Source organism: Phocoena sinus, chromosome 20 (assembly GCF_008692025.1).
Source record: "Phocoena sinus isolate mPhoSin1 chromosome 20, mPhoSin1.pri, whole genome shotgun sequence".
Classification (NCBI taxonomy): domain Eukaryota; kingdom Metazoa; phylum Chordata; class Mammalia; order Artiodactyla; family Phocoenidae; genus Phocoena; species Phocoena sinus.
The window spans coordinates 11,202,557-11,429,513 of NC_045782.1; the positions used below are offsets into that span (position 1 = coordinate 11,202,557).

Consider the following 226,957-nt stretch of genomic DNA (forward strand, 5'->3'; position numbering starts at 1 on the left):
CAGGTGTTGCTAAAGATAACTTCTTTGCTAAGAGATCCGTGGCAGGGTAGTTCCAAGGCTGGACAGGAGGGCTAAACGGTCAGCTCACCACTATGAGGGTCTCCAAGAACACCTGGAGTCAGCACATGCCTACTAGAGGCAGGGGTCTCCAGTGACTCAGCCAGCCAGGCAAAGGCCCCGGGGCTGGGGCCTCAGTCTTCCCATCTGTCCATTGGGTGTAGACTCATTGTCCAGGTTCTAATTCAAATCCTTCCTCTGTAGCAGAATTGGGGTGGGAGGAAAGGAAGATGGAAAAGGGGAAGAGGGTACCCTTTTCCTCCTTCTTCTGCTCTCAGGGGCCCTTCTCTTGGGACAGGGACATGTCTTTCCCAGGGTGCCCTCAGGGTGCCCACACATTCAACAGGAAATCTCCTGTGACAGTGTGACTTCATTATCACCCTGTCTGCGATGAGGCAGAAACAATCGTGTTCCACAGAATTCCTCTTGTGTGAGTTGGGGAGATCCTGGAGGAGGAGGGGAAGTGTATTTTTCTAAACCAACAAATGTTAAGACCATTAGTAGTCAGGGTTCAACAAACACAGGCCACCAACCAGTTTTGCTAACAGGTCAGAGTCTGCAGACCCCTGGTTTAGAGGAAACCCTGCAAGGAGCCGCTTGGGGTCCTAGGCATCTATGAAACAGAAGAGCCTCAGGGACAGGCACTGATCTGTGCAAGGTCTGCACTTTCTTCCTTCGGATAAAACACACACACGGAATAGGTTCAACACACTGCTATGAGTGTCGAGTCCAGGGAGAGATCAGTTTGGGTTCTGGGAGAGGAAGGAGAGAGGCAACCAGAGACAAGAGGAAATGCCTGTGGCTTGGGGGTGACTCTTCAAGTTCCCAAGTTTTGGGACTTCTCTGTGGTCCAATGGTTAGGACTCTGTGCTTCCACTGCAGGGGGTATGGGTTCGGTCCCTGGTCGGGAAACTAGGATCCCCATATGCCGCGTGGTATGGGTCCCCGCACCAAAAAAGACCCCAGATCTTCAGTGAGAATGAATTTTTCTGCACACATCCAAGTGGTCAAAATGGTTAACGCGAGAGGGGTTATGCCTCTTGCCAGAACGTTCATCCTCATCCTGATTCGATCCAGCCCCCAAAGAGAAGGGGGGCATCCTTTCAGGGGTATATTCAGACCCAGGACTGATGAAAGACTTGGGAACACAGCCTCCCGCTCCTTGTCAAACACCCTTGGGCAAGAGGGGAGGAGCTGAGAAAAGGGAACCCTCTGGCACTGTTGGTGGGAATGTAAACTGATACAGCCACTATGGAGAACAGTATGGAGGTTCCTTAAAAAACTAAAAATAGAACTACCATAGACCCAGCAATCCCACTCCTGGGCATATACCCTGAGAAAACCATAATTCAAAAAGAGTCATGTACCACAATGTTCATTGCAGCTCTATTTACAATAGCCAGGACATGGAAGCAACCCAAGTGTCCATCGACAGATGAATGGATAAAGAAAATGTGGCACATATATATATAATGGAATATTACTCAGCCATAAAAAGAAACGAAGTTGAGTTATTTGTAGTGAGGTGGATGGGCCTAGAGACTGTCATACAGAGTGAAGTAAGTCAGAAAGAGAAAAACAAATACCGTATGCTAACATATATATATGGAATCCAAAAAAAAAAAAAAAAGGTTCTGAAGAACCTAGGGGCGGGACAGGAATAAAGACGCAGACAACATAGAGAATGGACTTGAGGACACAGGGAGGGGGAAGGGTAAGCTGGGACGAAGTGAGAAGAGGTGCATGGACTTATACACACTACCAAATGTAAAATAGACAGCTGGTGGGAAGCAGCCACACAGCACAGGGAGAGCAGTGACTACCTAGAGGGGTGGGATAGGGAGGGTGGGAGGGAGATGCAACAGGGAGGAGATATGGGGATATATGTATATGTATAGCTGATTCACTTTGTTATGAAGCAGAAACTGACACACCAGTGTAAAGCAATTGTACTCCAATAAAGATGTTAAAAAAAAAAAAGGCAGAATACAACTATACTCCAATAAAATCTAAAAAAAAAAGAAACCCACACACTTCAACTAAAGTCACAACCAAAGGGTGGGGTGGTAAGGGGGGGCAGAATAAAGCAAAGGCGAATTTACATATCTATCTATCTAATCAGCTTTATTGATATATAATTCACATACCACACATTCACCCATTAAAATTGTACAATTCAATGGTTTTTAGTCTTTTCAGAGTTACGCACCATCACCACGATCAACTTTAAAACATTTCCTCAGGGAGTTCCCTAGTGGCCTAGTGGTTAGGATTCTGGGCTTTCACTGGTGTGGCCCAGGTTCAATCCCTGGTTGGGGAACAGAGATCCTGCAAGCTGTGCAGTGCAGCCAAAACATAAAAATAATAATTATAGTAATAAAACACTTCATCAGCACAAAAAGAAACCCTGTACCCATGAACAGTCACTCCCCATTTTCCCCCAGCTTCTCCCCTTTACCCCCCACCTCAGCCCTGGCAACCACCAGTCTACTTTCTGTCTCTGTGGATTTGCCTATTCTGGACATTTCATATGAATGGAATCATACATTGGCCTTTTGTGTCTGGCTTTGTTCACTGAGCATAGTGTTTTCAAGGTTCATCCATGTCATCACATGGAGCAGTACTACATTCCTTTTTATGGCTGAATAATATTCCGTTGTAGGGATCCACTATGATTTGTTTATGCATTCATCATTGATGGACATCGGGGTTGTTTCCACCTTTTGGCTATTATGAGTAATGCTGCTGTGAGAATTCATGTACAAGTTTTTGTGTGAACCTATGTTTTCAATGTATTGGGTATATACCTAGAAGTGGAATTGCTGGATCAAATGGCAGCTCCATTTTTAACAGCTTGAGGAAATGCCAGACTGTTTTCCACAGTAGCTGCACCATTCTACATCCCCACCAGCAACATGCAAGGGTTCCAATTTCCCCACATCCTTGCAAACATTTGTTGTCTGCCTTTTTGATTCTAGCCATCCTAGTGGGTGTGAAGTAGTATCTTACTTACTGAAGTTTTTTTTTTTTTTCCTTCAAATGCTTGGCTTTTTATTTATTTATTTATTTTTGGCTGTGTTCAGTCTTCATTTCTGTGCGAGGGCTTTCTCTAGTTGTGGCAAGCGGGGGCCACTCTTCATCGCGGTGCGCGGGCCTCTCACTATCGCGGCCTCTGTTGCTGCAGAGCACGGGCTCCAGACGCGCAGGCTCAGTAGTTGTAGCTCTCGGGCTCTAGAGCACAGGCTCAGTAGTTGTGGCGCACGGGCTAGGTTGCTCCGCGGTATGTGGGATCTTCCCGGACCAGGGCTCGAACACATGTTCCCTGCATTAGCAGGCGGATTCTCAACCACTGCGCCACCAGGGAAGCCCTTACTGAAGTTTTGATTGGCACTTCCTTCATGACTAATGATGTTGAACATCTTTATGTAGTTATTGGTCATTTGCATATCTTCTTCAGAGAAAGGTCTATCCAAATCCTTTGCCAATTTTTATATTGGGTTATTTTTCTCTTTATTGTTTGTTTTGTTTGTTGGTTTGGTTTTTGGCCACATGGCTTGTGGGATCTTAGTTCCCGATCAGGGATGGAACCTGGGCCAGGGCGGTGATAGCGTGGAGTCCTAACCACTGGACCACCACCAGCGAATTCCCTTTCTATTGTTAAGTTGTAAGAGTTCTTTATTTTCTAGATACAAATCCCTCATCACTACATGATTTGCAAAATTATTTTCTCATTCTCCCATGGGTTTCTTTTTTCACGTTCTTGATATTTGCTTTATATGTTTTAAGGATATATTATTAGGTAATACAACTTGAGAATTTTTCATCTTAGCAGGTTGTTCCTGTAATCGTAATGTACATATCCTTGTTTTTCCTCATAAATATTTTTTGTCTTAAATAATAGTTTGTTTGATATTTGTAGATATACACCAGCTTTCTTTTGGTTAGTATTTTCTATTTATTTTCAACCTTCCATATCCTTGTTTTAGATGTTTTCTCTTGTAAACAGCATGAATCTGGATTCTTTTTATAATCCAATCTGACAGCCAATCTGGCCAAGTTGGAGCATTTACAATTATCGTGACTCAGGCTAAACAGAGGTGTCTGCAATCTGCCATGGGTTGGACAGGAGGAGGGAAAAGGAACTGCCATTTATCAAATGTTAGTTTTGTGCCAGCCCTGTGCCATGTGTGTCCCACAGGTGGCCTTGGTCAATGCTCACACTGTGTTGGCATAAATATCATTACTCCTTTTTTTTTTTTTTTTTTCAGCACCGCGTGGCTTGCAGGATCTTAGTTCCCTGACCAGGGTTTGAACCCACATCCTCTGCAGTGAAAGTGTGAGTCCTAACCACTGGACCGCCAGGGAATTCCTGAAAGTTTTTTTTTTTAATTGAAATATAGTGAATTTACAACGTTGTGTTTTTATCAAGTGTACAGCAACACTTTTTCAGTTATATATGTGTGTGCATATATATATATATCCTTTTTCAGATTCTTTTCCATTATAAGTTATTACAAGATATCGAGTATACTTCCCTATGCCATATAGTAGGTCCTTGTTGTTTACCTATTTTATATATAGTAGTGTATATATGTTAACCCCAAACTCCTAATTTATCTCCCCCACCATTACTCCTATTTTATAGAGGAAGGGATCAAAGTTCTGCACAGTTAAGTCACCCAAAGCCACACAGCTAGTAAGTGGCAGAGTCAGGGCCCTGGCTGGGCTCCAGACCCTATCCCCACTACCTGCAGGGCATCCAGGAACCCTCCCAGAATGGGCAGGATCCAGCTGTGCCTTGAAGGTCAGACTGTGATAGAGAAAGCAGGAAAGGGTTTCCAGGCAAAGGGAACAGTCACAACTGTTAGGTGCCGAGGTGCATCACGGTCAGAGGGTGAGGCCCCTGTTCCACTTAACCCAGGCCACCCACAGGTATAGAAATGTCTGTTCCCCACACTCACTCCCACCCCCTGGCATTTCTCCTGCCCATGACAGGCACAATAGGTCAGGCTGAGAGCTTTCACAGGAATCTGGCAAACAAGGCAATTCTGTTCCCGTTCCAGTTGTGTTCTGGGGAAATGTTCAACCCACTGAGTGGGGAGGGGGACCTGTAGCATTTCTCAATTGCCATGGTACAAGTACTCCCATCGTGTCCAGACTTGCAACATCACTAAATACATGGCGCCTGCAAGCCCAGAAGAGCCAGCTCCAGCCCACCACCCTACCTACTCCCTCCTGGAAAACTATGCCCAAAGGTATGGCCAACTGCTACTGGAGGCTGTGCCTTTCCAGTGGGGTGCAGATGCTTCACACCCCACCCCCACTTCTCCTTCTCCAGCTGGGCTTGGCAGTCTCTGCCCTTCAGGGAGCAGTAGAGAGACACAGCTGAAAGAAAGCACTGGCCCAGCGAGCTGCTGGAGACAACGGATGCACTGTGAGCGCTCAGGGGCACCCTTGGTGCACGCACAGCTCTGTGTGTGCCCGTGTTTGGGGGCTGCTCTTGAAGTTGAACCGGAACATGCACCTGTAAGCGGTGATTTTTTAAATGTGATGTTTTAAGAGTACCTGTGGGAGACTTCCTGGGTGGTCCAGCAGTTAAGACTTTGGGCTTCCACTGCAGGGGGCGTGGGTTCAACCTCTGGTCAGGGAACTAAGATCCTGCATGCCATGTAGCCAAAAAGGAAAAAAAAAGTACCTATGTGTTAATTATGCCCACAATTGTGTCTTAAGCTGTTAACGACAAGGGGCTTCTCTCTGCCTCAGATGTTCTGAACCCCTTCCCTGCTTCCGTCCCCATGGGCACAGCAACTTCATTCAGCCTGGGTCTCACATATGGCCCAAGACAAACCTAGAAACCTGTTGCAGGGGGATGGGCTGGGCCAGGTGAAGGTTCATGGGACACAGCTGAATCCTCAGGTGAGTGGGAATCATGGTGAAGGAGGACAACAAGCTGGAGGAAGGGCAGGGGGCGGACACAGGCTGTCAGCAGGAGGCAGGCAAGGAGGGGGTGGAGCGCAAGTGGCAGAGCCAATGATTCAGGAAAGGGATGCTCAAGACCAGCGGAAGAGCCTTCAGTCATCTGCCTGCAGGCACCCTTGGTCCCACTGCGGAGGCTTGTGGGAGGCAGGGGATGGACACATGTCTAAATCAACCCAAGGGACCTGTGCCAGCCAACTACCAGCTGACTCCATCACTCAAACTGAACGGCATCTTCTTGGCTCCGAATCTGCTGGTGGGCAGAGCTCCAGGGAGAGGCTTGATTCTAGCCAGGGAGAGGCTGAGTTCCCAGAAAGGGAACTGGGGCTGCTGTGTCACCTGAGGTCCCCAAATGCAGCCTCTCCACCCACACTGCCCCCAGGACTCCCCTCCCCTCTCCTCCCTTCCCTGCTCCTCTCTTCCCCCATCTCCCTGCCCAGCTCACTACACCCATCACTGGGCTGGTCAGTGTTTTCCCAGAGGATTGTTTGTAACCTGTGTGCATGTGTGAGTGTGCGTGTGTACCTACAGTGCATGTACAAATGCGTGTGTGCTTGTCCATACTGTGAACACTCAAGTGTGCCTGTGCATGCACAATACCCCCATGTATGCCTGGACATACACACATACACGCCATGTGTGCCTAGACCTTGAATCCTCTTCTTTGGGGGTAATTTTGCCAGGATTCCATATATCACCTACAATGGATGTTAAAATGGCCACCACTCACATCTAAAGTCCCTCAGGGGACTTCCCTGGTGGCGCAGTGGATAAGACTCCACGCTCCCAGTGCAGGGGACCTGGGTTCGATCCCTGGTCGGGGAACTGGATCCCACATGCGTGCTACAACTAAGAGTTCGCATGCCACAACTAAGTAGCCTGCGTGCTGCAACTAAGGAGCCCACGTGCCGCAACGAAGACCTGGTGCAACCAATTAAATAAATAATAAATAAATAAAGTCCCTCAGAAGTCACCCAGTGCAACCCCACCAGTGCTTCTCAGAGAGTCACTATTTGTATTTGTGAAGGTTTTGGTTTTGGTTTTGGTTTTGGTTGCACTGCGCAGCTTGTGGGATCTTAGTTCCCCTACCAGGGATCAAACCCTGGCATTCAGCAGTGAAAGCTTGGAATCTAACCACTGGAGCACCAGGGAATTTCCACTATTGGTATTTCAATAGAGATAATTCTCCTTTGATGGGCCCAACTCCCAACCCACTGCATGAGTTTAGTATTCCTGGTCCCAAAACCCTAGAAGGCACAAACCGCTAGTAGCGCTCTAGAAATGCCCTCACAAGTTTCCAACCTCTCGTGGAGGTGGGACAGTAGAGACACAGGTGAGGACACCACAGGCTTTGTCAGTGGCTGGATTTTCTCCACAGAATCTCTGGAAAGTGTCTGGCCCCTGTGCTTAAACTCCCACGAACTGCTAGCTGCCTATCTCCTGAAGCCATTCATCCCATGCACAGACAGCGCTACCTGAGAGAAGGTGCCCCATCACTAGTCCCACTTCCTCCCTTCAAGGGCCACCCAAGTGCTGACCCCCCTCACCTGGGCCTCACAGTGCTCCGAGGAGGCCGGGCCACAAACAGGTGGGCTGGATAGGGGAGGTTCCTGAAGACTCGGGAAGAAGAGAAGCCCGTCTGACCAGCAAGAAAGCTGTAGAAACAAGGTAGGGCTCTGAGCTCGGCCAGGTGGCAGCTCTCGGGCCTGAGGCTTCGAGATGCAGCAGATGCCCACAGATACTGAAAGGGTTGCCTTCTCTCCGGCCATCCTGTCTACTGCTGCTCCAGGTGGGCGAGTGTGGTAGGTGGGGAGGAGGGGTTGCTGGGAACCGAAACTAAAGCAAAACAGCTCCCCACTCGGGCCCAGGGGGCCCAGCTGGGCTAGTGTGCTGTATAGCACGAGGCGGTGAGGGCGGGGGTGGGGTGCGGGTGCCCCAGAGGGCTGGTGGTGTGTGCTGCCCATGTCTTTTGATGGACCTACGTACCCCATTCCCTTGGGTATGTGTTGGGGAGCCCAGTTGCCCAGGGACGACCTCACTGTGCCAATCGTCCCACACCCATCTGGGGCAGAACTTTTTTGCCCAGTGTAATTCCTGGAACCTTCGTTTTTTGTTTTTTTGGGTTTTTTTTGCCGAGCCGCGAGGCATGCAGGATCTTAGTTCCCCGACCAGGGACCGAACCCCCTACAGTGGAAGCACGGAGCCTTAACCACTGGACCGCCAGGGAAGTCCCTAGCATTCCTGATAAAAATACTTGAGAAGACCTTCTTCTCTGGAAGTTAGATGTATTCACACAACCATCTTCCATCTGGCAAACAGGCTAATGTTGCTTACCCAGATTTTTTAAGTCCAGCTTGATGACAATTAACTTAACAATTTTTTTCATATCAAATGTTTCTACCCAGAGGGAATCTTTCCACTAGGTTTTTTCAAAGTATCTCCCTTTGCAGAAGATTTGAAATAAAATTTTAACTTGAGGGGGTCAAATCAGTGTATCTTCTGCCCTCTTGTCAGCTTAACACGACTACACTTTGGACACAGCTGCTTAGAGGAGAAAACTAAGAAAAAAAATAACGTTATCAAACCAGAAACTGAGGGGGAGATTATCCTTATCCACACCCGTATATCTTCCTTCCTTCCTTCCTTCCTTCCTTCCTCTCCCTCCTTCTTTCTTTTTTTCTTTCTCCCTTTGTAAGCAGATAGGTTGTGGGGCGGGGCAGGGGGGGTGTGGTACCTGGAGAAAGAGAACCAGGAATGGCTTTCTTGACATAAGAGAATCCATTTTGGCCAAAGCCATTTTGTAATCTAAGCCTGGACGCGATGCTTGCCCTCAAACAGTTCTCAGTAATTAATGATCTTAAGGGAGGGAATTGCAGAAACAAGGGAGGCTGCCCTGAAACAGTAGTGCAGCCTCGGGGCAGGGTCCCGGTTCCTCAAGGGATATAGGTAATAACGCATCTTTGCCTTCTGCAGGAGCTAACGCCCCACCCAGGTGGAGGACAGAATGATGTTGTTGATGTTCCTGACTCCAATCAACTAAGGCTCGGACTCTGCTGCCCTTTGCCCCAATTCCATGCTGAATTCTCCTGTGCTCTAGCGCCCTCATAAATACACATGTACTCTTAGCTTAAAACTTCCCCAATTTTGCTGTTCTTGGAGACACTGCTTTGGGAGAGATCCCCCATGTTTTCCTTACTTGCTGCAAGTAATAAATCTTTCCTTCTCCCGATCTTTGGCTTGGTTGTGATACCCACCAAGAGGTGAACCCAGTTTTCAGGGACCACCTTCCCTTCTCTTCCCTCCCCTCCCCTCCCCTTCTCTACCCAGCTTTTCTCCTTTCTAGCTTTTCAGAAAGATTCCCTAAGGTTCCTGGCACTCCTGAAGCCCCAGGTAGCCTAAAGCACATCCCTCACCTCTAACCCCACTCCAACCGCGACCCTCCCCCCACCAGCAGCGCGTGGCATATAAAAAGAAGAAAAACTCAAGTATCTTAGCAGCCTCTAGCAACTGCAGGTGAGAACTTCAGGTGCCATCCAAAAGGATCCTGTGGGTCAAGGGGAAAATAAGGTTTAATTTACATAAGTCTCGTTCTGACCAGACTTTCCCCAACCTCTGTCCACCCACCCCCACCTCCACTCCCCCACCCCACCCCCTGTAGGGGTTTCCAGCCCCTCCCCTCCAGCCGTCCCTGACCCACCGTCCCGGACCCACCCTCGGGCCGGGCTCCCAGTCCCCTGCCATCGAAATCCAACCCGGTCACCCTAGCCTCTGGCTGAGCGCACACACAGGGACACAGCCCAGCAGGAAGTGTCAGGAACTGATCACCCCCACACGTTCACGCCCACTGGGGCATCGCCAGGCTCTGAGTCCCGCCCAGATCTTCATCCCAAGCCTGGGGCTCCGGCTCTCTAACCCCGGAGTTCCTGGAAGTCGGCCGAGAGGATGCACCCCACCTCCCCTCTCTTCCCTTCCCCCCTCCCTTCTTCCCCACGCCACACCCGGACTGAGTTCCGGAAAAGTCTCCGGGCCTGCCGAGTGGTCCTGCAGGCGTTCCCTCACCCATCTGCTTTCTTTATTATTCTAATCGACTGCTGGAGACACCCTTTGTCAACTGCCGAGAGCTATGCAAATGACCGCGGTTGGTATTGTTATTACTAAGAGGCGCTCGGTTTCAAAATCGCTTTGAATATTCTAGCACCAAATCTTGTCTGTTCCGGGCTTGGGGGCTTCCACCGCGTTGGCCTTTTTTCCTCTCTGCGAATTGCAGGGCGGAAGCCCACCCCTAGCCCTTCCTGCTCGGAGAGGAGGTGGTTTGACAAACTGAGTGGGGAGGGCAGATAGCTTGAACTTGGAGTTGGCCGGGCCGGGGCTCGGATTCTGCCTCTGCGCCTGCGTTACTGTCTGACCTTAGGCAAGTCACTTCGTGTCTCCGAGCCTCAGTTTTCTCACCCAGAGGGGACTGAACTCCCTCCTCAGAGGGTCGTCGTGTGGCCATGTGCCTGGCGAATGGAAGTAAAGCCCCTGGTGCCCGTGCACTAAAGGACCTGGGCCAGTGACAGGTCAGGTGGCAGTGGCTGTCTCCATCCGCTGGGGGAGGGCTGGCAGAGTTGCCAGATTTAGCAAAAAAAAAGTTTTTTAAAGAAAGTTTTTTTTAAAAATATAAATAAATAAATAAATATTTATGGCTGCGTTGGGTCTTTGCTGCTGCACGCGGGCTTTCTCTAGTTGCAGACGAGCAGGGGCTGCTCTTCATTGCGGTGCGCGGGCTTCTCATTGCGATGGCTTGTCTTGTCTTTGTCTGCGGAGCATGGGCTCTAGGTGCGCGGGGCTCAATAGTTGCGTCGCACAGGCTTAGTTGCTCTGCCACATGTGGGATCTTCCCCGACCAGGACTCGAACCCGTGTTCTCTGCATTGGCAGGCAGATTCTTAACCACTGCGCCACCAGGGAAGTCCCTAGATTTAGCAAATTTTTAAAAAAGGATGCCCAAAAAAAAAAAAAAAAAAAAAGGATGCCCAGTTAAAGGAGAATTTCAAATGAGTGGTTTTATTTTTGAAGTATATAAGTATGTCCGTCCCATACAATATTTGGGATATACTTATACTAAAAAATTTATTTATTATTTGAAATTCAAATTTATCTGCAGACCCTAAAAGAGAGACTAAGGTACTGATAATGGGTTTCTTGTTGCCACCTGAGAGTTTTCATTTGGGACTGAGAACTCTGGGACACACGGGGTGAGAGCCTGTGGAAGAAACATGGGCTGAAGTAGGAGAAGGATCTAGAACACATGCCTGAAAAGGGCAGTGGCTACCAGAGCTGGTTGACCTTCTGCTCTAGCCAGCAGCCTGGATGGGGGCTGGGGTCGGTGGACCCCTGTTTCCCCCTTCCCCCCACCTCCAGTTTACCTGCTCCTCCTCCAGCTCTTGCTGGTCTGGCCACCAGCCCACTCCCCAACCCACATTCCCTGCACCAGAGGGACAGCAGGAGGCATCACAGAAGAAGCTAGACCCAGGTGGTAAATCAGGAGTAAAGCTAGCTGTGTGTTAATTGTCTTCCAGGAAACCAGACTGTGTCATTGCAGAAAGCCAGCAGCAGGACACGCCCCAGAGTTGGTTTAACCTGTTGTGGCCAGACTGGCTGAATTAACCATCCCTCTGTTGAACACGTGACCACTTCAATCCTACGGCCACTGGGAGGACATTCATCCAACAAACATTTTTTCATCTCCTTTGTCCATCCCACAGGCAAGCTTCAACTCACTCCTCCTCTGCCATCCTGACTCACCCCCATCACCATTCTGCCTCTCCCTCTTCTTCGGCACCTAGTCTGTCCGTCTGGGTCTGTCCCAGGGCCCCACTGCTTAGCTCGGGCTCATCAGTGCTCACCTTGAACTACTGCAGCCTCCTCCCCATCTACCCATATACCCCAGCTCCATTTCCAATAAAAGCAGGCCTCATCTTGCCACTTCTCTGCTGCAACTCTGTTTTGCATCGGAGGCCAAGACCCAACCCTCAGGGACAGAAAAGCTGGACAAACCAGGGTGCCTGAATAAAACATGCCTCTTCCAGTCACCGAGAAGAAACTGTTGCTCATCGCAGGTGAGGGGGCGGGGAAGATAGCTCTTGGGAGGGCTGGGGCCCAGGCTGCCCTGCCAGCTCTCATCAGCTGAGGTGAGGAAGACAGGCACGGTGACTCAGGCTGGGGTAGGGGCCAGACCCCACTCCAGTTACAAACTGTGTCTGTGTTTTTTAGATGCTCAACCTCATTCATAACATAAGAAATGTAGATTAAAACTAGAAGATACCATTGTTCACCTATCAGATGAGCAAGACAAACAAAAAAACCAACAAAGGGAACTCATGGGCTTCCCTGGTGGCACAGTGGTTGGGAATCCGCCTGCCGATGCAGGGGACACGGGTTCGTGCCCCGGTCTGGGAAGATCCCACATGCCGCGGAGCGGCTGGGCCCGTGAGCCATGGCCGCTGAGCCTGAGCGTCCGGAGCCTGTGCTCCGCAACGGGAGAGGCCACAACGGAGAGAGGCCCACGTACCGCAAAAAAAAAAAAAAAAAAAAAAAAAAAGGGAACTCATGCTGGTCAAGGTGTCTGAAAACAGGTCCCACCACACATCGTTGGTGGGAAAGTCAACTGGCACAACCTCTTTAAAAGGCCAACTCGTAATATCTATCAAAAAATTAAATATAAAAAGACAGATGTAGAGACAAACATATGGACACCGAGGGGGGAAAGCGGCAGGGGGTGGTGGTGGTGGTGTGATGAATTGGGAGATTGGGATTGACATGTATACACTGATGTGTATAAAATGGATGAGTAATAAGAACCTGCTCTATAAAAAAACAAATAAAATTCAAAACAAAAACAAAAACTCTTCGTCCCAGCAATTCCATTTCAGAAATTTACCCTACAGGTATACAGGTGCCAAAAGACGTACATAATATGCACCAGGATATTCACTGGACCATAGCTTTCATAGTTAATGTTTGGAACCTAAATAGGAAGGTCGTTAATAAATTATGCTTCAGCCATACAATTAAATATTACGTACAGTTAAAAAGAATGAGGCAGCTAGGTACTAAAATTAAGTGGATTTTTAAAAAAAAATGTATTTTATTTTTGGCTGCGTTGGGTCTTCATTGCTGCACACGGGCTTTTCTCTAGTTGCGGCGAGCGGGGGCTACTCTTTGTCATGGTGCGCAGGCTTCTCATTGTGGTGGCTTCTCTGTTGGGAACATGAGCTCTAGGCACGCGGCCTTCAGTAGTTGCAGCATGTGGGCTCAGTAGTTGTGGTGCATGGGCTTAGTTATTCTGGGAGACCAAGAATAGAAATGGGAAGAAGACTTATTTTTTTGGGTGCCTTATGAGTTTTTGAAATATCAAATTAACCAAAATATTATGAAATATATATTTCATATGTATATTATGTATGTGTGCATGTATAAAATAATTTTTAAAGTAGGGGACTTTCCTACCACAGTGCTCCATGAGAGAAGGTGATAAGCATATTAAACAGCTTCATGGCCCTGCCCCTTGCAGACCTCAGTCTTCCATCTATACAATGAAAGTTTGGGACGAGAAGACTGTTCCTACATTCTTTCTTTCTCTTTTTTTAATTAGTTTTAAAATTTGTTTATTTTTGGCTGTGTTAGATCTTTGTTGCTGCCCACAGCCTTTCTCTAATTGTGGCGAGCAGTGTACTCTTCGTTGCAGTGCATGGGCTTCTCACTGCAGTGGCTTCTCTTGTTGCAGAGCACAGGCTCTAGGCATGTGGGCTTCGGTAGTTGTGGTGCACGGGCTTAGTTGCTCTGCGGCATGTGGGATCCTCCTGGACCAGGGATCAAACCCGTGTCCCCTGCATTGGCAGGGGGATTCTTAACCACGGTGCCACCAGGGAAGTCCCATCCTGCATTGTTTCTAAATCTTACAGCTAACCAACCAAACAAGTACCGTGCTGATGTAGTGGCCATAAGATGACATTTTATGGGCTGAGGAAGTATAAAATGGCATTAATGGGGCTTCCTGGTGGCGCAGTGTTTAAGAATCCACCTGCCAATGCAGGGGACACGGGTTCGAGCCCTGGTCCAGGAAGATCCCACATACCGCAGAGCAACTAAGCCCATGCGCCACAACTATGGAGCCTGTGCTCTAGAGCCCACGAGCCACAACTACTGAGCCCACGCACCTAGAGCCCGTGCTCCACCACAAGAGAAGCCACCGCAATGAGGAGCCCGTGCACTGTAACAGAGTAGCCCCTGTTCGCCGCAACTAGAGAAAGCCCCTGCACAGCAATGAAGACCCAACGCAGCTAAAAAATATATATATGTGTGTATATATATATATATATATATTTTTTTTTTTTAAATGGCATTAATGAGGAGGGACTTCCCTGGTTGTCCAGTGGTTAAGACTCTGCACTTCCACTGCAAGGGGCCCGGGTTTGATCCCTGGTCGGGGAGCTAAGATCCCACATGCTGCAGGGTGTGGCCAAAAAAATGAAAAATAAATAATAAAATGGCATTAATGAAACCAGGAGGCAGTGCCCATCCCTTGATGGACAGGGTCACTCCTCTGGCTCCGGAGCAGGTGATCATGGGAAAGCTGCACCTGCCTGCACTGGGCACCTGTCTCTCCTGCAGACATCTGTTCCCCAGGGCTGGGCAGCTTCTTCCCTCCCATCACCTGTCTGCTTCTCCTCCCATCACCTCTCTGCCCACCTACCTCTACCCCTGAGGCCCTTGGCTGGCCCAGGGGAGGAACTAAAGACAGCAGTGGAACAGGTTCTGTGGGGCAGAGGGAAGGTAGGTGCCTACCTCCTCAATGACTGAGGTCCTGGCCTCCCTCTGCCTCCCTCCCTAGTGGATCAGGCTCTATCTAGTTTACCCTGCCTATGCACTCCTCCCCACCTTCCTGAGCCCTTTCAAAGGAGGCAGCTCTCATACTTGCTAGAGCTTGACCCACCCAGCTCCTTCCCCTAGCCACGCTTCCTCCTTTACCAGAAGATGTCTGGGCCTGAGGCTGGGAGACCTGAGATGCCCACTATGCTGAGCCTCCCTGGGAGGTGAGAGGCGGCAATCTGAGCCTTCAGAGCGCACTCAGAGGCCCTAGTTAGCAGGAAGCCACCTCCCTCCAAAGCCTCCTGCTGGGCTCAGCACGGGCCTCTTCTCTTGATACGGGAGCCAGAGGGAAAATACATGGGAGTCCTTGGAGCTGAGGCTGGACATGTTTCCTGCCCCTCATTCTCTCTCCCTTCCTCCCTGGGTTTTCTTCCTAGATCAGCCCTGGCTCCCTGATGAATCTCTCTCCTTCTTGGGGCCTCATAAGTCAACCTGCAGGAAGAGAGGCTTGGGCCCAGAAAGTTGCCTGTTACCAGATGCCCGCAGGTGGTTCTGATGCAGGTGCTGCGTGGACAGGCTTAAAGAAGCGGCCCTTTTGTACATTTCAGAAAAGTTTTTGTCTTACGTTCCTCCTGGGTGTACTCCAGAAGCCAAGGTCTGAAGTTAGCAAGCAGGAGGCTGGGGCTACTGGGAACAAGGCAGATGATCCTCTTGGTTGGTCTCGACCCTGAAAGCTGCTGCCATCATTGGGCTTCTACCTGAAGCCTGAGAAGGAAGCCAATGAAAAAAGGAGAGCAGAGCCAAGCAGAGAGAGAGACAGAGATCTGCCAAGGCCTAGGGACATCACTGGAGCCCTGATTTAGTAGGGAAGCCAGCCCAACTCTTTGGAGTCAGGGGACCCAATACATCCTTAGGCATTAGGGTTAAGTGTTGGGTGATTCTGGTTGTTTGCAATCAAAGAATCCTAAGGGACACACCAATTCTATTCACATTTTTAATAGGAAGGTAATGGCGATTAATATAGTAGAGAGAGGGAATTCCCTGGCAGCCAAAAAAAAAACCCTCAAATATAATAGGGAGAATTACATGTAAATTTCTATGAAAACAACTTAGAGAAGAGACCTTCAACAAAGTAATTATCCTCTCTGAGACTCTGTTTCTTCATCAGTAAAATGGGCATGATAATACTTACTTCAAAGAATGTCAGGACTAAATCAGATGACCCAAACAATAAACACTGTGTGTGCGGGGAGTGGGATGGGGATGAAGTTGGTCAAAAGGTACAAACTTCCAGTTATTAGATGAATACGTTCTGGGGATTAATGTATAGCATGTGACTATAGTTAACAATACTGTATTGTATATTTGAAAGTGGCTAAGAGAGTAGTAAATCTTAAAATTTCTCATCACAAGAAAAAAATTTATAATTTGTGAGGTTATGGATGTTAACTAAACTTATTTTGGTAATCACTTTGCGGTATATATAAAATCATTATGTTGTATACCTTAAACAAATACAACGTTATATGTCAATTATATCTCAGTAAAACTGGGGGAAAAGTTTTAAAAGAGTACATAATAAATAATTGCTGTGATAAATGAACCTTGGCCTTTTCTTCACACCATGTAACCAAACTAACTCAGAATGGATCACAGGCCTAAAAAATATAAGAGCTACAACTACAAAGTTGCTAATATAAATCTTATGGGAAAATAGTAATGGCCTTGGTTTGGCAAAGATTTCTTATATATGACACAAAAAATACAAACTATAAAAAAATGGATAAATTGGACTTCATTAAAATAAATACTTTTGCTCTTCAAAAGACACTTACAAATGAAAAGCTGAGCCACAGTTTGGGAGAGAGTATTTGCAAAACATGTCTAAGAAAGGACTTGTAACTAGAATACATGAAGAACTTCTACAACTCAAGAAGACAACATAATTTTTTTAAATGGGCAAAAAATGTGAACAGATATTTCATCAAAGAAGATGCATAGATAGCAAATAAATATTTGAAAAAGATACTCAACATCATTAGTCATTAGGAAAACGCAAAGTAAAATCACAATGATGTACTACTGGAATGGTTAGAAAGTTTTAAAAAACTGACCTTACTTGGCAAGGATGTGAAGCAAGTAGAACTTTCATACACTGCTGGTGTGAATGTAAAATAGCGAACACTTTGGAAAGCAGTCTGGCATTTTCTTTAAAAATGAAATACCTTCGATACTTACCCAAGAAAAATGAAAACACGTCCACACAAAGACTTTTTTGTGCCGCAGGGCATGTGTGATCTTAGTTCCCAGACCAGGGATCGAACCTGCGCCCCCTTCAATGGAAGTGCGGAGTCCTAACCACTGGACCCAGAGAATTCCCCAACAAAGACTTTACACAAATGTTCATAGAAGCTTTACTGGTAATAACTCCAAACTGGAAACAACCCAAATAACCACCATTAGAATGGATAAACTAATTATGGTATATCCATACAATAGAATGTTACTCAGCAGTTAAAAAGAACAAACTATTGATTCACACAACATGATGAACCTCAAAATAATTATGCTGAGTGAAAGAAGGCCAAAAAGAGTATATTCTGTTTGATTTCATTTATGTAAAATTCTAGAAAGTGACAGAAAAGGAATCAGTGATTGCCTGGGGTTGGGGTGGAAGGAAAGAGGGAGAGATTACAAAAGAGCACGAAGAAACTTTTAGGTATGATGGGTAGGTTCATTGCCTAATGAAGGTGATGGACTCATGGGTGTTTGCATGTGTTGAAACTCAAATGATATACTTCAAATATGTACAGTTTATTGTATGTCCATTATCTTGTAATTTTTATTTTATTATTTATTTATTTATTTATTGGCTGTGTTGGGTCTTCGTTGCGGTGCGCGGGCTTCTCATTGCGGTGGTTTCTCTTAATGTGGAGCATGGGCTCTAGGCGCATGGGTTTCAGTAGTTGTGGCTCGTGGGCTCTAGAGCGCAGGCTCAGTAGTTGTGGAGCACGGGCTTAGTTGCTCTGAGGCATGTAGAATCTTCTCGGACCAGGGATCAAATCCGTGTCCCCTGCATTGGTAGGCAGATTCTTAACCACTGTGCCACCAGGGAATTACCTATATTGTAATTTTTAAAAGGTGATTACGAACGAACACATATTGAGCATATTTAGGTACAACCAGGCACTGAAGGTACACACGGAAATCAATCCAGATGCTTTTAAGCACAAAGAACAGAAAACCCAACTTAGTTTGCCGTAAACAATAATAACATGCATTATGTCATCTACCTAGAAGGCCAGAGGCTTCAGGTAGAGTTTGACTCCTCCCTTCCTCATACTAGACACCATATTTAGCAACATCTTGGAATCCCCATAATTGTCAGGGAACTTAGCTGCAAATAAAAGAATATACTCTGACTGGTTTAAACAGCAAAGGAATGTATTTAAGGATATAAATAGCTCACACAGTCTCTGAGCAGGATAGAGAATTGGGCTTGAAGGCTACATAGCCAGGAACAATAAGCCAATTTTACCCCAGGACTGTTATCAGCAAAGCACCTGTTTTTTGCCACCACTGGGCATTGTCATAAGGGAGAAAGGATCTCCACTCCGAGTATTCCAAATGCCCCACAAAAGCTCTGAGTTCCTGCCACTCCCTGCAGCATCCTCTTCCTCATATATCTCTCTTCTGAATCAAAGTCAGCTGCATCTCATTGGAAAAGACTGGACCACATACCTATGCCCTAACTACACAGGAGGCTGGATAGAAGAATCTATCTTTTATTGTACCTTCTATTTTCGTAATGAGAAATTGTCTTGGCTTGTGTAGGAGGGGTTTTCAAAAAGATGCTGGGTGACCACAAGATTAAAAAGGTCCACTACAGGGACTTCCCTGGCAGTCCAGTGGTTGGGACTCTGCGCTTCCGCTGCAGGGGCCATGGGTTCGATTCCTGGTCAGGGAACTAAGATCCTGCATACCGTGTGGTGTGGCCAAAAAAAGAAAATAATAATAATAATTACAATAATAATAAAAGGTCCACTGTAAGCCCTATTTGGGAGAGATTATTATTTATCACAGTATAGGGTTGAGGAAACTGAGAGTCAAAAAAGTTAAGCTCCTTATGCATGGTTACCCAGCTGGGCCTTGCCTGAGGATTCAAACACAGTTTTCCTGCGTCCATAGCTTGAGTCAGGTATTTTTGAAATCTTGTCCCCTACCCTCACTGGCCCTCTCACATGAAGACGTTGCTCTCCGTTTGACTCCTAGCCATGTCTCAGAATCCCAGAAGGAAAACACTGTAACCATTGGGGACAGGTTAGTTCACACTGCAGAAGAACCTGGGGAATCAGCCACATAAGTTACAAAAGGTAAATCACAATTCTGTTTGTCCCATGGCAGTGTAAACATCACAGTTTTGTGGTTGTGGTTGTTTTTAATCAAGATAGAAACTAGAAAACAAAGAAGAACCAGACAGATGTACCTGTTGATGGAAGTCCCTAATACCACATACAAAGGTGTCTTGGAACAAAATGGAATCCAAATCTGATCAGCTCTGTAGGTCTGATTACCACTTTACAGAAAATAGAGAAGGTTGGAGAACACGTTAAATGACAGACCATGTTGATGTGGTCAGTAAAAATTCAACTCTCAAGATATTATGTGAGAATAAACAACCAGATTTCTTCAACAAATAAATAGCAAGGAAAGACAAATAGAGATGGGGAGGGGGAACCTACAGATTAAAAAAAGACTTAAGGGGGTTTCCTTGTGGCCTAGTGGTTAGGATTCAGTGCTGTCACTGCTATGGCCTGGGTTCCCAGGGAACTGAGTTCCCACAAGCCACCCAGCCCGGCAAGAATACAAAACAAAACCAAAAAACTTGGGCTTCCCTGGTGGCGCAGTGGTTGGGAGTCTGCCTGCCGATGCAGGGGACACGGGTTCGTGCCCCGGTCTGGGAAGATCCCACATGCCGCGGAGCGGCTGGGCCCGTGAGCCATGGCCGCTGAGCCTGCGCGTCTGGAGCCTGTCCTCCGCAACGGGAGAGGCCACAACAGTGAGAGGCCCGCGTAACGCATAAAAAAAAAAAAAAAAAAAAAAAAAAAAAAAAAACCAAAAAACTTGAAACATAAAACCAATCAAAAAATATGGACATTTTTTTAGATAACTGTAAACTAGTAAGTAGTCTACAGTTTTAAATAGTAATAATAATAAAAAACTAAATAGTAATAATAACAATAATGATGAGGCAGTTGGGGATATTTGAACACTGACTGAATATTTGATAATATTAGGAATTGTTAATTTTTTAGATATGATAATGATACTATGCTTATGCTTATAAAAAGAGTCCTAAGCTGGGATGAAGTGAGAGAGTGGCATGGACATATATACACTACCAAATGTAGAAGGGATAGTTAGTGGGAAGCAGCCACATAGCACAGGGATATCAGCTCGGTGCTTTGTGACCACCTAGAGGGGTGGAATAGGGATAGCTGATTCACTTTGTTATACAGCAGAAACTAACACACCATTGTAAAGCAACTATACTCCAATAAAGACGTTAAAAAAAAAAAAAGAGTCCTGATGTTTTAGAGATACTGAATATTACAGGTGAAATAATATATATGGGTTTTACTCTTTTTTTGGCCGCGGGGCTTACGGGGTTCTTAGTTCCCCAGCCAGGGTTTGAACCTGGGTCCTCCGCAGTGAAAGCATTGAGTCCTAACCACTGGACCGCCAGGGAATTCCCTCCCTACAGGCTTCACTTTAAAATAATTGGGGGTGGGGCTTCCCTGATGGCGCAGTGCTTAAGAATCCGCCTGCCAATGCAGGAGCCACGGATTCGAGCCCTGGTCTGGGAAGATCCCACATGCCGGGGAGCAACTAAGCCTGTGCACCACTACTACTGAGCCTGCACTCTAGAGCCTGTGAGCCGCAACTACTGAGCCCACATGCCACAACTACTGAAGCCCGCGCGCCTAGAGCCTGTGCTCTGCAGCAAGAGAAGCCACCGCAATGAGAAGCCCACACACCGCAACCAAGAGTAGCCCCTGCTCGCAGCAACTAGAGAAAGCCTGTGGGCAGCAAAAAAGACACAACACAGCCAAAAATTAAAAAAAAAAAAACATAATAAAAGATAAAAAAAATAATCATTGGGGGTGGAGTGGGGAGATATTGGCTATAAGTTAGTAGTTGTCCAATCTGATGATGGATACACAGGGGTTCATTATTCTATTCTCTCTACTTTTGTGTATGTTTGAGATTTTCTGTAGTAAGAAGCTATAAACCAACAAACAATGAACTTCATGCTGTGAAGAATAGCCCCACTACCCTGCCAGGTTGTACCCACTCCTCACCAACCCCTCCTTAGATGTCACACTCTGTCTCAGCCTAAAAGAGTTAAAACTAAGTGAAAGAAGTTATAAAACATGCACTAAGTTTGCCCTGCAGTCCCCTTTCCTCCCATGAGATACATGATGAGTGAGTCAAAAGCTCTTCTGAGAGTGCTGCGAAGCTAAATTAGTTTATGGGGTAAGAGAGAGACTGCCTCTGATAATGAGTATCAGTTGGGCTTCCAAGGGCCTTTGTTCATACTTGGCAACGTTCCCCTGTCTTAGTTTGGATTTTCCCAGAAGCAGATCCTGAGACAAAGATTTGAATGCAAGAGGTTTCTTTGGCAGGTGATCCCAGGAACACCTGTAGAGGAGTGGTGACGTGAAGCAAGCAAGGGGAAGAAGCAAGTAAAAAGCACTGTTAGGGGCTTCCCTGGTGGTGCCGTGGTTAAGAATCCGCCTGCCAATGCAGGGGACACGGGTCCGAGCCCTGGTCCGGGAAGATCCCACATGCTGCGGAGCAACTAAGCCCGTGCGCCACAACTACTGAGCCTGCGCTCTAGAGCCCGCGAGCCACAACTACTGAAGCCCGCATGCCTAGAGCCATGCTCAGCAACAAGAGAAGCCACCGCAATGAGAAAACCGTGCACCACGAGGAAGAGCAGCCCCCGCTCTCTGCAACTAGAGAAAGCCCGCGTGCAGCAAGGAAGACCCAGCGCAGCCAAAAATAAATCCAAAAAAAAAAAAAAGCACTGTCGGGATGTCCCTGGTGGTCCAGTGGTTAAGACTCTGCACTCCTGTAGGGCGCGGCCGGATAGCCATTACGCATGCACTAAGTATGCCGCTAGGGCGTATGCACCTAATATGCTAATCAGGTTTTGAAGCAGTGGCCTATCCAAAGTCCGGCTTGCGAAATGCGATAACCATACGGACGAATCAGGGACTTACACGAGTCCTTAAGCCCTTATATAAGCAGACAGGCTCGAGCGTACGGGGTCTTCCTTCCATCCGCCCGAAACCAAGCTGTACTCCAATAAAGTGTGATGCGAGAAGAATCTAGCGTGTGGTGATTCGTCATTCTGCTGGTCAGAAGCGGCTCGCCGCGAGTGGTGCCGAAACCCGGGAACCTGCGCGCCCTGCGTGGAGGACCGATTCAGAACTCGACACACGGAGTGAACCGCCGTTAAGTAGTCCAGTTTAGGATCAAGATCCGATTTGGGTCCCGACAAGGTTAACAAGAGTCGTGGAAGATAATCCCAAGAACGATGTGGAGCGCTCAAGGAGTGACACTGGGCTGGATACTGTTGATGAGCTTCCCCCTGCTCAAGGCGGAGATCAAGACGTTTTGGGGAATTAGCCGAACCTGGCCAGTCCCCATCCCCGTTCATTCTCAAAGTACCATTCTCCCAGTATTGTATTCCACTAGCTGTGAGATGAATACGGCTTGTGCTAGGCCACTAAGCACAGATTGGATGCTCTGAATAAGAGCAAGCAGATTGGAGAATTCCTAAAGGGAAATTGGTCCCGCGAGGCGGAGAAGATGATATTTAAGCAGAAGTTGAATATCCTGCAGCTGAATGCAACCAGAGTGGATCCAGTGACTCTTGGAGAATTTACCGCATGGCTAGCTAGAGCATTTTTCCTTTTTTTAAGGAATGGGTGGGTGTGGGACTGTTCGCAGCCTGCTGTTTGTTTGGGATAGTGTTGTGTCTCTGGTTGGTCTGTCGTATTCGCATTCGAACCCGGCGAGATAGGATAATGCTCACTCAGGCGCTTGTGGCCATCAGTGAAGGCGAGTCCCCTGCAGCCTGGCTCTCCACCCTAAAAAACATATGATCGCCCTTGCACAGAGGGGCCTTGCCGCCATTGCACCTCTATAGGGGATCGGCCCTAGGGGCTGCCTCTGCACGGAGAGGTCTCGTTACCATTGCACCTCCATGAGGAGCCCATGCCACGTGAAGACAGCCCTTGCACCCTGCAGTTCGATTGCGAGCATTGCACGCAGGAGGGTGTCTGCGAATGCAAGCGGAAACTACCGGTACACCGTGTACATACCCCGGTATGAGCACTGGTACAGGTCAATGTCCGCTGCAATGGTCGAAAAGAAAAAAGGGGGAGATGTAGGGCGCGGCCGGATAGCCATTACGCATGCACTAAGTATGCCGCTAGGGCGTATGCACCTAATATGCTAATCAGGTTTTGAAGCAGTGGCCTATCCAAAGTCCGGCTTGCGAAATGCGATAACCATACGGACGAATCAGGGACTTACACGAGTCCTTAAGCCCTTATATAAGCAGACAGTCTCGAGCGTACGGGGTCTTCCTTCCATCCGCCCGAAACCAAGCTGTACTCCAATAAAGTGTGATGCGAGAAGAATCTAGCGTGTGGTGATTCGTCATTCTGCTGGTCAGAAGCGGCTCGCCGCACACTCCCAATGCAGGGAGCCCAGGTTTGATCCCTAGTCAGGGAACTAGATCCCACATGCCACAACTAAAAGATCCCACATGCCGCAACTAAGACCTGGCACAACCAAATAAATAAATGTTTAAAAATAAATAAATAAAAGCACTGTCAGGTAGGTGACCTCTGTGGGCAACAGTGCCCGATTCTGCGGGGGACCTCTGGGGATCAGCGCAGAACACGCCTCTCAGAATTTTCCCACCTGAGGGGTGATGAGCTGGAGTAAACACCAACTCCCACCAGATCAGTCACCCATTGAGGACAGCTGGGGGTGAGAAGGGCATGTTAATTCTCCCACGCTTTTGCCTGCCATGCTGGCAGAGTCAACTCCAGCCAGAGAAGGAGATCCTTCCACAAGTAGATGCAGACGGTGGCATCCACGGTTCCCCACCTTGGTAATCCCAGCAGGGTCTTGTATCATTAGCTGCAGTTCCTTTGGAAGAATTACTGTTGGCGTTTTGATCATCTAATTATATCAACATACACATTGCCTAAGTATAGCTAAACAAGGTGACCAGGTGTAGTTATGCTTTTTTGGGGGGGGACGGGCGGGTGTTTCAGTACACTGTTTATGGGACTTTGTCAAAGATAAATGGGCGTGAACTTGCCCTTGTGCAAATCACCATGTGCTGTCCAGAGCCCTGGGGGACATCACCATTCAAGGTCAGCCCTGCTGAAGAACCAAAGTATAATTCCATCTCAGAATGGAAGCAGAATCTTTAAGGCATTGGTTTAAATGCTTTGACTTTCTTTGGGAATGATAAGCTCTTAAGGGTGAGATTTATGTCTGTGTGGAGGGTAGGAATTAAGTCCTGAATGATGCAAGATCACCTTTCAACTCCAGACTTTTCTCACGTGCACCCACCTGCTGAATGTATGTGTGAAAAACCAGAGAACAAGCGATTGTTGGAAGGAGTGACATTCACTTTGTTATACAGCAGAATTGGTGCATATAGGTGCATTTAGGTGCATTTTTAACTGTGTCAGGAGTATAACAGGGTCATCATCTATCAGCCTCCTTTGATCCCCCTCAAGTAAACAATTTTTTAAAAATTGACCCTGTTTAAAAAAAAAAAAAAATTGACCCTGTTGTTTAGAAACGTTAACTTTAGCAGTTACAGCCCTAAGTATCTGAACCACTAAGAAATCAGCTCACAGCCTCTTCCTAGTCATCAAACTATGTGTTTCCTTTGTTTATGTGTGTGTTTGTGTGTTTGTGTGTGTGTGCATGTGTACACAGAGCCACTATTTCTTTTAAAAAATATTTATTTTTGGCCGCATCACGTCTTAGTTGCTGCATGCAGGATCTTTCATTGTGGCACGCAGGCTCTTGGTTGCAGTGTGAGGGCGAGAGTCCGCGGGCCACAGCTACCAGACCCAAGACAGCCAAAAATAAATAAATAAATAAATTTGTTTTTAAAAATAATAATTAAAAAAAAGAACTTTGTCTGAGCTTTTCCATGAACCTGGAAAAATGGTGCCAATAAAACACATTCTTATGAGGGAAGTTGTTTTTTCAATAACAGGAGTCTCTGGTCCATCATGTCAACCCTTTCACCAATATCCTCAACTCTCTTCCACACTTGTCTTTGCGTCATATCAGCCCTAAATCGTTCCAAATCTCCATCTTCTCTGTGTCTACATCTGGGCAAGTGAACACGGCTGAAAAAAAAATCACATATCTGGGCAGGTTGGTGCTGCTATAAATGTATTCCAACAGCAACTGGGCTCTCAAGGTTGCCTGATCATTCTTCCCTGTTTCCCTAGTCAATTCTCTACTGTTCTCCACAGTGGCTATTTGTTTTTTTTCTTTTTTTTCTTTCTGCGTTACGCGGGCCTCTCACTGCTGTGGCCTCTCCCGTTGCGGAGCACAGGCTCCGGACGCGCAGGCTCAGCGGCCATGGCTCACGGGCACAGCCGCTCCGGGGCATGCGGGATCTTCTCGGACCCGCGTCCCCTGCATCGGCAGGCGGACTCTCAACCACTGCGACACCAGGGAAGCCCTTATTATTATTTTTAAAATTTATTTTATTTGGTTGCCCCGGGTGTTAGTAGCAGCAGGCAGGCTCCTTAGTTGTGGTGTGCATGTGGAATCTAGTTCTGCAACCAGAGATCGAACCCGGGCCCCCTGCATTGGGAGTGCAGAGTCCTATCCACTGCGCCTCCAGGGAAGTCCCTAGTATTCTATATTTAACTTTTTTGAGAAACTACCAGACTTTTCCACAGTGGCTGCACCATTTTACAATTCCACCAAACATGTATGAAGTTTCCAATTTCTTTATGTCCTCCCCAACACTTTTATTATCTGTCTTTTGTATTCTATCCATTCTAGTGGTTGTGAGGTAATATCTCATTGTGGTTTTGACTGCATTTTTGTGATGCCAAATGATATTGATATCTTTTCATGTGCTTATTGGCCATTAGTATATCTTCTTTGGAGAAATGTCCATTCAGATCCTTTGCTCACTTTAAAATTGGGTTGTCTTTTTATTATTGAGTTGTAGGAGTTCTTCATACATTATGAATGGATATCCTTTATCAGATACACGATTTGTAAAACTTTTCTCCCTTTGTTTTGGTTTTCTTTTAATTTTCTCAACAATGTCCTTTAAAGCACAAAACTTCTTAATTTTTTTTTAAAAGTTCTTAATTTTGATGATGTCCAATTTATCTATTTTTTTCTTTTGTTGCATGTGCTTTTGTTGTCTTATCTAAGAAACCATTGCCTAATCCAAGGTCACAAAGATTTATGCTTATGTGTTCTTCTTTTTTTAAATTTATTTATTTAATTTATTTATTTTTGGCTGCTTTGGGTCTTCATTGCTGTGCATGGGCTTTCTCTAGTTGCAGCGAGTGGGGGCTGTTCTTCCTTGCCGTGTGTGGGCTTCTCATTGCGGTGGCTTCTCTTGTTGCAGAGCATGGGCTCTAGGTGCGCGTGCTTCAGTGGTTGTGGCTCATGGCTCTAGAGTCCAGGCTCAGTAGTTGTGGCACATGGGTTTCGTTGCTCTGCGGCATGTGGAATCTTCCTGGACCAGGACTCGAACCCGTGTCCCTTGCATTAGCAGACGGATTCTTTTTTCTTTTTAATAAATTTATTTATCTATTTATTTAGGCTGTGTTGGGTCTTCATTTCTGTGTGAGGGCTTTCTCTAGTTGCGGAGAGCGGGGGCCACTCTTCAATGCGGTGCGCGGGCCTCTCACTGCCGCGGCCTCTCTTGTTGCGGAGCATAAGCTCCAGACGCGCAGGCTCAGTAGCTGTGGCTCACGTGCCCAGTTGCTCCGCGGCATGTGGGATCTTCCCAGACCAGGGCTCAAACCCGTGTCCGCTGCATTGGCAGGCAGATTCTCAACGACTGCGCCACCGGGCAAGCCCAGCAGGCGGATTCTTAACCACTGTGCCACCAGGGAAGTCCCTATGTGTTCTTCTAAAAACTTCAGTTTTAGTTCTTATACTTAGAATTTGATCCATTTTGAGTTAATTTTTGTATATGGTGTGAGGGAGGGATCCAACATCATTCTCTTGTATGTGGATATCCAGTTGTCCCAGCATCATTCTTTGGGTTTATTTTGCTATTCTGTTTCTAACTTTTTACAATAGTATTTAGCTCATGAAGTTCTCAGTCTTTCTTCTCTTCTAAAATAAGCATTTAAAGTTACACATTTTCCTTTAATTATTTTTAACTTTTTAACCTCAAAAAAATTAGTAAAATTAACAATCCTAAAGAGGTTTATTCTGAGGCTTCAAGAACACCTTGGCACACCACTCTGTACCACCCTCTGCCAGGTATACAAACCCAAATTTAATAAGTGTAGGCTCGTACTAGTCTTGAAAGACTATCTTATTATTAATTTAATAGGATTGACTCATTCATTCAACAGATATTTGTTGAGTGCCTACTGCATAGCATCATTATATTAAGTTCTGAGAACAGAGAAGTAAAATAGAGTCCTGCCATCCCAAAGCTTACTGACAATTGAAAGGAAAAAAACCTGCAATACTGCATGATAAATGTTAGGGTAGGATATGTAATACACGTTGGAGATAGGAAACATAGGAGTAAGATTAATTTTGAGATTGTGAAAGGTTTTCTGGAGGAAATTGCTTCCTTCAAGGACCTGAAAGATGAATTGGCAGGAGCTTGCCAAGTACACAGCAGAAAAGAGTGTGCTGGGCCGTTGGAGCAGCAAGTGGAAAGATCCAGAGGTATAAAAAAACCCTTGACTTTTTAGAGGAAGGAAAGGAAGTGTGCTGTGCCAGGAGCAGAGAGTCAGGGAAAGGTACAGGATGAGCCTGGAGAGGTCTACAGACACTAGACTGTAAAGGACAATTAAACCATATTGTGGGGCTTCCCTCGTGGCGCAGTGGTTGAGAGTCCGCCTGCCGTTGCAGGGGACGTGGGTTCGTGCCCCGGTCCGGGAAGATCCCACGTGCCGCGGAGCGGCTGGGCCCGTGAGCCATGGCCGCTGAGCCCGAGCATCCGGAGCCTGTGCTCCGCAACGGGAGAGGCCGCAGCAGTGAGAGGCCCGCGTACCTAAAAAAAAAAAAAAAAAAATTATAAACCACCATATTGGGGAGCTTGGGCTTCATCCTGTAATAGTTGGGAGGCCACTGAAGAGTTTTAAGTAGGATTGGAACAATAGCAGATTTGCATTTTGAAAGTTTTGCTGTGGCTGCAGAAAATAGATGAAGGGAGAGAAGGTCAAGACCAGTGGCCAGGAGACCCTTCCAGAGGTTGCAGCAGTCATCAAGTCCTCGATTAAGGAGTGTCCAAGGAAATGGAAAAGAGGGAACACTTAGGTCTTGGTGATTGATCAGATGTAAGAAAGGGGGTGGGGCACCGAGGCTGACTCTCTCTTTTCTGACCTGGGTGACTAGGTACTGTCAGACGTGACAGCAGGTTGGGGGGAAGACAGTGAGGTTTTTGTTTCTATGTTTAAGGATTTTTTTTTTTTTAATTTTAACCATTAGAAAAAATTGAAGTATAGTTTATTTACAATGTGTTAGGTTTGGGCGTACAGCAAAGTGCTTCATTTATATGTATAAAAATATATCTATTTTTTTCAGATTCTTTTCCATTATAAGTTATTATAAGGTATTGAGTATAGTTCCCTATGCCATACAGTAGGTCCTTGTTGTTTCTCTATTTTATAGGTAGTAGTGTATATATGTTAATCCCATACTCCTGATTTATCTCCCCACACCCACCCTGACAGTGTGTTCTGATCACAGTAGCTTGAGGTGCTTACGGGACACTTCTTCACCTCCTGGCCTTATCTGAACCCGGCTCTCTTCTAAGGACTCAGGTTCCTCAGCCCTCTCAAGGGAAGGCTGTCTTCTCTCACATTTCATGGATCTCAGGGCCAGTAGGCTTAGCATAGTCTCCTGGTTCCTCACTGCTTCTTCCCAATCTTTCTTCTCCTTTACTTCCCCAAACCTGAGCTCTTTGAGGTTAATGCCATCTCTGCTATACCACTTATTACTCTCTCTTTTTTTCTTTTTGGCCGTGCCGCTCCGCCTATGGGATTTTAGTTCCCTGACCAGTGATCAAACCCTTGCCCCCTGCAGTGGAAGCACGGAGTCTTAACCACTGGACCGCCAGGGAAGTCCCACTTATTACTCTCTTTATTGCTATTATCTGTGGACCCATTCACCAATAATTTTGTCTCCTGGTTCACAGCCTTTCCCTTCATTCTACCCCACCTCTTGTCCTTGGGGACTTAATTACCCATGTGGAAGACCTATCCAGTACTCCTGCCTGTCACCTCCTTGACTTCCTCCCCTCCCCTCCCCTCCCCACCCGCCAGCCTCTCCTATGTTCACAGGAGACCAACTCACCACCCATGACCATACCTCAACTGAATTCTGGATTTCAAACCACGCACCCTGACCACCATTTCCTATCCTTCCAGCTAATTTGCTTTAGTGTCTATACCACACAACTCTTCAAACTCATCAAGATCCCATTATTTGTATCACTTTTTCACTATCAGCTCCCTCCCATTTTCACTTCCTTCTCTACTTAGCTTAGAGAAGAGTCCATTACTACAGGCACTCTCTTCATACAACTTCAACAAACTTGCCTGTCTCCATCTCAATCTCCAGTTACTTGACTGGATAGCCCCCAACCCTAAATGTACCCCAGCTATCAGAGTTTTTCATGCCTACACCTGAGCAACTGAAAATTGCCAGAAAAAAAAAAAAATTACCGGGCTGGACCTACTGGTTCCTTTTGCAGTTCATGACCACAAACCTCAAATAAGCACACGACACTGAGATCTCTATTTTTCCATCTTGCATTTAGCCTTCAACCCACTTTGCTCTGCCTGCTGTCAACATTGCTCCATCAAAATCCTTCTATCAAGGTCAAAAACAGCTTCTCGGTTTCAAAATTCAGTGCGTGGTGGGGGAGGGGGAGTGTGAAAGGAATCAAAATGTACAAACTTCCAGTTACAAAACAAGTCACGGGGATGTAATGTGTATCATGGAGACTATAGTTAATAATACTGTGTTGAATAGTTGAAAGTTGCTAAGAGAGTACATCTTAAAAGTCTCATTGTAAGAAAAAATTTTTTTGTTAATTATGTATGGTGATGGATGGTAACTAGACTTATGGTGGTGATCTCAGTGTATACAAACATGGAATCATTATGCTGTACACCTGAAACTAATATGTCAATTATACCTCAAGAAAAAAAATTCCAAATGCAGAATACATTATATAAAGATTTCTCTGAATACAATAGTGTTAATACTGAGACCACCTGCAGGTTAATGCTGGAAATTTCTTCATTGAACATTTTCCTAAAAGATTTGGAAGACAAAGTGCACAAACATCCGGGTGTGAAGTGTTACTAAGTTCTTTCAGGTAGTGAAATGTGAAACAGGTAGTATGGTCATGCCTGGGTGAGTTGTTAAGTAACTTAATATATTAAGGAGACAGAATGCAGCCTCTTATACCTGCTGTTACAGGAGGCTGTACAGTACAGTGGGTAATAGCTCAGGTTTTGGCAACAGACAGTTGGGGTTTCAATCCCAATTCCACCATTTATGATGTTTTAAGAGGATTTGACATCTGAGAAGGCCGCTGAATCTAAGCCTCAGTTTCCTCATCTGTAGAATGGAAATAATAGGGTTAATGTATGTAATCTGTGAGGTAATGCATCAAAGTGGTTATTCAGTTACTTTGTACATAGTGAATGTCCAATAAACGCCAGTTGTCTTAATTAAGAAAAAAATTCAGTGCATCCTTCTCAGTCTTCATCTTTCTCTACCTCTCAATAGCCTGTTGCAGTTGACCATTCCTTCCTCCTCGGAACATTTGCTCCTGTCTTGGCTTTTGTAACACCCCACACTGGTTTTTCTCCTTTGTGTTCATCCCTGGTTGGGGAACTAAGATCCTGCAAGCCACGTGGTACAGCCAAAAATAAAAATAAAAAAAATTTCAGTTCACTCTCTCCCTAGGAAATCTGATCTCTCCAAATTTGTATCTATAGATCTATAACCTGTAGCCTTGGCCTCTCCTCTGAGCTCGTCTTATGTATGTATATGCTAATTTGACATCTCTGCTTGGATGTCTAATAAAGAGCTAAAATATAACTCATCCAAAATAGATCTCTTTATATCACCCACTTGAACTTGTTGTTCCCGTCTTCCTTTTTGAAATAAAGCCAGTTCTTCCAGGGGTCAGAAACCTAGGAGTCGTCTTTCCCCTTCACCCACATTCAATCCATCAGCATGCCCTTCCTATGCTACTTCCAAAATTTATCTCAAATCCATTCCCAATCTCCCCTCCCCACACCTACTTTACCATCCTTGCCCCCATTCTGGTTCAAGTTACCACCATCTTTTACCTCATCCTCTGCAATACCCTTCTTACTGATCTTCCAGTAAAGTCCTCTCTTTTGTGTAAGTGCCAAAGGGAGTTTTAAACAATGTAAAAAATCACCAGTCTCAAGGCTTCCACTGTAACTAAACTAAAATCCAGACTGTTTCCTGTGGTCAACAAGGCCTCCTTTGTAAGATGACCCCTGTCTGCCTCTCCAACCTGCTCTTAGCACCCTTTTCATCAGGTTCCAGTAGGGCCGCCACACCCATGCTGACCCCCTTTCTAGTCTTTGGACAAGCCGAGCTCTTTCTCCTTTTTTTAAAAAATAAATTTATTTATTCATTTCTAAATTGATATTCAGGGTTTACTTTTTTTCAGGGTTTACATTCTTTTTCTTTTAAGCTTTTTTTGGATTTATTTATTTTATTTTATTTATTTTTGTCTGTGTTGGGTCTTCATTGCTGTGCGTGGGCTTTCTCTAGTTGTGGCGAGCAGGGGCTACTCTTCGTTGTGGTGCGCAGGCTTCTCATTGCGGTGGCTTCTCTTGTTGTGGAACGTGGGCTCTAGGCGTGTGGGCTTTGGTAGTTGTGGCTTGCGGGCTCAGTAGTTGTGGCTCGCAGGCTCTAGAGCTCAGGCTCAGTAGTTGTGGCGCACGGGCTTGGTTGCTCCGCGGCATGTGGGTTCTTCCCGGACCACGGCTCGAACCCATGTCCCCTGCATTGGTAGGCAGATTCTTAACCACTGTGTCACCAGGGAAGTCCCAAGCCGAGATCTTTCTTACCATAGGGTCTTAGAAGTAGCTTTTCCTCTCCTGGAATGCTCTTCCCCAGAATCCTCAAATGGCATCTCCTACTTGTAATTCAGAACTCAGCTCAAATATAATCTCTTGAGAGAGGACTTCCCTGGCTACCTTATCTAAACTTTACTCTTTTCCTTTTTTACTTCTATCATATCACTTGTTATAATGATGACTTGTTTAATATTTGTTTACCTTTTTAACTGATTGTCCTCTCTCACTGGATGTCTGTGCCATGTGGGTAGGAACTTGGTCTGTCTAGTTTACTCCCCGACCCTAGGTCTTAGAATCACCTCTAGCTCACAGTAGGTGTTCAATGAACATTTGTTAGGTCAATGAACACAGAGTTAGACAGTTAGATGCGCTGACATGAACTAGTGAAAGATCTGGGCTGGAGATAAAGATTTGGGGATTATTTTAAAAATAAATCTTAGGGCTTCCCTGGTAGCGCAGTGGTTAAGAATCTGCCTGCCAATGCAGGGGACACAGGTTTGAACCCTGGTCTGGGAAGTTCCCACATGCCACGGAGCAATGAAGCCCATGTGCCACAACTACTGAGCCTGCGCTCTAGAGCCCACGAGCCACAACTACAGAAGCCCGCATGCCTAGAGCCCGTGCTCCACAACAAGAGAAGCCACCACAATGAGAAGCCTGCGCACCGCAATGAAGAGTAGCCCCTGCTCGCCACAACCAGAGAAAGCCCGCATGCAGCAACGAAAACCCAACGCAGCCAAAAATAAATAAATTAAAAAAAATCTTAATAAGCAAGGAATAGAAGGGAACTTCATTAGCTTGTTAAAGTGATCTACAAAAAAATCTACAGCATGAAAGAAATAATGAAACATCAAAATAACCCTTTAAGAATGGAAAAAAATAAGGGTGCCCACTACTACTTCTACGCAACTCTGCTGGAGGTCCTAGCCAGCACAGTGAGGCAAAAAGAGAAACAATGTATCAAAAGAAAGAAATAGAAACACCTTTATTTAGACTTACATTATTTACATAGAAAATAAAAATAATCTATAAATTGTTAATTTAGAGTTTAGTGAGGTTGCAGGATCAAAATACAAAAATCAACTGCTTTTATTATTATTATTATTATTTTATTATTATTTGCGGTACGCGGGCCTCTCACTGTTGCGGAGCACAGGCTCCGGACACACAGGCTCAGTGGCCATGGCTCACGGGCCCAGCCGCTCCGTGGCATGTGGGATCTTCCCGGACCGGGGCACGAACCCGTGTCCCCTGCATCGGCAGGTGGACTCTCAACCACTGCGCCACCAGGGAAGCCCCTCAACTGCTTTTTTTTTCAACTGCTTTTTAAAATAATTTTTTATATACCAGAAAAATGCAGACTATCTCATTATTCTAAGCTTATTTCTGTATGTAAATGGAAACAACCATTCTGTCACTACAAAACTCACTGTGAACCCAGTGAATTAAAAAAAGAAAACATCCTATAGAAAACCAAAGCATATTATCATGATAGTTTAAAATACAAAAAAAGGACTTTCCTGGTACCACAGTGGTTAAGAATCCACCTGCCAATGCAGGGCACACGGGTTCAAGCCCTAGTCCGGGAAGATCCCACATGCAGTGGAGCAACTAAGCCCATGAGCCACAACTACTGAAGCCCGTGCTCCACAACAAGAAAAGCCACTGCAATGAGAAGCTCACCCACCGCAAGGAAGTGTAGCCCCCGCTCGCTGCAACTAGACAAAGCCTGCGTGCAGCAACAAAGACCCAACACAGTCAGAAAAAAAATCCTAAGGCTATCCAGAGAAGAAAAAAAAGTAGGTCACTGAGGTCACTGACAATGGAATAAGAATCAACAGCAACACTGGATGCTAAAAGACAATGGACCAATGCTTCCACATTTTTGAAGAAAAAATATTTGATTTTAAACATAAAATTCTGTACCCAGCTAAACTGGCACTTAATTATAGATGTTTAAAATAATGGCATTTTCAGCTGTTATTATAAGGACTTGGAAAATTTGCCTCATGTATACTCATCAGAAGTTATCTGATAATATGCTCCAGCAAAAGAAGGGAGTCACAAAAAGTAATTAGACTTGATCTAGGATGCAGTAGACTCAGCCCAGGAGAGCAGCCAAGGGGAGTCCTAAGAAGATTTCTGTGTAGGAAGCATAGCCCAAAGCAACCAGCCCAGGTTAGAGGGTAACATAGAGACTTCTAGAAAGGAGAGTTTCAAGGAAAAGGGCTTGATAGGATAAGTGGTACGATAGCACTAGGTGGGATAGGGAAGGGAAGGATATTCATTATAATCAAGATACTGCAAGAAAAAAAAGTATAATTAGAAACACTAGGCCTCCAAAAAAAAAATCTGTGTAAGGAATGAATACAATCCATTATAGTATTTGACTCTCCTATTCAACATTTACAAAGACACAATTGTGTAAAAACCATTTATTGCTATAACTAAATATGATAATTTAATAATTTAGGAGAATAAAAGATGGAAAGCAGCATGACAGTTAAATCCTTATCAGTTACAATAAGAATAAATCTATAAGGTCTAAAATGGATAAGGCAAGAAAAAGCATTATATCATTTAGAATAAATGGAGGTAACTACGAGGAGAAACTGCTAAAAGAGTTAAAAGGGATTGCGTTTGGTAAGCAGGATTTAGGAATGGTGAAGGGCACATGTGAGAAATACGTTTGTTTTTCTCTATAATCCTTAATACACTGGTTATGAACTATGTGTATTTACTACTTTGATAAAACTAAAAATTTACTTAAATAGAAAGAGTTTTGGTCCGGAAAGGAGGGATGGTGTCAGAAACGGATTTTTTTCTGGTAAAGCTAAGGAAGCTTTAGAGCTCCCCTGAAGGCTGGAATTTGTTTTAGGTGAGAGAGGAAACCATGTTGCAATCAAGCAGAATTTCTGATAACCTGCCTCAAGAGCTCTCAGAGAAAGGGAACAATTTTCCAAGCATACAGTTATTTGTGGTTTATTTTCTCATTCTAAATAGACAATCATATTCAAACGCAATTAAAAAATTTTTTTCCCTAAAGAGAGTCCTTCAAACGGAGTAAATTTTAGGCTTCACAAAACCTGGGTTAGCTCCAGGGAGTTGTTTCCCAAAGGAGTCCAGATTCACCTTTTTTTTTAATGGTAGATTTATGTTTTTATGCAGATTCACTCTTTTTTTTTTTTTTCTGCACGTTGGCTTTCTCTAGTTGCGGCGAGGGGGGCTACTCTGTTGTGGTGCATGGGCTTCTCATCGTGGTGGCTTCTCTTCTTGCAGAGCACCAGCTCTAGGCGCATGGGCTTCAGTAGTTGTGGCACGTGGGCTCAGTAGCTGTGGCTCCCGGGCTCTAGAGCACAGGCTCAGTCGTTGTGTCGCACGGGCTTAGTTGCTCTGCGGTATGTGGGATCTTCCTGGACCAAGGCTCAGAACTGTGTCCCCTGCATTGGCAGGTGGATTCTTAACCACTGCGCTACCAGGGAAGCGCTGCTGATTCACTCTTAATGTTTATTTGTTCCTTTTAAGTCTTGTTTTAAAGGGAGAGTGAGGACAACTTTTTCAGTAATTTTTGGAATCAAGAAACTGTATTAGAACCTGGTCCTCCTCTGGCTACCCTACCTGGAGCTCACGGAGACTGTAAGACCTTTGAGGATAGGAACAGAGCTGTGTTCTCTGTGTCTTCTACAGTTCAGGTACAAAGTTAATGCAGGTTCAGTAAATATATATATATATATATATATATTTTTTTTTTTTTTTTTTTTTGGTACTTGGGCCTCTCACTGTTGTGGCTTCTCCCGTTGCAGAGCACAGGCTCCGGGCACGCAGGCTCAGCGGCCATGGCTCACGGGCCCAGCCGCTCCGCGGCATGTGGGATCTTCCCGGAACGGGGCAAGAACCTGTGTCCGCTGCATCGGCAGGCGGACTCCCCACCGCTGCGCCACCAGGGAAGCCCAGGTTCAGTAAATATTTTTGAAGGAACAGATACATTTGAGTGCCATTAGGTATCATTTTTCCTTCTGTTCCATCTCTTTATTAAGACTCTGTTATGCAAGGCAGAAAGCTGTGGGAATGAGGATGAGAAGAGATAGAGCGGGGTAAGGTTGCTTTTTCCAAACCCTAGATCCCGCACTTAGACTTTACATAGTAGATGGCTTTCTGCATATTTTGTACCGTGTATATCAGATTTTGCTAATCTCAACTCACTTTACACATAGAGATTATTAACGGTGTTTAAACATTTTGTGCTATGAGATGCAGAACATTTTACTTATTTCAAGAATCTTTTCGCGCAACTTTCTGTAAAGTGAATTACCAGCATATCTGAAGTCTATTTTGGAGGTGTGCTTAAAATGGGGCACACCGTGTATACTAAGTTCGCCTTTAACAATGACTAATTCGCACACCATATGTGGAGTGTTAGATAGCTGTTGGGCGCTCGCCAACAACTAGGCATCTACCACTTCTTTTGGCCCCTTCACTCTCAGACCACCTGCTTCGACCCGGAGGTGCTGTCTTGACCCTCCGCGACCTCTTTGTCATGGCGTCTGTGGGGCGTCTCCCGCCGAGGCCCCGGCACCAGGCCAGGCGGCGACCTTCCCAAGATGGCGGCGTCAGGGGCCACTGCGCGGAGGGGGCGGGGTTCCGCCTCCGGAGGCGGGGCAGGGAGCCAGAGGGGTCGGCCTAGCGGGAGGGCAGCTTCCGAAGTAGGCAGCCCCAGCGCGCCTGCGTGGAGCGACCCTGCGCGCAGTGAGGCAGTGGCGGGGGAAGGCACCGGTGGGGCCGACTGGCGGGTTGAAGGAGGGAAGCGGGCGAGCGAAGTCCCAGTGCGCGCCGCGGCGGCACGGGTACCCTCCCCTTCCGGGCGTGAGGCGCTGTGAGGAAAGCTGAAGCGAGCTGACTCGCACCGGCAGCGAGACGCCGCTACCGCCGCCCCAGCCCAGCGTCCGTCGGCTTCGGCGCTCCCGTCGTGGGGGCCCGGGTTCCTCAGCACACCCAGCTCGAGCAGCCCCAGAGCCTGTCCCCAGTTCTTCAGAAGCCCCGGCGCCAGCCCGGGCCCTTGGCGGGGAGGATGACGGAGCTGCAGTCGGCACTGCTACTGCGAAGACAGCTGGCAGGTGAGCGGGCGGGTGGAGGGGCGCCGGCCCGGGCCGCGATCACGGCGAGCAGCTGCCTGCTCCTCCTCTCCTCCTCCTGGGCGCTCCCGGGCGGGCGGCCGGAGCGGCAAGGGGAAGCGGCAGCCCCCGGCGAGGCCGGGAGCGGGCCTGCGAGGTTGGGGAACCAGGGCGCCAGTCCCAGCCGGGCCCATCACTTCTTTCCCTGCTTTCTTAGGGCATTAGGGGCGGGGACGCGCCCCAGCCCCGGCCCCAGGACCGGGCCTGCCGCCCCGGGGGAAGGAGGGGAGGTTGCCCCCTCCCCCACTGTTCGGTGGGACGTTGCGGGGGAGGGGCTGTAGGTCCACAGCCCCGGCGGACCCTCCCTGGAGGGGCGGGTCCGGGCTCAGGTGCGGCAGAGGCCGCCGGACCCCCGAGGCAGGAAGAGCCTCTGGGCCGGGCCGGCTGCGCGTCCGGGGCTCGGCTGTCGGAGCCGCGGGCGGACAGCCGGGGGCAGGGTGGGCGAAAGGAACTGGCCTCCGGGTGAGGCGCGCCAAACTTCTGCTCAGGCAGCGTCGGGTCCGCGGAGTTGTGGCGGACAACAAAAGCCCCGGCCTCCGCGGCCTCGTCGCGGGCGCGCGGGGTCTGAGAACCCTGCGGGGCGCGGGACGCCGCCTCGCCTGCCTCCGCCTGGCACGGGCTCCGGCTGCGCCGCCCGGCTGGGGGAGGGTAGGAGCGGGCCGAGCCGAGAGCCGCTCGCTGGTCGGCTCGGGGCTTTGTGCTCCGAGCGACTCCGGCTCCTGTGCAGGCCTGCGGGTCCCCGGGGCTGAGGCCCGCGGGCTCTGGCTTGGGGCGGTGGCCAGTCTGCCTCCCCAGAGGTGCCTGCGTCCCCCCTCCCCCATTGTCCCGGCCTCCGGCCGTTTGCGGCTTCCAGGTTGACTTTTTAGGGGGTTGGCTCCGACTCTGCTAGGACTGTGTGAGTGGAGCATGCGCAGTGGGGACGGGGACGTACGTGTGCGGAGTGGAAGGGGGGAGGCGGGTCGGTGGCTTCACAATGCCGCCCCACGTGCTGCCAGATTTAAAGAGAAATGAACCAGCAGTTAAGCACTGCTGCCCAACGCCCAGCCTGTGTCCTCCTCAGTTCTGACGGATCTTCACCTCCCCACTCCACAGCCCGCGGCCCTGAGCCCTCGGCAGAACCCAGAGGCTGAAATGAAGACATCTATTTTTGAAATAGGTTTACTAAGACTTAGGTTGAGGTGTTAGTTAAATCACCTTTATGGCTTCTTAAGGAAAAGGTTGTCAGGGGCTGTTACAGGTTGTATAATTAGGTTTATTATTAGAGCATGAGCAAGCAGGTTTGGACAAGTACTAAAGTTCTAAATGCTCAGGGAGAGTGACGGAGTGAATGGAGAATTTCTAGTGATACCTGTGTCCATCGCAAATGTATTGGGCAAGCAGTGAAAGAATAACTTTATTGCATCTTATATTTGCAAACACACGTTACTCTTCTGTGTATTTTTCTGGTTTGTTTGGTTTTGGAGGAAGGAATTAAGATGTTCTTTTTTCTCCCTAAGAATACTTTAAATCAGAATAAGTTTCAATTATGTGGTGGACTGTTAAACAGTATTAAAATACTAAATCAGTATTAAGACAGTACTCAACTCTTTCATAATGGGAAAGATACATATTTTAAAGGTGTAAAAGAAGTTAAGCAGTTACTAAGATAGTAAAGTATGACTAATAACAGTGTTATCAGTAGCAGTGTTTCAAAATTCTTTCCAACCTATTTGTGAACAGGCTGTAAATTTTGATAGCCACTTGGTTCAGTTTTGCGCTCTTTTACAAGACTAATCCCACATATTGATAAGACATTTCCCAAAGCTCTTTCTTAATGGTTGACTTTTTTTTTTTTTTTTTTTTTTTTTATTAAAAATTTATTTAATAATTTTTTTTTTTTTGGGTGTGTTGGGTCTTCGTTTCTGTGCGAGGGCTTTCTCTAGTTGTGGCAAGCGGGGGCCACTCTTCATCGCGGTGCGCGGGCCTCTCACTGTCGCGGCCTCTCTTGCTGCGGAGCACAGGCTCCAGACGCGCAGAGCTCAGTATTTGTAGCTCACGGGCCCAGCTGCTCCGTGGCACGTGGGATCTTCCCAGACCAGGGCTTGAACCCGTGTCCCCTGCATTGGCAGGCAGACTCTCAACCACTGCGCCACCAGGGAAGCCCAATGGTTGACTTTTTGATAAGGCACACCAAGATATGCTTTAAGTTTGGAGGACAGAATGATTTAGTTTGTAATTTTTCATGCCTCATTATAAAGTTACTTAGCTGCTGATTAATTTTCTTGTCTTTTTGATCAGACACAATGGACTGTTGTTAATATTTTCTTAAATTTTTGAAGGTTAACATGCTCAAAATGTATAAAACAGACCAAGGCCAGTGTATTAAGGAAAATGTGAAAATATCAAGTTTATTGGGAAGACGTGATAAAACTACATACTGAAATAAAGGCCCTGTTGTATTTTAGTCGTTAGTAGTACATTGTTTGAGCTTTTTGGTTTTTCAGATATCATTTGAAAACAGGAAAGAATGGTAAACTGTAGTCTCTTGAAATAATTTAGAGTGAACTTTTGGAAGGCTTAATAATAAATGCTTTGAAAATCTTGAAATGTATTGAACTGAGTAGACACACAAACCTAAGCCATTCTAGCTGCTAGAATTTCAGAAACTTAACAACAACAGTGGCTAACAATAGTTACATTTATTGAGACCCTAGTCTGCCAGTCCTGAAAGATTTTACTTCATTATTTGAGGGGAGAATTTATTGTGTGTGTGTTGTGTTTTGTTGGTAACTGTAATGAAGAACATGGTGACTTTCTGAGTGAAGCAGAATGGTTCCTTGGGTTGCAGAGTTTCTCAGCCTCAGCACCACTGATATTTTGGGCTGATTATTGTTGTAAAGGCCTATACTATGCAAAATAGAATGTTTAGCAGCATTCTTGGCCCCTACCCACCAGATGCCAGTAGTACACCTCCTCAGTTGTGACAACCAAAAATGTCTCTGTTGCCAGATGTCCCCTGAGGGACATAGTCATCTGAGGTTGAAAACTCTGGTTTAAGGTGTTTTAGTTAAGACCATAATGGCCATTGTGAAGCAAGTAAGAACACCTAACAGATTCATGAAACCAGATAGGTTGTGTATTTCTTTGTGGGTATTATTAGACTATGACTTACTTCTTTGCGAATTCAGCAGTCACAGTTCAGTTTTTGCAGTGCATAATGCTAAACACTAAGAAATCCCACAGTACAGGAGATAATTTAATTTTTTTTTTTTTGAAAAGGTGTTGTAAGCAGTGGTTAAAAATACAAAGAGTATAAAAAAGGTTTAGTCTTTCCATCCCAACCCAGGCTGCTTTTCTTGGAAGCAGCCATCATCAATAATTTCTTGTGTGGCTTCTTACACTGTATATGTTTATATAGCTATGTATGTTTATATATATGTTTATACGGGCTAACGTTTACTGAGGACTAGCATAGCATCTACCAAGCATTTCGCTGAGAGCTTTACATATATTATCTCATTTAATCCTCCTAATAAGGAAATTGAGGCTAAGAGAGTATCAATAACTTGCCCAAGGTCACACAGGTAGTAAGTGGTGCTGCTAGATTCATATTCAGGACCTTCTTATTAGAGACTTCGTTGTTTTTAATTGGCTATATTGTCTTCCAGGGAGCAACAGTTTAACACAATTGTGAAATATGGTTTTATAAATTTAAATATTTGAGCTTAATTTATCCAGTAACTACCAAAATGATTGGGGAAATGTTCTCATCTTAATAAAATTTTATGTACGAAATAATGCACATTAAAATCTAAGTGATATTCTTAAGGTAATAATAGAAAGATGTTTTAGCCATTGTCACTTTACGACCAACGTTCTGCAGAATGTCGTAGATTGAAAGTAGCGCTAAGCTTTTCTGTGTTAGCAGTTAACTGTGAGAAAATAAGTTGGACTAATTGGACTTATTCCCTACTCTAACCATACTAACTTTTACTTTATGATAAACATTTATAAAGAATAAGAGGATTTTTTTTTTTAAGATCACTTGAGTTTTTTTTAACATTGACAGCACAGTTGCTTTCTCATAGGTACCTGTCATCCCCGAACTAGCAAGAAGAATCTCTTAAGCAGTAACAATAAAATAATTGAACTCCTTTTACTGTAGAAATTTTGATTGCATATTTTAAAGTAATCTGCAACATTCCCAAATCTTTGTCTCCTTGTCTACACACGTAAGTAGGTTGTGATGAGTTAGTTATGTGTGTTTCTCGGATTTATGTGCAGTAAAATCACTTGGGAGTATGTTAAAAATACAGATTCCTGGCCTCACCTTCAGAGTATTAGTCTACATGTCCAGATGGGGCCAAAGAAAGCCCAATTTTTAATATTTCTCATTGGCCTTTCTAGAATGTATTGGCATTCTGACATAAAATTTCATTAATAATCTTAAAGTAGCAGAAATAGAATAATTGATTATTGACAGGGATACCCTAGTGGTAGAAGATTCTAGGTGATGAGCAGAATATTAATATTTGTATACTAATAGTTGTTTACCCACATATTTAGAAATGGAAGAAAATTATAAAAGTAAGTTTATATTTCATCAAGCTACTAATTGTTTAATAGAGTTTGGGAATTTTTATATCCAGAAATCATTACACTGTTATAGAAATAATGCAGCTACTATATGCTGTCAGAAAAAAAGTATAAATGAAACAGACATTGTGGTTGAGGGAGGGGTGTTGGATGATTTGTAATCCCTGTAGTGGAGGGAGCATCAAGGAATTATGCATCTGATGTTATGTTTCAGAATCTTATTTCAAAATATGTACATATATTGAATCGTGTATACCTTAAACACACGCAGTGTTATATGTCAATTTTATCTCAGTAAAGCTGGGAAAAAAGTCTAGTTTTTTAGTGAGTAAGTGAATTTTCTTAACATTAGGGAGTAAATGTTTTAAGTTATAATTTGTGTTACTCTGAATATTTTTGATATATAATGAAATTTAGTTGTTTATACAAAAGTAAACTACCATTACTTATAAAGTCAGAATGAAACGTACTTGTCTTTTGTAATGGAAGACCTCACTTTCTCAAGTACTGCTTAATATATTAAAATACTGAAGTAAACTCTAATTTGTACATATTAGTATATTAGTATAATCTGTACTTACTATAAAGTAGTGCCAAAGTATATGGTTTTATCATATAGTTTGAGTTAATACACATTATATTTGGTGATATGTGTGCATATAAATGTACATTAGATGCCTTCATTATTGATAGAGTGATATCGAGTGAGGAAAATCTGAAAATCCATTCACTACTACTATATTATTGTTGCTTTTTGACTTTTCAGGTGAAGAGTGTTTGTATATATCAAGAAGACTTTCAATCCTTGGGTTATTTGATCTTGTTTACCTTAGTGCAAGTTTCTTTGAGGAGGTCATGCTAATTTATTGTAAATTGTAGTGTGGATGTGCTCTTGCTTCAAGCAAGTAAAATGCTAAGCATTCTTTTATTTTAATGGACTCACTTCAATTTAGGATGAAGGATTTTTTTTTTTTTGCGGTATGCGGGCCTCTCACTGTTGTGGCCTCTCCTGTTGCAGAGCACAGGCTCCGGACGCGCAGGCTCAGCGGCCATGGCTCACGGGCCCAGCCGCTCCGCGGCATGTGGGATCTTCCCGGACCGGGGCACGAACCAGTGTCCCCTGCATCGGCAGGCGGACTCTCAACCACTGCGCCTCCAGGGAAGCCCAGGATGAAGGATTTTTGCATTTCTAAATTATTGAGAAATATTTTTGTTAGAATTTAAAACACTAGATGACCTGCAAAAGTCTGTTTAATGCCATCCTTGACTGGTTTATAGGAAATAACTTTTCAGAGAGGAAAGCATAGTATATGCTTATGGAACCAGTCTGGCCAGGTAAACATAGTATAGTTATATTTGGTTGAAGGCATTTCAGCCACAGAAAAGTACAAATAAAAAAAAGCAAATATTTTGCAAATTTTGGTAATGAACATGAATTATTGGTATGAACAGATAAACGAGGGAATAAGAATAAAATGCGTCTTTAGGAAATAAGAGATATACATGTTAAAATAGAGAATTAAAAATTTTTTTACCTAGTGCAAGATAATATTAGGCTAATTCAAGTAAATCAGAATTTTTTTTTTTGGCTGTGCCACGTGGCTTGCGGGATCTTACTTCCCTGACCAGGGATTGAACCTGTGCCCTTGCAGTGAAAGTGTGGATGCTAACCACTGGACAGCCAGGGAATTCCCTAAATCAGAAATTTTTATCAATGCTGCTCCATTGATAGATTCTGGCCCTCAAAGAAACAGCTAGGAAAAAATTCTGTAGTTTATTGCAGTTGCTAGAGATGTGTACTTTTCTTTATGATGTTAAGTTCTAGAATATTTTTGAAAAGTTAATTTTTGTAAGTGGAAATGTTTACCTTTTATTGATGTTCTATATTAATGTCTAATAACTTAGAAAAACTGCTACTCTTCCTTCTCTGCTTTTCTTCGCCTTTCTTGTCCATTGGTTAGGGATCTGTTAAAAGTATAAACAAAAAAAAAAAAAAAAAAGTATAAACAACAAAACCTAAAAATGCCCTTTATATTAGAAGACAATTTTGATTTGCTTTTGAATGTACTTACACTTTAATTATATTATCAATTTCTTATATAAGGTGTATTTTAATTACAGTTTATATTTTAAGACAAAGTAATTCTAGGCAAAGTAGACATGGCGCCAAAAGAATGATCTATAAAAGGAAATATTGGTAAACTGGACATCATCAAAAAAAAAAAAACTTTTGTGAAAGGCAAATGAAAAGACAAGCTGCAAACTGGAAGAACAAAATTGCAAACAGCCTGACAAAAGACTGATCTAGGAAATACAAAGAACTCTTCAAAACTCAACAGTAAAAGAAAACAGCCTGCTTAGAAAATGAGCAAAAGACATTTCAGATGGCAAATAAGCAAATAAAAAGTTGTTCAACACCATTAAACACCAGCGAAATGAAAGTTGAAACCGCAGTAAGATATCACCACATACCTATATAGAATAGTTAAATTAAAAGAAATTAACACCAGATGCTGGTCAGGGGAGGCAGAAAAACTTCATCTCTCATACATTGCTGGTAGGAATGTAAGATGGTACAGTCAGTGTGGAAGCAGTTTGCAGTTTCTTGTTTAAATATACACTTAGCATACAACCCGTCAAGTACACATTTGGACATTTATTTTAGAGAAATGAAAACTTATATCCTCATAAAAACTTACATGCAAATGTTCATAGTAGCTTTATTAGTAATAACTGCAAACTGGAAACAACCCAGATGTCCTTCAATGGATGAGTAAACTGTGGTACATCCATACCATGGAATATACTACTCAGCAATAAAAAGAAATATACCATTGATACACAAAACAACTTAGATGATATCAAAAGAATTATGCTGAATGAAAAGTTAATCTCAAAATGTTGCATATTCTATGATTCCATTTATATAAAATTGTTTTTTCTGTGTGGTAAAAAACATAAAATTGACCATCTTAACCATTTTTAAGTGTATGGTTCAGTAGCGTTAAGTATATTCACAGTTGTGAAACAAATCTCCAGCTCTTTCATCTTGAAAAACTGAAACTCTATACCCATTAAACAACTCTCCCTTTCCCCCTTGACCTAGCTGCTGCTAACAACTGTTTTACTGTTTCTCTGCTTTTGATTCATATAAGTAAATTAAGTAAATTCATACAGTATTTTGTCTTTTTGTGACTGGCTCATTAGTGTAATGTATGTTGTAGCATATGACAGGATTTCCTTCCTTTTAAGGCTGAATAATACTCCATTGTCTGTATATACCACATTTTGTTATTCCATTCATCTGTAGATGCATTTGGGTTGCTTTCACCTGTTAGCTATTGTGATTATTGCTGCTATGAACATGGATGTGCAGATATCTCTTCAAAATCCTGCTTTCAATTCTTTTGAATATATACCCAGAAGTGGGATTGCTGGGTCATATGGTAGTTCTGTTTTTTAAAAAAAAACCCTTATTTTTAGAGCCGTTTTATTTTTCTTTATTTTTTTCCGTTTTATTTTATTATTTTATTTTATTTTTTGGCCACGCGGCATGGCTTGTGGGATCTTTGTTCCCTGACCAGGGATTGAACCTGGGCCCCAGTAGTGAAAGCGCCAAGTCCTAACCATTGGACCACCTGGGAATTCTCTTTACAACAGTTTTAAATTCACAACAAAATTGAGTAAGATACAGAGATTTCCCATAGTACCCCCTGCCCCCACACAAGCTTAGCTTCCCCCAATATCAACATCCTCCACCAGAGTAGTGCATCTGTATTGAGAAGTTTTATTTTTAATGCTTTTGAGCGACCTCCATACTGTTTTCCAAAGCAGTAGCACCATTTTACAATCCCACCAACAGTGTACAGGGCTCCAGTTTCTCCACTTGTTCTCCAACACTTGTTTTTTAATTGTAGCCATCCTGATTGATGTGAGGTGATATGGTTTTGATTTGCATTTCTCTGATTATTACTGACATTAAGCAACTTTTCCCATCTTCGTTGGCCTTGGTAGATCACCTTTGGCAAAGTGTTGATTCAGGTCCTTTACCTGTTTTTAAAATCAGGTTATTTGATTTTTTGTTGTTAAGTTGTATATATTCTTTATTACTATGAATATTAACCTTTTATCTGACACATAATTTGCAAATATTTTCTCCCTTTCCATAGGTTGCCTTTTAACTCTGATTATGTCCTTTGCATAAAAGTTTTTAAGTTTGATGTAGTTCCAGGTGTCTATTTTTGCTTTTGTTTCCTGTGCTTTTGGTGTCACATCCAAGAAATCAGTGCTAAGTCCAATATCACAAACCTTCTCTAGTAGTTTTGTAGTTTAGGTCTCACGTTAGGTCTTTAATCCGTTGTGGGTAAATTTTTGTATGTCATATAAGATGAGGGTTCAACTTCATTCTTTTCTGTATGAATATCCAGTTTTCCCAACACCATTTGTTGAAGAGACTTCCCTTTCCCCATTGAATGGTCTTAACACCCTTATAAAATTCTTGAAATGACAAAATTGTAGAGATGGAGAATAGATTAGTGGTTTTTAGGGATTAAGGATGGTAATAGTGTGTTGCTATAAGGCGGCTACGTAAATGATCTTTGTGGTTATGGAACTGTTTCTGTCTTATAGTGGTTACATAAATCTGCAAATGTGATAAAATTGCATAGAGCTATACACACACACAAATAAGAGTGATACAATAGGAATAAAGTGTGTGGATTGTACCAATGCCAATTTCTTGGGTTCGCTATTATACGATAGTGATGCAGGATGTTAGCATTGAGAGAAACTGGGTAAAGGGTATAGGAGATCTTTCTGATCTGTTTTTTCCATTGCCCTATAAATCTGTGTATTAAAATAAAAAATTTTAAAAAGTCACTTGTAACCAGAGCATTTTTTTTTTTTTTTTTTTTTTTTTTTTTTTTTTGCGGTACTCGGGCCTCTCACTGTTGTGGCCTCTCCCGTTGCAGAGCACAGGCTCCGGACGCGCAGGCTCAGTGGCCATGGCTCACGGGCCTAACCGCTCCGCGGCATGTGGGATCTTCCCGGACCGGGGCACGAACCCGTGTCCCCTGCATGGGCAGGCAGACTCTCAACCACTGCGCCACCAGGGAAGCCCTAACCAGAGCATTTTTATCAGTCTTTTTTCATGTAGAGAACTCCTTTTTAAACTTACTATTCATAGTTACAAACATAGAAACATAATTGCCATAACAACACTTTCAAGGAATAGGAAGTTGGAATTGAGAAATCTGTAGTTTGAGGTAGAAATTCCATCTTAATTTTAAATAATCCTCCTTTAAACTTCTTGTGTTGTCGTTTGGAAAATGGAAGAGAGGATCAGTATAAAAGCTCATTTATTGGGCTTCCCTGGTGGCGCAGTGGTTGAGAGTCCGCCTGCCGATGCAGGGGACACGGGTTCGTGCCCCAGTCCGGGAAGACCCCACATGCCGCGGAGCGGCTGGGCCTGTGAGCCACGGCCGCTGAGCCTACGCGTCCGGAGCCTGTGCTCCGCAACGGGAGAGGCCACAACAGTGAGAGGCCCGCGTACCGCAAAAAAAAAAAAAAAAAGCTCATTTATTGAGCTCTTGAGTTGCGTTGAGAAATGCTGGGGGAATGCAAAGATAATTGATATGGTATTCCTGCCTTGAGGTGCTACATTTTGTAGGCGTTGATGGACATGTAAACAAAGTTATAATGCAACATAAGTACATATTGCAGTATAAGTATAATGCAGTATAAGTATAAAACATACATGTGGAAGGAGCAGAAGGTAGCACTGAGGAAGGAGTGATTAATTATGGGAGAGTACAGTGAAGTCAGGGAAAGCTTTATAGGAAAAGGACTATATTTTAGATACAGCAGGATCAAGATGTCAGTTCTTTTAAGAGCATTAAGCTATATATTAAAAAAAAACCTTTGCATTTAGCAGTGTAGAAAAAACAGTAATTAGAATTACTTAGCATTACAGAAGTCTAAAGTTGACAGATTTAAAACAAATAGATATTTATGAAAGACAAATAACCCTGTTGAAGATTTCCAAGAAAGTGGTCTGGGCACAACTTTCAAGGGATGGCAGTAATTTGTAATTAAAAAAATTTTGTAAAGAACTTAAGTCTGCTTACTTCACTAACATATAAAAGAGGGAAGAGGGCAGGAAGGAAACAGGTTACTCTTCATGATCCTAGACTTTCCATATGTGGTCACATTCAGTTCTTACAGCAAATGTTTGGAGTAAATATTATCACCTTTTTGAGATAAGGAAATTAAGGTTTATATTATATCTGGTATTTCACCAAGGTAACCCTGATGGAGCTGGCTGGCAGAAATATATCTGTCTGCCGATGAAACCCAAGTCCTTTCCATATCAGTAGTTTCTTTAACATTTGGGGGCTTCTTAGACTCCTTTGAGAATTTAGTAAGCATTAAAGACCTTCTCCTGAGAAAAATGCATACAATTTTGGGTATAATTTTGGAGGTTTTTCTGATCTCTTGAGTGAAGCTCATTTATGCACATATAATACTGTCTCTTACATCATTCAGCAAATTTGATGCCTGTTTTGTATAGTCTATAGGGATGCCAGATGAATAAGTTATTCTTGTATTCTAGGAACTCTGTAGTCTGTAGAAAATCCTCAGAGGGCTGCTTTAAAATACTGTATCAGAGAAAGTCAGGGAAAGCTTGCTTCTTCTACCTGGAGGGCTTTTGAGGAGTTGGTGGCATTTGTGCTTGACTTTTAAAGGATATGTAAAATTTGATCACATAAAATAGGAAAGTATTTAAGGCTGAGGGAAAAGAACAAGCAAGACAGAAAGCTTGTTCTGAAAACAATTCAGTGTGGTTGGAGTATATGATAAACTGAACTAGTGGGAAAATAATATTTGGAAAGGTTGGTTTTATTTGTGGAATACCATAAAGATACTGAAGAATAGAGTCACTGAGGAGGGGGGAAGTGATGTGATCCGAAGTATGTGGGACCCGTGCTTCTCATTATCTGTGGTGAAAGACCAATTTAAAAAAATTTTCCAGGGACTTCCCTGGTGGTCCAATGGCTAAGACTCCATGCTTCCAATGTAGGGGGCCCAGGTTCGATTCCCTGGTCGGGGAACTGGATCCCACATGCCATAACTAAGAGTTTGAATGCCGCAACTGAAAGATCCCATGTGCGGCAATGAAGACCCGACGCAGCCAAATAAATAAATAAATATTAAAAAAAAAAGTTCAATTCATTATATAATATTTTAAAAAGCAATAAAAAATGAATTATTAGAAAAATGAAATAAAGACAGATTTGAGCCCATATATATAATATTAGGTTCATCATATAAAATGACTATCAAATTGCTATCTGAGTTTCAAAATGCTTCCTTTGGCTGGTGGTCAGGGACCATTAACAGTTTGGTGGATTGGCACCAGTTAAGGGACCACACTTCAGCATTGCTTTGGGCAGAGTGGAGAATGATATTAGACTACGGTCTCTCCATAAGGACAGAGATTTTTGGTTTTTTTTATTAACTGACATATCACAGATGCCTAGAAGGGTGACAGAAACAGCAAGCAACCAGTAAATACTTATTGAATGGATTAAAATTACCATTCTGGATCTCCCCCCCACACACAGGATTTAAGCACATGTGAACTAAACCTTTTAAGGTAGAAAGTGAAACAATTAGAATACTTCCGTTCAGTAAACATTTAATTCCTTCTATATGCCAGGCCCCGGGGATACAAAGATTCATGATACAATTCCTGGCTTCCCCTTCTAGTGGGGAGCGTAGACTTTTATAAATAAATATTGGTTGATAATTAGAATATATATACTTCACCACAGTAGTGTAGACATTCTTGCCCTTATACCACACCCCCTCCCCCCTTCACTTATTTACAGTATAGCTGACCAAATGATACTTGTTGGGCACCCTCAGTGTCTCAGCAAGGTCCTTATTTTTCTCTCAAAGCAGTTTCTCTAATGGACTACTTTACTATGACTAGTTTTTCTAACTCTTTATAAATTACCTCAAAAATTAAAGGTTTTCTCCCCCCACCTTTTAAAGCTTTTTTTACTTTTTTAAAAAAAATAAATAAATTTATTTATGTTTGGCTGCATCGGGTCTTCATTGCTGCGCGTGGGCTTTTTTCTAGTTGTAGTGAGCGGGGGCTACTCTTCGTTGTGGTACGTGGGCTTCTCATTGCGGCGGCTTCTCTTGTTCCGGAGCATGGGCTCTAGGCGCGTGGGCTTCAGTAGTTGTGGCACATGGGCTCAGTAGTGTGGCTGATGGGCTCTAGAGCGCAGGTTCAGTAGTTGTGGCGCACGGGCTTAGTTGCTCCACGGCATGTGGGATCTTTCCGGACCAGGGCTCGAACCCGTGTCCCCTGCATTGGCAGGCAGATTCTTAACCACTGTGCCACCAGGGAAGTCCCTTTTTCTACTTTTTTTTCTTTCTTTCTTTTTTTTTTTAATGTCTTCAAAGTTTCTTTCCGGTCCTCAACCTTAGCTATCTTAGGTTTCCTACCAAGGTGGTTAACCACATTTTTCAGAGGAGGAAACTCAGTTTGGCTTATTCACAATAGCAGAACCAAGACAGCTAGATTTCATTACTCGCTGAGCCTGTTCTTTAACAGTATTTATATTAGGTCTATATAGAGACTGTAAAAATGTGTTAATCCAATTATTCCTTTCCTACTTGGGTCCTGGGGTGTCTGGGGGGTCATATGTTCTTTGATTTTCTTATGTTTGTTGTTTTTTTTTGATTTTCTTATGTTTTTGTGGGTGAGTTAAATGTTCTTAAAACAGATGTCAGGTAACCCTAAATCGGTATTCTAAAGGAAAGTGGAATGTGTATGTTTTAAAATACAACTTTCCTAATTACAAATGAACATGTTTATTGTAGATTTGGAAAAGATAAAACATGATACAAACATCAGCCATCCCTTTGTAGCTTCTTAACATTTGATTATTTTTTCATTGCATTTTGCCTTTTTTGTAAATTGAAATTCTGAAAGGAAGAACCCTTTTTTTTTCCTGATGCGGACCACTTTAAAAGTCTTTATTGAATTTATTACAATATATTTTTTTAAGCTTTTAAAAATTATTTTTTTGGCTGCGTTGGGTCTTTGTTGCTGTGTGCAGGCTTTCTCTAGTTGCGGCGAGCCGGGGCTATGCTTTGTTGTGGTGCGCGGGCTTCTCACTGCGGTGGCTTCTTGTTGCGGAGCACAGGCTGTAGGCGTGTGGGCTCAGTAGTTGTGGCTCGCGAGCTCTAGAGCACAGGCTCAATAGTTGTGATGCACAGGCTTAGTTGCTCCGCGGCATGTGGGATCTTCCCGGACCAAGGCTCGAACCCGTATCCCTTGCGTTGGCAGGCGGATTCTTAACCACTGTGCCACCAGGGAAGCCCTTAAACTTGATTTTAAACTCAGGTCATCTTATTACCAAAACTACTGCTTTTTATACAATAGTACACTGTTAAATTCTGAAAACTTTGTGACTTTTGGAAGGGTAACTACTATTGCTTGTGGCCTCATCTGATATTTTGAGTTTGTCTGTTGCTCATCTTCTACGCTGTAGGATTCTAAAACTAAAATATGTCTATTTCAAGGCTTATGTAGAGAAGGGTGTTACTCTGAGACCTCCTTTTAATACTTTTTTACCTCGTAGGATAATATTTATTTTTTGTATTTAGTAGTGCATAGGGTGGTTTATATTGTCATCATTAGCAGTCTAGGAGTTTGGACTGTGCTTTATTCAAACTCTTGTGGACCTCTGTGGTGTGGTAATTCCCCAGGGAAATACTGTATCTTCAAAGTCTCTTCTGGTTGTTTTTACATCTCTCCCTTAGGATTATACCTTTGCTGCAACTTCTGCCCTTAGCATTTGCCTGGTGGGAAAAGAACAAAACTGTAATTAACCAGTTTGGTTTATATTTAACTCTTGCAGGTGCAGCAGTGGCACAGTGAGGGTGCTGTGCTTCCTGCTGCCCTCTTCAGGTTCTAAGGCATATGGTATGGCTGTTGGGGGAAGCAGTGCCACTGTGCTAGGCCTTTTTTTCTTTAAATAAACTTTTAATTTTAGAAAAGTTTTAGATTTACAGAAAAATTCTGAAGATAGTAGAATTCCTATATTCCCCGCACCCAGTTTCCCCATTATTGTACTAACATGTTACATTAGTATGGCTCATTTGTCACAATTAATGAATCAGTATATATATATTTTTAACTTATTATTTTTGGCTGCACTGGGCCTTCTTTGTTGCTGTGCGTGGGCTTTCTCTAGTTGCGGCAAGTGGGAGCTACTCTTCATTGCATTGCGCGGGCTTCTCATTGCGGTGGCTTCTCTTGTTGTGGAGCACAGGCTGTAACACACAGGCTTCAGTAGTTGCAGCACTCGGGCTCAGTAGTTGTGGCACACAGGCTTAGTTGCTTTGCGGCATATGGGATCTTCCTGGACCAGTGCTTGAACCCGTGTCCCCTGCATTGGTAGGCGGATTCTTAACCACTGTGCCACCAGGGAAGTCCCGATAGATTATTATTAACTGAAGTCCATACTTTATTCAGATTTCCATATTTATTTATTTATTTATTGGCTGTGCCGCATGGCACGTGGAATCTTAGTTCCCCGACCAGGGATCGAACCTACACCCCTTGCAGTGGAAGCTCGGAGTCTTAACCACTGGACCGCCAAGGAAATCCCAGATTTCCATAGTTTTTACCTAATGTCCATTTTTCTGTTCCAGGTGCCCATCTGGGATATCACATTGCATTTAGTTGTCCTAAGTCTTGTCTGTTCTTGGAGAATTTCTCAAGAGTTTCCTTGTTTTTTGTGTCTTACAATTTTGGGGAATACCTCTCAGGTATTTTGTAGGATGTCTCTCAAATTGGGGTTGTCTAATGTTTTTCTCTTGATTAGACTGGGGTTTTCAGAAAGAATACCACAGAGGTGAAATGCCCTTCTTATCACATGCCATGCCAGTCGATAACCACACAACAATACTGGTGATGTGAACCATGATCCCTTGGTTAAGGCAGTGGTGATCAGGTTTCTCCACTGTAAAGTTACTGTTTTTCTCTTCTACCCTTATCTTTGTAAGCTACTCACTTAACGAAGTCCAGCCCATACTCATGTGGGAAGGAGGGACTAGGCCCCACCTACTGAAGGGGACACTACCTACATCATTTGGAATTCATCTGTAAGGAAGACTTGTCACTTCTCCCATTTATTTGTTAATTCAATAATTTACTCAGTATGGGCTTACATATTTTATATTTTGGGGGTTAAAATCTGTATTTGGCAGGGTTCTGCAGAGAAACAGAACCAATAGGATGGATATACAGGTATATCTATATGTCATGTGATTGTAGGGCATGGCTAGTCCAAGTTTTGCAGGGTAGCCTGGCACCCTAGAGACTAGTCAGTGTTGTAGTACAATTCCTAAGGCAGTGTGCTGGCAGAATTTCCTCTTGGGGGAGGTCAGTCTTTTTAAAAATTAAGGCCTTCAACTGATTGAATGAGGCCCACTCACATTATGGAGGGTGATCTGCTTTACTAAAAGTCTGCTGATTTAAATTGTAATCTCATTTTAAAAATATCCCTTCACAGAAACATCTGGAGTAATGTTTGACAACATATCTGGGTACTGTGGCCCAGCAAAGTAGACATAAATTAATCATCATATATTTATTTTGTTCCTTATGTCATTCATTTTGTCCCTAAATTGTTCCAGCTTTGGTCATTGAGAGTTCTTTCAACTTGGCTCTGATGTTGCTTTGACATGCAGTCAACCTTTTAGTTTTTAAGCACTTCCTTATTTTCTGATGACTACAGGATGTGTCAGACCTATCTTGTATTTTCTCTGTCTCAGCCCTGGAGTCAGCTGTTTCTCCCAGAATAGTATCTAGAAACCAAGATCTGAGCATTGAAAGTGCTCGTTGCTACTGGAGTGTCATTACCTTATAGGACAGCAGTAGGCAATATGTGTATTTTAACTTAGGTATATACATATCTATAATGTTTCTGTATATCCATCTGTATATGTATTAAGCTACCCCTAGGTTCATACTGATGTTTCTGACTCTAATCAAGTAGCAGAATGTTCATTCTAGTCTTCCCTTCTTGTTTTCTTGTAACTTCCCTCTCTGACAGTGAGAAACCTGGCCCCTACCAGTTGTTTAAAAGCAGTTTTAGAATTTTTAACTCATACCCTTGTGGGAAACAAGTTTATAACTAGAATACAGTGTTTATATACAGTTCTTTGTCCTTTTCAGTTTACAAATATTGATTTCCAACCTTACTTAAGTCAGCCTCCCACCCCCCCCAACCCCTTCAGTGAGGTTATGTCATACATTTGTAATACAGTTAGATTCATTTGTCATAGTCTTCATTCCATCCTTGTCGATATTTAATTCCCCCGTGTGTCCCCCTTGCAGTTGACCACTCCCTTCTCCACCAGTCCCTGCAACCACTGATCTATTTTCTGTCTCTGCAGTTTTGCCTTCTCCCTGAATTTGTCATATGTAGCTTTTAGGTAGGGTCTGGCGTCTTTCACTTAGAAATATGCATTTAAAATTCATCTACATTTGTTACATGAATCAGTAACCTGTTCCTTTTTATCACTGAACAGTATTCCACTATATACTTTCTAGTGTATACATTCCGTTGTACCACGGTTTACTTATCTGTTCCTATGTTAAAGGATATCTTGGTTGTTTCCTATTTTTAGTGATTATGAGTAAAGCTGCTGTAAACATTTGTATACAGGTTTTTGTGTGAAAGTAAAGTTTTCAGTTACCTTGAATAAATACCTAGGAGTATGATTGCTGATTGTATGGTAAGACTGTGTTTAACTTGATAAGAAACTGCCAAATTGTCTTCCACGGTGGCTGTACCACACATTTTATTGTAAACATAGTACCATCCTAATGCATTGTTCTGCATCTCGATTTTTCACTTAATATAGTGTAGACATCTTTATGTATTGGTATGTAGAAACTTATTTTGTTCTTTTCAAACACAGTATTCCATTGTATGGCTAAAACAAAATTCAATTTTTATTAAAACACTTCTTTAAATTATAAAAATATTGCATATTCATGGCAAATATATAAATTCTACCAAAGAGAATAAAATGAAAAGTAAGTCTCCCATCCACTCACCCCCTTCCTTTTCCATCTCCAGAGGGAATTTATAGTTCATGCTCATGGTTACCACTATAGTTTATATGATAGCTCTTAATTCATGACTTTAACTTCTCACTGTGAAAGATGAAGACTTTTATAACACTAATTCCCTTTCCTGATTTTTGTTATATATTTGTAGCTCTTCTGATGGTTGGCTTAATTATTAAAATGATTTATCAACCTTACATAGGAGTTTTTGCCATGAAAGGTAAAAAAATTAGATCACTTACTGTTCAGTGATTTCCCCCCCCATGCAGCTTTTGTTAATTGTTTTTATATTATCAGGGTTTATAACATTTATATTCTTTTTTATAACTGAAATAATATTTTGTCTTGTCTCAAAAAAGAGCCAGAAAACAGCATTTATATAATTATGTTAATGTAGTCATTGTAATACCAAATAACAATTTTGTACCTAAATAGGCCCTGTAGTTCTCATCACTGAAACTGTGTCTATTGAAGGAGAGTCTTTAAGTATCAAACAAAGTCTTACTTCCTTCACCTTCACTTAGTTATTCTGGCTCATATGCAGCTATTTTCTCATAACCCATATTGTCCTATTTCTAGTATTTCTTAAATTTTATAAAGAGTGTGTGGGTGGTAAATTTTGAGTCCTTGCATATTGAAAAATGCCTTTATTTTGTCCTCACATTTGATTGTTAGCTTTCCTGAGAATTGAATTCTGGGTTGAAAATCTTTTCCGCATGAAACTTTGATGTCATTGTTTCATTGTCTGTAGTGTCCAGAATTCCTTAGGAGAAGACAGTGAAGGAGAATTACTCATGTCAGTCTAATTTTACTTCCTGTGTAGATACATTTTTGAAGTTCTAAAGGATATTCTTCATACTCAGAGTTATAAAATTTTACCCATATGTGTCTCTTAAGTGTAAACTTTTTTTATTCGTTGTTTTAGACTCTCAATGGGCTCTTTTAGGCTGAAGGCTTAGGTTTGTCTTTAGCTCAGAAATTTCCTTCTTTTATTATTTTGTCGTCATCTTCATTCCCCTACATTGTGTTTGGAACTTCTACTAGTCATGTATTTGATCACTTTTCTTTCTCCTTATTTCCGTTGTCCATTTTCTGTCTTTTGTTACTATATTGTGGAGATTCCCTACACATTTTTTTTCCATATTAGTGACTTGGTCTTCGGCCATGCCTGTTTTTTTTTTCTTTGTTTGTTTAGACTGGCCATTTTAGTTTTCATTTTGGCAATTTTTAAAATTTGTTTTTTGAAGAAACGCTATGATGATTTTTAAAATTAATTAATTTATTTTTGGCCGTGTTGGGTCTTCGTTGCTGTGCACAGGCTTTCTCTAGTTGTGGCGAGTGGGGGCTACTCTTTGTTGTGGTGCACGGGCTTCTCATTGCGGTGGCTTCTCTTGTTGTGGAGCACAGGCCTTAGGCATTCGGGCTTCAGTAGTTGTGGCACACGGGCTCAGTAGTTGTGGCTCACAGGCTTAGTTGCTTCGTGGCATGTGGGATCTTCCCAGACCAGGGCTCGAACCCGTGTCCCCTGCATTGACAGGGGGATTCTTAACCACTGCGCCACCAGGGAAGTCCCAGCAATTTTATTTCTAATTTCCAAGGACTTAGTCTCTGCTTTTCCTCCCCCCCACATGTGAAAGTATATTTTTTATGGCAGATTTATTGAGGCTTAATTTGTATATCATAAAACCTACTTACTCATTTTAGGTGTACAGTCAGTATGTTTAGAGTTGTGCAGCCATCATTGTAGTGTAATTTTCTTTTTTTAATAATTTAAAAAATTTGTTTATTTGGTTGTGCTGGGTCTTAGTGGCAGCAGGTGGGCTTTTTAGTTGCAGCTTGCCGGCTCTTTAGTTGTGGCATGTGAATTCTTTTTTTTTTTTTTTTTTTTTTTTTTTGCGGTATGTGGGCCTCTCACTAATGTGGCCTCTCCCTCTGTGGAGCACAGGCTCAGCGGCCATGGTTCATGGGCCAGCCACTCCGCAGCACGTGGGATCCTCCCAGACCAAGGCACGAACCCGTGTCCCCTGCATCGGCAGGCGGACTCTCAGCCACTGCGCCACCAGGGAAGCCCGGCATGTGAACTCTTAATTGTGCATGCATGTGGGATCTAGATCCCTGACCAGGGATCAAATCCCGTACCTCTGCATTGGGAGTGCGGAGTCTTATCCACTGTGCCACCAGGGAAGTCCCCCATAGTATAATTTTAGAACATTTCCATCACCTCAGCAAGAAATCTTGTACCCATTAGGAGACACTCCCCTTTCCCAGCCCCACACCCAGGCAACTACTAATCTACTTTCTGTCCCTATGAACTTGCCTTTTCTGGACATTTCATGAAAATGAGATAATACAATATGTGTTCTTTTGTTATGGCTTTTTTCACTTGACATAATGTTTTTAAGAGTGATCTGGGTTGGGCTTCCTTGGTGGTGCAGTGGTTAAGAATCCGCCTGCCAACGCAGGGGACATGGGTTCGAGCTCTGGTCCGGGAAGATCCCATATGCTGTGGAGCAACTAAGCCCATGAGCCACAACTACTGAAGCCTGAGTGCCTAGAGCCCATGCTCCATGACAAGAGAAGCCACCGCAATGAGAAGCCCTCACACCGCAACAAAGAGTAGCCCCCACTCGCCGCAACTAGAGAAAGCCTGCGTGCAGCAATGAAGACCCAACACAGCCAAAAATAAATTAAAAAAAAGGTTGATCTGGGTTGTAGCATATTGTTCCAGCATCATTTGTTGAAGACACTAAACTTTTTCTACTGAATTACCTTGGAACTTCTGTTGAAAATCTGTTGACCAACCTATTGTAGGTGTCTTTGAGGACTCTGTATTGTTACATTGATCTATATGTCTACCTTATGCTGATATCACAGTTTGATTATTGCTGTATAGTAAGTCCTAAAATCATGCAGTGTAAGTCTTCTAACTTTGCTTTTCTTTTAAAAATTGTGTAGGCTTTTTGAGGTCTTTTCAAGTCATTTTGACACAGTTTCTACAAAAAAGCCTACTGTGATTTTGAGTGGAATTACAGTGAATATGTAGATTAATTTGAGGAGAAATGACATCTTAACAATACTGAGTCTTCCATTAATATGGTATATTTCTCTAAGTCTTTTAATTTTATTTATTTATTAAAAAATATTTACGTATTTATTTATTTGGCTGCGCTGGGTCTTAGTTGCAGAATTTGGGATCTTTACTTGTGACATGCGGGATCTTTTAGTTGTGGCATGTGAACTCTTAGTTGTGACATGTGGTATCTAGTTCCCTGACCGGGAATCGAACGTGGCCCCCTGCATTGGGAGCATGGAGTCTTAGCCACTGGACCACCAGGGAAGTCCCTATTTAGGTCTTCTAAAATTTTAGCAAGTTTGTAGTTTTTGCTGTATAGATTTTGTATCTGCTTTGTTAAGTGTATCCCGAAGTATTTCATGCAGAAATACAATTGATTTTTTTTTCTTTTCTTTCTTTTAAATTTTTATTGGGATGTAGTTGATTTACAATGTTGTGTTTCAAGTGTACAGCAAAGTGAATCAGTTATACATATATCCATTCTTTTAGATTCTTTTCCCATATAGGTCATTACAGAGTAGTGAGTAGAGTAGCCTGTGCTATACAGTAGGTCATTATTAGTTATCTATTTTATATATAGTAGTGTGTGTATATATATAGTCAATCCCAGTCTCCCAATTCCCACCCACCCCCCTTCCCCCGGCAACCAAAAGTTTGTTTTCTACATGTGTGACTATTTCTCGTTTGTAAGTAAGTTCATTTGTACCATTTTTTCTTTTTAGATTCCACATATAAGCGATATCATATATTTGTCTTTGTCTGACTTACTTCACTTAGTATGACAATCTCTAGGTCCATCCATGTTGCTGCAAATGGCATTATTTTGTTCTTTTTTATGTCTGAGTAATATTTCACTGTATATATGTACCACATCTTCTTTATCCATTCCTCTGTTGATGGACATTTAACAATTGATGTTTTTGGTATTTTGACCTTGTACTGTGCAGCCTTGCTGAATTACTAGATCTAGTAGCCTTTTAATATTTTCCTTAGTATTTTTTACATACACAGCTATAGTCTGCAAATAAACACAGTTTTATTTCTTTAATCTATATGCTTTTGAATTAATTTTCCTACTACACTTGCCATGATTTGCCATACAGTGTCGCACAGAAGTGATGTAGTGATTTCTCCTTGATTTCATGTTCTGAATATGGATCACTGTTGCCGTACTCTTCTTGAACTTTTGGCTCCAGGGTTGCTGGTAGATCAGTTCTGTATCTCTCTGGTTGTCATACTGGAAGTTCTTTCCCTAACTCATTCTTTTAGCCACTTGAATAACTTTGTAAGCACCTAATTTCTCATTAAATTCCTTCTCTTTAAAATACTGAATGTATTTTCTGTTTTCGGCACCCTGAACCTTGACTGATGACACTTCCATTTACCATATGGCTCGTTCTTAGGGTCCTTGGAGACTATTTCTTTATGGGTCAGGTAATAATTAACATTGGAGTAAAAAAATTAATGTCTGGCTAGTCTCCTTTTTAATGGTTCCTTCATGATCTGATTCCACTTCTCAATGAGCTACATAGAAACCTTTTCTTTATAGAGATTTGTAAGGCAATATTATCTTGAAGATGATATGGTTATATTATCTAAGAGTGGTTTAAATAAATAACAGTGGCCCTACCATTTAATTATATAAGTTGATTCTTTCAGTCCCTGGGTGCACATTTTTACAAATAGTTTAATTTGGGGAGTACAGCCAGAAGTACTGCTCAAAACCAGACATTCTGTAAATGCTTTGTTATATTCATTTTGAAGTGTTCAAGGTGGTGCCTTGACAGTGTTCTTAGCTAATTAGCTGAGCCATACTATATGGGATAGAAATTTGCTCATTTGTGTATAAGAAAGGAGATCGAAAAACTTCTAAGGCTAATTTGCTTTTCATCAGAGGTAGTCTTGTCCTTCAGGTAAACATTTAAATGCTGACTTTAAATATTACTGGGTTTAGAGACACTGGAGAAATTGCTTCTGAAAGGAAGTACATTTAAAATTTTTGGCTGTGTTGGGTCTTTGTTGCTGTGCATGGGCTTTCTCTAGTTGTGGCGAGCAGGGCTACTCTTTGTTGCAGTGCACGGGCTTATCATTGTGGTGGCTCCTCTTGTTGCAGATCACAGGCTCTAGGCACGCGGGCTTCAGTAGTTGTGGCTCACAGGCTCTAGAGGGCAGGCTCAGTAGTTGTGGCGCACGGGCTCTAGAGCGCAGGCTCAGTAGTTGCCGCGCACGGGCTTAGTTGCTCCGTGGCATGTAGGATCTTCCTGGACCAGGGCTCGAACTCGTGTCCCCTGCATTGGCAGGCGGATTCTTAACTACTGCGCCACCAGGGAAGCCCAGTACATTTGTTTAGCAGGGAAGACAGTCAGTTAAATTTGTAATTGCCATAAGATATGAGGTTCATATAGTAGGAAGAGTTGGTGAGAGCATCATTTAGGAAGTGATATCTAAGCTAAGACTAAAGGATAATTATAGGAACTAGCCAGATGTTTGAAAAGGCCAGGACATTTGGGGAAACTGAGAGATCCAGAAGGGCTAGGGGTGGTGGTTGCATGAGTCAGTGAAGAGTATTAAGCCATTTTAAGTATCCATTGGAATAGTGCTCTCTTCAGTAGTAAGACCTCATCAAGGCTTTCTGGAAGATGTGTGCTCTGCACTAGGTGTTTGTTCTCTGTTGGCTACGTAGAGTATATGTGTCTGCACTGTAGGTAACTGGTCAGTGAGTACAGTCTGATATTTGCTGCTACCATATTCAGTTAAGATTACCAAGATTAAATTATATTTTTTGAGAATTGACTAAAGATTCTGGGGTCAATCCCTTCCTCTCGGGTTCTTAAATGGATATAGTAGTCTGGAATCCTCTGAAATTTTCTATTCAAAATTGTCTGTGCATTTAGTGGAGGGAGAGGAAGAGCTGTCTCAATTTATATTCTGAGTTTTGAAACCACCTGCCTGCTGATCTCCCTTTATTCCCTCTCCCCCTCAACAAATTAAATATCATTGTTATGGATACCCTTAAATGCTTCCTCAGACTCTGCAGAGCGCTGTGCACCTACCTACCCTGCCGCACACCACCCTCCACAGAGGTGTCTTTACTGAATTGGGCTTTGGGTGAAATTACTGCTGTCTCCACCTGTGGAGATAATGCTGTCAGCAGCAGCCTTGTGAAATTCATTGTGGGTGTTGTGAAGATACTATGTAACAGTGTCCTTTTTAAGGAGACCTTCAAGGAGTAAGTTCATTCTTTTTGTTAGCAATGCAAATAATTCTTTTTAATCCGAAAAATATTTTTTTCAACTTTAGTGGTACTTAGTCGTGAGGCTTTCTGATCATAGTTCTTTTTTCATATCAGCTGCTAGAAATCTTGAGCTAATTGAACTAGTCATTCATCAAAAAGAGACAGTAGCCTTAATGACTACTACATTATGTTAGTAGCACATAAAACAGTACTTTGCTTGACATGTAGTAGGCATTCAGTAAATATATGTTGAATGGATGGCATTGTTCAAGTAGCTGCTAAGTTTAAATCTCTGGAAGGGATGTTAGAAAAGAAGTTGCTGGAAGATTATAGAAGAACTAAGCAGTCTTTTTCTTGGATTTCGACAGTTGTATTACTTCCTCTTTAGTATCTTTTTCTGAAGCATATTTCTTCTTTTCTCTGTTCCTCCTTTCTAGACTCCTGTGGAAAGTATAGGTTACATAGATGAGACTGCAGTATCTTACCTACTTCGAAGGACCATAAAAACTGAGTTCATTGGCTATGTAATCTGTATATTTAGGATTATTTCAGTTAAGGTCTGGATACAATGTTCATACTTACTTTCAAAATTTTATTTATTTTTGGCTACACCAGGTCTTAGCTATGGCTAGTGGGATCTTTGTTGTAGCATGCGGATTTCTTAGTTGCTGCATATGGACTTCTTAGTTGTGGCATGTGAACTCTTAGTTGCAGCACGCATGCGGGATCTAGTTCCCCAAACAGGGATCGAACCCCGTGCCCCCTGCATTGGGATCATGGACTCTTACCCACTGGACCACTGGGGAAGTCCCTATACTTACTGTTGACTTGCATTGATATTCAATATTTATTGGATTAGTATAAAGAATGATCTACATGTAAAGACTTCTTTCAGTAGGTAAAAAATACACCTAAGATGAGAATTAAAATTGGTCTTCATATTAATGGCAGTAAATGATATTTGTATTTTAAGGATAGTCATTTTTATAAAGAGAAGTTGTAAGTTGTGTAGCAGTTCTGAATACTGTACTGTTGAAACATCAATAGCAGATATGACCATCCTATTAGTAATTGTAATGTGAAAATAGTTTGAAAAGTGCAGTCGTGAATTATTCAACACTTCTATTTCATATTATGGGAAATACCTATTTTATGATTTTGAATAGAACCATAGGTTGTTTACTTTAAAAAGGATGGCTGTGTTCTTCCTCTCCCTTCTCAGTTTGAGTCTCTGGAATCTGTTCTATTTTTACTTGTGGATCTACATACTGAAGCTGTCTCTGATTTCATGCTCTGAAGATCAACAAGAGATCTTCTCTTGTAAGATGAGAGTTGTATAATAGGTGACTATTAGAAAAGTAAACAAGTCTTAGTAAGTCAATAAACATTTATTGAGGGTTTTTTTTCAGTCTAAGCAATGCTGTACCAAATGTCTCCTGGTACTATGACTAAAGATAATTCAATAATTCAGTGGCTGGCTTTATGCCTGATAAATAATTGCTAGAAGTAATTTTTTTTGTAGTATTGTTGAAGCTTTATTTTCTTTATGCTTAATTTTTAAACTCTTTTTAAGTGATCAGTGAAAGTAATACATATGAAATATTTACAAATTGTTGTAAATTAGCCAGGATTATTGAATTTGAAAAAAGTCTGGCAAATCAAATTTAATCTTCATTTTTATTATAAACTGAAAGTGAAGCAGTACTGTTTAAAATTCAAATTGAGCAGCATTATACTTTTCAAGACATTAGAATCTGCTTAGGGCTTGGTTTGAAAAGATTTTGGGGGAGGGGGCTATGCTGTGTGGCTTGCAGGATCTTAGTTCCCCCACCAGGGACTGAACCCTGGCCCTGGCAGTGACAGCGTTGAGTCCTAACCACTGGACTGTCAGGGAATTCCCTGAAAAGATTTTTGATTCTTAGAAGATTACCTTTGCTAAACACTGCAGAGAAGACCAATGACAGCCCTCCCTCCCTGCAAAAAGTAATAAACATTAGGTTGTTGTTATGAGGCTGGGGCCTGTGTTTCTAGCTGCCCATTTGGTGCTATCGTTCTTCTGGTTCTTTCTGGATCTCTGGACTAACATGGCATCGTATCAGACTTTAATTATGCATCAATTTATTTTGCAAAGCTGATTTAAAGTTTTCAGATAATTATGTTTTCAAGTTGGATCTTTTATTTCTTTGGCACATGAATACATATAATAAGCAAAACTTGTTTGAATTGTAGAAAATTTCTAAAGACGGGAAATATGTAGTTTTTTCCCCACCCTTAACTCTCATCACTTTTAATTCTGGTGTTGTTTGTATATTCATGGTTTGTTCTTTGAAATTGGTGTGTTCCATTCTTTATTTTTACGTAAAGTTTTTTTTTAAGGTTATGGCATCCTTCTCCCTACCCCCCCGCCCCCCGAATTTTGCCTGCTCCTCACCCATCTTTTATTTCCCCTTAATCTGTGGCAGGGTAGACCTAGGGGCAGATAGCCATATGGAACTTGTCTATTAGTTAAATAGACAGTTGGGCATACTTTATGTAAAAAAAAGAATTTTATTTATTTATTTTATTTATGTGGCTGCATTGGGTCTGTTGCTGCACGCACGCTTTCTCTAGTTGCGGCGAGCGGTGGCTACTCTTTTGTTGCAGTGCGCAGACTTCTCATTGTGGTGGCTTCTCTTGTGGTGGAGCACGGGTTCTAGGCGTGCAGGCTTCAGTAGTTGTGGCTCGCGGGCTCTAGAGTGCAGGCTCAGTAGTTGTGGTGCACGGACTTAGTTCGTCTGCAGCATGTGGGATCTTCCTGGACCAGGGCTCGAACCTGTGTCCCCTGCATTGGCAGGTGGATTTTTAACCACTGCGCCACCAGGGAAGCCCCTAGCTGTGAAATTTTCTTGCAAAAAATTCGCGTCTGAATCTGATCAAGCCTCTGGATCTACCAATTTATAGGAAACACAGGGTACAGAAAACATGTTCAAAGACACCACAGGAGGATACAATTAGTAAAATCTAGAAGGAAATTCTATAGAACAAGTGTCTTGTTTTTTTTTTCAACAAATAAGTGACAGGAAAAGAAAAAGGCTCAGGAAACCTATAAATTATTAACTAAATACAGTGTAGGGATCTTGTTTGGATGGACCCTGATTCTAACCAACTAACTGTAAAAATAGTCTTTACGGAGAAAGAGTGAAAATTTGAGCACTGGGTATCTGATGCTAACAAATTGTTCATTTTTCTTAGGCTGTGATAATAATATTGTGGTTATGTTTTAGAACTTAATTTTAGTATGACAGCTGGAATTTAAAATCCAGCTTGAGGGGGTATGGGTAGGAAAATAGATAAACAAGATGGGCCATGTATTGATAATTGAACCTGGATCATGGGTACATGGTAAACCATTTTACTATTCTACTCTGCTGATAATTTGGTAAGTTTAAAAAGGGCCATATATGCTTATGCTTTGGTCTTATCTGAATTGCATGAAATCCAGTTTTTATATATGAGGCAAATGAGTTTTCTCAATTGTTAAATTTTTTTCTTGAGTTGTCTTCTCAGACTAAGACCAGTAGAACTTTTGGGGGATAGTATTTATCATTTGAGTTATCTGTGAGACTTAAATTCATGCCTCATGTTTTGTGTGTTTCATGGTTGGGCTAAGGATTTTTTTTTTTTTTTTTAAAGAAATAGGATTAAAATAACTTCTGAGACCCATTCCTTTTGACATTTGCTTCAGTACTAGGGCAAGCTGTATAGAGAACCTTTTCTCATATTATTGATTGGGCTTCTTATTTGGAGATCCTTTGAAGTACATGAAGTATGTTGTGTGCTCTAGTGTTAATAGCAATAATTAGCTATTCTTTGGTTGCTTGTTTTCTTGTTATGCTGTTTATTCCTCATTAACTTGATTTACTGTTGAGGATAACTTTGGCTCTGCCTTCAATAAATGAAGGACATAGTGCTGTTTTAGAAACCTGCTGGAGCACCAGTGTATTTGTTTACCTTAATTTTTTCTTTTGGCTAATAGTCATTGCTGTTTTTTTCCAGAGACATCCCTAGAGCTTTAGTCTCCAGAGTTTACCTCTGTTGCAACCAAAGAGAAATTTACCAATAATATGTATTTTTCACCTTCTCGAAAAAAGGTTTGAAAAAGAGTATAGTGAAATCTCTCACCCTCTTATATAGGAAAAGAGGACTTGACCTTGTTTTAAAGCTTTATAGCTTTTAAGTGATTGGATCATGTAAAAACTGTCTCACATAGCACTTTCAACTCAAAGTGCTGACATATCAAATTTAATCTCTAAATTAATTCTATAGTCATTTAGCAAATATTGAGTGCCTACTTTTATAAGCATTGTAGTACTTTAAAGAACAGAATATAAAAGTCTTGCTAGCCCAGAATTTACATTTAGTGTGGGAAGACAGATAATAAACTAGATAATTAAGTTAAAATGTGATGTGTTAGTGATAAGTTCCCTGAAGGGAAAATAAAGTGGGGAAAGAGGATGGAAAGTTGAGGGTGGAGCATTGGTGTCTGGGGACCAAGCTTCCCAGGCATTGAGGCTCTGAGTTGGGAGGAGGGGCCTGGTCGTCAGCAGACAGCAAGGTGAGGGTTGATAGTGTGGTCTTTATAGGGAAGAACTTTGGCTTTTATACTGAGGCAAACCATTAGGTTTTCAGCATAGGAGTTGACATGATTTGATTTACATTTTAACAGGATCACGCTTGACTTGTGATGCTGAGTATATAGACTGCAGGGAGAGAAGGGCAGAAACAAATAGACTATGAAGCTTTAGCAGTAAGCCAGAAGAGATATGACATTGGCCTGGACCAGAATGGTGGCAGTGGAGATGATAAATGGTTGAATTTTTGGTTATATTTGCTAAATCGAGTGGTTAGGATTTACTGATGAGCCAGATTTTGGGGCGGGAGGAGTGTGTGTGTGTGTGTGTGTGTGTGTAGAGAGAGACAGAGAGAGAGACAGGATGCTTTCAAGGTTTTTGGCCTGAGCAACTGAAAGGAGGGAGTAGGCATTAACTGCGATGGTGGCCTCTCCCGTTGCGGAGCACAGGCTCTGGACGCGCACGCTCAGCGGTCATGGCTCACGGGCCCAGCCGTGTGGGATCTTCCCAGACCGGAGCACGAACCCGTGTCCCCTGCATTGGCAGGCGGACTCTCAACCACTGCGCCACCAGGGAAGCCCTGAATACACTGATTTTGAACAGCCTATTAGACGTTGAAGTAGAAAAGCCTTATAGTCAGTTTATCATATATAATCAGGAAATCAGTGAAAAGGTATGGCTTAGAGACATAAACTGGGGAATTGTTAGTGTATAGATTGTAAATAAACCATGAGACTGGTTGGGGTCAGTAAGAGAAGAGGATTAAGGACCAAATCTTGGGGCACACCAGCATTAAGAAGTCAGAGAAATTATCAGAAACTACGGAAGGAGTGTGAGGGGGCATGGTCAGGGAGGTAAGTGGAAAACCAAAATATGGTGGGTGGCCTGTAAGCCAAGTGAAGAAATTTCAGGGAGGGAGGGAGATCAGCTGTGTCAAATAAGAGGTCAGGTAAGACAAGGACAGATAAATGGTTACTTGAGGTGAGTGGAGACTTTGAAAAGGACAGTTTAAGTGCCACTGGTGGGGGCAAAAGCCAGGTTGGTGTGAGCTTAAGTGAATAGAAGGAGAGGCACTGGAGACGGGGAATGCAGGTGACTCCTAGAAGTTGTGCTCTTAAAGTAGGGCAGCAGAGAAATGGCTCAGTAACTGGAGCAAGTGTGGGCTTCATTTTTGTGTTTGTAAAGGTTGGAAAATGATAGCATGTATGTTGATGGGATTGAATTCAGTAGAGAGGGAAGAATTGATGACACAGGAGAGGGTAGGAATTTCTGGAGCAATGTCTGAGTGAAGGAAATTAGATGGGATCTAATTACTGCCCAGTTTGGAAGCCTTAGCTAGGAGCATGGGCAGCTAGCTCATCTAGAGTAACACGTGAGAAGGTGGAGTAATGAGTCTATGGGCAGAGATTCAGGGAAGACATTGGATTTGTATACAGTGTAGAAAATTTTAGTACTTACCTCATAGGATTTTTGTGAGTATTAAATAGGTTAATACTTGTAAAGGGATGATTATAGAACATAGCAAAGCACTCAGTAAGTGTTGACTATTATCATTACTTGTAGAGGTAACTATAAACAGTTTGGTGTATGAAATTGTTAAGGTGGTAATATTTGTTTATAAACTCACAATGTTATTTACATGACCAGATAAATCTTGTGTGTGTGTAATTCTCTGGAAATACTGGGGTTTCACTTTACTGAATTGATCCACCTGGCTCAAATTCAGTCATTTCTGGTTATGCTATCATTTCTTTGCAAAGATGCTGGTGGCCACTAGAGGTGCTACTCACACAGAATATTAACTTAAAGCATATCACAGAAAGACAAGATATTCATAGATCTAATCAGAAACATTGTAATTTTATGTTATGGCTTTGAAGGTGGTCCATTTTCTTTAATATGTGGGTAAAAGTCTCTTTACCAAAATTGTAGCATAGCCTAATGGAAAATAGAATTCTTTTTATACTTAGGATAGAAGTAGCAGAGAAATAATATATATTTATATAAACTGTAATTGCAATTTTAGGACCAGTTTTAAAGCTGGGGCTGTTAATACAGGAGTATTAGAGGGAGAGTTGGAACCTGGAGATGCTTGGGAAATCTGCTCAGACTCTCACCTGGCTTTAGGTATACTCATATTTTGCAAATGAGATGGAGAATATTTAAAATTGTTAAGTACATCAGTGTCACTTTAGGGTGATATGGGGGGGGTGAAAGCTGAAAGAGAGAAATGTGGAGAAGTCGGATCAGAGAACCCAGAGCTTCTGTCAGAGGCAGGGTTTCTCTGACGGAGAATCAGATCTTGGCATACAGAATCCCAGGTTCTGACTGGGTTGTTGTGTAAAAAGTAATAGGACTAAGGTATATAGATTTGGTAAGACAAGACCTAGGATGTAAAAACCTTTAGGAGGCTTTTAAATGATCTGGGAAAGTTGGAAACTAGAGAGAGGAAGGTTAAAGAGGAGTTGATTTGAATCAAGGGCCAATAATTGATAAGAATTAAAAATTTACTGGTTGAAATACCTTTGGACCTAAATTATTTTTATATTTATAAAATTATAAAGCATAAAAACGTTTATAAAATTATGTTTTCGAGCACGCATTATTTGCTAACTGAATGTTCAACACTGGACAATATTCTGAGATATAAAATAAATATTTAGACATGGATCCTGTAGTCGACGAAACCGTATCAAACTAAGGGAAGTAATATAACATAATAAAGATAAAAGTTATGATGCTGTAGGTTTTTATAAGAGGTGGAGACTACCTTCAGTTAAAAAGGGTTCATGGAGGAAGCAACATTGTGGGATGGTCCTTGAAAATGGAAGATAGAAATGTTTGTGATGATATTTTAGACAACAGCAAGCATTACAAGGTAGGAAAGAGTAGTGCTATAAATAGTTCAGGTTAAAATTAAATCCAAATAAATGTCTCAGAGCAGGGATTTTTTTCCCCCCTTCCTTTCCTTTCTTATTGTCCACCAGTGAATCCTTTGGAAGATTGTGGGTGAGGTGGGTAGGAAGTGGAAAAGGGTGAGAGGGTGAAGTAGAAAGCTATGGTAACCAACCATGTAAAGAAATTACTTTTTTTAATTATGAAAGAGAATATGCTTAAAAAGCATAGGAATATAGAAGTGAAGAAAAAGCTGTTAAGCAGAAAAATACTGTGAACAATTTATGTTCTTAGTTTTAATTTATTTTTAAATTTAAAAATATTTATTTTTTGGCTGCGTTGGGTCTTTGTTGCTGCATGCAGGCTAAGCGGCAGGTGGGGGCTACTCTTTGTTTTGGTGCCTGGGCTCATTGGGTGGCTTCTCGTTGCAGAGCACAGGCTCTAGGCGCACGGGCTTCACTAGGTATGGCACTTGGGCTCAGTAGTTGTGGCTTGCGGGCTCTGGAGTGCAGTCTCAGTAGTTGTGCCACATGGGCTTAGTTGCTCCACGGCATGTGGGATCTTCCCGGAGCAGGGCTCTAACCTGTGTCCTCTGCCTTGGCAGGCAGATTCTTAACCACTGTGCCACCAGGGAAGCCCTGTTCTTAGTTTTTAAAATTAAAATTAATTTTGTTAAGAATTACCAGACAGGTAAAGTCAAATTATCTTGAAATAAAATCTTAAAATTAATTTCTTAAAAATAAATGAGCACAAGGACCCACTAGAAAAAAAGGACAAGGGCATGAACAGTCTATTTATGGAAAATTAGAGATGACTTTGAAAAATATTGAAGGTGCTAGACTTCATAGAAGCACAAATTAAAGCTACACTGAGATACTCTTTTTCACCCAGACACAAGCCAGAGCATCTTACATTACACGAAGCTATCAATCCTTACCTCCTACCCACGTGCTCAGTTTCCAGTCCCCCTGTTCATTTTAGTCGTCTACTCTTAAATATGGACAGTCAGGTTTTATCAGATAAGTAAAATAATGTTTCCTCATATGAAAGAAGTCAGTGGAGGTAGAAAACAACTAGGAGGAAATACACCTCAGACATGGAGAAGGAAACATTTAAAAAAGTTAATAATGAAGATTAAGTTTGTAAATAGCAGAATTCTGTAAAGAAGGAAAGGAGCTCTTAGAAGATAAAATTGAAGAAATCTTCCAGAAAGTACAACAAATAGGAAGTTGTAAAAGAGCAAATATTTTTGAGAGGCTAATACTGTAAAAGTATTTGTGAATTCTGTGTGTGAATATGACTGATAAGAAAATTTTTTTAACTTTAAAAGTATGATGCATTAGGAGAAATTAAGTGATAATTTTCTCAATGGTGCCAGTTTTTCTGTAGAACAAATTCCTAAAAATGGAATTTAAATGAAAGGGTGAAAAGTAAAGTTTAACAATACCAAATTGCTTTCTATAAAAATTAAATCGTGACATTTCTCCCTACTGCTTATTGGCTCATATCTCAGCCAATTCTGGTTAAAACTGAGACTCACTTTCCAATCTTAAGATATAAGTGATATTTACAATTTTGAAATAGGTTAAACAGTTGTTCATGTATTTATTGGACATTTGTATTTACTCCCCTGTGCACTTGTTGGATCTCATCTTATTTTTTTGTCAGTGCCCTGTACTTATGTAGGGAGTACCTCTGTCATGTGTGCAAATGTTTGCTTCTTAGTTTGTCTTAACGGATTCCTCCTCTTCTCCCTCTTAAACCTTTCAGAAGTTTAAAGTTTTTGTATTGTATTTAAAGTTTTCATTTGTGGCTTCTGTATCTGATTTAAGACTTTTTGTTTAAATTTTTTTGATATGGACCATTTTTAAAGTCTTTATTGAATTTGTTACAATATTTCTTCTGTTTTATGTTTTGGTGTTTTGGCCACGAGGTGTGTGGGATCTGAGCTCCCCAACCAGGGATTGAACCTGCACCCTCTGTGTTGGAAGGCAAAGTCCCAACCACTGGATCACCAGGGAAGTCCCTAAGAATTTTAAATTAATTAATTAATTGGTTTTTGGTTGCATCGCGTCTTTGTTGCTGCCTGTGGGCTTTCTCTAGTTGTGGCAAGCGGGGGCTACTCTTCAGTAGTTGTGGAGTGTGGGCTCAGTAGTTGTGGCGAGCAGGCTCTAGAGCACAGGCTCAGTAGTTGTGGTGCACAGGCTTAGTTGCTCCATGGCATGTGGGATCTTCCCGAACCAGGGATTGAACCCATGTCCCCTGCACTGGCAGGCGGATTCTTAACCACTGTGCCACCAGGGAAGTCCCCCTAAGACTTTTTCTAAACCAGGATTTAAAAAATGTTGCTCATTCTCCCATATTTTCTTTTTGTACTTTAATGGTTTTATTTTCTACATTAATTTTTTTATCCATCTTGACTTTTTTGTTGTAAGGAATTCAGTAGAGATTGACTTTTTTTTCCTTAATGAATCAGTTGTCCTAACACACCATTTTTGACTTATTCATTTTCCTCTCTCCTGATTTGAACTGCTATCAAATTTATCATATACCAAATTTCCGTGTGTATTTTGGTTCATTTCTGGACACTTCTCTAAGTCTGTTCTTAGTCCAGATTATACTATGTTAGTTATTGTAATTTTAGAAAGATTTTCATTTATACATCATCTTATTTTTATCAGTTATAAACAAATAGAATTTTAAAAATCAGTTGTAAAGAGATTATAACAAACAGCTGCCTGTGTCTCTGCTCATTTGGAAAGTTCAAGACTAATGTTGAAGTTTTGATTAGAAAAAAAAAAGTCAACTGTTTTTCTGTCTGGAAGCTGTTAGGATTTGGTGTTCTGAAATTTTATTTTGCTCTTAGTGTGAGCCTCTCTGTTAATGTTTTGTGAATTTTGAGGGCCCTAATATAAATTTTATGTCTTGCAGTTCTGGGAAAATTGTGTGTATCTATGTATGTATCCATCCCTCTTTCTGTTTTCTGTTATCTCTTTTTGGAACTTCTGTTAATGGGATGCTAGACTCGTTGATGTGGGAAGATTAAGGTGAGCAGTGGGAAGAGAAGTAGGAGATGGGGTCAGACAGCTAAAGGGAAAGATGTGTGCCAGGTCCTGTTGGGCGTCGTGGGCCATTACGAGGACGTGGGCTTTCGCTCTAAGGGAGGTGGAGAGCCGACACGTGTTTTCAGCAGAGGAGAGAGATGATCTGACCCTTATTTTAGTAGGCTCACTCTTTGAGACAAAAACTGCAGCTCTCAGCCTTTCTGAATAAGAGATGGGATTATTCAAAGTTGTAGTTAGAATAGTTTTAGCACCTATAAAAATTTGTCCCTGAATATTTACAATTCAGATGAAACTTTAGCTGTATTTTTTTAGCTCAATCTTGAAATATTTTTCTTTCTGTATTTTAAGTAAATTTTAATGTAATGTTTTAGTTTTGAATAGCTTAGTTTTATCAGTTAATATTGGATTGTATGTTTAACATTTATTTTAATAAGTTTACATTTTCTTGATATTTCACAATAAACTTTTTTGCATTGAGATGATTATTTTTACAAATTGTTAAAAATTCTTAGCACTTTAATTAAAATGCAAATATTAATGCTGTTATTTTGATAATACTGGCATCTTTTTGCTCCAGAGTTGCATGCAGTAGAAGCACTTTGTCAAGTTTTACTCACAGCTATCCCTCACCCTGCCCCCCAATACTTTGCAGTTTTGATCAAGTGCATTGCATTGAATTTATAGATTGATTAAGGGTGATCTGACATCTTTACAGTGTTGTCGTCTTTTCCAAGAACGAAATCTGGCTTCCTATGAATTCCTAGCTTTCAGTGGGCATTTTAATTATTTATGTTTAAAACAGGCTTTGCATTTTTCTGTTAGACTTGAATTGCTTCTGGGTACAGCATTATTTTTCCACTTTTTTTTTTTTTGATTAGCTGGTATTTATGTATACGAAAGCTGTTAATTTGTTTAATTTTGTAATTGCCCGCTTTGTTTAGTTTTTCATTTGGTTTTGTTAGCTTTCCTAGCTATGCAATAATCATATACATATCTCCTCTTTAAATATTTTTTTAAACCGGAGTACATTGCTTAATTTTTCTAAAACATTGTTAAATGTTTTACTATTATTTATTATTATTAATAGTTTTTTTAAACTATTAGTGTTATATGCTTTCAGTTTTCTTTCCTCAAAGAACATTAGTTTTATGATTGCTCATCTTCATTTCCTTTCTTTCATAATGGTTGTCATGGAGGGAATCCTTGTTTTGTTTTGTTACCTGACTTCAATGGGAATACTTCTAGTTTTTGCCTTACTGGCTTAACGTATTATTTGTGTACATAAAATCTTTAATGAATATACACAGTATACAGCTGCATGTGTATTATATGGTATGTCTTTCTTAAAAATATTGGTGCTATATCCACCTCTATTTTATTAGGATTCTCTTTCCTTTTAATATCGGGAATGTATATTGCTGTTTTTTTTAATACCTGCATTTCTTTTAGCTTTTTATTTTTAAAAGTTTTTTGGCCTCGCTGTGCGGCATGTGGGATTTTAGTACCCTGACCAGGGATCGAACCCACACCCCCTGCAGTGGAAGCATGGAGTCTTAACCACCAGACAGCCAGGGGAGTCCCTATATTGCCATTTTATGAAAGGTTTTCAACAGTAAAAACAAACGCCTTTTCTCATTTGATCTTAATATGATGTTAGCTCAAAAGATTGAGCCTCTCTTAAATTTGTGGAAGATTCCTACCTTTTAAATTTACTGTTGGATTATATTTACTAGTATTTTTTATTTTAGAAAGGCGGTATAGCTTAGAGTTTAAGTGCCCTAGCCTCTTTGTTATCTAACTTTTCTGTTTCTGTTTCCTCAGCTGTAAAGTGGAGATAACAGATAGTTCTCAGCTCCTAAGCAGGTAGTGGTAATCAGTCAGTAGGCACCAGCACTAATGTGATGTACAGATTGTTAAACTACTTTCTCCCTTCCTTGGCTGTTACCCTTCCTCCTTGTGATCTAGCCACTAAAGGGGTATTGTGTGGCAAAAAAGAGGGCCTCTGGGGTGGTGTTCCAGCATAGCCTAGTTCTGGCATGCTTCTGATGGGTTGGTGACTGTTCTGTACCTGCTGTTAAATATTTTGGTTCTCCAGCTTGTTGGATTGTTTTGAGAGTAAATGAGTTGATGTTACATACATTGCCTATCCAGACCAGTGTCTGGAATATAGTAAATACTATATATTACTGTTTGCTGTTATTTAGAATTTTTGTCAAAGAGTATCCTCTGTGCTGTCTGTGCACGATTGGCTCCATGAAATGTAGAAAACTTTTGTTTCTGGATATACTTTAATAAAGGAACTACCTTTTGAATTTACTATGAACATGTTCAGGACTGGTGTTTGGAGTGGCTGGAGAGATAACTCTTTGGCAGCTTAGTTCTTTGGAGTTATTGAGGTGTTTGTTTTCTAATTCTACTTGATTCCACTTGACAATTTGTATTTTCCTAGAAAACCATTTATTTTATCTACATTTAAAAATTTAGTAACTTAAAATTTACTGGAAACTTATTTTGGTTTCCTCTGTACCATCTTACTGCTTCTTTTTCAGTTCTAATTTTATATATTGTTTTTTTAGTCTAGCTGATGGTTTATCTGTTAGAGTTTTTCCCCTTCCCTTCAAAATGCAGCTCCTAGGTTTTAGAATTAAATCTACTAGCTTCTGATTTCTAATTGAGCAACTTATGAATTTCTTTAATTCCTTTATTCTGCTTTTTAAAATTGAAGTATAGTTGATTTACAGTATTAATTTCTGCTGTACAGCAGTGACTGAGTTACACACACACACACACACACACACACACACACACACACACACACATTTTTGTTTATATTCTTTTCCATTATGGTTTATCCCAGGACCCATTGAATATAGTTCCCTGTGCTATACAGTAGGACCTTTTTGTCCATCCATTCTATATGTTATTGGTTGCATCTGCTAACCCCAAACTTCCAGTCCATACCCCCCACCCCCATTCTGCTTGTTGTTTTAGTTCTATTTATTTTCTAACCTTGAGTTGAATGCTTAATATTTAATTTTAATTCTTGATCAGTTGATACTATTTAGGCTGTAGATCTTCCTCTGAGTATAGCTTTATTTATGTATCAAAGGTTTTTTTATATAGGTAGTTTTTATAATTGTTATTTATTAATCTGTATTAATTTTGATTTCCATCTTTGAATGGAGTAGTTTAGGGAGAGATCGTACATAAATGGTCAGGCCTCTTCCACTAAGGGGAGTAACTTGTTTCATTTTCAGATGGTGGTCTCTATTATTTCTGCTTTCTTAAATTTTTAGGTGTTATGGCCTAAATAGACAATCAGTTTTTATAAACTGTTCCATAGGGATTTTATCTCATCCCATTATATGTTGTTCAGCCGTTTTATCTGTTTGTTCTTTAAGGACTGAAATGGTGATTGCCTTCTACTTTTATTTCTGCCCAGTTTTCTTGTATTTCTTTAAAGTTTGGGCTCCAAATATATATATGGCGAGAGGGAGAAGGTTTTGGTGTACATAGTTTTATATACATTATATCTTCTTTATGGATTGTAATCTTGAGCATTCTGAAAAGTGACCCTTTTTGCCACCTTTAATGTTCTTCTACTTTGAATTCAACTGATAAGAGTGTTTATACTTGCTTGCTTATACTTATGTCTAACCTTTTATTGTTAACCTCTCAAAGTCTTTGTTTTAGGTTTGTCTCATGTAGACCCCATGTAGTTGGATAAAGAAAGGTTAGTCTTTTTGGACCCAATCTGAGATGCTTTTAATCATTTACATTAATATTGTATGTTTGGTTTTGCTTCTGTAATACTGTTCTTTTCATTGCCTGTCTTTTTGTTTGGTTTTCTTTTTTCTGTGTTAAACTACATGGTTTATTGCCTTTATTTTCTCTCCCTTCTCTCATTTTGGAAGTTTATACTGTATTTCATTATGTCTAAAGTACCATTGATTGTAAGATTGTACGACAACCACTAACATGCTTAAGTTCTGTCAAAGAAACTATGACATGCCATTGATTGTAACATGCATGCTGATTTCAGATATACTAAAATGTGAAAAAAAGTGCATCTTAGAATAGATGAAATATGGTAGTTTATAGTTCTGTGGCTATTATTATAAAGGTATAGCTTTAATATTCTTAAATCTATTATGTTTATCAAATAGATTTTTCTGTTTGAGGAGTGGTTGTTTGAATGCTCTATTCTCAGGAGTCTAGTATGTTTAAAAATGTTGGAGGATTTCACAAGTGAAGTTATATTTTGGCTGGTTATAGAATTTTTGAGCTATGTTGCCTTCCCCTTAATACCCAGTAGACATTTCTCCATTATCTTCTGGCATCTAGGGTTACTCTAGAGAAGTCTGGGGCCAGCCTGACTTTTTTTTTCCCTTTGTAGGTGACCTACTTCTGCCTGGGTATTGGTAGAATTCTTTCTTTATCCTTGAAGTTCAGTAACTTCATCAGGATATATCTCGGTCTTGGTGTGATTCTCTATTACATTTTCCTGTTACATGGTAAGCCGTTTCAATCTGCGATTCAGGAATATTTTCTTATATATCTTGTAATATGCTTTCATTTTTATTTTTCCTCAAAAGACATCAGTTTTATGATTGTTCATCTTCATTTCCTGTCTTCATTTTATTTTTCTAAATGCTTCCTTCGTTCTCTTCTGCTGTGTTCTAGGTAATTTTCTTGAGGTTCTCTTTCATTTCATAATTTTTTTTCATCAACATCAGGTCTGCTACTTCCTTTATGCTGTGTAGTTTTCATTGTGTCAGTGGCTTGAGTACTTCATTCAATTTTATTTATTTATGTCTGTGAGCTGCCCTTTCAGCTTGTCTCGTTTATTTCCCTCTTTAAAAAAGCCTTTACTTCTTGTGGTAAAAACAGGTAAAACCACATTGTTTTTTGAGAAGATGGGTGGGTAGAACCAGTTGCAAAGTAGCTAATATCAAAATTTATTCTCCAAGAACACAAAAAACAAGTGATTAGTGCAACTTTTTTTTGTCAAGTCATGCTGTTAAGTGTGCTTTATTAATGGCACGAAATATGGAAAAACTGTTATTCATTTACAGGCTTAAAGACATTTCTTTTTGTGGTTGGATAAGCTTCTTTTGTTTTTGCGGTATGCGGGCCTCTCACTGTCGTGGCCTCTCCCGTTGCGGAGCACAGGCTCCGGACGTGCAGGCTCAGCGGCCATGGCTCACGGGCCTAGCCGCTCCATGGCACGTGGGATCTTCCCAGACCGGGGCACGAACCCGTGTCCCCTGCATCGGCAGGCGGACTCTCAACCACTGCGCCACCAGGGAAGCCCTAAGCTGCTTCTTTTTAACTCAGTAGAAATCTGTTTTGCCATGTGTGCTTCTGTGTGTATGAGGGAGAAGTGTTCAAGGATTTTTCTTATTAATCATTGAAAATCTGTTGAAGATTTCTTTTTTTCATCCAATGAGTTGTAATGTAGACTAGAAAAAAATTCATTGAAAAAGAAAATCATGACTGACAGAGGCTCTGTCATCCATATGTGCCACAGTAAAAGACCTGCTATGTGAATTTCACAGGAATGCTAACTTGCTCTTTGTTTTATTCTGAAGAAATGAAGGTGATCAACAGCGTGCCCCTTGATCTCCATTCGGGGTTGGAGGAAATAGTGAAAATTGTGAATGTGTGCAAATTGTGGTTACTGAGCATGAGACTTTCACTGTGACATATTTAAAAAGGTATAAGACTTCTGTACTTTAAAGTATCTTAGCTCTTTAGGGGATAGGTTCTCCCATTTTTTAAAATGGTGGCAGAAATACCAGCATTTAAAATTTTACTTTTGATATTAAGATAGGTTGTTTTAATTATTTCAACAGACTTGCACATTCATTATGGCCCAGTATGCCAGCAACATACTCAGTATTGTGAATAACCTGAATTTACCACTCCAGAGTCTAAGTCATAGCTTATCCTTAAAATTGAAATTACCAGAATTTCTTAAAGGTTCCAAACTGTTGTGCTTGATTGCCAATAATCTGGCAATTCCTAAGATGATATATATGTTTTATCTAATCTGTTAATTCAAAAGATACTTACAGAGGGCCTGATACATGCCAGGGACTGTAACAGGTGCTGTACTACATCAGCAAACAAACAAAAATCCATATTCTTTTAGAGCTTGCATTCTAATGGGGGTAGGGGAGATAAACAAAATTAATAGAAAGTTGTATGCTGTGGGCGAAGTATCCATAAAACGGAATAAAATAGGGACTATGAAGAGTAATAAGGAGTAAGGATAAAGTAGGGAGTAGAGTGTAAGAGTGTGAGGTTTATGATTTAAAATAGGATGACATTTAAATAATTGAATTAGCTGAGGAAGGGAATCATGCAGAGGGTACAGCAAACACAAAGGCCCTGAAGTGGAGATAGTCTTGAATGTCAGAGGAAGATGAGGGAGAGCAGTTAGCTGAAGCCAAGTGTACAAGGTAGCAAGTAGAAGGTTGAAAAGATACTGGTTGATTCTAAAGGACCTTTTAGGCAATTAAGCAGGCTGTTCATTACTGTGAGGCAGAACTCAAAGCCATTGGAGTAGTAACATGATCTGAATCCACAGCTTGATAGGATTGTTCTGGGTGCTGGGTTGAGAATAGACACAGGACAAAGAGATGTTTCATAGTACCCCCAGTACACACATTTAAGTAAACATTTATAAGTGAAACGAAAGCTTCACCAACAATATCTCTTTTATTTTTCCTTTTATTAGGAAAAAGAAGTGCTGTTTATATCCCACTAGATCTGTTTCATGACTGCATAACTTATAGTTGAAAAACACTGCTAAATGAGGTGCATACAGCCTCTGCCTTGGTGGGAAGGAAGTAGAATGTAGGATGTTGTGTATTAAAAGGAAAATGAACAAAGTATAAAATAAAAAAGGATGAAAACTTAAAATCAATATTATGCACACACTTAGCTTAAAAAATCAAGTAATCAAATATCATTGATACAAAAGGCCTAATAATGAAGATCCCCACTCTCCACAGGCAACTACTTTGAAAAAAACCTTTTTGGTTCAGATTTCCTGGGGCTTAACTCCATGTTCTGAATAATATGCTTATAGTGTTTATTTTTTGGTTTATCAACTTTAGACATTCTCTGTTGACTTCTTGCTATGACAGATGTTTTCAGTCCCACTTCTCACTACGACGGTCACTGAACTGGCGCCTCTCTGGGGTTCTGCCCAGAAGATTAGCCTTCCTCGCCCGCTGCACCCCCTCTGTGAGTATTCTGCTCTTCTCCCTCCACTGTGCCTAATCAATTCACATTCCTCCGTCCGTTTTCCATCTTTTCAGAACCATGGGCAATCTACCTAGGCTTTTTAAAACATATTTTTAATTAAAAAGTTACTTTAAAATTTCTTTAGAAAAGCTTATTTAATAAAGTTAGTAGGAAGGAGAAGAGATAAACACATGTGCTCATGCTGGCACCTTGAACTGGACGATAGAGGTTTAGGCCAAATTTTTTGGTTTCACTTTTTAAAAATACATGTAGTGTATGTGTTTTTAAGAGTTAGATATATTTACAATATTTTATCTTTTAAAAACAAATTGTAAATACTTTTCCATGTCATTAAATACTCTCAAAGTATTTTACATTGATACATAGCATTCTTTCATATGCAGATATTGATACCATAGGATTCCTGCAATTTTTGACTTCAGGTTGTTTTTATATTACAAATTATTTACATTATAGCTAATGCTTCTGTGGATTTTCCTATGAAAAATATTTACGTATAATCTTGTATTATTTCTCTTAGGATAAATCTCTAGGAATGGTTATTGCTGAATCAAAGAAGATAAAACATTTTTTGAGGTTCTTTTTTTTTCTTTCAGTTTTATTGAGATGTAACTGATATACAGGACTAAGTTTAAGGTATACAGTATAATGACTTACATATATTGTGAAATGCTTACTACAATAAAAATAGTTAACAGTCATCATGTTATATAGTTACTCCAAAAAAAGAAAAATAAAGACTTTTTTCCCATGTGATGAGAACTTTTAGGATCTGCTCTCTTAGCAACTTTCAAGTATACCATACAGCAGTCTTAGCTATAGTCATCATGTTGTACATTACACCCCCCAGTACTTATGTATCTTATAACCGGAAGTTTGTACCCTTTTGAACTTCCTAACAAATATCACCAGTTACCTGCTAGGAAGGTTATAGTCCCACTATCACTGTATTAAAATTCCAGTTTTTATTACGTGCTTACTATCGGGGACTTCTAAAAATGTTTGATTCTGCAAGGTAAAAAGAAATGATTTTAGGGACTTCCTTGGTGGTCCAGTGGTTAGACTCCGCACTGCCAGTGCAGGGGGCCCTGGTTCCATCCCTGGTCAGGAACTAGATCCTGCACGCCACAACTAAAGATCCCATATGCCGCAAGGAAGATCCTGCATGCCACAACTAAGTGCCGGCGCAGCCAAATAAATGAATAAATAAATATTAAAAAGACAGATATAATTTTATTTTTAAAATTCCCAATAAAATCGAGCACTTCTTGACAGTTTTGAATTGTGTGGGTTGTGGGGTGGGGGGCTTGTTTTAAAGGTTTGTAGGAGTAGTTGTTTGCCTTTTAATTTTTGTTTGGCTGCACCGAGCAGCTTGTGGGATTCCCTGACCAGGGATTGAACCCGGGCCTGGGCAGTGAAAGTACCAAGTCCTAACCATTGGACCACCAGGGAATTCCCAATGCCTTTTAATTTTGTATGGTGATTTTTGACATGGAAAAATTTTTTTCAGTTATCCAATTACTTAGGCTTTGCTGTGTTTTCTTTCTTTTTTAAAAAATTTATTTTATTTATTTGTTTTTTGCTGTGTTGGGTCTTCGCTGCTGTGCGCAGGCTTTCTCTAGTTGTGGCGAGCGGGGGCTACTCTTCATTGCAGTGCGTGGGCTTCTCATTGTGGTGGCTTCTGTTGTTGCTGAACATGGGCTCTAGGCGCGTGGGCTTCAGTAGTTGTGGCACGTGGGCTCAGTAGTTGTGGCTTGCAGGCTCTAGAGCACAGGCTCAGTAGCTGTGGCACACAGGCTTAGTTGCTCCATGGCATGTGGGATCTTCCTGGACCAGGGCTCGAACCCGTGTCCCCTGCACTGACAGATTCTTAACCACTGCGACACCAAGGAAGCCCCTGATGTGTTTTCTTTAACAGAATATTTCCTATTCCTAAGGTCAGATAAGACTGTGGAAAATTTGCAGATAGCTTTGAAACGCGTGGTGGAGAGAGAAACTTTTGACAACAGTTGATTTAGAAACACTTGGCCTTTGGCTTGTATTGAGAAGAATCTATCATGATAATTTAGATTCTGGATTGTTGTTGCTGCTTCTAAATATGATCAATTGCCTTGTGTTAGAGTGTTAAATTATTAAACACTTCCATCAAAGTACAATGTACAAGGTTTTTTTTTTTTTTTTTTTTTTTTTTTTTAAGGTATATGAGATGTTATTAGTACTAGTAACTTTGTGCTTGGGTAATCTGGCTAAACTAGTCTTTCCACCCAAAGGGCATGATACTTAATCTTTCTTTTAATGAATCATGGAATGTCACCAGGGAATTTGTCACTATTTGGCATAATTCCATTAGGAAATTCTACTGGTGATAGTTTAGTATTTTTGGGGAAAAATTAACTTCATTTTAGACTAAGAGAACTTCACTGAAATTTTAAGCTACTTATAAGTAGCAGCATTTTATAAAAATGTTTTTAAAAATACCTTTAAAAAAGCCTAAATGGCAAGGAACCAGGCTTCATAGTAAAAGTTATACTGGGAAGAGAAAGGTTGGTTTATGAATTGGCTGCAAAAGATAGGTCAATGTTATTTTGAAGGGATCCCTATTTTTGGGGGTTATTGAAATCCTTAATTATTATAAAAATGTCTTGAATTTTCAATGTATTAAAGTCTTTAAGCTATAGAAATAAATTCCTATTCGTGAACCGTGGATTAATTGGACAGAGAGAGAGAGAAACAGAGAGAGAGATCTCAGTCTCATGTCACCGGAAAGCAGTTACTTATGGTTTTGGTGTATTTTTTTCTTTCGAGCTTTTTACTGTATTTTGTAATCATATGTGTTACTCACCAAGTGGCAGTCATGTAATTTTTTGTTCAGACTCTTTTTTTTGAAAAAGTTTAGTTAAATTCCAATTTTCCATGTAGGTGCTTAGGTTTCCTGTATAAGTTTGAGTAAATATATACGTGATTTCAGGATTGTCTCATGGATTCTAGCGGGGAGGGGAGGAACTGATGTAGAGGAATGAAAATGGAAGCAAAGAAGCAAAGTACAACAGCATCCTTTTATTTTGTTTCACCATTTCCCCCCCTCCCCGCCCCCCAGTAGTCTGGGTGCAAGGCAGTGAATTTGGACCAAAATCTTAAGCTTTACTGTGTCTCTTGTTAGCTAAAATATTTGTGAATTCACTTGACGTTTATTATGCCCATCAGAGCTGGTATTCGTAAGGTACTAAAGTGCTTTTGCAAAAAAAAAGAAAATCAGTATGTCAGTATTTTGAAGAACATAAAATAATTGCAGCTTGTACATTTACTTAAATAATTAATTTGTGAAAAGTATTGCTAGCTGTGTGTGTTTTGTTTTTTTAAATCAAGACTAATTTATCTTCATGTTCTGGTTCTCAGCTGGGAGAACCAGACTAGCCATTCTTTTTCTAGTCCAGGCTTTGAGTTCCCACTCCATAAAAATGATGACTGGCAACTTGGTGGAATTTGATATCCCTCACAAACCTAAGAAGTCTGTTAGGTGGTCCATTTGGAGTTGTTTTTTATATACATGTCGTTAACAATGAGAATGAGAGTTTTGGCTTACTTGAACCTCACACAGGCTAAAATGGCCCTTTCATTTAGGAGAAGCTCCACAGAAAACAAGGGAGAAAGGGTTCCCACATAGGAAGAGAAGGGCAGATTTGTTTTCAAAGGTCACATATTAAGCTAAGGGTAGCAAATGTCTCATCATGTGTTTGTTTGGCTGGAGTGGCTCCTGAGTACTACATTGAGAAATTTTGAGCTCCATGATTGTTTTTTTTTTAATTATTTATTTGGCTCCACAGGGTCTCAGTTGTGACCTGGGAGATTTTTTAGTTGTGGCATGCATGCAGGATCTAGTTCCCTGACCAGGGCTCAAACCCGGGCCCCCTGCATTGGGAGTACAGAGTCTTAGCCACTCACTGGACCACCAGGAAGTCCCCCATGATTGAATATTAATGGTGCCTTCCTTGAGTGTGGACCACATCAAAAGTGTGAGAGTGATTAAGAGCAATGATATCCTCAATCTATACTTCAGGATCTGTCACACAAAGCAGTAGGAAGATGACTGGCTTCTATGTGAGGTGCTCCACATTTATCTAATTTGTATGTTTGGACTGTTTTTTGTTATGATAAATACACATAACATAAAATCGATCATTTTAACCTTTTTTTTAAAACCATTTTTAAGTGTATAGTTCAGTGGCATTAAGTACATTCACACTGTTTTGTAACCATTACCACTATTTCCAAAACTTCTTCATCATCTCAAATTGAAAAACTCTGTACCCACTAAACAATTTAACCCATTCTTGGCCTTTCACTGGCCCCTAATAACCACCATTCTACTTTCTGTCTCTATGAGTTTGACTACTCTAGAGACCTCATATAAGAATCACAAAGTATTTGTCCTTTTGTGTCTGGCTTGTTTCACTTACCATAATGTTTTCAATTTTCATCCATGTTGTAGCATGTTTTCATGCTACAGTGTATGTATGTTGTTTACCCATTCATCTACCAATGAACACTTGGTTGTTTCCACATTGTTTGGCTATTGCAAATAATGCGGTGCTTAACGTGGGTATACAAGTATCTGTTTGAGTCCCTGCTTTTTTTTTTTTTTTTTTTTTTTTTTTTGTGGTACGCGGGCCTCTCACCGCTGCGGCCCCTCCCGCTGCGGAGCACAGGCTCCGGACGCCCAGGCCCAGCGGCCATGGCTCACGGGCCCAGCCGCTCCGCGGCACGTGGGATCCTTCCGGACCGGGGCACGAACCCGCGCCCCCCGCATCGGCAGGCGGACTCCCAACCACTGCGCCACCAGGGAAGCCCCTGAGTCCCTGCTTTTAAGTTCTTTTGGGTATATACCCAAAAATAGAGCTGCTGGATCATATGATAATTCAATTTTTAATTTTTTGAGGAAATGCTATACTGTCTTCTACAGTGGCTGCACTACTAAACATTCCCACCAGCAGTGCACAAGGCCTCCAGTTTCTCTGTGTCCTTGTTAACACTTGCCATTTTCATTTGTTTTGATTTTTTTAAAAAGAAGAGCCAACCTAATAGTTATGAAGTGGTATCTTGTAGTTTTTTTTTTTTCGTTTTTCTTTTTTTTTGCGGTACGCCGGCCTCTTACCGCTGCGGCCTCTCCCGTTGTGGAGCACAGGCTCCGGACGCGCAGGCTCAGCGGCCATGGCTCACGGGCCCAGCCGCTCCGCGGCATGCGGGATCCTCCCGGACCGGGGCACGAACCCGTGTCCCCTGCATTGGCAGGCAGACTCTCAACCACTACGCCACCAGGGAAGCCCTATCTTGTAGTTTTGATTCATTTGATTTCTCTGATGAATAGTGATACTGAGCATCTTTTCATGTTCCTTTTTTTTTTTTTAATTTATCTTGGCTGCATTGGGTCTTCTTTGCTGCGCGCAGGCTTTTCTCTATTTGCAGAGAGCGGGGGCCACCCTTTGTTGGGTGCGCGGGCTTCCCACTATGGTGGCTTCGCTTGTTGCGGAGTACGGGCTCTAGAGCGCAGGCTCAGTAGTTGTGGTTCATGGGCTTAGTTGCTCCGTGGCATGTGGGATCTTCGCGTACCAGGGCTCCAACCCGTGTTCCCAGCATTGGCAGGCGGATTCTCAACCACTGTGCCACCAGGAAGCCTCATCTTATGTTCTTATTGGCCAACTGTATGTCTTCCTTGGGAAAATGTCTACTCAAGTCCTTAAATTTATGAGGTTTGTATATTCTGAATATTCATCCCATGTCAAGATATGTGATTTGCACACTTCTCCCATTCTTTGGGTTGCCTTTGATGCACAAGTTTTAAATTTTGATAAGCCTAATTTATCTATTGTTTTATGTTGCCTGTTCTTTTGGTTTTCATATCCAAGTAATTGTTGCCAAATCTAATGTCATGAAGATTTCCCCCTATGTTTTCTTCTAAGAATTGTGGAGTTTTAGTTTTAACATTTAGGTCTTTGATTCATTTTGATTACATCTGATGTGTGGAAAGAGTCCAACTTCATTCTTTTGCATGTGGATATCCAGTTTCCCCAACACCATTTGTTGAAAAGATTGTCCTTTCCGCATTGAATGGTCTTGGCACCCTTGGCAAAAATCATGTGATGATGTATGCCAGGGTTTTTTCCTGGGCTATTATTTTATTCTGTTGTTCTATGTTTGTTTTTATGCCAGTACTACACTGTTTTGATTCTTGCAGCTTCGTAGTAAGTTTTGAAATTAGAAAATGTGAGTCCTCCAACTTCGTTCGTTTTTAAGATTGTTTGAGGAAAAGATTCAGTTGTTTAAAGGTTTCTCTCTCTCTGAAATTTTAAAATTACTTCTCAGTCTGTTTTACTCTTATGCTGTATAGTCATATCTACAGAACAGTGTATGTGTGTATGATGTATGCAATATAAAACATGTGCAATTTAAAGAGTTGTTATAAAGCAAGGTATAGCTACTACCCAGGTGAAGAAATAGTTGTGCGAAGTTTTTTTTTTTTCTTTTATTAACTGATTTATTTTTGGCTGCGTTGGGTCTTCGTTGCGGCGAGCGGGGGCTACTCTTTGTTGCGGTGCGCGGCCTTCCCATTGCAGTGGCTTCTCTTGTTGAGAAGCGCGGGCTCTAGGCGCGTGGGCTTCTGTAGTTGTGGCTCGTGGACTCTAGAGCGCAGGCTCAGTAGTTGTGCTCACGGGCTTAGTTGCTCCGCGGCATGTGGTACCTTCCCGGACCAGGGGTCGAACCTGTGTCCCCTGCGTTGGCAGGCAGATTCTCAACCACTGCGCCACCAGGGCGGTCCTGTGTAAAGTTTTAAAACCACTGAACTAGAGCATGGACAATCAAGTGATTCCGTCAGATGAAGTAAGAAAACAGAACCAGTTTCTCAGGCTGCACTGGGAAGAATACTATATTGTGGATGTGTTATTAGTTAGGGGATTGGAACCCTGGGGACACAGGAGGACAGGATTTCCTAGAGCCTGGTGGTGTAGCTAGAGTAGGGAACCTTTTCTAAACTTGAAAATACTTTGCTCTGGAGACGAGTCAGTTAGCAACTAAATTTGTAGTCTGTTTTGGCCAGGATTAAGAGGGAGTGGGTTAAGAGTAATGTAGCTAGAAAGCAGTGCCTATTAAAGCTGAGTCATAATGTAATAAGAATTGAAGCTATTTTGAAACCCAAAGTAAGTTGATCTCATTGTTCCTAATCACTACTGTCAAAACCCCAAGCTCTTTACATAATTATAGTCAAGTGTGATTGTGTATCCAGTTGGATTGCCTAGATTTAAATGTCATTTTGGCAAAATATAATGGTAGGTACTTAATAATTATTAAATATGTTTAGCATGGTTCTTATATAAAACTAAAGGGTTTATACTTAGTGTTCATATGTTATTATCAGTCAGGTGAGTTTTTGTATCTTCCCTCCCCCAAATAAATGGCTCCCTTTGAGCCTCTTAAAATATAGTTGAGTTATAAGGACAGACATAATTCATACAGCTAGAATGTGGTAAATTCACTAATACAAAATACCAGGGAGCACAGATGAAAAGGTTAGTTTACATTCCTGATTTGGGAAGGTTTATAGGAGGATATGACATTTGAACCAGCCCGTTAAGGTTTGGTAGACTTTCGGGAGCTCCCTGGCAGTCCAGTGGTTAGGACTTGGTGCTTTCACTGCTGTGGCCCAGGTTCAGTCCCTCGTGGGGGAACTAAGGTCCTGCAAGCCTTGCGGTGTGGCCAAAAAAAAAAAAAAAAGTTTGGTAGAAGTATGAATTACTGTTTAAGCGTAGGGGATTGGCATTAGTAAAAAGAGGGAGGGGATATGATTTAGGAGTATGAGTATGATGGTGTGTATATTCAAAGGAGGGGAAGATGTAAAGTAAGAGATAAAGACGGAAAGCTTTCTTTTGAGGTCAGATCATAGAGGAACATGAATGCTGGGTTAATGACCAAACTTTTGTCCAATAAAGATCCATCTGACAGTTTGTAGGTCAGATTATTGGGGAAGGTACTGGAAGTTAGGGTCATTTAGTAGGCTAGTTGGATGTAATCGGTGAAGAAGAGGGAGGAATAGGGAATGATTGCCAGGTTTCAAAGTTGGATGACTAAGGGGAAATAATGAAAGTCAGGTGGATTAACAGGTTTGGCGGGGAGGATGAGCTTAGGTTGAGGTCCTGTTGGGAAGTAGATTCTGAAGCTCATGAGAGGTAAATTTGGAGGTAACACCCCACACAAGGTAGTACTTGAAGCCTTTGGTGTGTGCAAGTACCTAAGAGTAGATTGTTGAACAAATAGAAAAGGGCAAATGATGGGTTACTCTTGGAAGGCTGTGTTTGGGGGGCAGGTGGAGGAAAAGGAGCCATTAAAATGCTGAGAAGTGGTGTTCAGAGCGGGAGGAGAAAACTGGGAAAGAAAGAGGGGAGTCATCAAAGCCTGAGGGAGGAAAGTCTGAGGGGAAGTGGGAGTGTAAATCACAGCCTCAGGTTGTATTTGGAGTGTCAGTGATTCAGGGAAGTAGAGAATGAGAAAGGATTGAGATGGAGCTAAATTTTAGAGGGAGAGTTTGTCTAAGAAATTTGGTTATATACCATGAGAGTGAGAGGATCACAAAGCTTTTTTAAAAATTGTGGTAAAATATATATAACATAAAACTTACCAGGCTTCCCTGGTGGCGCAGTGGTTGAGAGTCCGCCTGCCGATCGATGCAGGGGACATGGGTTCGTGCCCCGGTCCGGGAAGATCCCACATGCCGCGGAGCGGCTGTGCCCGTGAGCCGTGGCCGCTGAGCCTGCGCGTCCGGAGCCTGTGCTCCGCAACGGGAGAGGTCACAACAGTGAGAGGCCCGCCGTACCGCAAACAAAAAACAAAACTTACCATTTTAACCATTTTGAAGTGTATGGTTTAGAGGCACCAAGTACATTGATGTTGTTGTACAGTGTTAAGAGTAGGGAAGGGCTTCCCTGGTGGCGCAGTGGTTGGGAGTCCGCCTGCCGATGCAGGGGACACGGGTTCGTATCCCGATCCGGGAAGATCCCACATGCCGCGGAGCGGCTGGGCCCGTGAGCCATGGCCGCTGAGCCTGCGCGTCCGGAGCCTGTGCTCCGCAACGGGAGAGGCCACAACAGTGAGAGGCCCATATACCGCAAAAAAAAAAAAAAAAAAAAAAAAAAAAGAGTAGGGAAGATGATGAGGTAAAACGTTGCTTAAATATTTTTCGGTTAGTTAAGTTGTCAGACTATTGTCTTTCCCATCTTGCTCAAAAAGTAGTTTACGGAGGCTTATCACCATTTGATATACTATAGTTGATCTTTCCCCATCAGCATGAAAGATCCTTGAGACCCTTTTGTCTCAAGAGCAAAGAGAACAGGAACTGTTTTGTTCATTGTTATATCCCCAACGCCTAGCACATACTTAAATATAAATATTTGAATGAATGAATAAATTCCAACAAGTTGACATCAATTTGAAGTGAGAGTGAAAGGAAAACAGTGGATACAGGCATAAAGTATTCATTAGAATTAGCTTTACTAAAAATACATATGAAATAATTCTTTGTACTTATCGCTGGTGTAAACTGGCTCTTAAGTTTCTCACAGCCAAAGTGTAAAGGCAGATATGATCAGTTATGCAATTCATGGTATAGATAAGATAAAAATAAAGCACACACTCTGAAGAGGCCTAAGTATTACTAAGATCAGAAAATTATTTCTCCTGAATTCCTTTTCTCATAAGAAAGGAATATAATATAATATACAACATCCTCAAAAAACATCCTTACCGTTAATACAGAAAAAAAAATCTTCAATATGGGTGGAAAACAGTTGATAATTTTAATCATATTTTAAGATTAAACCTAGACTTGATGTTGACAGTAGCAATGCTAAAAGTAGATGGTCACTAGAGACATTTAAGAAACATCAGGGATGAAGAATAGATGGAGTAAATGAAAAGAGTAGGGCATGGTTGAACGTAAGTCTGGAACCTGCACAGTTGAGTCAGAAAATGGGGAAGTTGAGAACGAAAGAATGTATAAGATGAAAATAAACTCAGTGCTCCTCCTGCCTTGGAAATAGCTTTATTTTCTGATTACAAAAAGATTGTATGCGGGAATTCCCTGGTGGTCTAGTGGTTAGGACTCCGTGCTTCCACTGATCAGGGAACTAAGATCCCACAAGCTGAGCTGCATTCCCCGCGCCCCCCCTCCCCCCATAAAAGTATGCTTTACAAAAAGTGCCCCCCTCCAGACTTTTTCAGAAAATACTAAAAAAGTACATAGAAAAAAACATTCCAGTGCTTCCCTGTTGGCACAGCGGTTGAGAGTCCGCCTGCCGGTGCGGGGAACACGGGTTCGTGCTCCGGTCCAGGAAGATCCCACATGCCACGGAGCGGCTGGGCCCGTGAGCCATGGCCACTGAGCCTGCGCGTCTGGAGCCTGTGCTCCGCAACGGGAGAGGCCACAACAGTGAGAGGCCCACGTACTGCAAAAAAAAAAAAAAAAAATCCACATTTTAGGTGTTGTATTTTCAGAGTATACCAACAAAGAATTTAGGTTAACATCCCCTTCAGTTTTTCTTTATAAAAGCAATGTTCGTCTGACAAATTTTTCTGGTTTTATGAAATGAAAGTATAAGATGGCTTTCATTTCCCAAAAAAGATCTGTTTTCATTGAGATTACAAATTTGCTCTTCAGCACTACTGTATTTATTAATAGCTTTCCACAATTCACTGGGGGAAATTTTTTGTAGCCTTGCTATCAGAAGCTGTTTTACCAATGATATTTAAATTTGTGTATTCTTGCACTGTTCTTAAACCTCTGAAACAATTAAGGACTTGCTTTGCAATGTAATAACTCTTCTACCGAATTCTCTTCTTCCTCCACTTTTACCTTCTTCATAATTTTGAAGATTCAAAATCCTACTGCTATATCCACATAGTGCTTAGTGGCATACATGCCGATTATGGTTACAAATCTATGGTACAAAGTATTTCTCGGCTTTTCAGAAAAGCGCCATGCCCAAGTCAATGTTACCTTCATTTTTCTTTCTCTTGCATAGAAATAAGCACTGTCTTTTATATGGTGGAGGGGGGATGTGGTCATAGTCAAGCTCTTGTGTTATGGTTTTCTTCCCTTAATAAGCTTTATCACTTCCAACTTTTTTGTTTGACTGTATGTCCTTTTCTAGGCCTCTTATGCTCACCTGTATTTTTTACAGGGCATCCTATTTTCTAGAAGCCATTTTTACTCAATGTGGAGAAAATCACTATTCACAGTATGCCTTTCAGTAAAGGTATATTGCATGTACTCCATTTCTCATCAGGCAGCAGGGTTCTCTCCTTTTGCTAATGTGATTATACATACAAATAAAGTAAATAAATTGTGATTAGAATTAGAGAAACATATCAAGTAGTACCAACTTAAGGAAAGGTTTGAGGAGGAGTTTAAGGCATGATGGTGAGATATACCAGAAAGTGAATTAATAGGAATATATCACTGCTGTTTTCACATAGTCACATGTGTTACTCTCCTCTCTGGAAGAAATCTTGTATTGGAACTGGAATGGCCTTCTGCTTAGATTTATTTTTTTCTCCCTATGGCACGAGGGGGATTGGGCCTACTTAGAGGAAATAGTAGAAGAACCAGAAATCACATTGTTTTAATATGCATTTGAGTTAGAACATCTTACATTTATATTACCCATTCCAGTTTTTACTTTGTGCATTGCCTTTTTTGTTTTTGTAATAGGAATCCACTTATGTGCACTAAGAGAAGATTAATGCTTGGTCATATGTTAGTAATTTACCCCTGTCATTCAAGTGGTTACATTTCTATGTAGACAAAGCTGTCATTCTGATTTATGGACCCTCCCCCCATTTCTTTTTTTTTGGCTGCACTGTGTGGCAGGCGAGTTCCCTGACCAGGGATGGAACCCGTGCCCCCTGCAGTGGAAACTCAAGAGTCTTAACCACTGGACCGCCAGGAAAGTCACCTGAGTTATGACTTTTGTGATTCATGTCTTGCTTAGTCCAGCCAAAAAAAAAAAAAAAATTTTAACTAAGTTATTTTGGTAAAATGTATATTATATACAAATGTGACATAAGTTTTGGATTTATTCCCCTCTCCCCCAATGGACAATTCTATAAATTCCCAAAGAGCCTGCTTTTGTCTAGCATGTTCCAATAATGTGTTTATTCTGGTTCCCACTTTATTTTAATTATGCTATTGTAAAAATTGTAAAGCTTCCTGTTTCATTTTGAGTCTGAGTCCAATATCAACATCTGACAGAGCACACAGAAACCCTCTGAACGAATCCCAGTTACAGATAACAGTGTCTTCAGTAAAATCTTAGCAAGTTGAAGTCAACAAAATAGATCGATAAATGACTAATGGGATTCTACTTAGGATTGCTAAGAAAATCTTTTCCTGTTACTACTGGTACTATATATTAATACATTAATGAAGAAACAGTCCCATGATTGTGATCAGTAATAATATAAACATATGTTGAAAAGGCATTTGAAAAAATCTGGCTTCCATTCTTTACCTTAAAAAACAAAGCACGGGGGACTTCCCTGGCGGTCCAGTGGCTAAGATTCCACACTCCCAATGCAGGGGGCCTGGGTACGATCCCTGGTCAGGGAACTAAGTCCCACACATCGCAACTCAAGATTCTGCATGCTGCAACGAAGATCCTGCATGTGGCAACGAAGATCCTCGGTGGCAACTAAGACCCGGCGCAGCCAAATAAGTAAATAAAAACCAAAAACAAATAAACCAGGATTTCCCTGGTGGTCCAGTGGTTAAGACTCCCCACTTCCAGTGCAGGGGACATGGGTTTGATCCCTGGTTGGGGAAGTAAGATCCTACGTGCCATGGGCGGTGAGGCCAAAAAAAAATTTTTTTAAATAAAAAGGAACCAAAGCACCCCCCCCAAACAGACAAACAAAAACAAAAAAACCCCAAAAAACAACCCCAAAGCAAAAAAATAACTTAGGACCTGCTTTAATGTATAAATAATAGTTGTTGGAAATTAGCAGTAATTACATGTATTTTAAAAGTGAGGAATAATAAAAAGATGTATATAACTGCTGTTGTTCATATTTTTTGGTACTGTTCTAGCCCTTGTAGGAAAACAAGACAAAAGCAAAATACAAATAATGGAAACAAAGATACCAAATATGTTGCCGAATGATGAATCTCCTTTAAAAATCCAGGAGAATCAACTGAAAGTTAGAAACAAGAGCAAAGGTAGATGTCTGAATATAATATTTAAAATTGATAATTTTATTTAATAAAAGAATTAAGAAAAAGATGAAAATCTAAAAAAAAACCAGATAAACGACAAGAATAGCATGGCATTTCATTGTAATTAGCATATAAAATAAAACTCACCCCATTAGTAAAGTAAGTTACATTCTTGCCTACCAGATTAGAATACAAAATACTATTTGTAGCTGTAGTAAATTTAAAACAACTATAAATAGGGAATTTACTAATTAAAATTTAGCGCATATCCACAGTGAAATATTTTAAACTCTGGTATATATTTTACTTTATTTTTTAAATTAATATTTATTGGAGTATAGTTGCTTTACAATGTTGTTAGTTTCTGCTGTACAGCAGCAAAGTGAATCAGCTATACGTATACACAATATCCCCTCTTTTTTAGACTTCCTTCCCATTGAGGTCACCACAGAGCATTGAGTAGAGTTCCCTGTGCTATACAGTAGGTTCTCATTAGTTAATCTGTTTTATACATAGTAGCATATATATGTCAATCCCGTGGGATATATTTAAATTTATATAAACAATTAAAAAATATGTGCGTACCTGTTCTTCATTTATGAGGAAGACTATGAAAGGACTTTCTGCTTGGAGTGCAAGTAAGCACAGGATGGATATGAATTTTCATAATTAAAAACTAAATTTGACTAAGCTGTCATTCAGATTGATAATGCACTAACACGTAGCTTTTCTTTTTTTTTTTTTTTTTTTTTAATATGAAAGAGTTAAGGACACAGCAAGAGAATTTTGACTTTTTCCTGCTAGTATATAAGTCAGATTTGTATAATGAATCATTGGCTGCTGTCTTAAGTAAATGATGAGAGTTTGGATGTTGTAAATATCAGGTGCATTTGGCCCTAAATATCACAAAGTCTTGTAACTTTGTGTTTAGAGTTTATCAAGGAAATGAGATTGGAAGGGGACCTCTCGTGGTTCAATCAGTGTGTTATCCTAACCTTCATCTGATGGCATGTTACTGCATCTCATTTCTTTATGAAATTGTTTTCTTTCATTCTTTTAAAGCCAGTGGAATGCAGTTAAGCCAAACTACTAGTTAGCATAGGAAACATTTTCTGTTGGCTTTGAAGCCAACTCCTTCCTTAGATTGCCTTAAGAACTACATAAACTTTCCATCTAGATGGTCAGTGACCATCTGCCTCTAGCTTCAGTGCTTCTTTTATCATTTTCTGGGTTTAAGTCCAGTTTTCTCATGTATTGTTTTAGGAATCTGTCCTTCCCTTCAGTTGGAAATAGTCTAATGTTTTTGACTGTCTATCAGTCATTTTATCTGGGCTATATGTAATTTTTGTTTTAAGTTTCTGTCATAGCTATAGATACACTGTAAAGCTACTGGAGACTTTGAAATACTTGTGTGTGTGTACGGGCAAAATCAACTTTTATTAAAAAAAGACTCACTGTCAGTAAGCTCATCTTTCTTTTCTCTTTACCTAAAACAAGCATTTCCCAGTCATAAAAACAAGGCTGTGTTGTTTGGCTGCATTGGTCTTTGTTGCTGTGCATAGGCTTTCTCTAGTTGCGGCAAGCGGGGGCTACTCTTCGTTGCGGTGTGTGGGCTTCTCATTGCGGTGGCTTCTCTTGTTGTGGAGCGTGGGCTGTAGGTGCACGGGCTTCAGTAGTTGTGGCACGTGGGTTCAGTAGTTGTGGCTCGCGGGTTCTAGAGCACAGGCTCAGTAGTTGTGGTGCACGGGCTTAGTTGCCCTGCAGCATGTGGGATCTTCCTGGACCAGGGCTCGAACCCGTGTCCCCTGCATTGGCAGGAGGGTTCTTAACCTCTGCGCCACCAGGGAGGTCCCTAGGGAGTTTAATTTTTAATTATTTAGGATGCTTTCTTTCTAGGTGTTCTGTATCCAATTTAGAAATTTATATATGTGTACAACAAGTGAGAGAATGGGATTACCAGTTTGAGTTATTTTCTTTTCTTGGTAGATTTTAAGGTAAGTCAAACATTTTAAAAGGAGATGCTGTTATAGGCAAATATGAAACCAAAGCCAGAATTCAGTGCCATAGTGGAAAGAAGCAGTGAATTTACAGTTCAGTGACCTTCAAGTCCAGGATCTACCAATGGCTGGCTTTCAACTCTTGGGGAAAAGGTGGATTATTTAATATAATGCCTTGGAACAACTGGCTTATCATACTGGCGATAGGTGGAGGGGAGCTAGATTTATGTCTTTATGTTTACATAAATTATGAAAGGATTGTGATAGTTACTGATTGCTTACAATGTGCCTGCCAGCTGCTGGGTTAGACACTCTAGGTGCATGAAAGTGTTCTTCAAACAGACCTTATGAAATAGACACTGTTATCCTCACTTTACAGATGGAGGGCCCTGCCCATAGTCAACAATTAGCCAATGGTTAAGATAAAACAAAAGATAAGATCATTAAAATAAAAGAAAGTAATCAAGAATGTTTTAGTCTGGGCTTGAGGGAGAGAGGTTTTTTCTATGCAGACAAACCAAAGAGCTGTGAAAAAAGATTGACTTTTTTAAAAAACGTATACTCCTTGAACTTCTCTGTTTAGCAAAAAATTAAAAATAACACAAATCAAGAACGTTTTAAAACAAAAATGGCAGTTATAAAGAGCCATACAGCTTATAAAGCTCACCCAAATCAATAAGAAAAGGCTGAATCACTTAAGGTAAAAAAGGGCAAAAAATACAAATAGGTAATGCATGTAGGAAAGTATAAATTATCAGTTGTCAGCGGGAAAAGGATAACACCCAAGGCTGTAGAGAAATAGATACCTACAGTGTTTCTGGGACTACAAATTGAATTGAGCTTTTGGTAGATGATATACATGTTCCTTTGACTCACAATTCAACTTACACATTCTAGGTACGCTTCCACAGGTGTACAGGACAGCACAAAAAATTTTATGGCAGTATTACAAACGAATGAATGGGGGAGAAAGTATCTAATGTTCATACCATACTTAAGTGACTACGGTATAAAATGATATGATCTTACTTTCTGTACTATGTGGTAATATACTTAAAATCTGAAAGAATATAGAGCTAATTATTAATAATGGTTATTTTTGAAAGATGAGAAGGTAGAGTGACTGCTTACAATTTATTTTCCTGTGTTATTTTAGAATAAATGGCTTTTTTCATAATTTAAAGAAAAAGTTAAAAAGAAACCAAGCACTTAGTAATAACCATCACCTACATTTGATGAACATCATTCCAGATATTTTTAATGCATATATAATGAATGTAGAAATAGGGAGTTATAATATGCATGCCGTTTATAAATTTTTAATTAAATTGGCTGCATTTGACTGAAAAAAAGAAACTAAGATACTATTACAAACATGATTGATGTTTGTTACTCCAAACAGATGTTTGTTACTACAAGAAGGGATGAATTCCTAAAATAGTCCTAAAGCCGAGAGAAGAAAATTATAAAAACCTCTAAATAGTTTTGAGTCTCTTTTAGTACAACCCATTGACTTATTGATAAACCAGGATAAGGGAATAAACACATGCATATATTCTTCCTTCCCTTTCTTCCTTTCTCCTGACTACCTACCTACCTATTTTTATTTTATTTTATGTTATTTATTTTTTGCTTAGACCTATTTAAACATTATCAGGATTTATAATACGTTTTTAAAAGCTTATAACCATTCATGGTTGTTTAGTTTTAGTCATGTATTTAAACGGTCAGTAAGTACATTGGTCTTTTCACCTTGGTTTTTCTATTACAGCATTCTTCAATTTCCCAGCAGTTATTTCAAGAAGTGATTTAACTTAAGTCCTTAAGTTCACAATACTTGTGAGAGCTTAATGCCATGCTGTTTCTATCCCTTCTTTATGTTTCACATTTTTTGTATCACACTTTTCCTCAGAATTCTGTGATTATTCATTCAGTATTCCTGAATTCCCTGTTGTGGAAGAATCTGAGGCCAACCAGATTCTACCTGCCCACCTACATTTGACTTGATTTTTTTCTGTCTGGATGCTCATGATACTGTTTTGCTTTAAAACTCAGTACCTCTCATTTGACAGATGTTTTGGTGGTGTTTATTTTGTACCAGTTTTTTTTGTGGGTTGTAGAGTATGTTTTCAGCCTGCATATTTAGTTATTTATTACAGGAGAGTTTCATATATTTATTTATGACATTTATATTATAATCTCTTCAAGAGTATCAATTTAACTTAAAGTATATCTGCTTAATCTATTATCTTTACTCTGTTCAACATGTAATTGTTTACCTTTTCATTTAAGGTGTATTTCTTTTTTGGGGTGGGTGAGATGCTGCTGCCCTCCCAGGGACTATGGTGGGTGGGGGTGGAGCAGCAGGTGTGCCTCATCTTTGTTTCTGGGAACACCCTCAGTTCTGGCTTCTGACACTGGGATCCTTATAGGCAGCAGCTTTAAAAAAAATTATTTTTAAAGATTTATTATTTGTTTATTTCATTTATTTTTTGGATGCATTGGGTCTTAGTTGCAGCACGCGGGATTTTGGCGGCGCGCAGGCTCTTTGTTGTGGTGCGTGGGTTTTCTCTTCTCTAGCTGTGACGCACAGGCTCTAGAGCGCAGGCTCATTAGTTGTGGCGCACGGGCTTAGTTGCCCCGCAGCATGTGGGATCTTAGTTCCCTGACCAGGGTTCGAACCTGAGTCCCCTGCATTGTAAGGTGGATTCTTTACCACGGGACCACCAGGGAAGTCCCATTTAAGGTATATTTCTTAAAGTTATGACCATGATTTGTTTTGTATCTCCCCCCCCAGCCCCCCCCCCCCCCACCCCAATTTTTAAATTTCTAAAATGACTGTAATCCCTGTCTTTGTTCTTTTGTAAACTCTTAAACTTTGCCTTTCAGGTCTCTGTTCCTTTATAATATCTTCTTTCATATTTCTGTAATTTCTTTGAGACTGTTTTTCTGAAGTCTTCCTGGGTTTTTATATATAGTATTATGTGGTTGAAGAGAGCTCCAAGTGAGTTGGAATGGACATTCGAGAACCTCATCATCGTGTTAGGGGAATTTTGATTGTGACGCTGTTCATGCAAATGAGTATAACAAGGGATGGTAAGGAGATGTAGACTTCACTTTGAGGTTGCTGAAACCTGGAGAAATACAAAAGGAAGCACATTCCAGGGACTTCCCTGGTGGTCCAGTGGTTAGGACTCAGGCGCTTTCACTGCCATGACCAGGGTTCAGTCCCTGGTCGGAGAACTAAGATCCTGCAACCTGTGTGACATGGGGCACCAGGCGCCCCCCCCCCCCCCCCCCCCCCCGCAAAAAGAAGAAAGAAAAAAAAGCACATTCCATGTACTGATAACATGAAGCAGTGCAACTTACCTAGTTTTGTACAAAACAGATAAGGAGATAAGAGCTATTAGAAATATTAATTTAATTTGAGTAGTACTTAAGAAAATCAGCATGGAGTGAAGTGGTTAATGATTCTCACCCTCAGCAGTTGGTGGCAGAGTGAATAGATTACCCCATTCATCTGCCTTTGGGGGTGATCATACCCTGCCAGCCCTGCTGAGAACCAATTGTAACCCCTGTGTAATGTGGCTGAGGGTAAAGGAAAGCTAGGAGCCACTGCTATACAGTATTCGAGGGGAAACTGACTAGAGACCACCTGGGACGAAAGCTTAAAAATACGACTCTTTGAATGGAGAAAAGCGTACTCTTAGTTGGAAGCGGCAGGAATTGAACTAAAGTTTAGATAAAAAAGGAAAAATGACCCTTAACCAAATTTATGGAAGAGGGCAGGTACCAGGTTTAAGGAACTAGAATTCTGTTAGGACCTCTCTTGTTGCTTACTTTTGTGTATTTGACTTCATTTTGGCTTCATTTTCACATATCTGTTTTCTCTTTGAGATTTGAGCTGTGGCTATTGGCAGCTCTCAGGCTCCCCCATGGATTGGGGCTCCCTTTGTTTAATTCTGATTTTAAAATTCCTCAGCGAGATCTCATTCTTTTGGCTTGTCAGGTATTCATTCACTTATTTTTATGGCCCTGGGGTATGGGGTACAGAATAAACTGGTGCAGAATAAACAACACCAAAACAAGCAGTTCAGTGTGATGTTCAGGGGTGGGTAGTATTTCCAAAAAGAAGTATTTAAGGTATGGCTTGTTCTTGAGATTCTAAAGAACATTGTATTCATTTTATTTTATTTATTTTTTAATTAATTTATTTTTGGCTGCATTGGGTCTTCATTGCTGCATGCAGGCTTCCTCTAGTTGCGGCATGCTGGGGCCAATCTTCATTGCGGTGCGCAGGCTTCTCATTGCCGTGGCTTCTCTTGTCGCAGAGCGCGGGGCTCTAGGCATGTGGGCTTCAGTAGTTGTGGCGTGCAGACTCAGTAGTTGTGGCTCTCGGGCTCTAGAGCGCAGGCTCAGTAGTTGTGGTGCACGGGCTCAGTTGCTCCGCAGCATGTGGGATCCTCCCCGACCAGGGCTGAAACCCTGGTCCCCTGCACTGGCAGGTGGATTCCCAACCACTGTGCCACCAGGGAAGTCCCTGTATTCATTTTATAGCCTGTAGTCTAATGAGCAATTTCAAAGGAGGAAAATGGACAATTAATTGTACTCTAAGATGGACAGTGTTTTGCATATTACAGTTTTGCTCATCTGTCCTGCAACACTGCCATGAGTACTTTTTACTGTGCTTTACAGATGAGGAAAGTGACACTCAAAAAGAGAAATGACTTGTTTAAGGTGCTAAGGGTAGTGAGAGAGGTTGGCATTCAAACCCAGGTTTGACTGACATGATACCATACTCTGTGCCAAACTATGGCCCATATTTTCTCTTGTGAGATGAAATTCACAAGTGTTGTGTTCGCCCCCTTCCCCCCCCGCCCCCCAGCGCATCGTGTCTTTATCAAATTATTTCTAAAAAATAAGTGAGAAGTTTATATAAAACCGTAGACTATAGTGTCAAGGTGTAACATTTTATGTACTGTGGGGAATTCCTGCCACAGCACATCTTGTCAGAGATAGGAGCTGCTGCTGCTGTATTTAAGCACAAACAACAACATGCTCAGGACTTACTGTTGAAGAGCCCTTAGGTAATAAGTGTTTGAAGCGGATGTAAGCAAGGTGAAACATTACAGGCAGCAGAACTTCCTTAAGTGCTATTTTAGGAATGTGGTCTGGCATTCTGCCAAGCAAATCCTTTCAAAAGCATATTGGCAAAATCTTTGCAAAATACTATCTCTGACCCCTTCTGCTTGTCTGTTCCATATGCCTTACGTTTTTGAAGCACAGTGCAAGAAATTCATCTAGGTTGGAAATGTTTTGGGTTAGGAAATCAGTTAGCCCTGGTTTATGACATAGTGTAAAGAAAAAAATTCTGATTTTAAGCAAACTTTTAAAGTTTACCAGAAATCTATAAAGGTGATTTAATTGATGCATTTAAAAAACCTTTGGAGGAAATATGAACAAACCTTTGGTTGTTTGCTGATACATTACTTTTTTGGATATTGATTAGTTAATGGACGTTTGCAAGACAGGAATATTTTCCCAGTTAATTTTGGTGACTTGGTTTCTGGCGATGTGTGTTTTAAAGTAATATGGCAATTCATTCCTCTGATAATAAGGTCAAAATTATTTTGACAAACCATCTCAATACTTAGGAAGGTTAATTAGATAGTGTCTGGATAAAAGGTTCTATCTGAGATTTCAGCAGTTCAAAATGAAGCCAGCATAAAAATAGTCACTTTACAGAAATGTACCTTACAGCCAGCTGTGTGATACATAAATAAACTTGACAGGAATGCACATTCCCCAGAGCAGGAGACTACAACCATTGAGACATAAAGGAACATCATTTCTAGACTATAAATAACCGTTTGTATTTAGCTTTGTAGCTGTTAGACTTAGTCAACTCTTGGTCTTGGCAAAGGGTATTTACAGTTAAAGTAGCTTATTTTCTTAATAGGCAAGTATAAAATGACATACTTGGGTCTTTGAATGTCGTTATTTTGAGACACCTTGTATTTTTGCCAAGGCTCAGTGAAGGTTTATTTTCACATGATCAACAAAATATTGTAAACCATTATTTTAGACTACATTAAAACTGTTTTTTTTTTGCATTTAAAAAAACTTTCATGGAGAAAAAAATTTAAACATATAATAATACCAAAGTAGACTGACTGTACAGCGAACCTCCATGTGCTCACCTAGCCTCAACAGTTATTAGGGCACAACCACTCTTGATTGATCTGTCTCTGCCCCCCCATCTCTTGTGATTTTGAAGCACATCCTCAAACATCATTGTTTGTCTGTAAATATTTCAGTAACTCTAAAGATTCATGTATCTCTAAAAAAAAAAAGGGAGTAAAAAACCAACACATTATCATTACCACACTTGAAAAAATTAACAATAATTTAATATTGTTAGATCTAGTCAGCCTCTAAATTTGTGCGCGTGTCATACATTATTTAAAAGTTTGAATTCAGTCCGCTCTGTTGTTTCCTGTTTCAGTATATTTATTGAGGATTCTAGGCCTTGCTTTTTAGAATTTTCCGAAGTATAGATTTTGCTAATTGTGTCTCGGGAATGTTCTTAAACGTATTTCTCTGTATTTTCTATAAATTGGCAATTGTGTCTAGGGGTTCTGGTGAGATCAGGTGAGATCACTTCGTAAGTGGTGGTTTATTTATCAGGAGATGTTAATGTCTGGTTGTCCTTTCTGAAATGCCTAGGTTAAAATGAAAAAATGGCAATGTTTCAATAATTTTTCTGTTTTTTAAAAATATCTTTATTGGAGTATAATTGCTTTACAATGTTGTGTTAGTTTCTGATGTATAACAAAGTGAATCAACTGTATGTATACATATATCCCCATATCCCCTCCCTCTTGAGCCTCCCTCCCATAAATTTTCATTTTTTAACTGCACCATTTCTATAGAGAGATAACTCATTTGATCAAATAGTAGTTACTGTTTGATTTCCTGACAATAACATTTGTATAGAAAAGGAAGAATAAATCTTGATTCCTTCGCCTTTTTTTAAAAAATTCGTTTTCAAAATAACAATATGGTTTATTAGCATCCTGTAATGGGACCAATTAGTTTGTTGTTTTTTAAGTCACTGTTTTTCAACTCATGGGTTAAAACATATGTTTCAATCCTTTGTGGTTATTAACTGTTAATACTCAAATTGTCCCATATTGAGCCAGTGGGAATCTCTTCAAGTTGGCTGAGTACTTTTAACAAGACCATAGTATTATTTGATAGCTTCCTTTTTATCTGGTATGAGATGATCCTAGGACATTTCCTACCCCAGACCGGGAATCAGCCATTTTTCTGAAGAGCCCTGCTCCCTTTAAGTATGACTCATATTTGGAGACCATATTCTGGGCACTAGGGATGTTCATTGCTACAGAGTTGGTCATTTTTCTCGACCTTTTTAATGGACAGAGCTCAGCATTTTTAAAGCTATATTGTGAATTCACATCGATACTTCTGATTCAGGTTCAGGACTGTGGAGTTTTTACTTTTCATATGTGCTCCCCATTCTCTTTTAGTCTTATTCTTAAATAATGACTCTATCATAGCAAGCCTTCTCATGCATTATTTTCCATTACTTATACCTATCTAAATCATTATTCTCAAGGACATTACCTTGCCCTTGATTTCTTTTTTAATTCATGGTTTGTAGACCATTTTGGCCCACAGTGATTTCCAGATTCACAGCATGCATACATAACTTTCATTTAACAATCACTGGCGCTTCAGGATTTACTGAGTTTTAAAAATTGAAGTATTATATACACAAAGAAAAATGCATAAATATTGTGTACATCATGCCATTACTAGCATCCCAGAAGTCTCTTTCATTCTTCATCCCATATACCACCCTCATTCACCACTCTGAAAGAAAAAGAAGAAAAGATTATATCATTCTGATTTCTAATATTATTGATTAGTTTTGTGTGCTTTAGAACTTTATAATTTTGTTTTAGCGTTCATGATATGAGGGAAAGAGAGCTCTTTCTAGCTCTTTCCAACTCTACTTGTGTCCAGGTAGCATTCAGAAAAAAATGTATCTTTATCTTTGCCACATTCAGAACTTCTCTGTAATACCTTAGGAATCTAAGAAGAAACCCAAGCATGGGCACTTCTTGGTTTAAATATTTATCTTAAGTAGGCTAGATTTTTGTGTTTGTTAGCAATTTCCATTTTCCCCCATTATGTTTGTACCCTTTGCATGTTTACTCTTTCTTTTGATTTACAGTAACTCTATTTGTATTAGGGATATTAGACTTTTACCTATTGTGCTGCAAATATTCTCTCCGTCTCTCATTTGTATTTAAGCTTTATTGCTATAGTGGATTTAAAATATGCTGTGTAGTATAATCTGTTGAGTTTTGTGTTCTGCTTAGGAAGGCCACCTCCACCCAAGAGTATGTTAAAAAATAAATCTGGGGCTTCCCTGGTGGCGCAGTGGTTGAGAGTCCGCCTGCCGATGCAGGGGACACAGGTTCGTGCCCCGGTCCGGGAAGATCCCACATGCCGCGGAGCAGCTGGGCCTATGAGCCATGGCCGCTGAGCCTACGCGTCCAGAGCCTGTGCTCCGCAACGGGAGAGGCCACAACACTGAGAGGCCCGCGTACCGCAAAAAAAAAAAAAAAAAAAAAATCTGCATTTTTTTTTCCAGCTAAATTTTATTGTTTATATTTGGATTCAGAAATAGTATGAGGTATCTCTGTTAACGTTTAAATGTGATAGGATGTTTAAACATCTTTCGTTGGCCTTTCCCATTAAAAAAAACCTGCTCGAATTTCATCTGCTTATGGCCACTATAGTTTTCCATCACAAACTTCTAGAAAAAGTTTCCACCTGTATTTTTCTGCTTCACCTTCTTCTTGCCAATTCAGTGTTTCCGGCATGGCCTGTCTCTGCCTTACCATTGCACTGAAACTAAATACTTAGGCCTAGGGCAGCCTTGCCCTTCTTTTAACTGAACTCAGTAGACTGAATTTAGACCCCCTCTTTCCTGAGCAGCATGTAATTGTCGTTGTTGGTAACTTTCTCCTTGGAATACATCTCCTTTGGCTTCTTTTTTTTTTTTTTGGCGGTACATGGGCCTCTCACTGTTGTGGCCTCTTCCGTTGAGGAGCACAGGCTCCAGACGCGCAGGCTCAGCGGCCATGGCTCACGGGCCCAGCCGCTCCGCGGCATGTGGGATCTTCCCGGACTGGGGCACGAACCCGTGTCCCCTGCATCGGCAGGCGGACTCTCAACCACTGCGCCACCAGGGAAGCCCTCCTTTGGCTTCTTTGATCTAGCTTTTTCCTGGTTTTCTTCCTACTTCTGTCACTTTTGTAGCCACTTCTTTTTTTTAATCCCCCCAATATTGGTATTCTCTAGAATTCCTTTAGTTAGACTCTCTACAGTTCACACTTCAGGCTCTTCCTTGGGTGATGCCATTAACCACTCTTATGGCTTCAATTATCAGCAATATTCTGATAACCCCAAGTCTCTAGCTCAAATTTCTTTTTTAAACAATGTATTTAATGGTACTGATGAACCTAGTGGCAGGGCAGGAATAAAGATGCAGATGTAGAGAACAGACTTGAGGACACGTGGTGGGGGCGGGAAGCTGGGACGAAGTGAAAGAGTGGCACTGATATATACACTGCCAAATGTAAAATAGATAGCTAGTGAGAAGCTGCCACATAGCACAGGGAGATCAGCTCGGTGCTTTGTGACGACCTTAGAGGGGTGGGATAGGGACGGTGGGAGGGAGGCACAAGAGGGAGGGGATATGGGGACACGTGTATGCATATGGCTGATTTGCTTTGTTGTGCAACAGAAACTAACACAACATTGTAAAGCAATTATACTCCAGTAAAGATATGAAAAAACAAACAAAACAATGTGTTGTTTATGCCCCATAGGTACTTAAAACCAAACCTATCATTATTTCTTTCCCTCACCCCTAAAATCAGCACATCTTTATTATAATTCCCATTTCAGAGAAAAAAACAGACTCCTACCCAGTTGCCCTATGTAGAAACCTATTTATCATTTTAAAAAATTGAGTTGAAATTCAGATAACACGAAACTAACCATTTTTAAAAAAAACTAGCCACGTTAAAGTGTACAGTTCAGTGGTATTCAGTGTATTCACAGTGTTGTGCAACCACCATCTCTTCTCAGTTTCGAAACATTTTCATCACTCCACCAAAGCCTCCCGTACTCATTTATCATACTCTATCTCCGTCCCATCCCACCCCCCCACCCTCACCCCCCATTTTGCTTTCTGTCTCCGGATTTGTGGATATAAAAGGAGTCATACAATATGTCACCTTATGTGCTGGTTTCTTTCACTTAGCCTGATGTTTTTGAGGTTCATCTAAGTTGTAGCATGTATCAGCACTTAAATTCCTTTTTTAATGGCGGAATAATATTCCATTGTATGTATATATCATAATTTGTTCATTCATTGATGGACATTTGGGTTGTTTCCACTTTTTGACTGTTATGGATAATGCTGCAGTATAAACATTTGGGTACAAATTCCTATATGGGTAGATGTTTTCATTTCTCTTGGGTATATACCTAGGAGTGTAATTACTGGGCTATATGGTAACTCAATGTTTATAAACTTTTTGAGGAAATGTGTGTCAATTTTGGCTTATTATCTAAAACCCCCCACATCACCAAGCTTGGTTGATGGATTCTCTCTCCTGTGTATCCCTGTTTACTATTCCCACTACCATATACTAAAGGTACACTTTTCAGGATTACTTTAATAGCTTCCTTTCTGGTCTCTTCGTCATCACATGGCCTTACTCTTTCACATACTTTTTTTCCACATATCTTTCATATACTGAGAGATTGGTTTTTGAAAAAGTAAATCTCATGAGGTCACCTCATTGTTTTAAAAACAAAACAAAACAAAAACAAACTCTTCAAAGGCTCGTCATTTCTCTCTGGATAAAGGCTAAACTAACATGGCTTCTAAAGGCTCTTTGCAGTCCTTCCGACATGCTATCTAGCTTCAGCTGTATGACTTCCCCCCCCCACCCCCCATATGCTGATCTCCATATTTCAAGTTTTTGTATATGTTCCTCTGTGTAAGCCTTGCACCTTCTCCACCAAAATCCTTTGTCTTATTTCAGATGTCTCTTCTCTTTTTAGACGCCTTTCTGTCTCTTCATGATTATAATGTGCCCTTCTTTGTGCCCCTCCAAATTCTTGTACTAATGTTGGAGCATTTAATTGCCTGTTTACTTCTGTGGGAATCAGGAGCTGATAGTTAAGTGCCGGGTGATGCAGTACAGACTAAAAGTATGATTAATAGGAATTTAGCAGAAGTCAAAAGAAGATTATTTGGTAAGTTATTTAGGGAAGGCCCCTTGGAGGAATTGGACCTTGAAGGAATCATGAAGGTAGGTAACTATCTGCCACTAATAGGTAGATTAAGCCTGTTAAATACCCATGGATCTAGGCTATGAGGATCCACGCTAGGGGCAAAAGCCATGACAAAACTGAGATAGATGGACATCTTGCAGCATTACTTTTGCATTACTTAATGAAACAAGGAATGGACACAATCACTCCTGTAGAAGAAAAGCGTGGAAAGAATGTGCAAAAGATTTTTAAAGAACTTATGGTGTATTGACAAAAGTGAGAAGGAATAATTTACTTTATGGAAAGTGTAAGGAAATTTTCAAGGGTAATTTTGACCATGTATGCTAATTTAAGAATTTACCCACCTACATTTATAAAATTCCACTGGACTTCTGATGTAAAATGCAACAATTAGGTGATTTCTAGATAAATTATAGAATCTTCCATAAGACTCTTGCATATAGTGTTGGAGAAAATAGTCTAAGTAATATACCAGTGTTTGTCTAGAGAAAGGTTAGAAATGAGATAACTCAGTGTAGAATTTACCTGCCCAGATTGTAATGGTCTATGCTCCACTCTGTCCCTCAGACAGTAAAAGAGGGACTTTCAGATCTTTCCCAGTATGTCTACAGCATATTGGCACTCAGTAAATGTTTGCATTGATAAACAAAATAACAAGATTGAAATACAATTTCTTTGCATTTTCAGTATTTAAAAAATGTCTTAGAATAGCTGTTTAAAAGTAAAAATGCATTTCTTGTGTTTCAAAACACAGTACTGATTTAAAACTATTTATAAAAATCTGTTTTGCCAGTTAGGCAAAAATACTAGACTTATGAATTAAAAAAAAAAATCTCCCCTCAAATTTTGAGAAAAGAAGCCATTCACGTTTAAATATAAATAAACTTTCACTTTTGGCACTCTCTGTGTTTCACTGGCATGTTGGAGTGTTAAATCTGTTGAAATAACCACCTCTGATTCCTCAAAAAATTAATATTTTCTTCTCAGTTACTAACACACTTTGTTCAGTCTTTATAGCACTCTGAGTTGTATTATACTTACTTATCATGAGACTGAGCTCCTTGAGGATGATGGCAGGAATTATATGAGAATTACAAACCTGTTCAGCCTCCCAGCAAACCCTCTCTCAGTCGCTCTCCTGTGTGCTTTGTCCCACTTCTCAATTTGAGCCAACCAGTGCCGCTTGTTGGTGATTCATATATTTATACGCACACACAATCGTGACTGTGGTGATGACTTCACAGCTATATACATATATCAATATGTAAAAAAAAATGTAATTTAAATATGCGCAACTTACCGAATGTCAATTATATCTCATTAAAGCTGTTTAAAAAATCCTGACATGACGCTCACCATGGATTGGTCATTACTTTATTAAGCTCTGTGTCTCTAGGAACTGTTTCTCACCTGTCTCCTCTAAGGTTCCCTCATGGCCTGTGTCCCCGCCACCTCACTAGTTCTTTGCCTCTGTTCTCGTCCCCAACCCCCGTCATTCCCCTTCCGTGCTAGAGCACTCTCTCTGGAAGAGGAAAATCTCACGTTGCTACTGCTGTTCCTGTAGGCTCCAGCTATTATTCTTTTTTTTCGTGCATTTTTATTTTTACATTTTTATTGGAGTATAATTGCTTTACAATAGTGTGTTAGTTTCTGCTTTGTAACAAAGTGAATCAGTTATACATATGTTCCCATATCTCTTCCTTCTTGCATCTCCCTCCCTCCCACCTTTCTTATCCCACCCCTCTAGGTGATCACAAAGCACCGAGCTGATCTCCCTGTGCTATGCGGCTGCTTCCCACTAGCTATCTATTTTAAGTTTGGTAGTGTATATATGTCCATGCCACTCTCTCACTTTGTCACAGCTTACCCTTCCCCCTCCCCATATCCTCAAGTCCATTCTCTAGTAGGTCTGTGTCTTTATTCCCCTCTTACCCCTAGGCTCTTCATGACATTTTTCCCCCTTAGATTCCATATATATGTGTTAGCATACGGTATTTGTCTTTCTCTTTCTGACTTACTTCACTCTGTATGACAGACTCTAGGTCCATCCACCTCACTACAAATAACTCAATTTCGTTTCTTTTTATGGCTGAGCAATATTCCATTGTATATATGTGCCACATCTTCTTTATCCATTCATCCGATGATGGACACTTAGGTTGCTTCCATCTCCTGGCTATCCAGTTATTATTCTTAAGCTACTCCTGGGTGCTGGAAACTCTGGTCAGCAAGGGGGTCAACACACATAGGCAGGATGGATGGAGCCTCTGCTCTCTCTGTGCTCAGAGTCTGATGGGCCGCACATGAACGCCAACTGTAGTCGTATATCCCCAAGAATACAGAGGACTTACTCATGTAGACATATAGTTATTAGTATAAATGAAGGTTGCTTAAGCAGCAAATTCCAATGAAAAGGTATCAGGCACTCTTGGTGTTTCTGAATATGTATCCTAAAGACCACAGCATAAGAATTACCAGAAATATTGGTTTGATTTCCCTCTGAACCAGAATCTCTAGGGGATGGGCCTGACACCTGCATTTTATTTTATTTATTTTTTATTTTAAAAAAATATTTATTTATTTGGCTGTTCTGGGTCTTAGTTGTGACATGTGGGATCTAGTTCCCTGACCAGGGATCAAACCCGGGCCCTCTGCATTGGGAGTGTGGAGTCTTAACCACTGGACCACCAGGGAAGTCCTGACACCTGCATTTTAATAAGCTCTCTGTATGGCTATACCTCTATACCACTAGGGAGCTACTAGAATGGTGAGAACCTAGCTGGAAACCAGGGTAGAAGTAAAAGGGCACAGTAGAAGTTGATCTTCTGGATACTTTGCTTTACCCATTGCTTCTTTGTGTTATAGAAATGGAAATGTTTTGGACATCAGGTAGCATTTTGCTAATGGATCCAGGTGTGTTCATTTAACAGGTTAGAATTTATAACGTATATTCAAGTTCTGTAATGAATGTTGGGTGAAGATTATTTACTTAAAATTTTTGATTAACATTTTCTTTTTCCACAGAACTCAACAAAAACCCAGTGGAAGGCTTTTCAGCAGGTTTAATAGATGACAATGATCTCTACCGATGGGAAGTCCTTATTATTGGTCCTCCAGATACACTTTAGTAAGTATAATGGAACTAACATCCAAGTGGAGCTCTATAGCAATTGAAATATAAACTATTTTGACAAACTGAAGTTTCCCAGTTTATAAAAGTGATAAAGTTAATCAGTTTTAATTAATCACTATTAACTGATGTAAAGATACACAACAGAATGTGGTGTAATCAAAGAGCAATAGAAAAAGATGGAATTTCTTAAATATGTAATACATTTTTAGATTCAAAGACCACAGTCTGATTTTCTGTTCTGTGTGTTTGCAGACCAACTTAAACTTACTAATATTTAATGTTCTGTAAGATGGATCTTGACTATCTGATGTTAGTGACTAGTACAAGTCTCACACTTTTTTTTTTTTTTGCGGTACGCTGGCCTCTCACTGTTGTGGCCTCTCCCGTTGCGGAGCACAGGCTCCAGACGCACAGGCTCAGCGGCCATGGCTCACGGGCCCAGCCGCTCCGCGGCATGTGGGATCCTCCCGGACCAGGGCTCGGACCCGTGTCCCCTGCATCGGCAGGCGGACTCTCAACCACTGCACCACCAGGGAAGCCCTCACACTTTTTATAGAAGTTGAGGTATTGAAAAAAAAAAATGCAGCAACCTTCTCAAAGACATACAACTGAAGGACAGCAGGGACCTTCTTGGGGAGTATACTTGGTCACTCTACTGTGGTCCTTGATGGTACTAACCAGCAAGGATTTGGATACATCAAACATTTTTTTGATGGTGAAATAGTTTTATTTTAGATGTTCTGAGATGGTAACTCCCTTGTCTCCCCTTCGCCAACACCTGATGTAAGAGAAAATTCAGAGCTAGTTCTATACCAGAGCAAACTGGTATATGACATACAGAGTTGAGCTGTAGTATTGATTTGGGGGTTTTCTGAGGTCTGAAAAAAAATGATTTATGTTTTGTCACAACTATTCCCAGTCAAAATTTTTGTTGATTCCCCAGCGGTATGTTTGCATTGGTAATTGTTTTTTTTTTTTTATGGTATTATTTATTTATTTAAAAATATTTATTTATTTGGTTGCACCAGGTCTTAGTTGCGGCTTGCAGGCTCATTAGTTGTGACATATGAACTCTTAGTTGTGGCATGCATGTGGGTTCCAGTTCCCTGACCAGGATTGAACCTGGGCCCCCTGCGTTGGGAGCTCGGAGTCTTATGCACTGTGCCACCAGGGAAGTCCCTGCATTGGTAATTGTTGCAAACTAAAATAACTCAGTTTAGTCATTCTACAATGTTAGTTTGGTAAATAACAGTAGCCAATGAAAGCCATCCTAGAGGTATTCCTCCACAACCTTAATATTATTTATTTGAAAGCAAATTTCTTACCAAATTTTGCACACAAAAATCATACATACAGCCTGGCCTATGAGCCTGATGAGGTTCTGGTCTTCTAGGATTTTAAATCAAAACATATTGCGTGAAGGTTTACTCAAGGGAGATACAGCAACATTCCAGTGACAGAATCTTGTTAATCTTAAAGTTGATATGTGATAACAAGAAAAATTCTTCTAAACTAATGTCTGTGTAGAAGATTACCTAGGCATCCAGGTTTGACCTCAATCTCTAAGGACCTTGCAAAATTTGTACACTTTTTTCGTGTGATGGTGGCAAGCATCTCTAAATATTATCAGCTGGTCCATATATATGTTGTGTCCCTTCAGCTTCACCAAAGAGAGACACTTTAATACTCATTGCACTAATTAGGCCATTCTTGCCGCCAATAAAAATATTTCTGGCCTTTCGTATACATTTAAAAACTGCTGGCTGTTGATCTGAGGTGTGGACAGCAGAAGCATTTGTGGCAGCTCCTCTGGAGTTGCTAACGAGACAACTGGCTGCCACTTCTGCACTGTCCCTTCCTGATGAGAGCACTGGCTGCACCTGGGCTGCAGTTTAACCTCAGTGCCACACGTACTTTGAACATCCTGTGAGTAATGAAGCCTTAATGCAATTGACAGACCTTATAATAATCATCCAAAATTACTTTGGTATGATTGCTTTTTATTAATGACCTCTTCTAAAATTCATGTGCTGATAGTTATAAAATTGTTTTTAAAGCCCTCAAAAAAGAGGTTTATGATTTATTGAGTTCAGGCCATCCCTTTTAGCGACTTCCTACTTAGAATGGTTGCAAAAATAAAGCAGTATACTGGCATTTACATTACTCATTCATTTAGTTTCCAAAAGTTTTTTCAGCACTCTTATGCTAGATGCTAGGAACATGATCTTGAATTAGCTAATAGTCACTGTTCCCAAAGAGGTTACAGTTTAGTCGGCAAGACAGCTCATTGCATAGTTATTTAATACACTTTGAGGACAGCCATGATGGAGGACAGCCATGATGGAGGGAGGCATTAGGTGTTGTGAGAACTCGTTGGTAGCATGGCAGGTTATGAGTGTGTCAGGGAATTTTTCCCAGAGGAAGAGATGTCTAAAGTGGGAACTGAAGAGTTAGTAACTGTAATAGTTAGTAGGCTTTTGGCTACAAGCAACAGAAATTGGATTTTAGCTGGCTTAGAAAATAAGGAATTTTTTTAAAAAAATAAAATTATTTATTTATTTTTGGCTGCATTGGGTCTTCGTTGCTGCATGCTGGCTTTCTCTAGTTGCAGCAAGCGGGGGCTCCTCTTCCTTGCGGTGCGCGGGCCTCTCATTGTGGTGCCTTCTCTTGTTTTGGAGCACGGGCTCTTGGTGCGCCAGCTTCAGTAGTTGTGGCACACGGGCTCAGTAGTTGTGGCTCGTGGGCTCTAGAGCGCAGGCTCAATAGTTGTGGTGCACGGGCTTAGTTGCTTTGTGGCGTGTGGGATCTTCTCGGACCAGGGCTTGCACCCGTGTCCCCTTCATTGGCAGGCAGATTCCTAACTGCTGTGCCACCAGCGAAGCCCCCTCTTGAGGCTTTCTTTCTATGAAAAACATTCTGAAACTGGTGTGACATGCCTGCTATTTTCAGACTAATGATTATCAAGTAGTGTGGCTAGCTGCCCATATCCTCGGCAAGAAAAATGTCAGGTAGGATGGCAGTAGGTTTTTACAGAAACTTTAGGAGACATGGGTAGCACCACGTAATCATAAATCTTATAAATTTGTATGAGGGAATGGTGAATGTGTACCTTTCCTGTATCTCTTATTCTTTTTTTCATCACTAATGGCTAGTGTGCTCAAGAAGTATGCTTTATTTTGTTTCCTACCTCTGCCAATGATGTGAAGAATTTGGAGAATCTTAAGATTATATGTATTTTGTAGTATTATTGCCTTACCTGGAGTGGGTATAGAAAATGAAGAGGTGGCTAACTAAACTCTCTGATTAATATTCTTTTACACTAACAAAATTCTTCCACAGTTCTGTTTAAAACTTAGAGGCGCAAGCCATATATTCTGTAATGAAATTTTGGAGGGAATGAACCTGCCTGCATGGCTTAGAAAGTGATTGATCAATGGCAGTGCCGTGCCACTTATCATTTAGTGCTTAAGAACATGAGTTTTGGAGACTGTCTTTGTTTAGCTCCCTGAGGCTACCACTGTTATCTGTGTGACTTTAAACAGTTATTTAAACTTTGTCTTGTTTCGTTTCTAGGGTAAAACCCAATGCCTAGAAAGAGTTCAGAATGTTCAACATTCTGTTGTTTGTAATAGCAAAAGAAATCAGAAGCAAACATTTTGATTGTAATAGAAAAATTGTGGCAGGTAAAAATGAATAAACAGGAGACAGTTATTATCAGGAATATATAAAAGAACAGTGTTGAGCAAAATTTCAGATGGCAGCATATGGTTTATCATTTAAATAAGTAAATATGGCAGAATGATAGGAGCTGACAAAGTAGAATGATAGGATCTGATACTTGTAAGATTTTTATCATTTTAATAACAAAAACAGTAAGGGAAGTCTAATAGAAGAAACTTGAACTAGGCCTAGATTTCTCAACCTTTTCAAATGTGAAACTATTGGTTTCATACCTCTTTTTAACATCATACTAGTAATTACACTATTAATACCTGTGAAGAGAATGTATAATGGGAGGGAAGGTATTTTTAATTCATTGATGCTTTTCATAAACTTTCATTTTGTTCATCATAGTAGATCTTTATATATTTGAAAAATAGTGAATATGTGACATTTTAATATTTAGTTTACTATGTTTTGTATTCTTTGAGTGTTCTGAGTTTTTTGCTAACTTGACTGTTCACTGTTCACTAGAAGTTTGTGCCCACAAGTTGGGACTACTGAACTAGGCTTTTAAAAATAACAAGTAGGATTTTCACAGGTATTAGAGAAGTTAGAGATTCCACCTGTAGCAGAAAAACTGTAAGGAACTGCATGATTAGTTTAGAATGGGTGAGGACATTGCAGACAGAGTTAAAATTGTGTACTTTAAACTTTTAAGGATAGTCCTATTAAAATTTAAAGATTGAAAATAATTCAATAGACTAAGGCAATTTTTCATGATAGGGGTTCCAATCAGCTAATATAAAGCTTTTTTAAAAAAAATGATTTTACTTATTTATTTTTGGCTGTGTTAGGTCTTTGTTATGCACGCTTTCTCTAGTTGCAGCGAGTGGAGGTTACTCTTCGTTGTGGTGCGCGGGCTTCTCATTGCAGTGGCTTCTCTTGTGGAGCACGGGTTCTAGGCACGCAGGCTTCAGTAGTTGTGGTGCACGGACTCAGTAGTTGTGGCTCGCGGGCTCTAGAAGGCAGGCTCAGTAGTTGTGACACACAGGCTTAGTTGTTCTGCATGTGGGATCTTCCCGGAGCAGGGCTCAAACCCATGTCCCCTGCATTGGCAGGTGGATTCTTAACCACTGCGCCACCAGGGAAGCCCCTAATATAAAGCTTTTAAGTAGATCTGATATCAGTTAGAACTCAGGGACCCAGGAAAGCTAACTTAGTATCAGGGAATAGTCTTACCAGTGGGATAAAGTACATGGGCTTTGTGGTAGCTGTTTTGATGTTGTTTTACATAGATTCTTGGCTATTTTCTGTATTTGTGGCTTTCAAAGTGTTTTTGTTTTTGTTTTTGCGGTATGCGGGCCTCTCACTGTTGCGGCCTCTCCCGTTGCGGAGCACAGGCTCCGGACGCACAGGCTCAGCGGCCATGGCTCACGGCCCAGCCGCTCTGCGGCATGTGGGATCTTCCCGGACCAGGGCACGAACCTGCGTCCCCTGCATCGGCAGGCGGACTCTCAACCACTGCGCCACCAGGGAAGCCCTTTTTATTCTATTTTTATTGGTTTATAAAGAAAACTCGTTAGTGACTCACTTACTTAGCTTTGCAGCCCCAGTTTGAAAAAGTAGTTCATAGAATTAATATTTCCTAAGGCCAGTTTTGGCACTAATTTATCCAGTTGGGGTAACAAACATAGTCCGAGAAGGTAGACTTATCTCTTAACAGTGTAATGCGCTCTTTACAACTGCTGTTCTAGTCTCCATTCCCTCAAGTCTTCATGTTTTTTCCCTTCAATAGATAGTCTCATAAATTATGAAAATTAAGACCATAAGGCAGGCATAAAATTTGTCAGCTTTCTTCCTTTTTACCCCTGGATATCTGTACTACATTCAGTCTGTTTTCTTCCTGTGCAAAAGGAAAGGATATTCTTTCTTTTTCGTGGTAAGCCCTTTACTACCCTTATTTTCTTTCTTCTAATTTCTCAGTTACTCTGTTTCGAGGTTTTTAAAGTTGAGGTTACTTTTTATACTTGGAATCCAGTGGCCTTTCCTAAGTATTCAGAAGTGTTTGGTGTTAATGATCTACCTTTCTTTGTTTAACTCCCCTCATCTTGCTTTTATGATTAGAAAAAGGCAATAAGAATTAATACTTGCTTGTGGTTAAAAATTCATGGTATATCAAAATGTACAAAGCAGAAAGTAAAAAAATCTCATAATCTTGTGCTTCAGAGTTAATTAACCATTATTATATATTGGTGTCATGTTTCCAGACATTTTTCTATTTGTTTATAAACATACCCTCACTTTTTCTTCGTAAAGGCAAATGGGCTTATTCTATAGATTAAAAAAAAAATTAACAATAGATTGCTCATATCATTCCAGTATTTATTACCAGTATTTTTCTTGATATTTTCCTCTGACTCTAGAATGGTAAGTGCCATAAATCAGTGATCTCAAATGTTTTGGTCCCTGTTGTATTCTTCTACATACAACAGTGCCTCCCATAGGTAGATAATCATTATCTATTTGTTTAATGAATGAAAACCATTTAATGAGCTGAGGATTCCATTTCTCGATGATCTGAAACACAGTCAGATGACCCTGCTCTGATGGGGTGTACATCTTACAATAAGAGAATCAGAGGTATGAATTGCTTTTGCAATAAAGAAATGAAAAGAGGTCCATGTGATAGAGGGACACAGTGGCTAGTTAAGATTGGGTAGTCAAGTAAAATCATTCTCAAGAGGTAACATTTAAGCTGAGTTCTGAATATGACAAAGGGAGAACAGTGTTTCAAACAGAGGAAACAGCTAGTACCAAGGACACAAGTCCGGGGCTTTGTCATTTTTGCCCCATAAGGCTGACTTTTTTTCATTGGTTTTCTTTAACAATGACTTATGTTGTTTTGACAGTTGTTCAGGAACAGTTCCTAAGCAAATGACAGTGCTCTGCAGTGCCTTAACACAACAGTCACAGCCACATGTGCCTATTAGAATTAAACAAGATTAAAAATTCTGTTCCTCAGTTGTACTAGCCATATATTTTTTTTTGTGTGTGTGTGGTACGCGGGCCTCTCACTGTTGTGACCTCTCCCGTTGCAGAGCACAGGCTCCGGACGCGCAGGCTCAGCGGCCATGGCTCACGGGCCCAGCCGCTCCGCGGCATGTGGGATCTTCCCAGACCGGGGCACGAACCCGTGTCCCCTGCATTGGCAGGCGGACTCTCAACCACTGCGCCACCAGGGAAGCCCTCGCCATATTATTGATACAAGTGGTTGGTGGCTAACATATTGGCCAGCATAACTATAAACCATCTCTAGTGTGTGAAAGTTCTGTTGCACAGCCCTACTTTGGAAAGTCACCAATTATAAACTCCTTGAGAGACTTTATGCTTTGTTCACTGCTGTACTCCCAGTGTCTGACACGTAAAGACTGAATAAATATTTGTTAAATGATAAGATGAATACATGGATGGATGGATTGAAGGTCAGCACAGCTGTTCCCAGAGAGGGAATAAGAAAATGCATAAGCTCTCAGATGAGAAAAAGCTTGTTGTGTTTGAAGAACAGAAAGAAGACTGGCTGGAACAAGAGAGAAGAGTGGAAGATTGAGATCAACGTAGAGAAATTGGCAACTTGACCCTGATAGGCAATGTTAAACTTAACTTTTAAATTTTGTTTTAAGTGCAGTGGGAAGAGATTAAAAGGTTTGTAGCACAGCAGTCGTGTAATCTGATCTGGACGCCTTTTTTAAAAGCTGTTTCTTTCATTTTACTGTTTTTTGAGAGTTTAATAAGGTGGTAGGTATGACAGTTTATTAAGCTGGATATTTGAGTAAAGTAAACTGCTTGAAATCCAGATTACTTATTTTGTTTATAATGTTAGCACTAGCATCCTTGTTTTATGTTTGTTTTAATAATTTTCTTATTTATAAGCAGGAGCTTATAGGCAAGAACTTGTTTTTGTTTTTGTATTTCCAGTGAAGGTGGTGTTTTTAAGGCTCATCTCACTTTCCCAAAAGATTATCCCCTTCGGCCTCCTAAAATGAAATTCATTACAGAAATCTGGCACCCAAATGGTAAGTTTATCTAGTTTTACTTTTACATTTGCAAGTATGATGGCCTGTCCCTGAAGTTTTCAAGGTCAATAAGGAAGATGTACTTCTCAATGAAATTGCGTTGGAATTTTTGTACTAAGTTTGTTGTGTTTGTTATGCACATGGGCTTGGATTTAGATTCCTTAGAAGAGAAGAATTGACAGAGATCACATGGGAAAAAAACTCCATTCATTTATTTATTTATTTACTTACTTACTTACTTAGTTTTCAGCTCATTTTGAGACTCATGATGTTCCTAACTAGAGGCAGGGTTGGTGGGTGATATTCAGCATTAATAGAGCTCTTATAATTGAGGAGATAATTTCCAAGGTATTAGGTGACTCATTGGCTATTACAAAGAGCTTAGAAGTAATTAAACCTGGATTTTTAATTTCTGTTTTCTCACCTTAGCTCCTAGACTATGGACAACGCTTAACTTTTAATGTATATTCTTAGCTGTCAAAAAGGAATGTCTTACCTACATCATAAGGTGATTGATAGGATCAAATGAGATACAATACTGTGTGTTTAAACCTTCAAAAGTATCCAGTACTGCCGTGCATAAAATGGTGTCATTGACTTTTTTACCTAAAGATGTACTACCATTTAAAATTCACTTTGTGAGCCAAAGGTTAGGCTAGATAAACTATGTGTATACACAGTCTCCCTGAACTTTTGGCCTTGTTTTTTATGATAGAGCTTGCAAGAATTTCTTTCCTAAGCATTTTGACTATCAGTATTTTGTAATCAAAGTTGTCTTTTTAGACAATTACACTGATCTTCATTCTACTTCTCATAGTCCAGACTTTCAGTTGCAAGGAAGAGAAACCCTTATATATTAGTTTAAGCAAAAATCAGTGAGGGTAACAGATGCATGAATAAACCAAGGCTTTGTTTCAAGGAAGTGTAATAGCACCCAGTGACTTGAAAAACAGATGAGTCTTACTTAGGAGAGACTAGACTGGCAAATGGAAAACTATTGGGAACCAAGGAAGCCACCATATTTCATCACATCTAAGATAGCAGTGATGACAAAAGACATAGTTAATTTTTGCACCAGGAAGAAGGGAGAAAAATAATTTCTTTCTGGTAGAACACATTAGCTATAGTCCTACAAGATATATGGAGGCACGAATTGACCACATCTGCCTTGGACGTTTCTTTCATTTCTTCCTAGCCTTTTGGCAGTTTCTCCTGCCTTCTCTTGAATTATTTGATGTGTAATAGTCAATTTTTTTCCACCTATTTCAAAGGAAAATGTAACGAAGTTTCTGAATGTTGTATCTACCACAAATTAGCTATATTACTGTAGGTAAAAGCCTCTTGAACCTTAGTTTCTCTATCTGTGAGAGTTACATGAGAGAATATATGTAAGCAGTACATGGAACCTCTGTTAAGAGGAACAATAGCAATGGCCTCCGTAGTTTAAGAGGGCAACTGAAATGAGTGTTTATTTTCTTTGTTTTTTAAGGTTGAAGGGATTGTTGGTTTGCAGACCATAAGGGAGAAGGCATTAGAGAGTGAAGTAATTAAGACAGGATTTGAGTGAAGGGGATGCTTTGTGAAGAAAGGATACCCGAGGAGGCAATGGGCCAGGGACGGCAGGTTCAGAAGGAGCTAGACTTAGAAAGGGGAGTGAGAGTGGTCTGCAATGGGAATGAGGGGAAAAACCAGCATTTGAGTTTCTGCTAGGTGCTGGAGATACAAAGATGATCGAGTTATGGTCTTTCTGTAAGGATATTATGGTATGTGTAAGGGAAAGACGGACATAAATTTAATGATGAAACAGAGACAACAGTGATGTTGTTATAAAGGTGTTTGGTAGCATAGAAGAGGGAGTCAGGGAATGATGGAGAATGTGATTCTTAAATAGAATTTTGAATATGTATCTTTAGTCGTGGGGACTCAATAGTTTTAAAGCTGTATAGTAGGTTCATCATGACTATATTTATGTCTAGAAAGTTTATACTCACGGGGGAAGGTTTGGAAGGGAAAACCAGACAAAATAGCTAGGAGATAGAGGATTTTATCAGTTGCTAATGGGTACGGCATTTCTTTCTGTGGTGATGAATATATTGTAAAATTGATTGTGGTGATGGTTATACAACTTTTAAAACATACTAGAAACCATTAAATTATATACTTCAAATACATGAATTATATCTCAAAAGCTGTTTTATTAAAAATTATTATATGGTAAAGTCATACAAGTCATTTGTATGACTTAGATGCATTCAATTTGAGACTTGTTTTTCTGGAGGTGCAGTTGCCACAACCACTTAGGTAATTAAAGAAAACTAGTCAAGGCTCAGCAGTGAGCTTAGGGCCTTGGAAGTTACCGACATCGAGATGACAGGTAACGTATATCAAATCATCATGTGGTATACCTTAAACTCACACAACGTTTTCTGTCAATTATATCTTAATAAAGCTGGCGGGGGGGAGATGGGGGGTAACACTGTGATACAATGAATGGTTTAATTTACTTAGGGAAAAGATGATTAATTTTGGAGATTAGGATAACATCAAAAGTCAGACCAAGGAAAAGGAAAAGAAGAAAGTGATAGAGAGAATGGCTTCAAGAACCAGGGAAAGGAAGTGTGCCACGGAAGTAAGAGAGGAAAATGTGTCCAGGAAGGTGTCTTCAACAGTATCAGTTGTTTTGGGCCCAGAAGGATTGACTTTAAAAATACCCAGGAGAATATGTTCTCCCAGTCACTTTGTGAGAATAGTCATAGCATCCTGTTTGGAAGCAGAAGACAGTTTCCCATAAGGCAAAAAAGAGAGTACCCAAGTGTAAATAGAGAAGACGAGGGGAAATCAGATTTTCCTGATTTTAGAGCACAGCTTCAAGAGAAGGGAGATAGCTTGAAGGGTATATGCATGGTTCAGGTAGTTTAGTTTCAAGATGGAAGAAGAGCTGTGTTTTCTTTTCAGTCATTGATGCTGAGTCTGTTGGCTAGCTACTTATGGGGAAATGGATTTAGAAATTTTCTTCACACCAAACAGCAAAGTGAATTAAAACTCTAAATGGAATAAAAAGTTTCGAGTGGTTTTTAAAAATAGTGAATATTATTTTCTGGGTGTTAGGAACAAGGATTTTCTAGTTTCAAAAGCAATAAATATTGGAAGACTATAAAGAGGAAAGAGAAATGGTAACTAAATTCAGTATGGGATTCTTAAATGAATCTTGTGTCAGATAATAAGGCCAGCCATTAAAAAACATTATTGGGGTATTGAAATGAAAGAAAAAAAATAACAGGCAAAAATTAAACAAGGAAAATTAAGAAGCAGTTTGGCAAGAAGAAAACTAAACATTGAGTACATAAATGGGTAAAGGACATGAACAGACATTTGACTAAAGAGGAAATACATTAAGTTTCTGTACATGGAAAAATTTAGCCCCTAAAAGTATTTTAAACTAGATTTCAGTTGTGAAATTTAAAAATTTTTCAATAAAGAAAAATCTTAGTTTTATTGCCTTGTCACTCAGAATTATCAGCTCATATCTTGCATTTTTAAAGTGTAATTTGGTAATAGGCATTAAGCATAAAAACCTCTTTCTAAGAAACTAAACTCTATGTTTAAAATGAAATGACACAAGGTTAAAAATTTTTAAAGGTGCTAAATTACGATAATTTTTATAAAAGGAAAATGGGTCTCAAGTAGATTCTCTCTGATAGAATTCTATACAAACATTTGATGTTAAATGTTCTCAAAGAAAATGACTTCCAAAGAAAAAATTTTAAGTGTAAGTGAGGAAAATATCTTAATACTGTGTAAGCATTTTCTGTTCAACTTTATAGTGCTGTCACAAGTTTTGCTGTTGTTATTCTTGATCTAGTTAGTTATTTCATTTTAGTTAAGAGATTTTACTAGGAGGTGTAGGTGAGTTGGGAAAAGGGACCTTAATTGCAGAACAGCTCGTATACAAGACATTGAAGGCATGAGTCTTGAATGTTGCATTCACTGCTGAACTCCATGTCAGGTGGTGGGCGCCTGGCACACGGCACGCGTTCAAGAAGTATTTATCGTAGAGCCACAGTGCACACGAACTTTGACTCTGGTTACCCAGAGTTTATAATAGCAGGGGAGCGCTTGAGTTAGGAGGTGAAAAGTAGGCTTTAACATTATACCTATCATAAATTTGTTGGACTTTATGTAGGAAGTCAGGGATGAAATATACATAAATAGTGTCGTTGGTTGTTTATAGGATTTGGAAATTTTGTTAAAAAGTTTTTCACCAAAATTTTATACTTTTCTGTCTTTTCTAACATTTCTCCAATAAGTATGCTTTTTGCAATAGGGAAAATTTCACTGTAGAAGATTAATGAATGTTATGATTTTGATAGTTCCCTAATAGGGAATATTTGTGTGATGTAAATGTGGGTTAGGACTCCTCTACCCCTTTTGATCAACAATTAATTTGTGGCTTGGATTTTAAAACCGTTTTATAGATTAGGGGCCTAATGAATATCACTTATGTTGATGAATTTTCACTAGCAATATAACATGTTCCTTTTGTGGATTTGAGTATACTTTTTCCCTGAAAATATAATTTTGCCTTTATGTGATTTTAAAAGTATATTATCATGTTACCTTTTATTTTTTTCTTAGGAAAGTCTCTAGACCTTTGACTATTAACAATTTCAATCAATAAGTTAGTGGGGAAACTAGGAATTCATTATCCAGAAACTCAATTCTGGTGTTTGGACCATATACTTTCTACAAATGAAGAACAGATTCAACAGATGCCATTTCTTCATTTCATTGTATTTATTACATGTAAATGCTAGGCACCATCTACATACTATGTGTCTTGAAATTTTGCACAAATGAAAAAGGTAGCTTACCTTCCTTTTGGGTTTGTCAGGTGGATCCTACTTGGTAAAATCTTTGGTCTTCCTAAAAGGTTAACAGGTTCCATTTTGGAAATTAACTTCTGTATCTTTTCAATGGTACAGTGGTATTGAATTTTATACAGATGCCGTGGGAATTGGGAGCATGTTTATTATAATATGTATTTTATGTATAGCCAAATTATTTTAAATATTTAAAACAGTAATCTTATTCTTTAATTTTGCAGTTGATAAAAATGGTGATGTATGCATTTCTATTCTTCACGAGCCCGGGGAAGATAAATATGGTTATGAAAAGCCCGAGGAACGCTGGCTGCCTATTCACACCGTGGAAACCATCATGATTAGTGTCATTTCTATGCTGGCAGACCCTAATGGAGACTCACCTGCTAATGTTGACGCTGCGGTAAGGTGGTCACATGCACACATCTCCCCTCCCGTTTAATTAAACTTGATTAGAACTATAGTAGCTTTATAAGTATATATGTGTGGGTGTGTATGATATATGTTTTTATTCATTTAATTTTTTTCATGAATCTGTACAAAGATAAGTAAGACGTAACTAAGCTTTACCCCTAAATATTTGTACCTGCATCTTTTAAGAATAAGGACACTAGGGGATTCCCTGTTGGTGCAGTGGTTAAGAATCATCCTGCCAGTGCAGGGGACATGGGTTCGATCCCTGGTCCAGGAAGATCCTACATGCTGTGGACCAGCTAAGCCCATGTGCCACAACTACTGGGCCTGTGCTCTACAGCCCACGAGCCACAACTGCTGAAGCCTGTGTGGCCTAGAGCCCGTGCTCCACAACAAGAGAAGCCACCTCAGTGAGAAGCCCACGCACCACAACGAAGAGTAGCCCGTGCTCGTCGCAACTAGAGAAAGCCTACGAGCAGCAACAAAGACCCAACGCAGCACCCCCCAAAAAAATTAAAAAAAAAAAGGAATAAGGACACTATCAAAACAGCTGTCATACCTATGAGAACTTATTATCAGGTCTCTAGTAGGTCCATATTATTACTCCCAGGCTTTTATTTTTAAAACTTTCAGACCTACAAAGTGTTGCATTAGTTATAAACACCTTAAACACCCCTATACCCTACACATATAGGTTCACAAATGTGGACATTTTACAATGTGGTTATTATCATTATTATTATTTGCTAAACTGAGAATACTTTACAGATCTTTATGTTTAAGTATATACTTAAATACTTCAGCATGTATCTCGTAAGAATGAAATGGGTGGGGCGGCAGAATCCAGAATTTTAGGAACCCACATTGCTTTTGAAAAATTAATTAATTTTGGCTGTGTTGGGTCTTCGTTGCTCCACGAGGGCTTTCTCTAGTTGTGTTGAGTGGGGGCTGTTCTTCATTGTAGTGCTTGGGCTTCTCATTGCGGTGGCATCTCTTGTTGTGGAGCACAGGCTCTAGGCGTGTGGGCGTCAGTAGTTGTGGCACTCGGGCTCAGCAGTTGTGGCACATGGGCTTAGTTGCTCTACGGCATGTGGGATCTTCTGGACCAGGGCTCGAACCCATGTCCCCTGCATTGGCAGGTGGTTTCTTAACCAGTGCGTCACCAGGGAAGTCCTCACGTTACATTTTGTATTCGTTTTATTTATTTATTTATTACTTATTTATTTATTTTTTATTTTGTAAAGGTTGGTATTTCTTACCATTTTACTGTAGGTTTCTCATTTTTACATTACTGTTTTTATTTTCATTTTTTTTGGTCTTCTCTTCCTTCTCCTTTTCTTTTTTTTAAAAGTTATTTTATTTATTTGTTAATATTTTTTGGCTGCACTGCACTCCACGGCATGTGGGATCTTAGTTCCCTGACCAGGGATCGAACCCATGCCCTCTGCAGTGGAAGCGTGCAGTCTTAACCACTGGACCTCCACAGAAGTCCTGTATTCATGTTTTATTAGTCTCCTTTAATCTAGAATAGTCCTAGTTCCTCAGCTGTCTATCCTTTAACAATCCTTTTGTTCTAATTCTTATTCTTAGAAACTTTGTTAGTATATGTGAAAGCTGGGAGGTTAAATTTACCTTTTTTCCTTGTTATTTCAAACCTACATAAAAACTTGGGTGAAATCTTACATGTAGAAAAACACTACATATAATAACCCCCTTTCAAATCTCTGGCTTTGAATTTTTGAATTTAGTAATTGAATTGAAGTAAACACTCTCAGAAAACCATTCTAACTTCTAATAAGTCAAGTATCAGTCCAAACAACATAAGGGGCGCATGTGTGCAGAATCGGTTTCACTCAAGAGAGTGTGAGTAATAAGCCAGATGTTAAACTAAGAGTGAAAAAAAAAAATAAACTAAGAATGAGTTGGAGGAAGAGGGGTACCATTTAAATGCCAAAGTGAAGAAGTAATTACTTTCAGTACCAATACCCACACTAGCAGCTCTAATTCTAGTGGTCTTCAGTATATTTATATAAAATCTATATATCATCATTATTATTTTAGGAAGGTATTAATTTTGGGTGTAGGTAGGAGGAAAGGCCAAGCTATTGAGTCATACAGACTTTCTGTCAATCTCTTTTCAGCCCCACTTCATTTATTTGTTTGTTTGGCTGCTCCGGGTCTTAGTTGCGGTATGTGAGATCTTAAGTTTCAGCATGCGGGATCTTTAGTTGTGGCATGCGGGCTCTTAGTTGCAGCATGCAGGATCTAGTTTCATGACCAGGGATCTAACCTGAGCCCCCTGCATTGAGAGCGTGAAGTCTTAACCACTGGACCACCAGGGAAGTCCCTCAGCCCCACATCTTTTTTTTTTTTTTTTTTTTTTTTTTTTAATATTTATTTATTTGGCTGTCCTGGGTCTTCTTTAGCTGTGGCATGCACCTCACCCCCACTTCTTACTGACTTCTCAGAGCTGTCATTTCCAAACTTTAACTTCAGAGTTCTGTTCAATAGGTCCTTTTCCCTCCTTTGCTGGGGTTCCATTGAGACTCCTGTAGGCTACTACTTTCTCTCCTCTAATGTGCGTTTCATTGTTCTTCCATCTACTTTTGGTCTTCCAGAAAAAATTTCTCCCCATTATTAGATGATTTTAATGCCATTTTCTTTGGTAGTGAGGATTTATACCTTAAAAAAATAATTCCGGTATGATCATTTTAATAGGATCTTAGGAGAGCTAAGAGATAAACATATGTGCTTTTTGGTCTATTGATTCCATAGGTTCTTCACATGTAAAATGCAGATGATAACACCACCCATCTGGTCATCCACAGTGTGTGGCTTAGTGGATTCAACAAATGGCGACTCTGTTATTAGCTAGCTCCTGCTTTGAACCATCATCTACCAATCTATCTTCTACCTAGAAGTCATCCTTGCCCAGTCTTGTGTGTCACCAGAGAATGTCAGTCAAATTATATATCTAAATTCCTTTCCACCCCTCTGCCATTGACTTGAGTCCTTTTAACTTCTTACCTACGTTATTGTAATAGCTTTCTATCTCATCTCCTTGCTCTCAGTCTTACTTCTCTCTGCTAAGTGCTCTTTTTAGGTGATTTTTTTTTTTTCTTCCTTTTCTTGAGATTGACCTTCCTTCTTTTCTGGAATTGACCCTTTCTCCTTAAAATTTCTTAAATATAATAATGAGGTAATTACAGACAATAACATTTTATCCATAAATATTTCATCAGACATCTCCAAGTCTCTGTAGATGTTAGCATTATAGTTTATCTCATAATTTATTATAATGATTGGCTTTCTGGGGTGCCTTGTTTTGAGGGCAAAAATTGTTGTTCAAATCTCTTCCTCTGCACAGGCAAGTATTGAAGATTTCTGTAGCCTTTGCTGTCCCTAAATGGATGATATAGCGGGGGGAAAAAAAGGGCTGGGCATTTTTGTGAGAATTTCCTGGTATTTACATGCTAAGTAAAATCAGCTCTATTCTCCTGTGAAACTATGCTGGTGCTGTTTTGTGTTCCATTTTTATGGGCCAGGCAGTGATAGTGATATTGTCACTGTCATGTGTCCCACCCCCTCATCTCCCCACCCCCACTAGAAATAGTACTCAGTATCATCTCAGTATGATGCATTACACCCATATCCTTGATATTGGAGGCACTGTTATGTCTACTTTATTTTCTGGTTGCTACCCAGTAGGGAGAGTTGGTGCTCCTTCAGATAGCCTGGATATCTTATTTGTAAGTTGTAGCTTTCTTTTTAGCATAATACAAAACTGCTAATGATCTTCAGGGCCTTTTCCTTTTTTAAAGAGACTTTTGCCTGTAGAGGTCATTTGCATGTATCTTAGCAGAGTGCCTTGCAAAAGTGTTTCTTGACTACTTTTCTACCTTGTCAACTTTTTAACATTTTAAAAGTATTCACATTACCAAAGCATTACATTCAGAATTAAAGTTAGTATCTGAGATTGTAAGGGGAGTTTACATAAAATCAGTTGCTGTTACTTTTGTACTTACAGAAAGAATGGAGGGAAGACAGAAATGGAGAATTCAAAAGGAAAGTTGCCCGCTGTGTAAGAAAAAGCCAAGAGACTGCTTTTGAGTGACATTTATTCAACAGCTGTAACTTCACTTATTTCAGGGTAAGTTCATTTAAAAAGTCATCCTATTCTTGTGCATTTTTATACACGTCATAAATGTTTTTAGAAATTGTGTGATTTGGGTATTTGAATTGCTTGTTTTCATTGGCCTCATTTTTTAGTGGTAGTATCCAGTAGTCTCCTATTTCTCAGCAGAAATAGTGTCATCCCCTTGCTTTTTCCTTCAGTAAATACAGCTGTTTTTTACTAGATATTCTGTGTTAAACTGGTTGTTAGTATGGTAACAGTCTATTTCTTTTCACTGATGGTAAAATTTCTCATTATAAAGTTCTGTTCTGCTTTTTTTGAAAGCTAAGTTTCCTCCGTTTTACCTTTTGGGTTACCATCTTTGACTAAGCTAGGCATTGAAGTTTCTTGTATCTTCTCATACTGTGCTATATGAATAAAGAATGACTTAAATTTTTGTTTCCCAGTTTTTTTAAAGAAGGATCATATTTTGTATTAAACATCTACCTTTCTTCTTTTTTTTTTTTTTTTTTAATAATTCATTTATTTATTTATTTATTTTGGCTGTGTAGGGTCTTCGTTTCTGTGCGAGGGCTTTCTCTAGTTGCGGCGAGCGGGGGCCACTCTTCATCGCCGTGCACGGGCCTCTCACTGTCGTGGCCTCTCTTGTTGCGGAGCACAGGCTCCAGACACACAGGCTCAGTAGTTGTGGCTCACGGGCCCAGTCGCTCCGTGGCATGTGGGATCTTCCCAGACCAGGGCTCGAACCCGTGTCCCCTGCATTGGCAGGCAGATTCTCAACCACTGCGCCACCAGGGAAGCCCTACCTTTCTTCTTTTAATTGGTCTTTATCTCCTTGTTTATTACTTATAGGGCCAGTAGGAAAATTTTCCCTTTTATTGTATACCATCTGTCCACAAGTCTGTTTTAAGTGTAGCAAGGAGCCAAAGATAGCAGCCACCCATCTGGCTTAGAAGAGGACATGGTGTAGATGAATTGACCAAATGTGTGATATTTAAGTTATTTGGCTTCCCTTTTTAAAATCAAATATTGAGGTGATAAAACCTGTGTACGAAATGTAGCATCTAAAAAATCAGAATACATGATACATCCCTGTACCTGGCCACCTATTTTAAGCAAAAGAACTTTAGGAATTCCCAGGTGGTCCAGTTAGTGGTTAGGACTCCGTGTTCTCACTGCCGAGGGCCCAGATTCAATCCCTGGTGGGGAAATAAGATCCCACAAGCTGTGTAGTGTGGCCAATCAATCTATCAATCAATATTAAAAAAGAAAAAGAACTTTATTACTACTTGTTACATCTCCTATATTCCCCTCCTGCCCCATCCTTTTTTCATATTCCGAATTCTTTGTTTACCATTGCTTTTCTTCATAATTTCATCAAGTTTGTATTCCTAAACAACATATTCCACGTTTTTGAACTGAATACATGTGAAATTATAATGTATGCATTCTTTTGTGACTTTTAGCTCATCATTATATTCTTGAAATTGGTCTTTGTTATGTGCAGTTATATTTCTTCGGTTTTCACTGTTTAGTATTTCATTAGATAAATTACTCTTGATTCTCATTGCATTATTTCTCTATTTTGGGAGGGGTTCTTTTGTTTGTTTTGCTTTTTTTATTGTTTTGTTTTTGCTTGGTGTTTTTGTTTGTTTGCTTTTTGTTCTTTTGGGTTTTTTTGGCCATGCCTCCTGGCTTGCAGGATCTTAGTTCCCCAATCAGGGATTGAACCTGGGCCCAGGGCAGTGAAAGCACAGAGTCCTAACCACTGGACCACCAGGGAATTCCCCTATTTTGCTCTGTTTTTGCTATTACAGAGAATGTGGCTATCCTTGTTTCTTGTTGCAGAAATACTACAAAAGTTTCTTGGGGGCTTCCCTGGTGGCGCAGTGGTTGAGAGTCCACCTGCCGGTGCAGGGGACACGGGTTTGTGGCCTGGTCCGGGAAGATCCCACATGCCGTGGAGCGGCTGGGCCCATGAGCCATGGCCTCTGAGCTTGCGCATCCGGAGCCTGTGCTTGGCAACGGGAGAGGCCACAACAGTGAGAGGCCTGCATACGGCAAAAAAGAAAAATTTAAAAAAAAAAAAAAAAAAAAAAAAGTTCTTAGGTGTATACCTAGGGGTGGCATTAAGTTAAAGGTATATGCACATCACTTTGAGTAGATAATGCCAAATTGTCTTCCAAAATGTTGCATCTATTTGTACTCCTTTTGGCAAGGACAAGGATTCCATTTGTTCCATATTCTCTTTAACATTTGATATTATCAGACTTCTTCAAAGTTTGTTTTCCCAAAGTTTTTGATCTGGTGTAAAATGTTATGTCATTATGGACTTAATGTGTGTTGCCTTAGTTACCAATGCAATTGCGTATTGTGACATGTGTTTGACCATTGACGCTTCCTCTGTGAAATGCTTATTCTGGTCTTTCCTGTTTTTCAGTTATGTTATTGATTTGTATCCTTGTCAGTTCACTTTTTCCATGGTGTCTTTGGATGAACAATGTGCTTAATTTTAATGCAGTTTAATTTTTTAGTTCTTTCCTGTATGCATTTTACTTTTTGTGTCTTAGTTTCTTCCCTGCCATCAGAAAGCTACTATTGTATACTGTCTTCTAAAAGTTATTATGGTTTTGCCTTTCACAAATGTGTTGAATTCACTGAAATTGGTTGATGGTGTGAGTTGGAGTTCAACTTTACCCTTTAATTCCCCCTAATATATAACTGTTGACTGCATCATTTATTGACAAGTCCATCCTTTCACCACTGATATGCAGTGTTGGTTATGTTGTAAAACTACATTCCAGGTATGTGTTGATCTGTTTCTGACCTTTCTAGGTTTCCTTGGTTGGCTTGTCTATCCTTGAACCGGTATCACACTGTCTTAATTTTTATTTATGATTTTTGATTAAACGTATCAAATGCAAAGGTAAACCAGAAGTTAAGCTAAAGTCTACCCACTTTTCATTCTGTTTTCATGTTTGATTATCTCTAAGTTTCTGAAAAGACTCATATCTACTTTTAGATCTTGTTATAATAACCTAAAATGCTGAAAATTAACTTTACTTCTCTTTGTTCCCAACAGATATAGCAATAACCTTGCAGTCTTCAAATTATTTCTGTTTTTCACTATCTTATTTATATCTGTTTTGTTTATTTTTGCTAACAGTCCTATCCTGATTTCATTATCATTACATCTAATACCTCCCACACGTCTAGTCAGTGATCCTCATCTTTTCTTTTGACTCTTGCTTTCCACCACCTTAGGTCAAGTTCTTGTTACTAGTTGAACATCTTTTGTGTCGGCCTGCACTTCATCCTAGATATTTCACAGCTGCCATGTTAGTCTTCACGAAGCTCAGCTCATTTATTGCATTGGTTCTTGTATGGGTCGGACAATATCTTAGGAACAACAAGCACTTCAGGGCTTGTTTTCCTCACCCATACTACTTTCCAGTCAGAAAAGAGCTTGGCGACAACAACGAATTGAGAGGAAGGAAATAATAGGTTGAAGCCTAAGCTTATGTGTGATTTTACCTTATAAACAGCACTTTATAAATTTAGGAAATAATCAAGAGGTTTTTTTACCTTGATAGTATATTGCAAATAAAATAAATAAGTACGAATGAAGTGTCACAAACTAATTTTGTAAGGGATTATATATTCTTTGTTGGTGGGATTAGAGTTAATTTATACTTGATCATAACATACACGTCTTTAAAGTATACTTATCAAGATTAAGGTTCATGTAAAAAGAAGACGGAGGCAAATAATAATGTTCAATCAAAATGCCTCCTTGCATAGAATAGGTTAATTGAAAAACAGTATAATGTACTGTTAATGATGAAACTAAACTGAGAACTTACAATTAAAGGTGTAGGAAGCAATAACTGGAAATCTTGGCAAACAGGTCAGCACTGCTTACACATCCTTCTTTAAAGTTGCAAGTCCTACATATAAATTCATTCATGCATTGTAATGGCTGTGCACTGTTGTAGAAGGGTGTGTGTGGCAGCTGGACATTAGATAGGACAGAATTTTGAATTAAATTAATGCACTAATATTTTAATGGTTAATTTTCGTTCCTATTCCTAACTTATTGTGTTACTATTAAGCTCAGGCTTCTGTGTAAAAAATTATAGTCTTTGAACTGTGTGTTTTTCATCGGTAAGAACTGAGTAAACGATTTTGCATTTTGTTTTCAGTCTGAAGCTCATCCTCATCACGAGGATCCTTTGGCCCACCCATGGCCAAAGACAAACATTCTTTGGGAAACATTGATTAATAAGTAATTAAGGGGAGTTTCCCAGTAGTATAGTGGTTAAGATTTCACTGCCGTGGCACAGGTTCAGTTCCTGGTTGGGGAACTGAGATCCCACAAGCTGTGTGGTGCCGCCAAAAAAACAAACAAACAAAAAAGTAATTAAAGCAGACGTACTTAACTAGCATTCAGGGACCCAATCTTGTCTATTGTATGTTGATTAACAATTACTAGTAGCTTCCCTCTTATGCTCATATAGTCCCCCTCTTTCTGAAATGTATCTCATCATTCATTCAACTCAAATACTCGACCCATTTCCCGTGCCAAGGGTCTGGAATGTGTGTTCTGTTTCTTTTGCCACTTGAGATGAGGTCCATTTCAAATTCCCCTTCTTTCATGAAGTTATTGCTCTTCATCCCCAAGCAAATTCTTCCCTTTCTGAAGTACTGTAGCACCTAGAGTCTTAACTTTTAGCCATTTATGAATTTGTCTTACTGCTCTTGTTACGTATGATATGATGCAGTTGGGAAATAATGCCTCAGTAATACCCAATTCCAGTCATCTGTTTGGATTGCACTAAAAGTGAAATCATTTGAAAATTAAATTAAGAAATCACATCAGACTCCATGACTTAACTAATACCTTCTATAAAAGGGCCTATGTTTTACTCATCTACCTAATGCACAGAACAAGGTAAGCTGTAGGGTTGAGGTGCCCACATAATCTTTATTTTTTTATTATTATTTATAGAGTTATTTATTTTTGGCTGCATTGGGTCTTCGTTGTTGCGCGTGGGCTTTCTCTAGTTTCAGCAAGTGGGGGCTACTCTTTGTTGTGTGCGGTCTTCTCATTGTGGTGGCTTCTCTTGTTGTGGAGCACGGGCTCTAGGCATGCGGACTTCAGTAGTTGTGGCATGCGGGCTCAGTAGTTTTGGCGCACAGGCTTAGTTGCTCCGCGGCATGTGGGATCTTCCCGGATCAGGGCTCGAACCTGTGGCCCCTGTGTTGGCAGGTGGATTCTTAACCACTGTGCCACCAGGGAAGCCCCACATAATCTAAATGTCTCTGTCATTACATGATTTTTATGCCCATGGCTATACTGTAGAAACCTGTTGCTTTGTGGCAGATTTAGCGAGCTCTAGTCTATCACTCAAACTCTTTTTTTTTTGCGGTACGTGGGCCTCTCACTGCTGCGGCCTCTCCCGTTGCGGAGCACAGGCTCCAGACGTGCAGGCCCAGTGGCCATGGCCCACGGGCCCAGCCGCTCTGTGGCATGTGGGATCCTCCCGGACCGGGGCACGAACCTGTGTCCCCTGCATCGGCAGGCGGATTCCCAACCACTGCGCCACCAGGGAAGCCCTCAAACTCTTCTTAAAGACTTGCTTTTTTCATGCACTTTCTGAATATCCTCAGTCTCTGTAGTCTTGTGATAGGATGATGCGAAATAAAACCCACAATAAGCCCTTGAAAAATGTACATTCTATTTGGGTTGAATGAAAAGTAAATTTAATTTAGTATTTTTTAATGATGTAATTTTTTACATCAAAATCCATAACTTATGTAATTTTTTTTTAACTGGAAGCATTAGTGTTGATGTACTTGATCCAGATTTTCTTTATTTTACTTTTATTGTGGTAAACACACAACCTAAATCTACCCTCTTAATTTTTTTTTTTTTTTTTGCGGTACGCGGACCTCTCACTGTTGTGGCCTCTCCCGTTGCGGAGCACAGGCTCTGGACCCGCAGGCTCAGCGGCCATGGTTCATGGGCCTAGCCGCTCCGCGGCATGTGGGATCTTCCCGGACCGGGGCACGAACCCACGTCCCCTGCATCGGCAGGCGGACTCTCAACCACTGCGCCACCAGGGAAGCCCCCTCTCTTAACAATTTTTATGTGTACAGTATTGTTAACTACATGCCCATTGTTGTACAGTATATCTCTAGAGCTTTTTCATTTTGCACGACTGAAACCTCTCTACCCCTTGAACAACAACTCTCCATTCCCCCTCTCCTCAGGCCTTGGCAACCACTACTTTATGTTTCTATCAGTGTGACTACTTTAGATACCTCATATAAGTGTAATCATGTAGTATTTGTGTTTCCTGTATAAAGATTATTAATAATTAATAACCATATCCTTTTTCTAATTCAGGTGTGGGATGGGATGAAGAGAGAGGAAAAAGGGAGAAACAAATCCTCCCTTTCCCATAGATCAGCAGCATGGCCACATTCTATACCACTAGACAAAAGGACTTTGGTCTTTTGGTTCTGTATCAAGGCTAGAGGGATTGTATTAATTCTCTGTCGCTGTGTTACAAATTACCTAAAATTCAGTGACTTAAAACAGCATTTCTTTTTTAAGTGTCATTTTATTTTATTTATTTTTTTAATTAATTTATGCTGTGTTGGGTTTCTGTGCGAGGGCTTTCTCTAGTTGTGGCCAGCGGGGGCCACTCTTCATCACGGTGCGCGGGCCTCTCACTATCGCGGCCTTTCTTGTTGCAGAGCACAGGCTCCAGACGCGCAGGCTCAGTAGTTGTGGCGCACGGGCCTAGTTGCTCCGCGGCATGTGGGGTCCTCCCAGACACCAGGGCTCGAACCCATGTCCCCTGCATTATCAGGCAGATTCTCAACCACTGCGCCACCAGGGAAGCCCTAAAACAGCATTTCTTATCTCATGGTTACCATAGGCCAGTTCCATGTATGACTTGGTTGACTCTCCTGGCTCTGGGCTCCTTATAATGCTGCAGTCAAGGTGTTGGTTGGCACTGCAGCCATCTCAGGGCTCAGCTGTGGGTGGATCTGCTTCCAAGTTCAGTCAACTGGTTTTTGTCAGGTTTCTATTCCTTACAGGCCATTGACTGAGTCCTAAGTTTTTTGTCACATGGGCCTCTTCATAGGTCAACTCACAACTTGCTGGTTGGCTTCATCAGGGAATAAGTAAGATGATAAGATAAGCTATGGGTGTAGTGGATGTTACTGTCTCCTGTCCAGAGGGGAATAATCATATCCCAGCCTGCTGGGCATGTTGCCTACTGATAACTCATAGCTGAGTTGCTTTCTAGGAGTGTTGCCCTTAACTAAAAGAGATCACTTGCCCAAGTTAGTCCCCTTCCCCAGAGGCCACTTGCATCCAAGGACTAGTTGGTTTGGGTAAGGGATGGGTTGATACAAAGGCTTGGACTTCTTTCTCAATTTGGGAATTATCTGAAGGGCCATTCCAGTGTGGGATTGACTGAAGCCTTTATTTCAACTGCCCCCCTCAGTTCATCATCTTCTTCTGCTTAGACCTATTTCCCTCACTCTTGTTTTTGGAAGCACTTCCCAGTAAACGTTTTACAAATACCTGTCTGAGAATCTGTTTCATAGATAACCTCACCCAGGATAGTAGGCATTGTGTAACCCAGCACAGTAAGATAGAAGATTTTCTGCCTTACCTCGTTGCATATGTGTACGCATGAATCTAGAGTCATTTCTCACAAATAGAAGTATATGTGGCTCCATGTATACGGCTTCTGTTCCTCCTAGGCGGCCATATTTTCTTCATGGCTTATTTGAGACCGCATTTGGAGTATGTGATTATCACAATAGGACCACATCCTTGATGGGTTTCATATTCAGATCATTTAAGGATTAGCCTCCACATCTCACCCGTATCTCCTTAAAATTAGGGCTCCTTAAACGTTGAGGCTTTCTGATCTCTTGTGTTACAGTAAGATTATGAAGAAAAGTGCAGACTCTACTGAACCTGCTTCAAGGATGCATCCACCTCACTCCCACTAATATAGGTGATCTATAGTGATCTTGTTGACTGAGGTAAGGAGGAGACTAAGTTATCTCCAGTAAATTTTAAAACATAAGACAGATACGAAAAACAAATATCAGAACAAAATACAGGAGAATATCAAGGTAGAGAAGGATTTATTAGGCACCAGTAACACCCATAAAAGGAAAAAATTTGATAAATTTGGCTGTATCAAAACCAAAAACTTAAATATTATGACAAGACAAAGTAAACAAAAATAAGCGGCAAACTGGGAAAAATTTTCTGTAAATCTAATATTCAGGATTTCTATCTAGAATCTACAGACTTTTGCAAAGCAATAAGAAAAATATCAGCACAAAGGACAATGATATGAATAGATAATAAATAGAAGCAAAAAGAAAGATGATTGTTGTTATACATGCAAAAATTAATTCAGCTGTATTTGTAAGCAGAAATACGAAGCTACAGGGGATGACATCAAATCCATCAGGTTGTCAAAAACCAAAATGTCCAAGAAACCCAAGTGTTGGTGAGGATTTCGGGAAGTGGTGTACCTGAAATACTGGTATGAGTGAAGTTGTTCTGTCAACATTGGAGAGCAATTTGGTAATATCTAGTCAATTTGAAAACACGTATCCTGCGATTTAGGTGTATAGGTTAGAGAAACTCCAGCACATGTGTACAGAGAGACATGATACAAGGATATTGCTTGCAGTATTGTGTGTAATTTTTAAAAGGCCTATCAGAATTGATCAGTTACTATTAATATCAGTTACAATATTCTATTGTATCAGCTAAAATACCTAATGTAGACTTAGTAATATATAATCACATGGTTAAATCTCAACACAAATCTTGAGTAGGAAAAGCAATTTGCAAAAAAATGTATGATATCATTTATGTAAATTATAAAGTAAAACCAACTATATTTTCTATCATAGTTATCCGATAGAATAAAAGTTTTTTTAAAAAGAAAGGACTAGAAGAAATATATAAAATTCTTAAAATTTGTAGTACTACTTAACTTTAGGGAGGAAGAGAGGGACCTGGGAAACAAAGGGGCTTTGCCTTGTTTTTTTTTTTAAACTGTCAATCTTCCAGCACATTTGCCTCACCTTCTTCCCTCTCCACAGAAAACTAAAGTAATAAGGAAACCAGGGGCTGCCTGTTTGCCACATCCAAAGGCTTAATTTTAGTTTAGTGGGTTTTTTTGGCTGCACCATGAGGTGTGTGTGATCTTAGTTCGCCCGACCAGGGATCGAACCTGTGCCCCCTGCAGTGGAAGTGGGGAGTGTTAACCACTGGATCGCCAGGGAAGTCCCTTAGTTTTGATTTTTAATCTCTGTAGCAATTGAATTGAATTGACTATTGATCTCCCTTCTAGAAACATCTTCTCTAACCCATAAATATAATGGCTCTATTTTGGTTCCTTCTGAATCTGACTGCTACCTTTATAGTTGCAGCTATATATACAAGGGAAAGTAAATCTCTTTTCCATCTCAGCTCCCCAGTTCTGCTATCAGAAGTAAACACTGTTTAATCTTTCAGAAATCTTACTCTCCCCCTAACAGACATGTACACACAAGTGTGATTTTTGTGTCTGTGTTTATAACATAAATGTATACATAGCATACACTCTGTACTTTCCATTTAACATTGTCTTGATATTTTACTAGCTCAATAATGTATATCTGCTTCCCTTTTAACAGTTGCATGTTATTAAGGATTAAGATTTATATCTTGAAATGAGAGGTAACACCAAGAACAGCTGACCCTGAGCTCATTTCATTTCTTGTTAATGAATATTTACAAAGGCACTGTTTTCTTGGGAAAGAAGGGGCTCTGTAGGAGTACCATAGACATTATCCAGGCCATTAGAGAGCTGTTCACCGAGCCAGTTAGACCAGGCATAAAAAAGGTTAAACCACTCGCAGAGCTCTAGTGGGAGTAGAAACACGGTGCGGCTTTGAGAAAGTATGACTGATACTGAATGGTTAGGACAGAGGTTAGACGTAGGGCTGCGGGTGAGATTAGAAGTCTCTAGAGTAGAGATGACCATTCATTTGGTATAGAGAGCAGTACATACTAGGGCCAAAGACAGCATCTTGCACAATTTCCACATTTAGGGGACAGAAACATGTGGGCTGCCTGGTCACAAGGAGGAGAGCTAGGAGAGTGAGGTATTACCGACCTCAGAAAGGAAGTGTGTGGATGGTCACCAGTGCATGACATAAGGAAAAGAAAAAGAATAGTTCAGTTTGGGGGAAAAATGGATGGATTGGTGATAGGGGGAGAGTTGTTGTTTAGTAAGTAGTATATTTGGTGGCAGTGTAGAATGAATTGGAACTTATGGAATCATCTGTGTGAAAGATAATGGGGAAAACTTCCTTGATACTAAGCTATTTAACTCATGGACTGCTTTCACTTAAGAATGGTTGAGCTTATTGGGACACTTACCCTTGAATGACGAATTACTTTCAGTATTGTCTTTAACATCAAAAAGTGTTAAAAAAAAGTGGGTTTTTTTTTTTTGGAAATCACGCTTGTCTGCTTTTTATTTTTTTAGGCCTTTTAGAAAGATTAAATTGTGTAGCCACATGGAAAACTAATGATTTGATTCTAGTTTTAGAAATAAATGGAACAAGACACTTTCCAACTAAACCATCTCCAGATTTGTAGGTTAGAAATCAAGAATAATGAAGTGTAAGTTTGAGGCAAAAAATAGATACTTAAGTTACTTTGTAAAGACATACAGTTGATATAATTTCCATTAATATAAAAATGGTGTGATTTTTTAACAAAGTCACACAACAGAAGATTTATTTTAAGCCAGAGATGGGATATGCTTACAAATTGTAAATGACTGTTTTAGGTCAGCACCGTTTATTTGAGTGTTATGCAGGTAATTCAGTTTCACATTTTTCTTTCTAGAGAAAAGAACAACAAACTTGCTTTTTCTGTACCAAGGCCTTTTTTCTGTTTAGAATATATTTTATTTAAAGGCGGGGCGGGGGGAATAGATTTTTCTTTTCCTGCTGAAGAAGAAGCTAAAGCTATTTAAAGCTGGGTCCTAACTACTAAAAGGCTCAAATACCTGATTTTAGGTAGTTAGTGACTTTCTATAGTCAGTCCTCTCTGGAGTATTTTTCTTTAAAACCTCACATGGAAACAGGTTTTAAATGGTTCTTTTGTGGCCCTGAAATTTCTTGTTCATATCATAAGGGAATGATTACTGAATGCCCGAGCTCTATACCCAGTTCTTTTTCAGCCCTGAGAGGTTAACTGGGCAGGGGTAAATTTGGGTGTGATATGTAGTCTTTGGAAAAACACTTAAGTAACATAACCTAAAAGTTACAGTCCTATTCATAATGATTTCTCTTGAGTATCAGTCTATGTCTTTAGATTTTCTAATAAAACGTGTGCACATATGTGTATCTGTGTGCAAACAATAGAACCTGATTGCTGGTGAAGGTGGTATATTCATATTTGGTGGATTCAGTGCTTTGCTGGGGACCATTTACATTGATTGGTATGAGCCCTTTGGAGAGAAATTTAGCAGTCATTCTACTTCTCAGGAGCTGTCTTAGGGAGGTAGTCTAAATTCAGGAAATAGGCACATGTTCGGCCATAGATAAGCCCACAGCTTTCTTCTTGCCCACATCAGACCTCTGGTATGGTTGAATTCGGGTGATTGTAATATTGATAAATTCATTCGGGGATTTAGAAGACACACTGAACTTTTCACACGTCTGGTGTGAGCTAAATATTTGCCATGGCTCTAAGTACATTTGGCTTCATTGTTAGGAGTTTAAAATTATATCCCTTGGATTCCCAGTCATCTTCTATTAGACTTCTTTGTGACCAGCATTGGCTTGGCAGGTGATACAGACTTCTGTGTTTCTGGAGTACTTGATCCGATGTAATAGTAATAGGTATTCTCCTCCCCTGCCCCCTTCTCCTGCTCCCGCTACATACTCAAAGGACACATTCATATAATAAAAGCTCTGAAAAGTCCAATCATTTAATTAGACTTTTTTTGTTTAATTGAAACTAGTGTTTTTTTCTAACCTTTTGAACAGGAGACTCTGCCACTTATTAATTAGCTCTGTGACCTTGTCTCTCTTTTCTCTGTAAAATGGGGGAAACCCCTTCATATGGTGATTATGAGCATTACATGAGATAAGTTTGTATAGTACTTTGTATACTGCTTGGCACATAATAAGCACTCGATAAGGTGGTAGTTTTTATTTAGCTGTGGTTCTTCTAGTCTAATTGAACACATGAGATTAGCAGATACAAAACAATAGGGAACTCTAATTGGGAGAGAAGGTCAGTTGTCAGAGGCTTCACGGATAATATAGGTTTGGACTGAACCTAGAGAAATCTAAGTTAAAGCTTAGTAATAGAACTTTCTTCACTGATGGAAATAATCTATATTTGCAGTGTCCAACGTGGTAGTCAGTAGACATACTGAGCACTCAATATGTGGGTAGTGTGACTGAGGAACTAAATTTAAAATTTTATTAACAATTATTTGAATTTAAAATGAAATGGTTGTATGTGGCTATCATATTGGAAAAGCACAAAGGTGAGCTTAAAGTGAAATGAAAAATTTGTTTCCCAAGAAATGGAATACAAATAAAAATTTCTAATCAATTCTTTTGTAATTTATAAAATCATTATATAATGCTGTTTGCTTTCTTGTAGGTCTCCAATTGAGAAACATGGCACTGTTTTTCCTGCACTCTACCCACCTATTGCTGGACTTCTGTTGTAACAAGTTGGCAAACACTGGCTGGAACTGGGCTGCAATAAAACATGCCAGTATCAATGCTGACAAGAGCCTAACAAGTGCCAACTTACAGATGATTACGCATTTTGAATTCTAATGAACTGTTTTAACCTTCAGGAAGAATTGTAAAGACCTGTACATAGCACAACATGATCCGGATAATATATATACTGTTCATGTACATCCACAAACACACCTTGTACCAAATAATGCTTTCTTGTAGTAGAATAAGAATCGTGTAAATTCTAAAAGATTTTAGCAGGTTTTCTTTCCCTATTCATTGTTTCTTATCAGTTTTAAAAGACTCCTTAAAGCATGTCAGATAAAAAGCAATTAGGATTAAAAGTTTCCATTTAATTTCCTTTAAACCATTGAGGCTTCATTAAACTCTTTTCACTTACTAAACTTTGTATCTTCTTTGTTTTGACACACTCCCCTTTGCTTTTATCTCTTCTGTCTGCCAGGATCATTTAGTTCAAATACTGAAACACTCAATAAGCAACTACTTGATTTTTAATGATGACTTCAGAGGAATGGTCATCACTAGGTGCTTCATCCCTTTTGTATTATACTTGCACCCATCTCTTGGATTGGATATAGCAATAACATCTTTTTCATTGTTGAGAGCTCTTGAATTCATTCATTATCCCCAAGAACTAAAGAGTTGGTTCTGAATTCAATTCAGATTTAAAATTATTGAAATTTACCCCAAACAATACAAAATTCTGATTTGGTTTTATTTTTGCCCTCAGTTACCTAATGTGAAGGTTGGATGAATAAAGCATGCACAGCTGCAGGCTTTCTACTTAACTTCTGGGTTTGCTATTAAAAATGCTATTTACCCACACACCCTTCTCCTTAGCTCTTCATATTTCTTTGCCTCTATTTCTCTATACTGCAGATTTTTCTCACCTATTGTACAAAGAAATTGCGATGTATATTTTCATGTAATTTGATTTTGGAATTCTGTCACCTTATGTAGTGAGTTCTTCCAAAATATAATTTTTTTCCAATAATTGTCAAGTTGTTGGCTTTTATTGTATTGAATGAAGGTTATAATACTGAGTGCCAGAGAAGTGCAGTTTAGAAAAATCTCAGGTTGTTTCCTTATGCAAACAAATTTAATACTTGAAAATCACATGGCCATGGCAGTATATGTATTGGGTTCTGTATAGATTCTTATGTGAATCCCAAAGCATTACAGGGATGTAAAGCTTTGTTATTTGACATATACAGATTTTGCCACTGACATACTGCACTTGGATTTTTATTACTGTTTGAGCATAAGTATATTTCATATCATAAGTTTTCAAAAATAATTTCACGAAATGTAAAATGAGCATGTGCAGTGTTAAAGGTGTGCCCAGGTTCCTCTGTGTTTGGTGTGAGGCTGGGACTTGGAGGTAGTCTTTGGCATATAAGGGATAGAACTTGAGACAGTACCTGATGGGACATGGTGATTAATTGTGAGAATCAGTGAGAATTGGTGCATCTCTGCTCTGGGAGGTTCGGAGAAATGCTTGGGCAGAAGAATGAAAGGATTCCTGCAAGGAGCCAGTCCTTTATGAACTTGCATGTCTTTTTTAAAGCAGAAGTAAAATAATTGAGGATGTAGTCACAGTAGAGAGTGATTTTTCTAAATTTCAGTCTCTTCTTCACTCTGAAGCATTAAAAAAGCCCATAAATGTGTAATGGCTGAATGTGAAATTGATTCATTGCAGCCCAATTTTCTTCAAGAACTTGGCGTGTGACTTTACTTTTTCAAAGACTCTGTAAACACTGTTGCCCCAAAGTGCCAGTACTGCATGCCTACCTGGGACTTTGAATGCAATCCCTTTTTATTCTTAATCAGAAATTGTTCACATGGTGCTTGCTTGTGGCAAGATGAAGTCTGAATTTTGTTCTCCTATTGCTGTAATTCTGCTAGCAATCTCTTGAGTTAAAACCTGGGATTTGACTCTTCAGAGGGGAGCAAATAACCTAGTAACTCAGGGACAACTATTCTTGAACTTTAAGTGCCACATTAATGCAGTTACTTTGGTGTAACCATGTGTTCTTTAGGGCTAGATCTTGGGGGGTAGAAGGAGAGCCAGGAATGAGTGCACGTCTCATGACACCCCTTTCCATCTGGTGCCCTGAGTGTGCTACATATGGAAACACAGGCCTCGAGAGATGTTCTGGCTTCTTTTCCTGTCAGAGGTGTCATCTGTGCCTTTCCCAGTGTTCATCTGACTGTGAATCTAAATGCCTCTACATTTGATGTTAAACCACACTCAGGTGACACTGATCCAGGTGGCTTTTGTCCCAGCAGTGCCTCATCATTAGTGTGAGTCTTGTCTGCTTTAGGAAAAGGATTTTTCTCCCTGACCTCATGCCAACCATCAGCAACACCTGCATAGTCTTATGGATCGTAGAACTGTTGCCTGTTTCCTAAATTTATTCCAAGTTCTTGTAAAGGCTTATCGATTTCAGTCTGTGCTCATAATAGGATGGATGATCTCAGTGGCTTTCTGGCCTCTTGTGAGTTTAAAATCCAAATGAGGTTGGTTTTCTTGTCATTACAAGGTAATATTTTTGTGAGGTTATTCCACTAGTTCTGTGATTACTTGGGTGTCATAGTGTCTTTAATGGCCTTCATTCTTGGTTGTGAAATTTTATTTTATATGCTCATTCACCCTCTACAAATCTCCCCGTTTGGGGTTGTGGTGCCTGTGTATCTTTGCCTGTCTGGTCCCCAGTTGGTGGAATTACCTTTTGTGTACTGCCACTTCTCAGCATCTTTGAAATTTGACATAATGTTGCTTCATTCCAGTTTTTTGTTTGTTTGTTTTTTTTTAGTTCTGTAATTTGTTGATTGTATTTAACTATGTGAGTTCTGTTGTGATGTTTACTGTATTGTAAAGCACCTCGATCATGTGATGGGTGCTCTATAAATCAATAAATGATGACTTAGAGGCTGTATCATGAGCTATTTTGGTTTCAGGATGCAGGTCTCCAAAGCAAGTTATGGGATTCTTTCTATATAAACAGCACATGATAGCAAAGGGTCCACAGGGGAATCTAGATAAAAAAATTTTAAAACCTTATTTAAAGAAGGAACCAGAGGGTAGGAAGCTCACTTTACTTCCAACCTGATATAATGGTCTTAAAATTTCCAGTACGCGGCCAACCACCATTCTTAATCAGAATTTTGTGCATGCTGATTTAGAACGTTATATAAAATAAAATGAGCACATGTTAGAGCATTATTTGGGATTTTGTCTTTGGCCTAGACTGGTTCTGCCATGAAGATAAGCCAAAAGGTGAAGAACCCAGTCTCAAACGACAACTGGAAGAGAACACAGGCACCATCTCAATCCCCACCTTCCCTCCTCTAAACAGATGGGCAAACTTGGCCCCAATACCTGCCCAGTACCACTCAGTAAGTTAGTGGCAAATGCAGCAGGAACTGAGTACTTTTTTCCCCCTTAACAATTTTTTTCCTTTTTCTGGAGGACTGCAAACTACAACAGGATTCAGGATGTGAATATTCAGCTTTTCACCCTGCATCCTTATATATAGTTTATATGGATTTACAGTGTTAGGTGTTGAAAGCTTGTCTGTCTTGATAGAAGTTGCCAGTGGTTTTAAGGCCTCTTCCTTACAAACTCTGAGAAAAGAACATGGAGCCTGATTTCTTAATCACAAGAAGAAAATCCTCCTTGAGAGCAGTTTGGGGAAAATGGGGGCTCATTTTTCAGGGTTTAATTTTTCTGAAAAATATATTTGAAATAAAACTATTATAGAAAGGTCTAGATGATGTCCCTAAACTTTAAATATCAGTTGTAAGCATAATCATCTACTCGAGGTATATAGCAAAAAAGTTTTATTCCCATGCTGTCCAATGCAAATGAACAGCTTTTGACTTTTGTCTACTGTGTGCAAGGCCGTAGGCTTTGAGGAAGGATCAGTTGGTTTTCTCCCTCCTTCTTGTAAAAGTTGGTAACACCTCACCAAATTAAAATTGTTCATTTTCTGGAGGACTGCAAACCCCAATGGGATTCAGGTATTTTTGATTGCTCAGTTTCAGATGGTGTAACCTGGCTGTCTCGGTAGGACTAGTCTTCTTTGTCTCTTGGAGTCTGCACACCCCACTGGGCTGCAGTGAAGGAGAAGGGAAGGGCTTTCAAAAAAGGCAGCCAGACACATCTTAGACATAGCTGCACAGAAAGTCATATATAAGGTACTTGGTTTTCCCTTGCCAGCAGTCTCCCTTAAGAACAAGTGCAGTATAATAGTACTGTGTGTGTTAGCACTGTGACCTCTCCTTTAACCCTCATAAGCACCAGTAATCAAGTTCCTATTTATTGAGCCTCCACTTTGTGGCAGGCTTGTGCTAGATGTGTTTCGTAAAGGATCTAGTCAAATTCTTACAAGGATCCTCATGCAGAATCAGGTTCAGATTAATTTCTCAAGACTGTACAGCAAGTAGGTTTCATGGCTGGGATTCAGTTTCATGACTTCCCTTACATACCGTGTGCCATTATTTCTTACCTCCGGGATATTTTTTCCCAGGTCACGTAGAGACTGAGGTGTGTTGAGGCTTGTACTTGAACCCAATTCATTGGACTACCAGTCTAGTGATTCCCTCCCTATCCCCTTCCATCGTGATATGACACTACCTCCCCAGAAAGAGTCTGTTCCCCTATGCTCTTAAGGCAGGCAGCATTTTTCCCTTCCTGTCCTTCATGTCCGGGACAACTTCATACAAAGTTCCTCTAAATCAGACAACAAAACATGAATTAGGTCTAAAATGAATCCTGTTTCGGTGCTCAGATTTCTCAGGTCATATCTAATATTGTAGCTCCGTCCAACCCTGTTGGGTATTGTAATTCACTGAGTACTGTAGATCCTTTATTTTACAGGGTGTATTAAGTAGTCCTATAGCTCAGGGATTTCAAGCCAGTAAGAGTCTACTCAGAAGACAAGGGCCCAGAGATAGGGTTATATTACAGACAGTGCTAAGAAGAGTGCTTTCACCCCTGCTAGAGGGCTTCTTGTGATGAGGAGGTAGTGAAGCTCTTGAGTTGATTAAATCCCTTAAGATGAGTTCTTGTTTCACTGTGGGCATCTAGGCCAAGCAAACTGAAAGGGCACATTTATTTACTGCTACATGTGTGCTGCTCTAAGGGAGAGGGTCCCTGGTTTTCATCAGATTCTCCAAGGTCATGATCCCCCAAGTTATTAAGAGCCATGGATTCTAGTCCAACTCCCTCTTGAAACCGATGGAGAATCTGAGATGGTAGCATAGATCGTGCAGGGACTTGACCATGATCGACACAACAAATCAGTTGCAGAGGCAAATCTGAACCCAGTTCCCCTGACTCCCGGTATAGCTCACAGCAACAGCTCATCAGACATTTTGAGGGCTTACCTGGTGGCGCAGAGGTTAAGAACCCACCTGCCAATGCAGGGGCCACGGATTCGAGCCCTGGTCTGGGGAGATCCCACATGTCATGGAGCAACTAAGTCTGTGCACCACAACTACTGAGCCTGTGCTCTGGAGCCTGCGAGCCACAACTATCGAGCCCGCGTGCCACAACTACTGAAGCCCGCGCACCTAGAGCCCGTGCTCCACAATAAGAGAAGTCACCACAGTGAGAAGCCCGTGCACCGCAACGAAGAGTAGCCCCTGCTCACCGCAACTGAGAAAGCGCGCGCACAGCAACGAAGACCCAATAGACCCAATGCAACTAAAAATGAATAATAATTAATTTAAAAAGAATGTATTAAAAAGAAAAACATTTTGAGCACCTGCTGTATGCCAGACACTAGGCTGGTGCTGGTGAAGAGGCAAAGATAAGTCATATGATGCAAAAACAGACATCAGCTATGACAGGACTTCTTGATCACATTTATGTTATGACCCAGGAAATACTTGTAGGGCACTCTGAGATAAAACAGATGAGGCTGCCTGTGGCCAGAGGAGACTGTCTTGCCTGGCTACCCTAGTGGCCCCAAGGGCTCACCATTTAGCACACCTATAAACCAGTCTTTTTTTTTTTTTTTTTTTTTTTTTTTTGCGGTACGCGGGCCTCTCACTGCTGTGGCCTCTCCCGCTGCGGAGCAACAGGCTCCGGACGCGCAGGCTCAGTGGCCATGGCTCACGGGCCCAGCCGCTCCGCGGCATGTGGGATCCTCCCACACCGGGGCACGAACCCGTATCCCCTGCATCGGCAGGCGGACTCTCAACCACTGCGCCACCAGGGAAGCCCTATAAACCATTCTTGACAGGGAAGCTTTGAGCCATGACACCTCCATTGAGCCTGGCAAATGCTCTCCTGCCCTCTAAGCTCTGCTTGCTCTATGCAGCTGCTGTACGCACCTCCCTGCCCACACCGCTTCCACATCTTTAGTCTCTTGCCACAACTGGAATGCTATTTCCCTGAGCACACCACCATTCTTAAACATTTCAATACCCTCTCCCCTTTCATCTCCCAGGTGTCCCTCCCTCAGAATTCCTCCTCCTTCCTCAACGTTTTAACCCCATGATTATGTTTACCATGATCTAAACTCCAAATTCCTTCTCCACTCCACCTCACTACCCACTAAATGGTTAACCTTGGCAGCACCTAAAATTTCTCCACTTTCAAATCCTCCCCCTTTTCTGTTCTGACACCCTCATCCTGTTCTCAGATCCTTCCTTCAACCTGTCATCTCTCATTCTTGGCTCTTCTCCAGGGCCACCACTTCCCCCTCAGTCCTTAACTGTGGATGCTTCTAGGAATGGGTGCAATCCACATTCTTTTGATTGTCCTTTGAGTAAAAATCTGTTTTGACAGGTTTCACACTATTCGGTTATATTACTCGTTAGCCTTCCTTTTTGCTATTAGTCATCCCCACATTGACTAAAGATTTTAGCACCTGGTTTATGGTCTCCTACCTTCTCTACCTCTGAATTCCAATATCTGATTTTTCTAGCTTCTCACCTCCACTTCAGCTACCATATTCCATGACTCTGTCCTGGAGTTTATTGTCTCCTAGTACTGTTTAACTTATGAACTTCAGTTTGCCACCCTAACACAGGGCTCTCACAACCTTGTTCACACTGCATTGGTCTTCAATATTATAGAGACCTGCAGTTTTATGACTCGTACATCAGCCTCTACCCAGCCTGCACCAGAGTTATATTCTCACAACACTCTCAATTTCTTTCTGGCAATGAATCCCAAGCCCTGTGCAAATGCTACAATCCATATTCTCTGCTTCTGCAGCCAGGTGGCTGAGTTCTGCTAGAAAAAAGTGACCCATCCACACACTCAGAAGACACGTGCAACCAGGCCTTCCAAATTCAGATTCCTCTCCCAAATTTTCTTCACTCTTTTGGTCCCCTTGCCTATGAACTTCAACCATAAAAATGATGTCACCAAGCAATCTCTCTGATATCTCTTACCTCCACATCCATCTGCATGCACGTTCTTGTTTCCTAATGTTTTAGTAGAAAACAAGTGACTTGCCTGTAGTCTACAGTTAATCCCTTCCCCTAAATTTCCTTCTGCATTCGCCTGCAGGGCATCCCGCCTCCCCAGGCTAGTGAACCTTCATTAGCCTTTCTCTCGCCTTTGGCTCTTTTCTTTCAGCCTCTCACATCTTTACAAACAAACCTAGAAACCACGAAAACCCCTTTCTCGACCCTCTCGTGGCCACATTTTCCCAAAGAGTAGTCAATGCTCGCTGCGTCCATCCTTTTCAGTCCCCTGCCTAGGGCGTGTAATATGATAGAGCCCAGTCAGTGCTTGATAAGTCCAGAGCCTCGAAAGTATAGGTGAAGAGAGCTAGGCTCTCTGTTCCTCCCGCGTCCAGCTACTCACACTTTCATTCACTGCTCTTACCTAGTCTCGATCCCTCCCTCTCGCTGGCCCCCATGACTCTCGCGAGACTTGGGCACCTTCGTTACGCACCGCCCAAGCTGAGCGGCGCACTTCTCGCGAGGCTGAGGCAGGGCTGCGCCCGACATGGCGGAAGGTAAGGTTTCTGTGGAGCAGCGCGGGAAGGCGCGGAGCTGTGGGGGCGCTGCTGGCTGGGCGAAGCCGCTCTGTGAGGGAACGGCCGGGTGTGTTCGCTTGGGGCACAGCGGGTCTCGCGAGCCTTCCTCTCTCGCCTCTGCCGCGCGCCTCGGGCCGGGGTACTGAGCGCTATTCCTATGGCAACGCCCCTCCCGGCGTCCCCGACCCCGCGGGACCTTGGCAGGGTGCCGGGCCGGTCGTGAGGTCCCGTACCAGCACTGAGTGCAGCCTCGGGGATCCCGAGGGCCGCCGGGGAGGCTCCTTTGATTACCGGCGGTGCTGGGACGGCGGGGGACGTAACCCTTCTCCTTAGGAAATCGAAACTGCTGTCCTGGCAGGTCCCGCATCCGGAAGGGGTACATCCCTCCCCTGCGAAAGAGCTTAGGACTCTTCCCAGGGTGAGGGGTGGGGGTGAGCCAGGGCTGTCACGGGCCAACGAGCCAAACAGGAGGGGGCTATAGGCTCTGCGCTCCCCAGCAGCCTCGGGATTCGGAGCGGCTGGGATTCTTTCCCCAGATTGAGAGATTTGGACGGGAGGAGAGGGTTTGCTTGGTAGGGGAGTTGGCCAAGGTCACGCTGCTCTTAAGAGATGTGCTAAACCAGACCTCGACTCCTTTGCCTCTCAGTCCTGTCTTTACCCGCTTTTCTGGCGCTTTCTTTGTGCCCCTGCAGGTGAAGGCAATTTGGCCTCTCGGATTGAGCCGCCCTTAACGTAGCAATGTTAGAAGCCTTCATTGTCAGAGCCTTGTTGTACAGGTGGCGGGAAAGGAGACCCAGAGATGGGAGTTACCTGCCAGGGACCCTAGAGTGAAGCTGTCGGACCTGACTAGTGTGCTTCTCCTGTTTACCCCATTACTGGAGGAAAATACTCCTTATTTGACTTAATGTTTATTGAGTGACTGCACTGTGCTGGTCCTCCACCTGTCCGATTGGTTTTGAGCTAAGCTTTGTCTGAACCTATCTTTGCTTGGATCTTACTTTTGGGCAGCACCTGACAGTTTGCAGGCTTTTCTCATTTGGATTAGACTTGGCAACAACCTTGTGAAGGAGGTCCGGCATGGGTGTTACTTGCACTTTATAGATAAAGGAATTGAGGCCGAGTTCTAGAGATATCCGGGGCAGGCACCCACTTTTTGTCTGCTCTTTCTACCATGTTAGACCCCCTGAGGGGGAAACATCAGATAAATATTGTATGAAAGCAGAGGAGGATCAGAAGGAACCGAAGAAAGCTGAGGTATCCCCTGAAGCTAGTTTTTGGATGAGTCACAGAATGTTGATTAAGATTTTTTAACACAGTGGGTAGCCAGTGAAAATGGAGCTTGATGCCCAGAGCAGTGAGTTGGGGTGGAAAGGTTCAGGAAGGCTTTATGTGAGGTGACGGGTACTCCAGCGCTTTGACACCAGTTAGGGAAGTTAAGGAATGTTTGGGGAGTACATTACCAAGATTGAAATTGTAGAAGGCAGTTGGTTTTTCATTCAGCAGTTTTACTGAGCACCTGCTCTGCCTCGCAGTTGGGTTCCAGCCTGAAGAGCTCCTACTGGCTGAAAATGCTGATTGTTATCCTGCAAGTGCCTTGAGATTTGTGTTAGGATAACCTTGAGAGACATGCAGCTGGTGGAGAACACACCTTAAAACATCCTTTCAGGGTTAAATTGGCAAGGGAGTACAGACAGGTAAGCACAGTCAGGAGGTTCTGACTCGACAGTTTTTATTTTACTTTTTTTGTGTGTGTTCCAGTTTCCTAGCCTGTGTTCTGACTTAAGCTTTTTGGAAACAGTGTCACAGACTTTGGGAAGAATTGAGTGGAGCATCCTAGTCCAGTTACCTCGTTAATCTGAAACTGCTTGTTATGCCCAGGAAGGCAAGGTTATCTAAACAGTGTTTTGCGGGGGTGTTACGCGACATGTACTTTAAAAAGAATTTATCACGCGACATATACTTTAAAAAGAATTTATCGGAGCTGGCTATGCTTGTTCAGAAATACTCATTTAAATATAAACAAATAGCAAAACTCTGTGTCATATAACAATTGGATGATCTGTAAGCACGCTCTGTGGGAATTTCCCTGATAATGGTCTTCGTTAGGTGGTGTGAGTGTGAGAATGTGGGAAATTGCGCTTAGGAATAGTAAATAGAACCTGCAGGGGCTGAGTTATACAGTAACTTCTTAATGCGACTCGTTTAGAAACCAAGCTTCTTTCTTTCCTTGCATCCATGGGTATTGGTTTGACCATATATATTTAGCTAAAGTCTTTCCTAAAATTAGTTGCCATTTCCACTCTACATCTCTGTAGCTGTCCTTCATCTCAGCCTCCTTCATCACTCGAACAAGTCCCTCCAACTTGGTCTTTCTGCTTTTACTTTTTCTCCTTGATTTTGCTTCCCCACAGCCTGTTTTTACAGTTTCCAGTGTTCCTTTTAAAGCATATATCAGATCATGTCTCTCCCACTCTTTGCAATACACCTACCCTTCCACACGCTCTCCCCATTCCCCGTGGCTCTCCATGATTTTATATATATTTTATATCATATATACATTTGGAATATATTTTTCCGAAGCCTTCCAGTGATCTTTACAGGCCAACAGGATCTGGCCGCTGGTTAACAGTGATACTTTATTTCTTCTCCTTCACAAAGCTCTTGCACACTAACTTCCTTGCTGTTCTTTGTATTGTACATTCACAACACACTCCTACCTCTATATCTTTGTCTTGTAGTTTCCTTGGCCTGGAACGGTCTTCCTCAGTTTCTCCACACAGCTAATCAACTTCTATTCACTCAGGTGTCTGTTCAGTTCTTACCTCTTTAGAGATCGTCCCTAGGTTTTGTTTTTTAATTCCCTTACTGGAATATAACCCCCATGAGGGCAGAGACTTTTCCTGTTTTGTTCACTGCTGTATCTTCCAACTTAGAATCGTGCCTGTGGTTGAAGGAGTGGATGAATTATTGAGCATCATTTACCAGACATCAAGAAAAGTTGCCAGGAATTGCCTGGCGGTCCAGTGGTTAGGACTCCTCGCTTTCACTGCTGAGGGCACAGGTTCAGTCCCTGGTTGGGGAACTAAGATCCTGCAAGCGGTGTGGCCAAAATAAATAAAATTAAAAAAAAAAAAAGAAAGAAAGTTGCCTGGATACATCCTTGGTCTCTTGTCAAGTACGCTGGCTGGTCCAGCTTTTAAGAAAGAAAGTTGCCTGGATACATCCTTAGTCTCTTGTCAAGTAAGCTGGCTGGTCCAACTTTTAATGTGCTCTGAATAACATCAGCCTGCTGGGAACTGCCTAACCTACTTTTCATCCAGCCCAGTTTAGTCTTAGCAATTTAAGCATGCTTAAGAGCTCAGTCTCTGCAGGCAGACATGGGTTTGAATCCTAGTTTTACTAAGCTGTGATAACAGGCAAGCCAATTAATTGCTCTCAGTCTCAGTTTCCTCAACTTTTAAAGGGGGATAATCACTATCTCAAAAGAAATAGTGTATCATACAGTGTACCTACCATGCAGTCTCTTAGTCTCATCTTTTTTTAAAAAAGATATTTATTATTTATTTATTTGGCTGCGCCAGGTCTTAGTTGCGGCATGCGGGATTTTTTTTTTTTAAGTTATTTTAATTTTATTTTATTTTGGCTGCATTGGGTCTTCGTTGCTGTGTGGGCTTTCTCTAGTTGCGGTGAGTGGGGGCTACTCTTCCTTGTGGTGCATGGGCTTCTCATTGTGGTGGCTTCTCTTGTTGCAGAGCATGGGCTCTAGGGTGTAGGCTCAGTAGTTGTGGCACATGGGCTCAGTACTTGTGGCTCACCGGCTCTAGAGCGCAGGTTTGGTAGTTGTGGCACACGGGCTTAGTTGCCCCGTGGCATGTGGGATCTTCCTGGACCAGGGCTCAAACCCGTGTTCCCTGCGTTGGCAGGCGGATTCTTAACCACTGCAGCACCAGAGAAGCCCCATGTGGGATTTTTTAGCTGCGGCATGTGGAATCTATTTCCCTGACCAGGGATCGAACCTGGGCTCCCTGCATTGGGAACGTGGAGTATTAGCCACTGGACCACCACGGAAGTCCCCCTCTCTTAGTCTCCTCTTAAACCACTCTCCCCTCAATAAAATAAAAGTGAAAATTGGGAAAAAATGTGACTTGTTAAACAGAAAAATGATCATGGACTTTTATAAGCTTACTGGAATTTGGTCAGGAAAATACTTTTGACAACAATTCAAGTAACAAGGTGAAGACATTCTGTATTCTGGACAATCCCTGGCCACTACAGTAGCCATTAGCTACATATGGCTTCTTAAATTTAATTAAAATTAAATAAAATTTAAAATTCAGTTCCTTAGTCATGCTAGCCTCATTCCAGGTGTTCAATAACCGTGTGGTTAGCGGCTCCCATATTAGCAGACAGCACAGATGAATAGAACACTTGCATCATTCCAGAAGGTGCTGTTGGACAGCAGTGTTCCAGAAAATGCTTGGTATAGGCTGGTAGAAACAGGGAAAGGAGAAATTTTGCTCCTTCCAGTTTGAAAGTTTATCTCTTCATTTATTATTTTATTCACTCATCAGATGTCCCAGTCTGTTCATAATTATGTATTGTCTGGTGACCCCTCAAGCAGTATCTCTCTATATACCATTCCTTTCTTTTCTCTATCTTCCATTCTTTCATTTCTGTCACCAGCAGAGTCTGTTAGCTTTCTCCTTGAGGATATATATATATTTTTTTAAAACAAAGAAACAAAGTTTATCCAGTCACTGCAGTGACTGTGGATGTGCCAGAGTAGAGCTACTGAATCATGCTAAGATATGTGGGCTTCAGTCACCGGCAAGGTGAGTTGCTGTAGTTGGGACATTATCATGATTTACAGATATGCCCAACAAAATGAGAAACTGTGTCCTCAGGCTCTCTTGTTAAATCTGAGTAGGCCAGGGACCTACAGTGTTTATTGAACTCCACCTACTAATGCACTGTAGGGTGGAGGATGGGATGAGCATGGAGTGGGGGTGGAGGGAGAGGTAGTCAGTGGTTAAAAAAAGAAGAGCCAGACCTAGAGCCTCTTCACAGAGAACACTGCAGTCCAGGAGGGGAGACGAAAGCATGTGTGTTAGAAACTGCGTTGTAGGGACTTCCCTGGTGGCACAGTGGTTAAGAATCTGCCTGCCATTGCAGGGGACACGGGTTTGAGCCCTGGTCCGGGAAGATCCTACATACCGTGGAGCAACTAGGCCCGTGCTCCACAACTACTGAGCCTGCGCTCTAGAGCCCATGAACCACGACTACTGAGCCCACGTGCCACAACTACTGAAGCCCACATGCCTAGAACCCGTGCTCCGCAACAAGAGAAGCCACCGCAATGAGAAGCCCGCGCACCGCAACGAAGAGTAGCCCCTGCTCACCGCAACTAGAGAAAGACCGCACACAACGACGAAGACCCAATGCAGCCAAAAATAAATAAATTAATTTAGAAAAAAGAAAAAGAAACTGCATTGTAGGGTGGAAGGTGAAAAATGCTTAGGAGTTACTTTGAAAATTCAGAGATGTTTTAGGGAAGTGGGGAGTATGTTTTGGGTGTCAGGGGAGGCCTTTGCTGCAGGAGTTAAGCTGGGCTTATCTGGGCTGGACTTTGGAAAAATAGGCCGCTTTTGGACATGGGGAGATGTGGGTGGGAGGAGGTCAGTATTCTCAGAAGAAATATCAATAGCAGGATGTGAGGTTGGAAAAGTATGTTAAGGGCTAGATTATGAAGGGATTGGTTAAACATTTGCATTTTGCTCTGTGGACCGTGGGGTGAGGCTACTGAAAGGTATCGGCCAAGGTAGTGACGTGACTAGAATTGTCTGAGGCCTGTTGAAAAGGCTATATAATGTAGAGGATGGATTTGGGAGAGAACGAGGGAGGGAGGCTGGAGTGGGTGCCGTAGCAATTGAAGGTGAGTCCTTGGGTAAGGGGCATTGGGGTTGGTGAGGACTGCTGTGAGAGATACTCACTATAGACAGCATAAAAGACAGGACTCTGGAAACCTGTTTGCATGTTGACAAGAGGGCGATATCAAAGATGACCCAAGGGTTCTAGGCCTGGGTGACTCAGATAATGGCTGGGCTGTTAACAGGAAGAAGAGGAACAGATTTGAGAACAAATATCTTGACCTCAGGTGTGGACAGATTTTGCCATGCCCAATATACCTTTAGGTGGTTATGTCTTAGCAGGCAGTTGGAAGCATTTCCAGTCAGACTGGCATTTGTGTGAAAATTAGCTAGTGAGCTAATATTTGTTGAGTATCTCCTGTGAAGCCAGCCCTATCTGTGATCAGTGCTACACAGAGTGAGGTTTTTTCTTTTTTTTTAATACTGTGCTTTTTAAAAAAATAGTATTTAGGCTGCACCAGGTCTTAGTTGCAGCATGTGGACTTTAGTTGCAGCATGTGGACTTCTTCGTTGTGGCATGTGAACTTATAGTTGCGGCCTTCATGCAGGATCTAGTTCCCTGGCCAGGGATCAAACCCGGGCCCCCTGCATTGGGAGTGCGCAGGCTTACCCACTGGACCACCAAGGGAAGTCCCCAGAGTGAGGTCTTGAAAAACATATTAAGTCATGCCACTGACTTGCAGACAAGTCTTAACAGAGTTGAATCACAATCAGGAAAAATGTATTTCATTTCTATTAAGTACAAGCAACTATTGCTAGGGATGACAAAGTGAGCAACACACAGTTGCAGCCTTGATGGAAGTGGAACCGAGAGGGGAAGGCAAAGTTTCTCATAATAACATGCATATTGTGCTTTATAGTTTAGTAACTTTTCTCTTTTGCATTGATGCTTAGTGGCACTACCGTCCAGCCGAACTCAAGTCCATAACCTAGTAATCATCCCTGACTTCCCCCTAAGTCTGTAGTCAGTCACCAAATCCTGTGACTCTTACAAAGCTCTCACATACGTTCTTTCCTTTCTGCTGTCATTCTGGTAGTTCATGCTAGTGGCTCTCAACCTGGAGAACCCGGCATATTAGAATCACCTGGGGAGTTTTTAAAAACTCAGATTTTTGCATCACTCAGCTTCAGTGAAGATCAGTATATCCCCCAAAACATTTTTTTCAAACTGAGCCAGTATTGAATAAAAGAGGGTTTTACTGAATCTTTTTTTTTTTTTTTTTTTTTTGCGGTACGCGGACCTCTCACTGTTGCGGCCTCTCCCGTTGCGGAGCACAGGCTCCGGACGTGTGGGCTCAGCGGCCATGGCTCACGGGCCCAGCCGCTCCGTGGCATGTGGGATCCTCCCGGACCGGGGCACGAACCCGTATCCCCTGCATCGGCAGGCTGACTCTCAACCACTGCGCCACCAGGGAAGCCCTACTGAATCATTTTTTAAACAAATATAACACACATATACATAAATAAAATAAGGTCATCTTTCCTAAGAAGTCCTGAGTAATTGGTTTTATTTGTAAACTGGGGTAAAAGGATTTTTTTAAAGCAAACTTCTGTTAAATAATGGCTTTTGGATGTTGTCAATGCATTTGAGTTATGACAGAATTGCTAGACTTTTTAACGTGTGAAAAGTCAAAATGTGAAATGTCTCTTAGCACCATTATGTTTTCAGTAATATCCAAACTTTGTGTGAACTGGGAGGTTACAGACTGGCAGGGGTATCTTAGTGTTCCTTTGTAATCTCCTCCCGATGGTATTGCTGTCTTCTTTCCCCTTCACTTCCTCTTTTTTTTTTTTTTTTTGGCCTAGCTGTGCAGCTTGCGGGATCTCAGTTCCCTGACCAGGGATTGAACCTTTGCCACGGCAGTGAAAGCCCGGAATCCTAACCACTAGGCTGCCAGGAATTCCTTCCCTTCCTTTTTTCATTAGGGTATTTTGTGAACTTGAATTCTGAACAGTAAATGTATCCACTTATTTCTTATTCTCCATTACACAATTTTCCCATAGTTAGCACTCTTGGTTAGTGAATATTCGGTAATCCCAGTGAAAGAAAAATGACATCTTTAGTGTGACAGGTTTAGGAAAGTAGTAGTGGTAGTAATTCATCACCTGTGAGGAGCTTATCTTTTCTGGTGCCAACAAAGAAGATAGTATTTTCTGGGACTTTGATACATGCTTTAATGAAATATTGTTAGTGGAAGACTCTAATATATGTCTGAAACAAAAATTATTCTTGTAGTTCTCAAAATGAAATGTTATCACAGCTTTTTTTTTTTTTTTGCGGTACGCGGTCCTCTCACTGTTGTGGCCTCTCCCATTGTGGAGCACAGGCTCCGGACGCGCAGGCTCAGTGGCCATGGCTCATGGGCCCAGCCACTCTGCGGCATGTGGGATCATCCCAGACCGGGGCACGAACCCGTGTCCCCTGCATTGGCAGGCGGACTCTCAACCACTGCGCCACAAGGGAAGCCCTTTATCACAGCTTTTACGATCATTTTTCTTTTATCTAATGGACATAGTTGAAGCAGAGTAGGGAGAAAGTCGGTAATTAAAGGATTATACAAAAGAACACTAATTCACTGCTAAAATTGGGACTAGAAAGTACGAACTACAGAAGTGTAGAGAAAGGAAATATCAGGGTTTTGTTAATCTAAAAAGGTTTAATGAATACAGTGTGGGTTAGTATTGGAGTAGGCAGAGGGGAGTAGAAATCACATTTAAGGTAGGGAATGGAAACAACATTTAATTTCTAAATCAGTGAATTAATAATAAATTCGTGTTTGATGTCCTGACATTAGAGCTGAAAATAGGTAGCATGGTACAGTGGAATGAGCATGGGCTTTGGCTTAAGATCTTAAATCATGATCTAGAACATTTTTATAATCTTAAAGAATTTCCTTGAACTCCTTTGCATTCATTCAATCCCATTCCCTTGACCTCTGGCAACCACTGATCTGCTTTCTACCACAAAGCCTAAACTATTTACTATCTGGCCCCTCACAGAAAAAGTTTGCCGACTCCTGACCTAGAAGGAAGAGTCTTATAAGGATCATTGTGGCTTCCTTTTCTGACTGTCCCATGACTTGCTGATTAAAAAAAAAAAAAAAAAAAAAAAAAATATATATATATATATATATATATATATATTGCATTTGTTGTTGGTCTCTTCTTTAGGCTATTAATAGTGAATGTAGATTTTTTTTGTCTCAGGCATCTTTGGTTAGGTCAAGAGTGATGAATTATAGAGAGCTCATCAAAATGTCTCACCTCCAACTGCTTGGTGAAGAGCAAATGGGTATTTGTTTGGAAAGAAACATGATTGAATTATAATGCAAGTGCTGACATTCTTCACCGATACTTAGCATAGCTCTTTCGGCAAAACTGTCGGTTTATCTATTATTTAAATTTCTAGGCTTATTTTTCAAAAGGAAAGTTGGAGGAAGAGAAAGAAGAAGCCACAGCTGAAAACTAGTCACTTGATAAAGAAGTGGTAGTAAACCTTTAAACTAGACACTGTTCTAAATAATTTAATCTATCTTAACTCAATTACTCCTCGACAGCACTCTGAGACACCATTATTATTGCCACTTTCCACCTGTGAAAATCGAAGCACAGAGAAGAGTAAGTGACTTGCCAAGGTCACACAGCTAGTAATGGGCAGGCCAGGGTTTCAGGCCAGTCAACTGAGGCTCCAGAGTACACTCTTTTTTTTTTTTTTTTTGGCCGCTCAGCATGTGGGATCTTAGTTCACCGACCAGGGATTGAACCCATGTCCCCTGCAGTGGAAGCACGGATTCTTTTTTTTTTTTTTGCGGTACGCGGGCCTCTCACTGCTGTGGCCTCTCCCGTTGAGGAACACAGGCTCCAGACGCGCAGGCTCAGCGGCCAAGGCTCACGGGCCCAGCCGCTCCGCGGCATGTGTGATCTTCACGGACTGGGGCACGAACCCATGTCCCCTGCATCGGCAGGCAGACTCTCAACCACTGCGCCACCAGGGAAGTCCCAGAGTACACTCTCTTAAGGACTGTATCGTGTTGCCTTTCTAAGAATTGTAATAATTAACATTTATTGACCACTTACTGCAAGGCAGATAATCTTCTAAGGTCTTTGTATGTATTAGAATGTTTAATGTTTACAACATACTTAACATATGAGGAGAAGGAGGCCTTTGCCTGAAGTGTCACAACTAGGAAGTGCTGGGCCTGGGATCTGATCCCAGTCAGTCTACCTCCAGAGCCTGTGCTCCTCACCACTGTACTGTGCTGTAGATTCTCTATCCATTATTGCTCAGGATGGTAATTGTATACTTTTTCCTATAAGAACTCTACAGCTTGGTGGTACTTCAAGGACACATTTGTATTGCTATTTGCAAGCAGACGCATTGCTCACAGAATAATATCTCAGCCTTGGGTGCTCTCTCCATTATACGGTGAAATGGTGTGGCAGTTGCAATACCACTGTTAGGTGCACCTGGGATCAGGGTTTCCTCCTACAAAAGATGCTAGGCGGGGAGCATCTCTGATTTCATGAATGAGAGCCCTATATCCTAAAGCCCTCCTTTCATCTTGCCTCTTCTCTTTGTAATTTATATAACCCTTGTAATTTATGTCTTGTGTTGTTAGGGAACTGTTGACTGAAACAACAATGTCAGGGTCGAGGTTGCAGGTAGAAATTTGTGTCAGTAATTCTGGAGAGAGACTAGGGTTATTGCTGTAGATTTTGGATTTACGTGTGTATAACTGATAGCCAAAGAAATTTACAAGGATTCCTTGAGAAGGTGTTTGAAACAGAACTTTTATGATCTTTTCTTTAAGGGTTAAAGGAGTTAGTAACTTTCTACTCTTGAAGGCAAATGTCCTCATAATTCCCCCACATGAATCAGTATCCAGATTCTTTGTGACTGTTAGCTTTGTTCTTTTCCCTCCTGTTTGTGAGTTCCTGTAGATACTACTTTGATTCTATATTTGGTACTCCTTTGGTGCTATCAATACATTATTTGTTTGGAAGAGGTGCAAATTAGACTGCCCTTTTAAAAAACTCTCAGAGAGGCAACTGCTGATCTACTATAATGCTTAGTTCATAGCAGGTGCTTCATAAATACTCGCAGAATGATAGTTTAAGTGAAATGGAAATGCAGAGTATTTACAGATGCTATAGTCTTGATGGATTGGAGCTCTTGAGCAAAAGGTTGGCTAGAATATGGTGTGATTGAAACCAGGGTTAAAGGATTCAGTTTGCTTCAGGGAAGAAAAATCTGCAGTCGACAGCCACAGGCTATACCCTGTGAAAACTTGGAAGCTATCTCTTGGGCAAGTGGGATGTGACTGTAGCCACTAGTTTGAACTAGCAAGATAAGGTGTCCTCTGGCCATCCATTTAGTTGACTTAGGGAGAGGCAGGTGAGTGGTGCCAGTGACTTTTATGGAGGGCAAGACTAGGTCTTGCCTTCTAATTATTTATATTTCTTCTAGAGCCTAGTATTATGCCTGTTGCACAAACCCGTTGACTGATACTAGTTTAAAAGGAAAATCTGACCAAGAAAACAAAACACTGAAGCCTTTTCCTTACATTTTCTGGACCCAGTATGCTACAAGCAGAGGCTTTATTTAAATCTTTTGGAGTAAAACATCACTTGTCTGGAGTGTCTTTCCTTGCGCTGGCTTTAGCCAGGTGGTCTTGCTCCATGCGCAGTTTGCATCCCCTGTCAGAGTGCTGTCAGGTTTTATCGATTTGTCTTGTTTAATTGCCCATCTTCTCTGTTACCTTGTGACTTTGTAAAAAAACATGTGCCAAGATGGTTTTCTTTACTTTGACACTGGCACTGCATAGGTGCTTAATAAATTTTTAATGAATGACTAGGTTATACAGCTGTCTTCCTAGGAGATGAAAACCTTTGAACAAGTCAATGAATGAACAGAAAAATTGCAGTTCAGTTGGTCTATCTAAACAGTAGTATTCCCAGAGCAGTCTTTGTGTGACTTGGGGAGGTACGCGCTGGGGGCTGAACTTTTTCCCCCAGGCTAGTCATCCCCATACCTGGGGTAGTCTTAAAAGTACTGTGTATTTCCTGTGGCCCCGCTCCCGATCTACTGAATTTGGGCGCGCTCTCTCTCTTTAGTTCAAACTGCCTAAGTGATTCTTACGCAGCCAGTTTGGGAGTAATGTCATCAAACACAGTCTGAGGCAAGAGGTGGGTAGGCTGCTGGTTGTGGGCCTGTCCCCTTTCTGCTCCTTGGTTCACTCTCTGGGAATTGAGCCAAAAGAGATGATCTTTAGGCTCCTTCCCTTCCTAAAGTTTTGTGATATATAAAAACCCTTACACTTGGGTATTAGAAAATTATTTATTTTTCCTCATACTTGTAATTGTTTTCCATAATCTTTAAAATTTGTATAAAATAGTATATTTGCTTTGTAAGTGCACATAGATTTAAAATTCAAATACTATTACAAGACTTACAACAAAAAATAAATTTGCTACCCCTCAGACCCACTCCGCAGACCACTTTCCACTCTTTTCTGTTTACCTCTAAGTGATAATACTGCCATTTCTAGATTGATCAATTATAGACATTGACTGACTTTTTCCTAGGGTAGATTAGGAGTTGCCTCTTTGAGAGCTTTTTTTAAGGTACAGCCTAACTTACACCTCTTTCAAATGAATAGTAGTGATGATTTTTTAAAGCATGTTAGGCTTTACTTTTTGGTTCGGGAATTGTCACTGCAGACTTGCTATACGAGGTGATGCAGTATTTAAAGTAGCTCGTTCAGTAGTTAGCGGTGTTTCCATTTCTGTTTTTACTTTTGTTCATCACCTCATCCTTCTGATAATGTCCTGTTGATTTGCCATGATTTTAGTTGATCAATCTTAATTCCTAAGTCAATAAAACATTTGAAACTCATTCTGCTTTTCATGACTCAAAAAAATGTGTAAACAGTTATAATAGTTTAAACTATTTATCCAATAATTATGTAATTGTGAAATGCAAAGAGGAGGGTGGAGGTAATGCTGACAGTTTTGAGTGCATGTGCAAATTACAGTAGTTTCATTGAATTTTTACTACAGCACTGAGTAGTAGATTCCTGCCCGCCCCCCATCTTACATATAAAGAAACTAAAGCTCAGAGAAATGAATTGCCCCTGGTCCCCATCGCTAGTTATTAAAAGGATTTAGATCCCCATTGCTTGCACTCCAGAATCCACTACAGGTGTATATGAATTTTTAAAAACTGTTTAATTGAAGCATAAGATACATGCAAAGAGCAAAGCATTAGTATAGAGCTCAGTGAATTACCAAAATAAAACAGGAATGTAACCATTACTAAGTTAAAAAACAACAAAAAAGGATGTTACCAGCATCCCAGAGGGCACCCCTCATGTGCCCTCCCAATGACCACTCTCCGCCCATTCCTCCAAAGATAACCGTTATCGTGACACCATAGATTGATTTTGCTATGAGTGTTAGCAGGTTTTGGACATAATTTGAAGCTACTCCTAATTCATATGTCCTTTTACATTTTCTGTTACCACATGTAGAAAATGAGTGCCAGTTTTTCTTTAAAGAGACCCATCAACTCCATTTCTTTCTCTACAGGAAGAAAAAAAGTATAAATTTTGTACAGTCACATGAATTTATTGCTTTGTGTTAAATGTGTCCCAGTTTTAGGTAAATAATTGCAATTTCATGGCTCTTTAGTCCGAGTAACTATGAAGAACTCTTTAAAACCAGTGATTGGTCACACCAGAATAGAAGTGTAGACCTGAGTCCTACTGAAGGGGTTTTAATGCTAAGATTTGAAAAAATATTGCAATTGGATCATTGTAAGTACTGTTTTCCTTTAGCCAGTGTTTTTTAAAACAATATTTGGTTTAACGGTTAGTAGGCCAAATAATTGCAGTATTTTGAAAAAAATTAATTTTAGGAATTCTCATCTGATACGTAACTCATGAGCACAGCGATCATTTTAGCAGTTGTAAGCAAATTTTCATCTTGCAAGTGCCTTCTTTATTTTCCTAAGAATACTGATTTATACCTGAGATAGCCAGGTTTTTGACTCCAGGCATTTATTTAATGTGGATTCTCTAGATGAAGGGGAAAAATTCCCTACTGTATGTATGCAGAAGATAGGCTATTAGTATTTAAGTATTTAAACACATTTCTCTTTAAATGTTTTTTATAATTATGAAAAGAGAACACATTTGTTGTAGAATACCTGAAATGTGCAGGAAAGTGCAAAGAAGAGAAAAATCTGATATTTTGTGGCATTTGTCTTTTTATTCCTCATATATGTGAATGTTTTTAATAAAATTAGACTTATAAAATATGTTTCTCAGCCTCCTTTTTTCTGTTAATAATATTTATAATTTGAAAATGCATGTTTAGTATCACATATTTCTTTGAAAACATTAATAGTTGCATAATAACTTCAAACTCTTGTCACTTTATTTAACCATTCCTTTGTTTTTTAAGTGGGAAGGTCAGTTTTTGAGTTGGGGTAGGGTTAGAGTCATGTGAGTGAACAGGAGACATCCAGGATTCCTCTCACATTTCTTCTTCAGGTAACTAGGATAGATGCTGGTGTCATTTATTAATATAGGGGCCATACAAAGGAAGAGCAAATTTGCTCGAAGCTTTGTTTTGGGGATAGAGAATTTGACGTGCCTGTGGGCCGCTAGGGAGAAATGTCTGTCGGGCAGATGGATAGTTGCAGCTAAGAAGAGAGATCTGCACTAGAGAGATGGATCTACGGATCACTGGCGCTAGATTTTGGCATCAACGACAGACCAAAGATCTGCTGCCTTAGGAGATCACACGGTGGAGAAGAGGGCCAAGGATAGACCCCCTGGGGAGTGTCAGTGGTCAAGTGTTCGGAGGGATGCAGAGAAGCATGTGAAAGAGACAGAGCACCAGAACTGGAGAGAAGGTGGCATTGTGGTTGCTGAAAGAAGAGAAGAAAAGAGGGATGGACAGTAGTGTCCTGAGTCATGTTACAGAGGTGTGGGAGGAGACCCACTGGCAAGTGTCTATTGGGTTTGGCAATTAGAAGGTCATCAGTGAGAGGAGTTTCAAGGGAGTGGTGGGGACAGAAGGAGGGAGTGGCAGGGGAATAGTGGGTGAGGAAATGTGTGTGGTAGATAGAGCTGGAAGGGCAGAGGTGGGTCGGATGTGTGGAAGGAGAGTTGTTTTTACTAGGTATAGACCTGGACAGCTTTATGTGCTGATGAGAAGGGCCCAGCTGAAAGAGATTGAAGTTGCTGGAGGAGGGGGGGTTGATCAAGCAGAGGACCAGAGGAGAGTGATGGGTTTGGAGCAGAGGTGGAGGGATTAAGCTTGGATAGGAGGGAGATGGTTTCACTGAGAAAGCATGGGGTAGATGGGAGTAGTTGCTGGCACGGTGGGGGTCGGTGGCAATAGCTCAGTTTTCTCAAGACATTGGCCAAGAATGAGGCAGATTGGGTGGGAGATGGGCTTGAGGGCGGTGTCGAGATTTGGAATATCTGTGGTGGGGAGTAGAGGGTGGATGGACCGAAGCCCAGAGAATGACCATAGCAGCACTGTGGTTCCCTAGATACGATGATTTATGCATGGTTGCACGAATCCCCACCAAAGTTCCAGGGAAAGGAAGAGAGAAGTCTCTTGACTGCTTGCATCCTCAGGGGAGTCTTCCCTGATGTCCGAAGTTAAATTTCTTTATTATAGGTTCTCATAGCTCTGTTCTTTTCTTCTAGTACTCATTAGAGTTGTTGCAATTGTTATTTTAATTATAAAAATTTACTTTCCCCGGTTACTAAAAGCTCTGAGGAAAGATATGTCGATTTTGCTTACCACTGTAGTGTCTGGCACCTCGTAGCTACTTGGTAAATGTTTGTTGAATTTAATGAATCAAATACAGTGGTTCTCGGGCTTCCTTGGTGGCGCAGTGGTTGAGAATCTGCCTGCTAATGCAGGGGACACGGGTTCGAGCCCTGGTCTGGGAGGATCCCACATGCCACGGAGCAACTAGGCCCGTGAGCCACGACTACTGAGCCTGCGCTTCTGGAGCCTGTGCTCTGCAACAAGAGAGGCCGCTATAGAGGCCCGCGCACTGCAATGAAGAGTGGCCCCCACTTGCCACAACTAGAGAAAGCCCTGGCACAGAAACGAAGACTCAACACAGCAAAAATAAATTAATTAAAAAAAAATACAATGGTTCTCAACCTTTTAAATCTGCCCCAGCACACCTGTGGAATATTACTTGCTTCCATCTGAACCGTTATTGACTGCCCTGAGGCTTCCTGAGGGAGGGCAGGTGTCAGGTAGTGTGGGGTAGTGGTTAATAGATCACAGGCCCCGGAATGAGAATGCCTGGGCTCATATCCCAGCCCCACCTCTCACCAGCTTTGTGACCTTGGGCAAATTCTTAATCTGTGGTCCAGTGTCCTCATCTGAAAAGTGTGGCTAGTAATAGTACCTACCCCATGGGGTTGTCATGAATCTTGCATGAGAGTTCACGGAAAGCTTGTAGAACAGCATGTGATATGTAGAAGTTACTTATTACTGCTAGTGGTTTGAAAAAGCCTCCCAAATAATTTTTATAATCATTCCTGAGACTCCATATGTTAAATATTGATCTTCAGGGAAACTGGGAAAACATCCCTGGATTGTGATGGCACCCTCAAACAAAACCATTCTTGGTCTTGTGGGAGTATCAATAAGAAAGAGTAGGAATGTCATGTGACTACAGTTGACCCTTGAACAACTCCAGGGGCTAGGAACACCTACGTTCCGGCTCGGTGGAAAATAAATCTTTGTGTAATTTGTAGCCCTCCGTGACCTTGATTCCTCCATATCTTCAGATTCAGCCAACTGCGGATGGTGTAGTACTGTATATATTTACTAATGAAACATATCTGTGTGTAAGTAGACCCACGCAGTTCAACCCCGTGTTCAAGGGTCAGCTGTAGTCATTTTGGTAGCCATCCTGGCTGCAGGATGAGGGATGAGTGGATGCTGTCTGCTTTTACACCTGCTGTGGTAAACTTGATTTTTTGTCTCCTTTGCAGAGGAGGTGGCCAAGTTGGAGAAGCACTTGATGCTTCTCCGACAGGAGTATGTCAAGCTGCAGAAGAAATTGGCAGAGACAGAGAAGAGATGCACCCTTTTGGCTGCGCAAGCAAACAAGGAAAGCAGCAAAGAGTCCTTCATCAGCCGCCTGCTGACGATTGTGGCCGACCTGTACGAGCAGGAGCAGTATAGGTGAGCTCCTGGCACTGGGCCAGTTTGGGGAAGCAAGCCCTTTTGCTTTATTCACAGGCTACATTGCAGCTTCTCCTCTTATTGACTTTCTTCCCAAGTTTATTTCCCTCTACTAGTTGACCAGCCTTTAGTCTCTGGAATGTAGGCCCCTTGAGGCAAGATTTTGTCTCTTTTGTTTGCTGCTTATATTCAGTACAGAGTATAGGAGTGATGGTGATAGCATCGCTGGTATAGATAGGAATTAGCTTACAGGTCCAGGGATTCAGAGGGGAGAGGTCACTTTCTCTTGAGCTGGTCAAAATGGGCATCTTGGAACTAGTGGGTAGTGTAGCATGATGGTTGAGGGTGGACTTTGGAGCCACACAGCCTGTGTTAGAAGCTCAGCTGGCCACTTACTGGCTATGTGACCTGGAGCTATATGACATGCCTCAGCCTCCTAATCTGTAAAATGGGGATAATAATACGACTGTTTACCTTAGGGTTGTTGTGAGGATTAAATTAATAAAATACTCTTTAAGCACTTAGAACAACAGTCTAGCACATAGTAAGTGCTCAATTTTTAATTGTTATTAAAACAGTATTGTTATTAAATGAGTTTTGAGGTAAAGGTTAAAGGCTGAGTAGGATTTAATAGATAAAGACAGTGATATTACTAGTAGAGGGAGTGGCTAAGAATAGGCTCAAACATGGGAACATGTGGAGGATTTAGAGGACAGTGAGGGGCCCATTCTAGGGTACATGTCCATATAGGGGAGCACTGGGAGAGGTGGGTAAGGTAGGGTGGATTGGGGATGCCAAGGTGAGGAATTTGGACTTGATCCTCTAGGAAGTGTGGAACAGTGTTTTTGAGTTATAGGACTATCATAATCAAAGTGGTGTTTTAGGCAGATTAGTCTGGTAACATCATATAGATGAAATTATAAAAAGACAAGAGCAGCCATGATGTTGTCGTAAATAGTCCAGACCGGAAGTGATGAAGGACTGAGCTGGGATGTGGATGTGGAAAAGAAACATGGACATGAATGTGTGTGGAAGGAAGGATTTGCCTACTAGGGAGAAGGATGATTGGATTAGATGATTAAGTAAAATTTTGAAATTATGACATTTAAAATAGATCAAAATCCAGGATTGCCATCTACCATCTTAATCATTTCTAAAAGAAAAGAAAAAAATTAATACCAAAAAAATAGGAAGTACATACTCTGAGTAAAGGACAGGGCTTTCTTTAAATCTAATGGATGTATCTACTTGTAAAATATAGTTCATTGTCTTTTTTCTTTTTGCCCTCCTCTTTTTCCCATGGACAAGTGAAAACTTTGTTTCCATTGGCCCCAGGAAGCCTGGCATTTCTATTACAGACACAGCTCTCCCACTGTCCAAGGCTCTTACCCGTTAGAATTCCCATAATTTACTTTCTGTAATACATAACAGTTGATTGCATTCCTTTTTAAAAAAACTTTAATTAATTAATTTTATTTAATTAATTTTTGGCTGCACTGGGTCTTTGTTGCTGTGCGCAGGCTTTCTCTAGTTGCAGACTGCGAGAGGGGGCTGCTCTTCATTGGGGTGCGTGGGCTTCTCCTTGCAGTGGCTTCTCTTGTGGAGCACGGGCTCTAGGTGCGCAGGCTCAGTAGTTGTGGCTCGTGGACTCTAGAGCGCAGGCTCAGTAGTTGTGGCGCACAGGCTTAGTTGCTCCACGGCATGTGGGATCTTCCCAGACCAGGGCTTGAACCTGTGTCCCCTGCATTGCCAGGCGGATTCTTAACCACTGCACCGCCAGGGGAAGTCCCTGATTGCATTCTTATACTGTAGTCCTTCTAGGAGACTGGGAATGAGACTGGGCAGTTTCCTCTTCTGGCCACTTTTTACCTGGTCGGCTATGGTATGATCCCATGGCTCTGGTGGGTCTCCCTTCCTCTTCTAAAACCTGTCCTTTATCAAAAGAAGGCTGAATACCTTTGTTATCTACAATTGATAATCAGATGAGGAATGGAGACTTCAAAGAGGACTTACCTTTTGAGATGGGATAAATGAAACTGGAATATCAATTTCTGAAGCAGATGCTCTTTTACCAAGATAGGGGGGGAAAAATACTTTGTCCCATGAACATGCATTTTGTTGAATTTAAATAGTGTTTTTATGTGTATTTCAGTAATTGGAATAACTGAAGAGTCAGTGTTAAAATTTTTAAATTGAGCAATGTGGAAGAAATTGGTGCATTTCTTTTATTCTTAAGTTCAGGAGGAGGCTTTGGTCCCATAAGACAGTTAAAAATGATGGTTATATGTAGTTATTTACTACCATTCTTTTAGCAAACAAGCTTATAATTTTTCCTATTAAAGTGTTTGATTGAGACACTCTAGCAAGAAGCTCTTTATTTATGTTTCCTCTCCAGTTGTTACATCCTAGCATCCATATTTTAAAAGGAAATGCCTTTAGTTGACTAGGATGAAATTTTTAAAAAATTGCTAGCCTCCTAATTGTTTCTGCATAGAGTCCTCATAGCCTTGACCTGTCCAATTTTACATTTTTGAATCATATTTTTTTAAATTATTATTATTAGAGATTAGTGAAATCCTTATATTTATTTCCTTTTGAGATGTTAAGACTACAGAAGAAAAGTTTTGACTTGACATTCATGAATAATAGTAGGAATTTTATAGAAACATTCATTTTTATAATTTTGTGGCTAAAGTCAGGTTTGTGGCAGAAACAGTAAACAGTGACTGTTCATTTACATTATTAGAATTTAATACTTTACAAATAAATTTAGATGTAAAAATTATTTGTGCTTTGTTTTCATTATAATTTTTAAACCTTATCATAGGATATGATATGAGACAGTTTTATCTTCCATTTAAAATAGAATATCAGTTGTATTTCTTCTTTATTGATAGTGTTTTGTGTTAACAGTATTTTCTAATAGTTTGAAATAATAAGTACCCTATTACTCTTTTGCTCTAACATAATTAGTTGCAACTTGGTTAGTTCTTTAATAGAAGTAGAATTGATATGCTTACATAATTATAAAGTATGTTCTAGACAGTGCTTTTGTGGGGTAAAATGTGTTTGCATCAAGCGTTATACAGAAGCAGTATTCTGTTTGCATCTCCTTTTAAGTGGATGAGTCAATTCATGTAATAGTTTTTTCTTTCTTTCTCTCTTTCTCTCTCTCCTCCCTCCCTCCCTCCCTTTCTCTCTCTTCCTTCCTTCTTTTCTTTCTTTCCTTCCTTTCTTTCTCTCTCTCTCACCCCCATTCCTCTCTCCCTCTCTCCCTCTCTCTCTCTCCCTCTCTCTGAATTTAGTTTCTGAAACCTTTCCAGCCTAACAAATTATTTTCAACGGGAATATAAAAATAAAAAGACATGCAGATACAAGCAGGGTGATGCTGATTCGTGCCTGTGGATTGCTGCCAGCGCTGCCATCTGGCACATGCTTGTGTCAGCCCAGTAGGTCACCCTTAGGTTTTTGTTAACTGCCCAGATGCTTTCCCACCTTGACATTTGACATTTCAAAGTTAAAAATAAATAACTATTTGGAAAGCTCTTTTCATGTAGTGGTAAGTCATACATATGGAAACATGTTTGAAAAAAAGATTTCTCTCATCCCATTTCTTTATAAATGGTTGAGTAAAAAATGGCCAATAATAGGTCTGAATGTTTCTGGTGAGAACAGGAGTGTAGATATTGGGTTTCATATTCTTGACTGCTTTGTCAAAGCTAATTTGTTCATGGTTTTTGGTTTAACCTTGCTTGAGCATTAATATAGTGTGGAGCGCTGCAGCCCTGTAGTCTCAGAGCTGTCATCACAATCTTTAATCTTTCTATCTCTCTCTCCTGACGATTAATCTTGATTTTTTTTCCTTCGTAAAACCTCTTCTACTCTTTATATGAATATTAATAATCCTATGTATTGATAACTTGTAGGTTCACCATCTTGTGGGTGACATTAGGGAATGTCTTTGAAAGCAGAACATCCCACGTGAACTAAAGCTAGAAGTTAGAAATAGAAAACGTGTCTAGCAACATATTGTAAATATGAGCCATCAGAATTCAGTGGTAGCATAGAGAAATAATTCTGCTGTGATTTTTTTTTTCTTTTGCAGACGCATGTTGATCGGTCAATACCCATGTATTTATCAGCTGTGAATTCTAGCTATACCTAGTTATAATGACATTTTATATCTGTGGGTATTTTTCTTCATCAGTGATCTGAAGATAAAGGTTGGGGGCAGGCACATCAATGCTCACAAGTTTGTCCTGGCGGCCCGCAGTGACAGCTGGAGTCTGGCCAGTTTGTCTTCCACCGAGGAGCTGGACCTGTCAGGTGAGCCTCTGACGGGCTGGGGACTCAAAACTCCCAGCACAAGAGCATTTGGCAGAAGGTTATGGTGTGTAATTTTGAAATATTTGTGGTTTAATGAACGTAGAATACTTTTCTTATAAATTGATGGTGACCATAAACTAGTTAAATAGTTAGTGAACCAGTAGGTTGTACTTTGTGGACACTTCTGTTTAATGTCTGGCTAATAAATCATAAATATTTGAGGATTCACAGTATTCTTAGAATTTATAAAATACGAATATTTATCCAGAAACTCTTCATATAGTAGTATGTTATAAATATGGGAGCATGTGTAGAGAAAAATTTTTCTTCCACTCTAAGAAAAAGTCCTGCTGCCGTTCAGTTGCTTAAAATTTAATCATAGCTGCCAAAGGTACTTTTCCTGGTCTATAAGAACTGAATTCAGAAGTAACATTTATTCCAAAGAATAAGAATATTCTTTCTTTAACATCAAAGGATGACCATCAGTCTTTAGGATTTGAATAAGTGCATTGAGCTGTTTAATGTTATTATTTAATTGTCTTATGCCACAGTATGTTGTATAGAATTTGGGTAAATATGGTGGTTAAGTAAACTTAAAAACATCGTTTTCAAAAGTTGATTTCAAAATTGCATTTTCACTTAGTACTTGCCTAACAGCTGCTTAAAAAAAATAAAAAGAGCAAATTTTGAATTTAATTCTGATATTAATAATCAAGAGAATTATAATGTGGTAAGGAACATACCCAGGCATTAAGATATGAGTTACTTGCAGAAGTGATGGACTGTGTGGAAAGTCTGATTTGTCTTTGTTCAAAAGGTTTGCCAATTCAGAAGGTACTGTTTTCCATGTGTAGTGTTAGGAACACTGAGATGACTATAACACCATCCTTGCCATACAGAGCTCATACTCTGTTGGAGGAAATGGGCTGATAACAAATCATTTAAGGCCAGGGCTGTATATACAGTAGTATAATGGCTTTATGTCTAAGGTACAGAAGAGACTAACTTGGGCTGATAAGGAACGTGTCAGAGGTGGCTAACACCTGAGCAGTGTTGCACAGGTTAAATAAGCATTTATCTCAAGAATTTAGGGGGTAAATTGTCTGATGCTTCTCCACTGTGAGTGAACTCTGTCTCATGATCATTTTTAGGATTTAACCTGAGGTCCATAATTCATAGCTGTAAACACACAAATATTCATACATGCATATACATGAGCATATGCATTCATGCCTATAACTAAAACATCTACTTGGGAAACGGTCTTTACTGGAAGGACACCAGTCCACATGATTGAAATCTGAACAGTTTTTCTTTTTTAAAAGTACAATCTTTTGAAGCCTTATATCTTTGACCCCATATAACACAATTATGGGTAACTTTTTTTTTTTTTTTTTTTTTTTTTTTTGGTGGTACGCGGGCCTCTCACTGTTGTGGCCTCTCCCGTTGCGGAGCACAGGCTCTGGACGCGCAGGCTCAGCGGCCATGGCTCACGGGCCCAGCCGCTCCACGGCATGTGGGATCTTCCCGGACCGGGGCACGAACCCGTGTCCCCTGCATCGGCAGGCAGACTCTCAACCACTGCGCCACCGGGGAAGCCCAATTATGGGTAACTTTTAAAACCCATTGGATCATGAGGTGTTCTTCACAGTGCATGATAGGATCTTGATTACATGAACAGGTAGTTTTCAGAGACTAGTAGAGATAATAAAATACTGAAAATATTCAACTTTGTTAGAAAAAAGTTTAGAATAAATTACCACCTTTTGATACCTACAGTATCAAAAATTGATGATCCCGGGCTTCCCTGGGGGTGCAGTGGTTGAGAGCCCGCCTGCCAATGCAGGGGACACAGGTTTGTGCCCCGGTCTGGGAAGATCCCACATGCCGTGGAGTGGCTGGGCCCATGAGCCATGGCCGCTGGGCCTGCGCGTCCGGAGCCTGTGCCCCGCAATGGGAAAGGCCACAACAGTGAGAGGCCCGCGTACCACAAAAAAAAAAAAAAAAATTGATGATCCCAGTAGTTGTGAGGCTCATGAAATTGGTATTCTTGCACATTGCCAGTCACGTTATAAATGGGTATGAAGGGTTTAGAAAGCAGTTAGACAGCTGAGCTATAAAATAGTCATACTTTTTTTTTTTTTACCTCATCATTTGACTTCTGTCAGATGGATTCTGTTATAGGTAATTCAGACAGTGTAAATGTTTATCATGGTAAATGTAACTGTGAAATATTGCATACAACCAAAATGAATGAGTGGGAAAAATAAAATATGACTGCTCCCCAGAACAAACAAAATTACGTAAGAACACAGAAAATTGCATTAATGTATGAAAAGCTTAAACATTGCACTTAAAATTTTACTTTTACTTTTTTAGTACATTAGAACATTTAAGAGCTGCTTTAACACTATCTGTGACTATCTGACCACAAGATTGGATCACTGAGAAGCAGGAGATTTTCTAGAGTTTAGGAAGGTATAATGTTAATGCCTTTAAATGTCCCTGACCATGCCTCCTGCTGTAAATAATCAGCATGGTTTGATCCGGGCTACAAGGTTTGCTTTCAGGAGTGAGCGGCTGCAGAGTCAATGTTTCTGGTGGCTTTGGTAAATCAGGCATCTACTAAGATAGCTGTAGTGGAGCTTATGGTATCTTTTCTTTTTTTTTTTTAAGCGTTTTTAAATTTTATTTATTTACTTTTGGCTGCGTTGGGTCTTCCTTGCTGCGCGTGGGCTTTCTCTAGTTGAGGTGAGCGGGGGCTACTCTTCGTTGTGGTGCGCGGGCTTCTCGTTGTGGTGGCTTCTCTTGCTGCAGAGCACAGGCTCTAGGCGCCCGGGCTGTAGGTGCCCGGGCTTCAGGAGTTGTGGCTCTCGGGCTCTGGAGCACAGGCTCAGTAGTTGTAGTGCATGGGCTTAGTTGCTCTGTGGCATGTGGGATCTTGCCGGACCAGGGCTCAAACCCGTGTTCCCTGCATTGGCAGGCGGATTCTTAACCACTGCGCCACCAGGGATGCCCATCTTTACTTTTCTTTATAAAGTTTATCTTTGAAGCATATCTTTGAAGGGTTCCAAGGAGGTGGTTGCATTTGTGCACCTGTTCATGTTTGTGTGTCTTGTGCAAAGTCCTGCTGAGTTGCCTGGGTGGGTATGGGTGTGATTACCTAAATCTGGGCTTGCAGCAACTGAAAACTGCCTGAGAAGCCTGTGTGTTATACGATACCTGGAAGCACTACTGCCCACGGCTGCCTCGCGCCTGAGGGAGATTGGAAATAGGCTCTTGTAAACAAGTGTATAAATAGCGTAAAAGCTGTGTTTTAAATGGTTGAACCTTTTCCACACTCATGAACTTAATAAAATCATTTTATGAATTTATTGGTATTTTGTTTCTTCAGAATTAGTCCATTAATATCACAAATGTTGAGTGGCAGGCACTTTTCAAGGTACTAGGTTTATAGCAGTGAACAAAATTAAATTCGTATTTGTATGGAACTTACATTCTTAGCGAGTGACATCCTAAGTCTCACATTTTCTTTGGAGATTCTTGTGTAACTGACATTTCTTTAAATTCAAAATAAGCACAACTTTAATTCTATTAATTGTTATAAGAATTTTAGCACATGTTGATGAAGATACAGTAGGCATTATATACCAAGTGTTTAAAATGTATTTGGGTACATGAAAGTTTTCTTAAATCATACCTTGTTCAAAAAAGTAAAATATTGGGCTTCCCTGGTGGCGCAGTGGTTGAGAGTCCGCCTGCCGATGCAGGGGACATGGGTTCGTGCCCCGGTCCGGGAGGATCCCGCGTGCCGCGGAGCGGCTGGGCCCGTGAGCCGTGGCCGCTGAGCCTGTGCGTACGGAGCCTGTGCTCCGCAACGGGAGAGGCCACAGCAGTGAGAGGCCCGCGTACCGCAAAAAAAAAAAAAAAGTAAAATATTTTGTGCTTGATATGATGCAGTGACAAAGGCACAATCACTTCTGTAGGATTCTTGCCATAAATGCATGACCTCAATCTAATTATGGGAAAGCATCAAACTAACCCAAATTGAGGAACGTCCCACAGAATAACTGACCAGTATTACTCAAATATGTTAAGGTCATGAAAGACAAGATAAGATTAAGGAACTGTTAGAGATTGGAGGAGACTAAGGAGACATGATAATGAAATGCAGTGTGGTACCTCAATTGGATTCTGGCCCATAAAAAGGACATTACTGGGATAATTGGCAAAGTTTGTAATTAGTTAATAGTATTGTATCGGTCCTAGTCACCTGGTTTTAATAATTGTGCTATGGTTATGTAAGATGCTAATATTAGGGGAAGATGGGTAGAGGGTATACGGGAACTCTACAACTGTTTTGTTAAGTCTGAAATTGTCTCAAAATATAAAGGTCAAAAGTATAAATTTGCTTTTTATTTATTGGTTATTTTATGTATAAAGATGTTTATAAAGATACTGACTGATCAGCTGGGAAGAGAAAGAATATAACTGTTAGCTCAACACAGTACAACAAACCTTGATGCACGATATTTAACTTCTTTATGAAGTAAAGCAGTTTGCTTCAGGCTAAGTGGTTTGTTTATAGCCTCTCTATAGCACTTCAGTAATAGCAGCTGACACTGAGCAGTTCCAATGCTGTAGAATGGCTGTTTTGAAGCTAGAATTTCTTGCATGCTTCCTTCAGCAAAGATCTTATGGTTCCCTGGCATGAGAGTTTATGGTGAGTCATTCAGCTTTCCTGGAATGTGTCCTGTGTCTTGTCAAGCCATTCCAAAAGCAGAAAGCATCCTCCTTCCCTCCTTTTCAGTCCAGTTAGGAAAACTACGCAGCAAAGCACAGACCTGGGAGGTTGCACTGTGCAGTGGAAGGAGCATAGGGTCCCAGACTCTGTGCTCAGGCACACTGAGGTGCTCCAGCAAACTCACAGGGACAATGGCATCTGTTAGATACCATGTGAACTACTAGTCCTAGGTTGTTCAGTTTCAGTATTTTGAAGATATCTATGGTGGTTTAAAATATGTCGATAAATTATTTGTTATTCCTCCCTTCAAAGGAGGATCCTGATTCCATTCCTCTTAAGTACAGGCTGACTGAGCTTGTAATTGATAACGTGTTACTGCAGAGATACGTTCTTTGAAGGCATTGTGACTTCTTCCTTGCTCTGTCCTTTGGATTGCTCACTTTGGAAGAAGTTAGCTGCTGTGTCATGAGGACACTCAAACAGCCTTGTGGCCTCCTGCTAACAGCTGAGGCCCCCTCCCAGAGATTCTCTTAGAGCTTCAGATAATCTGTGTTATGTCCCCTTAACTCAACCCTAACATGGCTTTTGTGTTTTTCTCTCTAATCTCTGTTTATGCTAAATTTGTCTGTGTGTTGGTTTAAAATAGTCTGTTTTAATAATAATCATAGGAAGTTTTTGTATAGCAATTAACATGTGGTGGTAGTTTACAGGTATTAACTCATTTATCTTTAGAATAACACTTTGAGGTAAGTACTATTGTTTATTCCCTCTTATAGATGAGGAATATATGCTTCCATCTATTGGCTAGTGTAAATAATGTTGCAGTGAATATTGGTGTACAAATCTCTCTTCAGGAGCCTGCTTTCAGTTCTCTTGGGTACCTACCCAGAAGTGGAATTGCTGGATCATATAGTAGTTTTATTTTAAATTTTCGAGGAACAGTTTTCTATACGGTCTGCACCATTTTACATTTCCCCCAACAGTGCACAAGGGTTCCAGTTTCTCCACATCCTCACCAATACTTGTGGTTTACTGTGTTTTGTTTTGTTTTGATAGAGGCTGTTCTACCGGATGTGAAGTGGTAAAGACTTGTTCGTTATGTTTAGTTTGCAGTAGTTTGCTGATGATATATCTAGATATGATTTTCTTCTTGTTTAGGGTACTCTGATCTTGAATCTAAAAATTTAGGTCTGTCACCAAATTAGGAAAGGACCATCATTTCTTCATTATTTTTCTTCCTTGATCTCTTTCTTTCTGAGACTCCAGTGACACATATACTAGACCCTTTGTTACTATCCAACAGGTCTCTTTGAGGCTCTTTTTCTTTTCTCCCAACCTTTTTTTTTTCTGTTCTTCAGATAGGATAAATTCTACTGATCTATCTTCAAGTTTACTGACTTTTTGCACTGCTGTTTTCATTCTGCTCTTGAGCCCACTGAGTATGTTTTTATTATACATATTTTTCATTTCTATAATTTCTATTTCTTATAGTTTATATGCTGAAAATTTTTCTTTTAATTTCAAGTGTGTTTCCCTTTACCTTCTGGAGCATAGTTATACTAGATGTCTTCAAGTCTTTCATAAGTTCAGTATCTGGGTCATCTTGATGTTACCATCTGTTGGTTATCTTTTCCCTTGAAAAACGGTCATATTTTCCAAATGTTTTTCTTTATCAAATGATTTTGAATTGTATCCTGGACATTGCCATTATGTTGTGTAGACTTTGGTCCTGTGTCATCCTCTGGAAAATGCTAAGGCTCCTTAGGTGCAAACTGCAGCTTCTGTTTCACCTTCTGTGGGTGGTGGTTCAAATACCACTTCAGTTCTTAAAGCTGGGCTAGGACTGTTCCGTGCATCAGTGGCTTAGAGGTGAGCCTGAGGCCTATGTGGCTTGTACACAGAATTAGGAGATCCCCTTCTCTGGTTCTCTTCACTCTGGGACTCTCCCCTGACCCTTCAGTGCCCTGGGAGCTCCTTTTCCTGGTTCATCTGACCAGAAAGGTGGAGTTTTTATTGGAATTTTAGGCATCCTCGTGGTCACTACGGCAGTGTTCCTCCTAGACAGGTCTACCCTCAGGACAAAGCCATAAAGGGAAAAAAAAACAATGGAGAAGCTTGTCCAGTGCAATTGCTTCTTCAAGGTTTGCCTCCCCCTACAATTCAGATGCTTTTGTTTACTTTCAGAATCCTCTGGTAGCTGTTTTTGGTACGCTGTCTACAGTTTTTAGCTATAATCAGTTACAATAGCATGGGTTGTCACACTGCCATAACAGAACTAGACCCTCTATACTTTTATTCCTTTTTGACACTGGGATTATTTAGAAGTACGATATGGGGTTTATTTTTATTTCCAAGAAGTTATATTTAAGGGTACATCCTTAAACTGACTAAAGAGGATGTTTATACTGATAAAAGATGCAGTCTATGGGAATTCCCTGGTGGTCCAGTGGTTAGGACTCGGTGCTTTCACTGCTGGGGCCCGGGTTCAATCCCTGGTTGGGGAACTAAGATCCTGCAAGTCCTGCGGTGTGGCAAAAAAAAAAAAAGATACAGTCTATCATGATTTTTAAATTTTATGAGCTAAAACCTTTTTGTAAAGTGGATGAAGAAAAAAATAGTTGGAAACTCAAAGACAAACCAGAGTCACAGTAGGAGATTCAAAACACCTTTCTCAGATTTGACAGATTGAATGGAGGATTTAAGTAACAAAATTAATTTCCTCAGTATGCTTCATTTAATGGCTACTTGCGTACAGATAAGTTTATTCCCATTCTTTCCAAATGTCTTATAAAACATTTATCTGAAATCAGACCAAAAAAAAAAAAAAAAAACCCCAACTTGGTCACATAGAAAATTTCAAGTTTTCCAGAGCGTGACTATATGCATCGTGGACTACAGTGAAGTCGGAAGGTTAGGTGTTACCTTCTTTTCATCCTTGCAGTCACAGATTTTTACCAGCTTCTGCACTGAGCCTGATGAGGGGGTGACGGCTTCTAGCAGCAGATATATCAGGCAAGTCACGGATGCCAACTGGTTTCACTTCTCAGAGTCTAATCTTTTTAAAGGTAATTTCTGGTTTATGGGGTCATCTGACTTTTATAGCCACTGCTTACATAGATTGGAAGCAGATAGACTGAATCGCTTGCCTAAAAGTACACAGTTGGAAGCACATGCCCTTCTGGTTCATTGTTCTCTGCCCGTCTTATACCACGGGCTGCTTAGCCTGAGTCTCAAAATGGATCTATTCTCAGTTTATTTTGGAGATTAAGGGAAGAGTCAAAGCAGGAGTGGGAAAGTTTGGCGATCACTTGGATCTTATTTTATTTGAAATTTTGAGGGCTTCCAGGACGTCCCTGCTGATGTGGTTTTTAAGAAAACTAGATTTTGGTTTATCAGCCGTACAGGTCAAATTTATTTGGACAATTGGGGTAAGAGTTATTAAAGGAAACCAGCCAAATTTTAAACAAAATTAATTAAACTACCACAGAGAAGATATTTGAGGGTTGTGGTGTTGGGGATGCTCTCATCATTAGGAATAAGCTATCTTTCCAAGATAAGGCTTTATGAGCCAAGTAGTGGTATACGGGCAGACCTCGGAGATATTGCAGGTTCAGTCCCAGACCACTGCCATCAAGAGCAAAAATTGTAACAAAGTGAGTCACATGAATTTTTTGTTTTCCCAGTGCATGTAAATGTTACGTTTACACATAACCTATTAAGTGTGCATTGCCATTATGTCTAAAAAAACAATGTACATACCTTAATTTAAAAATACCTTATGGCTAAAAATTTCTAACCATCATCTGATAACACAGGGTTACCATAAACCTTCAATTTGTGAAAAAACACTATCTGCAAAGTGTGATAAAGTGAAGTGTAATAAAATGAGGTCTGCCTGTACACAGTTTTGGCATTTTTGGTGACTCTGGACAAATTGCATGGCCTACATATTTTTTCTTTTCATTAAGAGACTACTGTAAACCCAGTTTACAAAGCTAGCTTAGAATTTCACTGTTTCAAGATCTACTTTGTATATCTTAGACAGCTTAGTTGAAGTACTTCTTCAAGTAAATTGTTTAAAGAAATCAAATTAGATTTTCATCTGATTTTAAAATGTTTTTCTCTCTCTTAAGACATTTACAAAAGTATTATTACTACATCGGCAGGTAAGAGAAAAGAAAAAAAAAATAGACCTTAACCTAATCACTGTTAGCATTTTGATGCATTATTTTTCACTGTTTTTTTCCCCGCCAATTACACCTTTTTTTTTTCTCCTTTTACTATCTGGCTACTTAAGGGGGTGATGGTGAATTAATGTGGTTGCAAGTTAATCAGGGGCCTTCAGTTTCACTCACTTGACATTACTGTCTTCACCCCTCTCCTCCCCACTAGAGTTGGAAGAGAGGGGTTAGTAAGAACCATTCAGTTGTTGCCTAATTACTAAGTTAATGGGATGTTCCTGTTGCATGTTCCACCTTTCCTAGGTAATCAAGAATTGAGTATAGTTTCTTAAACCTTAGCAAGCATCAAAGTCACATGAAGGACTTCTTAAAACACAAATGCTGGGCCTCACTCTTATAGTTTCCGACTCAGTAGATCAGGGTGGGCCTGATAATAAGACTTTCTCACACTTTCCCAGATGATGCTGATTCTGTTAGCCCAGGCCCACAGTTGAGAACTATTGGTGTGTAGACCATGATTTTTTGAGTGATCCTCTGACCATCACTGACCTCCTTCTGATTAACCAAGAGTTGATTTTAGTAGAAATCATAATTTAGATGAAAATCATTATGATTTTCATCTCAAGCATTTCCCCGAGTTGCTGTAAAGCATTTTAACTTAAAAAACTACACAAGTAATGCATGTTCATTAAATAAAAATCAGGGAGAAAAGAAGCTAAAAGAAAAATTAGTTACAAATTCCTCCAGGTCAATACTTTTAGTGTATATCTTTACAGTCTCTCAATAGATAGACAGACAGACAGATGGACAGTCTTTCTGTGGTCATACCACCCAGAATGTCTTCGATTTTGTCTGATCTTGGAAGTTAAGTAGGGTTGGACTTGGTTAGTACTTGGATGGAAGACAGACACAAAACTATGTATGTGTGTGTGTGTGCATGTGTGCATGTGTATACACACATATATATACACAGACAAATATATCTAGCAAAAAGTAAGATCATTTAATACATGTATTTTTAGTTATGTAGTTTTTTTACTTGCTATGTAGTGAATATCTTTATATTGAATATAGATCTAAATAATTTTAATTGATGCAACATTTTCCAGTTTATACTCTAATTTATTTAATTAGTTCTCTTAAGAGTTTTGCTCCAGTTTTTCATTATTAAAAATAATACTGCATTGACTATCTTATGTTTCTCTGTATTTGCTTAGTTATTTTCTTAGGATAATAATCTACGTGTATGATTGCTGTGTCAAAGGTTATGCACTTCCCTGGCAGTCCAGTGGTTAAGACTCTGCTCTTCCACTGCAGCACAGCCAAAGGGGAAAAAAAATGTTATGCACTTCTAAGAATCTTTGCTAGTCTGAGAAACAAAAAAAGTATTCTAGTTTAAGTTTATATTTAATTATCAGTAAGGTTTATTGGCCATTTTATTTCTTTGTGAATTACCTATTTATATCCATTGCTGATATTTCCATTGAGTGTCCAGCTTCTCATTTTTATTTGTAAGATATTTTTATTAGAATGTAAACTCTTTGCCATATGTTTAAAGTAGTTTCCTCCAGTTTATTTGACTTATATCTTTTTTTTTTGCGGTACGCAGGCCTCTCACCGCTGTGGCCTCTCCCGTCGCGGAGCACAGGCTCCGGACGCACAGGCCCAGCGGCCATGGCTCATGGGCCCAGCCGTTCCGCGGCACGTGGGATCTTCCCGGACAGGGGCACGAACCCGCGTCCCCTGCATCAGCAGGCGGACTCTCAATCACTGCGCCACCAGGGAAGCCCTGACTTATATCTTTAATAGGTTCATTTCCCCCACCTGCTGCCCCGTGCAGAATTTTTAACACTTTTCTGGAGTCAGATGGTACCCAAAATGCTTAATTACCATTTTTAATGGCTGTGTGATATTTCTTTGAGTGGGGTCTACCAGAATTTAGTTTATTATCCTCAACTTTTAGGGGTCCTCGAGAAGGCCTGAGTATGTCATCTGTGCTTTGTTTTCAAAGTTTTTCTACTTCCTTTCTTTAACCAGATGCTAACCCTGAGGTGACCATGACAATGCTTCGCTGGATCTATACGGATGAGTTGGAGTTCAGAGAAGATGATGTGTTCCTGACTGAGCTGATGAAACTAGCTAATCGGTTTCAGCTACAGCTCCTTAGGGAGAGGCAAGTCACAGCAGATATATTCAAGCACCTCAGATGGTGGTGGCTGAGCTTTAATTATGCCAAGCTCTGGGAAAACAGCTGCTTCTGCTAATGTAAATAACTTTTGCAAGGTGTTCTTTTAAACGCAATAGTGGGGAGAGAATTTTATCTCCCTTGCTTTGTGTTATCTTGTAAGCTAAATTTTGCCAAAGCTTTTAGGTATTCTGTGTTCTTTCACTGGTTTATTACCTGAGATTACATAGCTGTGTGAACTGATGAACTGAATATGAAATAATATAATCCAATGTCCAGCGCCTCAACTTTCCCTCCTATACCATTTCCTTTTGACATTTTATTCTACTTTCTGATATATCTACTTAGAAGGAGTTCTTGGTCATATTCTCTTGTTAGAAACACATTAATGACTAAATTAGTACATGAGAATCTGCTTCAGTAAGTTTCATAGTGTTTCTGAGGTCTCACTTCATTTGTTAACTGCTTTTTAGGTTCCAAGGAGATAGCCTCCTATGTTTTTTATATTGCATTTTCTCTGTTGCTCTCCCGAGTTGGCCTTTATAACAACAGAAAACAAAACGTTCACCAGACGATATCAAGCAAAATGCCCTTTAGTTTTTGTTGGAGATATGGCCCTTGGTAGTCAGCTTGGTAGATGGAGCGTCTTTTTATGTCACTTAGTAATCTTTTGTATTCTGCATGCGTGAAGGAATGGCTTTTTTCCTGGGTGGGTGGAGAGGTAGTTTCAGCTATCAAGAGGGATTCCACTTGTTGTGTTGCCCTCAGTGAGTCAAGAGAGACCTTGCTACTAGAGCTGCTTGTTCTGTTTTCTTTATGAGGCTGATGTTTCCCCTGAGATGGCCCACTGGGCCCCACATGAGACAAGTACACAGGTTACTCTTGACTGTCTGTGATTGATGTGGGCTTGAGTGCATGTTAATACCTAAATCCAATAAGTAAAAAAAAAAATCAAACAAGCAGGTCTAAGGTTTGTAGGGTACATACAGTATTAGGTTAGCAAAGATAACTTTACTGTCAGGGCCTTTCTTTGGGTGAGTTTTTGAATCATCTGAGAGTGAAATGAGAATAATTTTAATTAGATTGAGTGTGATTTATATCTACTTTTTCCCCCCCAGATTTCCTGAGCTTTCTCCCATTGACCTTGTCAAACTTGCTTGTAAATTAAATTGCTTTGATAAAAGTTCCCTGCAGTTTGGAGTAGTTTAGATAATTGTAATCTGTGTAATGGATTCTTTAATTAGAATGTTTATTGTTTATTGACTGATTAGGCTTCATAACTGTCAACCTGACCAGGTGCTCAATGTTGTATTGTTGGATGTAGGCATTAAGTTTATCTGTCATGGCTTTGTTGAGGGCTGGGATGGAAGAGACCCAGGAGCGGGTTCAATTGTTGGCTTTTGAAAGGTCACAGAGCGCCCACTGCTGTCTGCAGGAGAAATTACACATTTGAAATAGGAAGTGAAAGGGCCCCAACACAAATGTGTGCAGTTAAATGTGAAGCCGGTGTTGATCATTTTTGTAATGTAGGGGTCTTGGTGGTTTGGGAATGCTATCACCAGTTTGATGAAAAGGAAGTTTTGGGCATAAGCATTATCAGGAAAATACTCTTAAAAAAGGAGGGAATTAATGGTGTGTGCTAACAACTGACAGTTTATATAATTTTTTCCTGATTATTAACTACGTGTTCAGTTCATGGTATTTAGAAAGTATAGAATGATATAAAGAAAAAAAGTAAATCGTCTGTAATTCAACCACTGTTAACCTTTTGTTGTTCATTCTTTTCAGTAATTTTTCTGCCTTATGTTCATACACGGGATTGATAAAAAACTAGACAGGAGTTTGTGGGATGCTTGAGTATATGCTTGACTTTGTACTTTAAAAATTAGGTTTATCATTTTTGTGCATCTGTGTCCTTTTTGTACTCTAAAATTAAAAACATATATTAACAGCAACAAAATCCCTTTAGAGGAAAGTTAGTCTGCCTTGCTACTTTTCAAAGAGAAGATATGAACTGAAAATCTGAGTTTTTAGATATAATTACATGTTCTTCAATTGTGTAAATCATGTCAGTTACTATTTATAGGCTATCCAAATAGTGAATGGCACTCTGGGGATCCCAGAATTTAGTGAAAATGAAGTGTCTGCCAGTTGTAACAAAACATCTGTCTTCATGAAACATAGTTGAGTATCTTGATACAGTGTATTTTGGCAGTAGTAAGGAGGGGAATAGAATTTTCAGACTCTCAGCATTTGTCTGTAAAAATGCTTTGTAAAGTCAGGACTCTCTGAGATCACACCATGTTTTAGGATATTAGGATATTTGTCATTGTAAAAGTGGTAAAAGTTTCACATACCTGAAAAGAGGACTTTTCTCCTGGAATGCTCTGATTTCATAGCCTGGGTCAGAATAACTTCAAACATTGCTGTCAGTCTGCTAATAGTTTGCGGAAACTAGTGGGACAGACAGCAGAGGCTCAGAAATAGAACATTGTTATTCATTATTATAGTAACTTATCTAGATATTGTGACAATTTGATTTAAAAGTGCCCTGGGGGAGATGCTTCTTCACACCAAGCTGTGTAGCTTAAAAACAAAGCACTTAAGCACAGGTCTTGGAATAAAATGGGTGCCTGCATTTACTGCCAGATGGAGAAATGACTCCACGATTATTCTTGCTCCTAGCCTAAGGTCTCATTTGTGAGGTTTAGAAAGTTTGTTCCCCCTTCTTCCCATGTCTTTCTCATGACTTTCCTCCTCTCCTCCCTCATCTCCCACTCTCCACTTGGTATCCAAACCTCACCTGTTAGAATTGGGAGTTATCCGCTAGCCAATCAGTTATTCTTATTTATAGTAGTACTGAAACCCGTTCTTATTAGTTATTAAATTATGCAGCTTCCTTGAGAAGGACCTCAGCTTCCAAGCAAGCATACCTCCTATGTACCTCAGACTGTGCAAGGCTTTCATAGTTTTCCTTTATCTTGGAAAACGCACAGAGATCCCCTAAACCTCTGAGATGGAGTAATGTCTCACAGGGGGGGAGGTGGGGTCACAGGGAGCTTGTGTAGTTTGGCCCCTCAAATTCCGTAGGCCTCAACTCGGGTCTTTCCCACCTCACGGTTCACTTTGCGTTCAGCACTGTGTGCTGCCCTTTGATCAGAACTGGTTTTTGTGGAGCTGAGGACGGAAGCAGCGGTGGGGGTCAGGGAGCACCTGACGCCACATTAGGCCTCTCGACTGCCCTCGGAGGTGAGCCTGATTTGTAGGGAGATGTTCAGGCAAAGGAGATGGGAGGGCCGTGTTACCTGCCTCCTTCCCCCGGGCCCTGTACCGTGGAGACCCACCAAGGTTTCCAGGAATTCTGGGGCAGTGGAAGTGTGGGCCTTCCCAGTGCTACATCTTCTAGGCTAGGACATGCGTGTGCCTGCTTTGTGCTGCCAGAGGCCCGCGTGCAGCCCTCTCTTCCCTGTCGTAGTTGGGGCTCTCTTAGTGATTGTGAGAGTCTTGTTATTGTTGCTGTTGTTGTTGTCATGTTGTTACCAGGCTCTATGGGACATCCGTTGTAGCCAGTTCTTCTCTGTCTGGTGTACTGTAGTTTGACTCTTAACTCAGTTGTTTCTCTACATGATAGATTTTTAAAGTGGGCTTTCTAAAATCAGCTTTATTGAGTTACAATTCCCATACCATATAGATCACCATTTGGGGAAGACTTTTAAGGAGGTGTTCATTTATTGAGGCATAGAGCCTCATATTTGAAGTGATTTCTAAGCCACACTGGTTGCGTGACAGAGTTATGCTTGTGGGAACTGCAAACGTGTCCCATACAATTAAACATCAGAGGACTGAATTTGATGCATTGCGTGTTTGATATTACAATTGCCTGTGTGGTATGATTACTGAGTTTCACGTGATTACTTTCAAGGCAGTTGGGGAGTTAAGCTTAACATATTTATTTACAGATTATTTTGGTTCTGACCAGAATGAGCAATATAATAATGAAATTTTAGGACTTATAAAATACAGTGGGCTTCCCTGGTGGCGCAGTGGTTGAGAGTCCGCCTGCCGATGCAGGGGACATGGGTTGGTGCCCCGGTCCGGGAGGATTCCACATGCTGCGGAGCGGCTGGGCCCGTGAGCCATGGCCGCTGAGCCTGCGTGTCCGGAGCCTGTGCTCCTCAACGGGAGAGACCACAAAAGTGAGAGGCCCGCATACCGCAAAAAAAAAAAAAAAATTTATATATATATATATGTATAGTAACTCAGCTACAGTTCATTCGTAGCTGCTTTGCTTAAACCTTAGACTTTAGTGCTATTGGACATGGCCAAGCAGTACACAGATTATTGCTTTGGTTTGTTTGTTTATGAATAAATTGGTCCTAATAATACTGTTGATCATTAAAATTGTCTCGTAGATGTGAGAAGGGTGTGATGTCCCTGGTGAATGTCAGGAACTGTATCCGCTTCTATCAGACCGCGGAGGAGCTGAATGCCAGCACGCTGATGAACTACTGTGCAGAAATTATTGCAAGTCATTGGGTGAGTGTGAGACTGAGAGGTGTGGAGAAGCGCCTTCACTGGAAGTCAGAAGACTGGGGCTTGGGACCTGCTTCCATAGAAAGATACCTCTCTGGCCCCTCACTTCCTCTTACAACAAAATTGAAGGCTAAGTAGTCGCGCTAGATGATCTGTGAGATACCTTTGGGCTCTAAAAGTCTCATAGTTCTGATTTCGGAGTAGAGGAGCAGAAGATAGCTCAGGTCAAGAAGCAGGCTTGGAACGGAGGGACACAGGCCTGCTTTACCCTCCATCTGCAGGAGTGGCAGCTGAGCCCCGGGAGCGGGTGCTGCTGTAGGGCCAGCAGGCCTGCCGTGCTGGTGCTCGGCAGCACCCCTTCCGGGCTTTCCCTGCCTGCTCGTCGTGTGGAGGGCGTTGTTAAATTTACATATGCCCTTCTTAGGTAGCTTTCATCATAAAGACAGGTCTTGCATTTCTTTGTTGTAGTCTGTTTTGCGTTTTTCAGAAAATCATGGCTAGGGCTATGTTTATAACCTAGTTTCTGCAAATTGATCGGTACTCAACAGCATTATGAGAAAAAGTGTCTTAAAGAACTGGATTTTAAAGAATTGAAACAGGAACGGTAACCTTTCTGCTAAAGTAGGCAGAAACTTAGAGATCTGCCACAGTAGAGAGCGATGGTGACTCAGTGGACTGAGTTGTTTGTGGAAGTTCTGACTAATTCTGTACCTGTCTCCTGTGTGGGGTTGAAGGGGAGGACTCTGTTCTCACGGGGAGGGCTCCTTGTGACTTCGTCCTTGTGGAGTGTCCGTGTTGCCTGTGCTTTACCGTCTCACCCAGAGGCAGGGCAGTGCTGTGGTGAAGAGTCCTCGCTCGGCAGGTGGGCCTCTGGGCTCCAGATCCCGGATTGGCCGTTCACTCATTGTGCGACCTGGGCACACTAATTAGCCTCTTTATGCTTTACACTCTTCATCTGTGAATGGGGATAATAATAGTACCTACCTCATAGGGTTTTCGTGAGATTTAAGTGAGTTGGGAAATGTTAAGCCCTTTAAAATAGGGCCAGACACATTCCAAGGACTTCTTAAGAAATGTCAGTTGTCATTATTGTTGATATGTTGAATCTGTTCTGCTTTTCACTGTCTTTTTAATCCTTAGGATGACTTACGAAAGGAGGACTTCAGCAGCATGAGTGCTCAGTTGTTATACAAAATGATCAAGTCCAAGACTGAGTACCCATTACATAAAGCTATCAAAGTGGAGAGAGAAGATGTGGTCTTCCTTTATCTAATTGAAATGGATTCACAGGTACTGTACCTTTTCCCCAAACTATACTTCTCTTGTTCTTCTCTACAGTGCTCCTCACTTTCTCTGAGCCATTGCTGGCACAGTCTTTTTTTTTTTTTTTTGTGGTACGCAGGCCTCTCACTGTTGTGGCCTCTCCCGTTGCGGAGTACAGCCTCCGGACGCGCAGGCTCAGCGGCCATGACTCACGGGCCCAGCCGCTCCGCGGCACGTGGGATCTTCCCGGACCGGGGCACGAACCCGTGTCCCCTGCATCGGCAGGCGGACTCTCAACCACTGCGCCACCAGGGAAGCCCATCTGGCACAGTCTTTAATGTACATATTTCTACTAGTAGTTTGTCCAAGGCAGTCTGAGCTTATCCTGTCATGCTTCTCAGTATTCTTCCAGCCTCTGCCCATTGCCCACTTCCAAAGACACATCCACATTTTTAGATAGTTGTTACAGCAGTACTTAACTTCCAGGTACCAAAATCTGCTTTAGTTTTTCTTTTGCTACTGTAAGAAATTACCACAAACCTAGTGGCTTAAAACAACACAAATTTATTATCTTATAGTTTTGTAGCTTGGAAGTCCAGTACAGGCATCACCCATCTAGAAGTCAAGGTGTTGGCAGGCTGTGTTCCTTTCTGGAGGCTCTAGGGAAGCCTGCTTGTTTGGGTTGTTGGCAGAATTCAGTTCCTTGTGATTATAGGACCAACATCCCCATTTTCTTCTGGCTGTCAGCTGAGTCAGGGCCATTCTCAGCTTCTAGAGGCCACCACATTTCCTTAGCCTGTGGCCCCCTTCCTCTGTCTTCAAAGCCAATAGTGGCAAATCAAGTCTTTCTCGTGTCACAACTGTCTGACCTACTCTTCTGCTTCCCTCTTTCACTTTTAAGGACTCATGGGATTAGATAGATTGGGCCCTCCTGGATAGTCCAGGGACACTCTCCCCATCTCAGGGTCCTCAACCGTAATCACATCTGCCAAGTGCCTTTCATTGTGTGAGGTGACATAGTCACAGGTTCGGGGGGTTAGGACGTGGACATCTTTGGGGCTGTCGTTCTGCTTACTGCACCGCCTTAGAAGAAATGTAGCTGCTCTTGACGGATGACTGTGTCGTGTGTTTTATCCTGGGTGTCCAGGGTGTGGGGGAGGCATTAAACTGCTAGGAGGAATTAGATAGTTAAGCCACAGTCTTTTGTGAAAATGTGAGCTGTTTCCCATCCGGCTCTCTGAACCTCTGTCCTGACACTTGTGTTCCTACAGCATTGTCTGCATTTCCCCCTTGTACTGTCTTCCATGGTGTTTGCACCTGCTCTGTGATCCCCGTTAGTCCTGGGCTCCCTGAAAGGCATGAGTCCTGAGGAGGCCTGAGAGAAGTTTGTGAATTCAGTTGAATTTGGAGAGTAAGATATAGTAAGTTATAGGACTAAAATTTGACATTTGTGTGAGATGATTTTTAAGAGTCAAGGTGTGAGAGATTTAGTTGTATTCTCTACTGGATGGGTGCTGATTTACAAATTTCTCTGTGCAGCTCCCTGGGAAGCTGAATGAGTTGGATCATAACGGAGATCTTGCTTTAGATCTAGCCCTTTCACGACGACTAGAGAGTATCGCCACCACTCTGGTTAGTCACAAAGCTGACGTGGACATGGTGGACAAGAATGGCTGGAGCTTGTTACATAAAGGCATCCAAAGAGGTAGGAAGAAAGCGTATTTTATATTTTCTGCAGTGGGCAATTTTACCTTTATCCAGGTAACTTTTGAAGACTCTCTGACCCTGTTCCTGTTCCACAGATTCTCAAAGGCTTCTTGAGTCTGTACTTGCAGGCTACGTGATTTAGAATTTGTGATCAGTGGGTCAGAAGAGAGATGGAAGAGCTATTGCCTTATGCCTTGTTGGTTAGACTCTTCAGAGTGTCAGCAGGAGCCCCAGAAGAAGGCTAGAAAGATGGTACTTATAGAAAAAGTACCTTTTACTTGTAAGCAATTGATGTGTTATTTGCTTATTCAATACATCACTTTCTCCAGAAATTGTGCTAGGAAGACTTTACTTGTATCAGTTACTGTAAGAGAGGGAAAGTATCAAGAACACGAATATTTAAACATATTCTTGGATTCAGAGTTTTCACTTTTACAAAATAGACTTCTCATAGATCATGACAAAGTGATAAAGTTTCATTTTGTTCTTGGGAAGTTATTTGAAATTGTAGCTGTGTTTGAGTACATTGTCGTTAGTAGTGGGAAGCTAGGTAAGTGATAGAATTACGATCAAAGCATTTTCACCTTATTGAATTAAAGGGAAACAAGTACTAGTCTTTTGCTTTTCCCATGGCCTTAATAATTCTTAAGTCCCAAATGGATCCTGCCTGACTCTACTTTGTAGTAGTTATTTTTTGGACAGAGTGAAAAGCTATATAGGGGTAGAGTTCCAGTATGGAAAGAAACCTTTCAAATGTCTCAAAGCCTTCATTTTTTAGGGGGATAGATGACTTGATTGAAGTACTTGGCTGTGGCCACTTTTTTGTTTACATGTGGACATCAAAAACAGAATACGTGTAATGGTTTCCCCATATCTTAATCATGTATGTTTAACCTTCCAGTTGTGCATTATTATACTGTTATTGTCTCTGCCATATTTTTCCTATTCACAAGTTGCTCCTAGTTGGTGGAATGTAGTTACTTCAAATAAGGTCCTGTTGCAGCTGTGGCTTTGCCCTTTTTGGGCATAGGCTTTAATATAAATATCCCTCTAAGTCATGCATTAGAGTGTTAAGCATGCTGGCTGATGGAGAGGAAAATTTTGTTCATCATTGGGAAGGAAATCCTTAGAGTATGTCAGTGTCAAGAGCAGATGCATTTTTCCCAAGCACCCCTCCACACTGTGCAAAGCCATTGGGTGCTGAGCACTGGGTGTGTGTTCAGTGGGGAAAGTTTCCACCACATCAGGAACTATTCTTTCCCATACTGTTTAGTGTCTGAAATGTTTATTTTGGAAACAAATAAACTTGTTACTAAAAAAAAAATCTCAGAATTATGTCTCTTTCCTCTTAAGGACTTAAATTCTTATGTATGATGAAAAAACATCTTTGATGAGTTATTAAATATTTTGATGATTGCTTAGTTACAAGAATTGCCAAGAATTGGTGGTGCATTTATGGTGCTTATTTGCAGATGATTTAATCTTCTGCTCTGAATTTATTAGTTGCTTGCAAGCATGTGGGCTGCAGTGTGGGCATGGTAAACTTGATTGTTGAACGTGGCAGTGTGGCCTGGTGTGGAGCACGGAGTATTGGCATTGGAGCCTGGATGTACCAAGCTGGGAATCCTGGCTCATCCACTTACTCTGTGGCCTTGGACAAGTCACTTAACCATTCTTGAGTCTCCTTTTCCTCACCTGTAAGGTGAGGAACCTGCTTTACTGGTTGTTGAGAGACAGGTTAGTAGCACACCTAGCCCAGTGACTACCATGTGGTAGGGTCAGCCTGCAGCTCTTACCTTGCCCCTGTGTTGCAGTGCCACGACCAGCTTCAATTTCTGTAGGAATTTTTTTCACCTTTTCCTTCTTCACCTTGAGCTGTCAGTCCCGTTGACCTGCCCACATGATTAAATTGAGTAATATACCTGAAATTTAACTGTTAACCTTACTTTAAGTTCATTGTAATATGAGTGAAGATCCTTAATATATGAGGTTTAGGTCTGGTTGTGGACACACATTAGAATCTCTAACCAGAAGACTCACTAATCATCCTAATAAGCAAGTGTACCCGTCAGTTTGTATCGAGAGCGTCTGTGAGTGAGTCCACAGGAGATGTACATGTGGCCAGAGGGATGCCATCTCCTCTGATTAGCTGGATCTGGGCAAGAAGATGAATCCTTGCTTTTTAAAACAATCTTCTTGTGCTTATTTTCCTTGATGACCAACATCAATCAGTGGGTCTCTTAAACAGCATGCTCCTGTCTAATTGTTTGTAGGAGGTTTGCAGATGATGCCACCAACTGGAGCAGCATGAGTTACAGCTTTTGTTAATTAAATAATGGAAGTTACTGCCTGGTCCCTGAATGAAACCGGTCAGGGAGGTTTGTTGAAAGAAAAATTGTGTGTGGATTTTTTTTAAACTTTAACTACATTGTTAGGAATATTTTTATGTGGACAAGTCATTATACATTTACTTGGCAGTTTCAGGGAGTGAAGTGATGAAGTAATTGGAACTGTTAAGCACCAAACAGTTTTTGTTTTAACGGTTTTTGATGGAAATCGTTCTAAAATGTATTAGAAGTTTTCTTATTGACAGAAACTTTATAAATGGTGTTTTTGGCATTTTCTGTTCCCTCCCTTTGTTCTGCTTTTTCGATGTCAGTTGTCTGTTTCATCTAGGCTGTATATCCATGGGCTGACTTTCTGTTAGTGTAAAACATCATCAATTTTCAGTTGCCAATAATTCCTAAATAACTTTTTGTGTAGGGTGCATATACTGTATGTATGTATATATGTGTAAGTTAAAAAAAAAAACACTTCGGTGCTTATGAATAAAGTAAATCTAATCTAAAAGCTATGATACTTTTTTTTTTTTTTTTTTTGCGGTACGCAGGCCTCTCACTGTTTTGGCCTCTCCCATTGTGGAGCACAGGCTCCAGACGCGCAGGCTCAGCGGCCATGGCTCACGGGCCTAGCCGCTCCGCGGCATGTGGGATCTTCCCGGACCAGGGCACTAACCTGTGTCCCCTGCATCGGTAGGCGGACTCTCATTCACTGCGCCATCAGGGAAGCCCTATGATTCTTTTCAAGAGGGCTTAAGATATAATAAGTTTTTTTATTATGCCATCCATCTGAATCCAACCGTTGATCTGTACCCTTATTTATGTGTGCAGTATTGCCCAGTTTATCTTCTGTGTGTATAGTGTATTATAAGTTTTTTATTGACATATTTTAGCTTTACTATCTGTTTACTACTTAGTTTGGAATATATGCCAAGCTTAAAGATAATGAAACCACATTTCACCTCTCCCCCAGTATGTTATTTATCAGATTTGTCATTTTAAGGCTCTCTGTCCTCATAATTCTAAATTTTCTTTCCACTTCCAGAATGTAAGTGACTTTCTCTAGGATATTTTATTCTATTGCTAATGTATTGTTTTTACATATTCTCTCCTAGACTGAATCTCTGTGGGGTTTGTTCATATTACACATTAGGGCCCTACTGAGAACCCTAGTATGTCTTTGTACATATGGACAGCAAAGGCCTGACCCAGACTAATCCCTGATATGCATGTTACCTGCTGCTTTCAGAGATCTACCGACATCTTTTTGTAAAGAAATCTAAGCTTTGATCCTTTGCACACGATGCTGGTAAAGATTGTATCTTCCCCTACCCCCCAAGAAAAAAATTGGGGACAGAAGAATGAAAAGATTTCAGAAGCGTCTGGTTAGAGGATTCTTAAGTTACCCAAAATCATAATTGATTGGAATTAGAGCCATTCTGTTAAAGTGGAACCTTATAACTTCAACCAGTCAATCCATTTTCTTCCCAAACATTTCCCTGGTGCCTGTTTTGGATAAGACAGTGGTAGATACAAAAATAAATCAGACATGGACCAATCAGGATATGAGGGGCTGTGGTGGCCTAGCCCCGTCAGTGCCAGAGCTCACACTCTCCAGCAAGATGGTCCCTTGGAAGAAAGAATAGAGCAGATGGGAAATATCGAAAACCAGTTGATTTTGAAATTCCATGTCTACTGAAGATTAGATGAAACTCATATTATTCAGATGAATAATACAGGAATACAGCTAACAGACTTGAGAGCTTTGCCACTCCTGAAATCCTAAGCCCCGTTCTCGATATTCAGATAGCAGAAGTATGGTTGAAGAAGATGAAACGGTATTGCAAGATATAAAGGAAAACTTCTCATAAGTGCCTTTGCAAGAGCCACTGCAAGTATAGCGGGTTAGAGGTAAGTATTGCTTAGGTATAGACCGTGGTCAAGAATGAGAGAGGGAGATAAATTGTGTTGTGGAGGAATCTCGGAACCCTTTATGAGAGTTAATGACCTTTGAAGGATAGAAGCCTGGTATGCTTAAAATTGTGGAGTGATATTGAAGCGAGGGGTCAGGACAGATGACAAGAGGTCATCAGAAGTTCAATTTGAGTATGTAAGTCCATGATCTCAATGATGAAATCTTCTTTGTCTACGGTTACTGACTGGTACCTTTTTGAGGAAGCATTGGTCAGAAAAGCTTGCCCTGAGTGTTGTCGTGTGTGACCATTTCTTCTATTGTTTCCTTTCAAGGAGATCTCTTTGCTGCCACTTTCCTCATTAAGAATGGGGCCCTTGTCAATGCTGCTACGTTGGGTGCCCAGGAGACACCGTTGCACCTTGTAGCATCGTACAGTTCAAAAAAACACTCAGCAGATGTGATGTCCGAGATGGCACAGATTGCAGAGGCCCTCCTGCAGGCTGGCGCCAACCCCAACATGCAGGACAGCAAGGGCAGGTAAGTCGGAGAGCAGATCACCTGCTCTGAGCACAGTTCCCAGAATGTTATTTTATGGTGGCACATAACTGGCAGGCAGGGACTTCATGTTTTTTAGTTCAGCATTATTCACTCTGAATTTTATGGAAGTTACAAACATTGATTCGTTTTGCAAATGAGAGAGATGACTAAGGCCAGAGGCATTTGGGGAAACCATTTCCATCCTGGGTAACTGAGGTCCTTGGATCTTTAAGCAGTTTCTGTCATCTCCACAAAACTCCATTTCCACCTTCGTGTAAGTACCTCTGCTTTAGACAGCTCTGTCCACACAGCTTGCCATCTTCCACAGCATACTGATAGTAGTTGTCATATTCCTTTTGCCCCTTCCCAGAAATATTTGGTTAAGGATTCCTTGTGGTTTAGAGTCTGAGAACGGGCTGCTTATCTCTGGGACAGCAGTGTGTGAGGCATTGAAGGGAGTTAAGCCACCTGAATCACCGGCACTAGGGGGACCCACTTCTTACCATAGCAGCTCGGTTTTTTATACCTTTAAAAAACCCTGTCAAAAAATAACTGTGAGGTTGTCAGAGTAGGAAAATAGATTTGTGTGATGAGTAAGGTACTTAAATAAGGTGGATCTCCATGAACTCAGTATAATGTCATAATTACCTTATTTCCCAAAATAATTGGATTCCTTTTTTTCTTGTGATTCCTTAATCTTTTTCCCCCAAGTGTAATAAATTCTGGCATTCTGTACTTCTGAGATAGATACCAGCCTGGGAGTCCCTGTGCTCTGTGGTGGCCATCTTCCTCAGGGCACATGAGAGCTAAATAAAAGCAGTGAAGAGTGGTTAATAATTCCTATCGTTGCCACTCATAATGTGTTTGAGTATAACAGAAAATTATGGGAAGAAAAAAATTTCTTTTCAGAATTGTGGAGGATATGTAGGGAAAAGTAGGCATACCTATGGCAGAAACTACTGTTTTATTTGTTTTAAAAACATGAGTACGTATACATTCAATGAGGGTCAGTATTTAATTGAAGAGTATTTTATATCTCTTCCTTTTATTGATTCTTGTTCTTTTGGCTACTTGAATAAATTGTAACATATAATCAAATCCATTTTCATCCTTTGATACTTGGTCATGGTTTTGGAAAACTGTTTGTCAGGATAGAAAAAGAAACTCTGGCAGAAATGGGGAATTACTTGTGGATTCTAGTTGCCTCCTGCTGTGAGTAGTCCTGAACTGGGCCTGTCCTGAATTGACACCTCTTCTTTATCCTGTAGGTCTCCCTTACACTTGTCCATCATGGCCAGGAATGAATACGTGTTCAACCAGTTGCTGCAGTGTAAACAGTACGTAGGGAGACATGGAGAAATGAAAAAGCATTTGTGAGGGTGGGATTGTGAGTGAAAAATGATTCTCATAAAATGTCTTTTAGCATTATCCATTTTAATAAGTAAAAGTAAAATAAAAAATGTCATTCATAAAGTACAAAGAGAAAGAATGAGGCTGTTGACAGTACAGAGTGTCAGAAGACAATTTTACTTGCTATTCACATTGCTTCCTCATTCCAGATTAGATTTAGAGCTGAAAGACCATGAGGGCAGCACAGCTCTGTGGCTTGCCGTGCAGTACATCACTGTGTCTTCCGACCAGTCCGTAAATCCCTTTGAAGACCTCCCTGTGGTAAATGGGACTTCATTTGATGAAAATAGCTTTGCAGCCAGACTCATTCAGCGTGGCAGCAACACCAATGCACCCGATGCAATAACAGGTAAAACACAGACCCCGAAGAGCTGATGCTCAAGTCTGGAGACCCCATGAAATATTGTCAGTGTTTTTACCAAAAATTTAAAAACTGAATGGCATGCTATTATGAGAATTATTTTGTACGTAATTTTAACCATAGTAAAAAGCCTGATCTTGTGCTTCCAAAAATCTAGCCAGACTCGATAAGTCCGTTAAGCTGAAACACTTCTATTTATTTAATGCAGTGAATTTCAGTCTTTCTGGACTCAGAACTCTTTTCACCCTCTTAAAAATTATATCCCAAAGAGCTTTTGTTTAAGTGGATATCTTTGGTATTTACCATGTTAGAAATTAAAACTGAGAAATTTTTAAAAGATGTATTAATTATAATAACAACAAACAATTTTATGTTGACATATAACTTTTTTATGAAGAATAACTTTCAGAACAAAATTTAGTTGGAAGAGTGACTGGTTTCTAGTATCTGCATCTGTGTTCAGTCTTTTGAGATACGTTGTTTTGGTTAAAGAAAATACCCTCACACAGTGATGTAGTTGGAAAACGAGGCATATTTTAAGAGACTTTTCAGATAATTGTGGATATATTTCTTTGATACTACAGCGAGAAGAATTTATCAAGGGGTAATTTTTTTAAGGTTAGTTGCACTATGGAATCTGAAACTATATCGGTGAACTTTTTGTACTCTGTTATATAAAATCCATGGTCTGTGTGTGCTTTGAATGGATTTCTTCATGTGTGATTTTGTAACATCATGCCTTAGTCTTTTGGAAAATCTTGTTTCACTGAGTTATGCAGATCTTCAAAATGTTCATTTATTTTAGAATCACATTTATTAATATCACCACTGATCTCATTGGAAAAGTCTTTCAGTATTGAGAAGCTGTTAAACTTACAGTTGCAGACAAAAGTTTTCCAAAATTCGAATTCCACTTGGAAGATCAAATTTTGTCATTTGGTGGAAGTATTGCCAGTTGTTTTTCTTACAGAGACAGGCTTACTTTTTAAGAAATTGTCTGTCAAATGCTCAGGTTTGAATAACCATAGTTTGTTAATCAGTCATTCTTTCAAGTAAAAATCGTGTTCCATGAAAAAACTGTTAGTTCAGCTTGCAGTGAAACAGTGACACAAGTGCTTTCCTTTGAGACAACTTGTGTAATTTGTTACACAACAGATGTAACATACTTTATATACTTTATGCATACTTCTTATTTTGTCACACAGAATTTTAAAGACATGTACTCAATGTTGAGATTTATTAAAGTTAGTAATTTTTACTGCTTTATCAAGGGCCACCGTAAGTGAAACTGGTTATGTTTTTGACCGAGTGCATGGCCGTGAGGAGTACAGCGATTACCACTAGTACATTTTGGGGCCCCTGCCTTGATTTGTGTTAAGGCTCCCCAGTTTGATCCACCATTGCTTTTGTGCCCTCAGTGCAAATGTCAGCACAGGGGGAAAAAGCAGATAACATCAAGTATTATTATTATGAAAATAGTTTTGACCTCCTGGACCCCCTGAAAGACTCTGAGGAACCCCTACGAATCCAAAGACCATACATTGAGAACCACTGTTTTAATGTGAATATGTCCTTGATCTGACTAAATAAAACATGGGGATATTTTAAGGAGCGGGATTCCATATGGTTCAGTATTGAGTGCTAGCAGTGTATAATAGCATGGGTAAGTGCCACTAATGAGGGGAACTGGCCAAAAAAAAAAAAAAAAAAAAAGATAGATATTAAATATCCCTTCCCCTAAAAGAAGTTACTAATTAACTTTAAATAAAGGTCAGATGAAATCACCCTTTGGGTGACATAAAAGCTAAAGGCAGCAGTACTACAGGATGGGGAGTACAGGTAGAACTGTGTTTTAGACTAAAGATTCTCTGGAAATGAGATAGTTACTAAATAGCTTTTAATTTATAAATGTTTGTTGGTTATTGACCATACTTCCACTGATTTCTGATTTAACTGCATTGTAGAAGAGTGTGGCATATAAGAGATCGGTTCTTTAGTGTTTCGGACTTGAATGTTAGACTCTTAGAGATACAGTTTTTATGAAAGTCTGACATGTACTTGAAAAGAATTGCATTCTTTAATTGTAGGATGCATGTAGCATTCTCTGTTTACGTCCATTAAATCAAGCTTGTTCATTGTGCTGTTCAGATCTTACTCATTAGCTTACTAACTTTTGGACTCCTTGATCTGTCAGTTTCTGGGAGGTATATTAGAAATGGTCACTGCGATTATGGATTTGTCCATTTTTCTTGCTAGTTCTGTCAATTTTACATTATATACTTTGAGTTTTCATAGACATATCAGTAATGTTTTAGCAGTTGCAGGTTATCTTTGTTCTGTAGGGAGGTATATGATTTAGTTATTGTGTACACTGGCATGACTACAGAAGTGAAAATGGGACTCTTATTAGGAGTCTCTCAATTAGAAAGACTGTCAGCTAGGCGTGGAATCACTTTCTCTGAGGGAAAAGATAAAAATGGCATGGAAACAAAGCAGTCCTTTGTCCCGTTGCTTTTCCTTGGTTTTAGTCCTGGTATTTAATTTATTTTGAGTTTTCAAATAGCATAGCTGTAGAACGTGAGACTTGTGTTTATCCAAAAAGGAAATGGATTTTAATAGAGAAAACACTGTTCTAGGACTAAAACCATTTCAAGAGGAAAAGAAGAAAAAAAATTTTTTTTTTATTGAGTATAATTGCTTTACAATGTTGTTTTAGTTTCTGCTGTACAAGGAAGTGAATCAACTCTATGTATACCTATGTCCCCTCCCTCTTGGACCTCCCTCCCACCCCCACCCCCACCCCCACCCCACCCATCTAGGTCGTCACAGAGCACCAAGCGGAGCTTCCTGTGCTTTATAGCATGTTCCTGCTAACTGTCTGTTTTATGCATTGTAGTGTATATATGTCAATCCTAATCTCCCAATTCGTCCCACCCTCCCCTTCCCACTTTGTGTCCACATGTCCGTTCTCTACGTCTACGTCTCTATTCCTGCCCTGCAGATAGGTTCATCTGTACCATTTTTCTAGGTTCCACATATATGTGTTAATATACGATGTTTGTTTTTCTCTTTCTGGCTTACTTCACTCTGTATGACAGACTCTAGGTCCATCCACATCTCTATAAAAGACCCAATTTCGGGGCTTCCCTGGTGGCGCAGTGGTTGGGAGTCCGCCTGCCGATGCAGGGGACACGGGTTCGTGCCCCGGTCTGGGAGGATCCCACGTGCCGCGGAGCGGCTGGGCCCGTGAGCCATGGCCGCTGAGCCTGCGCGTCCGGAGCCTGTCCTCCGCAACGGGAGAGGCCACAACAGTGAGAGGCCCGCGTAACGAAAAAAAAAAAAAAAAAAAAAAAAAAAAGACCCAATTTCATTCCATTTTATGGCCAAGTAATATTCCATTGTATATATGTACCACATCTTCTTTATCCATTCATCTGTTGTTGGACATTTAGGTTGTTTCCATGTCCTGGCTATTGTAAATAGTGCTGCAGTGGACATTGGGATACGTGTCCTTTTGAATTATGGTTTTTCTCAGGGTATATGCCCAGTAGTGGGATTGCTGGGTTATATGGTAGTTCTATTTTTAGTTTTTTAAGGAACCTCCATACTGTTCTCCACAGTGGCTGTCAGTTTACATTCCCACAAACAGTGCAAAAGGGTTCCCTTTTCTCCACACCCTCTCCAGCATTTATTGTTTGTAGATTTTTTGTTTGTTTGTTTGTAGATTTTTTTTTTTTTTTTTGCGGTACGCGGGCCTCTCACTGTTGTGGCCTCTCCCATTGCGGAGCACAGGCTCCGGACGCGCAGGCTCAGCGGCCATGGATCACGGGCCCAGCCGCTCCGCGGCATGTGGGATCTTCTTGGACCGGGGCACGAACCCGTGTCCCCTGCATCGGCAGGCGGACTCTCAACCACTGCGCCACCAGGGAAGCCCTGTTTGTAGATTTTTTGATGATGGCCATTCTGTTAGGTGTGAGGTGATACCTCATTGTAGTTTTGATTTGCATTTCTCTAATAATTAGTGATGTTGAGCATCTTTTCATGTGCCTCTTGGCCATCTGTATGTCTTCTTTGGTGAAATGTCTATTTAGGTCTTCCGCTCATTTTAATTGGGTTGTTTGTTTTTTTGATATTGAGCTCCATGAGCTGTTTGTATGTTTCGGAGATTAATCCTTTGTCTGTTGCTTCCTTTGCAAATATTTTCTCCCATCCTGAGGGTTGTATTTTCATCTGGTTTATGGTTTCCTTTGCTATGCAAAAGCTTTTAAGTTTAATTAGGTCCCATTTGTTTATTTTTGTTTTTATTTTCATTACCCTAGGATGTGGGTCAATAAAGATCTTGCTGTGGTTTATGTCAAAGACAGTTTTTCCTATTGTTTTTTTCTTTCTAAGATTTTTATTTAGAAGAGTGATAGTGTGAAGTAAAACATTTCTAAGCCAAGAACAAACATATTTAAGGCCATAGGAGTAAAACTAAAGTATTTAAGGAGCATTTTCTGGTAGAACTTCAGCTCACAGTGTCTCCAAAATGGTCATCTACCCCAGATGTTCTTAGAGATGACTTCCCAAGCCTCACCCCCAAGGGACGTTTGGTAACATCTGTAGACAGTCTTGATTGTCACAATAAGGTTGAAGGTCGTGGTGCAGTGGTTAAGAATCCACTTGCCAATGCAGGGGACACGGGTTCGAGCCCTGATCTGGGAAGATCCCACATGCTGCAGAGCAACTAAGCCCGTGTGCCACAACTACTGAGCCCAAGTGCTGCAACTACTGAATCCCACGTGCCTAGAGCCCATGCTCCGCAACAAGAGAAGCCACCACAATGAGAAGCCCGTGCACCGCAACGAAGAGTAGACCCCGCTCACCACAACTAGAGAAAGCCCGCGCACAGCGACTAAGACCCAACGCAGCCAAAAATAAATAAATAAATAAATTAATTAAAAAAAATTAAGGTTGAGAGTGTTACTGGCATCTGTTGGGCAGAAGCCAGGGATACTGCTAAATATCGCACTGTGTACAGGTCAGACTCCTCACAGCAAAGAATTATCTGGCCCAAAATGTCAGTAGCACTGCTGTTGAGAAATTGTGTTCTAACCAACCCTGGTAAGGAGACATAGCTTCCCCCTGGTCCTAGGAGGTGGCTAGTGGGAAATCCAGGGAGGAATGAATGTCTTTTGACTTCCAGACCAAGTGTTTTCTCCCCACACAGGCTCATTTGAGTCTCTGTGTCCACACACAGGGTGCCTGTGTAGACTTAAATTTCACCTACGTCTGGTGTGGGCTTGTTTTTCAAGTTGTGAAAGGTGGTAGGGAAGGGCAGGGTGTGGTGCAGTGTGGAACTTGACCTCATTTTTATGCAAATGGAAGAATGAATATGCGCATTTTCTCCTAGGAAATTGCTTACTACAGCGGGCAGCTGAAGCAGGAAATGAGGCAGCAGCTCTTTTCCTGGCAACCAGTGGTGCCCACGTCAACCACAGAAACAAGTGGGTAAGTGTGACAGGGCAGCCAGGTGAAGTGGCTTTGGCCTGTGGAAGAAATGGCAGTGGTGGATGGGTAGGAAAAAACAGAATAGATTCTCTTCAATTTTTGTCCAAAAAAAAAAAATACATGGATGTTGTTAAAAAACCAGAGTCTCATAGATGCTTTTATCCTCAAATATTGTTGATCGATTCATTCAGCAACCACTTCTTAAGCATTTGTGGTATGTCAGGTCCTAAACAGTACACTGTGGACTTCATGGTCTACTAGAGATTAGCAAACATGGACACAAAAACCTACCATATTAGCATCTTAATTTTTTGTAACATTTTACATTTGCTAAAGTTTTCCTATGTGAGTGTTTATTTAGTCGTATCTCAAGCTAAGGCAGATGGTGCAGTGTTAAAGGGGAGCCTTTCGGGTTGGACATTCCTAGATTTACTAGGTTTTCCATTTCCCATCCTGCTGTATGTGGTCTTAGGCAAGTTGCTTAACGTTTCTGAGCTTCAGTTCTCATTGGTAAAGTGGGGTTAATATTGATTTCATAAGGTGTGGTTAAGATAAAAATAAATGATAAATTTAAGTGCTTATTAGCATAACATCTGGGACATTAGAAACTAAATAATAGTTATTTTTACTTTATAATTTTCAGACAGGGAGGATGTGTTTATCTTTAAGATCACATTTATTCTACAGCTACTTTGTGCTAGGAGCTTTAAGGTTATCCCTTTCAGTTCTCACAGTGGTTCTAGAAGCAGCATGTGTTGAAGAGACATTATCAACATCTGTAAATCCCTCATTTCAAGGTAAAGAACCTTGAGGTTCTGAGAGGTTAAGTGACTCGTAAATAACGGAGCCAGTATTAAGACTCAGGCACTACAACATACAGTTGCATTTTCTCTCAACAGCGCTGGGCAGAGCAGTAAACAGTAAGCTTGGCGTATGAGACAAATCAGTGTGTCGTGGAAGCACAGGGGGGAGGGTAGCGCCATGTTTTCCCACCATTAAATCTACTAATCTGTCTGCACCTAAACCTGCACCCGGCCTGCTCTCCAGCTAGAATGATGGCATGGCCCTGTATGCACCAGCGGCTGGTTTCTTGGCTTTGCTCCTGCCATTATGTGTGTCTGCCTCTGTCTGTGTCTCTCCTGTATCATCAGTGTTGCCCACTGTTCATTTCTAATAGCATACAGACATGCTCTACTGTCTCTCAACTTTAGAAGAAATTCTCCCTTGAGCCCACATTGTCTACCCTATTCCTTCTCTGATACCCTTCAGAGCAAAACTGGGTGAAACCTTAAGATGTAGAGGCACAGAGGAGACTCGACTTGAAAGCAAGTGAGAATGACACTGGAGACAGGTCTGGAATGCTGGTTTAAGGTCTTTGGACTTTATCCTGTGGGAAGAGAAAATCCACAGAAGTAGACAAGCAGTATGATCATTTTCAGGTTGAGAAAGCTTCCTGGGGTAGCTGGTGGGGTGGATGTACCATTGAGATCCAGGCTGGAGCCAGATGGGAATCATCTAGACAAGCAATGGCTTGTCCTGACCTCTGATACTAGATTTGGACCCAATGGGATGGGTTTCAGAGGAATTGCAGAATGATAGTCCATGGGACCTACCTCTGTGGCTCTCAGAAGCAAGGGCTGGAGAGGTGTCAAGACGGTTGTGTTGGATCCAAGAAGAGAAGCAGGGGACTGGCCAGGGGGAAGAACTGCTGTGGGGAGAGTGAATTCCATTTTGTGATTGTTGAACTCCTTTTTAAACATTCAGGCAGGGATATCCTGCAGGCAGTGGGAAAATTGGATATACAGATAAGGCTGGAGATCCTGGTTTGAGAGTCCCCTGCTTGTATTCCCTGGTAGAAGTCATGGGCGTAGATAAGCGTACCCAGGGAGGCTGGGTGGGGGGAAGGGCTGGAGCAGAAGACAGCCGGAGGAGGAGGCTGTAGGGAGAGGGTGGGGTGGGAAGGGGTCCACCGGGGGAAAGAAATGAAAGAGCCAAATCCTTATCACCCGGTGAGATCACAGTGGCAGGACCCACAGGGGATCCCACACCGAGGAAGGTCAAGAGGTGGCAATAAAAACATGTTAGCTAGAAATGAGGAAATTACAAAACCCGCTCAAAGCATTCAAAGTGGTTCCCTCTGGGAAGGGAGAATTTTTTTTAGGGGAAACAAGGTGAGATCTTGCTATTTTTCACAGCAGGCCTTGTAGGTGAAGTTCTTGGACTCTAACAGTGAGGATGTGTAGCTTCTGTAGGAGCCGGTGCAGAGCAGTATGTTCAGTTTGTTTGGGTGAAAAGATCCAGTGTGTGTGTGTGTGTGTGTGTGTGTGTGTGTGTGTGTGTGTGTACAGGTGTACACGTATATGTATTCACTCATATATACACATGTGTATATGTCTTTGTGTGAATATTCCGTCACTGGAGAGAAACATGAAACTGGTAATGGTTCCTTCAGGGGAGGATAATTGGGTAGGTGGGGGGGAAGGCATGAGGGGAAACTTCTTTTCATTGTATACTCTTACACCTTTTGAATATTGAATCAGGTACCTCTAATACCAATTAAAATTTTTTTAATTTTAAAAAATGGGGGAAAGAGGTGTTTCTTGATCAGAATTCAAGATGAGGTTGGTACAAGCTGGTGAAAGAATCAGGGCATCAGTGTGCTGGAGGGGGTTGAAAAAGCTGTGACGGTCGACTGACAGCACCGCTTATCTGTGGGGCTGTGGATGTGAGGCTTTTCTGATTTCTACAGTGTTTATTTTAGTGATGCTCGGAGGTCGTCTGTTTAATAATAATAATAATGTATTATTTTTATAATTAGCAACATAATTCTAAAAACTAAGTGAAGGGTGGAAATGCAGAAGATGAGGACCCAGGGTGTTTGGAGGGTGCTTGGGAGGACATTGGAGGAACTAAGGATGGTGGCACAGGAGAAAGGGAAGGAGAGGAGACCTGAGGAGTGGGACATACCTAATGGAGCTGGTGACAGGATGAGCCAGGGGCTGTGCCTGGCACTGGGGACCCGAGTTGCAGCACGTAGGCTGTCTTTGTCCCTTTGTGAAGGGGCCTCCTAGGCTGAAGTGCTCTGACTGGGACTATTCATTTCTGTTCAGGGAGAAACCCCGTTGCACACGGCCTGTCGGCATGGCCTGGCCAACCTCACTGCAGAGCTTCTGCAGCAGGGAGCCAACCCAAACCTACAGACGGAGGAGGCCCTGCCTTCACCAAAGCAGCCTGCATCCTTGCCCAGCTCAGCGGACAGCAGCGTCTACCTGCAGACACCACTGCACATGGCGATTGCCTATAATCATCCAGATGTGGTGTCTGTCATCCTGGAGCAAAAAGGTAGGTAGTTAGGGATTACTGCCCATCACCGTGACCTTTGCACAGTGGTTTTGAGTAGTTAATGACAGAGTTGTTGTTTCTTTTATTGGTGAGTTTTCTTACCTCAAAAATCCTTTGCGGTCAAACCAGATAAGCATATGTTCTGGCTCCGGCTACTGTTTTTCTCTGTGTACGTTTTCAGGATGGGGCCTGCCCACTTCACCCGCGGGGTTTAGGTTTAGAGTCTCTGGCTGCTCCTCTGGTGTTTTGGGGTGTGGCCCCAGGCCACTTCAGTGCGGGTCAAGCAGAGTTCTGCCTTGGTGTGAGCACTGTCTCTGGAAACTCTGCCGCCGCCGGTCTTCCACGAGCTGGTCAGCTCTCTTGCCCACCTCTGAGCCTCCCTGGCAGGTGAACCATGAGAGAGGAGCCAGAAAGAGGGGCCGAGGGAAGCCCCTGCCACGAGGGAGGCCCGTTTCCCTCAGAAAGTCATCTTCCAATTTTTCTCTTTCCTGCCTTGAAATTTGTTTTACTCTTTCCTGTGTCCTTGTTAAGGCCGGCATCTTTTAGCACTGAGCTCATGGAAGGAAGTGGGGTGTTAGATAGGCCATGCCTTTTTCTTAGCCCACACAGGAGGTATACGATGGTAGGACTTATGTGTTAGGGAAATGTCACCAGGGCATTGTTTTGATCCTCTTTTCAGTAATCAAGTAATTAATGTGTGTTTCCATAGTGGACGCTGTTTTCCTTTTGTGAAGATTCAGTATTTTAACCTTTAAAACCATTCATTTTTCCTCATAAACTTTGCTTCAAAATATCAAATGTCTTGGCTTCCACTTCCCACAACAAGATTTATCAGTTCTCTGTATAGAAATGATCAGTCAGTCAGTTTGAAATTGAGCTGGTAGTCTCTTGAATACTTTAAATGGGATCCATGGGATGGTGAAATCAAGTGTTCTTTTTCTTTTAAAAAATTTAGCTAATGCTCTTCATGCCACCAACAACCTGCAAATTATTCCAGACTTCAGCCTCAAGGATTCCCGAGACCAGACTGTGCTGGGCCTGGCATTATGGACTGGTAAGGTGGTGCCAGGGGCTGCAGACAGACATAGGCCAGACAGTGGGCGCTAGAGGAAGGGAGGTGGAAGGGTTGGAGCTAATCATTTGTTGTAGGACAGCCTTTCTGTTTGGGTTCAGCCCGTAATATCCAGTGGAGAACTGCTGGCTTTGCAAAGTTGAGAGGGTGTTTGTTGTAGTAAGAGGTTGATGAAGTGGGAGAAGCTGAGCCCACGTTAATCGGGGCTTGTCTCTTTCCCAGGCATGCACACGATCGCAGCCCAGCTGCTGGGCTCCGGGGCTTGCATCAACGACACCATGTCCGACGGGCAGACCTTGCTGCACATGGCCATGCAGCGGCAGGACAGCAAGAGCGCGCTCTTTCTCCTGGAGCACCAGGCGGACATAAACGTCAGGTGGGCTGGAACAGCACTCCGCCACAGCACCAGGCCACGTTTAGTTGAGACGGTTCATAGTCTTGCTTGTAGAAAAGAGTTTTGTTCCCTGTTAAAGGGAGAGAAACAGTGACTCTGAAAAAGTACCAATACAGTGTTGTAATTAAATGTAATCATAGACTCAGAAGGAGAATTGTGTGCTTTGCTCTTATTTGAACCTTTCGAGACCAGGGCACAATATTGCACAAATCTCATTAAAAAGGACAGTCCAAGATCAATTGTTTAAGTAGGAATTTTCAGTTATAATGAAGAACATTCCAACAGATGAGCTATCAAAAGGCTTGAGGGGCGAAAATACACAGTTAAATTTTTATTATTTTTGCTTTTTCAAAGGAATTTATCTTTATCTCCAATGTCACCTGACCCAGAATGACTGAGTGGGTGAAAGTGTTTTGTCAAGTGGGTAGTTGGGGTGACATTCTATTCAGATGCTGTTGAAAGCAGCTGTATGTCTGTAAGATTTCAGCATGCTGGGATGTTTGGCAGTTATCTTCTCTGTGCAATAGGATAGCCTGGCTGTATTTTTTAAAAAGACAGGAGGGACAGATGCTATTGACAGGTTAACTTTCTCTGAAAGAATATTAATGAATGTGGGTGAAGTGTGTTTAAGGGATACAGTGGACTCTGGCCTCTAGGATGCCCAGAAGGGCACGCTTTATCATTTGGCCCCAGATACAAACATTGGTTTTGGTGTCCATGTCCCAGCAGGACTCAGGATGGGGAGACGGCTCTTCAGCTGGCCATCAGAAATCAGCTTCCCCTTGTCGTGGATGCCATATGCACCCGAGGAGCTGACATGTCTGTGCCAGATGAGAAGGGGAACCCCCCACTGTGGCTTGCGCTGGCAAATAATCTGGAGGACATCGCATCCACTCTGGTGAGACAAGCTCAACTTCAGCTCCTTTTACACATGGGGATATTTTGTGTCAGAGATGGATTTGGGACCTCCGTAGCAATCATAAGGAGCATGAGATCTACCAAGTAACAGATTGGGTCAAGGACGAGCAGTCAAAAGTCATGTTAAAGAAGCTTGCGGTTCAACGTAGCCTTGGCCAACACCTTTTCGTAGGGTGTCTTTATCAAGAAAACTACCAAGAAGCAAGAGAGCTGAGGCATTTCCTCAGGGGTCTGCTCCGGTGGTGGCTTAACTGGCTGTGGGATGTCCTCACTGTCACCACAGTGATAAGTTCTCAAATCTCAGGTTTGTCCCCCTTATTCAGAAGACAGGCTCCAAAAGTGGAGGTAGCCCCAGAAGCTCATTTAGTTTTCTGAAGGGCCTGAAATGTGACATAAAGGCGTTTTAAACCTGGGGGTTTTATCCAACTGTTCTTGAAATTACCTGCTGTTTACAGGTGTGTGTTACTGGGGGCTCGTGTGTGTGTATGCGGGCATTTGTGTGTGTTTTCTGTCCCTTCTAGGACACAGCTCTAGAGGGTACTAATCAAACATATCTTCCTTTTATTTCTCAAACCCCTCCCGCAGTACCTAGTGCAAAAACTTGCACCGAGCAGATTTTAATCAGTGTTTGTAAAACTAATGAACGGTACAGATTAAACTAAATCTCAGTTAACTATCTACTGTATCTCGCCTGAAAACTGGGTCTAATGATGTGCGTAGGACTCACAGATGGTAATAAACATGTTTACCTTTGCTTGGCAGTGCTTGTGAGTGACCTGTGTTTTCCTGCAGGTCAGACATGGCTGTGATGCCACGTGCTGGGGACCAGGGCCTAGTGGGTGCCTTCAGACCCTGCTGCACAGAGCCATTGATGGAAACGACGAGTCTACCGCCTGCTTTCTTATTCGCAGGTCTGAGAGGCCTGAGTATCCCTCCAGATCTTATTCAGTGTATTGCAAACTGGCCCTTTTCTCATTTACTCCAACTATAGTCTTGACCTGCCCATAGCTAGCTTGACCTTTGTAATGAAGGCTAGAGTGGGTCATTGTTCTGTCAGATCAAGTCAGCCAGGGAGAGGGCCTTATGTGCCCAGATCAAAGAATCTAAAAGCTAAGCCAACTTCCTGCTTTGGGAGCCATATAGGTCCCTGTAGTCACATCAGACCAGTTCACACAGTGAGACTGGGAGGCTGGGGTGGAGGAGACCGAATGGCCTCCGCAGGACTCCACCAAGATGCCCGAGTCATGCCAGCCTCCACGGCCTCAGAGTGCAGGAGGTGTGGGAGGCGAGGTTATTCAGGAAAGCTTTAGAGCAGTAATTCTCAAACTTTAAATGCATGCAGGTCCCCTGGGGGAGTTTTTAAGAGTTCTGATACCCACGTTGCCCCCAGGAGCAATTGCCAAAGAATCTATGGGAGCAAGGCAATTAATTCCCTAGCAGTCCAGTGGTTAGGACTCTGTGCTTCCAGTGCAGGGGCCCGGGTTCCATCCCTCGTCAGGGAACTAAGATCCTGCAAGACACGTGGCGTGGCCGAAAATAAAAGAAAAAAATCTGTGGGAGCAGGACACATGCACCAGTATTTGAGGCCAAGAACCAAGGACTGCAGTCCCTAGTAGTGGCAGCCTTTCTGTTGGGTTGGATAAGGCTGCTGCTTTACACCTGTTAGCATGCCTTCCGGCTCGGTGGAAGCATGCATTCCTTTTACTTCCCCTTCCTTTCAGTGGCTGCGATGTGAATAGTCCCAGACAACCTGGTGCTAATGGAGAAGGAGAGGAAGAGGCCAGAGATGGGCAGACCCCCTTGCATTTGGCAGCCTCCTGGGGGCTGGAAGAGACGATACAGTGTCTTCTGGAGTTTGGAGCCAATGTAAATGCACAGGTAAGGAGAGTGTCTCTTTTCCAGGAAGATGGATGGTAACCCCAGAATCAGGGAAATCACCTCTTATGGCCAGGGACCTTGCAGAGTCTCTGGTCTCGGGCCTCTGCTTTTCCATGAATGGGCCTAAGGGACGGACACATGAAGTGACTGTCTCTTGGGTCATGTAGCCTGTCTAGTAGTTTTAATGATTTCAGGTTAAGACTTTTCGTCTCTTTGCCTTTGTCCTTTCTACAAAGTGAGGAAGATTCGTTCAATCAACTTTTCTTTGCCTCCTGTCCACATTAGTTACAGATTTCCATTGAGAATTTGTTCCTATCCCAAGCTGAGTACTGTGTTTAGGAAAATGTTCTAGTAGTTCAATAGGGCATCCCTGAGTTACGTTCCTTGATGCTTTTCAACGTTCTAGCCTGTAAAGATTTGTGTGCAGCGGACTTCCCTGGTAGTCCAGTGGTTAAGGTTCTTCTAATACAGGGGACGGGTTCGATCCCTGGTTGGGGAACTAAGATCCCACGTGCCGTATGGTGCGGCCAAAAACAGAAAAGATTTATCTGGCCCTGCAGCCAGATAAGTAGTGGTTTAACTTAGAGGTGAGGGTGACTGCAGCTTTTTTTTATATATATAAATTTATTTATTTTATTTATTTATATTTGGTTGCGTTAGGTCTTCGTTGCTGCAACATGGGCTTTCTCTAGTTGCGGCGAGCGGGGGCTACTCTTCGTTGAGGTGCGCGGGCTTCTCGTGGTGGCTTCTCTTGTTGCAGAGCACGGGCTCCAGGTGCATGGGCTTCAGTAGTTGTGGCTCGCGGGCTCTAGAGCACAGGCTCAGTAGTTGTAGCACACGGGCTTAGTTGCTCTGCGGCATGTGGGATCTTCCCGGACCAGGGCTCGAACCTGTGTGTCCTGCATTGGCAGGCGGATTCCCAACCACTTCACCACCAGGAAAGCCCATATCACAGCTTTTCTAAACCAAATGTGTTTGTGCCCCTGGTCACTGGAGCGTGGAGGTAACGGAGAGTGGCTGTCAGTCATCTCTGTGTTTGGCCTCTTGAAAAGCTGATTTCAAATACAGAGTGGCAGTATAGATTCTCAGAACTGAATTCTGTTTACAGGTTATTCCCCTTCATATTTTTCCTGGGTTTTATCTTTGCTTGGACATTGAAATCTGTGCCTTGTCCCCACAGGATGCAGAAGGAAGAACGCCTGTCCATGTGGCCATCAGCAACCAACACGGCGTCATCATTCAGCTGCTGATTTCCCACCCTGACATCCACCTGAATGTCCGAGACAGGCAGGGCCTGACCCCCTTTGCCTGTGCCATGACCTACAAGAACAACAAGGCGGCCGAGGCCATCCTGAAACGAGAGTCCGGGGCTGCTGAGCAGGTGAGTGACCGGCACCCAACATTCTCCATGGCGCCCCAAGCACTAAACATGTGTCACCAACTAAGCAGGTCTCTTCTCGTTAAAGACATTTGTACTCCCCTTAAAATTTTGGCCATTCAGATGTCCTGTCAGTGCTGGATGGAATGTGCCTGCTCTGCCCTGCATGCCAGCCACCTGCTGGTGCCATGTGTAGAAGGGAGCTGGCGGAGGCTGGGCCCAGTGACAGGAATTCTGTGCTTGTACAACTGAGGGCATTCTTTGCTTTTGCTGGGTGGTTTACTTGCCCTAGTAATGAATGTCTTAAAAGGGTTAAATTGAACTTGAGCTTTTGGTGTCATGTTGGGTTTTAGAGGAGCTGTCAGCATTCAGCTTAGCAGGCTCAGTTGTCCTTGTTGTGGATGGTGAGCTGTTGACCTGCAACATCAGACTGGGTGGGAAAGGACAGAGGCAACTGATTTAAGGCGGGAGCTGGGATGGGTTTGTGAAGTCAGTTCTCAGACACTTGAATCTCCATCCAGCACTTTATTTGTCTATTTACGCCAAGATTTACAAGTAGCCATTTATGAAGGTAAATTGGAAACTTGGGACCTGAACAAAAGTACTAACACGGGTGGAGACTTTTGCTTTGTATTTCAGGCTTCTGTACATGCCTTTTCTTCAGCATTTGCCTCGGTGTGACTGATCGAGTAGGTGTTGACCTCACCCTTGCTCACATGGGGTAAAATGTTCATGAATGGAGATAGTCATTTCACATTTCCTCCCCATCTAGCATGAAACCGGTGCTGTTGATCGAAGTCCTTTGCAGATATGTTGCTGTGTGTGTGTGTGTGTGTGTGTGTGTGTGTGTGTGTGTGTGTGTGTGTGTGGCATATGTGTCTCCCTCACTTCCTCCTGAGCCCTCACACTGATATGGCAGCTCTGGTAGCTGTAGTGTCCTGTGTGGTTTGATGAGAGTGAGCTTCTGTCTGCTTTACATCAGTGGTGCAAAGTCTATGACATACCGTTGGCGGCCTCCCCCAACATGTATTATTATCCTGTAGCTCAGTGAAAGAGGAGACTTTCTGGAAATTTCTGAAGGTTTGTTTGGCTGCTCAAGGGTCAGGCTGGCATTGCAGCTGTGGTTTTTAGAATTTTGGGTGCTTGTTTTAGCCAAAGCAGGAAACGCCCAAAGCCGATGTCCACCATTGCCTTCCCCCATGCATCCCAGTATTCTGGTGCTTTCCTTTCCCTGTCCTTCAGGTTGTCTCTTTCTTGGCCTTCCAAGTCCACTCCTGCTTCAGGAGGATGCTGGGGCAACTTGGGTTAGCTCCCTTTTCCTGACCATGCACATGTGGTCACACGCATAAATACGCCGTGTGGGTCTATGGCGGGGCGTGGGGTGTAGCGCGACATTGAGTGTTGGTTCTTGGGAGGGAGCCTCTGGAGCTGAGGGAGGACTACACCGTGGCCCCTCCAGTGGTCAGTGCAGCTCGCGGGTGCTCAGGAGGCCCTCTTGCAGGGGGAGCCCACAATATTTTGGTTCCCACTTGTTGCCTTAGGTGGATAACAAGGGCCGGAATTTTCTTCACGTGGCAGTTCAGAACTCTGATATCGAAAGTGTGCTCTTCCTGATCAGCGTCCAGGCTAACGTGAATTCCAGAGTCCAGGATGCTTCCAAGTTGACCCCTTTGCACCTTGCTGTCCAAGCAGGCTCAGAGATTATTGTCCGCAATTTGGTAAGTGTCGCTGAAACATTATCGCATGAAACGTGTGGACAAAGCATGTTGTAGAGTGTGTGCAGACTCTCATCACAGGTGTTTGGCCAGGTATTGTGAAAGGCCAGCAGGTATTTGGGGAGGTAGCCGGTAAACTAAGGAAAGCAGGTGTGTCTGTGGGCAGCGTGTCCTGAGTGCCCAGTGGGCAGGCAGATACTGGAGTGAGGCCGCGAGGGAAGGTGGCGTGTGGGTGGCGGTGGCAGGGTGGGAGCATCAAGGGAAGGGAGGTCACTTCCGTTGACTGCCAGCTCTGTGTCAGGCGCTCAGCTGGTGCTTTCCAGCGAGTGTGTGCGTGCTCTCCCTCTCCCTCCCCTCCCTCCCTCTCCCCACCCCTCCCTCCCCCTCCCCCCTACCCCCCCCCACTCTCTTGTTTTCATGAGTTTTTAAGTCTTTTTTGGGGGTATAATTGACAAACAACATTAAGTTAGCGTCAGGTATACAACATTGATTTGGTATTTGTATATTTTGCAAAATGATCAACACGAGTCTCGTTAACATCTGTCACCATATGTAGTTACAACAAATTTTTTTCCTGTGATGAGGATTTTTAAATTTACTCTCTTAGCAACTCTCAGATATACACCACAGTTTTTTCACTGTAGTCACCATGCTGTGTATCACACCCCCGTGACTTACTTATTTTGTAACTGGAAGTTTGTGCCTTTTGACCCCCCTTACCCATGTTGCCCAGCCCTCACCCCTGCCTCTGGCAACCACTAGTCTACTCTCTGAATCTGTGAGCTTGGGGGTTTTTTGTTGTCTGTTTTGTAAACTCCACATGTGAGGTCATACGGTATTTGTCTTTCTCTTTCTGACTTATTTCACTTAGCATAATGCCCTCAAGGTCCAGCCATGTTGCTGCAAAAGATTCCGTTCCTTTTTACGGCTGAATAGTACTCACTATATATACATAACAGCTCTTTACCCATCCCTCCTCACAGATACTTAGGTCGCTTCCATATCTTGGCTGCTGCAAATAATGCTGCAATTAAGCATGGGTGCGTATATCTTTTTGAATTAGTGGGGGTTTTTTTTGGGAAAAATACCCAGAAGTGGAATTATTAGATCGTGTGGTAGATGTATGTTGAATTTTTTGAGGAACCTTCTTACTTTTTTCCTTAGTGGCTACACCAATTTACATTCCCACCAGCAATGCACGAGGCTTCCCTTTTCTCCACATCCTTGCCAACACTTGTTACTGATAATAACCATTCTAACAGGTGTGAGGTGATATCTCATGGGCTTTTAAAAAATGTTTATTTATTATTTATTTATTTGTTTATTTTGGCTGCATCGGGTCTTAGTTGCAGCATGTGGGATCTTTTTTTTTTGGTTGCAGCATGTGGACTTCTTAGTTGCAGCATGCATGCGGGATCTAGTTCCCAGACCAGGGATGGAACCCAGGCCCCCTGCATTGGGAGCTCGGAGTCTTACCCACTGGACCACCAGGGAAGTCCCTCATTGTGGTTTTGATTTACATTTCCCTGATGATTAGTAACGTAGAGCATCTTTTCATGTACCTGTTGGCTATCTGTATGTCTTCTGTGGAAAAATATGTATTCAGATCCTGTGCCCATTTTTAATTAGATTGTTTTTCCTTTGCTGTGCAGAAGCTTTTTAGTTTGTAGTCCCGGTTTTTTATTTTTGCTTTTGTTGCATTTGCTTTTGGTGTCAGATCTAAAAAACTATCACCAGTAGTGATGTCAGGGAGCTTACTGCATCTTAATTCTCAAAACTACTCAGAGGGATGTAGGAAATGTCTTACATTTTACAAAGGAGAAAATTTAATCTCAAAGAATTTTCTTCCCTCAAGAATATCAGTGGACTTCCCCGGTGGCGCAGTGGTCAAGAATCCGCCTGCCATTGCAGGGGGACATGGGTTCGATCCCTGGTCCGGGAAGATCCCACATGCTGCGGAGCAACTAAGCCCGTGTGTCACAACTACTGAGCCTGTGCTCTAGAGCCCGCGAGCCACAACTACTGAAGCCTGCGCGCCTAGAGCCCGTGCTCCGCAACAAGAGAAGTCACTGCAATGAGAAGCCCCCACTTGCCACAACTAGAGAAAGCCCACATGCAGCAATGGATGAATGAATGAATAGACAGATAGATAGATAAATAAGAAAGAAAGAAGGGAGGGAGGGAGGGAAGGAAGGCGGGAAGGAGGGAGGGAGGGAGGGAGGAAGGAAGGACCAAAGGAAGGAAGGAAGGGAGGGAGGGAAGGAAGGAGGGAGGAAGGGAAGGAGGGAGGGAGGGAGGGAGGAAGGAAGGACCAAAGGAAGGAAGGAAGGGAGGGAGGGAGGGAGGGAGGGAGGGAGGAAGGAAGGACCAAAGGAAGGAAGGAAGGGAGGGAGGGAGGGAGGGAGGGAGAGAGGACCAAAGGAAGGAAGGAAGGGAGGGAGGGAGGGAGGACCAAAGGAAGGAAGGAAAATCAACTAGTTAGTAGTATAGCTGGGAATTTGACCATTTCTGTTTGACCCCAAAGCGGACAACTTAATGCCACCCAGGCAGGGGAAGGGCCTGAGCAAAGATATGGAGACTGGAAAGTGCATGTGGTTTTTCAAGTGGCAAAGTTTGGTTGAAATTTGAGCAGAGAGTGGAAGGAGATGTGGTTGGAGAGAGAGGTAGAAACCAGGTCATGGGGTCTCATTTCAAACCAAGAACTGTGAGCGGCCTTCGTCCTTTCAGTAGTAGAGTGTTTGAGCTGAGAGCGTGGTCCAGAGCCAAGACCAGGCCTCCACGTCACCTGGCTGGCTTACAGAGCCGCCACTTGCCGCTGCCTCCCATCGGAACTGACCGCTCGAGCACTTGCCCGGCCTTTGGTGCCCTGCCAGTTTTGTTTTTGAAGAATTCTTTTTAGGAAAATCTTTATGACTTGACATGTGTTGGAGCTGAGAGAGCCTCTGCCTTGGGGGTGGGGTGTGAGGGTGTGGGGGCAGTGTCAGCAGAGAAGAGGCCTAGGGGAGGCAACCGCAGGGAAGGATGGACTGGAGAGTGATGAGGAGGTGGGTCTGACAGATGCCGGGTGCAGACTGGATGTGGGGAGCAGCGAAGGAGGCAGACGTGAATAGGGAGTTGCACCCCGTGTGTGTCAGTCTGCCTGCCACCCTGGGAACCTAGGCGTTTTGAGGGTCAGGGCCCCTTCCTCAAGGTCATGCCTCTGTCTTACTAAGGCTTGATCTTGCAGGTGATTGGAGTCCCTAGAAACAGCTGATCTTCCAAACAATGGCCATGTAGTCCTTTGTCTGTGAATCGGTGTAGCTTAATGTTGGAACCTGTTCACACTGAAACAGTGCCTTTCTCCACTGAGAAAGGTTAGGGTTAGCGATGACCCTAGCACAGCACTCACGACCATGAATACCCCTCTATGGCATGTCCTGTTTGGACCTATGAGTGATTTGACCAGGCACCCAGAGGTGTGGGGGGCTGGGACTTGGAAGTCAGGATCAGAACCAGAGAAGCTGATCACTGCCTAGATTTTCCCAGAGGCAGAGTGCCTGCACACACAAAGGAACCAAAGATGGCTGCAGACCTCAGGAGAGGCAAATTGGGCTTTGACTGCAAAGTAGAGGTTCTGTTCTGTTAACAGCAGCTGTCTTTGAAACTTTGTTAGGGAGTGGATGATGAATGAACTTCAGATACTAAATGAATATATAAGACACTATTTAAAGGACCTTCCTGCCTTTGATTCTGTAATTCTTTGTGTTGCTTTCTTTCTTTTAAAAAAATAATTTTAAAAAGTACATTTTTATTGTGGATTTATTTATATCCCTTAAAGCATGTAAGGATATAAAGCAGTTAGTAACTCCCTTTCACTCCTGACTCTTCCCTGAGTTTGGCGTGTATGCTTTTAAACACCTTCACAGTTTGTGTATGTTTGTGTGTGTATATATAGTTCTCTTACCTCTGTCTCACCAAGTGGAATCATACTATCTTCCTGTCTTCTAACGTGCCTTTTTAAATTTAATTTTTATTTATTATTTATTTATTTATTTATTTATTTATGGTAAGCGCAGGCCTCTCACTGTTGTGGCCTCTCCCGTTGCGGAGCACAGGCTCCGGACGCGCAGGCTCAGCCGCCATGGCTCACGGGCCCAGCTGCTCCGCGGCACGTGGGATCTTCCCGGACCGGGGCACGAACCCGTGTTCCCTGCATCAGCAGGCGTACTCTCAACCACTGCGCCACCAGGGAAGCCCTATTTTTTATTTTTTGTTTTTTTGATAGGTAAGTAGTGGATTTATTTAGAGAGAAACACACTCCACAGAGTGTGGGCCATCTCAGAAAGCAAGAGAGGCCTAACTTGCCTTTTTTTTAAACTTACTATAGCATAGATATCCTTTCATGTTAAACCATAAATTTTTAACATCTTGGTGGCTACCAGTGCTATTGTTTGTATATATTATAATTTCTATAACTAAATCTTTTCTGCAGTCTGGTTTTACTGTTACACGCAGTGGACATCCCTATATAGTGCACTGCAGTCCTGTGTAGTTTAATATACTGAAGTCTTAGAATTTCTGTGTCCTAGGGAATGGCTTTTTAAACATCTTGATAATTGCCAGTTTGCCCTTGGGATAGGTTTTGCTGGCCTGTGCCTCACCAGGAATTTTCTCCCAGCTTTGCCAGCATGGCAGACTCTGTGGATGCCAGGAGATAGGCAGGCTTGGTCCCTTACACAGGACCTTGGTTGGTTGTGGTAGAACAGCTGATCAGGTAATCAACTTCAACAGCTTCTTGCAGGAGCCAAAGTGAATGAATTAACCAAGCACCGCCAGACCGCCCTCCATCTTGCTGCCCAGCAGGACCTGCCCACCATTTGCTCAGTCCTCTTGGAGAATGGAGTGGACTTCGCTGCTGTGGATGAGAATGGAAACAATGGTAACTTCCAGTCATTCCCCATGTGCAGTGCTGAGTGCCTCGAGCAGTCCCTCCCTTCTAGGGTTGGAGGGGCACTGCCCCCTTGGGTCTGCTCCCCTTCCCAGAGGTTGGCTCTTACAGGGGCAGTGCTGTGACAGGAAATGCTCTGAGCCAGGCATGCACCCTGGCTCAGAGCATGCAACTACCACCCTGACCAGGGCCTGAGCAACCTCCTGATGTGAGTGGTAACCCTGGAAGCCTAAATGGCTTCTTGTGAAACCATTGAATCTCATCTTTGGATAACGGCAGAGGCAGAAAGTGGATCTTAGGAGGTTGCATTTAGGACTCATTCTTGGGGATGGTGAAGCATGGAAAGGATGGTTCTGTGAGTGGACAGTGGCTGCTCTGGCCGAGTCCCATTTAGAGGGAGGTTTGTGAGGGTGAGGAAGAGTCGAGATTTTCTCTCTGCGCTTCTGGGCTTGCACTGTAAGAGAGTTTCCTCCCCAGCTCTTCATCTCGCTGTCATGCATGGCCGGCTCAACAACATCCGGGTCCTCCTGACAGAGTGCACCGTGGATGCTGAAGCCTTTAATCTACGGTGAGTGTGTGTGGTTCAGAGCAGAGGCCAGAGCTCCACGTCCCCTGGCCTGCCCCTCCGAGCTGGTGGTCACGGGCATCTTGTATTAGCCCCAGGGGCATGCTGCAGAACTGTCCACTAGGGCCCTTGACCAGCCTTTAGCACCCCGGAATTTTTCTTTCTGAAAATACTTTTTAGGAAAACTTTTATGATTATTGTGTCCTTTAGATTTATCCAGCATCACAGAGTTCTGAAAATCCCATTTCTCTTGTGCATGATGGCTGTGGCAGATATATCCCTAACTTTTCCAACTTGTTTTATCAGAGGCCAGTCGCCACTGCACATTTTGGGACAATATGGCAAGGAGAACGCAGCAGCCATCTTTGATCTCTTCTTAGAGTGCATGCCTGAGTATCCTCTGGATAAACCAGATGCAGAAGGAAACACAGGTATGTAATAAGGTTTTTGTCTGTCCTGTCTCACTGGTGTTCCTTGCTTCCTAGAAAAAATAAGAGCCCATGCCGAAAAACAGGACACCCATGCCGTTACTTAAGGACATTCAGCCCAGTGGGCTGGGCTCTGTGAGAACCTGTCACCGATTCCTGACTTGGAATTTGGCAGTGTCTGATTTTAGGCACAAGCACATGTGAAGTGGGCTAGTGCTCCAAAGCCATATCCACGTCCAGACAGGCCTGCCTACCTGTTTTTATTGCCCTCATCTACCTCGTATCCAGTCAACTAGATCCCTACCCAAGCTTCCAGATCCCAAGAGATAGAGGAAATATAGCCACCTCACAGGTGCTTCAGAAGGAGGAAATGTGCTACAGTGCGTATTTATGTGTTTTGAAAAAGTGGCATGTTATATACAGATGAGGGCTGATGTCTAATTGAGGGGTTTAGTAAACAGGCCTCTGTCATGGTAGTGCTCTAGCCACCCACAATCACTATGTTAATTTGTGTAGCTTTCATAGTGTTTTTGATGGACTTTTGCATTCGTTTTCTTGTTGAATACTCGCAACAACCTTATAAGGTAAGCAGTGCGTATAGTGTGTCCCCATTTTTCAAGTAAGGAAACAAAGATGAAACCCAAATCTCTCCCTAGCCCAGGGCTCTCTGAGCTCTTTGCTGCTGCTGTATTCCCATTCATTCGCCATCATTGCCAGACAGAACCTCATGGCCTTTGGCAGCAATGCAGTCACCAAAGGGTGTCCCAAACCTTAGCATGGGACCAAATATTTTGTCATCAGTTCTTGGCCTTGGGAAGAGTTCTTGGCCTTGATTCATAAACATGTTTTTTAAGCCAGCAGTGGTGAGCCTGAGCTTCAGAGGAGTCAGCCCTGGGCGTGAGCTGCTGGAGCCAGAGCCTACTGCAGTGAGCACCGTTGTCCAGGAGCAGGTGAACAGGCAGGCAGGTGCTTCCTGCCCCAGTAGGGAGGGCCAGCAGGGTGGCCTGGCCAGAGCCCGGGCGCCCACCAGGCCTGCTCCTGCAGAGGAGAGAGGCTCCACGGGGTAGAAGAACTTCCTGGTGCAGGTTTACCGCACTAATCTATTGTTTTCTCCGTGTGTACACACCTCACGAGTCTTCAGAGTTAGGTACATCGTGTGAAAAGAGCTTTGTCCCCCACCCCCCAGTGTTTTATGCCAGAGGAAGGCAGCTGAAACAATGGTATATTTTCCCTTCAGTGTGTGACCCCTCCTCAGTGCTCTTGTGGCCAGAGCTCTGAATGGGCAGGAGTGTGTCTCTGGAGCTGGAGCTGCTCTGGACCCCCTGGCTCGTGGCTGGGTCCTTGGCTGCAAGATGCCGCAGATCCTCTGCGGAGCTGTCACGAGAGCCCCAGGGCCCTTGTGTGTCAGTGGGGACTTTGCCAACACGTGTCCTGCCAGGGTTCTGTCCTGCCCTCGGCGGTGGGAAGTAGCCCTGCCTGTGGTTTTGTTTCCCAGTGCTGCTCTTGGCGTACATGAAAGGGAACGCCAACTTGTGCCGTGCCGTCGTCCGCTCGGGTGCTCGCCTGGGGGTGAACAACAACCAAGGGGTCAACATCTTCAACTACCAAGTCGCCACCAAGCAGCTGCTGTTTAGACTCTTAGGTGAGTGGCCCGCTTTCTGCTCTTCCAGTGCAAGCACAGTGACGGTGTTGATTATCTGGATGTATTGGTGACCTTGAAATCTCGTAATGACTTGCTTCATGATCTGAACCAGCAGTTTTCCAGGCACCATATGGTTTAGGACTTTGTGAATGCCATGCAGGGCCTTTGAGCAGCAGTGGGAGGGTCACTTTTGGAAATCTGGTTTATTGGGTGTCCTGCTTTGGGGCTCCCGTCAGTTTCCCACGTCCCCAGATCCCACCAGAAACCTGTCAGCTCCAGGCATTCCCCCTTCCCACGGTTCCCGACTGCGTGTCTGCACACCCTTTGTCCTTCAGCCGATGCCGCTTCTCTGCATCCTTTAGAATTGCCTTCTGGTTCAGCCCCACTGACTTCCTCCTCTGTGTCCCTTTTGTGGCGAGGAGAGCTTCACGCTTGATGATGTCATATTGCAAGTCTTTACTTGTCCCCATTGAAGTAGCAGAAAGACTCAGAATGCCTCAAGTGCCACTGTGCTGTCATCACCCACAGTGCAGGTGGAACGGGGTTCTTAGCCCCACGGTATGTGCAGAGAAACGAGCTCAGACATACTTAGTAGCTGTGTGATCTTGATGTAGGTGACTTGCCCAAGGTCACAAAGCTGGTTTGTAGCAGAGCCAGCACCAAAGTGCGGTGTTGCTATAGCTAGTCTACTCTCTGCCGTGCTCTTGGTCAACCTTTTAGGAGCTCAGATCAGGAGCCCACACCATCTGCAGTGCTGGCATGTGGAAGGTGCTTGGTGACGATTGATTCCTCCCCGTGAGCTCAGTCTCCTTCTGTGCATGGAGCACTCAAAGCAGTGCCGGCATGTGGTTAGAGAAATGCTAGTGGTTGCTGCTGTCACCTACACTGGTAACTTCCAACCGAATGCCCCACAGCTTCCGCAGACTCAAAACTGAACTCCTCTGCTGCTCTGCTTCTCTCTGATGTCTCTTCCCTGCCAGTGGTCCCACCTCAGACTCAGTCACTCTGTCCAGAAACCTGGGAATCACCTTCGTCTCCTTCCTGCTCCCTGCCTCCCTCTCACCCCCGACTTGTGTTCAGTCACCAGACCTGACGGATTCTGCCCCCTTCATTGCTCTTGTCTGGTCCCTCCATCCCTGTTCCCCTTACCATGGGGCCCCTGCCAGTCTTTCCAGCTGTTGGTTTGCCCTCTCCCTGCCATACCATCCCTGACTGCATGTGTTTCCCCCACAGACACTGTGCTGTTTCACTGCCTTAAGACTGTTTCCTTCCTACCCCCGTCTGCCTGGCAGACACTGGTTCTCCATATTTTCCTGTGTGCCACTTTCCCTGACCTACTTAGAATATAGACAGACCTCGGTCAGTTCCTGACCACCACAATAAAGTGAATATTGCAATAAACTAAGGCACACAAATTTTTTTGGCTTCCCAGCGCATATAAAAGTTCTGTTTACATTGTACTGTAGTTTATTGCCTATGCAGTGGCACTGTCTAGAAGTCAGCGTATATACCTCAATTGAAAAATACTTCATTGTTAAAAAATGCCAAAATAAAATAGTAACATCAAGGCTCACCGATCACAGATCATCATAACAAATATAATAATAATGAAAAAGTTTGAAATTTTTGAGAATTACCAAAGTGTGACAGAGACATGAAGTAAGAAAATGCTCTTGGGAAAATGGCACCGCTAGACTTGCTCAATGCAGGGTTGCCACAGACCTTCAATTTGTAAAAAGTACGATATCTGCAAAGCGCAATAAAAGGAAGCGTGCCTATATGTTGCTTTCTTATCCTTCACGTCCCTCTGCGACGTGTTGCTTTATTTACTGGGCCATTTCCCTGCTACTTCTGAGCCCCAGGTCTGGCTGAGCACAGTCGGTATCTGACAGGAACTAGTCTTGTGCTGTGTTGCAGATATGCTGTCCAAGGAGCCTCCGTGGTGTGACGGCTCCAATTGCTATGAGTGTACTGCCAAGTTTGGAGTCACAACTCGCAAACATCACTGGTAAGACTGTCCCCGCCCACCCCCCATCAATCACTTGCCAGAGGAATAAGGGGATTTCTGCTATACCATTGCTGCTGCCTTTTCCCATGGTAAACTATGAACTTGCCAGGGCCCTGTACTCTCCTGGGCAAAACTTGACCACACAGAGCAATGAGGTGACGGGACCCTGCACACTTCTAGTGATGTACAGAGGCCAGCGGGCACTCAGACTGATGGCTTTCCTGCTGAATGCTGGGGTTCACAGTGCTAGGTGGCCTGTCAGGCCTCCTGTCATCTTAGCCAGGCTTCCTGCTTGCAGTGAAGCTGAGTTGACCGCTGTGCTCCCAGGACGTGTGCTTCCCAGCCTGAGCACAGGCCACTGTCCTGAGAACTGAGGAGCTGTTTCCATTACAGGGAGACGCTTCTTTGGCTCTTGCTGAGCCTTTCTTGAGCTTTAAAGAAAGAGGCTTCTCCAGGATCACTTTAACGTAATTATTGGCTAGAATTTTGTTGTCATGGACTATAAATTATACATGCGTTGGTATGATTTAGCTGGCGAGGGGCAGAGCTGGCCTCAGAGTGCCAGGCGTGGGCTTGCTTGTCCGATGGGGCACTGCCGTGCTGTGCTCGTGTGCCGGGCGGCAGTCTGCTCTCGAGAACCCCTCTCACACTTCCTTTCTTTGCTTCCCACAGTCGTCACTGCGGACGTCTTCTTTGCCATAAATGCTCGACCAAGGAGATTCCTATTATAAAGTTTGATCTGAACAAGCCTGTGCGAGTTTGCAACATTTGCTTTGATGTACTGACTTTGGGTGGGGTCTCTTAGGAGCCCCCGGGAAGGTCCAGGCCACATCCTCGGTTGCCTCCCCAGCAGCTGCTCTGCTCACCAGCCTGACCCCCCCACCCCCCACCCCCCAGAGCAGGAGCTGGCAGTTGTGTTCTTGCGGCAATAGACGGGAACAATTAAGGACCGTGGTGTGACAGATCCCATCTCAAACAATTCTGTGTGATTGTCAGTTTATCAGACTATGATCAAGGTCACTAGACGTTTCACTAATTGGACCAGGTCTTTTAGCCTAAGTGGTAAATGTGATAGGAATTAGACCCCATTCTGCTAGCAATGTACAAGGATGCTTCGAAAACCATTTTCCCTTCCAGTAGCTTAGTGTCCATCTCAGAGCATTCATGAAGTCTTCCTGACTGGGTGGACTTCCTAGGCAGAGCCTAACCGTAGGAAGCTGGCATCTGGCTGCACGACAAGAGCTGGCTTTACTCTAGGGTAAGTGGCTGTGGACTTTTCTGCACAGTGTTTTCATAAAGGTAATAGGATCCTCTTGCCCTGAAATCTCGCTCTCTCTCTTTTTTTTTTTTTTTTTTTGGGAAAAGCTAAGCTGTATTTTTAGTGAACTACCCCTTTAAAAAAGGTGAAATATTTCTAAGCAGGGTTCAAAGATGAGAGCTGAAAAATTGTGGCCTTAACAACTGAAAGCTTTACCAGTATTCATGCTACTCGGGTGTCAGGATTGCGGTGTGGCAGCTTGACACCTCCTAGCAGCCGTCTTGTTCTCTCATCTTACTGTGTCCTGTCTATGGAGTCCTCAGTCACCTGCCACTAGGCAGTGGTGGAGAAAATGCACTTTTATTGTGCTGCACTTTTTATATAGCTGCATTATTGGTGATTCCAATTTAAAAATCCATCTTCAAAAATACCCTCACACATCCACGCATCAGTGATTCTAATGATTGGCTTCGACTGGACCTCAGCTCACACTAAGTCTTAAAGGGAAAACTCCTGCGGAGTGTCATTTGGAGCAGGAGAGTGACATGGGCCAAGTGAGGGGAAGGGGAATCTCCAGCCTCAGGCTGGCAGGTCCCATCTCCTTGACATGAGTGCTTCTTGCTGAAACCTTTGCCGTTATGTTGTGAGTGCTGTCTGTCCCAGGTCCCAGGTCCTTGCCCCATAAGAGCCAACAGCCAAAGGCCCTGGCCAAGTGTGTGTGACCCCATCTTGGAAGGCTCGCTCGTGTGCTGAATGAGGCCCCCAGAGGCTACCAGGCCTTAGTCGCTGCTAGTACTGCATTAATCCGGAAGTGTTAAACTTCTTTTCTTCTGAAGGTTTGGCCAGTCTTTTTAAAAATGCACATTTAAAGAGAAACTTCTACCACTGCTTTAAAAACAAAACAAAACTCTGAGATGAACAATATGTGTTGTACAGCTATACTCAGAGATTAACAATCTCAATCATACATACTGTTTTTTTCAGACATTTAACCACTACATTTTTTTGTATTAATGAAGTATGAATATATGTGTAAAAGGGACTAAATATTTTTTTTGCAGCAGCCTGTCGTTTTGTTTGGATAATGGTATGTCCTCCATGTTGCTGTAGATTTATACATCCTACTGCCTAAATATGTGTGTAAACTGAGCTGATAAACCAGAGTGCTACGTTTTTTTTTAACATTTCTGTGGATTTATAAGATATATACGCATTCTATGTTAATATGAGCTTGTGCACAATGTTTCAAAGAAAAAATTAATTAGAGGAGTTCTCTTGTCCCCAAAAGTCTGTGACATGTTTCATATAGAATTTTTATAGGAAAACAGCTAGTCTTGGCAAACACCTGACCACGTGACGCATGTGGTCAGTTTCCATTTTCTGTTGCCTGAACAGGGCCTGAGGAAGTAGGCCTTAGTTAGGTGGCTTGATTCTTTAATTGGAAAGTAAGATAATTACGCTTCAGATATGAATTGAGGTAGCCGGTACTTTTATACCTGTTCTTTTAACGTTCATGGTAGAGAGCAGGACGGGAATTCAATCAGGGATGAGGTTGATTGTCCTGCCCCTGCCCTACTATACCACTTTCAATAACACTCTAATTTCACTTCAGAATCTTGAAATCATGTTTGAAATTGTTGAGTCAAGCTTCTTTTTCTTCACAGAGTCCAGGGATGGCAATGGTACTTAGCTGCCACAAGTTGGGGGAACATTTTGTGAGTTCTGCATTGGCTTCAGGTAGATCTTGTAGATCTAGAAAAAGCACCTTTCCACGGTCTTAGGCTCTCCCTGCTGTGCCGATGCTTGCAGGGCTGTGTCTCAGGTTCCTTGAGTGGTGGCTGACCTGGGGGTACTTGACGTGCTCTCAGTCCCCTTTGTGCTCTCCAAGCCGTCAGACTTGACTCTAGAACTGCCTGGCTGTTCTTGTTACATTTTAATCCATAGCTTACATACTAACAGAAAAAACTCAATTTTATTCATTCAGAAAGTTGCCAACTGTGAATGAGTAGAGCAGGAAGAATAAACTTTATTGAAATATAATTTGCTGAATCAGTCGACATTGTTACGCTAAATTAGCTTTTTAACTGCCTCATGCTCACGAGATATGTGATACAGTGTGTTCTTGACAGTCCTTTCTTTTTTTTAAAGATGAAGGTACAAACCATGTGCTATATATATAAATGGGATGGCTAAAACTAACTTGCTGTGATCCTCGAACACAGGAATTTCCCACAAACTTAAGTGCCTACACTTAGGACTTATTAATTTTCAGTTATCTTTTAGTGGTGTCTCACTGAATGATGTATTAGAATCTGTGTTCTGTTTGGAGTTTGTTGCCTGTGCGTTGTCAACCCCAGTTACCAACTTAGTCGAGGCTGGATTAGATTGTTCGGTTCACCTGCCATATTCTCTCCAGGAGTGGGGTCCACGTGACCACTAGTCCTCTACCTCAGAGCCCTGAGTTATTTGTGACCGCCCTGTTCAGCTTTCCTCTCTCCTCTCCCTGAATGGGGTCCCTGCATGGAACTCAGCGTGCTTGTGGGTTCACCGCCACTCCCGGTTCATGTCTCCACTTGTTGTATTGAACGGTATTGTGCTAATCTTATCTGTAGGCATGAAGTGGAGGAAAAGCCTTGGGACAGGGGAAAACCTTGATCTCCATCTAGGTTTCTTTTTAATCTGGAGAAAAAACCCTATTGAACTATGTAATGCTTAGATCCGAAAGGCAAACTAACTCCCCAGGTGACAGTAGCATGAGCAAGTAAGTGTAACGCTTCCACGACGGCCCCGCGTGGAGCTTGCAGGTTGAGACTGAGAGAGCGCTCCTGAGACAAGCTTTCTTCCAGGACCTGGGGCTGCTTCCCTCGGGCCCAGGCCCAGGAGAACTGGGCATGGGGCTGGCAAGACCAGCCCCTCCTAATCTGAAGCACCAAAGCTCCCCAGCCCCGCCGGGGAGAGGAGGAAGCCGAGGACAAATAACTTTCTAAAGCGTTTGGAAGCCACACTCTCATTTTGTGGGAGTAATTTAGTGAAGAGCTGATTATGTGACTAAGCACTTATTAAATTTCCAGAAGTCATCATAGATGCCTTAGAGATTTTCTTTGGAAGATCATTGCCTGTACTGTTACTTTCTTGTGTGGCATAAATAATATATTAACCTGTTAACACCGACAACATTGGTTTTCTGTAGCTAGGGAGTCTTGAGTTGGCAGCCTGTTCAGCTTAATGACTTAATGTCCTTTTTGGGCAGATGTGTGGAGTTGGCTGTTACCATGACACACCTGTGTGCTATACCCAGGGGGAGGGCTGGGCCAAAACTGCAGGCACACATTTGGGTTGATCACCTAGGCTTCCAAGCCATTCCGGGTGGTGCTCAGTGTGGGGCGAGAGCATCATAGAGGACCATGGCGCTTAGCAGCATTGTTTCTTTGGAGTCCGTGTAATGGAATGTATTTTTCAAATATTGATATTTGCATTTTCTGTAATATTTCCATATAAATAAAATGAGGTAAAATTGTACATTTAAAGTGGAAACCTTAATAACACATTTGTAGTTCCTTTTTTTTAAAATTTATTTATTTATTTTTGGCTGGGTTGGGTCTTCATTGCTGCGCACAGGCTTTCTCTAGTTGTGGAGAGCAGGGGCTACTCTTCGTTGCGGTGCGGGCTTCTCATTGCTGTGGCTTCTCGTTGCGGAGCACAGGCCTTAGGCACGCAGGCTTCAGTAGTTGCAGCACATGGTCTCAGTAGTTGTGGCTCACAGGCTCTAGAGCACAGGCTCAGCAGTTGTGGCGCACGGGCTTAGTTGCTCCGCGGCATGTGGGATCTTCCCAGACCAGGGCTCGAACCCAGGTCCCCTGCATTGGCAGGCGGATTCTTAACCACTGTGCCACCAGGGAAGCCCTGTAAGCATTAAAAACAAACACAAAAATTTTAACACTCCTGACATGTGAATACATTTCTTTAACAGCTACCCTCTAGGAAAATCTGAATTTCCAACACTTTTCAGAAACACATGGTTGACAGCAGTGAGAAAGTAGCTGTTTTAGGCATAATGACCAGCTGCCTGGATGTCCTGTGCTCTTGGCCCAGGCTTCAGCTCATGGTGACGTCTGTGACCACAGCTGCCCAGGCTCAGCCACCTGACCCCACTGCAGCTCTCCCGTGGACCCTGGAAATTCCCTCCCTGACTCCATTGTTTAGGAGCAACTCGAGAAGATCCCCCCATGGTGAGGTTTCTGCTGGCCTTGGTCTGAAAGGAGGACTGGTGCTGTGGGTTTCAGAGAAGACTAAGGAAAGTTTAGGGGTTTGCAAGTTAAAATCTAGTGATCCATAATTCCCCCATACAAACTGCATGAATCTAGTAGCTCACCTCACCATCACACTTTCTTGAACTGGTGTTCTCCTTTCCCTTACCTGTTTTCCATTTTGCTCACTCCTGGTTCGGACCAGCTATGGTGATTGATAAATCGCATTCTCTGGTGGCTTTACTCAGAGTTAATAGGCACTGTTGGGGGCTTCCACGTAACAATCCCAAGTAATCCTAATAGCCGTCCCTGAGGAGAACACTGGTCATATTTTGTCATAATATGTGAGTACAAACCGGCATGTTTCATAATTTCTGTGCCTTAATTTTTATGTCTGTAAAACAGAAGTGAGCACGGTTCGTCCTAGCTCACAGGGTTGCCCTGAGGAAGGTGATCAGTATTAGGTCATTATGTCCTTCCTCTCATGCAAGTACACGAATTCTGGTGTGCACAGCGAGGGTCCCCTCCAGTGTGGACTGATGGGAGCAACGTCTGCTGCCTATTTGCAGGAATCTGGGGGCCCAGGGAATAGGAAGTGCTTTCGAGGATGGAAATTCAGATTTCCACAGATTTCTGAACAGATATCCCTAACCTGTCCGTAGGGTCTATCTTTCAGATCACAGTTTGTCCTGGAGCTGAGCAAGCTAGGGATGGCGGCAATGGTCTGATACGGGTCCCTTTGCAAGTTAAAGGGACTGAGCTGTGGCCAAAAAATTCTGGGCTCTTCCCTCTTAGTTCTGTGTTTCTGGAAAAACTGGAATCTCAGGATTAAGAGGCAGACGTTACAATTTCCTCCAGCATGTTGGAAGGCAGCTGCCCAGCCCTTGCTTTAACACTGCTCATGGTGTGGCAGAGAGAGCAGACCTGGGTAAGAAGCTTAGCTCTATTCACTTTGTTATAAAGCAGAAACTAACACACCATTGTAAAGCAATTATACTCCAATAAAGATGTAAAACAAACAAAAAAACACAAAAAACTCAGCCCTGCCGTGCAATGACTGTTGTAACCATTAGATGTGGGGGTGGGAGAATTTATGCCCCTTTTCTGGACCATAAAAAGACCCTCTCAAGGCTGGCATCGAGGTTCAGTGAGAACAGATAAAGCTCCCTCCCTGCTCAGCATGTTTGCCCAACATGTATCAGTTTCCTTCTCCACTTCCCTCTGTCAGCAGGTCTTAACTGCCCGAGCTGAACTTTCTGTGGCTTCCATCACGGAGGGACTACCTTCCTCCTCCATAGTCTTGCCCAGGAGAGAGGAAGGAGAGGCATTTCTCCAGTAACCACTAGCTTCTCATGGCTGAGCCTTTTGGATCATTAACATGACAACCTACTCTTGGCGAATCCTTTGAAGACTCATCCACTGCCCTGGTGTGAGGAGGCTGTTTCCTATAAAGTAAGTGGTCGGCATCGAAAAGGAAACGAGTGCTCATTGAGCAAGGAAGTGAGCAGCCCGCAGAGGCTGGATGAGTGTGTCCTGAAATGTGGGCTCAGGGGTCTTGCATCAGCCAGAGTTCAGGTCTGTACTTGGCTGGGATGACTCTTAAGTGCCTTGTTTTGCTTTTTCCTTATCAGTTTGTTTTGGAAGGATCTAAACATCTCTGGACCTGGCCTCCATGCTATCCCTGCATTCCTACCCCAGGAGTGGCCTCTGGCCGCTCTAACCAGGGCTTTACTTGGCCATACTACAAGCTCCTTGAGGTCAGGAGCCTCACTTCCCCCCAGCCCAACCCCATGGCACACAGATGCTTGGTAAATATCTGTCGAATAACTAAGGACTAAGGAGAGCAGTGGCAGTGACTAGTTCTCAGTTAGCCTGGGGTTGAGTC

The 226,957-nt window shown here is 41.7% G+C and overlaps 2 protein-coding genes across 6 annotated transcripts; both read left to right on the forward strand.

Moving 5' to 3' along the window:
* Positions 1-36,989: 36,989 nt before the first annotated feature.
* On the forward strand, positions 36,990-142,089 carry UBE2G1 (ubiquitin conjugating enzyme E2 G1). Its single transcript, XM_032616401.1, has 6 exons — positions 36,990-37,413; positions 109,040-109,142; positions 116,787-116,884; positions 121,989-122,167; positions 126,206-126,328; positions 139,044-142,089. Exons 1-5 carry the CDS (start codon positions 37,368-37,370, stop codon positions 126,290-126,292), a joined length of 513 nt encoding a protein of 170 aa, XP_032472292.1. The 5' UTR covers positions 36,990-37,367; the 3' UTR covers positions 126,293-126,328; positions 139,044-142,089.
* Positions 142,090-147,082: 4,993 nt separating this feature from the next.
* ANKFY1 (ankyrin repeat and FYVE domain containing 1) lies at positions 147,083-225,250 on the forward strand. Of its 5 annotated transcripts, none has more exons than XM_032615539.1 (25): positions 147,083-147,132; positions 164,117-164,309; positions 168,517-168,635; positions 179,598-179,733; positions 184,158-184,281; positions 185,419-185,568; positions 187,081-187,246; positions 191,835-192,039; positions 193,308-193,376; positions 193,599-193,798; positions 199,203-199,300; positions 202,411-202,642; positions 203,598-203,696; positions 203,937-204,090; positions 204,838-205,006; positions 205,819-205,937; positions 206,748-206,904; positions 208,085-208,285; positions 209,824-210,000; positions 214,768-214,915; positions 215,402-215,492; positions 215,796-215,920; positions 217,413-217,559; positions 219,477-219,567; positions 220,240-224,365. In XM_032615539.1, exons 1-25 carry the CDS (start codon positions 147,123-147,125, stop codon positions 220,370-220,372), a joined length of 3,513 nt encoding a protein of 1,170 aa, XP_032471430.1. In that variant the 5' UTR covers positions 147,083-147,122; the 3' UTR covers positions 220,373-224,365. The 5 variants fall into 5 exon arrangements, with proteins under 5 accessions (XP_032471430.1, XP_032471434.1, XP_032471433.1 ...); XM_032615543.1 differs by having other exon boundaries at positions 147,103-147,132; positions 179,598-179,825; XM_032615541.1 differs by lacking the exon at positions 220,240-224,365 and adding an exon at positions 224,796-225,250 and having other exon boundaries at positions 147,110-147,132.
* The last annotated feature ends 1,707 nt before the right edge of the window (positions 225,251-226,957 follow it).

What these genes read in the sequence shown, in the direction of transcription:
- UBE2G1 (XM_032616401.1), top strand. Translation starts at nt 37,368, where the DNA reads ATGACGGAGCTGCAGTCGGCACTGCTACTGCGAAGACAGCTGGCAG. An exon ending in ACTGCGAAGACAGCTGGCAG is followed by an intron (nt 37,414 to 109,039) that starts GTGAGCGGGCGG and finishes CTTTTTCCACAG; the next exon opens with AACTCAACAAAAACCCAGTG. An exon ending in AGAAATCTGGCACCCAAATG is followed by an intron (nt 116,885 to 121,988) that starts GTAAGTTTATCT and finishes TTAATTTTGCAG; the next exon opens with TTGATAAAAATGGTGATGTA.
- ANKFY1 (XM_032615539.1), top strand. An exon ending in TGCACCCGATGCAATAACAG is followed by an intron (nt 193,799 to 199,202) that starts GTAAAACACAGA and finishes ATTTTCTCCTAG; the next exon opens with GAAATTGCTTACTACAGCGG. An exon ending in AGATTATTGTCCGCAATTTG is followed by an intron (nt 210,001 to 214,767) that starts GTAAGTGTCGCT and finishes CAACTTCAACAG; the next exon opens with CTTCTTGCAGGAGCCAAAGT.